General features: G+C 44.7%; 2 protein-coding genes across 5 annotated transcripts; both read left to right on the top strand.

Annotated features, from left to right (window-relative positions):
* Positions 1-45507: 45507 nt before the first annotated feature.
* LOC123991129 (kinesin-1 heavy chain-like) lies at positions 45508-72898 on the top strand. The gene is made up of 25 exons (XM_046292355.1): positions 45508-46105; positions 51955-52042; positions 52172-52245; positions 52518-52622; positions 52830-52878; positions 55983-56038; positions 56454-56541; positions 56883-57007; positions 59083-59187; positions 59617-59762; positions 60372-60520; positions 61266-61456; positions 61826-61894; positions 62891-63097; positions 63797-63940; positions 64214-64402; positions 64644-64761; positions 67110-67165; positions 67465-67574; positions 67678-67779; positions 67970-68102; positions 69025-69129; positions 69542-69758; positions 69992-70121; positions 70355-72898. Exons 1-24 carry the CDS (start codon positions 45980-45982, stop codon positions 70108-70110), a joined length of 2871 nt encoding a protein of 956 aa, XP_046148311.1. The 5' UTR covers positions 45508-45979; the 3' UTR covers positions 70111-70121; positions 70355-72898.
* Positions 72899-73777: 879 nt separating this feature from the next.
* Positions 73778-184098, top strand: LOC123991131 (rho GTPase-activating protein 12-like). Of its 4 annotated transcripts, XM_046292357.1 has the most exons (18): positions 73780-74178; positions 81745-82602; positions 149067-149339; positions 151779-151922; positions 152209-152289; positions 158395-158520; positions 159091-159168; positions 171204-171265; positions 172877-172958; positions 173320-173448; positions 174226-174429; positions 174802-174904; positions 175030-175149; positions 175286-175384; positions 175585-175662; positions 175862-175996; positions 179491-179596; positions 179923-184098. In XM_046292357.1, exons 2-18 carry the CDS (start codon positions 81790-81792, stop codon positions 180095-180097), a joined length of 2808 nt encoding a protein of 935 aa, XP_046148313.1. In that variant the 5' UTR covers positions 73780-74178; positions 81745-81789; the 3' UTR covers positions 180098-184098. The 4 variants fall into 4 exon arrangements, with proteins under 4 accessions (XP_046148316.1, XP_046148313.1, XP_046148315.1 ...); XM_046292360.1 differs by lacking the exon at positions 149067-149339 and having other exon boundaries at positions 73778-74178; XM_046292359.1 differs by lacking the exon at positions 173320-173448 and having other exon boundaries at positions 73782-74178.
* The last annotated feature ends 48729 nt before the right edge of the window (positions 184099-232827 follow it).

A 232827-nucleotide genomic window follows, 5' to 3' on the forward strand; every position in this document is an offset into this window, starting at 1 on the left:
TCTGTCTCCCTCTCGTCCCTCTCTCTTTCCCCCTCAGTGCCCCATCAACCCTCGCCCTGGCCAACAGGTGCAGTAGTCTGAAAGGGAATGGGGACTTTGTTGATTGATAGCCTGGTACTGTCTATGATATGACTTCTCGAAAATAGGATTTTACCTCTGGAGAGAGAGAGAGCCTTTCCTGTATAACATGATCACGTTACTCAGGGATGAATTATGATTTGCTTCTCAGTAGGGTTAGATTAGACTTTTTCGAAAGAGATGGAAAAATTAAGAAGTTTAATGACTATGTTACGTCCCAAATAGCACCCTATTGCCTATGGGCCCTTGTCAAAAGTTGTGCACTATGTGAGGTATAGGGTGCCATTTGCAGTGGTGGGAAAAGTATCCAATTGTGATGCTTGAGTAAAAGTATAGATACCTTAACAGAAAGTTACTCAAGTAAAAGCTAAAGTCACCCAGTAAAATACTACTTGAGTATAAGTCTAAAAGTATTTGGTTCTAAATATATTTAAGTATCAAAAGTAAAAGTAAAAATTATTTCAAATTCCTTATATAGAGCAAAGCAGATGGCACCATTTTCTTGTTTTTAAATTTTATGGATAGCCAGGGGCACACTCCAACACTCAGACATAATTTACAAGTTATGCATTTGTGTTTAGTGAGTCTGCCATATCAGAGGCAGTAGGGATGACCACATGTTCTCTTGATAAGTACATGAATTGGACCATTTTCCTATCCTGCAAAGCATTTAAAATGTAATGAGTACTTTAGGGTGTCAGGGAAATTGTATGGAGTAAAAAGTACATTATTGTCTTTAGGAATAAAGTAAATTCAAAAGTTTTCAAAAAATAAATCGTAAAGTACAGATACACAGAAAAAAATACTTAAGTAGTACTTTAAAGTATTTTTACTTAAGTACTTTACACCACTAGCCATTTGGGGCGTAGCCTATTTCATTCAAGTGGGGTGATGTAGTCAGACTCAGCTCTGTTTTCAAGCTGGTTGTCTTCACTTTGACATGTGAGCAGAATAAAGTGCATGGTGTGAAGCTGTGGTAAACAGAGGGAGTGTCCCAAATGACACCCTATTCCCTTTATTGAGCACTACTTTTGACTAGGGTCCATATTGCTCTGGTCAAAAGTAGTGCACTATATAGCGAAATGGGTGCCATTTTGTGATGTAGCCACAGAACCATTCAGGGCCAAAGCTACTATCCCCTGCTGTCACTGTGGACACAGTTGTGGTGTGAGATCAATCTGTACTGAACGTTTCTATTTCACCGGAGACACATACAGATTTCAATGGAGACACATACACACATTGCAACACTCAGTCACCTATGCTGGACTGAAACAAACTCAAGCTGAGGAGGGTCAAGCCAGGTTATATGTTGCAGCCAGCCAGTGCTGTTGAACTTGTTGTGCTTGCACAGTCCTTGAGTGAAAATTGCACTCAATAGAGAGTGGCCATTTTCCTTAGATGGCCATTCTCTCTAGATGGCCATTCTCTTTAGATGGTATTATGAGTGTTCCTCCGTCTGTGCTCAAGTGGAGAAAACACTCTAGCCTTTTACAGAGCTCTCAGTAAGAGTGGGTTTTTTAACAGGAACATTGGGTTTTTATTGGCTGAGTGTTGACTGTTGGATGTTGTTCTGGTTCTGTGCATATTTCAGCAAGAGAGCTCAACCAGGAGGTCTGTGATATGTGATGTATGTTTCTTCATGTATACTGATTTTTTTCTTCTGATCTAAGCATGTTTGGACATTTGTGAGCTTCTATTTAGTTTTTTCAGTGTAGTGTCATTCTGATGCAGACGGCCTTCGGTGACAGTGAGGTGTAGGGAACAAGTCACTAGTCTGGGCTGAGCTTGGGGACACCAAACAGAGTAAGCACTTACAGAATAACCACATGAATTTCACATTGAGGAGACCAAGGCACAGCTTCTTAACACAGCGCGCATCCAACCCGGAATCTAGCCACACCAATGTGTCAGAGGAAGCGTGGCGCCCGGCCCGCCACAGGAGTCGATGGTGCGCGATGAGACAAGGATATCCCTACTGGCCAAATCCTCCCTGACGACGCTAGGCCAATTGTGCTTCACCCCACAGACCTCCCGGTCACAGCCGGCTACGACAGAGCCTGGGCGCGAACCCAGAGTCTTAACCCCTTGCTCGCAGCTAAGGGCTGCGAGCAGTGCCCTAGACCACTACGCCACCCGGGAGGCCTTTCCCCTTCACTGTTAACAGAGGGCTAATATCAACAAGATCCATGCCAGTCTCACTAGGCTTAAAGTAGAAGAAAGATTAATTGCATCACGTCTTGTTTTTATGAGAAATATTACTGTGATGAAAATTCCAAATTGTCAGCATAATCAAATAACATACAATGCTAACAGACATACATACTCCACCAGGCATGTCACCAGGGGTCTCTTCACAGTCCCCAAGTCCAAAACAAATTTAAGGAAACGCATAGTATTGTATAGAGGCATGGTTGGATGGAACGCCCTTCCATCTAAAATGACCCAAGCAAACAGCAAAATCAGCTTAAAAACTACACCTCACAGAACAACGCCTCTCCCTAAGCAAGTAATGTGTTACCAGTCCAGCTTTAAACAACATTCAGCTTATAAAGGCTTCATAAATCCTTCATAAAGCCTCCATAAGCACTACGTAAATGTGTTACAAGGCATCTATAAGTGTATGTCATGCTTTATAAAAGGTTCAGAAATGTGGTATAACTGTGTGACATAATCCTCTATGTCAAATGTGACATAACCCACTATGTCGAATATGATATAAACATGTGCTTTATAAAGGGTGACATGTTGTGCTGAAGGATGGCATACGCTCTAAAGTGATGTCATATTAGTCACATTACACCTAATCTCAGACACTTCCGCCCAAATGCGCAGAAGGTCTGGTGGACCAACGCATCAAACTTGTCCTTCATTGGTTAGGGTTAGGTTTAAAATCACATTTTAAGAAGATAAATTGTGGAAATAGGAAGGTTTAGGAATAACTATGACTTTTTGACTGTATTAAGTAGTGACGATGACAAATACTTTATGCAGTAAGGTCCCTCCTATAGAATTCTATGGACACTCCCACTAAGGCCAAATTTAAATGGTTGATATCATGACTGACCTTCATGTCTTAAAATAATGATGAACTGTCATTTCTCTTTGCTTATTTGAGCTGTTCTTGCCATAATATGGACTTGGTCTTTCACCAAATACGGCTATCTTCTGTATACCCCCCTACCTTGTCACAATAAAACTGATTGTCTCAAAGAAGAAAATAAATTCCACAAGTTAACTTTTAACAAGGCACAACTGTTAATTGAAATGCATTCCAGGTGACGACCTCATGAAGCTGGTTGAGAGAATGCCAAGAGTGTGCAAAGCTGTCATCAAGGCAAACGGTGGCTACTGTAAATAATCTAAAATATAAATATATTTTGATTCAGGTTTTAAATGTACTTAATTATCAAAAGTATAAAAGTATAAATAATTTAAAATGTATTATATTTACCAAACCAGACAACACGATTTTCTTGTTTTTTTTTATTTTACGGATAGCCAGGGTCACAGTTCAACACTCATTTCAACACTAATTTACAAACAAAGCATTTGTGTTTAGTGAGTCTGCCAGATCAGAGGCAGTAGGGATGACCAGGAATGTTCTCTTGATAAATGCATGAATTAGACAATTTATCTGTCCTGCTATGCATTCAAAATGTAAAGAGTACTTTTGGGTGGCAGGGAAAATGTAAAGAGTAAAAAGTACATTATTTCTTGAGAAATGTAGTGGAGTAAAAGTAAAAGTTGTCAAACAAATAAATAGTCAAATAAAGTACAGATACCCCAAAAAACGACTTACTTTACACCACTGGTGAAATCATGCACAGAGTAGCCTATAAAATAGCAACGCACGTGACATATACTCACATGCGCGCTGCGCTACACATCTAGTTTCAACGGAATATAATCTGCAGGCAGCAGGAACACGCAGCTCTCAAATGGTTTTGGCATGGAGCAGAAAATGAATAATGTCATCGGTAGCCGGTAGGTAGGAAAGACGTTTCAACATATGGGTATGCAAACCGGGTATTGAAAAAGTATGGTCCGAAGTCTTGGTTAGTAAGCTATTTGTGATGTGCAATTCAGTCAACATGTGCTGTTTGCATCAGGGGCGTAGGCATGCATGGGCTTGGTTGGACAAAGGCCCACCTACTGGGGAGCCAGGCCCTGCCAGGCCTACCCAATCAGATTAAGCAAAACAAAAAAATAATACATTATTGTTACAAAAAACACAGTTCCTTTCACCAGATTTTTACCTACCTCATCCCCATACTGTTTTTATTTATTTACTTTTCTGCTCTTTTGCACACCAATATCTCTACCTGTACATGACCATCTGATCATTTATCACTCCAGTGTTAATCTGCAAAATTGTAATTATTCGCCTACCTCCTCATGCCTTTTGCACACAATGTATATAGACTCTCTTTTTTTCTCTACTGTGTTATTGACTTGTTAATTGTTTACTCCATGTGTAACTCTGTGTTGTCTGTTCACACTGCTATGCTTTATCTTGGCCAGGTCGCAGTTGCAAATGAGAACTTGTTCTCAACTAGCCTACCTGGTTAAATAAAGGTGAAATAAAAATAAAGATGATGGTAATTTGAAACAACCCTTTCCTACAGTCAATGACCAAAAGCCTCCTTGGCCTCATGAGTAGAATATAATTTGTAAGTCGCTCTGGATAAGAGCGTCTGCTAAATGACTTTAATGTAAATGTAAATGTATATATTAATATATTTTTGAATAATTAATCACGTTTTTTTTATTATGAAAATGTATGTTAAAATGTATTATGTTTGAAAACCAAACAACAGTGCGGGGCATGCTCACTGAATTAAAGGGCAACAAACTACAGAATCTGAATTTCTTCGATTTTCCCCAGACCTCATAAGTCATCCCCTGATGTGGTTTAAGCATTGTTGTGAACACAGAACATCCAATTTAGTTGTTTTTCTATTAGAAAAGTGTGAAAAAACTGTGGTGAACCAGAAGTAACTGGGAGAACAATACAAACAGATTTTAAAAGGCCCTGCCAAATTAACCCTTTATAAAGCATCGCATATGGTTATAGATTATTTGTAACACATTTATCTAGTGTTTATGAAGGCTTTATGAAGCATTTATAAACTGCATGTCATTTAAAGCGGGGACCTAATGTATTTCTATATTTATTTTAAATATTTGTAGCTCTGTCCTTGAGCTGTTCTAGTCTATTATTGTTCCATATTTTGTCATGTTTTGTGTGGTCCCCAGGAAGGATAGCTGCTGCTTGTGTGTGTGTGTGTGTGTGTGTGTGTGTGTGTGTGTGTGTGTGTGTGTGTGTGTGTGTGTGTGTGTGTGTGTGTGTGTGTGTGTGTGTGTGTGTGTGTGTGTGTGTGTGTGTGTGTGTGTGTGTGTGTGTGTGTGTGTGTGTGTGTGTGTGTGTGTGTGTGTGTGTGTGTGAGAGAGAGAGAGAGAGAGAGAGAGAGAGAGAGAGAGAGAGAGTACAGAGTAAGTTAAGGTACGTAGATGGTATGTAGGGGCCTCAGAAGAACAGTCAGAGGGACATGATTGATAAAGACTTTCTACATGAGCTTCTCCAACTTGATACTTTCTGGATGATTAGTTGATCAATTTTCCAATCATTGAGTACGAGTGAGGAAGATTACAAATGCGTGTTTATTCTTGCACATAAGACAGGGATAACAATTGAATTACTGTCATTCAGTTTATACTGCTGTTTAAGCACAGTTGCCACAGCAACCTTTTACGCTCATCATCTAGATCCTTACTTTTCCGATTCAGTCTTTTCTGATTCAGTCTTTTCCGATTCAGTCTTCTTAGAAATTAATAAGGAGGGTTTGAATACAGTACATTTCTGTATGTTTGCTCAGGGATCCAAGATGGCGTAACAAGTCAAACGTCTCTGTCCTTCGTCTTGTCGTGTCCCATGTATGTATCTTTTTAGATATCTTTCTTTGCATGTTTATTAAATATTTTTCTAAACCTCAACTTCAAAATACACTCCTGCAACCCGCCTCACCCAATGTGGTGTGGATCTGCTTTTTTCTAAAGTATATTTCTTTACCTCTGAATTGAAGTCCCCCAACAGAGGCTAGCCATCTAACTAGCTACTAGCTAGTAGTCAGCTAACCACTGCTAGTGGTCATCAGCTACCTTTATCTTGGACGCGATTCAAACCAGAGCATACCGGACCTATTTTCTCTCCATATTGTCATGTTTTGTCTTATATTGTCTTGTCATTTTGCTTTTCCTTCTGTTCGTTTTCCCCCTGCTGGTCTTTTTAGGTTCGTTCCCTTTTTTTCTCTCTCCCTCCCTCTCTCTCTTCTCTCTATCGTTCCGTTCCTGCTCCCAGCTGTTCCTATTTCCCTAATCAATCATTTAGTCTTTCCACTCCTGTTCCCTATCTTTTCCCCTGATTAGAGTCCCTATTTCTCCCCTTGTTTTCCGTTTCTGTCCTGTCGGATCCCTGTATATTGTTCACCGTGCTGTGTCTTTGTATCGCCCTGTCGTGTCGTGTTTCCCTCAGATGCTGCGTGGTGAGCAGGTGTCTGAGTCTGCTACGGTCAAGTGCCTTCCCGAGGCAACCTACAGTTTATGATCGAGTCTCCAGTCTGTTCTCGTCATTACGAGTGGAATTGTTTGTTATGCTTTATTTACCGCTCCGATTTGTCTAGGAGTATTGCATATTTCCTTTTCTGGATTAAAGACTCTGTTTTCGCCAAGTCGCTTTTGGGTCCTCATTCACCTGCATAACACATATCCCCGGATTCCTACCGCAAGCTCTGAACCTTCTCACCTGGATCATCGCAGCTAGCTAGCTGCAATCCGAGTGACTACTCCTGGCTAACGCCTCTGTCCCGAAGCAAGCACCAATTAGCCTGGAGCTAGCCCATGCTAGGCCCATCTCCCGGCTAGCTGAAGAGGTCCATCAGCCACTCCTGGACCCGTTTTACTGCCAGTACGGGGTACAGAACCCCGCCGATTCTTCACGACTGGACTACCGACGTAATCTGCTCGAGGAGGTTACTCAACTGGCTCCTACGTCGTGACGTCCCCTGAATGCCCATCTGCTAGCCTGCTAGCCGTGGCCCACTAGCTGTCTAGAGCATATCGGACAGTTAGCTAATAGGTCCATCGGCCAATTTCTCGTGTCACTATTCCTATTTTGCTAATTGGCCTGAGCCCCTTTTACCACATGAAGCCCTGCTTATCCATCACGACTGGACTATTGACGTAATCTGCCCAAGGTTTTTTTCCCAACAGACCCCTTTGTCACGACGTCCCCTGAATGCCCATGTACTAGCCTGCTAGCCGCGGCCCGCTAGCTGTCTGGAGCATATTGGACTGTTAACTGAATAGATCCATTTGCCAATTGGACTGGAGCCCTCTGCTACACGGAACCCTACTAATCCATCATGACTGGTCTATCGATGGAACCGCACGAGAAGGCTAAAAAATACTTTCCTCCATCGTGACGTTCCTCTAAGGCCCTTCTGCTAGCTTGCTAGCCCCCGCCTGCTAGCTGTCTGAATCGCCGTGTCTCCAGCCAGCCCAACCATTCACTGGACCTCTATGATCACCTGGCTACGCTTGCCTCTTCCTAATGTCAATATGCCTGTCATGCAGGTGAAAGAGGACCCAAAAGCGACTTAACAGAAACAGAGTTTATTCAAGTCCAAACAGAAAACGACAAATCCTGAATCCTTAACAGGAAATGTCCAAACAGGGAATAACAGAAATCCTCTAGTCTGTAGAGGGGAATAACAGGAGAAGCGGCCACAGACTGCAGGTCGCTTCGGGTAGGCGCAGGCCGTAGCTGACAGAGACACCTGCTCACACGCAGCATCTGATGAAGGCAAAAACATGACAGGACAGGGCGATACACAATCACAGCACGGTGAATTCTAAACAAGGAACCGACAGGACAGGAACGGAACACAAAGGAAGAAATAGGGACTCTAATCAGGGGAAAGGATCGGGAACAGGTGTGGGAAGACTAAATGATGATTAGGGGAATAGGAACAGCTGGGAGCAGGAACGGAACGATAGAGAGAAGAGAGAGCGAGAGAGTGAGAGAGGGAGGGGGAGAGAGAGGGATAGAAAGAGGGAAAGAACCTAATAAGACCAGCAGAGGGAAACGAATAGAATGGGGAGCACAGGGACAAGACATGATAATAAATGACAAACATGACAGTACCCCCCACTCACCGAGCGCCTCCTGGCGCACTCGAGGAGGAATCCTGGCGGCAACGGAGGAAATCATCGATGAGTGAACGGTCCAGCACGTCCCGAGACGGAACCCAACTCCTCTCCTCAGGACCGTAACCCTCCCAATCCACTAAGTATTGGTGACCCCGTCCCCGAGAACGCATGTCCATGATCTTATGTACCTTGTAAATAGGTGCGCTCTCGACAAGGACGGGAGGGGGAGGGAAGACGAACGGGGGTGCGAAGAAAGGGCTTAACACAGGAGACATGGAAGACAGGATGGACGCGACGAAGATGTCGCGGAAGAAGCAGTCGCACAGCGACAGGATTGACGACCTGGGAGACACGGAACGGACCAATGAACCGCGGAGTCAACTTACGAGAAGCTGTCGTAAGAGGAAGGTTGCGAGTGGAAAGCCACACTCTCTGGCCGCAACAATACCTTGGACTCTTAATCCTGCGTTTATTGGCGGCTCTCACAGTCTTCCCCGCAGACAAAGGCAGACCGGTAATGAAGTCTAAGGCGATGTGAGACCATGGTCGAGAAGGAATGGGGAGCGGTCTGAGACGACCGGCAGGAGGAGAGTTACCCGACTTAGGAGGAGAGTTACCCGACTTAGTCTGCGCGCAGTCCGAACAAGCAGCCACGAAACGGCGCGTGTCACGCTCCTGAGTCGGCCACCAAAAGCGCTGGCGAATAGACGCAAGAGTGCCTCGAACACCGGGATGACCAGCTAACTTGGCAGAGTGAGCCCACTGAAGAACAGCCAGACGAGTGGAAACAGGAACGAAAAGGAGGTTACTAGGACAAGCGCGCGGCGACGCAGTGTGCGTGAGTGCTTGCTTAACCTGTCTTTCAATTCCCCAGACTGTTAACCCGACAACACGCCCATAAGGAAGAATCCCCTCGGGATCAGTAGAAGCCACAGAAGAACTAAACAGACGGGATAAGGCATCAGGCTTGGTGTTCTTGCTACCCGGACGGTAAGAAATCACAAACTCGAAACGAGCGAAAAACAACGCCCAACGAGCTTGACGGGCATTAAGTCGTTTGGCAGAACAGATGTACTCAAGGTTCTTATGGTCTGTCCAAACGACAAAGGAACGGTCGCCCCCTCCAACCACTGTCGCCATTCGCCTAGGGCTAAGCGGATGGCGAGCAGTTCACGGTTACCCACATCATAGTTGCGCTCAGATGGCGACAGGCGATGAGAAAAATAAGCGCAAGGATGAACCTTATCGTCAGACTGGAAGCGCTGGGATAGAATGGCTCCCACGCCTACCTCTGAAGCGTCAACCTCGACAATGAATTGTCTAGTGACGTCAGGAGTAACGAGGATAGGAGCGGACGTAAACGTTCTTTTAGAAGATCAAAAGCTCCCTGGGCGGAACCGGACCACTTAAAACACGTCTTGACAGAAGTAAGAGCTGTGAGAGGGGCAGCAACTTGACCGAAATTACGAATGAAACGCCGATAGAAATTAGCGAAACCTAAAAAGCGCTGCAACTCGACACGTGACCTTGGAACGGGCCAATCACTGACAGCTTGGACCTTAGCGGAATCCATCTGAATGCCTTCAGCGGAAATAACGGAACCGAGAAAAGTAACGGAGGAGACATGAAAAGAGCACTTCTCAGCCTTTACGTAGAGACAATTCTCTAAAAGGCGCTGTAGAACACGTCGAACGTGCTGAACATGAATCTCGAGTGACGGAGAAAAAATCAGGATATCGTCAAGATAGACAAAAACAAAGATGTTCAGCATGTCTCTCAGAACATCATTAACTAATGCCTGAAAAACAGCTGGCGCATTGGCGAGACCGAACGGCAGAACCCGGTACTCAAAATGCCCTAACGGAGTGTTAAACGCCGTTTTCCACTCGTCCCCCTCTCTGATGCGCACGAGATGGTAAGCGTTACGAAGGTCCAACTTAGTAAAGCACCTGGCTCCCTGCAGAATCTCGAAGGCTGATGACATAAGGGGAAGCGGATAACGATTCTTAACCGTTATGTCATTCAGCCCTCGATAATCCACGCAGGGGCGCAGAGTACCGTCCTTCTTCTTAACAAAAAGAACCCCGCCCCGGCCGGAGAGGAAGAAGGCACTATGGTACCGGCGTCAAGAGACACAGACAAATAATCCTCGAGAGCCTTACGTTCGGGAGCCGACAGAGAGTATAGTCTACCTCGAGGAGGAGTGGTCCCCGGAAGGAGATCAATACTACAATCATACGACCGGTGAGGAGGAAGGGAGTTGGCTCGGGACCGACTGAAGACCGTGCGCAGATCATGATATTCCTCCGGCACTCCTGTCAAATCGCCAGGTTCCTCCTGAGAAGTAGGGACAGAAGAAACGGGAGGGATGGCAGACATTAAACACTTAACATGACAAGAAACGTTCCAGGATAGGATAGAATTACTAGACCAATTAATAGAAGGATTATGACATACTAGCCAGGGATGACCCAAAACAACAGGTGTAAACGGTGAACGGAAAATCAAAAAAGAAATAGTCTCACTGTGGTTATCAGATGCTGCGAGAGTTAAAGGTAGTGTCTCAAATTTGATACTGGGAAGATGACTACCATCTAAGGCAAACATGGGCGTAGGCTTGTCTAACGGTCTGAAAGGAATGTTATGTTTCCGAACCCATGCTTCGTCCATGAAACAACCCTCAGCCCCAGAGTCAATCAAGGCACTGCATGTAGCACCCGAACCGGTCCAGCGTAGATGGACCGACATAGTAGTACAAGATCTAGATGAAGAGACCTGAGTAGTAGCGCTCACCAGTAGCCCTCCGCTTACTGATGGGCTCTGGCCTCTTACTGGACATGAATTAACAAAATGTCCAGCAACTCCGCAATAGAGGCACAGGCGGTTGGTGATCCTCCGTTCCCTCTCCTTAGTCGAGATGCGAATCCCTCCCAGCTGCATGGGCTCAGTCTCAAAGCCAGAGGAGGGAGATGGTTGCGATGCGGAGCAGGGAAACACCGTTGATGCGAGCTCTCTTCCACGAGCCCGGTGACGAAGATCTACCCGTCGTTCTATGCGGATGGCGAGAGCAATCAAAGAGTCCACATCTGAAGGAACCTCCCGGGAGAGAATCTCATCCTTAACCACTGCGTGGAGTCCCTCCAGAAAACGAGCGAGCAGCGCCGGCTCGTTCCACTCACTAGAGGCAGCAAGAGTGCGAAACTCAATAGAATAATCCGTTATGGACCGTTCACCTTGGCATAAGGAAGCCAGGGCCCTAGAAGCCTCCCTACCAAAAACTGAACGGTCAAAAACCCGAATCATCTCCTCTTTAAAGTTCTGGAACTTGTTAGAGCAATCAGCCCTTGCCTCCCAGATAGCTGTGCCCCATTCTCGAGCCCGGCCAGTAAGGAGTGAAATGACGTAAGCAACCCGAGCTCTCTCTCTAGAGTATGTGTTGGGTTGGAGAGAGAACACAATCTCACACTGCGTGAGAAAGGAGCGGCACTCAGTGGGCTGCCCGGAGTAGCAAGGTGGGTTATTAACCCTAGGTTCTGGAGGCTCGGCAGACCAGGAAGTAACAGGTGGCACGAGACGTAGACTCTGGAACTGTCCAGAGAGGTCGGAAACCTGAGCGGCCAGGTTCTCCACGGCATGGCGAGCAGCAGACAATTCCTGCTCGTGTCTGCCGAGCATGGCTCCTTGGATCTTGACGGCAGTGTAACGAGCGTCTGAAGTCGCTGGGTCCATTCCTTGGTCGGTTCCTTCTGTCATGCAGGTGAAAGAGGACCCAAAAGCGACTTAACAGAAACAGAGTTTATTCAAGTCCAAACAGAAAACGACAAATCCTGAATCCTTAACAGGAAATGTCCAAACAGGGAATAACAGAAATCCTCTAGTCTGTAGAGGGAATAACAGGAGAAGCGGCCACAGACTGCAGGTCGCCGGGTAGGCGCAGGCCGTAGCTGACAGAGACACCTGCTCACACGCAGCATCTGATGAAGGCAAAAACACGACAGGACAGGGCGATACACAATCACAGCACGGTGAATTCTAAACAAGGAACCGACAGGACAGGAACGGAACACAAAGGAAGAAATAGGGACTCTAATCAGGGGAAAGGATCGGGAACAGGTGTGGGAAGACTAAATGATGATTAGGGGAATAGGAACAGCTGGGAGCAGGAACGGAACGATAGAGAGAAGAGAGAGCGAGAGAGTGAGAGAGGGAGGGGGAGAGAGAGGGATAGAAAGAGGGAAAGAACCTAATAAGACCAGCAGAGGGAAACGAATAGAATGGGGAGCACAGGGACAAGACATGATAATAAATGACAAACATGACAATGCCATTTTCATTATTGTTCTGGTTATTGTTTATTGTTTTATTTCTATGTAGATCCTTTAGCCCTGCTCAATATGCCTTACCAAACATTTAGTTCCACCTACATTTACATTTACATTTAAGTCATTTAGCAGACGCTCTTATCCAGAGCGACTTACAAATTGGTGCATTCACCTTATGACATCCAGTGGAACAGTCACTTTACAATAGTGCATCTAAATCTTAAGGGGGGTGAGAAGGATTACTTATCCTATCCTAGGTATTCCTTAAAGAGGTGGGGTTTCAGGTGTCTCCGGAAGGTGGTGATTGACTCCGCTGTCCTGGCGTCGTGAGGGAGTTTGTTCCACCATTGGGGGGCCAGAGCAGCGAACAGTTTTGACTGGGCTGAGCGGGAACTGTACTTCCTCAGTGGTAGGGAGGCGAGCAGGCCAGAGGTGGATGAACGCAGTGCCCTTGTTTGGGTGTAGGGCCTGATCAGAGCCTGGAGGTACTGAGGTGCCGTTCCCCTCACAGCTCCGTAGGCAAGCACCATGGTCTTGTAGCGGATACGAGCTTCCACATATGCGATGACATCACCTGGTTAAATGTTTCTAGAGACAATATCTCTCCTATCATCACTCAATGCCTAGGTTTACCTCCAATGTACTCACATCCTACCACACCTTTGTCTGTATATTATGCCTTGAATCTATTCTATCGTGCCCAGAAACCTGCTCCTTTTACTCCCTGTTCCGAACGTACTAGACGACCAGTTCTTATAGCCTTTAGCCGTACCCTTATCCTACTCCTCCTCTGTTCCTCTGGTGTTGTAGAGGTTAATCAAATCAAATCAATTGTATTTATATAGCCCTTCTTACATCAGTTGATATATCAAAGTGCTGTACAGAAACCCATCTTAAAACCCCAAACAGCAAGCAATGCAGGTGTAGAAGCACGGTGGCTAGGAAAATCTCCCTAGAAAGGCCAAAACCAAGGAAGAAACCTAGAGAGGAACCCGGCTATGAGGGGTAGCCAGTCCTATTCTGGCTGTGCCGGGTGGAGATTATAACAGAACATGGCCAAGATGTTCAAATGTTCATAAATGACCAGCATGGTCAAATAATAGTAATCACAGTGAACAGGTCAGAGTTCCATAGCCGCATGCAGAACAGTTTAAACTGGAGCAGCAGCACAGCCAGGTGGACTGGGGACAACAAGGAGTCAACAGGCCAGGTAGTCCTGAGGCATGGTCCTAGGGCTCAGGTCCTCCAAGAGAGAGAGAGAAAGAAAGAAAAAGAGATAGAGGTAATTAGAGAGAGCATACTTAAATTCACATAGGACACCGGATAAGACAGGAGAAATACTCCAGATATAACAGACTGACCCTAGCCCCCAATACATAAACTACTGTAGCATAAAGACAGGAGGGGTCAGGAGACACCGTGGCCCCATCCGATGATACCCCCGGACAGGGCCAAACAGGCAGGATAAGGTTAATCCAGGACCTGCAGTACCTAGCTCCACTCCTATTCCCCAGGTGCTCTCATTTGTTGACTTTTGTAACCGTAAAAGCCTTGGTTTCATGCATGGTAACATTAGAAGCCTCCTCCCGAAGTTTGTTTTATCACTGCCTTAGCACATTCTGCCAACCCACGTCTTAGCCGTGTCTGAATCCTGGCTTAGGAAGACCACCAAAAACCCTGAAATGTCCATCCCTAACTATAACATTTTCCGCCAAGATAGAAATGCCAAATGAGGCGGAGTTGAAATCTACTGCAGAGATAGCCTGCAGAGTTCTGTCTTACTATCCAGGTCTTTTCCAGGTCAATTCAATCCACCTTTCCAGAAACAAGTCTCTCACAGTTGCCACTTGTTATAGAACACCCTCTGCCCCCAGCTGTGCTCTGGACACCATATGTGAATTGATTGCCCCCCCATCTATCTTCAGAGCTCGTGCTGCTACGTGACCTAAACTGAGACATGCTTAACACCCCAGCAATCCTACAATCTCACACAAATTATCAATGAACCTACCAGGTACAACCCCAAATCTGTAAACACGGGCACCCTCATAGATATCATCCTAACCAACCTACCCTCCAAATACACCTCTGCTGTTTTCAACCAAGATCTCAGCGATCACTGTCTCATTGCCTGCATCCGTAATGGGTCTGTGGTCAAACGACCACCCCTCATCACTGTCAAACTCTCCCTAAAACACTTCAGTGAGCAGGCCTTTATAATTGACCTGGCCGGGGCATCCTTGAATGATATTGACCTCATCCCGTCAGTAGAGGATGCCTGGTTATTCTTTAGATGTACCTTCCTCACCATCTTACTTAAATAAGCATGCTCCGTTCAAAAAATGTAGAACCAGGAACAGATATAGCGCTGTAATGCAACTTTTCAGGGAAGTTAGGAACCAATATACGCAGGCATTTAGGAAAGCTAAGGCTAGCTTTTTCAAACACAAATTTGCATCCTGTAGCACACTCAAAAAAGTTATCGGACACTGTAAGGTCCATGGAGAATAAGAGCACCTCCTCCCAGCTGCCCACTGCACTGAGGCTAGGAAACACTGTCACCACCGATAAATCCACTACCCTGGTCAACTGCCCCCCACAGCAACTCGCCCAAGCCTCCCCATTTCTCCTCCTCCCAAATCCAGATAGCTGAAAGAGCTGCAAAATCTGGACCCGTACAAATCAGCCGGGCTAAACAATCTGGCCCCTCTCTTTCTAAAATTGTCTGCCAAAATTGTTTCAACCCCTGTTACTAGCCTGTTCAACCTCTCTTTCGTATTGTCTGAGATTCCCAAAGATTGGAAAGTTGCCGCGGTCATCCCACTCTTCAAAGGGTGAGATACTCTAGACCCAAACTGCTACAGACCTATATATATCCTACCCTGCCTTTCTAAGGTCTTCAAAAGCCAAGTTAACAAACAGATTACCGACCATTTCAAATCCCACCATACCTTCTCTGCTATGCAATCTGGTTTCAGAGCTGGTCATGGGTGCACCTCAGCCACGCTCAAGGTCCTAAACGATATCATAACCGCCATCGATAAGAGACATTACTGTGCAGCTGTATTCATCGACCTGGCCAAGGCTTTTGACTCTGTCAATCACCATATTCTTATCGGCAGACTAAACAACCTTGGCTTCTCAAATGACTGCCTCGCCTGGTTCACCAACTACTTCTCTGATAGAGTTCAGTGTGTCAAATCGGAGGGCCTGTTGTCTGGACCTCTGGCAGTATCAATGGGGGTGCCACAGGGTTCAATTCTCGAGCCGACTCTCTTCTCTGTATACATCAATGATGTCGTTCTTGCTGCTGGTGATTCTCTGATCCACCTCTACGCAGACAAAACCATTTTGTATACTTCTGGCCCTTCTTCGGACACTGTGTTAACTAACCTCCAGACAAGTGTCAATGCCATACAACTCTCCTTCCGATGCCTCCAACTGCTCTTAAATGCAAGTAAAACTAAATGCATGCTCTTCAACCGATCGCTGCCCGCACCTGCCCGCCCGTCCAGCATCACTACTCTGGACGGTTCTGACTTAAAATATGTGGACAACTACAAATTCCTTGGTCTCTGGTTAGACTGTAAACTCTCCTTCCAGACTCAAATTAAGTATCTCCAATTCAAAATTACATCTAGAATTGGCTTCCTATTTCGCAACAAAGCATCCTTCACTCATGCTGCCAAACATACCCATGTAAAACTGACAATCCTACCGATCCTCAACTTCGGCGATGTCCTTTACAAAATAGCCTCCAACACTTTACTCAACAAATTGGATGCAGTTTATCACAGTGCCATCTGTTTTGTCACCAAAGCCCCATATACTACCCACCATTACGACCTGTATGCTCTCGTTGGCTGGCCCTCGCTTCATACCCGTTGCCAAACCCACTGGCTCCAGGTCATCTACAAGTCTCTGCTAGGTATAGCCCTGCCTTATCTCAGCTCACTGGTCACCATAGCAGTACCCACCCATAGCACACACTCCAGCAGGTATATCTCACTAGTCATCCCCCAAAGCCAAGTCCTCCTTTGGCTGCCTTTCCATCCAGTTCTCTGCTGCCAATGACTGGAACGAACTGCAAAAGCACTGAAGCTGGAGACTCATATCTCCCTCACTAGCTTTAAGCACCAGCTGTCAGTGTCACACCCTGACCATAGTTTGCTTTGTATGTTTCTATGTTTTGTTTGGTCAGGGTGTGATCTGAGTGGGCATTCTATGTTGTATGTCTAGTTTGTCTGTTTCTGTGTTTGGCCTGATATGGTTCTCAATCAGAGGCAGGTGTTAGTCGTTGTCTCTGATTGGGAGCCATATTTTGGTAGCCTGTTTTGTCATTTTGGGTTGTGGGTTGTGGCTGATTGTCTATGTTAGTTGCTTGTGTCAGCACAGTTCTCATTATAGTTTAACGGTCGCTATTCGTTTATTGTTTTGTATAGTTTGTATTCAGTGTTCAGTGTTTTCTTTAATTAAAAAATCATCATGAACACATACCACGCTGCATTTTGGTCCGCTCCTTACGACGATCGTGACTGTCAGAGCAGCTCACAGATCACTGCACTTGTACATAACCCATCTGTAATATAGCCCATCCAACTACCTCATCCCCATACTGTATTTATTTATTTATCTTGCTCCTCTGCACCCCAGTATCTCTACTTGCACATTTATCTTCTGCACATCAATCACTCCCGTGTTTAATTTGTATATTGTAATTACTTTGCCACCATTACCTTTTTATTGCCTTACCTCTCTTATCTTGCCTCATTTGCACACACTGTATATAGCTTTTTTCTACTGTATTATTGACTCTATGTTTGTTTATTCCATGTGTAACTCTGTGTTGTTGTATGTGTCGAACTGCTTTGCTTTATTCTTGGCCAGGTCACAGTTGTAAATGAGAACATGTTCTCAACTAGCCTACCTGGTTAAATAAAGGTGAAATAAAATTAACAAAAATAAAATAGAGCAGCTGAGAGCTTTATGAGTGGGACTGGTGCCGAGTGTTCCGATTGGGTTTACAGTGTAATGGCTGTGTAAATCGAGTGTGTTTATGTTTGTCTGTGTCTGTGTGCAAGTGTGTGTGTGTTTAATGTGTCAGACAATCAGACAGTCAGCTCTCCCGTGAAGCAGAGAGAGGGGAGATGCTGCACTGTCCTGCCACTTCAGAAGAGGTACTGGCTAACTGGGAGAGAGGTGGTAGGTCGATTGGTTGGTTGGTTGGTCGTGTGGGGGATTGAATAACAACCTCCTGTATTGTACCGTATTGTACCGTACCGTACAGCCTCTCACAATACATCCTCCTCAGGCCAACTCCCTCGCTTCGTCTCAAATGCATCCTATTCCCTATAGTACACTTCATTAGTGGATAGGGTGCTATTTGGGACGCACACCCTTTACATCATTTTATCACGTCACTTCACACTGGGCACACATTTCAATATACATGATCTATTTATTTAGGTTGACAGCATGACATTGAAACAACGACGCTGATTCAAACATACAATTCTACTATCAACATTGAAACAAGGTCAAATAAAATATGTCTAATCAAATATAAAAATCGATGTAATTTCAACCACCCCAATATATCTTGTATATTGCATGTTTTTTAGTTTCTATGTGAAATGTTCCATGCAATTTAAATGTATGTTGAAATTAGATTGATATAACAACCTGTTAGTCAGGTTAAGTCAATGTATTTTCAAGTCCAATGTATTTTCCGCGTTGATTCCATGTCAAAATTTGATGACAAATTATATTGAAACAACATTGATTCAACATTGATTCAACCAGGGTGTTATCATTTGGCACAAAAGCCCTAGAATTATTGGACACTTTTCTGTTCACTACTCACTAATGCCTTTAATGGAAAAAGGCTCTTCAGAATGACAAGCAGCGAATGGCATGCTAATTCAGAATTAAACAGGGGTTGTGTCCAAAATGGTGCCCTATTCCTTATATAATGCACTACTTTTGTAGGGGATAGGGTGCCATTTTGGATATAGCGATGCTTTCACATTCATACACTTGGCTTCCGCAGTGTGTTCAGCCTGCTTTAAATGAGCCGCTTTATTGATAAAAAACGTTACATTCGCTAAAGTGAGAGGGATGGAAATCCATCTCGGTCCTGATTGCTTCATCTGGGAGAATGCACAAATGTATAGCTGTGTGTTGTGTGAGAGGAATCCCAATGAGGTGATGATGGAGGACAGAAGCTCTCGTCCCTCAAATGCCAAATTAGATGCCTTTTTCCCCAAAATGATGTTTGGTTTATTTCCCTTCTGGGATAAATAAAGTAAATCATGCTATTTTCCTTTTGGAGAGAATACTGTGTGTAAAAGCAGTTCAAAAGAGGCAGGACATCTCCTTGACTCAAGATTGAGAGGTCCACTGGACACTGGGTAGGTTTTCAAAATTGCGGTAACTTTCCAAAAAATTCGAGCTTTTTTAAAAATCCAGAAAGTTACCGGAATTTTGCAACCCCACTGTGATGCCAAACAATACTTTAACAGAGCAATATTCAATGTGGGTTCCAGGCTATGGCTGCCCTTCCCATTGTCCCCAAGTGGATGTTTTGTGCCCACAGACAGATAGACAGAGTTAAACCTTCCTTCCATATCTTCTGTAGATAGACAAGTGGAGGAGTGATGTGACCTTTCCATCTGCCCCTGGGGACAGGAAAATCAGGATCTTTCCCTGACAAAAGATTGAAAAACGGCAGCCGGTAGGCTTCTGTTGCTAGGCAGCAAGGCCTCACAGAAACAGTGTGTCAACAATAAAAGACAAATGAAAAATAGATTGCATTTCAGTGCGTTTGAGAATGGTCACAATGGAATCAGAGATGTAGAGGCTCGTACTGTATGTATGACTGCATGACTTTGTAACCACTTTGTAACCATGGTTGCAACATAGCTTTTTAGAAGACATGAGAGTTGGTAGTAAAGGCTAAGGATGCATCCCAAGTGGCAGCCTATTCCCTATTCCGTATGTAGTGCACAACAGTTAGAACATGGCTATACACATCATGGCAAGACAGCAGCCAATTGTCATCTTTGGTATGTGTCAATAGACAGCCATTATTATATCTGACTCATACATCCTGCAGTCAAAGGCAATGTTAGGATTGGAAACAAATACTAGGAATACCTCCCAAATGGCACCCTATTCCCTATATACTGTGTCACACCCTGATCTGTTTCACCCGTCTTTTTGCTTGTCTCCACCCCCCTCCAGGTGTCACCCATCTTCCCCATTATCCCGAGTGTATTTATACCTGCATTCTCCGTTTCTCTGTCTGTTGCCAGTTCCATTTGTTTCACCAAGCCTACCAGCATTTTTTTGCGTGCTCCTGTCTTTCTCCAGTTCCTGTTTTCTAGCTTTCCCAGTTTTGACCATTCTGCCTGCCCTGACCCTCCGTTTCTCTGTCTGTTGCCAGTTCCATTTGTTTCACCAAGCCTACCAGCATTTTTTTGCGTGCTCCTGTCTTTCTCCAGTTCCTGTTTTCTAGCTTTCCCAGTTTTGACCATTCTGCCTGCCCTGACCCTCAGCCTGCCTGCCATTCTGTTCCTTGTCATACCACTCTGGATTACTGACCTCTGCCTGCCCTGAGCCTGCCGGCTGTTCTGTACCTTTCAGACTCTGCTTTGGATTACTGACCTCTGCCTGCCCTTGACCTGTCGTTTGCCTGCCCCCCTGTTCTAGTAATAAACTTTTGTTACTTTGAAACTGTCTGCGTCTGGGTCTTCTCCTGAGCCTTGACAGTACGAACTGACCATGACGGACCCAGCAGACTCGGACCAGCTCCACAATGCCATCTCCTCCCAAGGAGCCACCATTGGAAGGCACGAGGAGTTGCTTCGTGGTCTTATGAAAGGGTTCCAGATCTTGGCCAAAACGCCACGACCGCGTGTTGAACACATTGCTGGAGCAATTCCGCGGGTTGTCTGTCAGGCAACCTACCACGATGGTAACCTCCCAGCCCCTCAGTAACCCGGCTGTTAGCAGCGCGGCAGCCGTGCTCGGGAACCCGTCGGGCAATTCTCGCGCATTGTTCTCTCATCATCGAGCTGCAGCCCTCCTCCTTCCCCTCTGTCCGCTCGATGACTTGCGTACCTCATCATGCTGATGTCCGGAAGGGCTCTCGCATGGGCTACGGCTGTGTGGGAACAACAGTCGTATGCTTCAGTCTGGAGGAGTTGGTGGCGGAGGTGAAGAAGGTTTTCGAAATTGACGAACTGAACTGATAGTATTGAGATAGAATTTAATTACGCAGTCTATTCGAAATATGTTGACTTGTTATGGATTGTACTTGGCCTCTGTGGTGTTCTGACCTCAGCAGAGTGTTGTGAACGAATCCATTCAGCATTATCATCATGTGCTATTCAACAACGCTGACCCAAATGGAAGTTTGATCGCTCTTTCATAGACTTTTATTGCCCCCAGTCAGAGCACTTTACCCTTGACGATGCTGTCATGACAGTGTAATCACCGTGACAATGTTGTCACGCCCGCAGGGTCCAGAGGGATTATTGAGCTCATGGTCAGGTAAAACAGGAGCTTGGGGCTGTGTCACAAATGGCACCCTGTTTCCTATATAGTGGGTAATCTGGTCACAAGTAGAGCACTAGGGTGCCATTTGTGATGCAAACAGGATTCAGGAGTTGAGTGTGAGAGAAAGAAACCTTGATGATGATGGCAATAATAGCTATATTTAAACTGGTCAATACACTGTGCATTTTAGAACAGCATGGGTGAGACAGCTGAAGCAGAATGTAGAGAGAGAGAGAGAGAGAAGAGAAAGAGATGGAGGGATAGAGGAAGAGAGTTGGCAGGCAGGGAGGCAGGGATTCACACATACACCTGTTTCCTAGTGATGGTGTGAGTGGGAGACAGAGAGGGTTGAGAGTGGAGGAGGGGTGAAGAGACTGAGATGACCCACAATAGAGTCCCTGTTCCTCAGCACCTGCCTCTCCTCCCTCCCTCCTTCCCTCCCTCTACAACCCACAAAACAGGCCCCCTCTTAGAACAGGCTTCAGTGGCTTTAAAGGGGATGGTATATCCTCTCTCTCTCTCTCTCTCTCTCTCCTCTCTCTCTCTTTCTCTCTCTCTCTCTCTCCTCTCTCTCTCTCTCTCTCTCTCTCTCTCTCTCTCTCTCTCTCTCTCTCTCTCTCTCTCTCTCTCTCTGCATTTAAAGCTCTGACTCAAACCAACAAAGAGGGCTTTTTACTGTTGAGTTTAAAGCCAAAAGCATCACTCTAATATCTGCCAGGTAAGCTACTTCCTCCCACCAGTGGTTTTTGAGGTTGTCTGTCTCCCAGTTCATAAAATGCCACCTGCATGCTGCCGTTATCTAACATCTCTACACAGGCTCCTCTAGTCTACTAGAGATGGCATCTACATCCCTTTTCCTGAAAAAAAAGACACACAGTTCTTTAAGGGCGTTCTTTCTGTGAAATCCACTTTGCTTCCTCTTAGGAAATCAATGGAGGATAAAAGAAAAGAAAACATGGGAAAATGTTAAAAAGCAATTTTCTACAAGGACACACGTTTCTCCCCGTAATACAAATATTGTAAAGTGCTTTGCATCACCTGTTTATCATCCTGTTCAAGAGTTCTTACATAGAAAAACTATAAAACAAAAATCAAAGAAAACTCAGATAAACTCAGCAAAAAAAGAAACTTCACTTTTTCAGGACCCTGTCATTTCAGGACCCTGTCATCCCATGCTTGTTCAATCGGCAGGGTAGCCTAGTGGCTAGAGCGTTGGACTAGTAACCGGAAGTTTGTGAGTTCAAACCCCGAGCTGACAAGGTACAAATCTGTCGTTCTGCCCCTGAACAGGCAGTTAACCCACTGTTCCCAGGCCGTCATTGAAAATAAGAATATGTTCTTAACTGACTTGCCTGGTTAAATAAAGGTTAAAAAAAATACAACTATAAACAATTAATGATCATGCACCTGTGGAACGGTTGTTAAGACACTAGCAGCTTACAGATGGTAGGCAATTAAGGTCACAGTTATGAAAACGTAGGACACTAAAGAGGCCTTTCTACTGACTCTGAAAAACACAAAAAGAAAGATGCCCAGGGTTCCTGCTCATCTGCGTGAACGTGCCTTAGGCATGCTGCAAGGAGGCATGAGGACTGCAGATGTGGCCAGGGCAAGAAACTGCAATGTCCGTACTGTGAGACGCCTAAGACAGCGCTACAGGGAGACAGGACGGACAGCTGATCATCCTCACAGTGGCAGACCATGTGTAACAACACCTGCACAGGATCGGTACATCCGAGCATCACACCTGCGGGACAGGTACAGGATGGCAACAACAACTGCCCGAGTTACACCAGGAAGGCACAATCCCTCCATCAGTGAGCAGACTGTCCGCAATAGGCTGAGAGTCTGGACTGAGGGCTTGTAGGCCTGTTGTAAGGCAGGTCCTCACCAGACATCACCGGCAACAATATTGGCTATGGGCACAAACCCACTGTCGCTGGACCAGACAGGACTGGTAAAAAGTGCTCTTCTCTGACGAGATGCGGTTTTGTCTCACCAGGGGTGAGGGTCGGATTCGCATTTATCTTCGAAGGAATGAGGCCTGTACTCTGGAGCGGGATCGATTTGGAGGTGGAGGGTCCGTCATGGTCTGGGGCGGTGTGTCACAGCATCATCTGACTGAGCTTGTTGTCATCGCAGGCAATCTCAACTCTGTGCGTTACAAGGAAGACATCCTCCTCCCTCATGTGGTACCCTTCCTGCAGGCTCATCCTGACATGACCCTCCAGCATGACAATGCCACCAGCCTTACTGCTCATTCTGTGTGTGATTTCCTGCAAGACAAGAATATCAGTGTTCTGCCATGGCCAGCGATGAGGCCGGATCTCAATCCCATTGAGCACGTCTGGGACCTGCTGGATCGGAGGGTGAGGGCTAGGGCCATTCCCCCCAGAAATGTCTGGGAATTTGCAGGTGCCTTGGTGGAAGAGTGGGGTAACATCTCACAGCAAGAACTGGCAAATCTGGTGCGTTCCTTGAGGAGGAGATGCACTTCAGTACTTAATGCTACTTTTGAACCCCCCCCCCTTTGTTCAGGGACACATTATTCAATTTCTGTTAGTCACATGTCTGTGGAATTGTTCAGTTTATGTCTCAGTTCTTGAATCTTGTTATGTTCATACAAATATTTACACGTTAAGTTCGCTGAAAATAAACGCAGTTGACAGTGAGAGGACGTTTCTTTTTTTGCTGAGTTTATAACTAATCCCATTGTATACAGTGTATATAAATCCAACTACTTGGGCTCAGCTGAAACGTGGGATACCTGAATTATTCACTATTTAGTGCACAAATTTTGACCTACGGTATGGACAGTAAATAGGGAATAGGGTTGTCATTTGCGATGCTTTGATACGTTTCTGTGAAGGTGGTGGACCATGACTTGTGGCATCATGCAGGGATGAAAGAGTCATTACAACACATCTGGGGCATAGCGTGTGGCTACACATGCAGGCACATGTCGAGCAGGTTGACGTTTATTGTCATGAGTCTTGTCCTGGAGGCTGAGTGATTTCCCCTTGTCGGACATTACATTTACTGTTAGATGAATTGCATGGCTGTCTAGCACTATTATCATATTTACAGTTAGAAATCGAGCTAATGTGTTTTGAGTTCTCGCTTCCACAGGCGGTAAATAGCCTAGGCCATTATGCACAAAAAAACATGCAGGCAAATTCATCTCTAAAGGGCCTAAATGAAACGTTGCACATCAAAATATATCCCGCATGAATTGTATGAAATAATAGATGAAGTAGCTAACTTCTTTCATGTCTTGCTTGGCACTGGATAAAGTCAGTCTCGAGCCCCACCACTTAGCTACCTCTGATATCTGATTCACTGAATGAGGGAATTATTCTTATTTTATTTTATTTTTTGGTTGTAGTCCAATGTTACAGCGTCATATCTCCTGGAGAGCTGCTGGGTGTTCCAGCCCCACTCGAACACACCAGATTCTACAAATCAACTACTCAACAGGACCTCGTTAAACTGACTCGGGTGTGTGTTGAGCAGTGAGGGATCAAACGTCTGCACACCCAGTGGCCTAGCTCTCCAAATGGAGAGTTGACCACGTGTTTAATACAGTAACAGTGTTGACTTCAGGGCATTTCTTTCCACAGTGGTATCATTATGATATTGAGTAGCATTAGTTGTTGTTGGTTTTGATTCAAAGCCAAAAATTCTGAAAACCTAGGGTGATCTAGCTAATGATTAGCCCATTGGGGTAGTCTAAATGCTTATGATCAACCCCATGCTTCAGCCATCTATAGCCTAGCCACTATGCTACTACATCCTTTAGGCTACAGGAGAATGTACAATAAAAATGCTCATTGCTAAGATAGCGCACCTGCCTGATGAGCCATGTTATAGCCTTTTTGTGAAAGAGCCGTTCCTAAAAATCCTACTTTTTGCCAACACGGGCTCAATTCTGGGGTGGAATATTAGCAGGTGTGTGGCGCACAGACTTCAAAATGTGTATTAAATTACATTCCAAGTGGCATTAGAAAGGTCTTAAAAATTATACTTCATGGAACCTGCAGATACCCTGTAGATAGCACAGCTGCAAAGTCAACATTATCTCTATTGTAAAAATTCATAAAAACAAAAACGAGCATTTTGGTCTTAATTAATGTTAGGGTTAGTGTTAGCAGTGTGTTTAGGGTTAGGTTTCAAATCTGATTTTAGGACTTTGTGGTTGTGCCAGCTAGTTGTGCCACTCTGCAGAGCTGCCTCGAGAACATGATTAAAAACACGAACCTGCATGTGTCGACAAGGATCATCGTCTGTGGTCCTCCAAATGTCATGGTAACAAGGATACACTCCGATCAATACGCTCACAAAGGTTGCACTGTTCTGTTTGGTTATTTCAGTTAATGTTCTTCAAATCATAATAGACCTAAATGAATAGTAAAAATCAGAGGGCCATTATATTGAACATTATATCTATGAAGCCGTATGGTGCCATTGCCAATAGGCAATGAATAGGAGAAACGAATGGCAGCTTCAGTGAAAAGTATTAATCTTACCAAACTGCCTCCAAATTCACACAGAAACACTATTTCTAGATTGTGACACAAAGGTTTTGTTTGTGTGTTTGTTACACCGGTGCAGGGCGCGTGTGTGTGTGTGTGTGTGTGTGTGTGTGTGTGTGTGTGTGTGTGTGTGTGTGTGTGTGTGTGTGTGTGTGTGTGTGTGTGTGTGTGTGTGTGTGTGTGTGTGTGTGTGTGTGTGTGTGTGTGTGTGTGTGTGTGTGTGTGTGTGTGTGTGTGTGTGTGTGTTACACCCACGCAGTTTGGCACAGAAGCTGAGGAGTGTATGTACCATATAGACTACTGCTGTGTGACATAAACATCTCTGGCTTTACTCATCTTGCTATTCTATTCCTTCACAAGATTCTATTCTATTTCCTCTATTACTTTATGCATCTTTACTGACAGCTATAAGTGAATAATAACACCATGGCTGTTCTATCAGTTATTTACATATATATATGCTGCATCCCTTACATGGAATACAATGATACATACAGTATGTGTGTTTCAGTGAATGATTGCCTGTGTGTTTTACCACTGTGTGACTGTTTGTTCATCAGAGTGTTTATGCTATGAAAATGGACACATACAAACCAGCTGTGTGTGTCTCTAATGATCGCTGTAGTGTGTGTGGTTACTGACGTATGAGTAGAATTGCCTGCAGTCCTGGGGGAGAATCCCCCCTTCGACACACACACACACACACACACACACACACACACACACACACACACACACACACACACACACACACACACACACACACACACACACACACACACACACACACACACACACACACACACACACGTCACACACTGCCAGCTGGTGCATCTCACACTCGCATAATCTCTCCTCAATTTGTCACCCCTCTAAATCGCATTCATCTGGCTTCCTATCCATTGTGTGTGGTGGGCTGTTTACACAACTCTCCTCCCTCCAGTAGAGTTGATGTCTCTGTCTAAACCCCTGGTCCCTCAGGAGGATGACATTTATTCATGAGCAGCTTAGATGCCCCCTGTGCTGTTCGTAGCTATTATTTGTAGTGTTGGTTGGGGTTTGTGTGAGGGTGGGGTAACCATGAAAAAGAGGATTTGGATTTTAAAAATAGCCACACAGGCCTCATAGTAGGGATGGCTGAGGCAAGGTGGTTGGTTGGATGATCTAGGTATCACAGTCCCTGATCGCCCCTAGCTTTGTTTTGGGTGTTTGGCGCCCCCTACGATGAAGTAACGCTCAAGACATGAGCTTGTGGGAACTGACTGAAAGTAACACCGTAACTAGTGTCCAATATTTAGCCAAGCTATTTGTAAAGCTAAAGGTATTAGAAGCCTGTTTTATTAATAACAAGGGGTCTTCTTGTGCGATTCAGTTCAAGCATGTGTGGATTACACCAATCTCCTCTGCCTGCACCGTGCTTGTTGTGTTGTCTATTCAGATTTTACCGCTGAGTAAAGTACATTTTAATCCGTTAACCAATGTCTTAACAAACCGCTTAATGCTAATCTGGAGCTACCTTATGCTAACCGTGCTAAACTAGACTAGGGCACTAGCACAAATTATGCCCTGACCAACACTCTAGGTCTTACGGTCCAATGAACAGGACCGCCACTGAGATTATGCGTGAACTCTGTTGACCTTTTACCAGATTACACCTGGTTATCCCATTCAGAAAATAAGATTGACAAATTACCAATCTGGTTCCCTAGTAAATCCCCTACGACATTTCCTCATGGCAACAATCGCTATTGTTATTACGTGCAGCCCTCATACTTAGAGTCACAGTATCTTGAGGATAGAGTACATGAATAATATGATGCCTTTTCATGGATTGAGCCACATTCAAAGACAAGAGTACACAGTCCCATCGATTTTATAGTCTTGTTACACATAGTTCCTAATGACAATGAGCAAGTCTGGGCGAGTTAGTGGATCCCCATCTTTGCTGTGATTGTAGGCTGATTATTGATCCATTCTGAGATTGAGTGTTTATCTGAACCATTCACTTCACTGGTTACATCGCATGCATATCTCTCAATGAAAAAGAGAACTGTGAACCAATCCGAAAGCTTCTCTTCCAGAATATGTTGATTGTTTGGTTCTGGAGTCGTGTGTCCCATATTACAGTGGCACTGTTGTGATAATCTTACCATCAAAGCATGTTTAGAAAGGAGTGGAGTTATATTTAACCTGTCTTCTGGATCAAAGTGGGTTAGTAGCCTTGCGGCGGCAGGTAGTCTAGTGGTTAAAAAGACAAGCCAGCAACCGGAGGGTTGCCAGATTAAATCCTGGGTCCGACAGTCTAGTTTAGCACGGTTAGCATAAGGTAGCTCCTTCCTGTTGGGAAGTGAGCTGGTATCAAATCCTATATGCCGTTGCCTGCTGTTTTGGCCTTGTGCAAGGCACTTAAGCCCCCACAACAAAATCTTCCTGGTTGCCCAGTGTGACTGATCCTGCACTTCTCCAAAATCTGTGTGTCTTCTGGAGGGGTTGGGTTGAAAGTGGATGTACAATTTCAGTTTGACCTTGTGTGAAATTGACCAAGAAATTAAGATTTGTGCTGGCACTTTTTTTTTGCCAACTTTTGGAATTATGTGTGAACTGATAACGACAAAAGCTGAAATGGAGAATAACATCATCTTCCTCCCCGATAGTTGAATGTGTTCCCTTTAAAAAAAATAAGGGTCTGTATCATATGGACACCCAGTATGGCACCGACAGAGATTGTCGACTCGCTTCGAGTCCTTAGAAAACGATGCAGTTATTTGTTTTTTTTATGTATTATTTCTTACATTGTTAGCCCAGAAAATCTCAAGTGTTTTTACATACAGCCGGGAAGAACTATTGGATATCATTGTGACCAGGAATACGTCTTTCCCGAAGCGGATCCTTTGTTCGGACCTCCACCCAGGACATGTGATCTTATCCCAGAGGCCGACCCAAAACAACACGGTCGCCGCAGGAGAGGCAGACAGAGCGACCTACTGGTCAGACTCAGAAGGTGAGTACACCATCCACTGCTTCCGAGCATATTACTCGCTAATGTCCAATCTCTAGATAACAAGGTGGACAAAATTAAATTAGGGCACGAGTTGCCTTCCAGAGAGACATCAGAGATTGTAACATTCTCTGTTTCACGGAAACATGGCTCACTTGGGATATGTTGTCAGAGTCGGTACAGCCACCCGGTTTCTTCAGAAACAGAAACAAACATCTCTCTGATAAAAAGGAGGGTGGATGTGTGTATGCCTTATGATTAACGACTCATGGTGTAATCACAACAACATACAGGAACTCAAGTCCTTATGTTCACCCGACTTAGAATTCCTTACAATCCAATGCCAAACACATTATCTTCCAAAGAATTCTCTTCGATTATAGTCACAACCGTGTATATCCCCCCCAAGCAGATTCCTCGTCTGTCATGTTTTGTCTTATATTGTCTTGTCATTATGCTTTCCCTTCTGTTCGTTTCCCCCTGCTGGTCTTATTAGGTTCGTTCCCTTTTTCTATCCCTCTCTCTCTCCCTCCCTCTCTCTCCTCTCTCTATCGTTCCGTTCCTGCTCCCAGCTGTTCCTCATTCTCCTACTCACTCATTTAGTCTTTCCACACCTGTTCCCTATCTTGCCCTCTGATTAGAGTCCCTATTTCTCCCCTTGTCTTCCGTTTCTGTCCTGTCGGATCCTTGTATATTGTTCGCCGTGCTGTGTCTTGTTTCCCTCAGATGCTGCGTGTGAGCAGGTATCTGAGTCTGCTACGGTCGGTGCCTTCCCGAGGCAACCTACAGTTAATGGTCGAGTCTCCAGTCTGTCCTCGTCACTACGAGTGGATTTTAGTTTTTTATGTTTTGTTTTCTGCTCTGATTGTCCAGGAGTATTGCTTTTATCCTTTACTCTGTCCTTTACTCTGTTTTCACCAAGTCGCTTTTGGGTCCTCATTCACCTGCATAACAGAAGGATCCGACCAAGAATGGACCCAGCGACTATGGATTCTCTCTACTCTACTCTCGAGTTCCAGGGAGCGATGCTCGGCAGACACGAGCAGGAATTGTCTGCTGCTCGGCATGCCGTTGAGACCCTGGCCGCTCAGGTCTCCGACCTCTCAGGACAGTATCAGAGTCTTCGTCTCGTGCCACCAGCTACTTCCGGGTCTTCCGAGCCTCCGGAACCTAGGGTTAATAACCCACCATGTTATTCTGGGCAGCCCACTGAGTGCCGCTCCTTTCTCACCCAGTGTGATATAGTGTTCTCTCTCCAACCCAACACATACTCAAGAGAGAGAGCTCGGATTGCCTACGTCATATCACTCCTTACTGGTCGGGCTCGGCAGTGGGGCACAGCTATCTGGGAGGCAAGCGCTGAGTGTACTAACAATTATCTGAACTTTAAAGAGGAGATGATAAGGGTTTTTGATCGTTCAGTTTTTGGGAAAAAGCTTCCTGGTCCCTGTCTTCCCTATGTCAAGGTAATCGATCCATAACGGATTACTCTATAGAGTTTCGCACTCTTGCTGCCTCCAGTAACTGGAACGAGCAGGCGTTGCTCGCTCGTTTTCTGGAGGGACTCCACGCTAAGGTTAAGGATGAGATTCTCTCTCGGGAGGTTCCATCCAGCGTGGATTCTTTGATTGAACTCGCTATTCGCATTGAACGACGGGTAGATCTTCGTCACCGAGCTCATAGAAGAGAGCTCGCGTTAACTGTGTCTCCCTCTCTCCGACACTACCATCTTTCCCCACTGACTCAGGTGTTGAGCCCATGCAGCTGGGGGTATTCGCATTTCGACTAAGGAGAGGGAACGGAGAATCACCAACCGCCTCTGTCTCTATTGCGGTTCCGCTGGTCATTTTGTCATTTCATGTCCAGTTAAAGGCCAGAGCTCATCAGTAAGCGGAGGGCGACTGATAAGCGCTACTAGACGGTCCTCTCCGTCAAGTACCTGTACTACCTTACCGGTCCATCTACGCTGGACCGGATCGGCAGCTTCCTGCAGTGCATTAATAGACTCTGGGGTGGAGGGCTGTTTTATGGACGAAGCCTGGGCTCGGGAACATGACATTCCTCTCAGACAGTTAGGGAGCCCACGGTCATGTTTGCCTTGGATGGTAGTCCTCTCCCCAGTATATTATGTGAAACACTACCTTTAACCCTCACTGTATCTGGTAACCATAGTGAGACCATTTCTTTTTTGATTTTTTGTTCACCTTTTACACCTGTTGTTTTGGGTCATCCCTGGTTTGTGTGTCATAATCCTTCTTTTGATTGGTCTAGTAATTCTATCCTTTCCTGGAACGTTTCTTGTCATGTGAAGTGTTTAATGTCTGCTATTTCTCCTGTTTGTTCTGCTCCCTCTTCACAGGAGGAACCTGGTGATTTGACAGGAGTGCCGGAGGAATATCATGGTCTGCGCACGGTCTTCAGTCGGTCCAGAACCAACTCCCTTCCTCCTCACCGGTCGTATGATTGTTGTTCTGATCTCCTCAAGAAGCGTTTTGCATCCGCTCCTATCCTTGTTGCACCTGACGTCACTAAACAGTTTATTGTCGAGGTTGACGCGTCGGGGTGGGCGTGGGAGCCATTCTGTCCCAGCGCTCCGATACTGACGATGGGGTCCACCCTTGCGCGTATTTTTCTCATCGCCTGTCACCGTCGGAACGTAACTATGATGTGGCTAACCGTGAACTGCTCGCCATCCGTTTAGCCCTAGGCAAATGGCGACAGTGGTTGGAGGGGGCGACCGTTCCTTTTGTCGTTTGGACTGACCAAAGGAACCTTGAGTACATCCGTTCTGCCAAACGACTGAATGCGCGTCATGCTCGTTGGGCGTTGTTTTTCGCTCGTTTCGAGTTCGTTATTTCTTATTGCCCGGGTACTAAGAACACCAAGCCTCATGCTTTATCCCGTCTCTTTAGTTCTTCTGTGGCTTCTACTGATCCCGAGGGGATCCTTCCTGTTGGGCGTGTTGTCGGGTTGACTGTCTGGGGAATTGAGAGACAGGTTAAGCAAGCACTCACGCACACTGCGCCGCGCGCGCTTGTCCTAGTAACCTTCTTTTCGTTCCTGTTTCTACTCGTCTGGCTGTTCTTCAGTGGGCTCACTCTGCCAAGTTAGCTGGCCATCCCGGCGTTCGAGGTACTCTTGCTTCTATTCGCCAGCGCTTTTGGTGGCCTACTCAGGAGCGTGACACGCGCCGTTTCGTGGCTGCGTGTTCGGACTGCGCGCAGAATAAGTCTGGTAATTTTTTTCTGCTTCTGCTCCTGGTCTTGCTGGGTCTCAGTCTGTTCCCTGCCACCGCATCTCTCCTGTTCTTGTTCCTGCCCTTGCTGTGTCTCAGTCTGTCCCTAGTTGTTACTCTCCTGGCCTGTTTGGTCCTGTTTGCTCTAAAGCTTTCAGTTCTCTACCCGTGTCTCATTTTTTTTTTTTTTTTAGAGTAGTACCCTAGTTTCCCTTTTTATCGTTTTCCGTTACGGTCCTGAGGAGAGGAGTTGGGTTCTTTCTCGGGACGTGCTGGACCGTTTGTGATCTATGATTTCCTCCGTTGCCGCCAGTGTTCCTCCTCGAGAGCGCCAGGAGGCGCTCGGTGAGTGGGGGTACTGTCATGTTTTGTCTTATATTGTCTTGTCATTATGCTTTCCCTTCTGTTCGTTTCCCCCTGCTGGTCTTATTAGGTTCGTTCCCTTTTTCTATCCCTCTCTCTCTCCCTCCCTCTCTCTCCTCTCTCTATCGTTCCGTTCCTGCTCCCAGCTGTTCCTCATTCTCCTACTCACTCATTTAGTCTTTCCACACCTGTTCCCTATCTTGCCCTCTGATTAGAGTCCCTATTTCTCCCCTTGTCTTCCGTTTCTGTCCTGTCGGATCCTTGTATATTGTTCGCCGTGCTGTGTCTTGTTTCCCTCAGATGCTGCGTGTGAGCAGGTATCTGAGTCTGCTACGGTCGGTGCCTTCCCGAGGCAACCTACAGTTAATGGTCGAGTCTCCAGTCTGTCCTCGTCACTACGAGTGGATTTTAGTTTTTTTATGTTTTGTTTTCTGCTCTGATTGTCCAGGAGTATTGCTTTTATCCTTTACTGGAATAAAGACTCTGTTTTCGCCAAGTCGCTTTTGGGTCCTCATTCACCTGCATAACATCGTCGGCCCTGAAAGAACTTCACTGGACTCTATTTAACCTGGAAACCATACATCCTGAGGCTGCATTTGTTGTAGCTGGGATTTTAACAAAGCTAACCTAAGAAACATACTTCCTAAATTCTATCAGCATATCGAATGCACAACAAGAGCTGGTAGCTTTCTGGATCATTGCTAATCAAACTTCTGTGATGCATACAAAGCCCTCGCCCGCCCTGCCTTCGGCAAATCTTGCTCCCAGCCTATAAACAGAAACTAAAACAGGAAACGCCGTGCTCAGGTTAATACAATGCTGGTCTGACCAATCGGATTCCACGCTTCAAGTTTGCTTTGATCATGTGGACTGGGATATTTTCCGCATAGCCTCAGACAATAACATTCAACGGCTCAAACACGAGATGTATGTGGCAGGGTCTACAGTCAATCACGGATTACAAAAAGGAAACCATCCCCATCGCGGACAACAACGTCTTGCTCCCAGACAAATTAAATAACTTCTTTGCTCGCTTTGAGGACAATACAATGCCACTGACATGGCCCGCTACCAAAGCCTGTGGGCTCTCCTTCTCCGTGGCCAATGTGAGTAATCCATTTAAACGTGTTAACCCTCGCAAGGCTGCCGGCCCAGACTGCATTCCTAGCCGTGGCTTCAGAGCATGCGCAGACCAGCTGGCTGGTGTGTTTACGGACATATTCAACCAATCTCTATCCCAGACTGTTGTTCCCACATGCTTCAAGATGGCCACCATTGTTCCTGTTCCCTTGAAAGCTAAGGTAACTGAGCTAAATGACTATCGCCCCACTACACTAACTTCTGACATCATGAAGTGCTTTGAGAGACTAGTCAAGGATCATATCACCTCCACCCTACCTGACACCCTAGACCCACTCCAATTTGCTTACCGCCCTAATACGTTCACTGACGATGCAATCGCAACCATACTGCCCTAACCCATCTGGACAAGAAGAATACCTATGTAAGAATGCTATTCATTGACTACAGCTCAGCATTTAACACCATAGTACCCTCCAAACTCGTCATTAAGCTCGAGACCCTGATTCTCGACCCGCCCTGTGCAACTGCGTCCTGAACTTTCTGACGGGCCGCCCCAGGTGGTGAAGGTAGGGAACAATATCTCCACCACGCTGATCCTCAACACTGGGGCCCCACCAGGGTGCGTTCTCAGCCCTCTCCTGTATTCCCTGTTCACCCATGACTGTGTGTCCATGCACGACTCCAACTTAATCATCAAGTTTGCAGACGACACTACAGTGGTAGGCCTGATTATCAACAATGAGACAACCTACAAGGAGGAGGTGAGGGCCCTTTGAGCATGGTGTCAGGAAAATAGCCTCTAACTCAACGTCAGCAAAACAAAAGAGATGATCGTGGACTTCAGGAAACAGCAGAGGGAGCCACCCCCCCCCCCCAAACACATTGACGGGAAAGTTTTAAGTTCCTCGGTGTACATATCACAGAAAAACTTAAATGATCCACCCACACAGGCAGTGTGGTGAAGAAGGCGCAACAGTGCCTCTTCAACCTCAGGAGGCAAAAGAAATTTGGCTTGTTATCTAAAGCACTCACAAACTTTTACAGATGCACAATCGAGAGCATCCTGCTGGGCTGTATCATCGCCTGGTACAACAATTGCACCGCCCTCAACCGCAAGGCTCTCCAGAGGGTAGTGAGGTCTGCACAACGCATCACCGGGGGCAAACTACCTGCCCTCCAAGACACCTACAGCACCCGATGTCACAGGAAGGCCATAAAGATCATCAAGGACAACAACCACCCGAGCCACTGCCTGTTCACCCCGTTATCATCGAGACGGCGAGGTCAGTACAGGTGTAACAAAGCTGGGACCGAGAAACTGAAAAACAGCTTCTATCTCAAGGCCATCAGACTGTTAAACAGCCATCACTAACATAGAGAGGCTGCTGCCAACATACAGACTCAAATCTCTGGCCACTTAAATAAACAGACTTAATAAAGGCATCACTAATCACTTTAAATAACGCCACTTTAATCATGTTTACATAGAGGCATCACTAATCACTTTAAATTACACCACTTTAATAATGTTTACATATCCTACATTACTCAACTGATATGTATATACTGTACTCTATACCATCTACTGCATCTTGCTTATGCCGCACGCCATCGCTCATCCATATATTTATATGTACATATTCTTAGTCATCCCTTTACATTTGTGTGTATTTGTGTGTATAAGGTAGTTGTTGTGAATTTGTTAGATTACTCGTTAGATTTTACGGCACCGTCGTAACTAGAAGCACTAGCATTTCACGACACTCGCATTAACATCTGCTAACCATGTGTGTGTGACCAATACAATTTGATTTGATTTGATATCACAGTTATGTAAAAAAAAAAAAAAAAGGTTTTTATTTTGAGTCCGTTTTTCCTTTTCCCAGTGCACAAAAAAGGGAACAAAAAGAAGAGTGAGATGTGGGAATGATGTGAGTCTCACTGTAAAACATGTCACTTTCCTGCCAGCTACTCCCATTGCTTTCGGGTAAATTGGTGGAGAGCATGTCATAGGAAGCAGAGATGAAATGGCCATCCAGAATGAATGGGAGCAATACAGGCACAACACATATCACATTTATTTTGTGCCAATTCAATTCATGTTTTATCCTGCTCTAGTATATTCCTTCCTTTCTGGTTGCCTTTTTTTACAACCTTCAAATTGCCTCTTGAATCAATGTGATTGAATGGTTTGTGTGGGTGAGGACTGAGTTCATTCATACGCTCTCTTTCTCTCTAACTCTCCATTCACAAGGACTGTATGAGCACTGGAGTGTGGCCCTCTGTAACCCTTTGACCCTCATCTCTTTGTGTGCTATCCATCGTTCTGAGAGTGAATGTGTGTGTGTGATTTCCAGCCCTGTGTGCAACCATCGCAAAGGAAAGAAGTCAGTGTAATGTCAATGCTCATTAGTGGATACAGTCTCAACATCCCCCTGGGTGTATGTGGCTCAGAGACTGTGATTAAGGATGGAGAAGAGAAGAGGGTTTCAGTGGGTTGGTCGGCTCTGTGCTGGACCAGAAACCACACCACATGCACGCACACAAAACATACACAGAAAATCCCCATTTTCTCCATCAAAAGGCACACCAAAGGGTCTCACTTTTGTTGCTGCATCGCTTCATCCAGACTGCCTCAGCTCAGAAAGGATAGTGTGTCAGTATGGCACGGAAGTATCAGTAGCCTATTTGTTACTATTGGCCTTTGCAGTTCTTTTGGTTTGCTGTCTCTTTCCCGTTCTTGTTAATTGTATCATTGTAGTTCCCTTCTAGTATCATTGTAGGATCCTGAGAGCATTCATGTGAGTAGTAGATCTGTGCCAGGGCAGAGGGATAGGCCAACGAGTAAGATTGGCTTTTTAGCGTTCATAGCAATGGTTCTTAACTGTACCACAGGGATGGAATATAAGTCGCAGAAAATAAAGGTTGTGGAGACAGCTGCAGAGAAGTATTTGGGTTGACGTCAGGAGTGTGTTGAGAGGTGGTGTCCCGTCTTCCCAGGCTGAGAGTGGCAAGGTATTTGTATTTATTTTCAAGGAAAGTATAAGGGATTTATACCCCAGTCTAGTTGATGGCGCTAATGCAACATTTATCGGATCACAACCGCCATTAAACCTCATCGAAGAAGACACTGCTGCTGGTGAGAACATCGACCACAACTGGGTGTGAGGTCGCTAATGCTATCGTCGCCGACTCCGCAACCAAACCATGCTGCCGCCTTGAGGGGGATGGAGGACAGGGCCGAACGATGAGTGCTACGATGCACAACACCTGCTATTGACCAGATAAGAGATGGTCAATTTCCTGAACTGAGCGACTACGTGTTTCTGAGATTGCGCCCCCCTGACCCCTGATGTTCTTTCCCCCTGTGCCGGTGGCGAGGCAGCATGTGCCGACGGTGACCCAAAAAGCAACCGGATGGGCAACCTACTGGCGGCAGCCATCTTGTTCACCTCACCAGCACCTGGGACTTAATCTTGGGACTGATTTGTATGTTTGGATTTTTTTTCATGTTTGTAACTTGCCCAAGTCTTACAAGTAAAAATGGTTGCCTTTCAAAAACTGTCCGTGGTGGCCTGAGATCCGTAGAACCTGTTGTGACACAAAACAGTTCTAAATTGGCTGGTAATTACTGTAGACCCGGGCAGAGCAGGTGGGTTAAAGAATGAGGTGGCTCTAGTCAGAGGTAAAGCACTGATTTCAGCCCAACAGACTTTTTAAAGGGTTGGCAGGAGACATTTTCTCAGAATCTGATTTCAAGGCATGAGAATGAGTCATAGTTCCATTGATAATATTGTTTCTAGACGTCAATGATAAATTCAGTGTAAATCAATAGAAAGAGCTTGCTTGTTCACAAAAACAAAACACAAATATTACAGTTCTACCTCCTACTAATTAAGATTCTACATAATATTGTAGGGTCTGGGTCAAACATTGTTAATCTTACAGAAAGGGTTACACAGACTTGTAAGCCTACCCAGCATTGTCAGACTAGAGCTCCATCTGCCATCTAGTGGCCAAAAGGAATACGATGTACTTTTCAAGAACGGATTATTTAAAAAATGAATACTCTACTGACACAATGTTTGCCCCTGCCTATGCTTAATACTCAGTCAGTCTTTTATTTCACATGTCTCCAATCATAATATTATTTGACTAATACTCAGTCAGTCTTTTATTTCACATGTCTCCAATCATAATATTATTTGACTAATACTCAGTCAGTCTTTTATTTCACGTCTCCAATCATAATATTATTTGACTGACATTTTGATTTGTATTTTAACTTCCATTTATTGAAAAGCATTAACTAGGCAAATGTCAATGATTTGAGAGGTGAAAAGATTGCAATGTGTTCTTCACGATTCCAATTGACACCAGGCAGTCCCGGACTGACAAGTGTAGTTGCATCGTGGCTGTCAGTCGTGCTGCTGTGTGTCTGATGATACCCTTTAGGTCAAGTAATTAACCTACAACTAATTGGAAGCAACAGTAGAATTCCAAGAACACCACAGCCACCATTACCACAGAAACTTCAGATGAATTCAATGGCTTCTGACGCTGTATGGTACGTGGAGGCCCACATATTCACGTTTTCTGCATGTGTGGGTGGTGGGTTGTTCCTTACGAATGTACAAAACTAAAAATACATTAGGCATACACAAGCCTCAAGTACATTCCACTGTACATATAGAATATAATGCAACAAAGTACAACACAATTCAGGTGACAGACTCCCTCGTCGACAATCATCTTGTAGTTAGCTGGAAGCTCGTAGAGTTGCAGGGAGGGATTCTGTGAGGACTCAAAGTGAACCGTTAAAAATGAGTGACCAGCAGAGCCTACCCCGTTGTTCGGGTTCTGAGATGTACAGTATGTTCTCTGAACCTGTAAAACCAGAATGACTCATCTCTCAGACAGATACTCTTTTAGTTCTCCAACCGTGATGACAATCCTCTTTAGATGAAAGTCTAGAACATTCTCAGTGCCGTCTTTCACTTTATGAATAGCTCATAGGAATAGCAAGGTGACTGTCTACCATACCTCTTTGAATCATCCATTTCAATCATCAGCACGTCCTGTTTTCATCCTTTGAAAAATATTGTGAATTAAAGAATAAGAATCTGCTCTGTTTAACAGCAATTGTGTATAACACGTTGTTTAGCATTATATACATCCACAGAGTGACAATGAATGAAAGGAGAATGTGTTTGTGTGCAGCCAGTGTAATGACAACATGGTTTGTGTTGTAGTCATTATCAGTGTAGTTTGTATAATTAAGACCATTGGGACTGCTACACTAATTGGCTGCTGCAGAGGCCCCCCATAATTAAGAGGCTGTTCTGCTGGGAGACGGACAGGGCGGCATTCTCACAGACAGAGAGTGTGTGTGTGTTTTGGTACAAGCTGGGCTGAAGCGCATTTGGGTACGTTTTCAATCTAGAGAGAGAGTGAGAGAGAGAGAGAGAGAGAGAGAGAGAGAGAGAGAGAGAGAGAGAGAGAGAGAGAGAGAGAGAGAGAGAGAGAGAGAGAGAGAGAGAGAGAGAGAGAGTGTGTGTGTGTGCGCGCACAAGTTAAACAATCAACATAAGTGTCAGAATTTCATACCAGGTTTAGGTATCAACTGTGTGGCCGGATTTCATACCAGGTTTAGGTATCAACTGTGTGTTCGGGGTGGCCCTCAATCTCTTTACCATACCTCAGTGAAGGACTGATCCTAACCACATGGAGGCAGTGTTTGATAGTCCTGGTTTGTGTGTTGACAATATATTTTCCATGGGGTATACCTGGATTCTATATCAGTTCATCTCCAGGACAGACAGTCTAAAAACCCATTTCACCTTCCCAAAGTGATGCCCAAAAAATCTCCTATAATCCCCATCTTACCCTCTCTGTTGCAGCGGGAAGCAGCTCTCTCCAAGAAAGCCATGGGATGCATCCCAAATGGCACCATATTCCCTACACAGTGCCCTACTTTCGCCCAGATCCCATAGGATTTATATAGACAGAACCATGGTTGACATGAGTATCTATCTGGGGATGGGGACCACCTGTTCAGTTGGGCTGGTGCCCAAATCCCTGTCAACATAGGGCTGGGCACACACTTCAGAGGTGACAGATGAGAGGGATGCTAATGTAGCTCTCAGATAACAACTGGCTCCATTGATCTTTTCTTAGACTCTCTTTTGTTACCTAAACATTAACATGCACCTCGGGAGATTGTCCTTGGACAGCCGCACTGTGTGTGTAAAGGTGTACTGGACAAATCGGGGGTGTACAGAGACAGTGTACAGCACACGGCTAGAATGTCTTTTGGCAGTACAGTCTTCCATTACTTTCAAAGAGCCGGCCCAGGGCCAGGTTTGTATGTCAGCCCTCTCTGTCTAAGGTACTGTGTACAACTCAATCTCTGCAGAAAGAACCAAACAAGAGACTACAATGTAGGTAACGTGCCTATGCTTTTATATTACCAACTAAAGCCACTGGAATGGAAAGTTTAGGTCTGTAGCTAGTATATTACTTGAGAAATAAACACACAAACGCACACATTAGGCAGATGCCTGTGGAGGCAGATTTTTTACATTTATTTTACCCTTATTTAACTAGGCAAGTCAGTTAAGAACAAATTCTTATTTTCAATGACAGCCTAGGAACAGTGTGTTAACTGCCTGTTCAGGGGCAGAATGACAGATTTGTACCTTGTCAGCTCAGGGATTTGAACTTGCAACCTTTCAGTTATCTGGCCAATGCGCTAACCACTAGGCTACCCTGCCGCCCCAGATTGACGAGGGCTGTAGTTTCTGAGCTGAACTGACCAAGACGCACCTCCAACAACAACAAACTTCACATAATCCTGCCCAAAAATAATGGCAATTTCTCTCAACCAGTGGCATGTGGGCTTTTGAGATGAGCGCTGATACCGCCCTGTGATATGTAAACTTGATTTAACTAGGCAAGTCAGTTAAGAACAAATTCGTATTTACAATGACATCTTACCCCGGCCAAACTCGGACGACGCTGGGCCAATTGTGCGCTGCCCTGTGGGACTGCCAATCATTGCCGGATGTGAAACAGCCTGATAAGCAGTGCCCACTTTGTCAAAGGCGGGGATGGTGCTGTTGGAGAGACGCATCTCTGCGGTGCTCCAACAATGTTCCATCCACAAAAAAATCACCTAACATAAAATCATGTAGCAGATATAAGATATGGTAGAAGGAATATGTGGCCTTTTCTGTAGCCTCCAGACTGGGGATCAAATGTATGACAATGTAATGAGACTGACACTTTTTTACATCATGCAGGTTTCTCCGATAAAATAGCCTAATCCAATACAAATGCTCTGTCATGTTAACACACCACATATCCTAAAATCAGGATAGGTCAAAGTAAAATGGACAATACGGAATGGACAATCACAGCTGTTGTCCAGGAGTTCCATCCCATGGTCATGATCAGTGGTTTCAAGTTTGTATCCTCAATATTTCACAAGCTGATCGTGGTGAAACATAAAACACGAGTGCATTTCCTGCTGTGTAAACAAGTTGCAAATAGGCTAACAATAACTCCTGATAAAGTTGGGAAGCTGATGTAGAGAGCTTAAATAGCCACATTCATTAGTCACAGGAATCAGGTCAAATAAAGTCAGTGCAATGGCCTATTTTTACAAATGGTGGGCCTACCACATGGATGGGCATTCATAAAATTCCATTGCGGGCCACATGGTAGGCTACACCCCAGTAAGCACGAGCCAACGTCTTTTGGGTGTCTTTTTTGGTCCTGGACATGACGTCTTTTTTTTGTGTTTTACAAACGGTAGGCTTACCACATAGTTGGGCATTCATAAAATTCAATTTCAGGCAACACAGTAGGCTACGCCTCAGTAAGCATGGCCTTGATTTCCACATAAACGGACATTGGTTTTTGGTCTGGTCCGGACCAAATCTGAACCAATCATAGACGTCTATGTTTGGTTCAGATTTGGTCTGGTCTGGATCGGCCTTGATTTGGCCCAAAACATAGACATCAATAAATTACTCAATTTCAACTTTCATTCAGAACCAAAAACAAGCCTAATTTCAACATATGGAAAATATATATTTTGAAGGTCTGGAAAATACGCATTTTCAACATCTTGAAAATAAGTATTATCAACTTTTATTTAGAACTGAAAATGAACCTGATTTCAATGTCCAGAAAATACGAGGTTTTGACACAACTACTCAGTCAAGGGTTTTTCTTTATTTTTTACTATTTTCTACATTGTAGAATAGTGAAGCAATCAAAACCATGAAATAACACATATGTAATCACAATATATTTGAGATTTGAGATTGTTCAAAATAGCCACCCTTTGCCTTGATGACATCTTTGCAGACTCTTGGCATTCTCTCAACCAGTTTCACCTGGAATACCTTTCCAACAGTCTTGGAGGAGCACTTGTTGGCTACTTTCCCTTCACTCTGCGATCCAACTCATTCCAAACCATCCAAATTGGGTTGAGGTCAGATGATTGTGTAGGCCAGGTCATCTGATGCAGCACTCCATCACTCTCCTTCTTGGTCAAATAGCCCTTATACATGCTGGATGTGTGTAGGATCATTGTCCCGTTGAAAAACAAATGATAGTCCCACTAAGTGCAAACCAGATGGGATGGCGTATCGCTGCAGAATGCTGTGGTAGCCATGCTGGTTAAATATGCCTTGAATGCTAAATGAATCACTGACAGTGTCACCAGCAAAGCACCATCACACCTCCTCCTCCATCCTTCACGGTGGGAACCACATATGCGGAGATCATCCGTTCACCTGCTCTGCATCTCACAAAGACGGTGGTTGGAACCAAAAATCTCACATTTGGACTCAAAGGACAGATTTCCACTGGAATAATGTCCATTGCTCATGTTTCTTGGCCCAAGCAAGTCTCTTCTTCTTATTGGTGTCATTTAGTAGTTGTTTCTTTGCAGCAATTCGACCATGAAGGCCTGATTCATGCAGTCTCCACTGAACATTTGATGTTTGTATTTGAATTTATTATGGATCCCTGTTAGCTGTGGCCAAGACAGCAGCTACTCTTCCTGAGACATGTCTGTTACTTGAACTCTGTGAAGCATTTATTTGGGCTGCAATCTGAGGCTGGCAATTCTAATGATCTTATCCTCTGCAGCAGAGGTAACTCTGGGTCTTCCTTTCCTCATGAGAACCAGTTTCATCTTTGCGCTTGATGGTTTTTGCGACTGCACTTGAAGAAACACTCAAAGTTCTTGAAATGTTCCGTATTGACTGACCTTCATGTCTTAAAGTCATGATGGACTGTCATTTCTCCTTGTATATTTGAGCTGTTCTTGACATTATGTGTACTTGGTCTTTTTCCAAATAGGGATATATTCTGTATACAACCCCTACCTCGTCACAACACAACTGATTGGCTCAAACGTATTAAGAAGGGAAGAAATACCACAAATGAACTTTTAACAAGAAATGTGTTAATTGAAATGCATTCTAGGTGACTACCTCATGATCCTGGTTGAGGATGCCAAGAGTGTGCAAAGCTGTCATCAAGGCAAAGGGTGGCTACTTTGAAGAATCTCAAATATATTTGGATTTGTTTAACACTTTTTTGATTGCTACATGATTCCGTATGTGTTATTTCATAGTTTTGATGTCGTCACTATTACTCTGCAATGTAGAAAGTAGTAGGTGTGTTCAAACTATTGACAGGTACGGTATTTTTCAACACCATTTTGTGTACTAGGACTATTCTGCCAAGGGCGGTATAACTAACCTTGTGGGGACACACAATTCAGTCGCATTCAAAATCCAATTTTCCCTAACACTAACCCTTGCTCTAACTCTAAATATAACCCTAGAAACCTGACCTTAACCCTAACCCTAGGTCCTAACCCTAGCTTCTAACACTAAACCTAATTCTAACCCCACACTAATTCTAACCTGAACCGTAAAACCCCTAGAAATAGCATTTGAACTTGTTGGGACTAACAAAATGTCCCCTGTTTGTCAAATATTTGTTTGTTTACTTTTCTTGTTGGGATTTCTGGTGCCCACAAGTATAGTTAAACACGTCCACACACACATAGTGAGTAATACAGGTTTTTGGTTTCATTAGTCCTAGAGATGTTTGCTTTTCTCTGTGCTTTGTCAAGGGCCACACTGATAATCAGTGGTGTAAAAAGTACTCAATTGCCATACTTGAGTTAAAGTAAAGATACCTTTAATATAAAATGACTCAAGTAAAAGTGGCAGTCACCCAGTAAAATACTACTTGAGTAAAAGTCTAAAACTATTTGTTTTTAAATATACTTAAGTATCAAAAGTAAATGGAATTGCTAAAATGTAAAAAGCAAAAGTATAACCCCTTTCAAATTCTTTGTATTAAGCAAACTAGAAAGCACAATTTTCTTGTATTTTTTGTTGTCGAGGGATAGCCAGGGGCACACTGCAATACTCAGACATCCTTTACAAACAAAGCATTTGTTTTTAGTGAGTACGCCAGATCAGACGCAGTAGGGATGACCAGGTATGTTTTCTTGATAAGTACTGTTGGGTGTCATGGAAAATTTATGGAGTAAAAGGCACATCATTTTCTTTAGGAATGGAGTGAAGTAAAAGTAAAAGTTGTCAAAAATATAAATAGTAAAGATACCCCCCCAAAAATGACTGAATTAGTACTTTAAAGTATTTTTATTTAAGTACTTTACACCACTGCTGATAATTAGGACATCCCAGAAAAAGAAGGGTGTATTCTTGGCAGGTAGGTAGCCTAGTGGTTAGAGCGCTTGGCTAGTAATTGAAAGGTTGCTAGATTGAATTGCAAAGCTGACAAGTTAGAAATATGTTGTTCTGCTCCTGAACAAGGCAATTAACCCACTGTTCCTAGGCTGTCATTGTAAATAAGAATTTGTTCTTAACTGACTTGCCTCGTTAAATAAATAAATGAAAACCTCAAATTAAAATACAGTGTTTTTTTGTGTGATGTCATATGAATTAGTATTTGCACACCACCTGGACAAATCCCATTGAAATTTGATTATATATCCTATCCTAGTGGATTAGAGTTAGGCCCCTCTGAAGTTTGGCCTGCCTAAAGCACATGCAACAGTTGTGATAAGCATTCCTACATCGTGAAATCTGTTCAATGTGACCACTTGTCTGAGTGTGGTAGCAGCCTACAGTCTAATAGGACACGAATAGATTGCATGTGAAAAAAATAATCCAGTATAGTCAGTGACACTGTCCAGATTAGTAATGTCAATTAATTAAAGGTGGCGTGTTCTACAAACTGATCCTGACAAAAAACATTGGTTGTAGTTCGTTGATAATTTATGCCGGGTTCATGTGCTATTCGGAACTAGGAAACTAGGAAAATTCCGACTTGCTAAATGTATTTCTACAAGTGTTGCGTTCAATGAATCAGAAAGTCTGAAATATCCGAGGTTAGTAATTCCGAATAGCATGTGAAATCGGCAGTAGGCTTTAATGCCACGTTCAAGTGCTTGTCGGAACTAGGAAACTCGAAAATGTCCCACTCGCTAACTGGTTGAAGTTACACACGTGCCGCATTCAACGAATCTGCAAATTGGACATTCCAGAGTTTCCTAGTTCCGACTAATATATTAACTCCGCATAACTGCAGAGGTGACGTCACCGGGTTATTCAGACCACAGATAATCCGTTTCATTGACCAGATACTCTAGCGGCCGCTCTAACAACGAAAATAAATGTATCCAAAAATGGAACGCAGTCTGGAGAAGACAAGATCAGGTGGGACCATTTTAGCCAATGAGCGTGTAGATACGTGAACAACAGGCACAACAGTTTCCAGTCAAAATTGGTTATATTGTAAAAATTACAAACACTTGCTTTTTTGGTTTTATTTAGGCGTACGGTTAGCAGTGTGGTTAGGGGTAGGTTTAAAATCACATTTTAAGAAGATACATTTAGAAATAAGGCGGGGTTTATAACTGTGGCTGAGGTAATAGTGATGACCACGCATAACTCCGATATAAAGTGTTTTTTTCTCAACGTTTCCTGGATATCACGTGTCCTACTTATATTAGTACACTGGTAATAACCGAATCCTTACGAAACTTCTATTCGGTCAAATAAAATACACATAGCAAATAAGCAATTTATTTTTTTGTTAACCAAATTGACCTCCACGCAAAAACACATCGCTTGGTGAGCGAAAAAAACCCGCCATCTGCTGGTTAAGACAGATTTGGGTGTAGTTATACCTCTCGCTTCGCTTATTCCTCTCTGTTCAGACCCGCATACACAGGGATCCCTCCCGACTTCAAGAGCAAGTCAGAGGACAGTACTTTACAGCCGGGTCGTCAACATGACTTCCATCTTTTGAATGGATGTCTTTAAAAATATATATATATATGTCTGATGAATAGTAGACTTGCTACGTTTTACGAGGAGGGAAGAGATTGACCAAACTAAACCAACATTCACTGGGTGCGGCATCGCTTTGCCTCCCACAGGGGTGATCGATCGGGCGCTTCTTCTGTGGTAGCAGTTAGCTAGCAGCCGCAGGAGCTTGTCTGGTGTGACTCCATTCATTCACAGCGGCGGCGAAGATGGTGGACCCGGCGGAATGCACCATCAAAGTGATGTGTCGTTTCAGACCATTGAACAAGTCAGAGGTGGAGAGAGGGGATAAGTACATACCCAAGTTTACAGGGGAGGATCAAGTGTCTATCTCGGTGAGTTGGCGTTCAAACACGGCAAACATTGGCCTACGAAAACAGTCCCCGGCCTTTGTAACGTTAGCTAGCTTAAGCACGAACTAGCTAGCTAACGGTAGCTTGCAAGGGCACTTTGTTTACCCCTTCTCATAATACCTAGCCATATTGATGTATCACATTCAAATAGCTACAGTTTCGCATGAATCTCGAATCGATTCACAACACATGACGCCCGCAACACCATTGAGCGCCAGCTAACGTTAACTCCGCTAGCTAGCTACTGTTTGTCTTGCTGTCTAATTTGAACTAGCAGCTAAAGTAAGTTATGTCCGCGGCCTACTTTTATTAATTGACTGCAATTTAAAGAAGTGTAACTAGCTTAGGAGGGGATGGCCGAACAACTGATTTGGCTATCAATCCTGTATCAACTCTCAGCCCTATTTTCGAAGTTGGCTACCTAATTATGATCGCACAAATGTGTATGTAACTATCCGTCCCTTGTGCGGTATTGAGTAGCTTGTTACTAACGTTAGCTACCTAGGGATAGCCACGTCGCAGATGCCATCGCCTTTTTTTGTTTTACCTTTATTTAACTAGGCAAGTCAGTTAACAACAAATTCTTATTTTCAATGACTGCCTAGGAATATTGGGTTAACTGCCTGTTCAGGGGCAGAACGACAGATTTGTACCTTGTCAGCTCGGGGGTTTGAACATGTAACCTTCCGGTTACTAGTCCAACGCTCTAACCACTAAGCTACCCAGCCTCATTGACAGCTGTCATTTTTTGGGCGTATCGAATGGTTTAACTAACTAGGCCCGACAATTTACTACAAATGTAATTTCCTCGTAACTGATTTCAGATACGGTAGCATGGAGTCGGTGCTTTGTTCTGGAATAACAATTTGAGGTGCAATACTAGGATAGAAAACTTGGGAGTCAGGTGATCTCACCTGCTCAGTACACTACACCACCCCTTCCATGGCCTTGTAAAAAGGAAAAGGACAACGACCATAACTGCTGGGACAACCTTTATGGACTTCTAAGTTTTAATAATTTACCACAATAAAACCCCAAACATTTCCCTCAATTCTGTAGCCTAATGATGTTCGTTTCATAAATGATAAACCGTTTTTTAACATTTCCCAAAGATGTGGGTGAATGGAGGTTGAAAACTGGAGAAAGTCCCAACAACAGTGTCAACTGTACTGTAGAAGCCAAGGGTGTGGCATCTGGTCATAGTGACTGAATACACATTTGTTATGTCATGTGGTTAGGAACAAAACTTTTGGCCCCAAGCATAACATATGATCCACAGCAGCTTAACTTTCTTCATCTTTGAAAGATAAATTATCAGGCTTATTTATACTAAACTAAGCAATAATATTTTCCTTGTCTTACCTATCTCTCTGGAAGCGGAAACCATGTGTCTTAATGAGACCCCATTCCCTATATAGTGCACTACTTTTGACTGGGGCCATACCCAATATAGAGCATGGGGTGCTGGGCGCAATGTGTCCCACAACATTCCTCCCTATGAGCGAGACAGAGAGAGACTTATGTTGTCATTGGCACATTCTATTTTACAGTGTAACTGGGAACAGTTGAATGGATGGATGAGGGGTGTGGTGTTTTTATGGGGGAGGGATGTCATGTCATTTGAGTAGGCACTGACTACTGGAAACATTTCTTTGTCCAGATTTCTTTTAATAGAAGCTCACTATGCTTAGTCTACTTCCTAGTACATCCACCCAGACCTCAGGGTATGAGGCCCAAATGGCACACTATTCCCTACTTTTGACTGGGGCTCTGGTCAAAAGTAGGGTTGGACCCACTAGTAGCATTAGCAAGGGTGGACATCCCTGGGCAGGATACATCTTTTGTTGGCGTTTACCAGTCTCTGCCTTCGCGTTCATTTGAATAACATTGGCCTCTTTAACCTTTTGTGAGATGTCCAGCTACTCACACAGGGTAACCTATAATCCCATTGGCAACCCTAGTGTTACCCATGGCAATACTACCAAAATACTGTACATCAGTCATGGCCCATAGACTGACCCTGATGTGCTGGAAGATTGGGGTGTGTGTGGCTTGCCTAAAACCTGACATTCCAGCTGTTTCTATCAGTCAGCATCACGCTCATTCTAGTTCAACAACCCTACTCTTCTCTGCTAGGAGCGATGGATTGTGCTTTTCAGAGAAGCAGGCACACAGAGACAAATTGGCCAGTTTATAGTTCAGTAATGGAGGACAGCAGGGAGACTGTGGATCTAATACTATACCACAATCTAAGAGGTTGGCTGGCTGCAGGCATTGGCAGGAATCAAAACTGTGGAATAAGCTGTGTCACAAATGGCACCGTATTCCCTACATAGTGCACTACTTATGACCAGAGCCCTGAGGATAGGGTGCCATTTCTGTCGCAGTATTGTACTACTTATGACCAGAGCAAGAGGGATAGGGTGCCATTTGGGACACTGACATATAAAAGCCTGTGTCAGTCTGATGATGAAGTAATTTCCTTTATGGGTTGTTCCATCTCATTTCAGCAAGCCATGACACTCACCATCTCAGATTGTTCTAAAATCATTTTTGTAGTTAGAAATGGATAAGATTAGCATTCCTGCAACATTATTTTGTTATTTTGCATTAGCTTGATTTCTCAGAGATCAAATTGTAACGGATTCCATCCAAATTGTCCATTTTAATGAATAGGATTCATATAATATTAACAATGAGTAAGACATGAGGAATCCAAATAAATGGTCAAGCCATGTCCCATCCTACATCCTATTAGTTCCATGTTCTGACCACTAGACGGTGCTGTTCCTGCTATTAGGTGAACTTTTTTAAAGAATCCCGCACCCGCAATGTTGTTAAAGGGATAGATCAACCAAATTACAAAATTACACTTGTTTCCTTAACCTCTAAGCAGTTTATGGACAAAGTAGGACAGGAACCCATGATTTGGTTTTGTTTACCCGGCACTGTTTTACAAATCCAATGTGTGGTATCGATATTAGCATTTCCGTGCTTCATATCCACATCCTCTAATATCATTGAGTTACACAATACATATTTTACATACTTTGGATAATTTGGACATGAAGTGTCAAAATGCTAATATAGATACCATTGACTTGCATTGGATTTGTGCCACAAATGCTAAAAAGGTAACATTTAAAATGGTGGACAACAAAATCAAAGCATGGATTGCTGACATAAGGAAACCAACATGTCATTTGGGTGAACTATCCTTTTAACATGGGGGGATCATACTTAAGTAAAGATAACTTAATAGAAAATGACCCCAAAAATGGTCAGACTCCAGTCACCCAAGTCACTGACTGTTCTCCCTGTTACCGCACAGCAAGCAGTACCAGAGCGCCAAGTCTAGGACCAAAAGGCTCCTTAACAGCTTCTACCCCCAAGCCATAAAACAGACTACTGAGCAATTAATCAATTTGCCACCCAGACTATTTACATTGCCCCCCCCCCCCCACTGTAGCTCTGCCTGAAGCTCAGTATAATTGATATGCTTTTTGTTCTACTTCTTTAGTACTTCTTCCTATTTAGAATGGCTCTGTTTGGTGCCAGCCCAGGAGAATCAAGTAAAATCAAGTCAGTGTCCCAAATGGCATCCTATTCCTTATGTAGTGCACTATGGGCCCTGGTCAAAAGTAGCACACTACATACAGAATAGGGTGCCATTTGGGACACCACCAAGGCTTCCTAATAGAATGGTGCAACCCATCACTACTACCATATAAGCCTAGTCCTTGGCTGGCATTTTGGTGGTGCTCACAGGCACATAGTCGGAGTGATCATTCAGAAAATGAGGACACCCCACGTCGGTGTCAAGGCAGCAGAACCATAGATAAAGACTATTTTGGCAGTGCTCAGTTATGCACAGTCCATAGCAGCACAACACAAAGGCTGTGTCCCGATTCTCCACCCTTCTCCTGAAGTGTGCCCTTGCACACGTTCCGTCATGGATTTAAAAGCATTGGATTGGTTCAAGCATTGGCTGGAGAGAGTTTCCACCATTGTTATTCCATGTGAGAAAGTGTACAAGTGCACGCTTCGGGAAAAGGGGGAGAATCAGAATGCAAACAAAGATTCGGATCGAGGTCGTCAGACTATTCCTAGGGTTGTAGATGGAGGAACTGTAGTGGATAATTTAGTCCTACTCAGACTAGTCTCAGATTAGACGTAACATAGTAAATGTAAATCCGGGTCACTCAAATTAGGATGATATGTTACATTTGGTATGGTTACATCAAACAGAAGGTTACTTAAGGCAAAAACAAAAGTACGGCTGCTGGCTCGGGGTGGACATATAATGTGAACGTCTAGCAACCCAAAGGTTGCTTGTATGAATCTCATCACAAACAACTTTAGCCTTTTAGCTACTTTGCAACTACTTAGCATTTTGGCTAACCCCTTAACCAAACTCCTAACCTTAACACATAGAGCTAGCTAATGTTAGCGTTAGCCATCTAGCCAATGTTAGCAACAACAAATTGGAATTTGTAACATATAGTTTGCAAATTCGTGACACTGTACGTTTTAGAAAATTTGTAACATATTGTACAAATTTCCATTTGTTTTATATAATATGAGATGGAGTGTCTCTGCTTTATACAGAATAATACGAAATGCTCGGAGACCACGTTGCTGCTCTAACACCATCACTCACACAGAGCAATGCAGTATGAATGTCAGCAGCACACAACTTTTCATCAAAAATAACCTTACAGGTTGTTACTAATTATGCTGGCAGATAGCCTATGAACACAATGTTACCCACAAGGAAAGCTTCTGTAGGTTTTAATTCCCAAACTGTTTTCACTACTGCACTGTAGTTTCAGTATTCCATTTTATTTTCCCATACTCTTTAATGACTTTCATTTGGCCAAGGAAAGTAGACATTTTCTCTTTCAATGCACAGTTTTTTAAAGTAGGCTAACTCAATTAAAACATTTGTTCTCAGAACAAGGTAAAGTAGGCTTCTAGAGGTCCCGCCTATTCAATGATAGAGGGAACGCTGTGTCATCCTAAAGAACTCCTTCTGATGTACGCTGTAATGATTGATATTGGCTGCTGCTGTCAAATGAAGAGCCTGAAGTGCCCTGCTGATCAGTTTCCAGTCAGTAAAGCAGAGACTCAGAGGAAGGATGCTGATGTTTCTTAGCTGTCTCTGGCCCTTTGTCACACTGAGAAGGGGAAAGGCCAGGGCTACATCCCAAATGGCACCTTATTCCCTTATTCCCTATATAGTGCACTACTTTAGACCAGGTCCCATCCAATGCACTGTATAAGGAATAGGCTGCCATTTGGGACTCAGCCTTGGTCTAGTGTGCAGTGGATCTCTTTACAAAGGAGTCCATTAGTGGACACAAACCTAATTTTGAAAAGGCTGTGTTTGGACTGAGTTGGTCTGGTGGTGAATACCGTATACTGTGGTGTTTCTCATTGACCTGCTGGGACGGCTAATGTAATCTCTTGTGCCTATATATGCATATATATATATATATATATATATACCAAAGGTTGCTTGTATGATATATATATATATATATATATATATATATATATATATATATATATATATATATATATATATATATATATATATGCATGCCTGGGTAGTAGGCCTATACAATATACACATCTTGTATAACAGGTTAAGAGGCTATATCAGTAGACCTATGCTACCACAGAAAATGGGCCTCAAGGAAATGTCAACATTAGAACACGTTTCTGTTTGGACATTTTCCCTCGTCACTTCTTGTCATTCTTGCCATTCTTGTACAAATATACTCTAGGTATCCTTTGTTGCTGATTCACTTGTACCTATTGTCCTACAGGGTAAACCGTTCATGTTTGACCGAGTGTTCGGGTCCAATACGACACAGGAGCAGATGTACAAAGCCTCTGCTCAAAAGATAGTTAAAGGTAAGGAAGGATGGATCCAGCGTGTCTTCAGGTAGCTAGCTCTGGTGCTGTGCTAGCAGTGTGAACCTTTTGGCAGTTTTAAAGTGATGCTTTTAATATGTTCTCCATGTATTTTCCCTCTGTACACAGATGTGCTTGATGGCTACAACGGGACTATATTTGCCTTTGGGCAGACATCGTCTGGAAAAACGCACACCATGGAGGTGAGTGAAAGGCCTATACAATACATGCGTAATGCGTTTGGTCAAAGGTCAAATGCTTTCAACCAGCGTTGGGGTCAATTCAATTTCAATTCAGTCACATCAGGAAGACAACAAATTTTAATTCCACATTTTTTCTCATAAAAGGGTCTTAAGTAATATTGGAATTGGAATTTAAGTGTACTTCCTGATATGACGGTATTGAAACGGAATTGACTCCAACCCTGCTTTCAACTGTTCTATGATTGACGGGAACCTGTCTGTGTCCTGTAAAGGGTAGCCTCCATGACCCGGATGGTATGGGGATCATTCCCAGAATAGTCCAGGACATCTTCAACTACATCTACTCCATGGATGAGAACCTAGAGTTCCATATCAAGGTATGGAGCACTTCAACCACACAGCTGGCCTCAAGTCCAATTCGCAATAGAAGCACATTTAAAAAAAAACCTATGACCGAGTACATTCTGCCCGTCCGTCCCTCGCTCGGCGCCGATTAGCTACTTAATTCCATATCGGCTACATAATACTAATAAAAAAAGACTGCACAGCAGGATTGTTTCTAATCAGAGGTTTCTCTGTTGCAGGTTTCATATTTTGAGATTTACCTGGACAGGATCAAGGACCTACTGGATGGTATGTACTGTGTGTTGTGGCACAGCAGGCATCCTCATTTGACCATTCTGGAGATATATAGTGCCTTCAGAAAGTATTCATACCCCTTTGACTTATTCCATATTTTGTTGTCTTACAGCGTGAATTCTAACCCATAAGTCAATACTTGTTTATCAGCTTTGCACATCTGGATTTGTGGATTTTCTCCCATTCTTCTTTGCAGATTTCCTTAAGCTCTGTTACGTTATATGGGAAGCGGTGGTGAACAGAAATCTTCAAGTGTTTCCACAGATTTTAAATGGGATTCAAGTCTAGTCTTTGGCTGGGCCGTTCAAGGGCTTTCACATTTTTGTTCTGAAGCCGTTTCAGCGTTGCTTTGGTTGCATGCTTGGGGTCATTGTCCTGTTGGAACTGAAATATTCACCCCCAGTCTAAGGTCGTTTGCACTCCGAAGCAGGTTCCCATTAGGTATTTGGCACCGTTCATTGTTTGCTTTATCCTTACCATTCTTCTCGTCCCTGCCGCTGAAAAGCATCCCCATAGCATGATGCTGACATTACTTTGCTTCACGGTAAGAATTGTGTTAGATTGGTGATGAGCTGTGCCTGGATTTCTCATTTGAGGCCGAAAAGTAATCGTTTTTCTCTCATTAGACCACAGAATCCTTTGCTTTATGCTCTCTCACATGCCTTTTTGCAAACTCCAGGCATGCTGTCTTGCCTTTTTCTCAGGAGTGGCTTCTGTCTGGCCACTCCCATAAAGCCCAGATTGGTGAAGTGCTGTAGAGACTGTTTTCCTTCTGGCAGGTTCTCCTGGATTAGCCAAGGAACTCTAGTTCTGACAGTTTGGTCAGATGGTCAGCTCTAGGCATAGTATGGGTAGTTACATATTTTTTTTTTTCAATTTACCAATTATTTAATATTTAAAACATACAATATACTCGCAGTGAAGCCTCTAAACAACTACATCACATTAATCATCTCACAGACTCTCATCCAAAGCGACACACAGGAGCAACCAGGGTCAACGCCCTGCTCAAGGGCACGTTGACAGATCCTCCCACAAGGTCAAAAACAGGGACGCGAACCAGCCTTCTATCAGCCACCAGCCCAAGCTCTACCCAATTTCGCGGTATCCAATTGGTAGTAAGTCTTGTCTCATCGCTGCAACTCCCGTACGGACTTGGGAGAGGCGAAGTTCGAGAGCCGTGTCACCCCCGAAACCCAACCAAGCCGCACTGCTTCTTGATACAATGCCCAACCGGAAGCCAGCTGCACCAATGTGTCGGACGAAATAACGTACACCTGGCGACCGTGTCAGCATGCACTGTGCCCGGCCCGCCACAGGAGTCGCTAGTGCGCGATGGGACAAGGACATCCAGAAACAGGCTACCTGAGGGCAATACCAAAATAAATGGTCTATTGATTCTGTATCCTCGCAACAATCTGCAGAGCTGCGATGATTGTATGCCTCAAATATTCAACATTTTGTTGTTGGCAAGAATTCTATATAATAATTTTAGCTGAAAAGCATGAAGTCTTACATTTTGCTTCGTTTTATATATCAACTCATACACCCTGTACCATGGAATCGGTACATCAAAAATCTCTTCCCAACTATTTTGCAATCTGTATGGTACAGCTGTCAACATCCTGGTCCTCAAATTAAACTGCTATACTTTCCTATTTTTACTCCTCTGCCAGTTTTGATCCTTTTACATTGGGCAGACAGACCCAGTTCGCTGCCACCTGCTGCCTCCGTTTGTGTGGCAATGCAGTAATCAATTGGTTGTAATTTTTGATTGAGCAGACCTTCCCATACAATTCTGATAACTCCGTGAAAGACACAATACCCATATTTCCCATAAATACAGGTCTTTTATCAATCAGCACATTTGAGTTCAGCCATAATAATTTTTGTAATATAAGTTCCATCTTTTCAGGGAGATGAAATTGAAATGATAAGCTATTGATGATTTGATCGTCACTCTGTTCCTTGCCTGAGGCTGCACAGCTTTTCTCTGATTTCAGAATTTTGTATTTACTAATACGTAAAAAATGAGTTGCGATTTAGAATGGCCCATTGTCAAATGTGCAGGGGGAAAAAAAGACGTCATCTGTATCCACTCGATTAGCGAATATAGGCTGCACACAGGTAACCTAGGTGTCAAAGCGTTGGGCCAGTAATCGGAAGGTTGCTGGATCGAATCTCCGAGCTGACAATGTAAAAATGTGTCATTCTGCCCCTGAGCAAGGCAGTTAACCCACTGTTCCCCGGGCGCCGAAGACATGTCGATTAAGGGAGCTCCTGCACCTCTCTGATTCAGAGGGGTTGGATTAATGCGGAAGACACATTTCTGTTGAATATATTCAGATGGACAACTGACTAGATATCCCCCCTTTTTGCTGGAAAACCATTATTTCACTCCACACACAAACCACTGTTTGAGGAGCATGCTATTCCGCCCAAACTCTGTATGCCCATCATCTACTCTCCCAGAGCCAGATGAACTCGTGGATACCATTTGTATGTCCCTGTGTCCAATATGAAGGAAGTTAGAGGTTGTTTTGCGAGTCAATGCTAACTAGCATTAGTACAATAATGGGAGTTTATGCTAGCAGATACCCATAGACTTCGTCATTGCGCTAGCTAGCAATTGCGCTAGTTAGCAACTTCCTTCAAACTGCACGCAGAAACATACAAATGGTATCCATGAGTTCATCGGACTCATGTAGAGTCCGATGAATGTAGTAGATTTTTCTTACATTTTTTATTTTACCTTTTTATTTAACTAGTCAAGTCGGTTAAGAACAAATTCATATTTAACAATGACAGCCTACCCCGGCCAAACCCTCCCCTAACACGGACGACACTGGGCCAATGGGACTCCTGATCATGGCCGGTTGTGATACAGCCCGGCATCGAACAAGGGTCTGTAGTGATGCCTCTAGCACTGAGATGCAGTGACTTAGACCGCTGCGCCATTCGGGAGCAAGTAGATAAAGGGCCTCCGATGCCAAGTATCCCTTTAAATGCAGGCACTTGCCTGGTGATGATTCCTTGTTACAACGTTAATCAACAACCTGAAATAACTGCAATAATAAAATATTTTTCTTTCTCTGCAGTAACAAAGAACAACCTGTCTGTACATGAGGATAAGAACAGGGTGCCCTATGTCAAGGTGAGGCACAGGTCAAGTGAACCAAACCATCTATAATGGTACCATAGATTCATGAAGGTTTGGTCAGGGGGATAAATCGATGAGACAGCTCAGTAGATGAAGAGAATGATGGATTGCCTATAGATCAATTGGAAGAATGGTTGTGGGTCACATGGCACCCAATTTCCTTTGTAGTGCACTACTTTTGATATATGGGTGCTGGTCAGAAGTAGTGCACTATAGGGAATAGGGTGCTATTTCGATTGCGTTGTTTGGAGAAAGTTAAAGGACTTACAATACCAATTTAACTTCCAGGTTGTCTGCGACTTTAATGCCAATGTTAACAAAAAATGTATCCATAATCGCCTCTTTGTCTATGAACGTCTACCATGTCGTAAATTAAATAGTTGTTCCTTGGTTCTCTGTGTGTCCCTAGGGGTGTACCGAGCGCTTTGTGTGCAGCCCCGACGAGGTCATGGATACTATTGACGAGGGCAAATCCAACCGGCACGTTGCCGTCACAAGTGAGTCAGTCCAACACAGTCCCTGCTGCTTCTCATGGGTTCATCATCCTCCTCAATGGATCTCCTGATCAACCAAGACAATCTCACACAGCAGTGTCAGGCTACGTCCTAAATGGCACCCTATTCCCTTGATTGTGACTACTTTTGACCAGGGTCCATAAGGGGATAGGGTACCATTTGGGATGTAAAATATAGTGTGCCATTTGGGATGCAATTACACATCCATTACATAATTAGGGCCGGGAGTTTTTCTGACCAGGAACCAGGAAGAACTGTAGACCCTAGTTATGAGTAAATATTGCTGTTGGCATTAGATTTGTGTGTGTGTGTGTGTGTTCCAGACATGAACGAGCACAGCTCCAGAAGTCATAGTATCTTCCAGATCAATGTGAAGCAGGAAAACACTGCTACAGAGCAGAAACTCAGCGGCAAGCTCTACCTTGTCGATTTGGCCGGGAGCGAAAAAGTACGTCTCCATCTTGTTTTTCTCTCTGTGCCTTCCTTCCTCTGTGCCTGTGTTCCGATCATTCACCCTTTTTCAGAAGTGTGTTTTTGCATAGATTTTCTAATGGCTGTAACTCACTCCAGTCTGTGGTTACGTCAGTCCTATGCTTTTAAATGCACGACTCTGAGATTGCATGGTGACACTTGTGGAAAATCAGGACGTAGCATAAGCCAACGATTATCAACTATGTTCGGCCTCTGGCATTTTTTTTCTTTTTTTTTCTTGAGTGGATGGTTAGGGTTCCGGAACACAAATACAAATCATTTGTGGACTACAAATTGACAACAAGAAGCCCAAACAGATATAATACTTGACTGAAACATAATCCTTTCAAACCTTGCTTACATTTCATATACAGTCTCTCTATTATGCGTGGGAATACTTAAATTGGAACAGATTTCCAATCACTCGGCTGATTTGCAGGCGTTTATACAGTCCTATGTCCAACAATAAACATTAAATACAACTTTTTTTTTCAACTTGTGGGGCAAAATAAAATCACCCCGCGGGCTTCCAGTTGGGCTACCCTGGCCATAAACTTTTCTTTCTCTCGGTCTACTTTTCCTCTGTTTCCTCCCTTTTCTTATCTCCAATCTTAGTGTTCAAGTTCATCACATTCACTTTTGCGCAACGCCTGCCTTCTCCTACTGGCGCTGTACTGTACATATAGCCTAACACGCTGCTATTGATTTGAGCATTTGGTCACAATGAACTAACTAGCCGACCACATGGAAGGCCATGGATCAAGATCCTGTCCGTGGGGTGTACTTGTACGGCAAGCTGCAGAAATAGGTGATGGCCTTCTGCCCTATAGGCTGTTCTGGCTTGGACAAGGCCACGTACTTGTACCACCACATCTTGGATCGCCTCGAGTGTTCAGCACATCTGTTACTCATTACTCACACGGCAACAGCAGTAATCTGTTTATTATTAATCTGATGATAATCCATAGGGTGGCATTAAGATCAAGCAAAGCCATTGACATGCTTTGTGGCCCTCTTTCATAATCAGTTTTTGTTATGTCAATGTTTGTTGTGGTCTCCTGTATTTTCTTTGTTAAGACTAGTGTGTTTTGGCAGCGTTATCTACCTTAATCAGATATGGGCTGCGAAGCAAAATGGCACCGTATCCCCTACATAGTGCATATGGCACCCTCAGTGTTTCCCCTAGGATTTGTGGGGTACCTTTTTTTTAGTAGGACTGTGAGAAGGTTACTTCTGGGGACTTTTTAAAAGCACATCATACTCAAATGCTTGAAAATGTAATTATGTTGACACCATCTGAAATGTAATTTGATGGTAGCTGCTGCACTGTAGGGAGATGAGGAGCACGTGGTGGCTGTATGCTCGTGGTTCTTATTTGTGCCACTGCTCACTCATTTTGCAACAAATATTATTTTTAATTTGTCACTCTGACCTTAAAGGGATAGTGTGAGATTTTGGCAGTTAAGCCCTTTTTCTGCTTACCTAGCGTTGGGCCAGTAAAGGTCGCTGACAAACAGTTATTGGTCTACGGGGGTGGCTCTACACATCCTATTGGCCAATCAGGGCTGGGAATGTAAATATCTTCAAACTTGTTTCCTAACACCCACACGATCAAACTGAACATTTCAAGGGCTGAAGGAGGCTGAGGGAAATAAATTGTGAAAAATATATTTTGGATTTATTTTAATGAAATAAAAAGTGATTTGTTAGACATAGTGATTTAAACATACAATTATGATGACTGCATGGGGGATTTAATAATAACAAATATATATTTTGAGTGACTGCAGGTGATGCTGCTAAATTAATATAGGGGACACACTGGCACCCTTTTCCCTATTAATTATATATATCCATAGATATATCTCTCGTGTACCACTAAATCGGAAATAGGATGCCATTTAGGATGCAACCATATTTATCTTAGAATTTTCTGATCTAATATGAACTCAAGTGATACGCTCTTGTACTAGTGTTGTCATGAGGGTGGATTGTGATCTCCGTGTGTGTGTGTGTGTGTGTGTGTGTGTGTGTGTGTGTGTGTGTGTGTAGGTGGGTAAAACTGGAGCGGAGGGTGCGGTGCTGGAAGAAGCTAAAAACATCAACAAGTCCCTGTCTGCACTGGGAAACGTCATCTCTGCTCTGGCTGAAGGCTCGGTGAGATGACCGTAACGCTTCACTCGGCTCCCTTGGTGTTGGGGAGAATGATTGCGTCCCAAATGGCACCCTATCCCTTATGTAGTGTACTTCTTTTGAAAAGTTGTGCAGTATATAGGGAGTAGGGTGCCATTTGGGACTCAGATGTCAACAAACAGCTGTTTTAGCAGTAGGGGAGGAGATGGAGTACATATTGGGTGAGGACATTTTGGAATAGGGTGGTGGGGTAAATATGCACGTGTCGAGCACAAAAGCACCATAACAACCTTGCTGTAAGTCAGTTTTCAGTACATGAGCCAATGAGTTGGCTAGATGGCACACACAGATCTGGGACCAGGCTTTAATGTATATAATATATATATAATGTATATGTATATATGTATTTAATGACTGTGAAGCTCATGTCGCTCTCCCCCCTCCTCTCTCCAGACCTATGTCCCATACAGAGACAGTAAGATGACCCGTATCCTGCAGGACTCTCTGGGTGGTAACTGTAGGACCACCATGGTCATCTGTGCCTCACCTTCTGCCTACAACGAGGCTGAGACCAAGTCCACACTGATGTTCGGACAGAGGTACGCTCTCAGCCCCTGGACTGTATATTTTATTTGGTTACTGTACCCCAATAACATTTTAATCTGTCTGGACTACCCCCTCTATACAACGGATCATTGGGCCTATGTTCTCCGGTCATGGCTAGAAGGCATCCAGCCTTTGTCAAATTGACCCATTTACACCTCTTTGTTTAGGATAATTAATGTAGCAGGTTTGGAGAATTAGGTTAGGGTTAGCTAAAATGCAAAAAAACAAACATTTTTTTTTTACATTAATATGACAAAAGCTGGATACCATCTTGCCATGACCATGTTCTTCTGAGTCTTCCAAAGCACCCTGGTGTGGATTGGACAGGTACCCCCATGTCTACTCGTAACTGAGTTGAGAAACAATGCTGTAAATCTGTAAATGACCCAGAATCAATAGTGTTAAAGTCAGTCAGTGGACGGAAGTGTTATAAATGTCAATTGAATGAAGGTACCACAGAATTAAATATAATTATTGGTTCTCTATGCTTAGTATGATGTTAGCAATGGCATGAATGCACTGCTATATGCTTTGAGTGGTCGGAAGTGGTTGACTTGTCAAACGCACTCCCACTCTGAAAGGTAACTGTTGTGTTACCTCAGAGCAAAGACCATTAAGAACACAGTGTGTCTGAATGTGGAGCTGACAGCAGAACAGTGGAAGAAGAAGTATGAAAGAGAAAAGGCAAAGAACACTACCTTGAGGAGCACCGTCACCTGGCTGGAGAACGAACTCAACCGCTGGAGAAACGGTGAGAGAAAAATAAGTAGTTATTCAGTTGGTGTTCGAGGATAATTGATTATGTCATGAATAGGTTTGAACAGGGTTGTGTTCATTAGTGCACTGCACACCGCAGCAAAATTTTTGCAACGGAAATCACGTTTAGAGTAAACAGTTTTTGTTGCAATAACACATATGACCCAGAAAATGGTCTGCCTGTTGAGTAGATACTACAGAAGCTGTCTGTCTTCTCTAACCAGGGCCTAAAATGTACTTTAAGGTCCACCAGCCACTGTGGTAAATAGATTTTTTTGCCATAATAAAAAAAAAAAAAAATGCAATTAAAATAAACAGATTATGCTTTGTAATGTTTCAAAAACATGACATGTATTTTTAAGAAGTAATATGGAATATTGCTACATTTTATTACCTTTTTCGGGACCCTAGTCTTTTAACCAAAATATCAGATGAGAAAAAATGTTTAACTGCCCCTTTAAGGGGGGGTTACTGTGGTAATAGGGCCACTTGAGTCCTAAAGTTCAAAAACAACCAAACTTGTGAACAAAACGATTTGCACATGTGCTCATTATTAACTTTGTACTTTTTACTTGCGAATGTAATGGTTGTATTGTAGAGCACTGCAAATTCACCACCCGCAAACATGACTGGTAAAATAGATATTCTGACGCACCAATACCTAAATCTACCCGCATTTGGCATGTGTTAATTCTTCCCTCTCCCTTCATCCCGCCATCCCTCTGTGCTGCCTCCTGTAGGTGAGAGTGTACCAGTGGAGGAGCAATTTGACAAGGAGAAGGCTAATGCTGAGGTCCAGGCTCTAGACAACGTGGTGAATAATGAAAAGATGACCCCCTCGCCCAGCATCCCAGGGGTTAAACTGACTGATGCAGAGAAAGAGAAGTGCGAGGCTGAGCTGTCTAAACTCTACAAGCAGCTGGATGATAAGGTAAGGGAGCAGAGCATCACACTGCAACCCTAGGGTGCCATAAAGATTTCAATGACGTAGTCATTTCAAATATGTTTTACTGACGATATAGGTTTTCCTTGATAACACTTTGGTCTCAAAAACACCTCTCTCCCCCTCTCCTTTCTCTCTCTCCCCTCTCCTTTCTCTCTCTCCCCTCTCCTTTCTCTCTCTCCCCTCTCCTTTCTCTCTCTCCCTCTCTCCCTTCCTTTCTCTCTCCCCTCTCCTTTCTCTCTCTCCCCTCTCTTTCTCTCTCTCCCCTCTCCTTTCTCTCTCTCCCCCTCCTTTCTCTCTCTCCCCCTCCTTTCTCTCTCCCCCTTTATCACTCGCTCTTCTCTCTCCCTCCAACAGGATGATGAGATCAACCAGCAGAGCCAGCTGGCAGAGAAACTGAAGCAGCAGATGCTGGACCAGGAGGAGGTGAACCCCCTCCCCTATTTTGCACCCCCCCCTGCTGTGCATTTTCTGCCCCCCTGCTGGGCCATTCTGTTAACTAGGCCATCAATCTGTCTGTATAGGCTCATCAGGGCCCAGAGATGGGGTCAAGCTGTTAGCTGACTGTTCACCCAGACACAACTGGGTTAAAGAGGCACCTCTCAGCCTGCTGCTCATCCTGGCGAGAATCTGACATCCTAAAGCATGAAACACAATGAGAATCTCACTACCGATAGACTTCCGATATGTACTTATCACAGTGGGAGGCCCTCCCTTCTCTTGCCTGAATGGAAGTGGTACCTGCTGCATGCTGACCCGTTAGCGATGAACCTACCGATTCTACTTGTAGAACCGCAATGCTTGTCAGTTGCCAACATCTTGTCTTTGCTTTATGGGGGTTTGTGCTCTTTGGTTTGGTCAAAGTACACAGATGCCATGCACAAAATGCTAAGTACTTCCTCCAAACTAGCTAACCACTGTAGCTAGTATTGACATAATTAAATCACAATGGATTAGCTAGTTTCCATGAAACAGCTGCCTGTTAGTGTAGTGTCCTTAGCAGATAGCTTGGAATCTAGACCAATGTGCATGGATAGTGCTACTGCCACCTTCTGGTTTGGAGTATTTTAACAAGGCTGAGTGGCTGATGACTTCCAAGGTCTTTGCGGTGTGAACACGCGATTGACTGCCGACACTCAATCGTTTGACAATCCTACGATGCTTCTGAGCTTTAACACTCTCAACTCAGCCTTCAGTACACTGGATTGTAATTACAGATGAATGTTCAGAATGAGTAGGGACTTATTAATTGTTACCCCAGGCCTGGGTTGTGTTCAGTAGGGCACATAGCATAATGTTCTGCAACAGAAAGCATACATCCATCTTATTGGCCAAGTTAATACCTATTGGACAAGTTAAATACCACCCACCTACCTGTTTCAAAATGTTTTCTCCCTACTGAAAACTCTGTTTCTTCTCCAGCTGCTGGCCTCGTCACGTCGTGACCACGACAACCTGCAGGTGGAGCTGAACCGTCTGCAGTCTGAAAATGAGGCGTCCAAGGAGGAGGTGAAGGAGGTGCTTCAGGCCCTGGAGGAGTTGGCTGTTAACTACGACCAGAAGAGTCAGGAGGTGGAAAACAAGACCAAGGAGTTTGAGGCTCTCAGTGAGGAGCTTAACCAGAAATCGGTTGGTTTTATTTTAAGTTACACGTTACACAATGTTACGGATTGGAAATTTGATAACTTTTGTTTTAAAAAGGAGAAAGAACGTCATTCACAAACTAAACTCGCCTTTGTTGATCACTATGTGCCAACTATTGCAGGTACAGCATATTTAAAAAAAATATATATATTTTAATTTACCCTTTATTTCACTAGGCAAGTCAGTTAAGAACAAATTCTTATTTACAATGTAGGCCTACCCCGGTCAAACCCTAACGACACTAGGCCAACTCCTATGAGACTCCCAATCACGGCCGGTTGTGATTCAGCCTGGAATTGAACCAGGGTCTGTAGTGACGCCTCTAGCACTGAGATGCAGTGTGTTAGACCGCTGCACCACTCAGAAGCCCTTTAAAGAAATAGATATATGGAAAAAAATGAATGAAAATATGATATGAACTGAACAGGAAATTCTAGGAATATATAGATTGTACCTGTAATCCTGATTAATCAATTAACAATGTCAGTGATTAGCTCGTCCACCCAGCTAGTGTCCCAGGTCAGCTGTTGAATCATTAAGTCCCTGATTAGAAGAAAATAACAAAAACCATAAGTGTTTTGGCCCTCCAGGCATGGAGTTGAATACTGTGTAGGAGTTCACTGCATTGTGAACAAAGTTGGTTGGCATTTTGTGAAATCAACTTGTCCTGTTTGTCCTCCTCAGAGTATCCTGGTGTCCATTGACTCTGAACTGCAGAAGCTGAAGGAGATGACCAACCACCAGAAGAAGAGGGTAACGGAGATGATGTCATCGTTGCTCAAAGACCTGGTAGAGATAGGCATCGCCGTGGGCAGCAACGACATCAAGGTACACATCATTCAGTGCCACACCAGCCAGTCAAGTCCCTCAACACTTGAGACATCTGTCATGGAAGCCCAGGATTGGGATACTTTTGGGAGGGGGAGCCTGTGTGGCTCTTATGTACCATTTAACCTCATCGCAAACCATACCTAACCTCATCCCAAACTTACGTAACCTCCTCCTAAGCTATGCATTAGTTAAACTGTCTGATGCATGTCTTTTGCACGGTGACATTTGAGTCTAACATTTGTGCCTTTCCTCGCTTTCTCCCCCTCCCAGCAACATGAGGGCAGTGGTCTGATAGACGAGGAGTTTACGGTGGCTCGTCTGTACATCAGTAAGATGAAGTCGGAGGTGAAGACCATGGTGAAACGCAGCAAACAGCTGGAGAGCACCCAGGCCGAGAGCAACCAGAAGATGGACGAGAACGAGAAGGAGCTGGCCGCCTGTCAGCTACGCATCTCCCAGGTAACCATCGTTGACGTCACCTGGAACAGAGGGCTCGGGGATTGTGTCACTGGGTGGCTGTCACTCAAATTCAATTCTAATCACATCTATTTCAATTGATTGAATGAAAAGCAATGAGGAAAATTTGGATTGGGAATGTGATTACAGTTTACCTCCTGAATTTACTGAATTAAATGGAATCGATCCCAACCCTGGTTCCATTTATTGCTACCTTTTCACTTTCTCTCGCTGTCTCTTCAAGCACGAGGCTAAGATCAAGTCCCTGACGGAGTACCTTCAGAACGTGGAGCAGAAGAAGAGACAGCTGGAGGAGAACGTTGATTCTCTGAACGAGGAGCTGGTCAAGATCAGCACTCAGGGTGACTACAACTTTTACATTTTTAAAAATGTATTCGTCCTTTATTCAAATAGGAAGATCCCTCTTAACCGAGGAAGACCTGTCCCCAAGATGGCACATCACACATTCGTTATTGAACTGTGTATTTTTATATATTATTTTTACAAACCGGACGGACATATTTGGCTAGAGGTTGACACCCAGGTTTTCAACAGAAGGGCTTGACATTCAGGTAAATTTGCTAGTAGCACACCCGGTCAGTGCCAACTGAAAGCTACTGTGCCGGGGTCAAGATCTGACAGGAAAACGAATGATTTGTTCATAATTTTAGGTGATTTTATCTTTCATTTCTGGACTGAGCAAGTAGCCTATACAGGGTTCATACAGACATTAGTATGTCAAATTCAAGGACTTCATTGTAATTTTCAATGACCTACATTTTATATGTAATTGTTGTAATGCCACTAAGAATAATACTTTCTTTAATAGGCCTATCCAATGGCATTATGCATTGACATTCACATTATTTTTACATGCTAAAATATGTCAGAATGTGGGCATTGCCTTACTAAATCGACAGCATGCTCCCGACACAAACGTTCTAATGAAGCCTGTCCATGTGGTAGGTCACTCGCCATTTGAGATGTTATTTTATCATGTTTTCAAATGAAAGCGACCAAAAAAAGTGTTCCTTTTATAATAGAAGGCTTTGTATAGAAAACCAAGTCGAATGTTAGCTTTAATGTCATCTTGCTCATAATAACCGCAACAGGTCAGCGCGACACCCTTCAATAGAAATGGCGGGAAACAAAGGAAAGCTGCTACATATTGCCGTTTCGAGGCCCTGAAATGAAATCACAGAATAATTATACTGAACAAAAATACAAACGCAACATGCAACAATTTCAACGGTTTTGCTGAGTTACAGTTAATTTCAGGAAATCAGTACATGTAAAAAAAAAAAAAAAAAAAGGAAAAAAAAGTCTATTTATTTGGCCCTAATCTATGGTTTCACATGACTGGGCAGAGGCACAACCATGGGTGGGCCTGGGAGCGCGTAGGCACACACACTGGGGAGCCAGACTCGGCCAATCAGAGTAGTTATTTTCCCCACAAAAGGGATTACAGAAGGAATTACTCCTCAGTTTCATCAACTATCAAGGTGGCTGGTCTCAGATGATTCCACAGGTGAAAAAGCCGGACGTGGAAGTTCTGGCCTGGCGTAGGTACACGTGGTTGTGAGGCCGGTTGAACGTACTGCCAAATTCTCTAAAACAATGTTGGAGGCGGCTTATGGTAGAGAAATTAACATTTAAATTATCTGGCAACAGTTCTGTTGGATATTCCTGCAGTCAGCATGTCAATTGCACGCTCCCTCAACACTTGAGACATCTGTCAATTGCACGCTCCCTCAACACTTGAGACATCTGTCAATTGCACGCTCCCTCAACACTTGAGACATCTGTGGCATTGTGCTGTCTGTGACAACTGCACATTTTAGAGTGGCCTTTTAAAAATTGTCCACAGTACAAGGTGCACCTGTGTAATGATCATGCTTTTAATCCGCTTCTTGATATGCCACACCTGTCAGGTGGATGGATTATCTTGGTAAAGGAGAAATGCTCGCTACCAGGGATGTTAACAAATTTGCACAATTTAAGACAAATAAGCTTCTTGTGCATTTGTAACAATTCTGGGATTTTTTTTATTTCAGCTCATGGAACATGGCACCAACACTTTACATGTTGCGTTTTTTATTTTTGTTTAGCATATATTGGAGCTGCAGAACTTCTAAATCGGCTACCATAACTTCAATGTCTTTTTCAAGGACCAAATAGCCTAGAGAAAATGTGTGATTTTCAAGGTAGGCTATTCCAAAATGACTAAATTGCTCATCGCAAATATTCAACCAATATTTTGAACTTTTTAAATACCTGGCTTGCGTTCTTGCCTTAGTATTTACTGGTATATATCATAACTTTGAACATCTTTCCTTCACCCTACCGCTGTCAGGTCTTCGGTGAGCTGCTCCACACAACAACCAGCTGTTTGAGAGCTGCACACTCTCTGCCCGACAGATTATAGGCTATATGTGTGCAGTGCCCTTGTGATAAATAATCGGAATAGCAAACAGCTTCGGCAATCCATCTGTTTTTGAATACATTTTATAGCTTAGATTATAGATGGCATTATTACAATATTTTTTTTCACTAGCTCGATCGGACTACGGACAGGGACGATCAACTGGCCCGGGGGGTTTCCCCAAACCTTCCCGGGCAAGCGGGCTGCCCTGTATGTCGAGCCCTGAACAGTATATCACTATCTAGTGGTGAAATGATTGCTGACACATCTACTTTTCTCCCCTCACAGAGAAAGTCCAGGCTATGGAGAAGGAGAACGAGGTCCAAACTGCCACTGAAGTAAAGGTATGACCAACAGGGGATTTCTCCTGACAGGCTATTCTTTCCTCACTTGATAACTGGTTATTCATATTATTCTAACTTTTTGTGTTTGTAATCAGTTGTATTTGTCAAGATTCTCCACGATTGTATATTTGATTCCTGTATGGGATAAATATACCAAATATATATCTTTAGTCAAAAGTTGACTGCTATGAAAGTCCCGGTTGATAAGTGTCTGGTAAAAAAGACTATTATATTGTGTTGATACTTAGTTGTAATATATTTTGTCGGTCACTACCTGTATGTGTGTCGGTTGTTCATAGGAGGCAGTTGAGCATCAGATCCAGTCTCACCGTGAGGCCCATCAGAAACAGCTCAGCAGCCTGAGAGACGAGCTGGACAGCAAGGAGAAACTCATCACTGAGCTGCAGGAGTAAGGGAACACGCACACATTAAATCCTTGAGGCCCATTGGACACATGGAACAACTGTTATTTTCTAGTTAGATTCTGTCTCACTGTATCTGTCTCTCTCCAGTCTGAACCAAGAGATCGTGCTGGAGCAGAAGCGTCTGAGGGTGGAACACGAGAAGCTCAAGTCCACCGACCAGGAGAAGAGCCGCAAGCTGCACGAGCTCACGTGCGTAAACGCCCATCCGGTTGCCATCGTACACACACAATCAATATTCACACACTATAATTTGTCCTTAGCTGATTTCGCTGCATAAATGAGAAGAAATAAATGACTGTCTGCAGCCATATGAACAATGGTGACGTGGCAATGGGGAATCATTGATCTGGTTGTGTGTGGGTGTGTGTGTGTGTTACAGGGTGATGCAGGACAGGAGAGAGCAGGCCAGACAAGACTTGAAGGGACTGGAGGAGACTGTGGCTAAGGAGCTCCAGACCCTACACAATCTCAGAAAGCTGTTTGTTCAGGACCTGGCTACCAGAGTCAAGAAGGTAAAGCACACTGAGTTAGCTTTTTTACAAGTGAGAGATGCAACCCCCCCCCATATTAGCATTTTAGAAAGACCTAGAAGGAACCATATGAAGCTATTACTTCATCAGCCCTGTGTAATGAACAACATTCACGTAATATTGCCCTTACATTGCACAGTACCATCATCACCGGACAGTGCGGGATCCACGTTCAAATCCAATTTGATGTTGCATGCGCCGAATACAACAGGTGTAGACTTTTCCGTTAAATAAAACTGTTCCCTTCTAATCCTGGCCTGATGCGCCTGTTACCCTGTTGAATGTTTAATGAACCTCCGCACCAGACAAAAGAGGGAGGCTTTGGTAACTAGGTCAGCCTGAAGTTCTCTTCTTCAAAGGTGGAGATTTAAATAAGATGCTGTCTCTGTGTCCCAAATGGCGCCCTATTCTCTTTTATAGTGGACTGCTTTTGACCAGGGCTCATAGGCTCCAAGGTAGTGCGCTATATAGGGAATAGGGTGCCATTCGGGACGCACCTGCTATGCTGCTGTGATTCAGAGACTATTATGAGGTTCTTCACCAACCCTCGGGCTTCAGGCTCTAGCTGGCTCACATAGATAAGATGGAGAGGAGAGAACGCGTGACCCTGGATCACATCAATAAGTTAGATTAAAAGTCCTATTTATCAGCTCTGAGTCTCAGATGTGATATTTGTGGTATTTGTGATGGTACCAACATTCCGACCTTGAAAGTCTATGGGTCAGTGAAAGGCATATTAATGTGGTATATTAATTTACTGCTTCCCAGTGCTCATTTCAAACTCTGTACTTGTGGCTTTATTGGTGCCTTTCACAGAAAATGGAGAAGCGTGTGTCTCATAAATGGAGAGTGAATGATACATGTGCTGTAAAACAAAATGTTCAGTAATGTATGTTTTCTGCAGAGTGCTGAGATGGACTCTGATGATACAGGGGGCAGTGCTGCTCAGAAACAGAAGATCTCCTTTCTGGAGAACAACCTGGAACAGCTTACAAAAGTCCACAAACAGGTAAACAAACGCATACATCTGATGTTCTGAGTTCTTCCATGGCAGAAAAGTATCCTGCTATGACCGAATGGTATGGTTCACTAAAGTCAGTAAGCAGGTACAGACCGCAAAATTAGAATGAGTAGAATGCACGTCCCCATTCATTTCAACGATGCCGTAATGGGATCTATGCCTGTTCATTCTGTGGCACAGATCAGAGCCCTTTATTGTAATGGAAGGCTCTGTTACAGACATGCCAAATTATTCCAAGATACAAGTACTCTTCTGTCAACACGTGTCGTCACACGTCGAAAAGATACCAAGGACAACTGCAATGTGACTGAAAGAAAGAACAAATGAGAATTAGTGAGTGAAACCTGTATGTTTGGTCCCTGTCTATTTCGCTCACTCACTACACCCCCCCCCCCTCCAGCTGGTGCGTGATAATGCCGACCTGCGCTGTGAGCTTCCTAAACTGGAGAAGCGCCTGCGTGCTACAGCTGAGCGGGTCAAGGCCCTGGAGTCTGCCCTGAAGGAGGCCAAAGAGAACGCTGCACGTGACCGCAAACGTTACCAGCTGGAGGTGGACCGCATCAAGGAGGCCGTCAGGGCTAAGAACATGGCCAGGAGGGGCCACTCGGCTCAGATCGGTGAGGAGCGAGCACACACACAGGCATAAACACATGTATTCATACACACACAGTCATTTATATTCACACACTGATTTTAAAAGTTTAACGCTCGTTTTTCCCCCCGGAGAGATCTGTCCTTTCTTCTATAAATACACTTACATTACAGTTTGGTCTTTTCAGACGCTGAATAGTGATGCCAATAGTGTTCCTTTGATGGTATGTAAACTTTGCTGTGCTTCTGTCCTCCCCAGCCAAACCTATCCGGCCTGGCCAGCCTCCTGTGGCATCCCCCACCCACCCCAACGTCAACCGGACTGGGCTCTTCAACAACCAGCCCACCGCCATCAGAGGAGGAGGGGCCACGCAATGAAGGAACGAGAAGTAAGTTGAGGCCTCTCGGAAGACTTTACTGAGCCAGTTCGCTTGGGTAGAAAATATTTTTGAAACTGTGAGGCACTACCTGAATTTGTCCAATAAGAACACAGATACTTGTTTTCCGTTGCTAACAGATTTACTACTGAACACGACCCTGTTTTTTTATAGACCAGCCAAAGCTTAAACAAGTCTTGCTTTTCCTCCACTCATTTTGTCTTCTGTCTCTCTTTCTCCTTCAGTTGCTGAAGAAGATAAACATATTCACAGTCATACTAAGATGCAAAGATCACCCACAGGAGCTGGCATTCCACGACACAGAACTTGTCACATGACATGGGACGATTCTTCCAGTATCAACGTTTATAATCCAGATGAAATAGACACAGGCTGTACAGTTATTTTTCCTGATCCTTTTTGTTTGAATGAAATTGATTTCCTTATACTAAACAAAAGACAAAGATCAAACAATAGAATAAAAGTGCGATCCTGGTGACATGAACAACATGTAACTAATAACGCGTACTCATAGCTCTTCCATTTTATCTGTCGCACAGCAGTGTGTCCATTAATGTCCTAAAAGGTTTTAGTCTGCACTTTGCCACGTTGAATGTATGTTGTCGCAGGTTCTCCCCCCCCAAAAAATATAAGATTTGTTTTTTTTAAAGACAAAGTTTGGAAAAATCTGCTGAGAAGCATCCTAGCCTGATTATCCATGTACAGTATATCATCAAATTAACCCTGCTGTCTAGATTAAAATAAGCTTTATCAAAGGTATACAAATACACTACTGTCCTCTATTGTACAGTTAGATTGAGCACTGACATTTTTACTTTCTCTTTGACGTGTGTTTCTTACGGGGCTAAAATGCTGTAGTAGAACACGTCTTCCGGACCATGCACTTGTGATTGACAGAAAATGACTCCCAAATGGCACCCTGTTCTCTTTCTAATGCACTACAAGAGCTTGGTCAAAAGCAGTGCACTAAATGGGGAATAGGGTGCCATTTGAGATGAATCCTGTTGGATAGGACAACTGTGAGGTGAATGGCAAAAAGTGAGATTTTTTTCACATTGCAAAATGAAGCTGCTTCAGTGTCACACCTATCGAAGTCCAAGCTATTCAGTCCATGTTAACATACTGTATGGTGACATTTTATAATTGTTGAACTGCAATGTTCCCTATCAATGTATATCAATACCAGCACATGCAAGTGCTTCGTATCCCCTTTGATAAAATTGAAGAAATGCAACACGTCTTGTCCTAGTGATGTCAATGTTCTCACTGAAGAGAGAAGTACCGTCAGTGGAAAGATTACTTCTCGGACCACAAAAAGATTGTGCTTGACTGTCCTGATGAATTTGTCAAGTTTATGATGTGTCACTATGCCAGCGTATCCCTCTACTTCGCCTATCATAAGGACATGTTAGATAATGCTCTATATCGAAGATGACGTTTAAACAAATGTTCTCCGGCAAAAATATAGAAATGGGTTTTTAACTTTTTTTTTCTCCCTTCCCCCCCATTGGTTAGTGTGTAGTAGTTTGTGTGAGAACTCGTATGAGCCCCTCACTTTAGCCCAATCATGAGTTTCATAGTGTCTTGTTTCTGTGCCTACTGCCTGTGTAGTTGTGTGGTTTGGGCATACATTTGAGTGATTCTGTTTTTCCTCTCTGTATTCAACTTTTTTCATCGGTGTCTGAATCTGTCCTCAAAATTCTTCAGCAGCCCAACTTTTTCATTTTATGACTCTGCACACCTGCTGCCTCTTGTATGCAGGGGTTTGCTTGGGGGACTGGTGAATTGGGATCTGCGTCAACACTCGCATGCCCAAACTAGCCAATGCATTGCTTCATTCTAAGTAACCTTGTCTCCTTCTAATTGTGTCTAGTTAACAAGATGACATTCTAAGTGGGATGCTAATGTGGATGTAGGAACGGAGCCTGTCTTGTCCACGCAGTCACCAATCTTCATGACACCATCCTCCCCTAGCTACAGTCGATAGATGGCATCTGAGTTATTTATTGGTGTGTAGGCAGGATGAAGGCTTTAGATGCTGCCATTTTTTTTTTAAACGACCTAAATTGTTTTTTTTTGTTTACCGTTATTGATTTGACTATTTTGTATCCTCCATTGCTGAGAAAATGAAATGATCCAAAACATTGTCCTTCCTTCCCAATACTGTGTAAAACTGAAGCATCTGCGAAGACTGTCTGGTATAGCCCAGTGCTGTACAGACCTGACTATAGTGAGTGCAATATGGATCAGTTATTGTGAAGAAGGTTTAAGGTGAGGGGAGTGGGAAACCTGCATTATTAAAAAAAAAAGTAAAACAAACTAAAACTAACGAATCAGTCTCCTGACTTTTGGTTTGTCGTGTGTGATATTTGAAGTTGAAATTTAGCCTGAAGCACTTTTTGAAATGTATCTTGGATTACAACTCTTTAAGTGTCATAACTGTACCTGCCATAAAGGACTGCTCAAATACCGATTCTGCTCCTTTTCTGCAAAAGGAAAAACACATAAGCGAAGCATAACCGGAGTTGTTCTGTCTTTGGTTTGTAAACTAATAATCATATGATTGTCTGAGAACTTGTGGTCTGGCCAGGTTACGATGGTCGGCACTGTCTGTGTATGATGCAAATTGTGTGTGTATATTTTATATATAACCCTAGGGAGATCAATGCATTGCAGTGTTCTGCACATCGTTATCCTCAAGTGCTTTCTGTAGCCTTGGTTCCCAAGATTTTACCCTAGAGTTGAAACCAATAAAGTCTCAAAAGAGAGAAGTCCGTGCACTGCTTACTCATTTATCCTGGTCAACTTTTTTCATCAGGAACAGGAAGGAAACGCTCTCCAACCTTGCTTTCCAAAATCATTGAATTGAGAAGTCAAATGGAGAGAAATCGACAACTCGGAGGCCAGTGGAAGTTGATAAACCTGCTTCTTTGTTAAAAGTGAATGTTGCCTCTTGGTTGGAGTTTTTATGATTTTATGACATGGAAAGGATGGGGTCCATATAGCATACTGAGTCAAGACTACACCCTTGTCTGATAATAGTACACGTAGTTTAAAAATGCTTGTTGCTCATGGCATTGATTGCCCAGACATACCAGTAGATTACCTGCATTCTCTAGCAGGTAATGGGCCGTTGGATGCATTGGCCCATTCACACCAGCAGAGCACGCTATGGTACAGTCACACAATATCAAATAACGGAATCTGATGAGTGGAAAAACAAGCCATTGAACATTTTGGTGATATGTTTTCAGTAATTGTTTTACTTCGCTTTGCCAGGACTGGCTTTTAGAAAGATTGGCTTTTCTTAGAAAGAATACTGATTTATTTTTGGTGCGGATAATTTGGACAAATCCAAATCCGAATTTGGCAACTCCAAAATCCCCCGTAATCTATTATTTAAAAAATAGATAATTGTGGGGCAGTCTTGAAACGTCTGTCACAGATTTGGCTTGAGATGGTAACCGATGGTGATTTAAGAAACTGAAACGGTAAATCAGGAGCTCTTTCTTTATGGAGCTGTCTTGGTGATTACCAGACAGACCCATTGCGACTAAGAGAGACCCATCACGTTACACATGTAGCATGGGATATAGTAGCCTATAGGCTAAACCAATAAACCACATTTGTTACAAATTAAACTGTCATTTTGAACAAATAACCTATTTTCGAAATTAAGACTGGTAGAATAGCTTTCAAGGAAAGCAAGTGGTAGCCTATTGCCACTCGGTGAGACTATTGACCACCAGATGGCATGCCAGGAGTAGCCTATCGTCCATCAAAGTTGGCAGACAGACAGAGAGGCAGACAGACACAGGCAAGGCAAGCAGGGTGGGAGAACCGACCAACCCAGCGCTCACAAGCGACAGCACCACGGCAGAGTGAAAACGAGGCGGGGGATTGGGAACACTGAATACAGAGCTAGCGTACTCGAGCCGCGTACTGGAGCAGCTAAGATCACTGATATATCTGGAGGAAAAGTTCCGCACAAAACAAACCGCGGTTGGCCAGCTTGTTCTTTGAAGAGAAAGAAGATACCGCTAAAAAGGTGTGTAGGCTTTACGTTACATCATTCATCTCAAGACCACAGATAGTTATTGGTTACTTCCAGAGTTACCTTGTTGTAATGCATAGTTGCAAAAACGACTGGCTACTTTGGGTTTTCTTCGACATCGAGTTCCTTCACGGAGGGGTGCATTAGAACCTACTGTTGTTGTGGTGTAGTAACAGAACTATATTTATAAACGTGAGCTCTGTTTTGATATTTAGGCTACAACGCTGGGTGATATTGGGGTGCCAATATTGTTTTGGTTGTATGTACGTGGTTTTTCACGTGGAACACAGTCTACATTTGTGTTCAACGCATAGCTTTCTTAGCATAGGTAGCCTACAATTGGTAAACAGATTATTCCCAACAGGTCTAATAGTTTGATATGAATCACATCTGTGTCAAATGTTTCTTAAAGGGATATTTTTTTTCCCCTCAGCTTTGTCTGCACCACAACTAACGTTAGTGGCTATTAGTGGCACTAGCCAGACTCTCCTGGTTTGGGAATGAGCGTTTCTGTCTCGTCCGGGTCTTTTGTTGAAATTGAATATGGATTAAACTCCTTTTGTTGTATTTGAATGGTGCTTTTCCATCTAGACTTACCACCACACCAGCGTGTCGCCAGTGTTTTATGTTAATGTTTAGCTCTAGTGTTATTGTGTTTCCACCAGGGAGTTATGGAATAAAGGACTGGCTAGCAGAATCAACAACCTCCATCATTCAAGACTTGCTTTGTGAAATGGTGTTAAAGTTAGCCATTGTTATTTAAATGAAAGCTGAAAGGTACCCAAGACCTTGCCTTGGCTCCAAGTCAGAGCAGGTCTGCTGGAGCCTAGTTACATGATTTTTTGGTGTCCATTACTGGGCGTTACAGGAAAGCCCCATAGAAACCACCGCCATAGATTTATAAACTAACCATTTTTTTCTTGGCGATACTTTCTTCGTTTCTGATTCCGTTAAATGTCCGTTTCCAGTTGCAGGTGGTTCTACAAAAAAAAAAAAAAACTCAAAGATATTAAATCCATGTTTTTGCTTTGCCAAGTTGTTGAATGCAATGCTTCTTTGCACCATTACTTATCCCTATCCACACACCAATTTACAACTACAATTGGGAAAACATTTGAACAGCAGTAGGCCTATATGCACATGTTGTTGGCTACCGCACAGCCTTGGTGACATCTGTTATTCTGTTTCCAATAGAACCACTGGGACAAAGGCATGTTGAATCTCAGTGTTGTGGTGCTTGCGTGGCCAGCGATGTGTGAAAATGAAAGCATATTTAATGTTCCTTACATAAAGATAATCCATCCATCATCCTCAGACCGTAGGACAGGTCCCCCAGTTTGTCCGATTAGTTTATTTCTAATAATAGGACATATTGTTCTACATAATAATTTCCAACGATCCATTTAGTGTGTGGCTGTGGATGGATGGAGAGATCGTCACAATAAGCTGATGCTTATAAGATCAGGGGTGTCAAACAGTCTTCAATGAGTTCCGGGGGGCTGCACTGTTCACGGGTTATATTTCATCCCCTTCAAAGTTTGGAAAAAAAATAGTCTTCTAGCCATCGTTTTTGGAATTTTTGATGTTCCCCGACTGTCTAGCTTTCATTTCGGTGATTATTAGAGAGCTCTGGACACAGTCAAGAAACTGTATGAATGTATGCCCCATGGGCCATATGTTTGACACCCCACTTTAGATCTTATCATGGGGCGCTTATAGATCTTATTGGTGCATAGCCTACAGGTGAACTGAACATTAAGATAAGCATGAATAATACCCTATTATGTGCGGTATAAAAGAGGGTAATCAACAAGTTGCCTAGTATTTTGGAGCTCATTCAATAGGGTGAAACCTCCCAAAGGTGAGCCATTGCCATTTTGAAAGTTTTTTTTTTTTTTACTTGTCTGCCGTTTTGATTTGAATCAATAACAGAGCAACTAGTTGGCTTATATTGCTTAAGGACTGACTGTAATTTGTTCTTCTTAGAGCAGAGAATTTATCTGCGATGGATTGCAATTCCCTGCTTCCTGTTTCACAGCCTGCCACAGAAATTAATGACACATCTGTCGGAGGTGTTGTCCCAAATAGCACCCTATTCCCTATATTCTGCACTACTTTTGACCAGGGCCCATAGGGGAAATAGGGTTCTATTTGGGATGCAGACAGAGAGAGGGGAGTCGGTCTTCAAAAACACTGTTACTCAAGCTGTCAGTTTCATTGTTTCCCAGAAGTCAGCCGTATTTACAGTTAGCTGTAGTTTAGAATGGGTTGATTTAAGTGTCGGAAGTAATGCTTCGGCTCCATCACCAGTTTTCTTATCTGGGTTTTGAGGTTTGTTGTGGGTTTGATTGACACCTCTTCCATAAAAGTCATCCATTGGTTCAATTGTGTTGCCATGGAAATCTCAGACCAGGAATATTACGGAGAGCAACTTTTTGTTAGAACTGTAGATTAGTTATAAACATAATAATCGTAGTCATACGGTCTTTAGATATGACACTGCCTCCTTGGGGAAAAGGAGCCTAATGTATAACTCATGCAAACATAATGCCTTGTCCCATTCTCTGTCTACTCTAGCCAACACTTACTGTATATCACTAATGTATATCATGCAATACATTTACAAGGAACAATATACCGTTTGGTTACAATGTGTACAGTATGAAATGAGGCTACAGAGTGCCCAAACAAAGTGAATCATCCATCTTAGGAGGTGGTGGCATGATGAAAAGGTATGTGAGCCTGTTAGGGAGTGATTGCTGTGGGTATGCAGCACCACTCGTGTTGCTGTTATCGGTATTAATGGCAGTCGCCAGTCTCCAGTCCCTCCTCTTTACACCATGTGTGTGTCAGTGAGCAAGTCAGTCTCCCCTCTTCACACCCATAGATATGCTGGGTAGTGTAAGCTGAAGAGGGAGAGCACTGGTTCCTGTGTGTGACACGAGAGGACGTGTGACAGAAGTACACATACGGCCTCCACATGCTTCCTAAGCGGAACAGTTCGGAAAGAGTGTGTGCGTATATTGACATTTTGTGACGTTTTGGACTTCGGGCACACAATTGTTGTCTCTGGGCCAGCCGGTGTTCGGGAGCCAAAGTCTACACCCCTTCTTCCATGATCGGTCAACTGTAGGGATTCTTCAATAAAGGATTTTTGTTGTCATTCAACGAGCACTTGTTTTCATGCACATTTTTTTCTTTGAGAAATAGTGCACCAAACATGTTAGTTAGATGTAAAATTGCGCGACGAAGATATCCTCTGCAAAATCCTCAAAATGATTCCGGGATGCTGCCCTACATAGCAGACTTCCTGTGTCTGTGTTCTTTTGCCCATCTTAATCTTTTATCTTTATTGGCCAGTCTGAGATATGGCTTTTTCTTTGCAACTCTGCCTAGAAGGCCAGCATCCCGGAGTCGCCTCTTCACTGTTGACGTTGATACTGGTGTTTTGCGGGTACTATTTAATGAAGCTGCCAGTTGAGGACTTGTGAGGTGTCTGTTTCTCAAACTAGGCACTAATGTACTTGTCCTCTTGCTCAGCTGTGCACCGGGGCCTCCCACTCCTATTTTTATTCTGGTTAGAGCCAGTATGCGCTGTTCTGTGAAGGGACTAGTACACAGCGTTGTATGAGGTTTTCAGTTTCTTGGCAATTTCTTGCATGGAATAGCCTTCATTTCTGAGAACAAGCATAGGCTGACGAGATTCAGAAGAAAGTTCTTTGTTTCTGACCATTTTGAGCCTGTAATCGAACCCACAAATGCTGATGCTTCAGATACTCAACTAGTCTAAAGAAGGAACGTTTTATTGCTTCTTTAATTAGGACAACAGTTTTCAGCTGTGTTTAACGTAATTGCAAAATTATTTTATAATGATCAATTAGCCTTTTAAAATTATGAACTTGGATTAGCTAACACAACGTGACATTGGAACAGGAGTAATGGTTGCTGATAATGGGCCTCTGTACGCCTATGTAGATATTCCATACAAAATCAAAATCAGCCGAATATTCCAGCTACAATATTCATTTACAACATTAACAATATTTATACTGTATTTCTTATCAATTTGATGTGATTTTAATGTGCAAAAAATGTGCTTTTCGTTAAAAAACAAGGACATTTCGAAGTGACCCCAAACTTTTGAACGGTAGTGTATATACACTGTAAATACAGTTGAAGTCGGAGGGTTACATACACTTAGGTTGGCATCATTAAAACATTTTTCAACCACTCCACAAATTTCTTGTTAACAAACTATAGTTTTGATAAGTCGGTTAGGACATCTACTCTGTGCATGACAAAAGTCATTTTTCCAACAATTGTTTACAGACAGATTATTTCACTTATAATTCACTGTATCAATTCCAGTGGGCCAGAAGTTTACATACACGAAGTTGACTGTGCCTTTAAACAGCTTGGAAAATTCCAGAAAATGATGTCATGGCTTTAGAAGCTTCGGATAGGCTAATTGACATAATTTGAGTCAATTGGAGGTGTACCTGTGGATGTATTTCAAGGTCTACCTTCAAACACAGTGCCTCTTTGCTTGACCTCATGGGAAAATCAAAAGAAAACAGCCAAGACCTCTGAAAAACATTTGTAGACCTCCACAAGTCTGGTTCATCCTTGGGAGCAATTTCCAAACTCCTGAAGGTACCACGTTCATCTGTACAAACAACAGTACGCAAGTATTAACACCATGGGACCACACAGCCATCATACCGCTCAGGAAGGAGATTCTGTCTTCAAGAGATGAAAGTACTTTGGTGCGAAAAGTGTAAATCAATCCCAGAACAACAGCAGAGGACCTTGTGAAGATGCTGGAGGAAACAGGTACGAAAGTATCTATATCCACAGTAAAATGAGTCCTATATCGACATAACCTGAAAGGCCGCTCAGCAAGTAAGAAGCCACTGCTCCAAAACCGCAATAAAAAAAGACTACGGTTTGCAACTGCACATGGGGAGAAAAATAGTACTTTTTCAAGAAATGTCCTCTAGTCTGATGAAACAAAAATAGAACTGTTTGGCCATAGTGACCATCGTTTGGAGGAAAAAGGAGGAGGCTTGCAAGCCGAAGAACACCATCCCAAAGGTGAAGCACGGGGGTAGCAGCATCATGTTGTGGGGGTGCTTTGGTGCAGGAGGGACGGGTGCTCTTCACAAAATAGATGGCATCATGAGCCAGGAAAATTATGTGGATATATTGAAGCAACGTCTCAAGACGTCAGTCAGGAAGTTAAAGCTTGGTTGCTAATGGATTTTCCAAATGGACAATGACCTCAAGCAGACTTCCAGTAGTTGTGTCAAGGTATTGGAGTGGCCATCACAAAGCCCTGACCTCAATCCTATAGAACATTTGTGGACAGAACTGAAAAAGCGTGTGTGAGCAAGGAGGCCTACAAACCTGACTCAGTTACACCAGCTCTGTCAGGAGGAATGTGCCAAAATTCAACCAACTTATTGTGGGAAGCTTGTGGAAGGCTACCGAAAACGTTTGATCCAAGTTAAACAATTTAAACACTATGACATTCAATTAGTATTTGGTAGATGTAAACTGCTGTGACGAAGAAATAAAACCTGAAATAAATAATTCCCTCTACTATTATTCTGACATTTCACATTCTTAAAATAAAGTGATGATCCTAACTGACCTAAGACAGGGAATTTTTACTAGGACTAAATGTCAGGAATTGTGAGAAACTGAGATTTAAATCTATTTGGCTAAGGTGTATATAAACTTCAGACTTCAACTGTTCATGGCCATTAAGGCCAGATCATTCCTCAAGATGTTCAAACGTTCATAGATGACCAGCAGGGTCAAATAATAATCACAGTGGTTGTTGAGGGTGCAAAAGGTCAGCACCTCCAGGAGTAAATGTCAGTTGGCTTTTCATAGCCGAGCATTCAGAGGTCATAACAGCAGGTGCGGTAGAGGGAGGGAGGGGCTGGAAAACAGCAGGTCCGGGACAATGTATCACGTCTGGGGAATAGTTCAGGGTTCCATAGCCGCAGCCTGTTGCTCAGGTGGCTGAGGTCTTGTGCGTAGTTATATGGATTGTTACACTTTGAAATCAATGGTTCTAGTTTGGCGTGCATTTTAAAGTGAGAAAATACTTCTGTTAAGTATTTCCGTTAACGTGGAATTGCTCTGTAGTAGACCATTCTGATCGGTGTACAGTCGCCGCTCTGTGATAGCCTATTCTCTGTCACTCACACTCACTCCCAGACCACTGTAACTACCAGATATCTATTCTTGGTGGGAGGCGGGTGTGTGTCCTCTGCCACCGTGGCTAAATGTGTGCGTTCATATCCCTTTACATACGAGGGACCATCCTCTATATAGATACAGCATAGACTCACGCCTCAGAAAAGCACCTGCTTTTTCCTGCCTCTTCGGGATGTCAGACAGACTGCAGTGGATGCTATTTAAAGGAGCATAAAGATTCTGACACGAGGGAGTTATGGATGGAAGCTACTCTGGCAGGGGAGCCCCTGAACCTTGCGTTGATGTTGATGGGTATTTCTAGGTGATATGTCAGGGGATTGTCAATGTCAGATACTGTAGATCACTGACAGTGCTTCCAAACCAGAGGAAGACCCAGTTTCCAGTCAAGAAAACAAGGGGAGGGGGGTCTTGGCTGTCACTAGATGCAGTAAAATGTGAATAAAGTAAGTGATTTAGTGTCCTCTGAGAAACCGAAGGAAATGGCTAGCTCCAGTCAGAGCCTTAAATATTCCAAATAAGGCTGTGGTGCCAGTAGGCTACTGTTTTTGCTTTATTTATAGTAGACTTATATTAGTAATACTATATGCAACTCTGGCCATTTTAGGCTTTTATTTAGGACAGTGTTTCTCTCTGCCATTGTCATCTGATCACAAGAAGTGTGTGTGTGTGTGTGTGTGTGTGTGTGTGTGTGTGTGTGTGTGTGTGTGTGTGTGTGTGTGTGTGTGTGTGTGTGTGTGTGTGTGTGTGTGTGTGGGTTCAGGTGATTGAGGTCAGGCTGGCCTCGCCTGTGTTCCTTTGAGGTTAGTTGAGGTTTCCGCTGTGGATTTCCTATCCAGTCATATCTGTAGCCGCAGCCATCTCTTTCTGATTCTGTGGGTTTAAAGCTGGTTTTGAAAATGAGTGAATTAGCACCTGTATGATCTTCACTTACTGAGAATAGCTTGTGACATCGTGCCAGTGCTGTCTGAGAGAGACTTGTGGGAGGAAGTCCGTTTTTATAAAGTAGGATTTAAAGGCGAGTGTTGTTGTGGTGAGTAGTAGTGTCTGTTTGTGTTGGTTTACATTAAAGTTTCAATCCCATTCAGACAGAGGGCTGTAAAAGTACTGTCTTTATGCAGGGTCAGGGTGGTCGGTAGGGGGTAGAAATGAAGTCCTTAGCCTATGATGAAAGAAGGTACCAGCCTTGGAGAACAATATTAGTCTTTGGCAGGATCAAGTTTTAACTTGATTTGTCCCAGAGGTCAATTGGCTTTGGTTTAGCATAAAACCGCTAAATAATGCAGTCAAAAATGAAACCTGAACTGAAACCTTCCTATTTTCTTCTCCCTGCAGTCTAGCTGATCCCCAGTGAGAGATGTGGATCCCCCCAGCGCTCCAATGCTGAGCACCAATAGAGGTCAAAGGTCGACACGGTTAGAAGGGGTCAACACCATCATGGCTGACAGAGATGGGCATGGCGGCGGGGTGGATGTGCCCACCATCGCCCCAGGCCAGGTGTACGTGGAGGTGGAGTACGACTATGAGTACACGGCCAAGGACAAGCTGATCTCCATCAGGCAGGGGGAGTGCTACATGCTGGTCAGGAAGACCAACGAGGACTGGTGGCAGGTGAGGAAGGAGGAGGGGATGAAAGCCTTCTATGTCCCAGCACAGTACGTCAGGGAAGTGCGCCGGGCGCTCATGCCCCCTCAGAAGCCTCTCGTGTCGTGCGGGATTGGTGGGGTGAGTGGGGCGTTCCGTGTGAAGCCTACAGTTCTGGATATATGCAGAGCGTCCAATGAGAACCTCAACAACAGGCCGCCTCAGGAGATGTCTAGTTTTGGGCGTCCGTCGCCCTCCTCCACGCCGTCACCCTTTCCGGTGCACGTCACCCCGCCCGCTCTGCCCAAGGACGCCAACCAGAACCCGGGCAGCCCGCGGCACAGCAAGCCCCCTGGTGTAGCCGAGCTGGTGCTCCTACACAACAACAATAACCATCACCACAGCAACAACTCCACGTTACCACGGATGCGGGCGGACTCTCCGCCCCCCAGAGCCCCTTACAACGACCATAAACGCCACCAGGGAAGTGACGATATAGAACAGACCCCCTCCTCTTCTGGCGACTCCCCGGGGGAGGGGTCGGAGACGCTCCGGAACGACTCGGAGTCTGGAGACGACCTAAGTAGCAGCTCTGCTGAACACATGCAGGTAGGAGACAGTATGATGAACATGCTGTTGTTAAATGGGAACCGACACACCCATGATTATTACAGCCCTTTCTCTATCCAGCATCCTCTTTTCTCCCTTGCTCTCTTTTTCATCCATGTCCCTGGCTAGCTTGAAGACATTAGCTGATAAGTGTCCTCCTTCCCATCTCTCCCTCCTGTCAGATTAGATATTGATTGATTGCGGGTCTCTCCTCCACTGTGTCCTGCGGAGCTGCCTTCGTTCACTAGCCCCCATGGACAATGCTGTTTTATTCCACCCCATTGCCTTGAATACTCTTGGCCTCATTTGCCAGATCTGATAAGAGCAGCAACAGTTGCTGCAGGTGCCTATTAATAAAGGTAGGGGGGTAGATGCTCCTCGTGTTCGCGTTGGGCCATTTAAAGACTAAATAGGGTGTTCATAGCACCACTGTTAAATCTGAAGGTCCTGTAATTGAGTGCGGTTGTCGGACCTACACGGGACATACACTGGAGTGATATGCTGATCCATGAAGCAGGTGTCTGGTTTTGGATGTAGTCGCCGATGAGGTCAGTTTTGAGGGGTCAACTTCAACAGTGGAATATAGTGCTGATGAGTTTGGAGCCTAAACTTTCCTTTGTACCAACAGGTCTCTCTCTCTCAGCAAGCGGGTAGAATGGCTCTGGGAGCCTCCAAGTCTAGAGCAGAGAGCCATGGGAGTCTCATTTGAGTGTCCACTTCAGCGACAGCATGTGTGTAACTCGCAGACCTCACCAAGGTTGATCATGTAGGTCTCCTCCTCCGACCTCCATTACGACTCATTATCATCAACAGGAGAGGCCCGGATCATCCGGTCTGTCTCTGTCTGAGGTGTAAATGAATGAACCTGTGAATAAAATGACAAGAGGAGTCCCTCCTGTGAAGGAGGTGGTGGTCTACAGAAGGAGCAGATGGATTTGGGAGCATTTTTTTAGGTTCTTTCTAAATTCAGGCTGTGGGTTTATTATGTGAAGGTTCTTTGTCGAGAAGGAGGCAGAAGGCGGCTGAGGAACAAAGAGAGGGTCTGGGCTTGAATAGAAACTAGGTCATATCAGCTGAGGATCAGTCTTCTAGGCTCTGTCGCCCCACTGTGTGTGTGTGTGTGCGCAAAGAGTGAAAGCCATGTGCTAGGGGTTAGAGGAGAGAGAGAGAATGGAACCAAAGGTCTGCAGACCATGACAAGATTTGAATGTTTTTTGTTGTAAAACAATGATGAAATCCCAACCAGCTGCATGCAAAATGATGTCTAATTCACCAGAATTAATTTCATGCTTGTCAAACTGGTGACCATAATCATACACATTTGCCCCGGTCATTTACATGTTACTTGTGCATCAAGGGGTTTTTGTCATAATTATTTTGACAGATTGTAGTGGGTAGTTGCAACTGAGCATATGCCTAGCCCACGGCAAATTGGCTCTGCCAGTGAACTGCGGAGCTCACTCACTGTCTGGTCAGGTGAAACCTGCTCCATGTCATTTCGTGGCCAGTTGCCATGCAGGTGATTGGCCCTGCAGTGCAACCAACCAACACTTTCAATTCCTGTGTCATTGCACGGTTACAGCAGAAAAGTGTGTATGTGAAGCAAAGCGCTTTGAGCTGAGACATTTACACGAAGCCTCTTTTTCTCTTTTCCCCTTTTTCTATCATCCCCTCCTTCCCTCTCCTCCCTTGCCTGTATCCCCTCCCCCCTTGCCTGTATCCCCTCCTTCCCTCTCCTCCCTTTGCCTGTATCCCCTCTTCCCTCTCCTCCCTTGCCTGTATCCCCTCTTCCCTTGCCTGTATCCCCTCCTCCCCTCCTCCCCTCTCCTCCCTTGCCTGTATCCCCTCTTCCCTTGCCTGTATCCCCTCCTCCCCTCTCCTCCGTGGTCCTTCTGTAGCTCAGTTGGTAGAGCATGGCGCTTGTAACGCCAGAGTAGTGGGTTCGATCCCCGGGACCACCCATACGTAGAATGTATGCACACATGACTGTAAGTCGCTTTGGATAAAAGCGTCTGCTAAATGGCATTTATTATTATTATCCCTTGCCTGTATCCCTTCTTCCCTTGCCTGTATCCCCTCCTCCCCTCTCCCCCCTTGCCTGTATCCCCTCCTTCCTTCTCTTCCCTTGCCTGTATCCCCTCCTTCCCTCTCTTCCCTTGCCTGTATCCCCTCCTTCCCTCTCTTCCCTTGCCTGTATCCCCTCCTTCCCTCTCTTCCCTTGCCTGTATCCCCTCCTCCCCTCTCCTCCCTTCGCCTGTATCCCCTCCTCCCCACTCCTCCCTTCGCCTGTATCCCTTCCTCCCCACTCCTCCCTTGCCTGTATCCCCTCCTCCCCACTCCTCCCTTGCCTGTATCCCCTCCTCCCCTCTCCTCCCTTGCCTGTATCCCATCCTCCCCTCTCCTCCCTTGCCTGTATCCCCTCCCTTGCCTGTATCCCCTCCTCCCCTCTCCTCCCTTCGCCTGTATCCCCTCCTCCCCTCTCCTCCCTTCGCCTGTATCCCCTCCTTCCCTCTCCTCCCTTGCCTGTATCCCCTCCCTTGCCTGTATCCCCTTGCCTTTATCCTTCTCCCTCCATAGGATAGAGAATCAGGGAATGTTTGTGAGGATTTGTCAGTGACGAGCTAGCCTGAGCCAGTGCCAGCTCGTCTCCCTAGCCTAAATTGATTTGATCAGATCAGATCAGTGAAGGATAGTAAACCTCTGTGTGTTACCATATTCTCCCTACCCTAATTCCCTTCTCTGTAGGGCTCTGTTAGGCCAGTAGTAGCTATAGGATCAGGTGGCCCACATTTCTCTGGTTGATTCACAGCTTTGGTCCGATGGGTTTGTTGGCAATGTCACCCCTGAGTCCCATTTAGATTCCGCCGACAACCCCCCCCCCGCCCCTCCCCCATCCCTTCCTTGCTCTTCTAAAAGCACAGCTCCTATGCTCTTAAAGGATTGTCAAAATAAACCTCTTTCCTTACTGCTCAAGACCCTGACTGGCATCTGTATGGAGTGGTATTTCAGTTCTTTAAAGGACTGTGGGCCACCCTGTACTGTGGCCAAGCTGTACCATTTTTAAAGCTTGTTATTTTTCACTTGTCCATACTAGGTTATTTTTGTATCACATTGTGTGTCATGTGTATCGTATACGAGACCCAATAAACATCATATATCACTATCTGTAGACAGCTTAGTGGTTAAGAGCGTTGGGCCAGTAACGAAAGATTGCTTGTTCAAATTCCCGAGCCGGCAAGGTGGAAAAACTGCCTTTCTGCCCTTGAGTAAGGCAGTTGGTTCAGAGGGGTTGGGGTTGGTTCAGAGGGGTTGAGTTAAATATTAAATTAGGCTGAAAGCATTTAGTTGTGCAACTGACTAGATATCTCCTTTCTGTTCTCTCTGGGTCTGTGAGGATAGTCATTCTCTTCCTTCCCCTCCCCCCAATGTGTCATTGAGTAGAGAGAGAATGATGCAGGCATTGCTTCATGGCGCTGTTGTTTGTCTGTGGCTTTCCCTTCTGGTGCCAGCCAGGCAGTGGAACTTGTTGGCTGCTTGCCTTGCTCTGCCTGAGACAACCCCCATGCTTTTCTGCCCATCAGACAAAACAATCTCTGAGAGGTGTGAGCGTATGTACGATGGCGAGATGTGACCCCTATCTTACTCTGTAACCCTGCATCCTTGATTTGGACTATTCTGCAAGATGCTCTTTGGTTCCCGAATTCGTGATTGTAATAAATCGAATTATAGCAACGCATAACTCTGCGATGCTTTAGGCTAGAAACAAGTGGTCAAATGCCAGAGGAAGACTTGACTCTGCACATGGGGATATCTTTGACCTTCTAATGTCAAGGAATCTTAAATTAAATATATTTTAATTTTTTATTTGATTTACTGTAATAAAAAAAGGGGTGGGTGTGAATGGGAAAAAGGGGGCAGTGTAGAAAAGGTAGAAAAGGTGTGTACAGTAATAGTTATATAGGATGAGCCTTGACTAGAATACAGTATATACACTGAGTTTACAAAACATTAGGAACACCTTAGGAACACCTTCCTAATATTGAGTTGCACCCCCATTTGCCCTCAGAATGGACTACAAGGTGTCAAAAGTGTTCCACAGGGATGCCGGCCCATGTTGACTTCAATGCTTCCAACAGTTAAGTCAAGTTGGCTGGATGTCCTTTGGGTGGTAGACCATTCTTGATACACACGGGAAACTGTTGAGTGTGTGAAACCCAGCAGCGTTGCAGTTCTTGACACACTCAAACTGGTGCGCCTGGAGCCTACTACCATACCCCGTTCAACGGCACGTAAATCTTTTGTCTTGCCCATTCACCCTCTGAATGACACACACACACAATCCATGTCTCAATTGTCTCGAGGCTTAAAAATCCTCCCTGTCATCTGCAATGATTTGAAATGGATTTAACAGGTGATGTCAATAAGGGATCATAGACTGACCAGGTGAATCCAGGGGAAAGATATGTCATGGAAAGAGCAGTTTTTCCTAATGTTTTGTACACTCGGTGTACATACGATCTGGGTAAAACAGTATATAGGGCAGGAGTTTCGAAGATGCAGGGTTGAGTACCGGATGGTAGCTGGCTAGTAACTGTGATAAAGTTCTTAGCAGGTTACAGGGCTTAAGGTAGTTAGTGGTGACTATTTAACAGTCTGATGGCCTGGAAGAATCTGTTTTTCAGTCTCTCGGTCCCTACTTTGATGCACCTGTACTGACCTCGCCTTCTGGATGATAGCGGGGTGAACAGGCCATGGATCGAGCAGCTGAGGTCCTTGATGATCTTCTTGGCCTTCCTGTGACATCGGGTGGTGTAGGTGTCCTGGAGGGCAGGTAGTTTGCCCCCGGTGATGCGTTATGCAGACCTCACTACCCTCTGGAGAGCCATACGCTTGTGGGAAAGTGGTTGTTGAATTCCAGTTTATCTTATCACATGAGATGGTTGTTTTCCTGTTAGTGGGATTAGTGGGTCTCTGAACTAGATGTGAACCAATGACTTACTTTACCGTCTGTCCATGAATGACTGGAAAGAGAAACGTTACAACAATGCCATGTCATTAAAGATGCAGAAGAAGCATCTTGTGAGGGGATGGAAGTCTGCTGGCTAGTTTTGTGCTGTCTGTCTCTCTGTCTCTCTCTTTTTCACGTGACTTATTTGGGCTTACACATTTATCTCAGTCTGTTAGGCACTTGTTTACAAACTTGTGCAAGGGGAGGCAGGGGAGCAAAGGTTGTGAATGTGTGACAGGTTACTGACTGACATGGCTCACAATGTTGTGTGTGGCTATGGGTGACAGACAGTTCTTCATATTTCACCTTTTGAAAAATATAACCTCAAAAATATGAATTGCTGTTGTGATTTAAGTTTTTGGATACTTCTAGAAACCAGGTTGATTGGTCTGTTTAAAATTTGCCCACTGTTCTGTTGTTTGAGCTGGGCTGCCTGACCTAGCTACTTCCCAGGCGCTGGCTGAAAAGGAGGCCCCTGCTTGTTTTCCAGTGCATACTTGTCATTCCTGCCCCCCCCCCCCCCCCCCCCCACACACACACACTTGTAACCTACTGTACAGACCTGGCTGTGGGTCTAGTGCACAGGTAATTCAATGAAGCTTCTCTTTTTCACTTTCTCTCTCTCTTCCCCTGCTTCTCTTTTTCACTTTCTTTGTCTCTCCCTCTGATTCTCTTTGTCTCTCCCTCTGATTCTCTTTGTCTCTCCCTCTGATTCTCTTTGTCGCTCCTCTCTCTGTAGTTCTCTCTCTTCTATTTCTCTCTTTCTCCATCTTTCAATATATATTTTTTAAATGTTCTTCCATCTCTTTCTCGTGATGATGATGAGTGCTGTTGATAGGTTGTCAGAGGTACTATATGTGAAGGACATGACGCTACTCATAGTAACTGAAAACACCTCCGGCTCCAGGCAGCCTTGACGGTAGGTCGCTAACCTGTTTGAACTTTACTTCATCCTCTCCCAGAGATTTGTGGTTCTGTGCTGAGACGACGGGATTAAAGTCTACAGCGTCCTGGGGAGGTTGAGCATCTCCTCTCCTTTTGCGTGTGTGCGCCTCCTAGAAGTGGAGCTGATGTATAGATCTCCTGGTTAGCAGGAATCCTGTCTGTTTAATAACCTGGGATTTCTGGTAATCCTTCGATAAGGTAGCGGAAAGGTTGGAGAGGAGGAGAAGCCCTCACTGTGGGACATTTATTCACCTTTGAACGATTGCAGCGATGAATCTCTTGTACTCATTCTCTCTCTCCGACACTCCCTCACTTTCTCTTATTCGGTTTTTCACTCCCCTGTCATCCACTCCCTCTGACTCCCTTTGCTTGCTCTCTCTCTCTGTCTCTCGGTCTCTCTGTCTGTCTCTCTGTGTGTGTGGGGAGCTGTGCTGGACTGACTGGGACAGCATGTACCCAGAGGACAAGGTAAGCGCCAGAAGGAATGAATGCGTGAACGACTTTTTTTTTCTTTTTTCTTTTTTTTCTTTGAATGCTTTTCCTCACCTCTTTCCTTCCCGCCTTCCATCCCACCTTGCCTTCCATCCCACCTTGCCTTCCATCCCACCTTGCCTTCCATCCCACCTTGCCTTCCATCCCACCTTGCCTTCCATCCCACCTTGCCTTCCATCCCACCTTGCCTTCCATCCCACCTTGCCTTCCATCCCACCTTGCCTTCCATCCCACCTTGCCTTCCATCCCACCTTGCCTTCCATCCCACCTTGCCTTCCATCCCACCTTGCCTTCCATCCCACCTTGCCTTCCTCTGCTTCAGCCACACACCTGATTAAACTAGCTGAGGCTAGTGTGTCAACTAGCTAGCGTTCCAAAATCAACATACTGCCTTGCCTTGGTACCACTGCTGAAATCCTGCTTGCTACTAGCGTTGTTATTTTGGTTGTTGTGGTGTTAGGAAGACTAGAGTTTCCCTCATCTGTGCAGATTGACAGCCACCAGTGCCTTTTGGGTTCATGTTTACTGTTTAGTGATGGTGTAAGAAACTAACCCGTGCTTTGGCGACTGATCGGAGCAGAGGGTAGACTGTGTGTAACTGAACTGTGTTGAAGAGGATGCTTCAGACTCGTCTCTCCGTACTCTGTCATATAACCTAGACTGTGTCTGGAACCGTTTGAACAGCTGGTAGTAGATTCTCGGAGGCCCACCGTACTGGTTCAGTGGGACAGGATACAGGTTGATTCAAGATGCTGCCTGGAGGAGGCTCTACGTTTAGGGCATAGTGGTCCCAACAAATATGACACATGTCTGTTGCGATAGACAGTATAGCTGGTTCTATGTACAGTTGAAGTCGGAAGTTTACATTCACTTTAGCCAAATTCAGTTAAACTCAGTTTTTCACAATTCCTGACATTTAATCCTAGTACAAATTTCCTCTCTTAGGTCAATTAGGATCACCACTTTATTTTAAGAATGTAAATGTCAGAATAATAGTAGAGAACGATTTATTTCAGGTTTTATTTCTTTCATCACATTCCCAGTGGGTCAGCAGTTTAAATACACTCAATTAGTATTTGGTAGCATTTCCTTTAAATTGTTTGACTTGGGTCAAACGTTTCGGGTAGCCTTCCACAAGCTTCCCACAATAAGTTGGGTGAATTTTGTCACATTCCTCCTGACAGAGCTTGTGTAACTGAGTCAGGTTTCTAGGCCTCCTTGCTTGCACACGTTTTGTCAGTTCTGCCCACAAATGTTCTATAGGATTGAGGTCAGGACTTTGTGATGGCCACGCTAATACCTTGACTTTGTTGTCCTTCAGCCATTTTGCCACAACTTTGGAAGTATGCTTGGGGTCATTGTCCATTTGGAACACCCATTTGCGACCTTGCTTTAACTTCCTGACTGATGTCTTGAGATGTTGCTTCAATATAGCCACATAATTTCCCCCTCCCCATGATGCCATCTATTTTGTGAAGTGCACCAGTCCCTTCTGCAGCAAAGCACCCCCACAACATGATGCTGCCACCCCCGTGCTTCACGGTTGGGATGGTGTTCTCCGGTTTGCAAGCCTCCTTTTTCCTCCAAACATGACGATGGTCATTATGGCCAAACAGTTCTATTATTGTTTCATCAGACCATTTCTCCAAAATGTGCAGTTGCAAACCGTAGTCTGGCTTTTTTTATGGTGGTTTTGGAGCAGTGGCTTCTTCCTTGCTGAGCGACCTTTCAGGTTATGTCAATATAGGACTCGTTTTACTGTGGATATAAATACTTTTGTACCTGTTTCCTCCAGCATCTTCACAGGGTCCTTTGCTGTTGTTCTGGGAATGATTTTCACTTTTTGCACCAATGTACGTTCATCTCTAGGAGACCGAACGCATCTCCTTCCTGAGCGGTATGACGGCTGCGGGGTGCCATGGTGTTAATACTTGTGAACTATTGTTTGTACAGATGAAAGTGGTAGCTTCAGGTGTTTGGAATTTGCTCCCAAGAATGAACCAGACTTGTGGAGGTCTACAATTTTTGTGGAGGTCTTGGGCTGATTTCTTTTGAATTTCCCATCATGTCAATCCAATAGGCAGGTAGGGCTTTAAATGCATCCACAGGTACACCTTCAATTGACTCAAATTATGTCAATTAGCCTATCAGAAGGAATTTTCCAAGCTGTTTAAAGAGACAGTCAACTTAGTGTGTGTAAACTTCTGACCCACTGGAATTGTGATAGTGAAATAATTGTAATAATAACAATTGTCGGAAAAATTACTTCTCATGCACAAAGTAGATGTCCTAACCGATTTGCCAAAACTATAGTTTATTAAAAACCTCTTGATGCACCCATCCCTTTAGCGGGATCATTTTCATCAACATCCGCTGAATTGCAGAGCGCCAAATTCAAATATATTGAATTTTTATGAAATCACAAGTGCAGTATAGCAAAACACAGCTTAGCTTGTTGTTAATCAACCTGGCATGTCAGATTTCAAAAGAGCTTTTCGGCGAAAGCATACCAAGCATTTATGTAAGGACATCTCTCTCAGTAGACAAAACATTACAAACAGCTAGCAGCCAAGTAGAAAGTCACGAAAGTCAGAAAAGCAATAAAATTAATCGCTTACCTTTGATCTTCAGATATTTGCACTCACGAGACTCCCAGTTACACAATGTTCCATAAATATTTATTTTTTATATCCAAAATACCTCCATTTGGTTGGCGTGTTCAGAAATCCACAGGCTCGAGCGGTCACGACATCGCAGACGAAAATTCAATAGTATCCATAAAGTTCGTAGAAACATGTCAAACGTTTTTTATAATCAACCCTCAGGTTGTTTTTATAATATATAATCGCTAATATTTCAACAGGGACTGTAGCTTCTTCAATAGGAGAGAGAGAGAGAAATGCATGCAAAACGCTGCTGGCACCCAGCCATACAATGACGCGATGTGATCTTTCTTGCTCATTTTTCAAAATAAAAGCCTGAAACTATGTCTAAAGACTGTTCACACCATGGGGAAGGAAGCCATAGGAAAAGGAATCTGGTTGATATCCCTTTAAATGGAGTGAAGGCAGGCAATGGAACAGAGAGCTTTCAGGAAAAACAGCACGTCCGGGTTGGATTTTCCTCAGGTTTTCACCTGCAATATCAGTTCTGTTATACTCACAGACAATATTTTGACAGTTTTGGAAACTTTAGTGTGTTCTATCCTATTTAATTATATGCACATTCTAGATTCTGGGCCTGAGAAATGGGCAGTTTCATTTGGGTACGTTTTTCATCAAAACATCAAAATACTGCCCCCTACACTCAATAGGTTTTAACAAGACACCTTATTTTTATGGGGTGCACCAGATATTATCTTGATGTAAGGATTCAGGAGACTCCTTGCTCCGTGCTTCTACACTTGCATTGCTTGCTGTTTGGGGGTTTTAGGCTGGGTTTCTGTACAGCACTTTAAGATATCAGCTGATGTATGAAGGGCTATATAAATAAATTTGATTTGACTCCTGTCCAGGTGGAGTTAAAAAGGCCCTTTTGGCTCTGTCAGCCATAGTGTGGCAAGTGAACGGTGCTGTGGTATCGTAGCTACGTTTCTGATTCCTCACATTACAGCTGATTGTACCTGGATGAATCAGAGCAAGCAGAGCGTTCAACAGGGACACTGTCTGTCACTCTTAACAGAGATAGTCTTTGTTTCTCTCAATGATATCGCAACTCCAGGTTTCAGAATTGGTGAAGGTTTCCCCCACGAATGATCTTCTTGCCTTACACAATATCTGGCACTAAAATCTTGGACTGCCTATCCCATAATTTTTAATAAATCTCAGCCCAGGGCATGAATAATATCTGGTGATTTTACTGTAGATGTGTCTCAAATGGCACCCTATTCCCAATGGGCTCTACATAGGGAATATAGTGCCATTTGGGACACGACCTATATTACATGTAAAGTCATGTTCCTTCCTAATCTGCCTTGTTCGTCCTCTGTCTCAGGAGTCAGTCTCCTGTGGGTGGAACTATTTGTCATTTTGTTTTTTTTTATGTCTGAGCTCTGTTCAGTCCAGGGGTAGATGCTGTTTGAAAAAGAGTTTGGGTGTCCATCCATGTTTTATGATGAGTGTTTTTTATATGAACACAGTGGTGTGTGTCAGTGTTTTATCTCTTTGATAGGGTTGTTTCAGCCAGATTGCTCTTGTGTAGGCAACATTTAAACATTTCAATAGAATTGACACTTCATTCCCAATCAATCAACAACAACATACATTTTCCTTCAGCAACACAACACGGTGTAACAGTACTTGTTAGCCCCTGAGGTTTCCGTGCTTTAGGCTGCCTGCCAGTATTGTAGATAGGTGCGTGGGCACTGGAGTGTGGGCGTCTAGCGTCAAGGGCACATTGTCACTGTCATATGCCAGCTCTAATGCTTATTACTGAACATTGCTGCCAAGGAGACGCCTCATCATCAACCTATCACACAGCAGAGAGAGCAGGGAGCCAGCCAGAGGGTAAAATTGCTATTTTGTTCTGTATGTGGATGGAAATGAGTTGGTGTTGTATTTGTCCTGGCATTGAGATGGCTGTTGATTGTAATGCCCTGAACTTGAAATGTATTGTGTTACTATACAGTAAAAAAAAAAAAAAAAAAAATTGATGTATAGATGCGTTTTCCAAAAGAGACTGATAATTCAGGAGGTGTATCAAGGTCTTTCATGTACAAACGCACACAGACATGTTATGAGGTTATCCAACTCTTCTACCATGCCATACATGTGTGCATATCCAGTGTGGGACCAGGCTCTATGTTAGGTGTGGATCTGCCGCTCAGCGGTTCTGTGGTCCGGCTGGTCCCGTGACAGACCAGGCAGCATTTTATGCTCTGCTGTGCTCTGCTGGTCAATCAATGGACTTTCCAGAGAGACTCGGCCCTTTGTCCTTAGAACTTTCCACAACAAGCCACTGTTACTGTTGCTGAAGAGAGAGAGAGACATGTTGCATGGCATGGACAAAATGTTCAGAGAGGGTCACTGTCGAATGTTCCAGCACCTTCTGCTCGTTTTAGTTGCTCTGTGTATAAACACACTTTCAAACAGCACCTAGCTACAACAATCCACATTTAGGTTAACACAACAGTACAGTGCCTAAATAATTGTTACCCGAATGAGGCTGGGTTCCTGGGCAGCAGGGGGTCCAAAAACAAACTTGTGCATACGCATGCACAGACTGAACAAGTTCCACAGACATGTGAATAACAGAAATTACATTTACATTTAAGTCATTTAGCAGACGCTCTTATCCAGAGCGACTTACAAATTGGTGCATTCACCTTATGACATCCAGTGGAACAGTCACTTTACAATAGTGCATCTAAATCTTAAAGGGGGGTGAGAGGGAATACTTATCCTATCCTAGGTATTCCTTAAAGAGGTGGGGTTTCAGGTGTCTCCGGAAGGTGGTGATTGACTCCGCTGTCCTGGCGTCGTGAGGGAGTTTGTTCCACCATTGGGGGGCCAGAGCAGCGAACAGTTTTGACTGGGCTGAGCGGGAGCTGTACTTCCTCAGTGGTAGGGAGGCGAGCAGGCCAGAGGTGGATGAACGCAGTGCCCTTGTTTGGGTGTAGGGCCTGATCAGAGCCTGGAGGTACTGAGGTGCCGTTCCCCTCACAGCTCCGTAGGCAAGCACCATGGTCTTGTAGCGGATGCGAGCTTCAACTGGTAGCCAGTGGAGAGAACGGAGGAGCGGGGTGACGTGAGAGAACTTGGGAAGGTTGAACACCAGACGGGCTGCGGCGTTCTGGATGAGTTGAAGGGGTTTAATGGCACAGGCAGGGAGCCCAGCCAACAGCCTGCGCCGCTTCCTGTGTGAGGCAGGGTCGTACTCTGCGGATGTTGTAGAGCATGAACCTACAGGAACGGGCCACCGCCTTGATGTTGGTTGAGAACGACAGGGTGTTGTCCAGGATCACGCCAAGGTTCTTAGCGCTCTGGGAGGAGGACACAATGGAGTTGTCAACCGTGATGGCGAGATCATGGAACGGGCAGTCCTTCCCCGGGAGGAACAGCAGCTCCGTCTTGCCGAGGTTCAGCTTGAGGTGGTGATCCGTCATCCACACTGATATGTCTGCCAGACATGCAGAGATGCGATTCGCCACCTGGTCATCAGAAGGGGGAAAGGAGAAGATTAGTTGTGTGTCGTGTGCATGTGTTGTGTCGTCTGAAATGGAATAAGGTGTCCCCGAACAAAAGAGGGGGCGTCAAAATCAAAAGTAACAGTCAGTATCTGGTGTGACCACCAGCTGCATTAAGTACTGCAGTGCATCTCCTCCTCATGGACTGCACCAGAAATGCCAGTTCTTGCTGTGAGATGTTACTCCACTCTTCCACCAAGGCACCTGCAAGTTCCCAGACATTTCTGGGGGGAGTGGCCCTAGCGCTCACCCTCCGATCCAACAGGTCCCAGACATGCTCAATGGGATTGAGATCCGGCCTCTTTGCTGGCCATGGCAGAACACTGACGTTCCTGTATTGCAGGAAATCACACACAGAACGAGCAGTATGGCTGGTTTGCATTGTCATGCTGGAGGGTCATGTCAGGATGAGTCTGCAGGAAGGGTACAACGAGGGAGGAGAATGTCTTCCCTGTAACGCACAGTGTTGAGATTGCCTGCAATGTCAACAAGCTCAGTCCGAAGATGCTGTGACACACTGCCCCAGACCATGATGGACCCGCCACCTCCAAATCAATCCTGCTCCAGAGTACAGGCCTCCGTGTAATGCTCATTCCTTTGAAGATAAACGTTAATCTGACTATCACCCCTGGTGAGACAAATCCGCAACTCGTCAGTGAAGAGCAGGTGATGTCTGGTGAGGACCTGCCTTTAAAACAGGCCTACAAGCCCTCAGTCCAGCCTCTCTCAGACTATTGCGGACAGTCTGAGCACTGATGAAGGGATTGTGCGTTTCTGGTGTAACTCGGGCAGATGTTGCTGCCATCCTGTACCTGTCCCGCAGGTGTGATGTTCAGATGTACTGATCCTGTGCATGTGTTGTTACACGTGGTCTGCCACTGTGAGGACGATCAGCTGTTCCCCCTGTAGCGCTGTCTTAGGCGTCTCACAGTACGAACATTGCAATTTATTGGCCACATCTGCAGTCCTCATGCCTCCTTGCAGCATGCCTAAGGCACGTTCACACAGATGAGCAGGGACCCTGGGCATCTTTCTGTTGGTGTTTTTCAGAGTCAGTAGAAAGGCCTCTTTAGTGTCCTAAGTTTTCATAACTGACCTTAATTTCCTACCGTTTGTAAGCTGTTAGTGTCTTAACGACCGTTCCACAGGTGCATGTTCATTAATTGTTTATGGATCTTTGAACAAGCATGGGAAACCGTGTTTAAACCCTTTACAATGGAGATCTGTGAAGTTAATTTGTAAAAATCCAAATATCTTTGAAAGACATGGTCCTGAAAATGGGATTTTTAAATTTTTCAAAATAATGTTGCTGAGTTTCTGTAGTCATGAGTACGCTGCAAGGCTTCATGGGTGGCGGAGAGAGTTCCGACTACTGCGTTCTTGTTTGATCTCTGCTGCTGCCTCATAAACGTGAGCCTCAGCAATAGCTGCCGCCAACTCCTCATCGTGCTTTAAAACCATAAACTTGGTTTCCAATTGGGCTTTCCTACCATAACTGCAGATTCTTTGCTGACAAAGGCAATCCAAGCGTGAGAAGACCATGCTTGCAGATGACTCTGATCTTGTCACATATGCTTGGTCCAGCTCTGTGAAGTGTTCAGCGTCAATCATTCTTGTGTTCCCGTTGTCTGCCATCATGTAATGCTGAACCCAACCCAGGTGTGTGAAGCGTGATGGAGGTAGATGGATAGAAGTGCTTGATCTGAACCTTGCTTTCCTGTATCGCAATGTCCAGTTGTGGTGCTACTTCTTTTTTTTTCTTACTACGTGCGGGACGATGCCAGTATCGTGATACTCGTTTACTGTCTTGACAAGGAAACAAAACACGAAGTGGGTTTAACTTCTTTAGGAAACAGCCCAAATGATGGAAACAAACATAATTTTGTTGTCACATTCTATTTATTTTCCAAGCTATTTTACACACAGCAGGTTTTTATAGGAAAAAGAGTTTGGCCTGCTTCGTCTTTGAATTTTTGCCATGGAAAAAATATTTTGGGAATTTTTAAATGTATTTAACCTTTATTTAACTAGGTTAAATAAAGGTTAAGTTAAGAACAAGTTATTTTTTACAATGACAGCCTAGGAACAGTGGGTTAACTGCCTTGTTCAGGGGCAGAACGACTGATTTTTACCTTGTCAGCTCAGTGATTCGATCTTGCAACCTTTCGGTTACAAGTCCAATGCTCTAACCACTAGGCTACCTGGCACCCCAGTATCATCCTGGCCTCAGTGTGTCTAACACAAATGAACAGATGGCGAACATGCTCCAGTGAAAGCCAGGTGCAAAGTAAAATTGACTGGTGTTTTCATTGCCTTCATTTCTCAAAATACTTAATTGTTAATAACTGGCTAGAAAGTTGCAATTCCTAGTATAAATGGTTCAAAATGGGCTGAAATGCATGAAATGAAGCTATACATTGGCACACAATTAGCCTCGGCTGCAGTCCAAACACATTTTTTATTTTTTATTTACCCGGATACAGTTTGATTGCCATCCTAAGCGGAGGCCCAATTCACTAACGTTGCCCCCTCAGCCCTCGATTTAGGTTGAGGGAGCGAGTGAAAAACTTTGGTCACTTGCAGGGTTGATATGACCAAAAACTCAATGCAAATTGTAGTCACATGTCAAATTTAATTAACAAGGCTGCATTTTCGGCACGTCGGCAACATTTCTGAAGCTGGTTTGCAAAAAAATATATAGACTTTGATTTTAGCTTTGTCAAATTGGCTTAGTCTCATAGTGAGGAGCCTATAAAATGTATTTTTGGGAATTCTGAAATGTATTGGAATAAATGACCAAACTATAAAACTAGCTAGCCAGCTATGGGTAACTGTAGCTAGCTACCTGGCAGAAGTGCTTGCTGGATACCTTATCTTACTAGGTACATTAAAAGTTTTAGGTTGGTTGTTTTTAAGCTCAGCTTCAAGATTTCCACCAAGGACGTTGCCTCTCCGATCATCACTCTCCATCGCTTGGGCAAGCAACATTTAAGGTACACTCTGAAGTGACAATGTAAAACGTCATTCAAGGGCTGAGGGTTTAGGGCCCGAAGGCTGTCTACTTTGAGTTTGAAAAACAGCCCTTGTGGGTTTAGAATGAATGACTTCCTGCTAAGTTACTGTTCAACTATATGACCTCTGACAGTCATGTGACATGAAAGGCCAATCACAATCTTCTTAGAAATCAAACGAATTATAATGCAGTGACTTAAATTGACCACTAGATGGCTCTTTTACGAATAAACAGAAATGTCAGACAATGATGTGTGTCTGTACGCTACGTGAATGTGACATGGGATGTGGTATTATGCGTTGATTTTGTGTGTGTGTATGTGTGTTATGAAAGCTTCACAGAGTCTTATGAGTAGTACGGATGGAAGGTATCCAGGGGAATACGGTGTTGCCGGAACTGCACACAAGGGGCGCTATTTCAAAACAATTTAGGCAACCAGGATCTTGATCCAAGAAGGGATTGGATGTCTCTAGTCTGGGTACCAGTCTTTTTTAGTTAACATTCCACTCCTTTCCACTCAATGTCATTGCCAAAGAGACTGGCCTTTCGGCAATCTCAATGTTCAATATGCACCTCGATTTACGGCGTAGTTGCTCCGTAGTTGTTGGAAATAACAAAAAATGGCCATGACAACATGTGGAGACTCAAATAGAATATTAATATTTTTTAAAATTATAAACAAAGTAAAAAAAAAAACATTTAGCTGTTAGCTAGGCAAGTTGTTTAAAATCAAAGCAAAGAGGTTTTGTGGTTGGAATTGCAGTATGCATTTAGGGTGTGTTGGACAATTCACTCTGGAGTGCCAGAGTGTGCTCTGGGGCATTTGTAAATTCAGAGCTTTGTCAGATTGGCCATTGTACTCTGAGCTTTCTGAGCGCACACTGGACGCTCTGGCCGAGGAGTAGGGTTGTTCTCACAACGGCACCCAAGATAACTGGCTTAAGTTGGCTGGCTTGCTAGCCACTTTCCAGTCACGAATGAGAGAACACCCCATTTTACTCACCCAAGCAGAGCTGGTTGGGCTGTTTTCATGTTATCTTGAGTGTTGGTGGCTAACTGGTTACAATTGTTTTTTGCCGCCAGACCGTTCATATTCAACGGGTGTTGCACATTTGTAAATTCATCAGTTGTTCTTTCCTCTGGCAGACTCCGGTGATAGTGCTCTTAGCTAGCAAGTTAGCATACCAAATGCATAGCTGGAGCCCTGAGCTGGATGTAATTTATTTCACACATCTTAGATTTCTTATAGTTCTACTTCTAGTTATGAGCAGTGGCGTAGCATGCAGCCCCCATTTTTGGAATTTTGAAATACCTCGGTATACTGCCTAATGAGCAGTAAACAATCCACGATCCTTCCTTTGGGCACTTTCTTTTGCGTGGGTCTTGCACAAGGCTAATATTGGGCAGGTCAGCTTTGTCTGTGCTAAAGTACAGAGGAAACGTATGGAACACACTGTGAGTGGGTGCGTGCACATATTTGTGTGTGTATGCGCTTCCTCTAGCCACGACCTGACTGGCACTAAAATGCTTATTAGAAAATTAAACTTCTCACAACCATTGACGTCCAAGGGATGAATAGTGTTATGATTCATGAAGACGAGTGATTAGCTGCTGGAAATATGTATGTGTCCCAAATGGAACCCTAAGATGGTACACCACTTTTTTTTACATGGGCCCTGATCAAAACAAAAGGTAGTGCTATAAAGGGAATAGGGTGCCATTTAGGGTCCGTAATAGATGGAGCATGGTTATCCACCAGACACAGTCTTTATCACTGACTATCTCACAATCACATGTAGACTTGATAGACTGGCCAGGCTCGGCCCAACACATGTAGCAGTCTTAAAAGGGTCATTGCTACTATCACTGACAGTTCACTGCTGATGACCGGCTATAGATAAGTTAGTTAGTTGAATGCATTCAGTTGTGCAACTAACTAGTTAGTTGCACAACTGAATGCATTCAACCGAAATGTGTCTTCCGCATTTAACCCAACCCCTCTGAATCAGAGAGATCATGTCGTGTGTATTGGTGTGATAACAGAATCAGAGCTACGATGGAGTGTCAGGAAGTGTATGGCACAAATGCTGTGATTGCTTTGTGTGTGTGCGTGTGTGTGCGTGTGATGTTGACAGGCACCCAACTGTCGAATTGATAGTCACCCCACTAGCAGAGCCACCGTCTATACACCCAGCGGTGACGAGATTTGAAGGTTGGGTTACACAAAAAAAACAGTCTATTTTCAATATACAGTATATGCTCCAGCTAATGTTGTAGAAATTAGACAATATGGTAGTTATAGTAGGATAATGTTTTAGGAAATGGATGTGATTCCCCAAATTAGTTTGACCTAATTAATTAATGGCATTATTAAAACATAATTGCCTCAGTCTGTCACTGTTCCCGTAGGCTGTTGCTAGTCTCTCTCTCGCTCTTTGATTTCCTTGGTAATGTTGTTTTTCTCATCACAAGCAATTCATATTTGAAGGAAAGTGGGGTTCATTGTTTGGGGTCTGATCTCAATATTGCAGTAGCCTACGTTTGTCAGGGATTACACTGTCCTCACTGTTCACTGTTTAACTTGATTGATTCTAGGAGCTCTTTTTAAGAGCAGTTGGTGTGTGTGTGTGTGTGTGTGTGTGTGTGTGTGTGTGTGTGTGTGTGTGTGTGTGTGTGTGTGTGTGTTACTGTTTGAGTCCTCTGAGTGTGTTTGTTACTGGTTGGGGACTTTGTTTGTGTTCATTAGGGCTGGTAAGAATAGGGAGGGAGTGGTCTAATCTACTGAAGAGAGCTGGCTGGTATTACTGGGTGGTGAGGTTCAGGGTAAGCTACTCCGGCAGTCAGTCAGTGTAGGACAGGGGCTTACAGGTCTGCTGCTATGTGCTGGGGCCTAGCCCAGACACCCCAACCCCCACACCCCTCCCTGCCCCTTGCACTCTGGATCCAATCTTCTTACATCGCTGACAGTGGGTACATAGATAAACTAGAACTGGATTAATGGTTAGGGCTGTGTAGCTCCCCGCCTCCCCCAAATCCCACCCCCCACCTCTCTTTGTCTCCTTCAGCCCATTCCCTTTGAGTTTGTTGTTTTAGTATTCTTCATCTCATAAGACAATAGCTGTATTTGAATAGTCATACTAACTGCACTAACCATATTATTTAGGTTGGAGTCATTAAAACTCTTTTTTTCAACCACTCCACCCACAAACTTCTTGTCACGCCCTGACCTTAGAGATCCTTTTAATTCTCTATTTGGTGAGGTCAGGTTGTGCCTAGGGTGGGCAATCTATGTTTTCTATTTCTTTGTTGGCTGGGTATGGTTCCCAATTAGAGGCAGCTGTCTATCGTTGTCTCTGATTGGGGATCATACTTAGGCAGCCTTTTCCCACCTGTAGTCTGTGGGATCTTGTTTTTGTACTGTGCTGTTTAGCCCTACTATGTTTCGTTTATATATATATATATATTTTTTTTTATGTTCATTCATTAAAGTAAGATGTACGCCTACCACGCTGCACCTTGGTCCGATCGTTCCATCAACGAGCGTAACAATGACACAAGTCGTTTTTCCAACAATTGTTTACAGACAGATTATTTCACTTATAATTCACTGTATCACAATTTCAGTGGGTCAGAAGTGTACATACATATGTATTTCAAGGCCTACCTTCCAGCTCAGTGCCTATTTGCTTGACATCATGGGAAAATCAGAAGAAATCAGCCAATACCTCAGAAAAAAAATGTAGACCTCAACAAGTCCGGTTCATCCTTGGGACCAAACGCCTGAAGGTACCACGTTCATCTGTACAAACAATAGTACCCAAGTATAAACATCATGGGACCACGCAGCCGTCATACCGCTCAGGAAGGAGACTCCTTCTGTCTCCTAGAGATGAACGTACTTTGGGGCGTAAAGTGCAAATCAATCCCAGAACAACAGCAAAGGACCCTGTGAAGATGCTGGAGGTAACAGGCAGAAAAGTATTTATATCCACCGTAAAACGAGTCCTATATCGACTCAACCTGAAAGGCCACTCAGCAAGGAAGAAGCCACTGTTTCAAAACCGCCATAAAAAGCCAGACTACGGTCTGCAACTGCACATGGGGACAAAGATCGTACCCTTTGGAGAAATGTCCTCTCGTCTGATGAAACAAAAATAGAACTGTTTGGCCTTAATGACCATCGTTATGTTTGGAGGAATAAGGAGGCTTGCAAGCCAACCCTGAAGCACGGGGGTGGTAGCATCATGTTGTTGGGGTAGTTTGCTGCAGGAGGGACTGGTGCACTTCACAAAATGGATGGCTTCATGAGGTAGGAAAATGATGTGGATATGTTGAAGAAACATCTCAAGACATCAGTCAGGAAGTTAAAGCTCGGTGGCAAATGGGTCTTCCAAATGGACAATGACCCCAAGCATACTTCCAAAGTTGTAGCAAAATGGATTTAGGACAAGAAAGTCAAGGTATTAGAGTAGCCATCACAAGCCCTGACCTCAATCAAATAGAACATTTGTGGGCAAACTGAAAAAGCGTGTGCGAGCAAGGAGGCCTAGAAACCTGACTCAGTCACACAAGCTCTGTCAGGAGGAATGGGCCAAAATTGATCCAACTTATTGTGGGAAGCTAGTGGAAGGCAACACAAAACGTTTGACCCAAGTTCAACAATTTAAATGCAATGTTAACTAATACTAATTGAGTGTAGATAAACTTCTGACCCACCGGGAATGTAATCAAAGAAGTAAAAGCTGAAATAAATAATTCTCTACTATTATTCTGACATTTCACTTTCTTAAAATAAGTGGTGATCCTAACTGACCCAAGACAGAGAATTTTTACTCGGATTAAATGTCAGGAATTGTGAGAAAGTGAGTTTAAATGTATTTGGCTGAGGTATTTGGCTGAGGTGTATGTAAACTTCCGACTTCAACTGTAAATTGAGTATGTAGTATGCTTTTTGGTTATAGTATGGATATCGTTAGTATGCCAGAAGTTCCCGAATGTCGTACTAAATTCGTCAAATTAAGAATTATACAAGCAGTGAACATTTTCTGTGCTTTTAGGGCCCATAATGCAATTCTTCAGAAAATGGACGTGGCTTCACAACATTTTCAGATTTGAAGAAAATAGCCGAAAATATGAAGCCTACGTCCGGCAAGAGTGGATACAAATTCATTGCTTGAACTAATTATGATTTTTTTTTAAATGTTGAGCAATGTAATAAAGTAATGACTTTTCAAGTAAGTTACATTACGCGTTATGTTGGTTGACAATTTGTAGTTTGTAGTCAGTTTGTAGTCCTTATTAACCTCATAGCATTACAGCAGTATGCTACTTACCTAACGTTAGTTGGCTACTGATACATCGAACTTGCCAGGCAGTATATTAACTATAATCTAACAAACCACCCAATTTTTATTGACTTAATTTGTCATGTAATTTTTAGCTTAGTGATATAGTTTTCGTGCGTTATTAATGGACATTGTTAATTCTGGCTATCTACTCCGATTTCAGAGCACTCTCATCTGAGTGTGCCAGAGCCAGAATAACAGATGAATTTACGAACGATCAACACCTGTTGAATATATGGCCGGTGTCAATAAAAGTTGCAAAACAACGCATAATTAAATTGTTGCCAGCAGCACAGTTAGTCACCAACGCTCAGGATAACATGAAAACAGCCTAACCAGCTCTGCTAGGGCGAGTAAAATGGTCAGACTGAGGTGTTCTCTCATTTATGTCTGGAAATAGCTAGCAAGCTAGCCAACTCTCTGAATTTACGAATGGACAATCTGAAAAACCTCTGGATTTACGAAGCCCAGAGCGCGTTCTGGCACTCACATTGAATTTACGAACTCACCAGTACTCGTAAAATGTCTTTGTTATGCTAACAAGCTAGCAAGCAGTTGTATAGCAACAGCATCAACTTCCGGTAGACAGGCGAAGCGCTAGTACGCTAAAAAGAAAGGATACCTTTTGTTTACAGTACACTAAAATGAACTAATACTATGTAGTAAACTCATGTAAAAAAGAAACGTCCCCTCACTGTCAACTGCGTTGTTCTTTTCTATATTATTTTGTAAATATTTGTATGAACATAAGATTCAACAACTGAGAGGCAAACAGAACAAGTTCCACAGACATGTGACTAACAGAAATGGAATAATGTGTCCCTGAACAAACGTGGGGTCAAAATCAAAAGTAACAGTCAGTATCTGGTGTGGCCACCAACTACATTAAAACTTTGGGATTGGTGTCCCTTCCACTGGACTGTTGAGCTAACGTAGGCTAATGCGATTAGCATGAGGTTGTAAGTAACAAGAACATTTCCCAGGACATAGACATATCTAATATGGGCAGAAAGCTTAAATTCTTATTAATCTAACTACACTGTCCAATTTTCAGTAGCTATAACAGTGAAAGAATACCATGCCTATTGTTTGAGGAGACTGCACCATTTTGAACATGAAAAGTTATTAATAAACAAATTAGGCACATTTGGACAGTCTTGATACAACATTTTGAACAGAAATGTTAAATTCTACTACCTTCCTTACAATTCCATAAACGTCAACGTGTTTCCTTTCAAATGGTACCAAGAAAATGCATATCCGTGCTTCAGGGCCTGAGCTACAGGCAGTTAGATTTGGGTATGTCATTTTAGGCTAAAATTGAAAAAAAAGGGACTAATCCTTTTAATTATTTTAAGTACTGCAGTGCATCTCCTTCTCATGGACTGCACCAGATTTGCCAGTTCTTGCTGTGAGATGTTACCCCACTCTTCCACCAAGGCACCTGCATGTTCCCGGACATTTCTGAGGGGAATGGCCCTAGCTCTCACCCTCCGATCCCAGACATGCTCAATGGGATTGAGATGCTGGCCATGGCAGAACACTTACATTCTTGTGTTGCAGGAAATCACACACAGAACGAGCAGTATGGCTGGTGGCATTGTCATACTGGAGGGTCATGTCAGGATGAGCCCGCAGGAAAGGTACCACGTGAGGGAGGATGTCTTCCCTGTAACGCACAGCGTTGAGATTGCATGCAACGATTACAAGCTCAGTCCGAGGATGCTGTGACACACCGCCCCAGACCATGACGGACCCTCCACCTCCAAATCGATCCCGCTCCAGAGTACAAGCCTCGGTGTAACGCTCATTTCTTCGAAGATGAACGTGAATCTGACCATCACCCCTGGTGAGACAGGGTAGCCTAGTGGTTAGAGTGTTGGACTAGTAACCAAAAGGTTTCATGTTCAAATCCCTGAGCTGACAAGGTACAAATCTGTCGTTCTTCCCCTGAACAGGCAGTTAATCCACTGTTCCTAGGCCGTCATTGTAAATAATAAATGTTCTTAACTGACTTGCCTAGTTAAATAAAGGTTAAAAAAAAAAAACGACTTGTCAGAGAAGAGCACTTTTTGCCAATCCTGTCTGTTCCAGCGACATTGGGTTTGTGCCCATAGGCGACGTTGTTGCCGGAGATGTCTGGTGAAGACCTGCCTTACAACAGGCCTACAAGCCCTCAGTCCAGCTACTCTCAGCCACTTACCAGTCTGTAAATGTTTATTTTAGTCAGAGTGCAAGAGGGCATTGGAGGTCTTCCGTCTGCATATCAGTCTTCCTTACTTCCATGTCTTCATTGAATTACTGCACTCACACTCACAGCACCCTTTTTTCCCATTCTCTTCCCTCCTTCCTCTCTTGTGTCTCTTCACTCAAACCCCTTACGGTAATTGAAAGGGGGATAATCTTTCTCTCGGCTGGCAAGGCCAGAATCCCTCATGATGGCCATTGGAAGAGCTTGTTGTTGGCCAGGACCCCTCCTGGTTGCAAATAGGGAAGCTTGTAGTTGTAGCCGGCCAGTGAATCCCCAGGGTCTTAAGAAGCCCCATTGATGGGAATGCGGGAAGCAGAAACCATGACAGCGGGTGTGTTTAACCACCATTTCTCTTTGTAGAGGCCACATAACCAACTGAAATCAGCTAGCTACAGTTGATAACAGTGGAACTCCAACAAACTTTGGCTGGTGGCATTCCACCCACCCAGCTAGCCCTTGTCCTTTGCCATCCCCTCCCTACAGTGGATATGCAGTAGAACTCATACTGCTGCTAATGCTACCTAGCAACCCACCCTCCCCCTTCCCCCAAAATCAATACTTGGAATCAAAGTATCGATACTATGTAGTCCAAACATGATATTGCCACATGCAACGACCATTGATCCCCCATCACGAGTACTTGGCCCAAAAATGTGGATATGTCTGTACATGCCGCTGTGTTGGGCCGTTCAGGACAAAGGTCTAGCTGATGTGGCAGGACGTCCCCACCTGGCCGGTGGAAGGGCTGTCTGTGTCGATCAGTTATCTACCCAGGACTGCTCACACGCAGGTCACTTAAAGGATGAGGGAGGGAGAGAGGGAGTAGAGAAAGGTGCAGGGGAAAAGTGTGTTTGGAAGTTGGAAAACGTGTCTCCTGTATGTCATATAGTTGGAGAATGTGTGTTTTGTGTATCTAACTGTTTAGAAAACGGCAAAGAAATAGTCTTGTGTCTTTTTATATGGTCCCGGCTATCCTTCTACATCTAAATGTTTTGATGTCAAATGTTACATCACTGGATTGGTCTGAGCTTGAGCTTTGTGTCAAACAGTACAGCGTCTTATCAAGGCTACGGGGTTCAGCTTGCGGTCATGTTATTGTGAGTTTTCTGTGTGACAGGTGTGTGTGTGTGTGTGTGTGTGTGTGTGTGTGTGTGTGTGTGTGTGTGTGTGTGTGTGTGTGTGTGTGTGTGTGTGTGTGTGTGTGTGTGTGTGTGTGTGTCTGCTCGCATCCATTTGTGTGTGTGTGTGACAGGCAGGGCAGGCCTGCCTTACAGCTGATGATGTCGTTCCCCTTTGAACAAGTCTCCCATTGGAATGCAGCAGCACAGTATGGATGACAGGACAACACTGCTCTGGCCCTAGACTGGGACTGGACACAGCAGAACAATGACCTTTTCTCTCTCTGTTCTCTCTCGCTCTCATCACTCTGCGTGGAGGGATGGATGGAGGGAGTGCTGGTGGCGGCTGGGCCATGGGACGACTGGATGACCTATGGCCCAGATGAGCAGGACACTGTGCCTTCCTCCATCAGCACAATGCATCTCTGTCACACACACACACCCTGAGTCATGCTAGGGGGGAACGTTGTAGCTGCCAAGGACAGACTGAAGCAGGCGGAGACAGGACAGGGGGGTCCATTCTTCCTCAAGAAGGCTTTATCTTGTCGGATGCCTAGAACTATAAGCTACAATGTTTTCAAAAGGCATCAGGTTTCAGTTGAGAATCCATTATTAAGGAACATCCATCAGTTTTGAGTTTGATGATCTAATATACATCATGTCGTGTTAGAGCGCAAGGCACTACAGAGGGGAGTGCGAACGGCTCAATACATCACTGGGGCCAAGCTTCCTGCCATCCAGGACCACTGGGCCAAGCTTCCTGCCATCCAGGACCTCTATAACAGGCGGTGTCAGAGCAAGGCCCTAAAAATGGTCAGACTCCAGCCACCCTAGTCAAAGACTAGACTAAGACTCTCTGCTACCGCACGGCAAGCGGTTCCGGAGCGCCAAGTCTAGGACCAAGAGGCTTCTATACAGCTTCTACCCCCAAGCCATAAGACCCTGAACATCTAGTCAAATGGCTGCCCAGACTGTTTTCATTGCCCCCCCCTCCTCTCTCCACACCACTGCCACTCTCTGTTGTCATCTATGCATAGTCCCTTTAATTAAATCTACCTACATGTACATACTACCTCAACTAACCAGTGCCTCCGCACATTGACTCTGTACCGGCACCCCCCTGTATATATTGTTATTTTTTACTGTTGCTCTTTAATTACTTGTTACTTTTATCTCTTATTCTTATCCATATATATTTTTAAACTGCACTGTTGGTTAGGGGCATGGTTAGGGTAAGTAAGCATTTCTCTATAAGGTCTACATCTGTTGTATTCGGCCCATGTGACAAATAAAATTTGATTTGATTTGAGTAGACAATGTTAACTCTCCCATTATATCAATTTGACAAAATATGGCAAGATGGTATTGGGTTGTATTGTATTGTACAAGGTTGAAAATCGAATTTCCCCAGCATGTCCTTTGGGCGGCAGGGTAGCCTAGTGGTTAGAGCGTTGGACTAGTAACTTAAAGGTTGCAAGTTCAAATCCCCAAGCTGACAAGGTACAAATCTGTCATTCTGACCCTGAACAGGCAGTTAACCCACTGTTCCTAGGCCATCATTGAAAATAAGAATTTGTTCTCAACTGACTTGCCTAGTTAAAAAGATTCACACTGGCTCCCTCCCTCTGTCTGTCTGTCCCTCCCTCTGTCTGTCCCTCTGTCTGTCTGTCCCTCCCTCTGTCTGTCCCTCCCTCTGTCTGTCCCTCCCTCTGTCTGTCCCTCCCTCTGTCTGTCCCTCCCTCTGTCTGTCCCTCCCTCTGTCTGTCCCTCCCTCCCTCTGTCTGTCCCTACCTCCCTCTGTCTGTCCCTCCCTCCCTCTGTCTGTCCCTCCCTCCCTCTGTCCGTCCCTCTGTCTGTCCCTCTGTCTGTCCCTCCCTCTGTCTGTCCCTCCCTCTGTCTGTCCCTCCGTCTGTCCCTCCCTCCTGTCCCTCCTGTCCCCGTCCCTCCGTCCCTCCGTCCCTCCGTCCGTCCCTCCCTCCGTCCCTCCCTCCGTCCCTCCGTCCCTCCCTCCCTCCGTCCCTCCGTCCGTCCCTCCCTCCGTCCCTCCGTCCGTCCCTCCCTCCGTCCCTCCCTCCGTCCCTCCCTCCGTCCCTCCGTCCGTCCCTCCGTCCGTCCCTCCCTCCGTCCCTCCGTCCCTCCCTCCGTCCCCCTCCCTCCGTCCCTCCGTCTGTCCCTCCCTCCGTCTGTCCCTCCCTCCGTCTGTCCCTCCCTCCCCTGTCTGTCCCTCCCTCTGTCTGTCCCTCCCTCCCTCTGTCCCTCCCTCCCTCTGTCCCTCCCTCCCTCTGTCCCTCCCTCCCTCTGTCCCTCCCTCCCTCTGTCTGTCCCTCCCTCCGTCTGTCCCTCCCTCCCTCCGTCTGTCCCTCCGTCTGTCCCTCCGTCTGTCCCTCCGTCTGTCCCTCCCTCCGTCCCTCCCTCCGTCCCTCCCTCCGTCCGTCCCTCCCTCCGTCCCTCCCTCCGTCCCTCCCTCCCTCCCTCCCCTCCCTCCCTCCCTCCCTCCCTCCCTCCCTCCCTCCGTCTGTCCCTCCCTCTGTCCCTCCCTCCCTCTGTCCCTCCCTCCCTCTGTCCCTCCCTCCCCCTCTGTCCCTCCCTCTGTCTGTCCCTCCCTCTGTCTGTCCCTCCCTCTGTCCCTCCCTCTGTCCCTCCCTCTGTCCCTCCCTCTGTCCCTCCCTCTGTCTGTCCCTCCCTCTGTCCCTCCCTCCGTCCCTCCCTCCCTCCCTCCCTCCCTCCCTCCCTCCCTCCCTCCTCCCTCCCTCCGTCCCTCCCTCCGTCTGTCCCTCCCTCTGTCTGTCCCTCCCTCTGTCTGTCCCTCCGTCCCTCCCTCCCTCCGTCCCTCTGTCTGTCCCTCTGTCTGTCCCTCTGTCTGTCCCTCTGTCCCTCCCTCTGTCTGTCCCTCCCTCAGTCTGTCCCTCCCTCAGTCTGTCCCTCCCTCAGTCTGTCCCTCCCTCAGTCTGTCCCTCCCTCAGTCTGTCCCTCCCTCAGTCTGTCCGTCCCTCAGTCTGTCCCTCCCTCAGTCTGTCCGTCCCTCTGTCTCCCTCAGTCTGTCCGTCCCTCAGTCTGTCCGTCCCTCAGTCTGTCCCTCCCTCCCTGTCCCCTCCCTCAGTCTGTCCCTCCCTCAGTCTGTCCCTCCCTCAGTCTGTCCCTCCCTCAGTCTGTCCCTCCCTCAGTCTCCCTCAGTCTGTCCCTCCCTCAGTCTGTCCGTCCCTCAGTCTGTCCGTCCCTCAGTCTGTCCGTCCCTCAGTCTGTCCGTCCCTCAGTCTGTCCGTCCCTCCGTCTGTCTGTCCCTCCGTCTGTCTGTCCCTCCCTCCCTGTCTGTCCCTCCCTCTGTCTGTCCCTCCCTCCGTCTGTCTGTCCCTCCGTCTGTCCCTCCATCCGTCCCTCCATCCGTCCCTCCATCCGTCCCTCCCTCCGTCGCTCCCTCCGTCCCTCCCTCCGTCCCCCTCCCTCCGTCCCTCCCTCTCTGTCCCTCCCTCCGTCCCCCCTCCCTCCTGTCCCTCCGTCCCCTCCCTCCCCCTCCCTCCCCCTCCCTCCGTCCCTCCGTCCCTCCCTCCGTCCCTCCCTCCGTCCCTCCCTCCCTCCGTCCCTCCGTCCCTCCGTCTGTCCCCCTCCTCCGTCCTCCCTCCGTCCCTCCCCTCCGTCCCTCCGTCCGTCCGTCCCTCCCTCTGTCCTCCCTCCGTCTGTCCTCCCTCTGTCCTCCCTCCCGCCCTCTGTCCGTCCCTCCCTCCGTCCCCTCCCTCCGTCTGTCCCTCCGTCTGTCCCTCCCTCCGTCTGTCCGTCCCTCCCTCCGTCCCCGTCCCTCTGTCCGTCCCTCCCCCCTCTGTCCGTCCCTCCCGCCCTCTGTCCGTCCCTCCCCGCCCTCTGTCCGTCCCTCCCGCCCTCTGTCCGTCCCTCCCGCCCTCTGTCCGTCCCTCCCTCCCTCCCTCTGTCCGTCCCTCCCTCCCTCCCTCTGTCCGTCCCTCCCGCCCTCCCTCTGTCCGTCCCTCCCGCCCTCCCTCTGTCCGTCCCTCCCTCCCGCCCTCTGTCCGTCCCTCCCTCCCCTCCCTCTGTCCGTCCCTCCCTCCCGCCCTCTGTCCGTCCCTCCCTCCCGCCCTCTGTCCGTCCCTCCCTCCCTCCCTCTGTCCGTCCCTCCCTCCCGCCCTCTGTCCGTCCCTCCCTCCCCTGTCCCTCTGTCCGTCCCTCCCTCCCGCCCTCTGTCCGTCCCTCCCTCCCGCCCTCTGTCCGTCCCTCCCTCTGTCCCTCCCTCCCTCCCTCCCTCTGTCCGTCCCTCCCTCCCTCCCTCTGTCCCTCCGTCCCTCTGTCCCTCCCTCCGTCCCTCCCTCCGTCTGTCCCTCCCTCCGTCTGTCCCTCCCTCCCGCCCTCTGTCCGTCCCTCCCGCCCTCTGTCCGTCCCTCCCGCCCTCCCGCCCTCTGTCCGTCCCTCCCGCCCTCTGTCCGTCCCTCCCGCCCTCTGTCCGCCCCTCCCTCCCTCTGTCCGCCCCTCCCTCCCTCTGTCCCTCCCTCCCTCCCTCTGTCCCTCCCTCCCTCTGTCCCTCCCTCCCTCCCTCTGTCCCTCCCTCCCTCCCTCTGTCCCTCCCTCCCTCCCTCTGTCCCTCCCTCCCTCCCTCTGTCCCTCCCTCTGTCCCTCCCTCTGTCCCTCCCTCTGTCCCTCCCTCTGTCCCTCCCTCTGTCCCTCCCTCTGTCCCTCCCTCTGTCCCTCCCTCCCTCCCTCTGTCCCTCCCTCTGTCCCTCCCTCTGTCCCTCCCTCTGTCCCTCCCTCCCTCCCTCTGTCCCTCCCTCCCTCCCTCTGTCCCTCCCTCCCTCCCTCCCTCTGTCCCTCCCTCTGTCCGTCCCTCCCTCTGTCCCTCCCTCTGTCCCTCCCTCTGTCCCTCCCTCTGTCCGTCCCTCCCTCTGTCCCTCCCCCTCTGTCCCTCCCTCTGTCCGTCCCTCCCTCCGTCCCTCTGTCCCTCCCTCCCTCCGTCCCTCTGTCCCTCCCTCCCTCCCTCCCTCTGTCCCTCCCTCCCTCCCTCTGTCCGTCCCTCCCTCCCTCTGTCCCTCCCTCCCTCTGTCTGTCCCTCCCTCTGTCCCTCCCTCCACCGTGATAATAAAATGTTCTGTCTGTAAAGGGCAGAGCTGAATGTATCTGTCGCCTCTGCGACGGGTCTCTGCTATTTTCCTGCGCCAAAAACAGATGTTGCTTTAGTCTTCAGTCTACTACTATACTATCTGTCTCTGTTCTATACCAACCCATGCTTTGTCTATCCATCTTCTCCTCCATCCTCATTCCCTCCTCTCTGCCTCAGGCCTCCTTCCATCCCTTCATCTATCTCTCCATCCCTTTCCCAGTCACAGTCGTCCGTGAAATCTAGTCTAAATGGCATTTCCCAAGCTTGTGAATGTTCAAAGAAAACCTTTTTATGGCTGTTGGTTTATCCAAATTTTCATTTACATTTACATTTAAGTCATTTAGCAGACGCTCTTATCCAGAGCGACTTACAAATTGGAACAACGAGAGAAGAGATAGTTACAACACAGCGTATGGAACCAGGCTAACAAAACAACGAGAGAAGAGATAGTTACAACACAGCGTATGTAACCAGGCTAACAAAACAACGAGAGAAGAGATAGTTACAACACAGCGTATGGAACCAGGCTAACAAAACAACGAGAGAAGAGATAGTTACAACAGATAGCGTATGGAACCAGGCTAACAAAACAACGAGAGAAGAGATAGTTACAACACAGCGTATGGAACCAGGCTAACAAAACAACGAGAGAAGAGATAGTTACAACACAGCGTATGGAACCAGGCTAACAAAACAACGAGAGAAGAGATAGTTACAACACAGCGTATGGAACCAGGCTAACAAAACAACGAGAGAAGAGATAGTTACAACACAGCGTATGGAACCGGGCTAACAAAACAATGAGAGAAGAGATAGTTACAATACAGCGTATGGAACCGGGCTAACAAAACAACGAGAGAAGAGATAGTTACAACAGACAGCGTATGGAACCGGGCTAACAAAACAACGAGAGAAGAGATAGTTACAACACAGCGTATGGAACCGGGCTAACAAAACAACGAGAGAAGAGATAGTTACAACAGACAGCGTATGGAACCGGGCTAACAAAACAACGAGAGAAGAGATAGTTACAACAGATAGCGTATGGAACCGGGCTAACAAAACAACGAGAGAAGAGATAGTTACAACAGATAGCGTATGGAACCGGGCTAACAAAACAACGAGAGAAGAGATAGTTACAACAGATAGCGTATGGAACCGGGCTAACAAAACAACGAGAGAAGAGATAGTTACAACAGACAGCGTATGGAACCGGGCTAACAAAACAACGAGAGAAGAGATAGTTACAACAGATAGCGTATGGAACCGGGCTAACAAAACAACGAGAGAAGAGATAGTTACAACAGATAGCGTATGGAACCGGGCTAACAAAACAACGAGAGAAGAGATAGTTACAACAGATAGCGTATGGAACCGGGCTAACCCTGGTCTTACCGGCCACCTTATGTGCCCACCATCTCCGTTGTCTGTCAACATATGAGCCTCATAGGAAAATCATTGGCTCAGTCAGGTTTTCCAGGTATGAAACCTCTGTGCAGCTGAGCCCTAATTCTAGTGGGGTTTCAGCCAGCACCATGGGGAAGTTCTCAGAGAGGGTTAATACCAACCAGAGAGCTGTGGATAATTCAGTCAGTTTGGAGGAGCTGTTGCCACACATACCGTTACTGAGGGATCCTATAGCACTATGCAAAGGGTGAAGAGGGCCTCTCTCTGTTTGTGTGTGAAGAATGTGCCACTTCACCCTCACACAGGCACCAGGGTGGCAGTTATCTGGGTCACACTGGAAGAGGATCATTAAAATGTCTCTTCAGAATCCACACACACACACACACACACACACACACACACACACACACACACACACACACACACACACACACACACACACACACACACACACACACACACACACACACACACACACACACACACACACACATAATTCACTCAATCTGTGGTGTGCCATCCTCTCAGGTATTTCTTGCCTGTGCTTAAAACAGAAATGAAATTGTAAAGAGATAAAAGCACAATTTTCTCAGTGTGTTTGTGTTTGTAGCCGCTCCTAGGCTCTTCTGAGGTGATGACATGTGTGTTTGTAGCCGCTCCTAGGCTCTTCTGAGGTGATGACATGTGTGTTTGTAGCCGCTCCTAGGCTCTTCTGAGGTGATGACATGTGTGTTTGCATGCTGCGGAGAGGGAGAGACTGTTCGTTAGTACTGCATTTGTCTCTGTCATTGAGAACATTCTGAAAGATTTAACTGGTTGAATGTAGGCCTACTCTCTCCTACTCCAACATGTTGCTTAATAATGTTGACCAGTATTGAGAGATCCTCAGCCCAAGGCTCCCTGCCACTGGGTAAACATGGAGGTGAGGTGTGCTAGTACTGACAGAAAGACACCCTCCCTAGACGGTAAGGAGAGCAGGAGAACAACCGTGTTGCGGCTGAAGCCTTGTCCTGCCCCGTTCTACAGAGAGGCGGGGGGATGTTGTCAGCATCGATCTGGCCTGCTATCCACACATCTACTGAGGGAAGAGATGTCTTTTAATAGGAGCTCTCCCTATCTGAATCAGACAGAATTACCATATTACCTTTTTAGCACTCTTATAATTGCCTTCCTTTTTCGCTGCTCAGTATTCATGTTTCAATAGCTTTGACGGAGTCATGAATCCTAAATGAGTCCACCGCTCTACTGAAACGCTGTGCTGTACGTCAAACACGAACGACTCGAGCTGTCAGATCCACATTATGTGCTGGTTAAACTGCCGACTGTTTGGTGTATTCTATGACATACTTCCTCTTTTGTATGTTGACAGGCTAGAGGGAGGGTGTGTGGGAGTGTAACAGCGGTCTCGATGTCTTTTCGGGGACTTTGGCGCTTCTGGTTTCCCACCTCCGGAATGTGACCACCATTCCAAAGATGGACAGGGATAGAACCTGGGAATGGCACGTGTCACAGTCGGGATGTTCAGATGTCATTTTCCTGAGTGGCCATTGTTTTTGATAGACACAGGCTGGTTAGTCAATCTGTCAGATAAGCTTAACTGTTTAGTAAATGTTGATAATGAAATGTAGTCCATCATCACAGTTCTCAGTGTGTAGGCCTTTTTTTTCCCTGGACAGATGATCCATTTAAATGGGTGCCAAGCTCAGCCACAAGGCTGGGTTCACTGTTGGCAGTAGTATTACACAAATTCCAATGCTAATCTTGATAAGCTTCTCCAACAAACCGCTAGATTTCTTGCCCAATTTGATTGCTGTTTCTGGATGTTATTTGTTAGAAAGGGAGTGAAATGAATAACTTGTTTTTATGACTACTATTTTTGTTGTTGTATGATTGTGGAAACACCTTTAGAGGATTTATGAGAGAGCTGTTCTCGTTTATCAAAGTTATTCATCCAAAGTTGAATTGGAAGACATTATATAAGGCATATATTTCTAGAGCAACATTAGCAGCATGACCCCACAGTATGACCACCCGTTCAGCTTCTCTCTGTGTCTCCATCTCTCTCATTTCAATTCAAGGGGCTTTATTGGCATGGGAAACATATGTTAACATTGCCAAAGCAAGTGAGGTAGATAATATACAAAAGTGAAATAAACAATAAAAATGAACAGTAAACATTTAACATACAGAAGTTTCAAAAGAATAAAGACATTACAAATGTCATATTTTATATATATATACATACACACACACACACACACACACACACACACACACACACACACACACACACACACACACACACACACACACACACACACACACACACACACACACACACACACACACACACACACACACACACACACACACACACACACACACACACACAGTGTTGTAATGATGTACAAATGTTTAATGTACAAAAGGGAAAATAAATAAGCATAATTATGGGTTGTATTTATAAGGGCATTTGTTCCTCACTGGTTGACCTTTTCTTGTGGCAACAGGTCACAAATCTTGCTGCGGTGATGGAACACGGTGGTATTTCAACCAGTATATTCTTGGCCAAAAGTTTTGAGAATGACACAAATATTAATTTCCACAATGTCTGCTGCTTCAGTGTCTTTAGATATTTTTGTCAGATGTTACTATGGAATACTGAAGTATAATTACAAGCATTTCATAAGTGTCAAAGGCTTTTATTGACAATTATATGAAGTTGATGCAAAGAGTCAATATTTGCAGTGTTGACCCTTCTTTTTCAAGACCTCTGCAATCCGCCCTGGCAGGCTGTCAATTAACTTCTGGGCCACATCCTGACTGATGGCAGCCCATTCTTGCATAATCAATGCTTGGAGTTTGTCAGAATTTGTGGGGTTTTATTTGTCCACCTGCCTCTTGAGGATTGACCGCAAGTTCCCAATGGGATTAAGGTCTGGGGAGTTTCCTGGCCATGGAGCCAAACTATTGATGTTTTGTTCCCCGAGCCACTAAGTTATCACTTTTGCCTTATGGCAAGGTGCTCCATCATGCTGGAAAATGCATTGATCACCAAACTGTTCCTGGATGGTTGGGAGAAGTTGCTCTCGGAGGATGTGTTCGTACCATTCTTTATTCATGGCTGTGTTCTTAGGCAAAATTGTGAGTGAGCCCACTCCCTTGGCTGAGAAGCTACCCCCACACATGAATGGTCTCGGGATGCTTTCCTGTGGGCATGACATAGGACTGATGGTAGCGCTCACCTTGTCTTCTCCGGACAAGCTTTTTTCCGGATGCCCCAAACAATTGGAAAGGGAATTCAGTCCTCAGCAGTCCAATCCCTGTACATTTTGCAGAATATCAGTCTGTCCCTGATATTTTTCCTGGAGAGGTGGCTTCTCTGCTGGCCTTCTTGGCACCAGGCCATCCTGCAAAAGTCTTTGCCCCTCTGTGCGTGCAGATGCACTCACACCTGCCTGTTGCCATTCGTGAGCAAGCTCTGAACTGGTGGTTGCCCGATCCCGCAGCTGAATCAACTTTAGGAGACGGTCGTGGCGCTTGCTGGGCTTTCTTTGGCGCCCTGAAGCGTTCTTCACAACAATTGAACCGCTCTCCTTGAAGTTCTTGATGATGTGATAATTGGTTGATTTCGGTGCAATCTTACTGGCAACAATATCCTTGCCTGTGAAGCCCTTTTTGTGCAAAGCGATTTTTAATTTTTGATTTCACCTTTATTTAACCAGGTAGGCTAGTTGAGAACAAGTTCTCATTTGCAACTGCGACCTGGCCAAGATAAAGCGTAGCAATTCGACACATACAACAACACAGAGTTACACATGGAAAACATACAGTCACTAATACAGTAGAACAAAAGTAAGCAAAAAGTCTATATACAGTGAGTGCAAATGAGGTAAGTTATGAGGTAAAGCAATGATGACGTCACGTGTTTCCTTGCAGGTAACCATGATTGGCAGAGGATGAACAATGATTCCAAGCACCACCCTCCTTTTGAAGCTTCCAGTCTGTTATTCAAACTTAATCAGCATGACAGAGTGATCTCCAGCCTTGTCCTCGTCAACACTCACACCCGTGTTAATGAATGAATGACTGACATGTCAGCTGGCCCTTTTGTGACAGGGCTGAAATGCAGTGGAAATGTTTTTGGGGAATTCAGTTCATTTGCATGGCAAAGAGGGACTTTGCAATTAATTGCATTTAATCTGATCACTCTTCATAACATTCTGGAGTATATGCAAATTGCCATCATACAAACTGAGGCAGCAGACTTTGTGAAAATTTATATTTGTGTCATTCTCAAAACATTTGGCCACGATTATAGATATGGGAGTTTAGCAGAATCGGGTTTGTTTTCAAATTCTTTGGATCTGTGTAATCTGAGGGAAATGTGTATCTCTAATATGGTCATACATTGGGCAGGAGGTGAGGATGATTGTGTTGCTGTCCTGGGTCTCTGTGGGGTGTTTTTTTTTAACAGAGCCCCAGGACCCGCTTGCTTAGGGGACTCTTCTCCAGGTTAATCTCTGTAGGTGATGCCTTTGTAATGGACGGTTTGGGAATCGCTTCCTTTTAGGTGGTTGTAGAATTTAACGGCTCTTTTCTGGATTTTGATCATTAGCAGGTATCGGCCTGATTCTGCTCTGCGTGCATTATTTGGTGTTCTATTTTTTGCAGAGTTCTGCATGCATAGTCTCAATTTGGGGTTTGTCCCATTTTGTGAATTATTGGTTGGTGAGCAGACCCCAGACCTCTCTCTCTCTCTGTCTCTCTCTTTTCAAGGGGCTTTATTGGCGTGCGAAACATATGTTTACATGGCCAAAGCATATGAAATAAACAATTAACAGTAAACATTACACTGTCAAAAAGGTCTAAAACTGTCATATTATGTCTATATACAGTGTTGTAACGGTGTGAAAATAGTTAGTGATGGCATTATATGGAACTTCCTTCCATCTCATATTGCTCAAATAAACAGCAAACCTGGTTTTAAAAAAACAGATAAAGCAACACTTCGCGGCACAACACCTCTCCCCTATTTGACCGAGATAGTTTGTGTATGCATTGATATGAACGCAATAACGACCTGCCTCTCTCTCTCGTTGCACTCCACAAGTACTGTTACGCGAATGCAGTAAGCCAAGGTAAGTTGCTAGCTAGCATTAAACTTCGTATAAAAAACAATCAATCATAATCACTAGTTAACTACACATGGTCGATGATATTACTAGATATTATCTAGCGTGTCCTGCGTTGCATATAATCTGACTGAGCATACAAGTATCTAAGTATCTGACTGAGCGGTGGTAGGCAGAAGCAGGCGCGTAAACATTCATTCAAACAGCACTTTCGTGCGTTTTGCCAGCAGCTCGGGTGGCATCCATAAGTCTAAATATTGCTGTTACGTTGCACAATCTTCAAATGTTATATCATAATTATGTAAAATTCCAGCAAATTTATTACCGTCTTTGTTATTAAGAAGAAATGGTGGCCAAAACTGCTGTTTGTACCCTGACTCTGCTTGCACTGAACGCAAGTGAAGTGACACAATTTCCCTAGTTAATTTTGCCTGCTAACATGAATTTCTTTTAACTAAATATGCATGTTTAAAATATATACTTGTGTATTGATTTTAAGAAAGGCATTGATGTTTATGGTTAGGTTCATTTTGTGCAATGAATGTGCTTTTTCACAAATGCGCTTGTTAAATCATCACCAGTTTGACAAAGTAGATTCGATGATAAATTAACAGGCACTGCATTGATTATATGCAACGCAGGACAAGCTAGTTAACCTCGTAATATCATGTGTAGTAACCACGTAACCATGTGTAGTTTTTTTTATAAGATCATTTTAATGCTAGGTAGTAACTTACTTTGGCTCCTTGCTGCACTCGCGTAACTGGTGGTCAGCCTGCCACGCAGTCTCCTCGTGGAGCGCAATGTAATCGGCCATAATCGGTGTCCAAAAATGCTGATTACCGATTGTTATGAAGACTTGAAATTGGCCTTAATTAATCTGCCGACCTCTACTTTCAATAAGTTTTGGTCATTCAGTGGTCAGGTATTCGAGAATTCTGCTTGGAGTGTCAATTTGGTGTTTGTCCCATTTTGTGAATTCTTGGTTAGTGAGCGGACCCCAGACCTCACAAATCAAATTTTATTTGTCACGTGCGCCGAACACAGTGAAATGCTTACTTACAAGCCCTTAACCAATAATACAGTTTTAAGAAAATAGCTATAAAAATAAAGTAAGAGAGAAGAATAACAAATAATTAAAGAGCAGCAGTAAATAACAATAGCGAGGCTATATACAGGGTGTGCTAGTACAGAGTCAATGTACTGGGGCACCAGTGTCGAGGTAATATGTATATGTAGGTAGCATTATTAAAGTGACTATGCATAGATAATAGAGTAGCAGCAGCGTAGAAGAGGGGGGGGGGGCAATGCAAATCGTCTGCTTAGCCATTTTGATTAGCTGTTCAGCTGGCTTGGGGGTAGAAGCTGTTTAGAAACCTCTTGAACCTAGACTTGATGCTCCAGTACCGCTTTATGTGCGGTAAGCAGAGAGAACAGTCTGACTAGGGTGGCTGGAGTTTGACCATTTTTAGGGCCTTCCTCTGACAGCACCATAAAGGGCAAGGGGTTCTATAACCGATTTCAAGTATTTTTTAGCCAGATCCTAATTGGTATGCCGCATTTTAGGTTGCTTTTGATGGCATATAAGGCCCTTTTTGCCTTTTCTCTCAGATCATGCACAGCTATGTGGAAGTTATGTGCAGGTGCCGATGTTTAGGCCAAGGTATGTATAGTTTTTTTTGTCTTCTAGGGCAACAGTGTCTAGATGGAATTTGTGTTTGTGGTCCTGACAACTGGACACCTTTTGGAACACCATTATTTTTGTCTTACTGAGATTGACAGTCAGAGCCCAGATCTGACAGAATCTGTGCAGAAGATCTAGGTGCTGCTGTAGGCCCTCCTTGGTTGGGGACAGAAGCACCAGATCAAAATATAGGTAAGTAAAAAAATAAAAGTAAGCAGTAGACATTTGACTTCAGATTTTGGTAGGGTGAGGCTGGGTGCTGCAAATCAAATCAAATGCATTTATATAGCCCTTCGTACATCAGATGATATCTCAAAGTGCTGTACAGAAACCCAGCCTAAAACCCCAAACAGCAAGCAATGCAGGTGTAGAAGCACGGTGGCTAGGAAAAACTCCCTAGAAAGGCCAAAACCTAGGAAGAAACCTAGAGAGGAACCAGGCTATGTGGGGTGGCCAGTCCTCTTCTGGCTGTGCCGGGTGGAGATTATAACAGAACATGGCCAAGATGTTCAAATGTTCATAAATGGCCAGCATGGTCGAATAATAAGGCAGAACAGTTGAAACTGGAGCAGCAGCACGGCCAGGTGGACTGGGGACAGCAAGGAGTCATCATGTCACGTAGTCCTGGGGCATGGTCCTAGGGCTCAGGTCCTCCGAGAGAGAGAAAGAGAGAATTAGAGAAAGCACACTTAAATTCACACAGGACACCGAATAGGACAGGAGAAGTACTCCAGATATAACAAACTGACCCTAGCCCCCCGACACATAAATACTGGAGGCTGAGACAGGAGGGGTCAGGAGACACTGTGGCCCCATCCGAGGACACCCCCGGACAGGGAGTGTCTCTCTCTCGCTCTCCACCTTTCTCCCTCTCTCAGCCCTTCTCTGTCTCAGCCCCTCTCTCTCTCAGCCTCTCTCTCTCAGCCTCTCTCTCTCGCTCTCGCTCTCGCTCTCTCTCGCTCTCTCTCTCTCTCTCTCTCTCTCTCTCTCTCTCTCTCTCTCTCTCTCTCTCTCTCTCTCTCTCTCTCTCTCTCTCTCTCTCTCTCTCTCTCTCTCTCTCTCTCTCTCTCTCTCTCGCGCTCTCTCTCTCGCTCTCTCTCTCGCGCTCTCTCTCTCGCGCTCTCTCTCTCGCGCTCTCTCTCTCGCGCTCTCTCTCTCGCGCTCTCTCTCTCGCGCTCTCTCTCTCGCGCTCTCTCTCTCCCTCTCTCTCTCTCTCTCTCTCTCGCGCACTCTCTCTCTCGCTCTCTCTCTCACCCTGTCGCTCTCTCCCTCTCTCACCCACTTGCTCTCTCTCCCTCTCGCTCTCTCACCCCCTTGCTCTCTCTCTCCTCTCTCACCCCTTGCTCTCTCTCCCTCCCTCTCTCACCCCCTTGCTCTCTCTCCCTCCCTCTCTCACCCCCTTGCTCTCTCTCCCTCCCTCTCTCACCCCTTGCTCTCTCTCTCTCCCTCTCTCACCCCCTTGCTCTCTCTCTCTCCCCTCTCTCACCCCCTTGCTCTCTCTCTCCCCTCTCTCACCCCCTCGCTCTCTCTCTCTCCCTCTCTCACCCCCTCGCTCTCTCTCTCTCCCTCTCTCACCCCCTCGCTCTATCTCTCCTCTCTCACCCCCTTGCTCTCTCTCCCTCCCTCTCTCACCCCCTTGCTCTCTCTCCCTCCCTCTCTCACCCCCTTGCACTCTCTCCCTCCCTCTCTCACCCCCTTGCTCTCTCTCTCTCCCTCTCTCACCCCCTTGCTCTCTCTCCCCCTCTCTCACCCCCTTGCTCTCTCTCTCTCCCTCTCTCACCCCCTCGCTCTCTCTCTCTCCCTCTCTCACCCCTCGCTCTCTCTCTCTCCCTCTCTCACCCCTCGCTCTCTCTCCCTCTCTCACCCCCTCGCTCTATCTCCCTCTCTCACCCCCTCGCTGTCTCCCTCTTTCACCCTCTCACACCCCCGCCCGCATCTCTCTCTCACCCCCGCATCTCTCTCTCACCCCCCCGTCTCTCTCAACCCCCTCACCCCCTCTCTCGCTCACTTCTCTCTCTCACCTCCTCTCTGTTTCTTAAACAAACCCCTGTGGTGACTGAGGTAATTTTGCTAATGAGAACTCCCTATTTAAAGAGAACACAGTGGCTGTAAATAGAAATCTTAAGATCCTTTAATCAGTGGCCGACAGAGGCCCCTTGAGTCTCTGAAACAGTACGACACGCTGGTCTCATGCAGGACTGACCGGAACTGGAGTACTGTTATTGGACTGTGCGAAAAAGAGCTGCTGCCTTGGACCCAAATAAGCCTGTTTCTATGTTCGAAACCATGTTCTCCTACCTTAGGACTCCACACTACATAGTGAGTACATACTATAATGCTTTCAGCTGTACCACTGTAGGCACTGTACAATCTTTTGGGGCTTAGTTGGTGGAGGGGAACGAGAGTGAATGACAAGCCTATAGGGATATTTTGTGTTTTGACAGTGAAAGGTATAGGGTGTTTTCGATGATATTTGGATACTTTTTAAAATCCTTTTCTGAGGATATGATAGCTCTTGTTCTGGTATGCTCATGATGAATAAGACTGAGTCATGCCGCGGCTGTGTTATTTCACCAGACCAGGGCTATCTGAGGTGAGACTTTGTCAGAATCCTTCTCAACTTCCAAAGGAATCCTTGTATGATACAAAGAGAGTGGGGAGAGAAGAATGACCTTCACTTTACCTGGGGGCACAATGCACTTCAACCTCCAGTAGCTCACTGACATTTATAGGTTTTGTCAGTGGGCAGAGTTGCTGTGTGACTTGACTGTGGTGAATGTGTGTGTGTTTTATTCAGAAGACTCGTCTTGAATAAGTATGTATTCCCTTTCTATCCATATCCCCCCACGGACACACCTGCCATGTGAATACGGTTTGAGGAGAGCGTCTATAAATGTGTGTGTGACCATAGATGTCTATAGATGTATCTACATAGTAAACTGTCCCCTGGTCCTAGCAGCTGTCAATGAAAACTAGCAGCGTACCCACTGAGGCTTGATAAAAAAAAATAAAAAAACACAGCACACTCCTCTAGTCTCTCCAATTAGGAACAAAGTGACTGAATGAATGTGCGACACTTTCTCCTGGCCCCTCTCCTCCCTCCATCTCTCTTCTCTCCCTTGTCATTGTCACGCTTTCTCTCTCTCCCTCTCCTCTGTCACGGGCAGCTGTTCCTGTAGGCGGTCAGGGCTGAATGGCCGTTGTTTCCTCTGTACCAAGAGCCCTTGTTGTCCGGGAACGTAGTTGATGTGCCACACAATCAATAGACCTCTGCCCGAATTGCCATAATGCCACCATTCCCCCATCACACCCCGAGTGCCTACTCGGACTGCACCCCTGGTCCCCTGCCAGCCAGCTCCGCATTTGGATCTATCCAAACGCCCAGCATTTTGTGAATAATACTCTTAGGAACTGTAACTCGAATCAACAGACGTCTCCGACAAGCTCAATAAAGATATCAATTATTTAGCAGCAATTTCTAGGCTCACTAGAGTCACCGTGAGAAAATCGTCATTTTACTCTGCATTTACCGTTTTGCCACTTTCAGTGTTTATTTACATGGTACGAAAAGTGGCAGGATGTAGACCTGTAATAACGGGTGGAGGTTAGGTTAGCAGATACCACAACCCTGGTCTGGTGATTCACCACACTGCTGGTGGAAGCTGTTTTACTAACCTGACCTCTGTTTGTGGTGTGGCCACATCTGACACTTGATGTCGGGAGAGTCATTCAGTTAGGCGTCAATGGCAGGCTACACATCCTCTGGGTACCAGTTAGGCTACTGCCGCAACCAACCCAACAACTATAAACAGCCAGAGTCACGGAGGGGAGTATTGCCAAGCCTCGATTTTGTGCTACACAGGCGCAAATCTCCTTGTTCAGAGAGTTTAGTGTATACGTGGATCAAGACACAGGCACGACCACATTCCAGCCATTTTGTGGAGACTTGTTTGATGTTTAAAGTGAAACTGACCGCGTTTTAGCAACGTGAAATCGTATGAAAATCGGTTCATATACACCCCCAGGAAGAATATGATGCCTTTGTTTGACATTTTTTGACAAGCGAGCACATGGATATGTTCATGTTCACATTGTCATATTTTCATTGAATGTTTGGGAATGACGCAGAGTAAGGCATCAATAGCAGTATAAAGTGGGGAAAGCGGCCGCGCAAATGCGGCCGCGCATTTGGACAAGTAATAGACACTGCAGTAAATAAAACCTTATAAAAAACGTGTCTGCCTTGTCCAGGCCCCGACTACACACACCGGTGCGCCATAGCCACTCAGAGCCACAATAGACATATGAAAATAAGCCATTTGCCACAAGGGCCGGCCATCGTTCACTTTGAACTGGACATTGGTTTACAAACAGTAGCAACAGCGCGACTTTAGATAATTAGGAAGCATTCTCCAAAAGCCACAAAATACACCTGAATGGATTTCTGTAAATAACCTGATCAAACAACTATGAGCAGGTAGGCTCAGTTGCCTATGCAAATCAACAAGATCAGCAACTGTTTGCCAGAGCGAGATTAGCTCAAATCTAACGAGGCAACAGTAGTTAAAACTCTCAAACCTTTTGAGCTTGTGGTTGTGCCGGTAAACATCGCAACTGATAAACGATGGGGGAATTAGTAGCCTGCTCGCCCTTCTGCAGCTTGCCTACCAATGCATGCATTCCCCAACCCGCGTTTTGACAACTGAATGGGAACTTGCCTGCCTGCCCATTTTGATCGATGCCATATACATTTGATTGACAACTAAGAGATATGTCGTTCAAGTTCAGCATAGCTAGCTATAGTAGCTAAGTGACTGACATTTCTTGACAGCTAACCAAATGACACATGCATCTCTAGCTGTAGCCACCGAAAAACAATATGTTGGGGGAAAAGTCAGTCAGTCGCCCATTCATCCAATGACATCCAACATAAAGTTGGTTTTGTAGCATAAACTGAAAATGTTATATTTTTGACTAATATTATGATTGTCTGTTCGTTTCATCTCAGTACAATGTGAAGGAAGTCATGATATCAGTGCATGTTTACTTTTAAGCTCTTGGCTCGCCGTTTGGCTCGGGTCGATGCCAACTATTCTGTTGTAGCATGTCATGTGCTTGTGTTGGTTTGATATTTGATCAGGCTTCAACCAGAGGTTTGAACATCCAAACAGAGAAGACGAGAGGCATCCGTTCCCATCTGAGTCGACCACGCTCATTCTTGGTCTTCAAGAGATACGTTTTATCTACTTTCCCCAGATGAACTTGTGGATAACATTTATTATGTCTCTGTGTCCGGTACGAAGGAAGTTGGAGGTGGTTTCGCAAGCCAATGCTAACTCGCGTTAGTGCATTGAATGGAAGTGTATGCCATACTAGTAGATACCCGTTGACCTCCAGTCGTTGAGCTAACGCTAGTTAGCAGTGGCTCGCATAACATCCTTCATACGGGACAAAAATTGTATCCACTGGTTCATCTGACTCTGGGGGAAGTAGATAAAGGGCCTCATTGCCAAAATACCAAAGTATCCCTTTAACACTGATGGATTATAGGAGCTAAGAGTTTCAGCATAGGGAATCATCACACTGTTGACTGTAGTCAAATATCTGAATGACCACAAGATGAACTGTAGGTCGCTCAGGATAAGAGTGTCTGCTAAATCACAAGTGTAAAAATGTATGGACAAGGAGGTATATGGACACCTTCACAAGTAGACACATATAAATAGGGATGTGTGTGTGTTTGGAGGATGTGCGGACGTGCCTGGATTCTTCCATCCGTTCTGAGCCAAAGGGGTTCTGGGAAATCCTTTTGATGTATGTACAGAGCAGACTGAGGTCACAGGACCGATTTTGAGGATAAAACAGATCGGTAGCACATTGTTACAATAAAGACTTTAAAAAAACTGTGCTAGAAAAGGCAAAGGATTGCTTGTGTGTTAGGGGGCTGTGGTTAGCTTCTAGATTTGGCTATGGTTATGGGATATTGGGAGGGGCAATTCCACGGTAACAGAATTATGCTTTGACTCAGTTATTTCACTTTAAAAATGTACAAGTTTAACAAACCATACAACTCTATCACAAGTACTACTTTTACCAATTTCCTCTGAATAATTAACAAAAACTAATTTAGTGGAAAAACTGTGCAGATGCAAACGTTGGCAACTATGGTCAAATCTCCCTCAGGTTTTTAAGTGTCCATGTTTTCCAAAAACTCTGTTAGATATCTGCTCTGAATTAGGATTCAAAGATGTCTGCAGAAAGAATGGAGTGTCAGCTATAACATGACACCTTGAGTTAGAAAATAATTAAGTGGATTTACACCCAGTAATGGAATTACTGTAATGGAATTACATCATGGGTCCCTGATCACAACGCAGCCCAGCAAAGCACAGTAGAGTGCAGTACTATTCAGCAGAGCAGAGTATGATAGAGTTCAGTACAATATACTCTACTTTTCTTTACTATACTGTATTGTGCTGGACTGTACTTACTGTGCTCTACTCACTGTATTATATTGTACTGTACTCACTATTAGAGGTCGACCGATTATTATTTTTCCACACCGATACCGATTATTGGATGACCAAAAAAGCAGATACCGATTAATTAGCCAATTTTATTTTTTATTTTATTTATTTGTAATTATGACAATTACAACAATACTGAATGAACACTTATTTTAACTTAATATAATACATCAATAAAATCAATTTAGCCTCAAGTAAATAATGAAACATGTTCAATTTCGTTTAAATAATGCAAAAACAAAGTGTTGGAGAAGAAAGTAAAAGTGCAATATGTGCTATGTAAGAAAGCTAACGTTTCAGTTCCTTGCTCAGAACATGAGAACATATGAAAGCTGGTGGTTCCTTTTAACATGAGTCTTCAATATTCCCAGGTAAGAAGTTTTAGGTTGTAGTTATTATAGGAGTATTTCCCTCTATACCATTTGTATTTCATTAACCTTTGACTATTAGATGTTCTTCTGTAGCTCAGTTGGTAGAGCATGGCCTGCTGCCTCCCTACCACTGAGGAAGTACAGTTCCCGCTCAGCTCAGTCAAAACTGTTCGCTGCTCTGGCTCCCCAATGGTGGAACAAACTCCCTCACGACGCCAGGACAGCGGAGTCAATCACCACCTTCCGGAGACACCTGAAACCCCACCTCTTTTAAGGAATACCTAGGATAGGATAAAGTAATCCTTCTCAGGGTCAGTCAATCACCTGAAACCCCACCTCTTTAAGGAATACCTAGGATAGGATAAAGTAATCCTTCTCACCCCCCCCCCCCTTAAAATATTTAGATGCACTATTGTAAAGTGGTTGTTCCACTGGATGTCATAAGGTGAATGCACCAATTTGTAAGTGCACTGGATAAGAGCGTCTGCTAAATGACTTAAATGTAAATGTAAATGTTCGATCCCCGGGACCACCCATACGTAGAATGTATGCACACATGACTGTAAGTCGCTTTGGATAAAAGCGTCTGCTAAATGGCATATATTATTATATTATTCTTATAGGCACTTTAGTATTGCCAGTGTAACAGTATAGCTTCCGTCCCTCTCCTCGCTCCTCCCTGGGCTCAAACCAGCAACACAACGACAACAGCCACCATCGAAGCAGCGTTACCCATGCAGAGCAAGGGGAACAACTACTAGGATGCTCAGGGTGAGGGACTTTTGAAACGCTATTAGCACGCGCTAACTAGCTAGCCATTTCACTTTGGTTACACCAGCCTCATCTCGGGAGTTGATAGGCTTGAAGTCATAAACAGCGCAATGCTTGACGCACAACGAAGAGCTGCTGGCAAAATGCACGGAAGTGCTGCTTGAATGAATGTTTACGCGCCTGCTTCTGCCTACCACCGCTCAGTCAGATACTTGTATGCTCAGTCAGATTATATGCAACGCAGGACATGCTAGATAATATCTAGTAATATCATCAACCATGTGTAGTTAACTAGTGATTATGATTAATTGTTTTTTATAAGATAAGTTTAATGCTAGCTAGCAACTTACCTTGGCTTACTGCATTCGCGTAACAGGCAGTCTCCTTGTGGAGGGCAACGAGAGAGGCAGGTCGTTATTGCGTTGGACTAGTTAACTGTAAGGTTGCAAGTTTGGATCCCCCGAGCTGATAAGGTGAAAATATGTCGTTCTGTCCCTGAACAAGGCAGTTAACCCACTGTTCCTAGGCCGTCTTTGAAAATAAGAATGTTTTCTTAACTGACTTGCCTTGTTAAATAAAGGTCTGGCACCGAAAAATACAGATTTCCGATTGTTATGAAAACTTGAAATCGGCCCTAATTAATCAGCCATTCCGATTAATCGGTCGACCTCTACTCACTATACTGCACTGTGCTGTCCAACTTGTAAAACAGGTTTATGATATACACCTTTCAAGCCAAGACGTTTTTCCGCCAACTTCCGCATCCCTCCAACGTTTTGCCGTCTTTATGTATGAAAGGTATTGCAGGTGACAAAGCCTCTACTTTTTATTTCCGCCAACCGAGTCATGATTGCGTTAAAGTTCTGCCTACAGTTTAGTATGAAATGTGTCCGTAATGCATTGGCACGCACTACGCTCTTCAACTCTTGATGTTTGCTAGGCAGCGCCCGTTAATACTTTCCTCCTGGCAGTTCTACACTTTGCAAGGAATGTCACTTCACCCTTCGCCTAGCCCACCACATGCACTGTTTTCTAAAGCACAACTGGATCGATAAATAAAGAATTACTGTGGGAATAAATATCACTTAATTATGAAAATATTGGAATAAAGTAGGACGCAATTGAAGGCATCAAATTGTTGCTTGCTGAAACTCCCAAGTCATCAAATTATTATAATACATTTGAAGCAATAGCCTACAAGTCTGTGGTCAAGTACACTGAACTAAAATATAAATGCAACATGCAATAATGTTGTCCTACTCCTCTTCAATGGCTGTGCGAAACTGATGGATATTAGCGGGAACTGAAACACACTGTCGTACAGATTGATCCGGAGCATCCCAAACATGTTCAATTTGTGATTGTCTGAGTATGCAGGCTATGGAAGAACTGGGACATTGTCAGCTTCCAGGAATTGTGTACAGATCTTTGCGACATGGGGCCGTGGATTATCATGCTGAAACATGGGGTTATGGCTCGGATGAATGGCACGACAATGGGCCTCAGGATCTCGTCACGGTATCTCTGTGCATTCAAATTGCCATCGGTAAAATCCATTGTGTTATTCGTTTGTAGTTTTTGCCTGCCCATACCTTAACCCCACAATCACCATGTGATACTCTGTTCACAATGTTGACATCAGCAAACCGCTCGCCCACCCGATGCCATACACATCGTCTGCCATCTGCCCGGTACAGTTGAAACTGGAATTCATCCTTGAAGAGTACACTTCTACAGCGTGCCAGTGGCTATCGAAGGTGAGCATTTTCCCTCTGCCGTCAGGTCAAGACCCTGGTGAGGACGACAAGCACGCAGATAAGCTTCCCTGAGACCTTTTCTGACAGTTTGTTGTGCAAACCCACAGTTTCGTCAGCTGTCCGGGTGGCTGGTCTGATGATCCCGCAGGATGTGGAGATCCTGAGCTGGCGTGGTTACACGTGGTTTGCGGTTGTGAGACCATTTGGACGTACTGCCAAATTCTCTAAAATGACATTGGAGGCGGCTTATGGTAGTGAAATTAACATTAAATTATCTGGCAACAGCTCTGGTGGACATTCCTGCAGTCAGCATTCCAATTACACGCTCACTCAAAACTTGAGACATCTGTGGAATTGTGCTGTGTGACAAAACTGCACATTTTAGAGTGGCCTTTTATTTCCCCCAGCAGAAGGTGCATCTGTGTTATGATCATGCTGTTTAATCAGCTTCTTGATATGCCACACCTGTGAGGTGGATGGAAATTATCTTGGCAAAGGATACATGCTCACTAACAGGGATAGAAACACATTTGTGAACAAAGTGTAAGTAAAATAAGCTTTTTGTGCATATGGAACATTTCTGGGATATTTTATTTCAGCTCATGAAACCTGGGACCAATACTTGACATGTTGCGTTTAAAGTATTAAGCATGCAATACAGTCTAGATCCAGTGTAGTCCAATTATTTTGCTTGACCGCGTAAAGGCAGCCTTAAAAACCAACGGTGGTGGTGAAATATGAACATGGGACTCGCATGCTTTTGAAAATATAGATTGCTATTATTTTTTGTCGGTGTCATGATGAAGATACTGTCATGACGTTGGCCTGGGGTTAGGTTTTTGACAGTCATAAATACCTCTCCCCCCCTTTTCCTCTCTCTACCCTACTGATGTGACATTTGAAAACCCCTTGGTTAACATAGAGATTTTGGGAACATCAGAAGGTGGGGGGAAATGAACTATATTTTGGTAATCCGACCAATTGAATATATGCGGTGGTACTTAATGAATATGATGTCAGTTTGTTGTCATCTGAGACATTCTCATCAATCATAAGATGACAAACTCTACAGTGGAAAGTCTGCACATTGTAGTAATCGGATTCACATGGAATTGTTGTTCAATTTAAATGTTTGAATATAAAATTATTGGTGAAGAGATTAAATGTTATTTTAGCTTCCAAATGAGAGATTTGGGTTTTCATAAGGTTAGGGCTCTGCTCAATCCAGTGGCCCGCCCCTGTGAAGGGACATGGGTTATAAAACTTTTCAAACACACCCTGCTCTCCCTTCCTATATAAATCCTTGACAAAAATGTAACCTCCTGTTCCAAGTACGTGAGGTCTGCAGCCTCTGCGTTAAAAGGACTAACATGTCAACTACAGAACTAAGCCAACCTCAGCGTGAGCTTTGGTTGCGAATGGTATGAACTTTGAACTCTTATTCACTACAGAAGTGATACCTCCTCGCCATTGAGTTAGCCACAGCAGCTGCAAACGTGGGCTAGGAAAGAACAGACAGAGTATCCAGTCTACCACACAACGCCGTTACTACAACGTATCCAATTGACCACCAGAGACATTCTCCAAAGGACAAAGGACTCGGTTTGGCAACACGGCCTTCCATCTACCACCAACCTACCGAAGCACAGCTCAGAGTAAATATTTATTGCATTTTCCTTTTCCAAATGGGCGGTAATTTATAATGCATTAATATACTGTATTTACGATAGCACAGCATCTTCCTTTGTCCCTCAGTCTTCCTGCACTTTCACTCAAACCCAGACCCTTTTCTTTTGTGTAACCAGCTGTCATATCTGTTCCGCCCTCTAGGGACATTTTCCTTTATGACGTCATTTGTAATCAAGGTATAATTCATTCTTTGTATATGTAATTCTGTGTGATGAGTTAGGTATTTAGTAAATAAATAATTAAACCCTATTTTGTATTGCTGATTCAACTTGTTAGCCAGGGTTCGTGAAGACAACCCAGAATTTACAACTTTCAGATGAGACTGAATTAAGGTGACGATTAATATTGACTGCTATTGATGTAAAATATTACTAGGTCTTTAAGTGTTTTTTCGGAAGATAACGGCTCTATAAATTTCTTTCGTGGTGCCCCGACTCTCTAGTGAATTACATTTACATGATTAGCTCAATCAGGTAATATTAATTACGGAGAAAGGATTTTATAGAATAGCATGTCATATCACTTAATCCGGCATAGCCAAAGACTCAACAATGCTCTCAATGTAATGATCCTAGGCCTGCGCCCTAACAAAGCGGAGTGAGGTTAGGAAAGAGTTTAAATGTGGATCTAAAAAGCATGGGCTTGTCTTGGGCTGTTAAGTATCAAGCATTTTGTATGACAGCGTTTCACACGTTGCCGTGAAAAAATATTATGTGTGTTTTTTATATTTCATTATATTCTATAGGCTATTAGAAACTGGGTGGTTCGAATGCTGATTTTGCTGAAATCCGTGGTATTTACAGTACCAGTCAAAAGTTTGGTTACACAAGGTTTTTCTTGATTTTTTATTATTTTCTACATTGTAGAATAATAGTGAAGACATAACTATGAATAACACATATGGAATCATGTAGTAAAAAGTGTTAAACAAATCCAAATATATTTTATATTTGAGATTCTTCAAAGAAGCCACCCTTTGCCTTGATGACAGCTTTAAAAACAGTGATTGGCCAAAAGTAGGGATTTGTCAATTGCAGGGTTTTTTCATTCAACGAGAGACGACTGGTCTTCATGTAAACTTTTACAGTTGTGACATACTGCACCAAACATCTTTAGTTAGATGTAAAAATGCACAAAGACCTCCTCTGAAAAAACATCTATTTAAGAGCTATCTTAAATTAATTCAGATTATTTTGAGGAAGTGTATACCGGCTACGGCATCTCAAGAGCGACAAACAGTACTATTGCTGCCTTTTTCTTGTTTTTCAAACAAAGGTCTTTTAAGGGAGTATGCGAGGCACAGAAATTCACTTCACCTAGCCTCTTAGCTTGCATTTTACACCCAATTTGATATATTCTTATGAACTTCACATGTTGGTGCTCATTTGCCCTGAATCACGTGGTATCACATTCGGATATTTGATAAATACTATTGAATCAGAACAATATTTTCATTGTCTCTGTCTGTTATTTTTTGGGGGGCAGGAAGCTGGCCAGATGTTCACACTTTTCATCAGCTATTTCATCAGCTGTTGTACAATTTGAAGGAAAACTGAATTGTCACTACACTGTGCCTTTAAGCTAACTTCAAAGATGGGAAGTGTTTTTCTAGAGTATATCACAATGTTCTGTCCCGCTGGGCACAGGCGGCAATTCATTGTTGAAATGACGTGGAGACCACATTGATTCAACTAGCGTGTGCCCAGTGGGATGTTCCATTATTACCACCGAGAGAGAAATATTATCAGAGACATTTAAAGGGGCTTTGGTGGTGTGCTCTTGGAGAAGAGTTGGAAGTTGGGGCTCTGCCTCACTCTTCTCTCTCAAACCCCTTCGGAGTGTCGTTACTCTCTGTGGGTCTTCATAAACATGCTAGATTACCATAGAAGACTGTGTGCGTGTGTGCTGTGGCTATCCATAAACAGGCAAGATCAGAACACAAGATCAGTGAGGATGTTCATAACAGAGTTAAACCAGGGCCAGATGCCACCAGCAGATATCTCTAATAATAATATTATACAGGCAGGCTGGAACTGTGCCTTCATATAGGCTAGGTCCCAAATGTCAGAAAATGTCCTATATAGTGCACTATTTTTGACAAGGGCCCATATGGCTCGGGTCAAAAGTAATGCGCTATAGGAAATAAGGTGCCATTTGGGGCGCAGCCTTAGTAGCTGTTCATGTTTTGTGCATGTGTTCTCCATGTGTTCTGTGGTCTGCACTGCAGGTGTGTGCTGTATGTACACTACCTTTCAGAAGTTTGGGGTCACTTAAAAATGTCCATGTTTTTGAAAGATTTTTTGTTTTTGTCCATTTTGAAATAACATCAAATTGATCAGAAATACAGTGTAGATATTGTTAATCTTGTAAATGAATATTGTAACTGGAAACGGCTGATTTTTAATGGACTATCTACGTAGGTGTAGAGGCCCATTATCAGCAACCATCACTTCTGTGTTAGCTAATCCAAGATTAGAATTTTAAAAGGCTAATTGATCAATTGAAAACCCTTTTGCGATTATGTTAGCACAGCTGAAAATTGTTTGTTCTGATTAAAGAAGCAATAAAACTGTCCTTCTTTAGACTAAACAAAGACCTTTCTGTTTCTCAAACTAGACCCTCGAATGGACTTTTCCTCTTGCTCAGTTGTGCACCGGGGCCTCCCACTCCTCTTTCTATTCTGGTTAGATCCAGTTTGCGCTGTTCTGTGAAGGGAGTAGTACACATTGTTGTACGAGATCTTCAGTTTCTTGGCAATTTCTCGCATAGAATAGCCTTCATTTCTCAGAACAAGAATAGACTGACGAGTTTCAGAAGAAAGGTCTTCGTTTCTGGCCATTTTGAGCCTGTAATCAAACAAACAAAGGCTGACGCTCCAGATACTCAACTAGTCTAGAGAAGGACTGTTTTATTGCTTCTTTAATTAGAACAACAGTTTTCAGCTGTGCTAACATAATTGCAAAAAGGTGTTCTAATGCTCAGTTAGCCTTTTGAAATTATAAACTTGGATTAGCTAACACAATGTGTCGTTGGAACACAGGAGTGTTGTTAGCTGATAATGGGCCTCTGTACGTTTATGTAGATATTCCATAAAAATTCTGCTGTTTTCAGCTACAATGGTCATTTAGAACATTAACAATGTCAACACTGTATTTCTGATGAATTTGATGTTATTTTAATGGACAAAATGCTTTTCTTTCAAAAACATGGACATTTTTAAGTGACCCCAAACTTTGAAAGGTAGTGTATATGCATTGTCTAACCTCAACCTATGAAGATTTGAATTGAGTTCATCTACCGGTTTTAATGCAAAATGTTGCAAAAAGTTACTAGTTAAATTACTTGTAGTTGGTCACCATGCTGACCCCTGACCCCTGGTTGATCATAGGGGGACCTGGACCGGTAATCATAAAGTGTCTGAGAGTAGGAGTGATGATCTGTGACTAGATCCTTCCTCTCCATATAATCTTATTCATAATGATCTAAAAGGCAAAACTGATGCTAGATCAGCACTCCTACTCTGAGACCCTTTGTGAATACAGGCCCTGATATCTTACATAAACCTGATCCGCCATGTCACCAAATAACCACCACGCCCCTCGACGGAAGCCCCAGATTGGCCTGGCTGAAACAGTGTAATTAGCCTGAACCAATCACAGCAAGGGCATTAAGAGTGGATTACCCATTAGCTAGCAGCTTAGTTGTCAGCTGTCGGCCTGCCCTGACTGGGAGGAATGCTGGTAATTCCAGCTGAAGGCTTTCCTCCTCATGTTGTTTGAGAAAAAATGTGCGCGACCGGGAGACATATCCAGGCTTAAAGAATTTAGTGGCACTAGCTATATCCGGACTGGGTGGATACGATTACTGTGTTGGTACCATATTGGTACCATATTCCCTACATAGTGCACTACTTTATACCATATAATGCACTACTTTTAACCTGAGCCCTATGGGCCCTGGTCAAACGTAGTGCACTATATAGGGAATAGGGTGCCATTCAGGACATTGACTTAATAAAGGCTATCATGAGAAGTCCAGATCTCTCAGTTCTGAATGTGTCCATGTGTTGTGTGGCCTAGAGATGTAAATTCCTCAGTGTTAGCTTCTCCAATCTGGTTCTGTGTGTGGTGTGCAGACTGAACCGCAGACCTAGGGCTGATGGTTGTGTGGTTTAATGGTCTGTACTTTCTACATGGGAACTTGAGGTGGGGGGAGAGGGAGGGAGGGAGGGAGAGCTTTGGCTATATGCTAAATCCACTAAAGAAATTGGATTATTTGTCCCTGTACCATCAGTTCTCAATGTTCTCTCCTCTTGTAAGAAAAAAGAAGAAGCCAGTGTCACGAGCTGGAATTGTAAAAGCAAAACGAATTGATCTTGTCGTGGTTTTGGCAGACTCCTCGAGCCAGGAGCCATTTATTAGCCCCTGTCATTTCTGTCCCTTTTAAGGAATTCAACCTTAATCCATCACACATTCTTGATAGTTCAGTACTTGTGTGAGTAACTGATACTGGCATGTGTCTCTGTACTCTCTGTACCTGTCCGTCTGTCCGATGGGCATGATGAGTTATGGTCAGAAGATGAATGGTAGATCACTGAGGCTAGCGCCTGGGTCGTGTTCATTAGACACCAACCGAAATAAAAGAAAAGGAACTTGTCCATTTAGGACATTCTCATTTTAGTTTCGCTACGTTGTGCCCAAATACAACCATAGTTCAAAGTGCAGTGGATGGATGGGACCTATGGGTCCTGGTATCGTGACAGTCGATGGCCTAGGATCCAGTTCACCCCGTCCCCCTGATGCTTGTTCACGTTTTCTATACGTACTCCAAAAACCTGTCACTGAAATTCACACTTACACAATACAACACATTTCAACTTCACACTGTGTATAATGTAGTACTGCATAGAATGTTTTTATTTATTTATTTCACCTTTATTTAACCAGGTAGGCAAGTTGAGAACAAGTTCTCATTTACAATTGCGACCTGGCCAAGATAAAGCAAAGCAGTTTGACAGATACAACGACACAGAGTTACACATGGAGTAAAACAAACATACAGTCAATAATACAGTATAAACAAGTCTATATACGATGTGAGATAAGGGAGGTAAAGGCAAAAAAAAGGCCATGGTGGCAAAGTAAATACAATATAGCAAGTAAAACACTGGAATGGTAGATTTGCAATGGAAGAATGTGCAAAGTAGAAATAAAAATTATGGGGTGCAAAGGAGCAAAATAAATAAATACAGTAGGGAAAGAGGTAGTTGTTTGGGTTAAATTATAGGTGGGCTATGTACAGGTGCAGTAATCTGTGAGCTGCTCTGACAGTTGGTGCTTAAATCTAGTGAGGGAGATAAGTGTTTCCAGTTTCAGAGATTTTTGTAGTTCGTTCCAGTCATTGGCAGCAGAGAATTGGAAGGAGAGGCGGCCAAAGAAAGAATTGGTTTTGGGGGTGACCAGAGAGATATACCTGCTGGAGTGCGTACTACAGGTGGGTGATGCTATGGAGACCAGCGAGCTGAGATAAGGGGGGACTTTACCCTGCAGGGTCTTGTAGATGACATGGAGCCAGTGGGTTTAGCAACGAGAATGAAGCGAGGGCCAGCCAACGAGAGCGTACAGGTCGCAATGGTGGGTAGTATATGGGGCTTTGGTGACAACGTATGGCACTGTGATAGACTGCATCCAATTTGTTGAGTAGGGTATTGGAGGCTATTTTGTAAATGACATCGCCGAAGTCGAGGATTGGTAGGATGGTCAGTTTTACAAGGGTGTGTTTGGCAGCATAAGTGAAGGATGCTTTGTTGCGAAATAGGAAGCCAATTCTAGATTTAACTTTGGATTGGAGATGTTTGATGTGGGTCTGGAAGGAGAGTTTACAGTCTAACCAGACACCTAGGTATTTGTAGTTGTCCACGTATTCTAAATCAGAGCCGTCTAGAGTAGTGATGTTGGACAGGCAGGCAGGTGCAGGCAGCGATCGGTTGAAGAGCATGCATTTAGTTTTACTTGTATTTAAGAGCAATTGGAGGCCACGGAAGGAGAGTTGTATGACATTGAAGCTTGCCTGGAGGGTTGTTAACACATTGGTTGATTTGCTCATATTTGCAAAGGCCCAGCTGTGATTTGGCTGCTGGAATATACATAAGTGGAAGCTGCTGATGGGAGGACCGCTCATAATGATGTCTAGAACGGTGCAAATGGAATGGCATCGAACACATAAAAACTGTTTGTTTCATACCATTCTACGCATTCCGCAACAGCCATTACCACGAGCCCGTCCTCCCAAATGAAGGTGCCACCAACCTCCTGTGATATAGATATGCCTAATGATCCCAATGATCATTGTGTCAGTGAGGGGACAACACTGTGTGAAACCTTCTTTTCTCTTCAGTTAACACTCTCCCTTCCTCACACAGTCAGTCTGTTCCCCTCACTCTCATACACACACACACACACACACACACACACACACACACACACACACACACACACACACACACACACACACACACACACACACACACACCACTCTCTCTACCACAAACACACGTACACACACTGCTCCCAATTTTTTTAAACATTAGGCAACAAACATTTATTTATTTTTAAATATAGTTTAGGCTTACTTTAGGCCTTCTTTTTTAATCATACCTTTTTAAAGCACATCTCATGAGTAGCATACCCTTTTCCTTTCTTCCTGTGCCAATCAAATTAGCTTAAACCGACTGTCAAGTTACCAGGTTGTTAGCTAGCTAGGTAACATGACTGAACAACGTTGTTTTGTTATCAAACCAATAATTAGCTACCGGGATCAGTTTCAAACGGCCCGCGACATGGTTTTGTACAATTTTATATCAAATGTTCGCAAATCCCGATAGAAAGCAAATAAGGCATCTCTGGTAATATGGGTCAAACTTTTTTTAGGCTCAAGACGAGCCATTTTTCTTTGCTGTAAATCTGCAAGCATGCTCTGTCACCAAGCGACGCTCCATTTTCCCTCTCTGACACTCAGAGGCGGGCTGCATGACGGTGAACTTGCAAAGTCTACTCAGACTGGTCTGTACTCTTGGTTATAACGGACGATGAAACGATGCAATGTATTAACATTGCTCCTTTTGCGCGCTGCTCCAATGTAACAAATCTAACAGAAGTCTGGGGCCTGGGGCTGCATCCCCGCTCGCCACCACGGCTAAATGATACATCTTTTTTTTTAAATTACGGACGTAGTATCATCAAAGGGTACTACTTGTTCTAAAATGTTGGTGTAATAAATTTCATGATGTTCTGGCACCATGATATTACTGTGGTACTGGTATACCGTGCAACACTAGTGCACTATATAGAGAATAGGGTATCATCGCTGAAGGACCCAGGCAGCATCGGTCTGGAAGGCAGACATCTGTCTGGAAGATAGCCTTCTTCCTTATTAGGACTGGCCAAATGTCCATTCTTGTGACGACTTCAGATCCTCCACAGGTATAGTAGAACAAAAGAAAAACACACACATTCCTCTAGACTCCAAACATGCCTCTCTTTTGTTTTGTCATTTTGAGAGAGAAAGAGATTTTAATTTCTCTCTCTGCTCATCCATCCGGTGTTTGCTTTCAACGGTTCACACAGTCCGATTCTAAAATCTAAAATCCAAACCAAATATAAACTGATCCATTTAGTGAGCTATTTCTGTGTATAAAGTAGCATGGATGTGTTGTCCCAGATATGAATGCAATGCAGTCTGATCTTCTTTCTCTAGTTAAGCCTGTGCACTACTGGAGCACACACACACACACACACCCCACAAGGCTCTCGTTAGCAGCCTAGTAACAAGGACTGGTTTGGTTTTTGGAAGGCACCACTGTTCCCAATGCACACAAGCACATATGAGCTCGGACAGAATGGGGAAATTTCGCTCCAGGCGTTCCTCCATACCTCCCTCGTCCTCTTCCCCCTTCCACACCAGACGTTGGTTCTCTCCATCCCTCAAACCATCCTTCATTAATGTTTCACTACGTGGCTTTTGAGAAGTGAAGTGAAAAGTCCAATGATCAGACAGTGTGCGGTTTGATCCAATGGTTAAATGAATCATTGTTCCTCATCTCGTGTAGAAAGCATTACTCGGGGGTCTCTTAAAGCAACACCACGACAGAGAGCACCCTATTCCCTATGTTGTGCACTACATTAGACCTGGGTCCATAGTTATTTTCACTATGTAGGTTATAGGGTGCCATTTGGGATGTGACCAGTGTGATGAGAGAGCGCTGCTCTTTTGAACGACAGCTCGTTGAATTCAGTTGTTGGAATTAATTACCATAACGTTGTCCAGTTCAGACAGCCAAGGCTTACATGCTTTCATTTCAAACCTCAAACAGCCAAGGCTTACATGCTTTCATTTCAAACCTCAAACAGCCAAGGCTGAAATGAATTGACTGTGCCACATTGTCTGGTTGTGTTCCAGACTGGTCAGAATGGTTATCTTGGCTGTCTCTCTAAAAATAGTCTCTTGCCGACAGACATTGTGTACAGATGCATTGTATGGAGCACCCTATTCCCAATATAGTACACTACTTTTCACCAGGCTCTGGGTATACAGGGAGTAGGGAACCATTTGGGAAGGAACCACCTTCTCTACTAGCGGCAGTTATGAGAGGGGTTGGGGGAGACGTTTGTGTAGTTAGTATTTCTGCAGACAGACAGTCCTCACAGGAAATGTAATCACCATCAGCTCAGGTTTGAAAGGTTAATTGGCTGCTTCTCTGTCAGGATGTGAGACTAGCTAGACTCCATGATCTGTGAAATGGAAAGAAATGAATGTCCCAACATGGAAAAACACAGACTCACTTTCATCCTCAGATGGGTTCCTCAGAACTTTCCCTTTTAAAATCCCCCCAACCTTGTTACATTAGGTCAAATATTCTCGCTCTCTCTCCCTCTCGGTTTCTCACACTCCTCGCTCTAGCCCGCTATCTCTATCGCTCTCTCACGCTCACGCTCGCTCTCTCTAGCCCGCTGTCTCTCTGTGTCACTGATTAATTAATACCATTTAACATGGTGACCTTTTTTTAAAATACTTTCCATGTTTTATACTTCCCAAGCTGGACAAGTTGCATGGTTTATTACAGGGTTCCCCAACTGACAGGCGGCCCACATTAAATAGAATTTGTCCCCCCCAGGATTTAGGTTTGGTTTGAAATCTGTTCCCAAGAATTCCCACACATAATAGAGATATATGTGAATCCAGACAAATGTAATCAAGGTTTGAATTGATTATGTTTTAGTCAAATATTAAATCTGTTTTGGCTTCTTGCGGTCAATTTGCAGTTCACAAATGATTTGTAACTATGCTCCGGCCTCCTAACCATTGCTGCGTGTCTAGTTGATGATCCATGGTGTATTATATACTGTAGTCAGTTTTCTATCTCACACCTCCTATAGGTGAGATGACTGAAGTACATACAGAAATGAGGGGGAGGGAGTCATGGGCTTAAGCTGTCGATATGGGGAAAAGGGGGGTTGGGGTGTGTGTGTGTGAGATTCAGAGAGAGGGAGAGAGGGAGCAATTGATAGGGCTAAAGAGGAGGTGGGTGGGGGTGTTATGTGAAATGTCACAGATGTGATGATGGGGGAAATGAGCGAAGTGGTCTGATTGATACCCAGTGAGGTGGAAATGTAGGTTAATCTGGTCATATGGCACCATACCTCCCTCCAGACCTCTGTACAGTCCTGTGTGTGTGTCCACTAGCATGGGAAAATGAGCAGAGGGGCGTTGGCTGAGCATTTAAAGGAGGGAAGGAATGGGGGAAAGATGATGGAGAGGAGGAAGAATGAATGAGCAAGCTGAGATTTGGAGAGAGGGAGTGGATGGATGTGCAATCAGCAGAGAGAACATTGGATCGATGTAAAGGAGGTGTGGAGGGAGACTGGGAGGGGGGGGACCCTGTACATCATCCATCGCTACTACTCTACTCATGCTTGTGATTTAATACTAGAGGTGTGTGAGCGTATGCATTCGACGAGTGTGTGTGTGTGTTGTGTGTGTGTCTGTATTGTCATGGCCACCGAGCGAGAAGCAAATCAGCAGCCCTCTCCTCTGTCCCCACTCAGTCCCCCCTCTCCACTCTGTCGCCTCCTCCACTTCAGTGACTTTAATTAACCTGCTTGACTCTATTTGAATGACCTAGTGTGTCTCATGTAACTTGCGTCAGAAAGACGTACGGCAACATACTGATCTATCCCCGTTTTACATTAGCTGTCCCTGTGGGACTGACCACAATACCCACCGAAGTCCAATATGAGTGACGCCACACCCTCATTTTGCACCAGTGACATTCTATGATCCACTCCATCCCTGAGAAAAAGTGTCTGGGTAATGGAATGGACTCACTTCTTGTTCATCTGTGCGTGCGTGTCTTCCCTCATGTGGCCAGTCCACTTTTGGCTCTGTGAGTAGACATAAATGGGGGTGACAGGAGCGTTATGTTGAGGTATGGGTGGATGATGTGCAACAGAGAGGAAAGAATGTGCTGGAGTGGGTTGCCATGTGTTCAGCCAGTGATAGACCCCTCCCCCCCAAGCTGCCTTCCTCTGGTCCTAGCTCTGATTGACAGATAGCCCCCCTCCCCATAACCTACCCTGGGCTCCTCTGTAGCATGAGGGAGACACCAAGTGGTCACAGTGGGAAACTGCAAGAGGGTCTCTCACTGGTCTCTGTCCTTACTTTAACCAGCACAGCATGTCAGTGAGATTGATGACTTGATTTATTTTACAGATTACATAGGCTACTACTATGCAACGTGATTGGATCAGTACATAGTACAGTGTTTCTGCTGTAAAGGCTGGGGAGAGAGATGGAGCGAGACACCTGACTGTAGGGCCCTCTGGATAAGAAATGCTAAATGACTACAATGGAGATGAGAAAAAGATACATGGATGGAGATGAGAGGGAGGAAGAGTGAAAGGAAATGTAGACTGACATCATACTGTACCTCATTGAAGACCATAGTGGTCTTTATTAGGCCGATATTGCCCCTATCTCCATATAGGCTGCCATATCGCAACATAGGAATTTACTCTGTTCAACTTCTACCAAATTCTCAATTAACCTCCAACCTCAGAATGAATTAATCATCCCATCGCTCCTCCCAGATGCACCTTGCCACAGCTTGCATCCCAAAAAGGGCACCCTATTCCCGACATAGTGCACTACTTTTGACCAGAGCCCTGGTCAAAAGTAGTGCACTATGTCGGGAATAGGGTGCCATTTGGAACGGAACTGCCGTCTGCTACAGTTACAGGGCTGCATAATGCATTCTAATCTGCCTTGCTGGGCCAGTACTGTTACTCACCCTGACTGGAGAAGAACTAATTTATCAGGGTCTGGGCTGGCAGACGGAGAGACAAGCCAAGATCACTCTGCATAAACAGCAGAACTCTCAGTCAACTTTGTCCCCCCCAGTCATGAGAGCTAGAGGTCCACATCCTCGGTCCCTCTAGCAGCCAAGGACCCCTTATACAGATTACCCACTCATTCTGTCTGAAACGTCTCTTTTAATATCGTATTCATCGAGCTTGGAGGAATCCGAGTCTGCGACAATCTGTGAGAGAAGCGAACTCTGAATATGTACAGACAGAACAGTGAGACCTGGGTTACAGAGTGTAGTGCGTATGACCCAATACATCACTTTGGCAAAGCTTCCTGCCATCCAGGACCCATATACAGTGGGGCAAAACAGTATTTAGTCAGCTACCAATTGTGCAAGTTCTCCCACTTAAAAAGATGAGAGGCCTGTAAGTACACTTCAACTATGACAGACAAAATGAGAAAAAAATCCAGATAATCACATTGTAGGATTTTTTATGAATTTATTTGCAAATTATGGTGAAAATAAGTATAAGGTCACCTACAAACCAGATTTCTGGCTCTCACAGACCTGTAACTTCTTCTTTAAGAGGCTCATCTGTCCTCCACTCGTTACCTGTAATAATGGCACCTGTTTGAACTTGTTATCAGCATAAAAGACACCTGTCCACAACCTCAAACAGTCACACTCCAAACTCTACTGTGGCCAAGACCAAAGAGCTGTCAAAGGACACCAGAAACAAAATTGTAGAGCTGCACCAGGCTGGGAAGACTGAATCTGCAATAGGTAAGCAGCTTAGTTTGAAGAAATCAACTGTGGGAGCAATTATTAGGAAATGGAAGACATACAAGACCACTGATAATCTCCCTCGATCTGGGGCTCCACGCAAGATCTCACCCCGTGGGGTCAAAATGATCAAAAGATCAGTGAGCAAAAATCCCAGAACCACACGGGGGACCTAGTGAATGACCTGCAGAGAGCTGGGACCAAAGTAACAAAGCCTGCCATCAGTAACACACTACGCCGCCAGGGACTCAAATCCTGCAGTGCCAGACGTGTCCCCCTGCTTAAGCCAGTATATGTCCAGGCCCGTCTGAAGTTTGCTAGAGAGCATTTGGATGATCCAGAAGAAGATTGGGAGAAGGTCACATGGTCAGATGAAACCAAAACAGAACTTTTTGTAAAAACTCAACTCGTTGTGTTTGGAAGACAAAGAATGCTGAGTTGCATCCAAAGAACACCATACCTACTGTGAAGCATGGGGGTGGAAACATCATGCTTTGGGGCTGTTTTTCTGCAAAGGAACCTGGACGACTGATCCGTGTAAAGGAAAGAATGAATGGGGCCATGTATCGTGAGATTTTGAGTGAAAACCTCCTTCCATCAGCAAGGGCATTGAAGATGAAACGTGGTTGGGTCTTTCAGCATGACAATGATCCCAAACACATTACCGCCTGGCCGGTAATGGAGTGGCCTAGCCAGTCTCCAGATCTCAACCCCATAGAAAATCTTTGGAGGGAGTTGAAAGTCTGTGTTGCCCAGCAACAGCCCCAAAACATCACTGCTCTAGAGGAGATCTGCATGGAGGAATGGGCCAAAATACCAGCAACAGTGTGTGAAACCTTGTCAAACGTTTTCTGTAAGTCTTCACATCTGTCATTGCCAACAAAGGGTATATAACAAAGTATTGAGAAACTTTTGTTATTGACCAAATACTTATTTTCCACCATCATTTGCAAATAAATTAATAAAAAATCCTACAATGTGATTTTCTGGATTTGTTTTCTCATTTTGTCTGTCATAGTTGCAGTGTACCTATGATGAAAATTACAGGCCTCTCTCATCTTTTTAAGTGGGAGAACTTGCACAATTGGTGGCTGACTAAATACTTTTTTTGCCTCACTGTACTCGGCGGTGTCAGAGGAAGGCCCAGAAAATTATTAGACTCCAGTCACCCAAGTCATACACTGTTCTCTCTGTTACCGCATGGCAAGCAGTCCACCATAGTCACTTTACCCCTACTTACATGTACAAATTACCTTGACCGGCACATTGACTCGGTACCGGTACCCCCTGTATATAATCTTGTTATTGTTGTGTCAATTTATTGTGTAACCTTTTTAAATGTATTTTTTACTTTTGTTTATTTAGTCAATATTTCCATAGCTCTATTTCTTGAGCTGCATTGTTGGTTAAGGGCTTGTAAGTAAGCATTTCACAGTAAGGTTGAATGTTGAATTCGGCGCCTGTGACAAATAGCATTTCATTTGATTTGACTCCCTTCAATGTGGTTCAAAAGAAAATGAGTGGATTGTCTCCCTCACAGAGGATAGAGATTCTCAATGATATGTGGCGGTGTTCATCAATGACTGCAGTTGCCTTGATCCCATCACTTGGGGTCACAATCTTACCATGCGCCAGGCCTGCACTCTGCAGATGCATCAGGTCTTTCAATCTACCTATTAATTGTCTGAAAAGGTGAATATCTGCTCTCTCTCACTCACTCACTCACTCACTCACTCACTCACTCACTCACTCACTCACAGAGGAGCTATGGGGGACTGGCTGACTGGCTGGGCAATAGCAGCTCAATGGATGGTGATCAGGGTCTTTATCTCCCCTCTGCACATGTTGTTTCTCTCGCCCTGTTGTGAATGTAGAGAGCAGGATAAATATAGTGTCTATAGTCCCCGCCGAACAACTAGTTCATCTGTCAACGCTCTACACTGTGACCTCTCTGGACTCATTGTGACCCAACGTCAGGGCATAGAGAGCCAGTTTAACGGCCCGCACACACACACACACACACACACACACACACACACACGCTGTCTGTCAGGAAAGGGAACTCTCACCACCACTTCCTTTTGTGGTCGTGTGTGCGCGAGCAATCATGTGTGTCCGTCTGGCAGAGGGAGAGATCCTATTTCCTCTGGCTTTCTGACCCTGCCAGTGTCTCAAGTACACCTCTACCTTTCGGGATGGACTGATAGAGCGAGTGAGGTAGCAAGCGGGGATAGACTGACAGACGGAGAGGGACAGGAAGAGAGGGGTAACCAAGGGGGTCAGTGTATTTCGGGGGGTTGCGGCCGTCAGCCATGGTCCCTTTCAGTACATTTAAAGGCTACAGCCGGACAGGGGAGGAGGATGACGAGGTGTTTCTCCGCAGCCCAGGATATAAGGTGACGGACTGAATCAGATATGTCTGCGAAGGTCTTTTAGTTTGTCGTCGTTGTGATCTAGTAGGTCATACTTGATATATAATGTCAGCTTTTACTTCAACGTGTAAGATGGAAATGTTTGCGTGCTAAAAAATATAATACGTAGGCTATTGTCTATTGCTTCACAAAGTATCTTCTTTCATGTGGCTAAAATTGCCTATTTCAGCACTGTGTTGGCAAACCTTCCGAGAGCTAAAAACCTGACTGAACTTTAATTAACTCCGACGTCTTCCAGACCATCCCATTTAGCAAATGAGGCCACCTCGTTTCTCTTGGCCTTCGCTCTAGTAGTCGGGTCTATTTCTGAGTTTGCTTGCGATAGAGAGAGACCTCTTATTTCCCTTCTCAACAGAACAGGCAGAGAAGGGTCATTAGAATGCAAAAAAAACAACGTCTTAGGGGTGTTTGTGTGTTAAGTACCTTTCTGGAGTCCTTCCCTGCGGATGTGGACCTAATAATATGAGCTCTCAAAATGTTGAGGAGAGCAATACCCTCCTCTTAGAAATCGCAATGATGTGGTATATGTATGCCTGGTGAGCGTTCTCCAAAAATGGTATCGATTTCTTCCATCCATGGACAAAACACTGTCTGCATGCTCAAGCCTCCTCCTTCCCTCACTAAAACCTTCCTTCTCAGGAAAATACTACAGTTTCTATTGCCAATCATTTTTACATGTGTCGTTTAGCAGACGCTCTCTTATCCAGAGCGACGCACAGTTAGCGCAATGATATTATGATCCCGAGGTGAGACGACCACATATCTCGGTCGTAGTCAGTACAATTTCCATCAATAAAGTCATTATCAGCAAAGTCAGTGCTAGTAGGAAACGACCGGTAAACGGGGTGGCACCATGGGGTTTATCTAAGCTGCATTTGGAACCCCTAACCTTTCCTTAGGATACTTCATATCACTTTTGGCAGTTGATTTCCATAGACTCTTATCATTCAGTTCCCCTACTAAGTTTGGCCTTTTGGCAGCTGAGTTTCAATGTAGAATTAGCCTTGCTACTATTTGTTTGGTCCTCTTTGACTGACACCCAGCTGCTGGAAATATAGTAGGTCCCCACACAAAAAGGTGTAGCAAAGAACTTGTGTTTTTATTTTCTACTGTACTTCACTAGAATCATACACAGACGTTTCGGTTAAGGACCTTCTTCATTGTGTCTTTACACCCAGCTGCCGACGTCTGCTACCAATGCTACAGTCAGAACACTGAATGGACAAGCAACGGGGCCTCTCCCGGTGCAAACTTCACTCTGTTCCAGCACAGCTCTACAGGATATTAAATAATTATTTTGGATTATATTCCTATTATTCCAGGCCAAGCAGGAAGCCCCATCTGTTTCCATTCCAGGGAATGTCTGTCTGGCTGTGCTGTCCGGTGTTTTTACTCAAACTCACTCCCCTCTCTGTCGCATTTCCTTTTGCATTCCTCACCTGCACTTTTGGGACTATTCTATTGGTTCCATCGTAAAGTACACACAAAATCAACTATTTGACATGCTGACGGTATGTGTTTGACCCATGGGGTCTAGTCAGGTGCTTTTCTATCGAAGGTCTATCTACGTGATGACTATGGCCACTTTACACAATGTTGGTTTGACCCTTGGCAGTCTGGCTACCACTACATTTACATTACATTTAAGTCATTTAGCAGACGCTCTTATCCAGAGCGACTTACAAATTGGTGCATTCACCTTATGACATTGAGTGGAACAGTCACTTTACAATAGTGCATCTAAATCTTAAAGGGGGCGGGGGGAGAGGGATTACTTATCCTATCCTAGGTATTCCTTAAAGAGGTGGGGTTTCAGGTGTCTCCGGAAGGTGGTGATTGACTCCGCTGTCCTGGCGTCGTGAGGGAGTTTGTTCCACCATTGGGGGCCCAGAGCAGCGAACAGTTACCACTACTGTACCTCAACATCGCTATCTTATTCCGAACCCAAAATATTATTCTGCAGTAATACATTTGATTCTCAGTAGTCATGGAAATCCTGTCTGTGTTGTTGTATAGGCCAGACTGAGTGGCATGTAAAACTTTTGACTGAGCCAACTTTCAGTTTCGCCCCCCAACCTTAAATATACTAGCGTTTTGCACATTTCCTCAAAATACAGGTTCAACAGCACCACGCCAGCAATATGGCACCACTATTATGCAACATGCCGTCTTTCGTTTCTTGTCTTGACAATATCATAAACAACAGCTCAGCCAAAAGCCTCTCTTGTGTGTCCAATGTTTAGTCTGAAGGTAGCATTTAGAGCTGTTGTAGCCTGGAATCCAAACGGAATATCACTCTTTTTAACTATTGTTTCAACGGAGTAATATTCCGTTTTAAATTCCAGGCTGAGAGGTTTGTTAATTGTCTCCTCTCCATTGTCAGTGAGTACTTTGGTTTAGAGATTGACGGTGGATATCCCTGCAGACGCTTCGCTCTTTAATTGATGAGAGACAGGAAACCCTCCTTCTAGTGCTGTCTCTCATCTGCCTACACTTCCTCTTTCAAACACCCCTTTATTCCTTCATAATGCTAATGACCCTTTGCTTTTTATTCTTGAAATTGTTCTCTTCATCTCCTAATGTGGGCATTGTATTTATACCCAATTATGGCCAATCAATATCCAGTAATGCTAAATCTTGAATTGTGTTGTAATGCACAGTAGTTTTTATTTATGTGCAGTGTTGGTATGGATTTTGCATCAAAATAAGGCATTTGACTGGCCTAACTGTGAATAGCTTGGCTACAGTTGGAAGTATGTAGAATAGATATTGGATGCCATGCAGCATTGTTTTGACACTGGGCTAGGAACAGATGGCTAGAGTGTGTTGCAACGTCCGTCCGTACCACATGTTTCTGATTTGCCAAAGCTGCCCATGCATCCTCTTTCTACTTCCTGCTTTGCCGTGGAGATTGTATCACTGTGGTCTGTGGTCTGAAAACGACCCTCTCCCCTACTTCTCCGCTCTGTAATGCACCTCCATAGTTCTCCATTAACGGAACGTCTCCAGCCAGTGCGTGCTGGCCCACGCTACTCTGTTGGAGAGGAAAGGTTAGTCGCTTGTGAAAAACTCTTATCTCTCCCTCCTTCCAGACGACGTCTCCGGCGGGGCAGGGCCGGCCCGAGTCCCCTGTCTACACCAACCTCCAGGAGCTGAAGATCTCCCAGTCCAGCCTGCCCCCCCTTCCTTCAAGCTCCCCACTGCATGTCCTCGGGGACTGGGAGACCCACAAGGACCTCACCGGCAGACACTTCTACTATAACAGAGCCTGCGGCGAGCGCACGTGGAAACCGCCCCGTGTTCGGGATGCGACTTGCAGTACCAGTAGTAGTCGGGGAGACCCCCATGGCACAGGAGAGATGGAGGTACGTAAACACACACCCATGGGTGCCCCATCGAAACAGACCCTCATTCCATTTGGCTGTATTGCTGTAGCATACTGTCGATACAGTCAGAGCTGAAGTTGAGCTGTAAAGCGAGGGAGAAAAGAGTTTGGTTTGGATCCAACGGAGGAAGTTTAACCAATCATGTTGACCCCTGCCGCTGATCTACAGTCCACCTAATCTATCTGTCCCCCTAACGTATCAGCAACTGCTCTGAAAGGTGGCCCTGGGGCCTAATGATTATATTTTAGACATTTAGAAGACATTTCCCCTAGCAAAGTAGTTATCAGTAGGAAAAGACAAGTGCATTTTTTGGGGGGGGGTGGGTGTTTTCGGAAGATGGGCAGGGACTCTGCTGTCCTGATGTTAGGGGGAAGCTTGTTTCACCATTGATGTTCCAGGACAGAGAAGAGCTTAGACTGGGCTTGAGCTGGAGCTGGTGTAGGGTTTGAGCATAGCCTCCGTAGGCAAGCACCAGGGTATTGGAAGCGGATGCAAGCTTGGACTGGATGCCAGTGGAGTGTGTGGAGGAGCGGGATGACATGGGAGACCTTGGGAAGGTTGAACACCAGTCAACTGCGGCATTCTGGATAAGTTGCAGGGGTGGACAAGCGGGGACCCCAGCCAACAGAGAGTTGCAGTAGTCTAGACGGGATATGACAAGTGCCTGGATTAGGACCTGTGCCGCTTCCTGTGTGATGTAGGGTCGTACTCTACGGATGTTGTAGAGCATGAACCTGCAGGATCGAGTCACTGCTTTGATGTTGTCAGAGAACAAAAGGGTGTTGTCCAGGTTCAGGCCAAGCTTCTTTGTGCTCTGGGAGGGGGGGACACCATGGAGTTGTCTACCGTGATGGAGAGGTCTTTGAGCGGGCAGGCCTTCCCTGGGAGGAAGAGCAGCTCCGCTCCGTCTTGTTCGAGGTTGAGCTTGAGATGCTGGGCCGTCATCCAAGCTGAGATGTCTGCTAGACACGCAGAGATGTGTGACGCCGGCTGGGTTTCAGAAGGTGGAAGGAGTTCAGGTGTTGAGGCTTAAGGGAGCGGTTTTGTGACTGGTCTGGCCAGTGGTAGTCCACGTCCTATTGCAGCTCTCCCTGGGTTTTGAAACGGAGCGAGTGTGACTCTGTGTTAAATGAAACCAGGCCAGGACTGAAGTAGGTTTCAGGCCGACGAGGCCGTACTATATTTAAGTGCGGCTGGAGTACTAAGTACCAGTTAGAGAGATGCTCTCCAAATATTTATGATTCATCTGATTTAACGCCACAGCTGACTGAAACGCAGATGGTGTGCGTCCCAAATGCCACCCTATTCCCAATCTAGTGCTATACATTTGACCAATGTCTATAGGGCTCTGGTTAAAATTAGTGCGCTAAATATGGAATAGGGTGCCATTTGGGATACTGTCTGTGTTTGCTCGGCATGTCACTTTCATATGTTACTACCGAGGGAAACATGAGGGAGAATGTACGGAGAGGAATAGATGATTTCCAACAACTGTAGAAGTTATATTGTGTTAACCGTGAGCAGTGAAACAAACTGTTGCTATTTTGATGAGGGCTAGGTAGTCAAATAAACTGCTTATCCTCAGTTTAGATTTCATGTAGCATTAGTGGTACAACACTGCCCCCATGAGGTGGTTCAGTGTATTGCAACCAGGCAGGAACTATTAATAATAATAATAATAAATGCCATTTAGCAGACGCTTTTATCCAAAGCGACTTACAGTCATGTGTGCATACATTCTACGTATGGGTGGTCCCGAGGATCGAACCCACTACCCTGGCGTTACAAGCGCCATGCTCTACCAACTGAGCTACAGAAGGACCACAGACTGAGTACTCCGTTTGCAACATGCCAAATTAAATGCTGGTAAATTAACATGGATTTACATAGTTGAACAAGGTCTCCTTTTCCTGGGGATTTATGCCTTGATGGTGGTGGGATGCATGAATGCATTGTTGAGTGTTTTCGTTTTTCATTTTGTTTTTCTTATTATGGGTACTCTACAGCTATGTCATTGTTCATTCCCTACTAAATCAAATCAATTGGTCCCGTACACATATTTTGTAAATCTATTGATCTATCAATCTCCCGAGTGGTGCAACAATCTAAGGCACTGTATCTCCGTGCAAGCGGCATCACTACAGACCCTGGTTCGATTCCAGGCAGTATCACAGCCAGCCGTGATTGGGAATCCCATAGGACGGCGCACAATTGGCCCAGCGTCATTCGGGTCAGGGTTTGGCTGGTATAGGCCATCATTGTAAATACAAATTTGTTCTTCACTGACTTGCCTAGTTAAATCAAAATTAAAAAATATGACTCTGGAAAAAAAACTTGGTTCTACCCGAATCACAATGGTCTCTTTCTCTCCCTTTCGCCCTTCTTTTGCTCCTCCTCCTCCCTGCTGCCCCCATGCAGCCCCTGTCTTCCGAGGAGAACTGTCACAGCAGCACCTACTCCAGTCAGTCGGACAGTCAGTACGGCACGCCCCCTAGAGGCTGGTCGGAGGAACTGGACGAACACGGACACACCCTCTATGTCTGTGAATATACTCATGAAAAGGTACTGGGGCTCTCCTCTCCTCCTTTGGTTTCACTCTCTCTGTTTCTCTGTCACTTCTCTCAGGGCTCATGGTATTGTCCCGGGTTCATAGGGGATGGGTCCTAAATCAATAAATGATGCATGTCTATGATCATGTACCCATGGCAGGACTGGCTTTAAGAATTTTGGTTGAGAGAAGTTGTTTTTGTTTGCCTTTATTTTTGAACATTTTACCCTGCTGTTATCCTTGACAAGCAGTGTATTTATGAAACTGTCATCAGTGCTGATTTATTATATGTGTTTGTAGTGGATAAAGCACGTGGACGAGCAGGGAAGGCCGTACTACTACAGCGCTGATGGGTCCAGGTCAGAATGGGAGCTACCCAAAGTAAGTAAACATATCGATGTATTGTGTTACGTTGTGTTGTGCTGTGCTGGTTCTGGTTTTACCTCCTATGCAGTGTTTTCCGTAAGTACATGGAGTAGGCAGCCAAATAGAAGAAGTAGCCAGCAAGGGAGTTCCTGGTTGGGAGGGTCCGGGTGGCATGCCCCCCCCCCAAATTTGTTTTGCAGAATGAGCTCTATTTTGATTCCACCCGAAATACACAGCTAGATTATTGAATACTTTCATGACTTTACCTCCCAGATTGGTAAAATGTGTTGTGGTATTGACTAGAAAGGCATGATTTACAATTAAAATGACTGAAAATGTATAAATTCAGTGTGTTGTTGTTTTGGATATCATGTAGGTCTATATGATCAGAACTATCCATATTCTCTTGAGATTAAAGTCACGTTTTCAGTTTTACTGAAATGTATTATTTTTGTCCTTCAAATGATGCTTTTGATTAGCGTTGCTGCTGTGGACACTTGGGGTAAGAAAACCAACCTGTCAATCAGTCACTGTGGGTGGGACTTTGAGAGAAGGCGGTAGATTAGTAATGTAGTCAGAAAAACGAGTTTAGTCCACTCTTTCAATTTAATTTATTGTGGAAAAAACTAAATCTAGTCTACTCTATCTAGTTTGTGGTAAAAGCCTATGAAAAAAAGTTTGTGTTCTGTCAAGGAAACATGAATTCCCTGTTGAGAAACAATATAAAATGGTTTTAAAATGCAAAATGTTCAGTGGGGGAGGATGGTTCTCACCAATTCGGTTCCATTCTGCTAAAAGATCCTCTCAAAAAATAACCGTTAGTTCACAAACTACCCAACACTAGGCTACACTGACGAGTCACTTTAGCAGCACTGGTAAGTCTGGAAATGGGCCTCGAATCCTCAGAAAATACAAACTAGATCTTTGGCTTACTTGCCCCGATGCGATACCATGGGAATATAGACTGAGTGTATAAAACATTAGGAACACCTGCTCTTTCTATGACAGACTGACCAGGTGAAAGATATGATCCCTTATTGATGTTACTTGTTAAATCCACTTCATTCTGTCTAAATGAAGGGGAGGAGACTGGTTAAAGAAGGATTGTTAGGCCTTGAAACAATTGAGACACGGATTGTGTATGTGTGCCATTCAGAGGGTGAATGGGCCAGACAAAACATTTAAGTGTCTTTGAACGGGGTATGGTAGTAGGTTCCAGGTGTACCGGTTTGAGTGTGTCAAGAACTGCAACGCTGCTGGGCTTTTCATGCTCAACAGTTTCCTGTGTGTATCAAGAATGGGCTACCACCCAAAGGACAACCAGCCAGCTTGACACAACTGTAGGAAGCATCGGCGTCCACATGGGCCACCATCCCTGTGGAACGCTTTTGACACCTTGTAGAGTCCATGCCCCGATGAATTGGGGCTGTTCTGAGGGCAAAAGGGGGTGCAACACAATATTAGGAACGTTTTCCTAATGTTTTGTACACTCAGTGTAACTACGTTGTATGATTTGTAAATATTAAAGGGATATAGGAGATCGACTTTTCAGCCAGTTCGACACCTTTTTTAAAAACTAGTCAACACTTGCTGTTCGGACGTCAATCAAAGCACAGTAGCGTAAATAGCCTATACTCCTGGCTCTGTGGCTCTGTGGCTCGGCAGGTAGCATGGCGGGTAGGAGCTGACAAGGTAATGATCTGTTGTTCTGCCCCTGAGCAAGGCAGTTAGCCCACTGTTCCCCGGGCGCCGAAGACGTGGATGTCGATTAAGGAAGCCCTCCGCACCTCTCTGGTCCAAAGGGGTTGGGTTAAATGTTGAATGCATTCCTTCTGTAGCTCAGTTGGTAGAGCATGGCGCTTGTAACGCCGGGGTAGTGGGTTCGATTCCCGGGACCACCCATACGTAGAATGTATGCACACATGACTGTAAGTCGCTTTGGATAAAAGCGTCTGCTAAATGGCATATATTATTATTATTAATTATCCCTGTTCTCTCCTCTCTGCACAGACCATACAAACGCTCCTCACCGCGTGGCCGCGGCCACCCTACTCTGGTGGTCCCAGCGCGCACGACCCACGTGGAGTTCCAGGTCTCCGGTAGCCTCTGGAACTGCCAATCTGCGGTCAACAAGGCAGAGTTCATCTCAGCCCATGCCTCCCTCCAGTCCCTCGACTTCTTGGCCCTGACGGAAACATGGATCACCACAGACAACACTGCTACTCCTACTGCTCTCTCTTCGTCCGCCCACGTGTTCTCGCACACCCCGAGAGCGTCTGGTCAGCGGGGTGGTGGCACCGGGATCCTCATCTCTCCCAAGTGGTCATTCTCTCTTTCTCCCCTTACCCATCTGTCTATCGCCTCCTTTGAATTCCATGCTGTCACAGTTACTAGCCCTTTCAAGCTTAACATCCTTATCATTTATCGCCCTCCAGGTTCCCTCGGAGAGTTCATCAATGAGCTTGATGCCTTGATAAGCTCCTTTCCTGAGGACGGCTCACCTCTCACAGTTCTGGGCGACTTTAACCTCCCCACGTCTACCTTTGACTCTTTCCTCTCTGCCTCCTTCTTTCCACTCTCTCCTCTTTGACCTCACCCTCTCACCTTCCCCCTACTCACAAGGCAGGCAATACGCTCGACCTCATCTTTACTAGATGCTGTTCTTCCACTAACCTCATTGCAACTCCCCTCCAAGTCTCCGACCACTGCCTTGTATCCTTTTCCCTCTCGCTCTCATCCAACACCTCCCACACTGCCCCTACTCGGATGGTATCGCGCCGTCCCAACCTTCGCTCTCTCTCCCCCGCTACTCTCTCCTCTTCCATCCTATCATCTCTTCCCTCCGCTCAAACCTTCTCCCACCTATCTCCTGATTCTGCCTCCTCAACCCTCCTCTCCTCCCTCTCTGCATCCCTTGACTCTCTATGTCCCCTATCCTCCAGGCCGGCTCGGTCCTCCCTCCCGCTCCGTGGCTCGATGACTCATTGCGAGCTCACAGAACAGGGCTCCGGGCAGCCGAGCGGAAATGGAGGAAAACTCGCCTCCCTGCGGACCTGGCATCCTTTCACACATTTTCCTCCTCTGTCTCTGCTGCTAAAGCCACTTTCTACCACGCTAAATTCCAAGCTTCTGCTTCCAACCCTAGGAAGCTCTTTGCCACCTTCTCCTCCCTCCTGAATCCTCCGCCCCCTCCCCCCTCCTCCCTCTCTGCAGATGACTTCGTCAACCATTTTGAAAAGAAGGTCGACGACATCCGATCCTCGTTTGCTAAGTCAAACGACACCGCTGGTTCTGCTCACACTGCCCTACCCTGTGCTCTGACCTCTTTCTCCCCTCTCTCTCAGATGAAATCTCGCGTCTTGTGACGGCCGGCCGCCCAACAACCTGCCCGCTCGACCCTATCCCCTCCTCTCTTCTCCAGACCATTTCCGGAGACCTTCTCCCTTACCTCACCTCGCTCATCAACTCATCCCTGACCGTTGGCTACGTCCCTTCCGTCTTCAAGAGAGCGAGAGTTGCACCCCTTCTGAAAAAACCTACACTCGATCCCTCCGATGTCAACAATTACAGACCAGTATCCCTTCTTTCTTTTCTCTCCAAAACTCTTGAACGTGCCGTCCTTGGCCAGCTCTCCCGCTATCTCTCTCTGAATGACCTTCTTGATCCAAATCAGTCAGGTTTCAAGACTAGTCACTCAACTGAGACTGCTCTCCTCTGTATCACGGAGGCGCTCCGCACTGCTAAAGCTAACTCTCTCTCCTCTGCTCTCATCCTTCTAGATCTATCGGCTGCCTTCGATACTGTGAACCATCAGATCCTCCTCTCCACCCTCTCCGAGTTGGGCATCTCCGGCGCGGCCCACGCTTGGATTGCGTCCTACCTGACAGGTCGCTCCTACCAGGTGGCGTGGCGAGAATCTGTCTCCTCACCACGCGCTCTCACCACTGGTGTCCCCCAGGGCTCTGTTCTTGGCCCTCTCCTATTCTCGCTATACACCAAGTCACTTGGCTCTGTCATAACCTCACATGGTCTCTCTTATCATTGCTATGCAGACGACACACAATTAATCTTCTCCTTTCCTCCTTCTGATGACCAGGTGGCGAATCGCATCTCTGCATGTCTGGCAGACATATCAGTGTGGATGACGGATCACCACCTCAAGCTGAACCTCGGCAAGACGGAGCTGCTCTTCCTCCCGGGGAAGGACTGCCCGTTCCATGATCTCGCCATCACGGTTGACAACTCCATTGTGTCCTCCTCCCAGAGCGCCAAGAACCTTGGCGTGATCCTGGACAACACCCTGTCGTTCTCAACTAACATCAAGGCGGTGGCCCGTTCCTGTAGGTTCATGCTCTACAACATCCGCAGAGTACGACCCTGCCTCACACAGGAAGCGGCGCAGGTCCTAATCCAGGCACTTGTCATCTCCCGTCTGGATTACTGCAACTTCAACTCATCCAGAACGCCGCAGCCCGTCTGGTGTTCAACCTTCCCAAGTTCTCTCACGTCACCCCGCTCCTCCGTTCTCTCCACTGGCTTCCAGTTGAAGCTCGCATCCGCTACAAGACCATGGTGCTTGCCTACGGAGCTGTGAGGGGAACGGCACCTCAGTACCTCCAGGCTCTGATCAGGCCCTACACCCAAACAAGGGCACTGCGTTCATCCACCTCTGGCCTGCTCGCCTCCCTACCACTGAGGAAGTACAGCTCCCGCTCAGCCCAGTCAAAACTGTTCGCTGCCCTGGCCCCCCAATGGTGGAACAAACTCCCTCACGACGCCAGGACAGCGGAGTCAATCACCACCTTCCGGAGACACCTGAAACCCCACCTCTTTAAGGAATACCTAGGATAGGTTAAGTAATCCCTCTCACCCCACCCCCCCCTAAGTTTTAGATGCACTATTGTAAGTGACTGTCCCACTGGATGTCATAAGGTGATTGCACCAATTTGTAAGTCGCTCTGGATAAGAGCGTCTGCTAAATGACTTAAATGTAAATGTAAATGTAAATTAATTGTACAACGGACTAGGTATCCCCCTTTCCCATTGTAGGCCTATGAAACACACAGAATAAAATAAATGAATGTGCCACAAAACAGTAATTAAGTGGATTTCGACTCATCGTTACCACGTACATTTACAACTCCCTCCTCCGTGGAAAAATACATTTTGACTGCAGCCAACCACAGCGCACAAAAATAATAACACTGATACCGAGAGGCAGGACAGACAGCAGATTGGCAAACCAGCAGTGTCCCTGTCATCGCTCGCTTTGTTTACTGTCAGGGACCTGTCCTATGAATAGATCACTGGAAGATGCATGTCGTTCGTTTTAGCTACACGGAGGCTTTCCTGACTAGCGAATTGAAACTATTTAAATGAAGAGAAGCCTAGTTAATTTACGAAGTGGAAAAAGTAGCCGGCTCACAATGTCTTATCAGCTTTTTAGCCGGCGGCCGGTGCTTATGGAAAGTACTGCTCTGACACTACAACCAGGTAGCACACTTCCTGCTGCCTCAGTCTATTTCCTCCCCGGTGATCCACAGTCGTCTTCGGTCTCCGTCACCTGTGGTCCATTGACGGCGTGCAGGTTGTGGCCTAATGTACTTGACACGGACTATTAGTGGCTAGTGACTCTCCTGTAATCTTGTTGGTTTAGCAGGGATCAGAGAGGTAGAGAATAGGCATTAGCTTTCATTTGGCTGGCCAACCGGCAGATACAGGGATACAGACACACACACACACACACACACACACATACACATACATACTGTAGATACAGATAAGCGGGGTGCAATGGTATCCTTTAGCTATCTTGGATGAATACACATGCTGGGAGCTCCTTCTCTCTGAGAGGGTGCCTTCTGATGGGTGACTGATGATGCGCTGGGCCATGAGAAGAGAGGTATGAAGAGGAGATACTGGAAAGATGCCAAGAAATAGCTCTTCTACGACCTTTACTTTGTCATCTGATCAGTGGAGGATAATGAGTTAACCCTGGACCTCTCTTTCACTAACCCTCACCCACCCTGTCTCGCTTCTCTCTCTCTCTCCCTCTCTCTTTCTGTCCTCTGACTTTCTCCACCGTCTCGCTCTCCTGTCTCCCTCTCTCCCTCCCTCCAGTACAACTTGTCTCCTCCCCAGCCAGGCGGTCCCCCCAAGAGTCGTAGTCTGGAGCGGAAACATCCAGACCCCATCGTCCTGACCAAGTGGAGACACAGCACCTACGTACTAGACCTCAACGACAAGGTAAGTCCACATGCTCTCGGTCTATGTGTACAGTAACCTTCTTTCGGAAACTCCATGTTTACTGTTGTCAATTCCATTGAAATGGTCAAATCCGGAACTAAACTGAAATTACAATACCAATTTTCCTCTTGATTTTTTAAAATTAATTTAATGAATTGAATGGAACGGCCCCCAACCCTGGTTGTCACCAACCACCACTTTTTTTTAATGCTGTAAATAAGTTTGACGCTGCTCTGTGAGAGTGTTCTTGAACCCTATCGAAGTTGTCTGGTCAGTACCACAGGTGGTCAGTACCACAGGTGGTCAGTACCACAGGTGGTCAGTCTGGCCAGCATGTGGTCACTTCACATCCTCTTGGCCTTGTTTGGGTCTCTTGAGTTTTTATCCCTAAATAGCTCATTGACAAATCCCAGTCACATGCGATGTCGGCTAAACCATGCTCTCCAAACATTCTCCTTGGGACTAGTCCGTTGGGTCCATTGTACCTGGGAAAGTTAATCAGGTGCAGCCTTAGCATTTGAACATATTTGACGGATGTATTTGACCCAGATCTTTGTGGTTCTGTTCCAGTTCTCTTTCAAAAAACTCAGGCGCTTTGAATCGAGCCATCACATGGGGAGATCTGGTCGCAATCTTTACTGTGGTAAAGTTAGTATCTCCCACTCTCACACCTCCCCTCTTACTTTGCCTCCACCAATCCAGAGCGGAAATGATCAGATACCTACCTATTGCTGATTTTTAAGCCTGAAATGCGGCGTATGAGGCTTGCCTCGCAAAATCTTAACTCGATCTTGATCCGGAATCAATTCCTTTACTCAATCAAACATGCTATGTTGATCTCTCTCTGTCTGTGAGTCAAACCAAATCATTTAGAGAATGCCTTTGACTATACCCTGAAAGTGAAACAAAGCCTTTAATCTAACTAACATTTTTCCTTTTTAGTTGACACAACCACTTCACAATAACCTAGTTGTATGTTGGCGTAACATGTTCAAATCCATTGGCAGTTTGACGTCAGGTAATCTGCCTTAAGTACCCTAGGGTGCAGTGCATCACTCTAGCTCTATTCCATGGGGGGGACGAGTGTCTGCGGGTTTTCGATACTCCCTTATACTTGATTGATGAATTAAGGTCACTAATTAGTAAGGAACTCCCCACACCTGGTTGTCTAGGGCTTAATTGATCGTAAAAAAAAACAACCTGCAGACACTCGACCCTCCGTGGAAGGAGTTTGTCACCCCTGCACTAGTTATTATGGAAGATTTCTGCTCCAGATTCTTGATACATTTTCTCTTTCTCACCAACTAACCCTAATCTGACCATTCTCTTCATCCTACCTTGTCTAGTCTCCATCATCATCATCATCATGTTGACCTTGTTCTTTATCACTCTGTCTGTCATTGTGTAGGAGTGTGGCCCTACAGTCCCCAAGCACAGTTCTCCTGACTTTGACTCCTGTTAGTATTCCCTGGCTTTGACTCCACAACATGCAACATCCATCTAACATTTTATGTCTCCTCTCTCTTGACACGATTGGTGCGTTTGTAAATTCCCTCTGGCTATCTACTCCGATTTCAGAGTGCTCTCGTCTGTGTGCCAGAGTGCAGAATAATTGATGAATTTATGAACTCTCAACACCCATTGAATGGCTGGTGTTGGTAACCGTCGACAAAAAAGCGCAATTAAATTGTTGCCAGCAGCACAGTTACAGTCACCAAATCTCTGGTTAACATGAACAGCCTAACCAGCTCTGCTAGGGTGAGTAAAATGGTCAGAGTGAGGTGTTCTCTCATTTGTGTCTGGAAGCAGCTAGCAAACTAGCCAACATTAGCCAATTAACTTGGGTGCTTGACTGCCAGAACGCTCAGATCAACCCTACTCCTCGGCCAGAGCGTCCAGTGTGCGCTCTGAGCGCTCCAAGAGCAAACCGCTCTGAATCTACAAATGGGCAACCTGACAACGCTCTGAATTTACAAACACCCAGAGAGCACTCTGGCACCCCAGATTGAATTTACAAACACACCCAATGTCTCACCAATGTGACATCACCATCTAACTGAACAGCAGCAGTTAGGGAGAGCTCCTCCTAAAATGTCCTTCATGTCGTTAAATTAAATAGTTTTTAGTGAACAGTTTGGTTGTTTCAATGCAGTGCTGTGTTCTCCACATCTGTTTTTCCTTTGAGGAGATTGTTTGATTTTGAAAAAGATTTTGAGATTGAACAACATGGATCTGAAAGCCAACTAGTCTACTAAAAGCCCTGTTCACATTCGCAGTTTGAAGTGACGCAACTCCTATTTATTTGCATATCTAATTCAAATCCGTTGTTTTTCCTGTAGTCTGAACAGCCAAAAGGACATGGAATCAGATATTTCACGCCACATTTCATATCACCTTCGTAGGTGGTTTGAAATCCGATGCAAATATGATTCCTGGTCATGTGACTTGTGTCTGAATGGTCAATCTGATTTATTTGCCCTCATGTTGTGTTTAGACTGTTATTCAGCATTAGTGAATGTTGTAGAAAGCTGAACCGCTACCTAGCTAGCTAGTTGTTTGCTGCGGCTAGCCAAAAAGGACTTGTTTTGAAAGTTGGGTCATGTTATCTTTTGAGGCTTTAAAGCGTTCTTACCCTATGATTTTGAACATTCAAAGCAACTGGGAAACGTCCATGGCAGGCATTAGCTTGTCAGCTTAGCTTGTTACATCACTGCTGAGTGATACGAAGCACAAGCACCGCCACCGACAGTCAGTAGAACAAATTGGATTTGAAAAACAAAACTGATTTGAGTATTACGGCCTACAGTGTGCACAAGCCTTAAGTTGTCTTGATCATCTAGCAAGAAGCAACAAGACAGGATTGAGGGACTAGGACATAAGGACAACGAGAAGGAGGGAAAATAGAGGATAAAACCAACAGAAAATGAATTGATTTGGAGGATTTATGGAGGATTTCTAAAGGGAAGACAGGCATTGAAACGAACCACATTAACAAACAAAAAAGGAAATAAAGGTGAGAGAGGATTGTTTTGGACATTGTAATTTGTGTGTACAGTGTTAATTACACTGAATTACACATTTAATAGCTTTATATTTTCATTTTAAAAAGTGCGCTATTTAAAAAAGTTGCATGCTTCCGTGCTCAAATTCGATAAATAACAATGGCAACAGTAGGAGGAGCTTGGCCCATTCCATTTGATCCACCAGCAGAACAGAACTCTGAACATTCTAAACAGCATTACAAGAAAAGGCTGCTGAGGGAAAATCCAGAGACATTGTTTGCTGATTATACCCTAATTAGAGACAAGAATACGATCTCTGACCTTCGGCAGGGTAGCCTAGTGGTTAGAGCGTTGGACTAGCAACCGGAACGTTGACAAGGTACAAATCTGTCGTTCTGCCCCTGAACAGACAGTTAACCCACTGTTCCAAGGCCGTCATTGAAAATAAGAATTTGTTCTTAACTGACTTGCCTAGTTAAATAAAGGTTACAAAAATACATCTTTTTTAAAAGAGAGCATACTGCTGCTTGGTGTTCTGCCAAATGTAGGCACTTTGGCCATGTCAGAAAGAGAGAATCACCAATTGTCAAATATCTTGGTATTTGATGTACAGGAGCCTGATAATCAACTCCTCACCTACAACAATGACACCGTAATGATTCAAGGCTTAGAAGCTGCACTTGTCCTCGATACAGTGCCTTGCAAAAGTATTTATCCCCCTTGGTGTTTTTCTATTTTGTTGCATTACAACCTATAATTTAAATGGATATTTATTTTGATTTCGTGTAATGGACATACACAAAATATTCTAAATTGGTGAAGTGAAATGGAAAAAAAATATTGTTTTAAAAAAAAATCCCCAAAATAGAAAACGTGCTGCGTGCATATGTATGCCCCCTCGTTGCAATGAAGCCCCTAAATAAGATCTGGTGCAACCAATTACCTTCAGAAGTCACATAATTAGTTAAATAAAGTCCGCCTGTGTGCAATCGAAGTGTCACATGATCTCAGTATATATACACCTTTTCTGAAAGGCCCTGGAGTCTACAACACTACTAAGCAAGGGGCGCCAAGAAGTGAGTGGCACCATGAAGACAAATGAGCTCTCCGAACAGGTCAGGGACGAAGTTGTGGAGAAATACAGATCAGGGCTGGGTTATAAAAAAATATCCTAAACTTTGAACATCCCACAGAGCACCATTAAATCAATTTTTTTTTAATTGAAAGAATGTGGCACCACAACAAACCTGCCAAAAGAGGGCCGCCCACCAAAACTCACGGACCAGGCAAGGAGGGAATTAATCAGAGAGGCAACAATGAGACCAAAGATAATGCTGAAGGAGCTGCAAAAGCTCCACAGCGGAGATTGGAGTATCTGTCCATAGGACCACTTTAAGCCGTACACTTCACAGAGCTGGGCTTTACGGAAGAGGGGCCAGAAAAAAGCCATTGCTTAAATAAAAAAATTATCAAACACGTTTGGTGTTCATCAAAAGGCTTGTGGGAGACTCCCCAAACATATGGAAGAAGGTACTCTGGTAAGAAGAGACTAAAATTGAGCTTTTTGGCCATCGAGGAAAACGCTATGTCTGGCACAAACACCACCAAGTTTTCATTTTTTTTTGTCTTATTTCTTGTTTGTTTCACAATAAAAAAAGATTTTGCATTTTCAAAGCGTTAAGCATGTTTTGTAGTAAATGATACAAACCCCCCAAAAATACATTTTAATTCCAGGTTGTAAGGCAAAAAAAAATGAAAAATGCCAAGAGGGTAAATACTTTCACAAGCCATTATATACATGAGTTTACATCACTGAAATAGCTAGCAGACACCTTGTAAGAGAATGGCACTCTAACACCACAGCCCAGAACAGCAATACACAGGCAGAGCATCCCATGGCCTTCATTTTATGTGACTCCAATGGTACATTTCTCAGAGTGAAACTACTATTCCCTGGCATGTCAGTCAGAAAGCTATGGTACCCAATCACAGCAAGTGCCTTAAAGTCTTGTCAAGCAACAAATTAAATGTGGCAAAACATATAATTCCCACAGGTACTAATAATTTAATGGCAGTGAGAGGACATTTACAGTTGAAGTCGGAAGTTTACATACACTTAAGTTGGAGTCATTAACTCGTTTTTCAACCACTCCACGAATTTCATTTTTTTTTTTAACAAACTATAGTTTTGGCAAGTCGGTTGCGACATCTACTTTGTGCATGACACAGGTAATTTTTCCAACAGTTGTTTACAGACAGATTATTTCACCCATAATTTACTGTATCATAATTCCAGTGGGTCAGAAATGTACATACACTAGGTTAACTGTGCCTTTAAACGGCTTGGAAAATTCCCGAAAATGATGTCATGGCTTTAGAAGCTTCCGATAGTCTAATTGACGTCATTTGAGTCAATTGGATGTGTACATGTGGATGTATTGCAAGGCCTACCTTTAAACTCAGTGCCTCTTTGCTTGATATCATGGGAAAATCAAAAGAAATCAGCCAAGACCTCAGAAAAAAATGTGTAGAAATGTCTGGTTCATCCTTGGGAGCAATTTCCAAATGCCTGAAGGTACCACGTTCATCTGTACAAACAATAGTTTGCAAGTATAAACACCATGGACAACGCAGCCATCATATCGCTCAGGAAGGAGATGTGTTCTGTCTGCTAGAGATGGACGTACTTTGGTGCGGAAAGTGCAAATCAATCCCGGAACAACAGCAAAGGACCTTGTGAAGATGCTGGAGGAAACGTGTACAAAGTATCTATATCCACAGTAAAACGATTCCTATATCGACATAACCTGAAAGGCCACTCAGCAAGGAAGAAGCCACTGCCCCAAAACCAACATAAAAAAAGCCAGACTACGGTTTGCAACGGCACATGAGGACCAAGATCGTACTTTTTGGAAAAATGTCCTCTGGTCTGATGAAACAAAAATAGAACTGTTTGGCCATAAGGAACATCGTTATGCTTGGAGGAAAAAGGGTTATGCTTGCAAGCCGAAGAACACCATCCCAACCATGATGCATGGGGTTGGCAGCATCATGTTGTGGGGGTGCTTTGCTGCAGGAGGGACTGGTGCACTTCACAAAATAGATGGCATCATGAGGTAGGAAAATTACGTGGATATATTGATGCAACGTCTCAAGGCATCAGTGAGGAAGTTAAAGCTTGGTCGCAAATGGGTCTTCCAAATGGACAATGAACCCAAGCATACTTCTAAAGTTGTGGCAAAATGGCTTAAGAACAACAAAGTCAAATATTGGAGTGGCCATCACAAAGGTCTGACCTCAATCCTATAGAACATCTGTGGGCAGAACTGAAAAAGTGTGTGCGAGCAAGGAGGCCTAAAAACCTGACTCAGTTACACCAGCTCTGTCAGGAGGAATGGGCCAAAATTCACCCAGCTTGTTGTGGGAAGCTTGTGGAAGGCTACCCTTAAATGTTTGACCCAAGTTCCACAATTTAAAGGCAATGCTACCAAATACTAATTTAGTGTATGTAAACTTCTGATCCACTGGGAATGTGATGAAATAAATAAAAGCTGAAATACATCATTCTCTCTCCTATTCTGACATTTCACTTTCTTAAAATAAAGTGGTGATCCTAACTGACCCAAGAGAGGGAATTTGTACTAGGTTTAAATGTCAGGAATTGTGAAAAACTGAGTTTAAATGTATTTGGCTAAGGTGTATGTAAAACTTCCGACTTCAGCTGTATCTCCTGTAATGCAGCACGTGGCAGCTAGAGGTCCAGAGAGATTTCCTAACTCCAAAATCACTGTGTCCACCCTGTTGCCATGTGGAGATGACAACGCTGAACTGTCTAGAGGCTGTGCTCTCAACAGACAATGTTTACTTATGGAATCACCGTGACATTCACCCCCAGCTGATGTACGACCTAGTACACTTGGACAAAGGTGTTTGCTAGGAAACTGCTCTGGGACAAAGCAAAAACCAAAATAAGAGGAACTCCTCGACGATCACAACTATCAAGCCCGCACCCAGAGAGACCAGCAACACCCTACACCATCGGGCCACTCCCAGAGAGACCAGCAACACCCTACACCATCGCCCACCCAGAGAGACCAGCAACACCCTAGACACCCAGAGACCAGCAACACCCTACACCATCGGGCCACACCCAGAGAGACCAGCAACACCCTACACCATCAGGACACACCCAGAGAGACCAGCAACCAGCACACCCAGAGAGACCAGCAACACCCTACACCATCGGGCCACACCCAGAGAGACCAGCAACACCCTACACCATCGGGCCACACCCAGAGAGACCAGCAACACCCTACACCATCGGGCCACACCCAGAGAGACCAGCAACACCCTACACCATCGGGCCACACCCAGAGAGACCAGCAACACCCTACACCATCGGGCCACACCCAGAGAGACCCAGAGAGACCAGCAACACACCTGAGACCAGCAACACACCCATCGGGCCACACCCAGAGAGACCAGCAACACCCTCGGGCCACCCCATCCAGCAACACCCTACACCATCGGGCCACACCCAGAGAGACCAGCAACACCCTACACCATCGGGCCACACCCAGAGAGACCAGCAACACCCTACACCATCGGGCCACACCCAGAGAGACCAGCAACACCCTACAACATCGGGCCACACCCAGAGAGACCAGCAACATCCTACACCATCGGGCCTCATCCAGAGAGGCCCGCTCCACCCTACACCACCAGGCTACTTCCAGAGTGGACAACATGACCCAGGTTATCACTAAACCAACTAGTGTATACCAATAGTGTTGGATCTGTGACGTCCACTTGTATTGATATCTTCACCAATGCTGCAGAGCTTTGCTTCAAAGTTGTTCCCATTGGCTGTAAGTGACCATACATTGTGGCAATAACAAGGAAAGCCAAAGTACCAAATAGCAGGGCCTAAAGTTATTTATAAGAGATCATACAAAATGTTTTCTCATGAGAATCCAGATGCAGTACTTGAAGTATTTGTAAAATGATTCTTGCAATTGTTGACAAACATGCACCTGTTCAGAAACTGTGAGAACTGTTAGAGCCCCCTGGATCAAATAAATTATGCAGAACAGGTGGCAAACAAGTCAGGCTGCTCAGCTGATTGGTTGACATACTGTCAATTGAGAGTAAACTTAACCAAAAACTGCATAAATTATATTACCAAAACAAGATGCATGACATAAAAAACTACAGGAAAAGAGCACCTTAAATGACATGGGCAGAAAACATAATTCATCTACATCATTCATTGAATTTGATGGGTCATTTATAACAAAACCTTTTGATGTAGCTAATCATTTCAATGACTTTCACCGGTAAAGTGGACAAACTGAGAAGTGAATGTCAACATTCAACAGTGAACCATCATATTTGTGTATTGAAGATCTATTAATGAAAGAGAAGGATTGCCGTTTTGAATTTGCTCAAGTTTGTGTGGAAGAGGTGGAAAACAGTTGTTATCCATCAATACTGTTAGACGATCTAGATGATAAACTATTGAGAATGGTAGCAGACTGTATTGACATTTCTTTAACCAAAGCCCAAAGGAGTGTATCAATAGGTGGAAGGAGGCTAAAGTAATTCCACTACCTACAAATCGTAAAGCACCCTTTGCTGGCTCGAACCGTCACCCAATCAGTTTGCTACCTGTTCTTATTAAACCTATGGTCTAAATTGTGTTTGAACAAATACAATGCTATTTTATAAGAATTTGACTACTGACGTTCAGCATGCATATAAGGGAAGCAAAGTCAACGTGTGCTACATTGACTCAGATGACTGATTGGCTAAAATAAATTAATAATAAGTTGATAATTGTAGCTGTATTTTTAGATTTCAGTGTTATTGAAAAAAACTCACTTGTTATGGCTTTACGTGGTATTACCTGCCATCATATGGTTGGAGAGTTACTTATCCAATAGAACTCATAGAGTATTCTTCAATGGAAGCTTCTCTAACATCATACAGCATATACAGTGCGGTATTCCTCAGGGCATTTGCCTTGGGCCTTTACTCTTATCAATTGTTTTTTTTTTTTTTACAAATGATTTGCCTCTTGTCTTACAAGAAGCTAAAATGACTATGTATGCTGATGATTGAAGACTCTACACATCAGCACCTACAGCCAGTGAGCTCACTGAGACTCGTAGCCAGGGGTAACAGCCAGTGTCAGAATGGATCATTAAGAATAAACTGGTCTTAAATACAGCTAAAACAAAAAGCATTGTATTTGGTTCAAAGCATTCTCTAAGACCTAAACCTCAACTGGAGTTGTACATAAAGGGTGTGACCATTGAACACATTGAAGAAGCTGAACTCCTAGGAGTTACATTGGATGGTCAGTTATCATGGTCAAATCATATTGACAATATCAACTGTACTAGTTGATCAGGCTTTGATCTTGTCCCATCTTGTTTACTGTCCGGCAATATGGTCAGTTGCAGCAAAGAAAGAACTGGCAAAGCTGCAGCTGGCGCAAAAAAAGAGCAGCACACCTTGCCTTTAACTGGACACACATAACTAACATCAACAACATGAATGGTAGTCTTTCATGGTTGACGAGAAATTGACTACATGTAGTAATTTCAATAAATATTTGTGTGTTAAAAATGCCAAACCACTTGTGTAATCTATTTTCATACACTTCTTACAGACATACATACCCCACCAGACACGCCACTAATGGGTTTCTTCACGGTACCTAAACCAAAAACAGATTGAATGTGTTTCTGAGTAATGTATAGTGCCATGCCACCGTGGCGTCCTCTACAAGCAGAGGTTACTCAGGCAAAAAGCAAGTTTAACTTTAAAAATGTTACAGTATGTTTTTTCCCCCACTGCTCCTCTCCTCTTTAACTGTACTGTGTGTAACTAGTATCTCTGTTGTCTCTTGGTGTCTTTCCTATATGTAACTTATTTTATTTGTTTATTTTCAATTTAATGTAATATCTTGTGGTGTTCTTGTCTATTGCTGTTAAATAACATTAACATTTTCCATGACAACATTTGGAGTCTCTGAAATATAATTATAATTAACTAAGTCAAAAACAAACATTTAGCTGTTAGCTAGGCAAGTTGTATTTTGAGGCTTAAAATCTAAGCAAAGTGATTTTGAGGTTGGAATTGCAGGATGTATTTATACTGAACATAAATATGAACGCAACATGCAAAGGCTTGGTCCCGTGTTTCACAAGCTGAAATTAAAGACCCCAGAAATGTTCCACACTCACAAAAAGCTTATTTTTCTCATTTTGTGCACAAATGTGTTTACGTCCCTGTTAGTGAGCATTTCTCCTTTCCCAAGATAATCCATCCATCTGACAGGTGTCATATCAATAAATGTATTAAACAGCATGATCATTACACAGCTGCACCTTGTGCTCGGGACAATAAACGGCCACTCTAAAATGTGCAGTTCTGACATGTAACACAATGCTGCAGATGTCTCCAAGTTTTGAGGGAGAGTGCAATTGGCATGCTGACTGCAGGAATGTCCACCAGAGCTGTTGCCAGATAATTGAATGTTAATTTCTCAACCATAAGCTGCCAACAACATAATTTGAGAGAATCTGTCACTACGTCCAACAGGCTGGGCCTGGCTCCCCAGTGGTTGGGCCTGGTTCCCAAAGGGGGTTGGCCTATGCCCTCCCAGGCCCAGCCATGGCTGCGCTCCTGCCCAGTCATGTGAATCCATAGATTAGGGCCTAATTTATTTATTTCAATTGACTGATTCCTTTTGTGAACTGTAACTGAGTAAAATTAGTTTATTTGTGTTCAGTATAGTTATAAGCAGTGGCAAAGCACGTACCCACTTAATGTGGGGGTGCACCTAATCCTATATTTTTTATTATTCAATATATATATATATAAGTATACAAAACATTACGAATATAAATATACAGTTGAAGTCGGAAGTTTAGATACACTTAGGTTGGAGTCATTAAAACTTGTTTTTCAGCCACTTTACAATTTTTTTTTTAACAAACTATCGTTTTGCCAAGTTGGTTAGGACATCTACTTTGTGCATGACAAGTAATTTTTCCAACAATTGTTTACAGACAGATTATTTCACTTATAATTCACTGTATCACAATTCTAGTGGGTCAGAAGTTTACATACACTAAGTTGACTGTGCCTTTAAACAGCTTGGAAAATTCCAAAAAATTATGTCATGGCTTTAGAAGCTTCTGATAGGCTAATTGACATATTTTGAGTCAATTGGAGGTGTACCTGTGGATATATTTCAAGGCCTACCTTCAAACTCAGTGCCTCTTTGCTTGACATCATGGGAAATTCAAAAGAAATCAGCCAAGACCTCAGAATTTTTGGTTCACCCTTGGGACCATTTTCCAAACTCCTGAAGGTACCACGCAGCCATCATACCTCTCTGGAAGGAGATGCGTTCGGTCTCCTAGAGATGAACGTACTTTGGTGCGAGAAGTGCAAATCAATCCCAGAACAACAGCAAAGGACCTTGTGAAGATGCTGGAGGAAACGTGTACAAAAGTATCTATATCCACAGTAAAACGAGTCCTATATCAGCATAACCTGAAAGGCCGCTCAGCAAGGAAGAAGCCACTGCTCAAAAACCGCCATAGAAAAGCCAGACTACGGTTTGCAACTGCACATGGGGAGAAAAATTGTACTTTTTGGAGAAATGTCCTCTGGTCTGATGAAAAAACAAATAGAACTGTTTGGCCATAATGACCATTGTTATGTTTTGAGGAAAAGGGGAATGCTTGCAAGTCGAAGAACACCATCCCAACCGTGAAGCACAGGGGTGGCAGCATCATGTTGTGGGGATGCTTTGCTGCAGGAGGGACTGGTGCACTTCACAAAATAGATGGCATCATGAGGCAGTTAAATTACATGGATATATTGAAGCAACATCTCAAGACATCAGTCAGGAAGTTAAAGCTTGGTCGCAAATGGGTCTTGCAAAAATGACAATGACCCTAAACAGTATTAAATCATATCGTCTGTAATTTGAAATACCCCGGTATAAACAGTATATCGCCCAAACCTCTCTCTTTCTCTCCTGCATGTGTTCTTTCTGTCTCCATCTGCTACCGTGGCCAACGTCCTTTTCTACTGTCCAAGCTCCTTTTTAGTTTATGTTCTGTTTCTCTGTTACGGTATTGTCTTTCACCTTGTGGGACCATTGATAACGAACCGTTTGAATCAATAGATTGTGCGTCTGTGTTGTAGCACAGCCTATCGGTGGTACAATGAAACATGTCTGTTTGCATGGGCATCACACCCTTTACTGCCCTGTTTCTTCTTTTTGTGTGTGTGTGTGTGTCTGTCTGTCTGTGTGTTAGTGTGTGCTCAAGTCATGAGCCTCATTATGTTGTTCTAATCTTTTTTCGGTATCTCATGGCCGCTGGCTGTGTTTTCCTTCTCCCCTGCTGTGAGGGTGTGTGTGTGTGTGTGTGTGTGTGTGTGTGTGTGTGTGTGTGTGTGTGTGTGTGTGTGTGTGTGTGTGTGTGTGTGTGTGTGTGTGTGTGTGTGTGTGTGTGTGTGTGTGTGTGTGTGTGTGTGTGTGTGTGTGTGTGTGTGTGTGTGTGTGTGTGTGCACATCTTGAGTCTTTAAAAAAAATCTATTTAACTAGGCATGCTAGTCTGACTGTGTTAATGTCTCCTGTCTGTCTCCATCCACAGCCCTCTGAGAAGTGTGGAGTCCTCAACGTCACCAAAATCACTGAGAATGGCAAGAAAGTCAGGTAAAACATACTGTACAAAGATCATATAGATTAGAAAACATTGTCATTATCTTATGTGGAAGTAAGAGGACAATACAGCATCGTACAGACAAACAAAACAATGCCATTGATTCTTTGTTGATATAATGGACAGACTGATGGTTGATAAATGCTTGTGTTGGAGCCAGAGTTGCAAAAGTAGGCTATCTCACTGGAAATGTTTTAAGTTTGCCGGTAAACTATCAGAATTTTTTTTATTTTTCAAAGATGGATTACATTCAATAACAAGACATCTAGTGTCTGTTTTGGGTCATTTAGTTTATCACAGGTGTCTGTAGTAATATCTGGTCCTCTGTGTAAAATAATTAAAGATGATTAAAAAAATTAAAAAATAAATACAATGACAAAATGGTGAAGCATCCTGATTATTAGGGCTGACCCCATTTAGTCGACTGGACGATTGTTTGGTCGATAGGCTGTTGGTCGACCGAGATTTCTATAGTCGAGCAGAAGCAAAAAAAATCTAATAATAATGGTGTACTATGGTGTGATTTGCGCCTATTTGAGTGGACTGATCCATTGTGGAGGCTGTGGGGATGGCGCAGTCCATCTCCTAAGATATATGTGCGACTTAAATTGTATATGGTTATATTACGTAAGAACAATGGTGAAACATGTGCCTTCTCCCGCGTTGGATAGTGGTCGCTGTCCGCGGTTCTGAAACACATCCGTGTGCAGTTGAATTGGCACGTTTTCCTAGACCATGTGGCTATGTGCATATTGGCAAAGTTAAGCAACATAATGGTGTTGAGAACAATGCGACGGAGGCAGTAGCTCAGTTAGGACATGAGAAAACAGGCCTTGCCGTACTTGTCTAAGAAAAGGGAGAGAAGAAACCCAAACTTAATTAGGTTTTTAAATGTTTTTATTTAACCTTGATTTAACTAGGCAAGTCAGTTAAGAACAAATTCTCATTTACAGTGACGGCCTAAGTTATTCAAGTTAACATTGCCAAAGTTACGATAGATTATCATATATTTTCTGTTAATTACCAAAAATGATTGAAGATTCCGGTAGCTTTGCAACACTAGTTGGGACTGGTTGATAAATGGTTGTGTTGTGACATGGTTTATAAAGGGTTGTGTTGTGATGGTAAATAAATGTGACGTGGTTTATGGTTGATAAATGGTTGTGTTCTGACATGGTTGATGGTTTTTATAAAGGGTTTTATTGTGATGGTTGATTTAAATAGATGTGACTGACATGGTTTGGTTTTATAAAGGTTGATTGTGATGGTTGATTTAAATAGATGTTGTTTATGTTGATAAATGGTTGTGTTCTGACATGGTTGGTGGTTTTATAAAGGGTTGTATTGTGATGGTTGATTTAAATAGATGTAACGTGGTTTATGGTTGATAAATGGTTGTGTTCTGACATGGTTGGTGGTTTTATAAAGGGTTTTATTGTGATGGTTGATTTAAATAGATGTAACGTGGTTTATGGTTGATAAATGGTTGTGTTCTGACATGGTTGATGGTTTTATAAAGGGTTGTATATTGTGATGGTTGATTTAAATAGATGTGACGTGGTTTATGGTTGATAAATGGTTGTGTTGTGACGTGGTTCTAACAGGAAGAACTGGACATCTTCGTGGACAGTACTCCAGGGCTCCTCACTGCTCTTCGCTAAAGGACAGGGGAGTGGCACCAGCTGGGTACGTACCCCATCAGCCGCCTTGTTAGGAACCACCTTGGGTTAAAAATAGAGTTTTACAGCTGACGTCAGTTAATTAACATTTAAAAAATTAGAGCTGAATATCTCCCCTACTTTTCCAATAACCTGCAGGAGTTTTCACCTCAAGAAGAGGGTGGCAGTGCCTAAGAACGACCTGGTTTGCTGTCTATCTCCAGTTAGTAGTAGTGCTAGTGCACCATAGGTCTTTCGATCTGTTCTGTTTCCCTTGTCCCTTCTTCTTTCATCTGTCTGTGACTCTATATTTCTCATTTGCCATCCTTCTCCTCTCCTCTTACTCTATTATTTTCCTCTCCTTCTTCCTTTCCTCTCCTCATCCAAAGCCGCACTACCGTAGTGGCTCCATCCCTGAGCTGCTGCTCACTCTGCTGGCCAACTGGAAGCGTTCGGTCAAGCCCTGCCCAGCTGTCTCCTATGTCCACTCTGTCCATGGGCGTGCCCCAGCTGCCACTGTATGTCTCCTCTGTCCCTGTGCATGTGTTCCATTTGTCCCCCTGCCTGTCCGTCATGCTCACACTATCCCCTCGCCCTATCCCCTGCCTGCTACTCATAACCTAGCCTGATTGGTTGACCAAGGGATGTAGGGGGATGCGTTTCCTCTGGGTCCCCCGCCCTCCTATTTCGATGGGCACCGTCACTGTTCATGACACAAACTGTTCACATCCCTCTTGTTGGTGGAGATCATTTTGCAGGTTTAAAGCTTATTTTTTTGCAATTCTATACATTTTGCCATGTCTAAATTGTATTCATATGATATTTGAGTGATAAAAAAAAAGGAATATCTATGGGCTAGTAAATCTGAACATTTCAGACAAGTTATAAATAGCTCTCTAAGGTAATCCCCCCCCCCCCCCTTTGTGCCCCACAGTTTGGGAACCACTGGCCTAGATAGAGGTGTTGTTGATATGCATACAATACTAACCTGCTGAGTCCCCCCCCCAAAAAAATTGATAACAGTTGAACTTCCCCGTACAATACTAAATGTTCAGCTTGCAACACAGTGGTGTGAATAAGATCGCCTGTGGTTTATCTTCAAGTCAACATAGCGGTTAATAACGACGTGTAACTATAACACAGTAACTTGTAACACTGCTTTGGTTGTTTTTAATGCAACTTGAAATAACAACTGTGTGAAAAATACTCATGAAAGATTTACCACTATTACTATCCTTGAGTTGGAAACCCAGCTCTCATCTGATTTGTCTGAATGTTGAATTATTTCCTTGTAGAAGTTTGTGGGTAACCAGTCGAAGCCGGAGTTCACTGTGGATCTCAGAGGGGGGTCAGTTGATTGGGCATCCAAGGATAAGTCAAGCAAGAAGCACGTCATTGAACTGAAGACCCGTCAGGGGACGGAGCTGCTGATCCAATCGGAGATTGACAGCGTCATCAACGACTGGTACCGAGCCCTGACAGACACCATCAGCACACATGTGAGTGGACCTCTCTCTTCAGTCCAGAGCTTAGTAACTACCACACCTATAACATAATCAAATCCTGCACTAACTTGCTCTGTTTAGATGTCCGTCAGAGGGACTAGAAAAGTACAGTACAAGGCCAATGACGCTCTAGAATCTCTGTAATGAGGGTCTTCTGAATATTCATTTATTTTTATCTGTTCAGTTCCGCATCCCTCCAATAGAGGGTAGAACTAACGGAAGTTGTCTCTCTCTGTGTGTGTGTGTGTGTGTGTGTGTGTGTGTGTGTGTGTGTGTGTGTGTGTGTGTGTGTGTGTGTGTGTGTGTGTGTGTGTGTGTGTGTGTGTGTGTGTGTGTGTGCGTGTGTGTGTGTGTGTGTGGGGACAGGCATGGGAGTCAGATGAGGCCATAGAGGAGGACATGCCTGAGTCCCCCGGGACAGAGAAACAAGACAAGGAGAAGGACCACCGAGACTCCAAGAAAAACAGAGGTGCCTTGACTAAATACGCTGTGAGAGGGTGTGTTTGTGCGCGTTGTTTAGTGATCTTAGAAGGTATTGTGACCAAATGCCCTCTTGGTACCTGTTTAGACATGTTTCCTTCCATATGGTTTCAGCGATGAAGACATCTATAAGTATGGACTCCACTGACCAGAAAAAGACTAGAGTGAAGCTGAAGAAGTTCCTGACCCGCCGACCCACCTACCAGGCCGTCAAGGACAAGGGATACATTAAAGGTGTGGATGGAGATTTGGTTATGGGTTCCCGAGAATGGACCTACTGCTGTCCTCAACTAGAGGAAGCTAAACGCAGTGATAAAACCCTTGGTAACGAAACATTGTAAGTTGACGTCTCTCCGCGTTGCTTTCTCAGACCAGGTGTTTGGCTGCAGTCTGAGCAGCCTGTGTCAGAGGGAGAACACGTCAGTGCCCAACTTTGTCACCACCTGCATCGACCACGTGGAGACCACAGGTACGAACGAGCCATACATCTCTGTTCCTTTATCTGTTCCCCCTCTCTGTCTTTTGAGTTATGATTAGAATTTGTTCAGAGATGAGATGTCAAGATTTTTGTAATGATGATTGTGTGCTGAGTCACAAACACGAGTTCTAATGCCTCTCTCTCTCTCTCTCTCTCTCTCTCTCTCTCTCTTTCTCTCCTCTTCTCCTCAGGTCTGAGTGTAGATGGCATATACAGAGTGAGTGGGAATCTAGCTGTGATACAGAAGCTGCGCTTCGCTGTGAATCACGGTAGGGCATCACTAATGATATGATGTTATAGCTTTTTCCACTAGCTTTGGTACATGGTTAGTGACATAGGTACTGGAGGTATAGTCATTTTGTAAAGAGGTTTGGGTGTCAGTCAGTCCAACATTAACTTGTGTTGTGACTCTCAATTCTTGAACAGACCATGATCTCTTGTCTTAAAAGCTGTGTCTCTATATCCTAGATGAACAGTTAGAACTGGAGGACAGTAAGTGGGAGGACATCCACGTCACCACGGGAGCCCTGAAGATGTTCTTCAGAGAGCTGCCTGAACCCCTCTTCACCTACGACTCCTTCAACCACTTTATCAACGCCATCAGTGAGTAGTAACACACTTAACTACACTGTAGCGTACTTTACTATGTTGTCTAACCCTGTTCTTTACTGTGTTGTCTAACCCTGTTCTTTACTGTGTTGTCTAACCCTGTACTTTACTATGTTGTCTAACCCTGTACTTTACTGTGTTGTCTAACCCTGTACTTTACTGTGTTGTCTAACCCTGTACTTTACTGTGTTGTCTAACCCTGTACTTTACTGTGTTGTCTAACCCTGTTCTTTACTGTGTTGTCTAACCCTGTTCTTTACTGTGTTGTCTAACCCTGTTCTTTACTGTGTTGTCTAACCCTGTTCTTTACTGTGTTGTCTAACCCTGTTCTTTACTGTGTTGTCTAACCCTGTACTTTACTGTTGTCTAACCCTGTACTTTACTGTGTTGTCTAACCCTGTACTTTCCTAACCCTGTACTTTACTGGTTGTCTAACCCTGTACTTTACTGGGTTGTCTAACCCTGTACTTTACTGTGTTGTCTAACCCTGTACTTTACCGTGTTGTCTAACCCTGTACTTTACTGTGTTGTCTAACCCTGTACTTTACTGTGTTGTCTAACCCTGTACTTTACTGTGTTGTCTAACCCTGTACTTTACTGTGTTGTCTAACCCTGTACTTTGCTGTGTTGTCTAACCCTGTACTTTACTGTGTTGTCTAACCCTGTACTTTACTGTGTGCTTGTCCTACTGAGCCACTGTTTCTAATAGTTACATTAAGGAAGGATGGTTCACCTAAAGACAATGTCCATTAATGACTTCACGCTCAATTTACCACTTGGTTTAAGTGATTCCAAATATTTGCTGTTTGAAATGTGTCCACAAGACGGCGCCCTTATCATTTGAATTCACCCTATTAATTTGGATAATGTAAATCAGGGTTCAAAGACGGTAAAAACACCAGCAAATCAGCTCCAAGTGATTTTAATTTTGGAAAGGATACCCACGCACAAATAAGCAACAAGGCACAAGAGGCAGTGCTGTATCCAGAGTACAGTCACAAGTAAAAAGCATTGTTTTATTTACCTGTGACTGTCTGTATTCATGATACAGCACTGCCTCTTGTGCTTTATTGGTTTTACAAAACTGTTACCAACATATTCAAATAACAATGAATTAAACAGTTTCATTAAAATGTTATTTTGACAAGTCAGTTGTTTCGGTCATGTTGCAACAGACATGTTGTCCATTCTAAACCAAATGTTTGCTATGCAGGCTGGGTACCGTTATTGTCACTAGCCAACTTCAGCTAACTGAGTCACGCCAAACATTGAACCTGGAATGAGAGCACACGAGCTGCATTTTAGTTTGTTTGAACTTTTTTTTTCTATTTGCATTTACTTGGATATGTCCAGGATAATGAAGATGCGTGATTTCGCCTGGCTCAGACAGAAATGGTCTTGTCTGGGCACCGTTCACTCTCCTATGGTACAGAGATGGAAATTCCAAAGCCAAACATTGTTTCTGTGGTCGGACAGGGAGACAGCGAGGCTTATATTAACCCCCGCTGTACCAACCTAAATGTTCGGCTGGAAGCCAGGGGAAATAATTTGCGAGTTGAGATCAACACAAGAGATGAGTCATACAGAAACATGAGCATGATATTATTATGAGATGCAGTGATAATTGTCAGATGGAACTGTGAAGGCCATTACAACACGACTAGGAACGCTGCTTGTCCAATCAGCATCCAGGGTCCAAACAACCAGTTTTATAATGGAGAGATACAGTACCAGTCAAAAGTTTGGACACACCTACTCATTCAAGGGTTTTGCTTTATTTTTACTATTTTCTACATTGTAGAATAATAGTGAAGACATCAAACTATGAAATAACACATATGGAATCATGTAGTAACCAATAAAGCGTTAAGTGTTAAGCAAATGAAAATTCTTTTAAATTCTTCAAAGTAGTCACCCTTTGCCTTCATAACAGCTTTGCACACTCTTGATATTCTGTTAACCAGGTACACCTGGAATGGTTTTCCAACAACTCCAACAGGAGTTCCCACATATGCTGAGAACTTGTTGACTTTCCTTCACTCTGCGGTCCAACTCATCCCAAACCATCTCAATTGGGTTGAGGTCGGGTAATTGTAGAGGCCAGGTCATCTGATGCAGCACTCCATCACTCTCCTTCTTGGTCAAATAGCCCTTACACAGCCTGGAGGTGTGTTTTGGGTCATTGTCCTGTTGACAAACAAATGATAGTCCCACTAAGCGAAAACCAAAAGGGATGGCATATTGCTGCAGAATGCTGTGGTAGCCATGCTTGTTAAGTGTGCCTTGAATTCTAAATAAATCACTGACATTGTCACCATTAATGCACTGTCACACCTCCTCCTCCATGCTTCACGGTGGGAACCACACGAGGAGATCATCCGTTCACTTACGCTGCGTCTCACAACGACACGGCGGTTTGAACCAAATATCATAAAATTGGACTCAGCAGACTAAAGGACAGATTCCCACCGGTCTAAATGTCCATTGCTCATGTTTCTTGGCCCAAGCAAGTCTCTTCTTCTTATTAGTGTCATTTAGTAGTGGTTTCTTTGCAGCAATTCGACCATGAAGGCTTGATTCACGCAGTCTCCTCTGAACAGTTGATGTTGAGATGTGTCTGTTACTTTGCATTTATTTGGGCTGCAATCTGAGGTGTAGTTTACTCTAATGAACTTGTCCTCTGCAGCAGAGGTAACTCTGGGTCTTCCTTTCCTGTGGCAGTCCTCATGAGAGCCAGTTTCATCATAGCGCTTGATGGTTTTTGCGACTGCACTTGAAGAAACTTTCAAAGTTCTTGAAATTTTCCACATTGACTGACCTTCATGTCTTAAAGTAATGATAGACTGTTGTTTCTTTTTTCTTATTTGAGCTGTTCTTGCCATAATATAGACTTGGTGTTTTACCAAATAGGGCTATCTTCTGTATACCGCCCCTACCTTGTCACACCATAACTGATTGTCTCAAATGCATTAAGAAGGAAAGAAATTCCACACATCAACTTTTAACAAGACACACCTGTTAATTGAAATGCATTCCAGGTGACTACCTCATGAAGCTGGTTTAGAGAATGCCAAGAGTGTGCAAAGCTGTCAGGGCAAAGGATGGCTACTTTGAAGACTCTCAAATATAAAATATATTTTGATTTGTTGAATACATTTTTGGTTACTACATGATTTCTACAATGTAGAAAATAGTAAAAAATAAAGAAAAGCCCTGGAATGAGTAGGTGTGTCCAAACTTTTGACTGGTACTGTAATTGTGTTCGTTTACAAATGTAAGCAAGGTTTAAAATGATTGTTTTAGTCAAATGGTATCTGTTTATGGTTCTTGCAGTCAATTTGAAGTCTAACAATTATTTGTAATTTATGTTCTAGCCCCCTGACCATCCTCTCAAGAAAAAGTCTAGTTAATGATCCCTGATGTAAATGATGTGTTTTTCCTTATGCAGTGAAACTAATGGTGTCGTTTTACCTTTCACTCTCTTCCAGAATGCTCGGATTACAAGCAGCGAGTAAACTCAATAAAAGACTTAGTCAAGCAGTTGCCAAAACCGAATCACGACACAATGCAATGCCTCTTCAAACATCTCAGAAGGTAAAGCAAAGCTAGGCTGCGATATTACCCAAAGTATATTTATCGCAATTTGCATGTGATGTTTTTCGAATACTAGCAGTAGCTTACATAATAGATGTAAAGTTTTGACTCCAGCGTGCACCTGAACCCTTTGTTGACCAACCAACATATGTGTTGTGTTTCCTAATTGATAGGCCTATCTCACCATAACGGATCAAAGGGCAGTTCGAGAAAATGTCAGATGTGCTGGTCCATCTTTAGCCCAATGGCCTGTCTAAATTGGGGGGGGTTACTCCTTCTAGTCCGTCCCTGTATCTCACTCTGTCCTCTCCTTCCTGTCTCTCCAGGGTGATTGACCATGGAGAGGCCAACCGAATGACGACCCAGAGCGTAGCGATCGTCTTCGGTCCTACCCTGCTCAGACCTGAGACCGAGACTGGGAACATCGCTGTTCACATGGTATATCAGAACCAGATTGTTGAGCTCATCTTACTGGAGTATGAGAACATCTTCGGCAGGTAGAAAAAAAGAAACACCTGATGAAGAGGCCTGTGAGAGAAAGAGGATGGTCTGGTGACTGGTCGAAACCCAACACTGCTTATTTTTGTGACTGAAACATTGCTGCTGTGGACCAAGCAATTTAAAGAAAGAAAAACAAAAATGTAATTATTGTTCATTTGATAAAAAGATTAATAAAGGAAGCTAGTGAACGACTTTGCACTTACCCTTTTGAGAGAGCTAAGTATGATGTAAATAAATACAGATTTCATTCACTTTGGTTACAATGCCTGCTGTGAGTAGCAGGGCGGATCCATTGCTTCAGGAGGAGGGTGTTGATTGGTTGGTTTGTTGGTTGGTGAGCTGGCTGGATCGTGTCGTCATTGCCGTGACAATGGACGGAGTGCAGTGTGAATGGCGTGGATGGATCTCCCTTGATGTGATGTGATCCAGTGGATTTGAGTATTCGGGGTATAACTGTTTTACACTGGATTCCTATGGCCAGCATTAAGAACAGGCAACATACAACAAGAGCTTGGTGAATAAGACTTTCATTGTTTTGAACTGGAGTGGAACTGAAGAAGAGTATTATGGGATACATTCATGTGGCCCGCCGGAGTGACTTCCTCCTTTCTCTGATGACGTCGCGACACATCAGCCGGGCACACAGCCCACTCCAGGTCATTCAAACAGCAACAACTACCCACTGAATGAATGGCTGGGTGGGTGGTCTCTCAATGTCAAATCAATGGAAGCCCATATCCTGCTACTACCATGTGTTATAGCAAAGACCAAGCTTGGTTGTGTGTATTAAGACTCTCTTTGCTTTGTGTTGGAAAAAATATTACGCTTAACCTCTGAACTGTATATTCTCAGTTTTGTGGAACATTGACCATGTTGTGGTGACCATATTACTGCCACACCTGCAGTCATGAGTCATGACCACAGTAAAGTTCCACGTGACAATTGAGTCACAGTAATCTCCTTTTGTGCACTCTGGACATGCTTTGGTAGTACCCAACTTGCTAACTACCATCTGGTCCTAATGGCCTGGTACTCTGGGCTCTATTGTCCCTCTAACCACTCTGACCTTAATGCAAATTACATTTAAATATCACATCAAACACTTATCATCAAAACAGCAGGCCTATACAGTGTAAAACTCACCTCACTGTGATGATCAATTTGAAGAAAGAAGTTCAACAGACGGTTGAAACATTGTAGAACATGGTTGATTTGGATGTTGTTTCAAAGCTTGACACAACGAAATGGCCACCACATTGAAAGGTGATGATTCATTCTAAACAACCATATGCATATTAGAGCTTATGCATATTCTTATGAGCCCCCCCCCCCATGAAAAAAAATAACGGAATAAAAATGATGATTCTGCTGTTATACAATTCATAGCCTACCACATATTACCATGGCAGAAAAACATCAAACAAAAGTGATTTAAGATGTATTTGGTACATAATTGGTCTAGCCTTTTGAGTGGACTGTATTATCATGTATACTGAATAGGACTGGTTACCTAATGCTAAGCTCCAACATGTATATCCATGAGTCTGGGAGAGAACGTGTTGGTTCATTGATTGGGCAGGGCGGTTTAGCCTACAATTATTGATTTTGTATTTGATTTTGAATTGCCTAGTAATAGGGATTTTTTTTTTACAAATATTTCAGAATTCATTGGGTGACACATTACCTTTAGCTATACAGAATATCTCACCACCATGCATTTCCATCTCCTCTCTCTTCTTTATTAATTTCTCGAGCGCGCAGACAGTTTAGGGAAATATGTTTCGTTGCGATGTTCCCGAACAGATTTCACTTGGTTTACCAAATCAAGCACTAGGTAGCTGCAGGAACAAGGTTGGAGACCCAATGCCGTACAGTGTTTGGGCGGAATGTCACCTATCGGGCAGCGAGAGCATGCTCCTCAAAACAGCGGTTGATGCGTGTAGAGGAATAAGTGTTTTTATTTGTTTCTCAGCTGCTCATATTAAGCACAATTCCGCTATAAACACCGAAGTAACTTACAAAACGGACCGTCGGGAAAGCGCGCTGCCTCAGTTCGCTGTTCAAGTGCGTACAGATGTCATGTCTTTTTTTCCCCCTGTTCCTGTTCCTGCCCATTTAATAATGGGCCATTCTAAATCGGAACTAATTTGACATATTGGTCAAGACCAGATTAAACTGAGAATAGTCTGATGGGTGAAAATATAAGCATTTGATGGGAGAACAGCTGTGCAGTCTGAGGCAAGGAACAGAGCAAGCTTTTCTCCAATCATCAATCATCAATTAGTCGCGTCATGCAACCCATACATGTTTTGATTTCTCACAGCTGAAGTTGCCAAATAACTCTAAATCTAGCATATAGGACCAGTTTCAAATGATCACTTTTATGCTCAAACATAGACATTTCATATGCGCACTCGCGCCGTAATGGGAATAATATTTTATTTATATTTTATTCAGCTAAGTTCAATTATACTCTTCTTACTATACAATCAAATCAAATAATAGCATGGGACTTATAACCATATATTGTCAGCTAATTGGACAAGCCTACAGCCTATGTCATACAGCATAGCCAGATAACTAAAATATATTTTCTACTTATTATTTCTTTAGACCTGACTAAATTAAATAATGCATTTGTGATGGTGTATATTAAATGTCTCTATTAGGCTTTTTTTTAATGTCGATGTTCCAAAGGCATGCATTAACCAGCGGCTTGTAGGCTGGAGGCCTGGAGATGCTGATTGAGTTGTATGTTAATTACCGCTCAATTACCATGAGACGGGGCAGTCTTTTGCTTGATAATAACCTGCTGACAAAAATTAATGACCGACACAGCCCCTACCTCTGACTTCTGTGATGTTATTGTATGTGCAGCATAAAGCCCCAGTGGCATGGATGAATACAGAATCAGTATTAAATATGGGGTCTCTTGGAGGGGACCCCTGGATCAACTGGATGGGACATCACTCATATGTATTGCTTCTATTTCCCCTACTTTTATAATGACTAAATAATTCACCATAAAATTCATTCCAGGGAAATGAACTGGACCCCCCCCCGCCGCAGATCTACCCTTTGACCCCAGTGAAATCATCAACAGTGGTCAGTATATCACATGACTGGCTTTGGGAAACATCCAAACAAACTTGTATTTGTTGGGCTTAAACAGTAAATAAACTGCTTTATGTTATGATGAACAATAAGCTGAAGACTCTGTGTGTCCCAAATGGCATCCTATTCCCTATGTAGTGCACTACTTTTGCCCAGGTCCCAAATGGATCTGATCAGATCAAATGTAGTGCACTATAGAGGGAATAGGAACCATTTAGGATGTAGCCTAAGATCTTCCCTAATGTGTACAGATGTGTGTCATTGTGAAGTCTAATGTGCTTGGTATGGTAGGCCTCTGCTAGTGACAGGCCTTCATATTTGTAAAGTGGACATGTAAGTAAAAGTGGATGAGGAAGAGGATGCCAGGGAATAGCAGTCACCCCTAGCATTACTTTTTCAGATCAATTTTTGCATCCCAAATGGCACTCTATTCCCTATTTAGGCCTGTTTTATAATCCCTCTGCTTACCTAAACTGATATGAGCTGGACTGGGACTAGAGAGAGAATTATACTGGAAAAATAGTATTACATTCAATTAAAGTTGATTGCAATGGAAGGTAGAACGCAAAAAAAAGCCTCTGAATATTATGTACAGCAACTTACATTAAAAAATGGTCATTGTTCAAAGTCCCGTATAGTAATTCAAGTATGTATGCTTTGATGGTGAGTGGTTGGTTCAAGTGAAATATCACCACATGATTTTGTAAATCTGAATTGTCCACAAGAATACATACAGTATTGATACTTACAAAAGAGGAAGTGGTTATGAAAGTGTATCTGGATTTTGGCGCATGGTCAGTTGCACATTTTGAATGTACTTTTCAGACCAACTACTGTTTGTGACATTGTTATGTCTAATAATAAAAAACTAAAGGGGACAGACTCAACAGTGTAACTTTTTCACTTTCTGTTAAGGGTGGTAAAGGGTAACACTAGTCACTCACTACTGTACAGTCGTATACGTAACAAGTCTGTGATCCTCTGCCTTCTTGGGACACGTCTCCCTCGTAAGAGATGTTTCTTACCTCAATGGGATCGACCTGTATAAAGGCTAAATAAATCCATTGCAGGACTAATAAACACAATATGCCGACGAACGTTTGAAAGCAGCAGGTGGACCTTCTATATCGGCTCTGACCAGAACATCAGTCGATAAAGAAACATGCGAGTCTGCTTTCTAGGCGTCTCAATTAGCATCCCAATCAACAGCAGCTAATTGTCTCTATGCTACAGTGAACATCTCATTGACAGCTAATGGGACTTCACACAATTATAATTTAACCATGACTCATGAATCACACATTTAATAACCATTATGTCTGAGTCCCAAATGAGACTCTGTTCCCTACGTAGTGCGCTACTTCTGACCAAGCCCCATAGAGCTCTGGTCCAAAGTAATATACAGAATAGGGTCTCATTTGGGGATACAGGCTGTCTTTTCCAAAGAGTTTCTGCTGGAGGCCTGTAATGACAACACACAGTTAGTGCTAAGTGATTATTTTATTTCGTTGCAGTAGTCTATGCCCCTGGATTTTTGCAACTGCAGTCATTGTCAATTCTCACATGGGCATCCCTAGTATCTAGGTGGGCGAGGGCAGTGTGGAGTGCAATTGTGGTTGCGTAGTCTTTTGGATCTGTTGGAGCGGTATGCAAATTGGAGTGGGTCTAGGGTTTCCGGGATGATGGAGTTGTGTGCCATAACCAGCCTTTCAAAGCACTTCATGATTACAGATGTGAGTGCTACAGGGCATTAGTCATTGTGGCAGGTAGCTTTAGAGTTCTTGGGAACAGGAATGATGGTGGTCAGCTTGAGACGCGTAGGGATTACAGACTGGGACAAGGAGAGTTTGAAAAGGACCGTGAATATACCGACCAGCATGTTCTGCGCATGCTCTGAGAACGCGTCCCGGAATACCATCCGACCCTGCAGCCTTACGAGTGTTGACCTGATTAAAAACCTTACACAAGTCGGACTCAGAGGGCGAGATCACCCAGTCCTCTTGGTCAGTGGAGGCCCTCATGCACGACTCGGTGTAGTTTTTGTCCTAGCGTGCATAAAATGTATTGAGTTCGTCTGGTAGAGAGACATCGTTGGACAGATATACGGCTGGGTCTTGTAGTGCACTCCTCTTGACCAGGGCCCATAGGGAATCGGGTGCTATTTGGGATGCAGACATACTCACAAAGGCTATTACCTCAGGCTAACTAGTGCTGGTTATTCCAATATGTATGGAAAACATAACATAGATTATGGGTGTAGGACAATAACTTAAAGGTACCATCATTAAAGGAGTTGCTTGCAATAATTGTCTGAGAGGAAAATGAACAGTTCACAGAGATTAATTGGGCAATCTTTTCTCACAGCAGTCTGCTCCTTTCTTCCTCAACCATCTCTCCATCTCCTCCATTTTGTTTTTCCTTCCCAGCCCCACAGTCTATCTTTATGCGCCTCATCAATGTGTCAGTGTGTTTAATTTCCCCAGATCCCTGTGTGTAGTACCTAACTCCAGCCTTCTCAGGGGGTAAATGGGTGCGTAGGCTACTACAGTAGCCAAGGTCTGGATGATGACATTATTTTACTATAGGCCTACCAGATACTGACATAGGCCTATCAGACACTGTCATAGCCCTACCAGGAACTACACTGCCTGCCTGCTGAGGGTAAATATATGTATATCTGGAGATCTAGTATTATTTGTCAAGGGGTACTGATACAGACTGCCTTGTATTTATTGCCTATTTAATAGACGTAATATTATTACTGAAAGGAGAGGGAGAGAAACATCTATGTCACGAGCCCCCACTATGGTACTTTCAGCATTCTGCAATTACCTTATGTAAATCCTGGCCTGCTATTTAAAATGCATTGAATTTCCATGGAAAATGATCCACCACTGCCGCTTGAACCTCGTTAATAACGGTGACAAGCCAGATGACATTTGGAATACTTACAAGCTTACATAGCATTGCAAACACTTCCTTCGGCACCTCGCTCTCTAATTCTCTCTCCCGCTTCCACGCTCTGTGACCACCCATTTACAAAAAGGATAACTTTGAATGAAGTACTCTGGCAAATTAGTTATTTCTTTAAGTGAATGGGTTTTCCTGCAAAAGGCCGACTAGGAAGTGTTCAATCTTTGATCATGCGGCGAGCTTGAAGTGGAGTGCACTGGCTCTCGCAAACATCAATGAAATAGGTTTAAATCCCACCTTCTATTAGCGCATAGACTATTCGCTCGTAGACTGCACTATTGTCAAGGGCAGATTGGAACGGCAGTGAATTCCTGCATGAACTAAATCACTGTGTGGCGCTGACCATTGAATATGGATCATACAACATCCAAAGGTGTATTTTGTAGACAAAAATGTTACTCAGTTACAACACAGTAATTGATGGATCTTGGCCTAGGAAAAAGGTTTGACAGGTTAATTTGATGCTCAAATCAAATCAAATGTTATTAGTCACATGCGCCGAATACAACCTTATAGTGAAATATTTACTGACGAGCCCCTAACCAACAATGCATAAAATAAAAAAATACAGATAAGAAATAAAAGTAACAAGTAATTAAAGAGCAGCAGTAAAATAACAATAATGGGACAATGTACAGGGGGGTACCGATACAGAGTCAATGTGCGGGGGCACCGGTTAGTTGAGGTAATATGTACATGTAGGTAGAGTTATTAAGGTGACTATGCATAGATGATAACAACAGAGAGTAGCAGCAGTGTAAAAGAGGGGGGGGGGGCAATGCAAATAGTCTAGGTAGCCATTTGATTAGGTGTTCAGGAATCTTATGGCTTGGGGGTAGAAGCTGTTTAGAAGCCTCTTGGATCTAGACTTGGTGCTCCGGTACCGCTTTCTGTGCGGAAGCAGAGAGAACAGTCTATGACTAGGGTGGCTGGGGTCTTAACAATTTGTAGGGCCTTCCTCAGGAAGCTTGGCCCCAGTGATGTACTGGGCCATTCACACTACCCTCTGTAGTGCCTTGCGGTCGGAGACCTAGCAGTTGCCATACCAGGCAGTGATGCAACCACTGATGCATACTCTCAATGGTGCAGCTGTAGAACCTTTTGAGGATCTGAGGACCCATGCCAAATCTTTTCAGTCTCAGTCACGACTGTCTTGGTGTGCTTGGACCATGTTAGTTTGTTGGTGATATGGAACTTGAAGCTCCCAACCTGCTCCAATACAGCCCCATCAAAGATAATAAGGGTGTGCTCAGTCCTCTTTTTCCTGTAGTCCACAATCATCTCCTTTGTCTTGATCATGTTGAGGGAGAGGTTGTTGTCCTGGCACCACATGGCTAGGTCTCTGACCTCCTCCCTATAGGCAGTCTTGTCGTTGTCGGTGATCAGGCCGTGTCTTCGGCAAACTTAATGATGGTGTTGGAGTTGTGCCTGGCCGTGCAGTCATGAGTGAACAGGGAGTACAGAAGGGGACTGAGCACGCACCCCTGAGGGGCCCCTGTGTTGAGGATCAGTGTGGCGGGTGTGTTGTTACCTACCCTTACCACCTGGGGGTGGCCTGTCAGGAAGTCCAAGATCCGGTTGTAGAGGGAGGTGTTTAGTCCCAAGGTGCTTAGCTTATTGATTAGCTTTGAGGGCACTATGGTGTTGATCGCTGAGCTGTAGTCAATGAATAGCATTCTCACATAGGTGTTTCTTTTGTCCAGGTGGGAAAGGGCAGTGTGGAGTGCAATAGAGATTGCATCATCTGTGGATCTGTTAGTGCGGTATGCAAATTGCAGTGGGTCTAGGGTTTCTGGGACAATGGAGTTGATATGAGCCATGAGCAGCCTTTCAAAGCACTTCATGGCTTCAGTCATGAGTGCTATGGGTCGGTAGTCATTTAGGCAGGTTACCTTTTAGTGTTCTTGGGCACAAGTACTATGGTAGTCTGCTTAAAACATGTTGGTATTATAGACTCAGACAGGGTGAGGTCGAAAATGTCAGTGAAGACATTTGCCAGTTGGTCAGCACATTTTCCCAGTACACGTCATGGTAATCCATCTGGCCTTGCGGCCTTGTGAATGTTGACCTGTTTAAAGGTCTTACTCACATCGGCTGCGGAGAGCGTGATCACACAGTCGTCCAGAACAGCTGACGCGCTCATGCATGTTTCAGTGTTATTTGCCTCGATGTGAGCATAGAAGTGGTTTAGCTCGTCTGGTAGGCTTGTGTCACTGGGCAGCTCTCGTCTGTGCTTCCCTTTTTTTAGCCTGTAATAGTTTGCAGGCCCTGCCACATCCGACGAGTGTCAGAGCCGGTGTAGTACGATTCGATCTTAATCCTGTATTGACACTTTGCTTGTTTGATGGTTCGTCAGAGGGCATAGTGGGATTTCTTATAAGCTTCCGGGTTAGAGTCCCAATCCTTGAAAGCTCCAGCTCTAGCCTTTAGCTCAGTGTATTTGTTGCCTGTAATCCATAGCTTCTGGTTGGGGTATGTACGTACGGTCACTGTGGGGACGACGTCATCGATGCACTTATTGATGAAGCCAATGACTGATGTGGTGTACTCCTCAATTCCATCGGAGGAATCCCGGAACAATACTACACACATAATGACACACTGCCTATCAACACAGAGAGAACGTGTGAGAACACATGTCCTCTTATTTATCTACAGTACCCTGGACAAATGGTGCCTCCTGTTCCGTTGCAGTTGATTACACCTGTTCTGGACTTATGCAGTCAGAGTGAACTGGTGACGTAGATACCATCAGTAATGTTATTGGAGGTCAACAGAAGGTAAATGATATCATTTCACCCATCTCCATCTCCATGCACCAGTCATGGCTAATGTTAGAGGTGGATGCATGGGGGCCAGTGGCACATCGCTCCTCGTAACTGTCAACGAACCTGCTCCTCTGGTGTGAAATACAGCCCTCTGTTTGCTGTTATATATTGGTCTGTTAAAGCAGTTAATTTGTCAAATAAAATGTCCTCTGACTTGGTATGCAAGTGGTGTTTTTATGCTCTTGTCAAACAAATGTCATGGAATTTGGACGGTTGACATGTTTGAGGCATGCCATCTGTCATTCCTGAAATTCTTCATTTTTTGGGGGTATAAATCAAGCAGAATAATTCCTCATTGAAAAAGATCCAGGGAACAGGAGGGATGAAGCCAATCTTTTCCTGAGCACAGAGATGAATTATGCTAATTAATGCCTATCCATCGCCATTTGAAAAAACATAAATACAAGTTGAGAAAATGTGGGTAGAAATGCAGTAGGTAACGTCCACTGACTGACTCAAGCAGCCCAGAAAAGCCTCTCCCAACCCCCCTGCTCCTGTCCTGACACTAGCAGCCCACCTGCATAAAGAAAAGACTAAAACACTGAGGTGACATCAATGATTCATGGCTCATAATGGACAGCCCCATACCTCATCCCCTACAGGCCCTGTGAGAGGGAGATCAGGGGCTGTTCTGGAACCACACAGGACCTGATAGAAAAACACCAGCAGCATATGGCGCATTTCACTTCAAACATTCACCCTGGGACTCCGTGTTGCATCCCAAATGGCACCCTATTCCCTACATAGTGCTCTACTTTTGACCTGGCACCATAGGGCTCTGGTCAAAAGAAGTGCACTATGTAGGGAATAGGGTGCCATTTGGGACACCGCATTGGCTTGTAGCCTTCCACACTGTGGTCTGCTAGTCATGAATTATAGAAATGAGCTAATTGTTTTCTCATTTGGAAATTCAGGGGCCTGGCCCTCAATTCTCCACCCGTTTTTTAATAGCCTCTGTGCAGTGGTTGGTACATGATTCAATAGGACCGACCGGTACGTCATTCTGACATTTTTTCCAAATCAGAGGTGGTCCACTTTTTTTTAATCAAAACGGAGCAAGAGCAAAGTTTAAAAGCGGACCTCAGATCATAAATGAACACATACAGGTAACTGCCAAAATAAAGTAAACACCTACATAAAGTGTCTTAATAGGGTGTTGGGCTACTAAGAGCCGCCAGAACAGCTTCAATGCACCTTGGCATAGATTCTAAAGTGTCTGGAACTCTATTGGAGGGATGCGACACCATTCTTCCACAAGAAATTCCATCATTTGGTGTTTTGTTTATTGTGGTAGAAAACACTGTCTCAGGTGCCACTCCAGAATACCCCATAAGTGTTCAATTGGGTAGAGATCTGGTGACTGACACACACACACACACACACACACACACACACACACACACACACACACACACACACACACACACACACACACACACACACACACACACACACACACACACACACACACACTTTAAACCCCCTATGCTCCTTTGAGACCACTCTTTCAAAGTCACTGAGATCTCTTCTTCTAGCCATGGTAGCCAAATAATGTGCAGCTGGGCATATTTAAACACTATATATACACAAGTATGTGGACAAGCCTTCAAATGAATGGATTCAGCTATTCAGTTGCTGACAGGTGTATAAATCCAGCACACAACCATACAATCTCCATAGACAAACATTGGCAGTAGAATGGCCTTACTGAATAGCTCAGTGACTTTCAACATGGCACCATCATAGGACCTTTCCAACAAGCCAGTTCATCAAAATGATGCACTGCTAGAGCTACCCCGGTCAACTGTGAAAAAGTGCTGTTACTGTGAAGTGGAAATGTCTAGGAGCAACAACGGCTCAGCCCGAAGTGGTAGGCAACACAAGCTCACAAAATGGGACCGCCGAGTGCTGAAGCATGTAGTGTGTAAAAATCATCCGTCCTCGGTTGCAACATTCACTACCAAGTTCCAAAAATTAATTCTCTGGAGTGATGAATCACACTTCACCATCTGGCAGTTTGACGGTCGAATTTGGGTTTGGCGGATGCCAGGAGAACGCTAAATGTCCCAATGTATAGTGCCAAATGTAAAGTTTGGTGGAGGAGGAGTAATGGTCTGGGGCTGTTTCATGGTTCGGTCTAGGCCCCTTAATTCGGGAAATCTTAGTGCTACAGCATACAATGACATTCTAGATGATTCGTTGCTGCCAACTTTGTGGCAACAGTTTGGGGAAGGCCCTTTCCTGTTTCAGCATGACAATGCCCCTGTGCACAAAGCGAGGTTCATACAGAAATGGTTTGTCGAGATCGGTGTGGAAGATCTTGACTGGCCTGCACAGAGCCCTGACCTCAACCCCATCAAACACCTTTGGGATGAATTGGAACGCCGACTGTGAGCCAGGCCTAATCGCCCAACATCGCCCGAACTCACTAATGCTCTTGTGGCTGAATGGAAGCAAGACCACGCAGCAATGTTCCAACATCTAGTGGAAAGCCTTCCGAGAAGAGTGGAGGCTGTTATAGCAGCAAAGGAGAAACCAACGCCATATTAATAATGCCCACAATTTTGGAATGAGATGTTCAGGAGAGTGTCCTCATACTTTTGATCATTACGTGCATATGACCCTAAGCATGATGGGATGCTTGCTTAGCGAGTACCACTTCATCCCATTTTGGGCCCATACCTGGCTGGAACACGTGACCGCCCTCCTCAAGCAACTTAGCTAAAAGCTAGCGAATGAGGCGACGTGAGCGGGACACTTAACTCTGTGGAGTACGTTTCACACATTCCCAGGAACAGAGAAGAAGCCATCTGACATGAAGAGGTAGCATGTTAGCACGAATGTGATCTGACAATTCCCGCAGAGTTTGTGTGTGTGTGGAGGAGAACAAGGTGTTCTGATTAATTTGGGAGATGGAGGAGATAGCTGTTTTACAACCTCTCATTAATGTTCTCCTATAGAATCTAGTACAGTAGCTCGCACATACACATGCGCGTGCACGCACACACACACACACACACACACACTAGCAAAACCTGTTAGCATGAATTCCCCTGATGGAGTCCCTGGCTCTGGTGAGTTAGATACTAATTAGGCCATCTTGATGAGCGTTTTGAACATGCTGTTTAGGAGAAACCTATTTAATAATTAATAGTGTGTCTGTGTGTGTTAGCTAGCCAGGAACCTCAAATAAACCCAAAACAAACCTGAGTAGATCAACTATCTTGTAATACTTCAACAATCACTGCACCTGGTACTCGACTTCAATCTCTCCTGCCCTCTATGCCGCTCCTTGATTCAGAAACAAGACAATATTGATTCCAGAAAAATGCAGAAGCACTCTCTATCAATTCCCTGGGCTTGTATCCTGCCATCCTCGCTCTCCCTCTCTATTCTCTCTCTTTTGGCCTCCCCTCCCTCTCTCTCTCAGCCACAGGGAAGCTATTCTCTTTTGAGGCCACATGCGCTGCTTGCCAACTCTCTCATAAGCTCAATGCGTTTAGCCTCCGTTGTCGTCTTAATTCATTAGCTCACACATTTTTTTACGGACATATATAAATTGCGTTTATATCACTGCCAGGGAACTACGCAGGCAAAGTGGGTCGATCATATATTATGTTGATCCTCCTTGGCTCCAGTTAAACCTATACATTACATTTGAGTTTGTCGCAACGCAGCGCAGCCCTGGCAGTGCCTGGTATAAGAGGTATAATTCTTCTTTGTTGCGCTGTCATGAGTCTAATCTCTCCACAGGGACACCAGCTCTGCTGTCACTGGCTGGCTGCAGGGTGGATGGAGAGATCTGTAATCAAGGGGTAGTATGAGGAATGCGGGGAACGAGGGATGAGTAATCGAGGGATATGAGAGCTAGAGTACCCACACATTGTTCTCTGCTTCTTTCAGAGAGACAGAGACTTCCACTAAATTTAGGCCTACACTACGTGCTTTTAGAATCTGCCACCACCGTCAACAATGACATGGCCCAGTTTTTATATCCACTCGGTATCCGACATTCTGCATCCCACCCCCTTCTTCCTCCTCATCCTGAATGGAATGTTTCTAAACTGAAGGCACCACAAACCTCAAGATGGCTACTAATAAGGAAAAGCCATGAAATCGCTGGACTGAGTCAGTATGCCATCACTCCGTTTCTTTGTTACTGTACAACCAGGGATGTTGCTTAGGACATGAAAATATCAAATACAACCATTTCATTCTCGCTCAATATGGTGTAGGTTTATCTGTGATTGATAAAGAACTTTATTGGTCACAACAACTTCTTCTTGAAAACCTACCAGAGAACCACCTTTTAGCATCGGTCCTCCTCCCTGCAATGTCTTAACCTCACCACGAGGGGACAGTGAAGAACACATTTTAGCCATCATCTCCAGTCAGATGCAGACGCTTCTTTCTCAATACCTGCCTCGGGCTGTGCTGTTGTTTATTCTCCTCGGATTACTTTCCTCAAACCTCCGTCCTCCTCCGCAACTGAGACAGAGCCTGCGACCCAAATTGCACCCGATTCCATACATAGTGCACTATGTTTGACCTGAGCCCAAGGAGTGCACTAAATATGGAATAGGGTGCCATTTGAGACACAGGCAGAAAGAGATGGCAGCAGTGCTCTCCAGCTAAAACCTTTCTGGTGTAGCCATGTGGGTACACAACACACCCCCTCACTGCGGTTTGGTTCAGTTCTTCTAGCTCTCCATGTAAGTCAGCCATATTGATGCCAGGCGATTCATGTGATGCCAGGCCCTGATTATTGAAGGCAGGAGGAAGAGGGGGGTTTGGTCCCAGGGTGGAGGCGGTGTACATGGGGAGGTTTGTTAGTGAAGTCCCTCTGGCTGTCTCTGAGGTGGAGCCTCAGCCTGCAGTAATTGATTTGTCAATCTGGGACCATCTGGTGTGTCACAGAGAGGGAGATGAGGCTCAATCTGCTCTCCTGACAGAGAGAGGGACACCGGGCCACTCTGAAAGAGCAGGGGTAGGACAAATAATAGGCACATACACACACCCGCACACACACCATTTTGCTTTTAATGCCCACCATCAGAGCTGCTATTGGTGAATCTATGCCCTGTGAAGGGATGCCCTGTACTTTGAGGTCCCCCTCTACATGCCCATGCTGGTATTGTGACCATTGTTAACAACAAGCAGCCTAATTGTCCGCCAACTCCTATCAGCCCTCTGTAGTGCGCATCACTGCACGCTCCCTGTGGCTGTGACATGGCTGGGAGGGTGACATACGGTGGGACAGGGCATGGAAGGGTATCGGAGAGAGCACCCAAACGGAAACAAACAAATGCCTTAACCCCACTACAGGCCCCTGGGAGTCTGGGGTTAGAGCTGGTCATGTGGACTCTGTGACAGGGACAGGCCCCACGTGGCCTAATGATTAGGGTTAGCTTGAGGGGACAGAGTGATATACATTGAGTGTACAAAACGTGAAAGACACCTTCCTAAATTTTAGTTGCACGCCCCATTTTGCCCTCAGAAAAGCCTCGATTCGTCGGGGGAAGGACTCTACAAGCTGTCAAAGGCATTCCACAGGGATGCTGGCCCATGTTGACTCCAATGCTTCCCACAGTTGTGTGAAGTTGGCTGTATGTCCTTTGGGTGGTGGACCATTCTTGATACACAGGATGAATCCTTTAACCTGTTTCCTTCTTTTCCTCTACACTGATTTGAAATGGATTTAAACAAGTGACTTCAATAAGGGATCATAGCTCTTACCTGGATTCACCTGGCCTGTCATGGAAAGAGCATTTGTCCTTATTGTTTTGTTCACTTAGTGCCTTTGCAAAAGTACTCAGACCCCTTGGTTTTTCTTCACATTTCATTTCGTCGCAAAGTGGGATTAAAATAGATTTAATCGGAAAAAAAGTCGGAAATATACACAAAATACTCTGTCAAACTGGAATAAAAATGTGTAAGATTCATTTAAAAAATCTAATCAGATAAAAAGTTACATGGACTGTGTGTGAAATAATAGGGGTTGATGTGATTTTTAAATGACTAACCCTTCCTCTGTCCCCCCTACATACAACATCTGTAAGGTCCCTCAGTCAAGTGTTGAGTTTCAGGAAACAGATTCAACTACAAAGACATGCAAAGCCTTTATGTTTGGGGCAAATCCAATACAACGCATCCTCCTTATGTTTAAGCATGATAGTGGCTGTATCATGGTATGTGTATGCTTGACACTGGGGAGTTTTTCAGGATAAAAATGAACAGGATAGGGCTAAGCACAGGCACACACAAGGTCAAATCTACACGGGCTGCTTACCAAGAACACACTGAATGTTCTTAAATTGCCAAGTTACAGCTTTTAATTTGAATTTTATTTTAAAATTTCACCTTTATTCAACCAATTAGGCCAGTTGAGAACAAGTTCTCATTTAGAACTGCGTCCTGGCCAAGATGAAGCAAAGCAGTGCAACCAAACGCAACAACACAGGGTTACACATAAACAAACCTACAGTCAATAACACAATAGAAAAGTAAAATTGAAAAACATCTATTTACAGTGTGTGCAGATGCAGGGAGGTAGACAATAAATACGCCATAGAGATCAAATAAATTCAACTTAGCATTAATACTGGAGTGATAGATGTGCAGATGATGATATGCAAGTAGAGATACTGGGGTGCAAAAGAGCAAGAGGGTAGGTAATAATATGGGGATGAGGTAGTTGGGTGGGCTATTTACAGATTGGCTGATACAAGGTACAGTGATCGGTAAGCTGCTCTGACAGCTGATGCTTAAAGTCAGAGAGGGACATACAGTGGGGAGAACAAGTATTTGATCCACTGCCGATTTGGCAGGATGTCCTACTTACAAAGCATGTAGAGGTCTGTAATTTTTATCATAGGTACACTTCAACTGTCGGAATCTAAAACAAAAATCCAGAAAATCACATTGTATGATTTTTAAGTAATTAATTTGCATTTTATTGGATGACATAATTATTTGATACATCAGAAAAGCAGAACTTAATATTTGGTACAGAAACCTTTGTTTGCAATTACAGAGATCATACATTTCCTGTAGTTCTTGACCAGGTTTGCACACACTGCAGCAGGGATTTTGGCCCACTCCTCCATACAGACCTTCTCCAGATCCTTCAGGTTTCGGGGCTGTCGCTGGGCAATACGGACTTTCAGCTCCCTCCAAAGACACTCTATTGGGTTCAGGTCTGGAGACTGGCTAGGCCACTCCAGGACCTTGAGATGCTTCTTACGGAACCACTCCTTAGTTGCCCTGGCTGTGTGTTTCGGGTCGTTGTCATGCTGGAAGACCCAGCCACGACCCATCTTCAATGCTCTAACTGAGGGAAGGAGGCTATTGGCCAAGATTTCGAGATACATGGCCCCATCCATCCTCCCCTCAATACGGTGCAGTCGTCCTGTCCCCTTTGTAGAAAAGTATTCCCAAAAGAATGATGTTTCCACCTCCATGCTTCACGGTTGGGATGGTGTTCTTGGGGTTGTACTCATCCTTCTTCTTTCTCCAAACACGGTGAGTGGAGTTGAGACCAAAAAGCTCTATTTTTGTCTCATCAGACCACACGACCTTCTCCCATTCCTCCTATGGATAATCCAGATGGTCATTGGCAAACTTCAGACGGGCCTGGACATGCGCTGGCTTGAGCAGGGGGACCTTGCGTGCGCTGCAGAATTTTAATCCATGACGGCGTAGTGTGTTACTAATGGTTTTCTTTGAGACTGTGGTCCCAGCTCTCTTCAGGTCATTGACCAGGTCCTGCCGTGTAGTTCACCTTCCTCATAATCATTGATGCCCCATGAGGTGAGATCTTGCATGGAGCCCCAGACCAAGGGTGATTGACCGTCATCTTGAACTTCTTCCATTTTCTAATATTTGCGCCAACAGTTGTTGCCTTCTCACCAAGCTGCATGCCTATCGTCCTGTAGCCCATCCCAGCCTTGTGCATGTATACAATTGAACCTTGATGTCCTTACACAGCTCTCTGGTCTTGGCCATTGTGGAGAGGTTGGAGTCTGTTTGATTGAATGTGTGGACAGGTGTCTTTTATACAGGTAACAAGTTCAAATAGGTGCAGTTAATACAGGTAATGAGTGGAGAACTAACAGGTCTGTGAGAGCTGGAATTCTTACTGGTTGGTAGGTGATAAAATACTTATGTCATGCAATAAAATGCAAATTAATTACTTAAAAATCATACAATGTGATTTTCTGGATTTTTGTTTTAGATTCAGTCTCTCTCAGTTGAAGTGTACCTATGATAAAAATGACAGACCTCTACATGCTTTGTAAGTAGGAAAACCTACAAAATTGTCAGTGTATCAAATACTTGTTCTCCCCACTGTATAAGACTCCAGCTTCAGTGATTTTTGCAATTCGTTCCAGTCATTGGCAGCAGAGAACTGGAAGGAAAGGCGTTGTTGGCTTTGGGGATGACCAGTGAAATATACCTGCTGGAGCGTGTGCTACGGGTGGGTGCTGCTATGGTGACCAGTGAGCTGAGATAAGGTGGGGCTTTACCTAGCAAAGACTTATAGATGACCTGGAGCCAGTGGGTTTGGCGACGAATATGTAGCGAGGGGCAGCCAACAAGAGCATACAGGTCGCAGTGGTGGGTAGTATATGGGGCTTTGGTGACAAAACGGATGGCTCTATGATCGACTACATCCAATTTGCTGAGTAGAGTGTTGGAGGATATTTTGTAAATTACATTGCCGAAGTCAAGGATCGGCAGGATAGTCAGTTTTACGAGGGTATATTTGGCAGCATGAGTGAAGAAGGATTTGTTGCGAAATAGGAAGGATATTCTAGGTTTAATTTTGGATTGGAGATGCTTAACATGAGTCTGGAAGGAGAGTTTACAGTCTAACCAGAAACCTAGGCATTTGTAGTTGTCCACATATTCTAGATAAGAACCGTGCAGAGCAGTGATGCTAGTCGGGCGGGCGGGTGGGGGCAGCAATCGGGTGAAAAGCAGTTGGAGGCCACGGAAGGAGTGTTGTATGGCGTTGAAGCTTATTTGGAGGTATGTTAGCACAGTGTCCAAAGAAGGGCCAGATGTATACAGAATGGTGTTGTCGTGTCTTTACTATCATTAAACTGAAGACTTATAGTTTTTATCAAAGATTCTCTGTAATTAGTATTACGCGAATAAACTGATTAATCATGTAACTGTAATTAACTAGGAAGTTGGGGAACCAAGGAAAATATTCAGATTACAAAGTTATAATTTCCCAATATAACCTTTCAGATATTTTATATCTGATCAATTAGTCTTCGAATGAATGAATGATTTACTTTACCTCACGTTAGTCTCATTCCAAACGTTGTAAACTGTTGGTTATCTGCACGAACCCAGTCTTCACTATGAGTCATCCATACCTCAATTGTCTTAAATCATTTATTTATTAACTAACTAAACGATCACAGAAGTGCACACACAAACAAACAAAGTAAATATGGTTACAAGAAATGATAGGGAAATGTGCCCTAGTGGGCTAAACCGGCATGGCGGCTTGTTAGACAAAAGGGAAGTGGGGGTCGACTAAGAAGTCACTACAGAGTTGTGTTTGTGAGAGCAAGATTTCTGGCTCTCACAGACCTGTAACTTCTTCTTTAAGAGGCTCCTCTGTCCTCCACTCGTTACCTGTATTAATGGCACCTGTTTGAACTTGTTATCAGTATAAAAAACACCTGTCCACAACCTCAAACAGTCACACTCCAAACTCCACTATGGCCAAGACCAAAGAGCTGTCAAAGGACACCAGAAACAAAATTGTAGACCAGCACCAGGCTGGGAAGACTGAATCTGCAATAGGTAAGCAGCTTGGCTTGAAGAAATCAACTGTGGGAGCAATTATTAGGAAATGGAAGACATACAAGACCACTGATAATCTCCCTCAATCTGGGGATCTACGCAAGATCTCACCCCGTGGGGTCAAAATGATCACATCAACGGTGAGCAAAAATCCCAGAACCACACGGGGGGACCTAGTGAATGACCTGCAGAGAGCTGGGACCAAAGTAACAAAGCCTACCACCAGTAACACACTACGCCGTCAGGGCGGTGCCCGACGTGTCCCCCTGCTTTTTTTCTCATTTTGTCTGTCATAGTTGAAGTGTACCTATGATGGAAATTACAGGCCTCTCTCATCTTTTTAAGTGGGAGAACTTGCACAATTGGTGGCTGACGAAATGCTTTTTGCCCCACTGTAAGTTGACTGAGAACACCTCTGTGAGGTGGAAGAAATTCCTTTGTTCTCTATGAAACTTCACTATCTCTATACTGTGTGGCCATGAGGCAGGGTCTTCCCTAGGAATTTACAACCTCACTCTGACCACAGCAGTATGGTTGTAGAAGCAGAGAGCGGGGAATGGTGCTCGCTGTACCCAAAGAGGGCAACGTCATGAGAGCGTCGTCTGCGTAGAGGTGGATCAGAGAATCACCAGCAGCAAGAGCGACATCATTGATATATACATAGAAGAGAGTCGGCCCAAGAATTGAACCCTGTGGCACCCCCATTTGACACACTGAACTCTATCTGAGAAGTAGTTGGTGAACCAGGCGAGGCAGTCATTTGAGAAGCCAAGGCTGTTGAGTCTGCCGATAAGAATGCGTTGATTGAGAATGCGAAAACCTTGGCCAAGTGGAAAGCATGGCCAGCAATAGAAAAATGCTTATTGAAATTATTGATTAGCGTATATTTATCGGTGGTGACAGGGTTTTCTATCCATGTAGTGGGCAGCTGGGAGGAGGCTCTCTCTTTCTCCATGGACTTTACAGTTTCCCAAAACATTTTGGAATTAGTGCTACAGAAAGCACATTTCTGTTTGAAAAATCTAGCATTAGCTTTCCTAACTGACTGAGTATATTGGTTCCTGACTTCCCTGAAAGTTGCATATCACGGGGTCTATGCGATGCTAATGCGGGACGCCACTGGATGTTTTTGTGCTGGTCAAGGGCAGTCAAGTCTGGGGTGAACCAAGGGCTATATCTGTTCTTAGTTCTACATTTTTTGAACGGGGCATGGACATTTAAGATGGTGAGGGAAGCACTTTTGAAGAGCAACCAGGCATCCTCTACTGACGGATGAGGTTGATATCCTTCCAGGATACCCGGGCCAGGTCGATTAGAAAGGCCTCCTCGCTGAAGTGTTTTATGGAGTGCTTGATAGTGATGATGGGTGGTCGTTTGACCGCAGACCCATTACACACGCAGGCAATGATCGCGGAGATCCTGGTTGAAGACAGCAGGGGTGTATTTGGAGGGCCAGTTGGTCAGGATGATATCTAAGAGGGTGCCCATAGTTACAGATTTACGGTTGTACCTGGTAGACTCCTTGATAATTTGTGTGAGATTGAGGGCATCTATCTTAGATTGTAGGACGGCTGGGGTGTTAAGCATGTCCCAGTTTAGGTCACCTAACAGTACGAACTCTGAAGATAGAAGGGGGGTGATCAATTCATACATGGTGTCCAGGGCACAGCTGGGGGCTGAAGGGGGTCTATAACAAGCGACAACGGTGAGAGACTTTTGCTGGAAAGTTGGATTTTTAAAAGTATAAGCTCGAATTGTTTGGGCACAGACCTGGATAGTATGAGAGAACACTGCAGGCTATCACTGCAGTAGATTGCAACTCCGACCACTTTGGCAGTTCTATCTTGTCGGAAAATGTTATAGTTAGGGATGGAAATTTCAGGATTTTTGGTGGCCCTAAGCCAGGATTCCGACACAGCTAGGGACATCTGGGTTGGTGGAGTGTGCTAAAGCAGTGAATAAAACAAACTTAATGTTAACATGCATGAAACCAAGGCTTTTACGGTTACAGAAGTCAACAAATGAGAGCACCTGGGGAATGGGAGTGATGCTGGGGGCTGCAGAGCCTGGGTTAACCTCTACATCACCAGAGGAACGGAGGAGGAGTAGGTTAAGAGTATGGCTAAAAGGCTATACGAACTGGTCGTCTCGTGCGTTCGGAACAAAGAGTAAAAGGAGCAATTTCTGGGCGCGGAAGAATAGATTCAAGGCATAATGTACAGACAATGGTATGGGAGGGTGGGAGTACAGTAGAGGTAAGCCTAGGCATTGAGTGACGATGAGAGAGGTTTTTTCTCTTGAGGCACCATTTAAGCCAGGTGAGGTCACCGCATGTGTGGGGGGTGGAACAAAAGGGCTAGCTAAGGCATATTGAGCAGGGCTGGAGGCTCTACAGTGAAATAATACAAAAATCACTAACCAAAACAACAATAGGCAAGGCATATTGACATTATGGAGAGGCATGTGTAGCCGAGTGATCATAGGGCCCAGTGAGTAGCTCGGCGAGCTGGAGGCACGGCGATTCAGACAGCTAGCAGGCCTTAATTCTGCTTGAAATACTATGGTAAGACTTGAACATTCCTGTCTTGCCATGATCCCCAACAACTTGACAGACCTTGAAGAAATGTAGAAAGAATAATAGGCAAAATTTACACAATCCAGTTGTGGAAATCTCTTAGAGACTGAACCAAGAACACTCACAGCTGTAATTGCTGTCAAATGTGTTTCTAACATGTAAGTACTCAGAGAGCTGAATACTTATGCAACGACTATATTTTATAAAAATAAAAAGAGAGAAATACTGGGACAGCTTCAGATCATTCTGTTATTTCACATGCAATCCCATGACCACACACACACTTACGCACACACATGCACACGTACACACGCACGTCTACAACCTTCTCATAAGGTGAAACCACAGAGACTGGCCTTACTCCCAGACACAACAACAGATAGCTCATATCCAGCCATGCCTCTCTGCTCTATCAGCAAGAAGAGTGGGAGGAAGACTGAAACTCCAGATAATGTACAAAACAACAGGTGCTGCTTTAGTGCATGGTTGACATGCTTTGATAAATGTAGAAATTCTTTCATATCTAACTGGATGGTGGTGTGCTTATCGGAGGAGAGAGAGAGAGAGCGAGGTAGAAAGAGAGCGGTAGAGAGAGTGAGATAGAGAGAGAGAGCAAGACAGGCAGGCCTCAGTAGCAGCAAGGTGGACCTCTGAATTATGTAGATTGAGGAACCCCCCTTTCCTCCCTCTCACGGAGGAGTTGAGACAAAGGCCAGGGTCAGAGTTCATATGTCCGAGGCGTGATTACAAAGGGAGCGTTCAGGGGTCAGCCATAGCGAGAGGAGAGAGCATGACCAGAGAGGAATAGGTGAAGCTAGAGGGTTTACTCTGCCCAAAATCTGTCCACGAAAATAAGACCAAGAAGTGAGGAATTTTTGTATGGAGGTCAATGAGAGTGTGTCAAATTTAGTCAACAAAAATGTGAATTGCTGCGTCGCTACATGGGACTTATTTGATCAAATATACGTTTTTTAATGGTTATGAAGGCAATGATATAAGTAGGTGCATGTGACATTTCGGAAACTTTATATCGAAGTTGTGCCTGTTGTTCATACGCGTATCTGCCCTCTCATTGGCTAGAAAGGTAACACCTGAAATCACAACCTCTCTCCTGCCTTCCATCTTTAAGGACATTTCGAGCAGTCACGCGACCATCTTGTCAATATAATAGATCATCTTTGGCATGACACAACCCCAACAAGAGGAGGAAGGAGGGGGAAGGGGGGGGAAGAATAGGAGTACAGGGAGGAGGAAGATGATGGGGAGGAGGAGGGGGAGGATAGGAGGAGTACAGGGAGGAGGAAGAAGATGGGGAGGAGGGGGAGGATAGGAAGAAGGAGAGAGAGATGTTCCCGGTCAGGCTCTAAGGGAAGAATTGAAGTTTGAAACTCGCCTGGAAACTTACTACAGAAATACATATAGTGTGTGCAAAACTCCTATCATGTGAAGAATGGATTAGTTTGGCTCGGGTCAGGGTTGGTGTTCCTCAGGGTTTTGTTGTGTCACCACTGGAGGTCTCTGTGGTGCTGTCTGTCCAGAAAGGTGTTACAGAAAAGAGTCTGTTGCTCTTTTTAAAAACTACAAAGAACTTCTTCTACATTGCGTCAAAAACGATTGGGATTAGTGTATGGGAAGGGTCCACTTAAACACAGCCGATCGGTCAGCAGAAAGATGTCTGGCTCCAAATCCCAATGAAAAGGTTTCGATCTTCTCTTGTATTGGGACCAAACCTTCATGTCACGGATACCGTAGCTGGGTTTTGTTTTTGTATGACTCTAAGGCGTAAGTTGGGATATTGTTTCCAAGCTCCATTGAAAACAGGTGCTAAGTCTAACCAGTTGTTCTTTGTCCTAGCAAGACTTTGGGGTTTTGAGAGGGGAGCCAAGCCAACACCTGCCCACATCTCTCACTGCTTCCACAGGAAAACACAAACCAGCCATTAAGAAGAACAACAACACATATAACTGTAACTTGAAAACAAAAAAATGCAAATTCCACTTTATATCCTTGATAATAGTCCTTTATATTGACAGTGATATATGGGCTATACTATAATCACAGCTAGCTGAAACTGTGTAAATTATGGAGAGTGGAGATGTGTGCGTTTGGTTTAACTCTGGGCACAGCTGTGCAGGGGGGGGTCTGATGTCATGTTTAATGGGGGTCCGTGGGGATGTGGAGGGGGGAAACAGACGGGGGAGACGAAACCAGATCCCTGGCCTCCTCTGCCTTGCAACTCTGAGAGGACGACAGCGTGTAGCCACCTGCTGCATACATAGCACAGATTTGACCTCTCAGTTAGAAGAGAAGAGAAGAGAAGAGAAGAGAAGAGAAGAGAAGAGAAGAGAAGAGAAGAGAAGAGAAGAGAAGAGAAGAGAAGAGAAGAGAAGAGAAGAGAAGAGAAGAGAAGAGAAGAGAGTAGCAGCGGTCATCAAAATTGTTAAACGTTTTTAAAAACAATTCTAATAAATAAAACATTTGGACAATGGATAAAGATACTCCAAACTTTTTTTTTAATCGATCAGATATTGACTGGATTAGAACACACATTTTACTGGCATGGACACATAACGGAGTTTAAGGATTTTGGTGGGAATTCAGGTATTACATTTATTGTACAATGGAGCTTTGTTTTCTTAGAATGCACTCATGTATATATTTTGTAATGGTATTTAAAAATATTTTGTGCTAAAAGAAAGACAATTATGTGCCTAATTTGTGGGTGTATTTGCAACCATAAAGGGGTGGAATGGGGCTGCACCAAAAACTTGCACCAAACACGTGCTCTGTCTGGGCCTACCTGCACTCACCTGCGCTGTCTAGACTGCCACATTAATTATTGTTATCATACTTTCTGTTGCATAATTAAACAAGTGTGTCAACAGCAGATACCCTTGGATGACAAATGTACACGCTTGGCTCTAGATTACACCTATCTACAGTGCATTCGGAAGTATCTAGACCCCTTGACTTTTTCCAAATGTTGTTACGTTACAGCCTTATTCTAAAATGCATTCAATTGTTTTTTCCCTCATCAATCTACACACAATACCTCATAATGACAAAGCAAAAACATTTCAGACCCTTTTCTCAGTACTTTGAAGCACCTTTGGCAGCAAATACAGCCTCAATTATTTTCGGGTATGACGCTATAAGTTTGTCACACCTGTATTTGGGGAGTTTCTCCCATTTTTCTCTGCAGATCGTCTCAAGCTCTGCCAGGTTGGATGGGGCGCGTCACTGCACAGCTATTTTCAGGTCTCTCCAGAGATGTTCGATCGGGTTCAAGTCCGGACTCTGGATGGGCCACTCAAGGACATTCAGAGACTTATCCCGAAGCAACTCCTATTTTATCTTGGCTGTGTGCTTAGGGTCGTTGTGAGGTCCTGAGAGCTCTGGAGCTTAAGGATCTCTCTGTACATTGCTCCGTTCATCTTTCCCTCGATCCTGACTAGTCTCCCAGTCCCTGTCACTGAAAAGCATCCCTACAGCATGATGATGCCACCACAATGCTTCACCGTAGGGATGGTGCCAGGTTTCCTACAGGCATGATGCTTGGAATTCAGGCCAAAAAGTTCAATCTGGGTTTCATCAGACCAGAGAATCTTGTTTCTCATGGTCTGAGAGTCCTTTAGGTGCCTTTTGGAAAACTCATCTGCCTTTTACTGAGGAGTGGCTTCCTTCTGTCCACTGTACCATAATGGCCTGATTGGTGGTGCCGCAGAGATGGTTGTCCTTCTGGAAGGTTCTCCAATCTCCACAGAGGAAACCTAGAGCTCTGTCAGAGTGACCATCGAGTTCTTGGTCACATCCTTGACCAAGGCCCTTCTCCCCTGATTGCTTCTCCCTCTACACAATCTCAGACGAAGCTTTAGCATTCTTATAGATGCAAAGGTAAGACAATGTATTCCATAGAGTACCATCATAATACCTATAAAACCTAGCAGTCAAATAGGGAAATGATTCCAATCATTTTTCAGCTGTCAATTTTTCCCATAGTGGATTTTAGAAACACTTAAAATAGGTTCTGTGTTTCGTGTAGGCTAACCCTGGTGTGACGCTTTGATAACCGTGTAAATCTCTCTAGGACAAGGTGACTTTTATCAATATATTCACCCGCAAAAAAATGTAATCCTAATTAGCTGCTAATGTGGCTATCATAAAGAACTACAAATACCATGGTAATCTGGTCGAGCCTGCTGAATCGAGGCAAAGAAATATCTAATGTTAGCTAAATGCAGTAATGAACATTCTTTAAATGGACAATTCTGTGAACTGTCTTGTGCAAGTTTTAAATTGACACAATACCTGGTTTAACAAAGGTTTCAGCTAGAGATGACGTGCAGGAGCTTGTTGACAGATGTGGTGGCCTAATATTGCTTAGAATCTTTTGACGCATCGTTCTAAGTAACATATAGAGAAATATTTTTTGTATGGTCTGCGTCTCAATGCGCCTATGTCGCCCTTCCGCACGTGCGATGGAAATTGGCAGAACTACAGCGCTGTTTGTCAGACCAGAAGACATCCCGAAAATGTGTTATTCAAAGCGTTTAGTAGTAAAGGCCAAATTCAATATTTAATATTTTCATAGTTTTTGGGCATACCCCAAAAAAGCTAAATGATTCATGGTATGACCTTCTTAAAACAATTCCATATATCAGAACCTCCCCCCAACAGCTTAGATTTTTAAGAATGAATATTTCATTGGTGGTGGACTATTATGGTCCTCACTACCTCCTTCATGTCATTGTGGCGGATTACACTGCTAGAAAAATAACTGAATCATGTAATATACTGTACCAGCGAGATTTCTGTCCACTTACAGTTGGGGCTCACTGCATGGCCTTGAGAAACTTCTAACAGTTGTTACGTGTGTCGCCGGTGTCGTACGACACCATGAGATTTACAGTGTGCAAGAAATGACATATATGGATTATTCGCTTAAAACGTGTGCACATTATTGGAGTGCAAAAGTGAGCGACATTTGATATTTGGGTTGGGGGTAGATGTAAGGAGCGTGGAGGATGGGTTGCGAACGTGAAAGAAGATAGGGCATGATTGGGGGAGTTTGGAGGGAGAGATGAGAGATGGAGGGATGAGAGAAGAAGAAAGGGGGGAGCAAGAGCCATTAGGGTAGAAGAGGGGTGTGTTTCCTCCCACTCCTGCTGTCCTGGGTTCATCAACGAATGCCATAATACACCCAACTTTATGGGCCAGGGGTCCATCATGGGCTGTAAGCTGACTCTGTGGTTCAGAGGTATGTGTGCGTGCACATATTGTAGGTGCGTGTGTGTCTGAGTGTGTCGGTGCCTGTGTTTCTGAGTGTGTAGGTGCGTGTGTTTCTGAGTGTGTAGGTGCGTGTGTTTCTGAGTGTGTAGGTGCGTGTGTATGAGTGTGTAGGTGCGTGTGTATGAGGGGATACAGGAGGAAGCAATGAACCTGCACCTCTGTGTGTGTGTTTTATGCCAACATGGTCTCATAGCATTTCGTATTATTCTGTACGTAAATCTGAGACACTCCATGTAGTATGATATGTTCCGTTTCTTATGGTACGTATTCATTTGTGGATCGCTATCATCCATTTTGTGTGACATGTTACGAATTACAATTCGTACAAAATGTTGCGAATTTGCTAAATGTGTGATATGGTATGAATACAAATTTATTGTGGCTAACATTATCTTGGTGGCTTAGTGGTTAACCACTAATTATCTTGGTGGCTTAGTGGTTAACCACTAATTATCTTGGTGGCTTAGTGGTTAACCACTAATGTTGGCTAGGTCTAGGGGTTAAGGTTAGGGGAAGGGTTAGCTAAAATGGTTAAGGTTAGGGTTATGGGAAGGGTTAGCTAACATTCTAAGTAGTTGCAAAGTATCTAAAAAAAAAGTAGTTGCAAAATTGCTGAAATGCTAAAGTTGTCCGTGAAGAGATTCGAACAAGCAACCTTTGGGTTGCCAGACGTTTGCGTTATACTCCCACCCTCCCACCTTAAGTAACCTTCTACCTTATGTAACCATACCAAACTTAACATATCATATTAATTTGAGTGTCCCGCGTTGTACGTCTATGAGACCAGTCTTGTTCTGCAGGAGAAACAGAATAACCATGGGCAGAGCATCTCCGTCCGAACAAACCAACGTCGGCTTTCCCCCTTAATGGATGGGATCAGGTTTTCCTCCCCCTGCTTCTCCTTTGAAATGAGCACGCTCGCATGTGACTCTTTTTTCCTCTCAACCGCTGTACAAAAACCTAAATATGGAAACCATGATTGCAAATTGTTTAGACAACGTGAAATGGTTTATCCTCGGGCTTTTCAAACAGAGTTCCCAGATCAAAGCAGAAGAAACATGAATCATACAGTATTTCTGTGAAGAAACGATGCTTTTTCCCCTCTCTCTGACATCCAGTGCCACAAACAAGAACGCAAAGCAAACAGAAAAGGAAACAGTGCAACTCGGTGAAGGTGCTTGTATCAGAGAGCTCACAGATCCCGCTGAAACTCTTGATCATAACAAGGCCTCAATGAGATCATTAGGGACTGCATTGCCGTGTTTCTCGCTTCACCAGAGAGCGATAGTGTATCGGTGTAGGCAGTACTCCAAGGTCGCGTCCCAAATGACACGCTTTTCCCTATAAAGTTTACTACCGGTCCTGGTCAAAAGTATTCCACTAGAAAGGGAACGGGGACACATTCTAACGGGCCTGTCCTGGTAATATTGCTGGGGCTAACAGGACTCTGACGGTAGATACTCCTGAGAGACATCATATCATTCTGCTACTACAGCTCTCTCTCTCTCTCCCTCTCTCTCTCTCTCTACCTCTCTCTCTCTCTCTCTACCTCTCTCTCCCTCTCTCTCTCTCTCTCTCTCTCTCTCTCTCTCTCTCTCTCTCTCTCTCTCTCTCTCTCTCTCTCTCCTCTCTCTCTCTCTCTCTCTCTCCTCTCTCTCTCTCTCTCTCTCTCTCTCTCTCTCTCTCTCTCCCCTCTCTCTCTCTCTACCTCTCTCTCTCTCTCTCTCTCTCTCTACCTCTCTCTCTCTCTCTCTCTCTCTCTCTCTACCTCTCCCCTCTCTCTCTCTCTCTCTCTCTACCTCTCTCTCTCTACCTCTCTCTCTCTCTCTCTCTCTCTCTCTCTCTCTCTCTCTCTCTCTCTCTCTCTCTCTCTCTCTCTCTCTCTCTCTCTCTCTCTCTACCTCTCTGTCTCTCTACCTCTCTCTCTCTCTACCTCTCTCTCTCTCTCTCCTCTCTCTCTCTACCTCTCTCTCTCTCTCGCTCTCTCTCTCTCTCTCTCTCTCTCTCTCTCTCTCTCTCTCTCTCTCTCTCTCTCTCTCTCTCTCTCTCTCTACCTCTCTCTCTCTACATCTCTCTCTACATCTCTCTCTACATCTCTCTCTCTCTCTCTCTCTCTCTCTCTCTCTCTCTCTCTCTCTCTCTCTCTCTCTCTCTCTCTCTCTCTCTACCTCTCTCTCTCTACATCTCTCTCTACATCTCTCTCTACATCTCTCTCTCTCTCTCTCTCTCTCTCTCTCTCTCTCTCTCTCTCTCTCTCTCTCTCTCTCTCTCTCTCTCTCTCTCTCTCTCTCCCTCTCTCTCTCTCTCTCTCTCTCTCTCTCTCTCTCTCTCTCTCTCTCTCTCTCTCTCTCTCTCTCTCTCTCCCCCCCAGTGGTCAGTAGCATCTATCAGTGGTGTCGCTTCTCTGCTACAGCAATAGGCAACTAATCGAGAGGGTTAGCCCATATTCACCCAGGAGAAAAAGTCTCCATATTGCTAATTGGTGAAAATGTCTATTGCTTTCCCTTCATTTTACAAAAGGTGCTTTTGCAATGATATCTTCTGGTTTACCAGACAACCATATATTTCAGCTAATCGTTCCTACTTTCTCTTCTGTATTATCTGTTTTAAAGCTCACAGCTATGCAGTACAACCAAGGCGTCCACGATTTCAGAATGATTTTGTCGTTCATTCAACCTTTAGGATTTTATTTTAAGCTTTTAAGTCCCTGCAACGCCCTCTTGCTCAACCTTTCTTCCTATCTACGGCTCTGCCATGAGTTCTCTACAGAAGGCTTCTTGAGAGAAGTGAAGCTGTGGTGATGGTGATGTCGATGTCTGCTGTGATGATGTCATCTGTGATGGTGTCAGTTTGACGTACACATGCTCTATGATGTGTTCCAGTACACATGGGGGGGGGTGATGTCAGTGTGTGATGTCATCAAGAGTTCCATCATAAGTCATGCATTACAAGGCACACTGGTACCCGTCATTTCCCCTATTAGAAGTGTTGTGAAGCAGGGAGTTATGACCAAGTTTCAAGTTTTATTAGTCGTACTTACAGGATACACATGGTATACTGTACATCGTCCAGCGGAACGCTTACGAAACGTTTACTGCTGACTCTCTACTGCAGTCCGTCGATGTGGATCGGGGCGTGTTCCACCCTCTACTTCCTGAAGTCAACAATCAACTCGGGTGACAAGCCTGACATAAAAAATACCTGACACCACTTGGTGTATCCATTACCCACACCTCACCTCACACTTTGCAGGCATCACACGTTGCCGTGCCGCATGGTGGCCTCATGCACGTTACTATGTTTCTCCTCAGTAGAAAAGGCTGATCTGTAACACAGATCTTCTTCAGGCTGTCATGTAACCCTTTCATTTAACCCAGCCTCTGCATGGTTTGCTTCATGGACACTTGAACTCGCAGGACACGTAGGACCTGACTGCTGATTGTGCCGTTTTTTGTTGAGCGGGGGAAGCGACACAGTCACCTTGCTCCCTATATAGTGCACTACTTTGGTGGACCAGGAACCACAGGGCTCTGATCGAAAGTAATGTACTATATATGCAATAGGGAGCCATTTGGGACGCAACCGGTGTTACTAACAGGTTTAGTGTGGAGGATAATTCCTCCTTTGTTTCCTCACGGTTAGCTGGTTGTTATGGCTGAGCCTTTAGGACTCCTTAGCCACCTTGACCCTGGGCAGGTGTGCAACCCACCCCTAGACACACACACACACTCACTCACACTCATACACACGCACGTACACAAGTATGCAGACGCACAAACATATACGCACGTACTCATGTAGACGTGTGTGTGCATGCGTGCAAGTATGTGTGTCCACAAATGCAGCCAAGTCAGCCCCTTGCTCTCCTTGTGATCTGCAGCCCCCCCCCCTACGAGGTACACCTCATTTGCTTCATGGTGAAGGGGCTGATTAAATATTGAAGGAATGGAGTACATTCTCTGGCATCAGGTGTAAAACACTCCTATAATCTTAGATAGCTGAGCTGCACTGTGCTGTGGAGAGCAGTAATTACACCGGAGTTAACTGTCTGAAAGAGAAAGGGGTCGCAACACTAAGAGCCACCCACCTCTGTTGTTCTTCTCTCTCTCTCTCTCTCTCTCTCGCACACACACACACACACACACACACACACACACACACACACACACACACACACACACACACACACACACACACACACACACACACACACACACACACACACACACACACACACACACACACACACACACACACACACACACACACACACACAGATCTCTTCCATACCAACCCTGCATTCCAGCACTGCTGTGTTTCTCTGTATTCTCCTCAAATGTACTGCTTGGCCCTTTGAGGCCTTTGTTAGCAGCAGCATCATAACGGAGAGAGAGGAATCATTTTATAGATTCAGATTGGCTGAAGTGAAATAGTTGTCTCTGGTTTGAGAAGGGTTAGAGAGTGCCCTTCATCTGTACAATGACACATATTGTCTCTGTAAGAATGGGACAGAGAAGACAACGGAACAGTAGGCACTCCTAAGCACCTCCGTATGTTTGACACTCTCGTGACAATGCCAAAGGAATCTTAGCACTTTATTATGGTGATTCTCCAAGTCACCATTTAGTCATTATTGATGTAGGAAGTGAAGGGACTAGCTCTAAGATACATTTTGAGAGCTCGTCATACCTCTCCCCCGCTCCTAATCCACAGAGTCTAATTTTGTGTAGCTATTCTGAGACTTACATGAACTCTTTCATTACCTGAAGTCACCTGCTTTATAGGAATTCCCCTTCTATAACGGACGAATATACAATGCTCTCGCTCTGGATTCAATGTGATGTGACGCGTTCCCTACGGAGGCTCTGGTTATCTCACAACGTAACCAAATACAACACATCGTCTTTAGGCACACAAAGAAGTGACATGCTACCTTAATATTAAGGGAAGGCATATGCCTGAGCTTAAACTCCTATAAAACCCAGTGAGTTTAAATCCCAGAATAAAGCCTTTGGTTTTCTGATGGAATATATTAATGGTTCAGAATATCCTTCCTTCCTCCAGACATCAATGGAAAGAGTCACACAATTACCCCCTTTTTCGCAAGGTATAATTTTTTTGAGTTTGTGGATGACAGTAATAACCTGTTTGTTCACTCTGCATGGCGCTGCTGGGGAACAGAAACAGTCATCTTCCGGCGCCGACAGAGATGGCCGCCTCGCTTCGCGTTCCTAGGAAACTATGCAGTTTTTTGTTTTTTTTACGTGTTATTTCTTACATTAGTACCCCAGGTCATCTTAGGTTTCATTACATACAGTCGAGAAGAACTACTGAATATAAGATCAGCGTCAACTCACCATCAGTACGACCAAGAATATGTTTTCCGCGACGCGGATCCTGTGTTCTGCCTTACAAACAGGTCAACGGAATTGATTCCATGCAGCGACCCCCCACAAAAAAACGACTTCGTAAAAGAGGGAAACGTAGCGGTCTTCTGGTCAGACTCAGGACACGGGCACATCGCGCACCACTCCCTAGCATTCTTCTTGCCAATGTCCAGTCTCTTGACAACAAGGTTGATGAAATCCGAGCAAGGGTAGCATTCCAGAGGGACATCAGAGACTGTAACGTCCTCTGCTTCACGGAAACATGGCTCACTGGGAAGACGCTATCCGGGGCGGTGCAGCCAACAGGTTTCTCCACGCATCGCGCCGACAGAAACAAACATCTTTCTGGTAAGAAGAGTGGCGGGGGGCGTATGCCTCATGACTAACGAGACATGGTGTGATGAAAGAAACATACAGGAACTCAAATCCTTCTGTTCACCTGATTTAGAATTCCTCACAATCAAATGTAGACCGCATTATCTACCAAGAGAATTCTCTTCGATTATAATCACAGCCGTATATATCCCCCCCCAAGCAGACACATCGATGGCTCTGAACGAACTTTATTTAACTCTTTGCAAACTGGAAACCATTTATCCGGAGGCTGCATTCATTGTAGTTGGGGATTTTAACAAAGCTAATTTGAAAACAAGACTCCCTAAATTTTATCAGCATATCGATTGCGCAACCAGGGGTGGTAAAACCTTGGATCATTGTTACTCTAACTTCCGCGACGCATATAAGGCCCTGCCCCGCCCCCCTTTCGGAAAAGCGGACCACGACTCCATTTTGTTGATCCCTGCCTACAGACAGAAACTTAAACAAGAGGCTCCCACGCTGAGGTCTGTCCAGCACTGGTCCGACCAAGCTGACTCCACACTCCAAGACTGCTTCCATCACGTGGACTGGGACATGTTTTGTATTGCGTCAGATAAAAATATTGACGAATACGCTGATTCGGTGTGCGAGTTCATTAGAACGTGCGTTGAAGATGTTGTTCCCATAGCAATGATAAAAACATTCCCTAACCAGAAACCGTGGATTGATGGCAGCATTCGCGTGAAACTGAAAGCGCGAACCACTGCTTTTAATCAGGGCATGGTGTCTGGTAACATGACCGAATATAAACAATGCAGCTATTCTCTCCGCAAGGCTATTAAACAAGCTAAGCGTAAGTACAGAGACAAAGTAGAATCTCAATTCAACGGCTCAGACACAAGAGGCATGTGGCAGGGTCTACAGTCAATCACGGACTACAAGAAGAAACCCAGCCCAGTCACGGCCCAGGATGTCTTGCTCCCAGGCAGACTAAATAACTTTTTTGCCCGCTTTGAGGACATTACAGTGCCACTGACACGGCCTGCAACGAAAACATGCGGTCTCTCCTTCACTGCAGCCGAGTAAGACATTTAAACGTGTTAACCCTCGCAAGGCTGCAGGCTCAAACGGCATCCCCAGCCGCGCCCTCAGAGCATGCACAGACCAGCTGGCCGGTGTGTTTATGGACATATTCAATCAATCCCTATACCAGTCTGCTGTTCCCACATGCTTCAAGAGGGCCACCATTGTTCCTGTTCCCAAGAAAGCTAACGTAACTGAGCTAAACGACTACCGCCCCATAGCACTCACTTCCGTCAAGTGCTTTGAGAGACTAGTCAAGGACCATATCACCTCCACCCTACCTGACACCCTAGACCCACTCCAATTTGCTTACCGCCCAAATAGGTCCACAGACGACGCAATCTCAACCACACTGCACACTGCCCTAACCCACCTGGACAAGAGGAATACCTATGTGAGAATGCTGTTCATCGACTATAGCTCGGCATTCAACACCATAGTACCCTCCAAGCTCGTCATCAAGCTCGAGACCCTGGGTCTCGACCCCGCCCTGTGCAACTGGGTACTGGACTTCCTGACGGGCCGCCCCCAGGTGGTGAGGGTAGGCAACAACATCTCCTCCCCGCTGATCCTCAACACGGGGGCCCCACAAGGGTGCGTTCTGAGCCCTCTCCTGTACTCCCTGTTCACCCACGACTGCGTGGCCACGCACGCCTCCAACTCAATCATCAAGTTTGCGGACGACACAACAGTGGTAGGCTTGATTACCAACAACGACGAGACGGCCTACAGGGAGGAGGTGAGGGCCCTCTGAGTGTGGTGTCAGGAAAATAACCTCACACTCAACGTCAACAAAACTAAGGAGATGATTGTGGACTTCAGGAAACAGCAGAGGGAACACCCCCCTATCCACATCGATGGAACAGTAATGGAGAGGGTAGCTAGTTTTAAGTTCCTCGGCATACACATCACAGACAAACTGAATTGGTCCACTCACACTGACTGCGTCGTGAAGAAGGCGCAGTAGCGCCTCTTCAACCTCAGGAGGCTGAAGAAATTCGGCTTGTCACCAAAAGCACTCACAAACTTCTACAGATGCACAATCGAGAGCATCCTGGCGGGCTGTATCACCGCCTGGTACGGCAACTATTAATGTTAATGGCTCCGTTAAATGGAATGAGGGCTTGTTTTTGTGCATTTTCAGGGACTGTGGCCAAACATAGTGCACAATATAGGGAATAGGGTGCCACATGGGAGGGAACAAAGTCAGAAACAGGTTACTGTAGACTGTACATCAAAGCTATTTATTTGGATGTACATTACAGTGATGCACATGTCTCAGGGTTTGATGATAGGGACTACTCTATAGTAATGCCAAAGTAAATCGCAACGATTTAAATGTAATTGAATCTCTTTTGGCACTAATGTTGCTCCATATTTCACTCCAATGCTTTTTAATCCAGGGATGTTTGTGCCGTGACGTGCCGTTTCAGATTCAGCAATCCCCTGACTGTTACCACAACAGCAATACCTCTGCAGTGGAGGAATGATAAGTAAGCTTTTCAGCATCATTCTGACTGATCTACCTAGTTAGCCTTGTCATGGAAAAGACTGTGCGGTCACACACACACACACACACACACACACACACACACACACACACACACACACACACACACACACACACACACACACACACACACACACACACACACACACACACACACACACACACACACACACACACACACACACACACCACCACACCATTCATTTCATCCCATATGGGAAATGTGTAATTTGTTACACGTGCCTGCAGTTAGAATGGGTTTCAGTCAAGATCAGTCCAGTGCAGCTGAAACAATGTCTCAGGTACACATCTCGTGTCGTTTCATCATTTTGATACAGAGGATGGGAGCACTTATCTCTTCAGTGTTGATTGACAGGTTGGATGAGATCAGAAAGAGACTCACGTTTGATCCTAATGCTTTTAAATCCAGAGGGAATAATGAATGGAATCAATCTGACAGTTTCTTCACTTCATTCTCCACTTGTTGTTTGACCAAAATGTAAGTCTTAGTTTCCCATAATCGCTCGTGTGCAGATTCTGCATGTAGACCGAAGAATCTGTCGGGACTGAATGGGATGCATGAGATCAGGAGTAGTAGTAGTAGTTCCCGTTTTGGGGGTTTTCGTCACTGGTTATTTGGACGTATCAGGGCGAAGGCGGTGCTTAAACTGGTTTGCATTTACATTTACATTTAAGTCATTTAGCAGACGCTCTTATCCAGAGCGACTTACAAATTGGTGCATTCACCTTATGACATCCAGTGGGACAGTCACTTAACAATAGTGCATCTAAAACTTAGGGGGGGTGGGGTGAGAGGGATTACTTAACCTATCCTAGGTATTCCTTAAAGAGGTGGGGTTTCAGGTGTCTCCGGAAGGTGGTGATTGACTCCGCTGTCCTGGCGTCGTGAGGGAGTTTGTTCCACCATTGGGGGGCCAGGGCAGCGAACAGTTTTGACTGGGCTGAGCGGGAGCTGTACTTCCTCAGTGGTAGGGAGGCGAGCAGGCCAGAGGTGGATGAACGCAGTGCCCTTGTTTGGGTGTAGGGCCTGATCACAGCCTGGAGGTACTGAGGTGCCGTTCCCCTCACAGCTCCGTAGGCAAGCACCATGGTCTTGTAGCGGATGCGAGCTTCAACTGGAAGCCAGTGGAGAGAACGGAGGAGCGGGGTGACGTGAGAGAACTTGGGAAGGTTGAACACCAGACGGGCTGCGGCGTTCTGGATGAGTTGAAGGGGTTTAATGGCACAGGCAGGGAGCCCAGCCAACAGCGAGTTGCAGTAATCCAGACGGGAGATGACAAGTGCCTGGATTAGGACCTGCGCCGCTTCCTGTGTGAGGCAGGGTCGTACTCTGCGGATGTTGTAGAGCATGAACCTACAGGAACGGGCCACCGCCTTGATGTTAGTTGAGAACGACAGGGTGTTGTCCAGGATCACGCCAAGGTTCTTGGCGCTCTGGGAGGAGGACACAATGGAGTTGTCGACCGTGATGGCGAGATCATGGAACGGGCAGTCCTTCCCCGGGAGGAAGAGCAGCTCCGTCTTGCCGAGGTTCAGCTTGAGGTGGTGATCCGTCATCCACACTGATATGTCTGCCAGACATGCAGAGATGCGATTCGCCACCTGGTCATCAGAAGGGGGAAAGGAGAAGATTAATTGTGTGTCGTCTGCATAGCAATGATAAGAGAGACCATGTGAGGTTATGACAGAGCCAAGTGACTTGGTGTATAGCGAGAATAGGAGAGGGCCAAGAACAGAGCCCTGGGGACACCAGTGGTGAGAGCGCGTGGTGAGGAGACAGATTCTCGCCACGCCACCTGGTAGGAGCGACCTGTCAGGTAGGACGCAATCCAAGCGTGGGCCGCGCCGGAGATGCCCAACTCGGAGAGGGTGGAGAGGAGGATCTGATGGTTCACAGTATCGAAGGCAGCCGATAGATCTAGAAGGATGAGAGCAGAGGAGAGAGAGTTAGCTTTAGCAGTGCGGAGCGCCTCCGTGATACAGAGGAGAGCAGTCTCAGTTGAATGACTAGTCTTGAAACCTGACTGATTTGGATCAAGAAGGTCATTCAGAGAGAGATAGCGGGAGAGCTGGCCAAGGACGGCACGTTCAAGAGTTTTGGAGAGAAAAGAAAGAAGGGATACTGGTCTGTAATTGTTGACATCGGAGGGATCGAGTGTAGGTTTTTTCAGAAGGGGTGCAACTCTCGCTCTCTTGAAGACGGAAGGGACGTAGCCAACGGTCAGGGATGAGTTGATGAGCGAGGTGAGGTAAGGGAGAAGGTCTCCGGAAATGGTCTGGAGAAGAGAGGAGGGGATAGGGTCAAGCAGGCAGGTTGTTGGGCGGCCGGCCGTCACAAGACGCGAGATTTCATCTGGAGAGAGAGGGGAGAAAGAGGTCAGAGCACAGGGTAGGGCAGTGTGAGCAGAACCAGCGGTGTCGTTTGACTTAGCAAACGAGGATCGGATGTCGTCGACCTTCTTTTCAAAATGGTTGACGAAGTCATCTGCAGAGAGGGAGGAGGGGGAGGGGGCGGAGGATTCAGGAGGGAGGAGAAGGTGGCAAAGAGCTTCCTAGGGTTAGAGGCAGATGCTTGGAATTTAGCGTGGTAGAAAGTGGCTTTAGCAGCAGAGACAGAGGAGGAAAATGTAGAGAGGAGGGAGTGAAAGGATGCCAGGTCCGCAGGGAGGCGAGTTTTCCTCCATTTCCGCTCGGCTGCCCGGAGCCCTGTTCTGTGAGCTCGCAATGAGTCATCGAGCCACGGAGCGGGAGGGAGGACCGAGCCGGCCTGGAGGATAGGGGACATAGAGAGTCAAGGGATGCAGAGAGGGAGGAGAGGAGGGTTGAGGAGGCAGAATCAGGAGATAGGTGGGAGAAGGTTTGAGCGGAGGGAAGAGATGATAGGATGGAAGAGGAGAGAGTAGCGGGGAGAGAGAGCGAAGGTTGGGACGGCGCGATACCATCCGAGTAGGGGCAGTGTGGGAGGTGTTGAATGAGAGCGAGAGGGAAAAGGATACAAGGCAGTGGTCGGAGACTTGGAGGGGAGTTGCAGTGAGGTTAGTGGAAGAACAGCATCTAGTAAAGATGAGGTCGAGCGTATTGCCTGCCTTGTGAGTAGGGGGAAGGTGAGAGGGTGAGGTCAAAAGAGGAGAGGAGTGGAAAGAAGGAGGCAGAGAGGAAAGAGTCAAAGGTAGACGTGGGGAGGTTAAAGTCGCCCAGAACTGTGAGAGGTGAGCCGTCCTCAGGAAAGGAGCTTATCAAGGCATCAAGCTCATTGATGAACTCTCCGAGGAACCTGGAGGGCGATAAATGATAAGGATGTTAAGCTTGAAAGGGCTAGTAACTGTGACAGCATGGAATTCAAAGGAGGCGATAGACAGATGGGTAAGGGGAGAAAGAGAGAATGACCACTTGGGAGAGATGAGGATCCCGGTGCCACCACCCCGCTGACCAGACGCTCTCGGGGTGTGCGAGAACACGTGGGCGGACGAAGAGAGAGCAGTAGGAGTAGCAGTGTTGTCTGTGGTGATCCATGTTTCCGTCAGTGCCAAGAAGTCGAGGGACTGGAGGGAGGCATAGGCTGAGATGAACTCTGCCTTGTTGACCGCAGATTGGCAGTTCCAGAGGCTACCGGAGACCTGGAACTCCACGTGGGTCGTGCGCGCTGGGACCACCAGAGTAGGGTGGCCGCGGCCACGCGGTGAGGAGCGTTTGTATGGTCTGTGCAGAGAGGAGAGAACAGGGATAAACAGACACATAGTTGACAGGCTACAGAAGAGGCTACGCTAATGCAAAGGAGATTGGAATGACAAGTGGACTACACGTCTCGAATGTTCAGAAAGTTAAGCTACGTAGCAAGAATCTTATTGACTAAAATGATTAAAATGATACAGTACTGCTGAAGTAGGCCAGCTGGCAGTGGGTGCGTTGTTGACACTACACTAATCAAGTCGTTCCGTTGAGTGTAATAGTTTCTGCAGTGTTGCTATTCGGGGCTAGCAGGCTAGCTAGCAGTGTTGTTTACGTTACGTTGCGTTAAAAGAACGACAATAGATGGCTAGCGAACCTAGAAAATCGCTCTAGACTACACAATTATCTTTGATACAAAGACGGCTATGTAGCTAGCTAAGTAGCTAGCTACGATCAAACAAATCAAACCGTTGTACTGTAATGAAATGAAGTGAAAATGTGATACAACCTGTGAATGCGACCGGGTAGTTGAGTTCTATACAGAAGACGTTGGCTAGCGTTGGCTAGCTGTTGGCTAGCTAGCAGAGTTGGCTAGCTAGCAGAGTCACCTACGTTAAGGACGACAAATAGCTGGCTAGCTAACCTCGGTAAATTAAGATAATCACTCTAAGACTACACACTCTAAACCTAAACAACACAATTATCTTGGATACGATGATACGATGATACGAAGACAGCAAAGACAGCTATGTAGGTAGCTAACACTAAACTAATCAAGTCGTTCAGTTGAGTGTAATAGTTTCTCAGTGCAGCTAATCAGTGGACGTTAGCTAGCTGGCTAGTGAAGACTACGTTAGGACGGCGAAATACGATAATTACGCAATTATCTTTGATACAAAGACGGCTATGTAGCTAGCTGAGAAGAAATTGCCTCGGGTGCGTTGCAGCCATCTGAAGGGGCTTTCCTTTCGCCAAGGTGGAGACTCAACATTTTTCCCATAGCTCCCTGGAGGATTCAGCCCTTTTGGCCTGCAGCGCTTCGCTTCATCTCTCTTTTGCTGATCTGACGGACAGGCCGGCTCTACTTGGCAGGTCCTAGTTCTTGGCTTCTCCTGTTGCCCGCAGCGATGCCATGGAACTAGCTTTCAGGTCAGGGTCGGGGGGGGGGGCAATGGGCAGCGTGCCTCCTTCCAAGAACCTTTATTTTTCACATTATCTCAGAACAATAGGTCATTTCCTGTGAGCTCGATCCTGCAAAGCAGTGAAAGTTTTGCCAAGCTCCAGGAATCAGGCAGAGAGTGTAGCAAGAGAGGTTGGCGTCACACAATCATACACGCGCACACACACAAACATTGGCGTCAGCGAGGCCTAGCGTTGAGGTGATGGATTGGTATGGAAAGAAGAGGTTTTCCATCCAGGCACCATTAAGTCTCTCACACAGTACTTAATCTGATCTGCCTTGAAGTACATTAGCCAGAGAAGATCGGTAACGCTTTACTTGAACCCAATCTCTATAACACCTTCATAACAGTGTTATGAAGCTTCATAACAGTGTCGTAAAGCTTCATAGCATAGGAGATTCATTATTACCGGGTTATTATTCTAGGAAGGAGGAAGCTACATTTACGGTCCTAATATGCCAACCTCACCCTTCCCTATAACTGGCTATTGTCTGCCAGCCACTCTACCACTGCCAGAATTGGCAGTGAGTTGATTACTAAATCATTGAGGTTGCTGCCTGGTTGCTTTTCGGCCTGCGTTGGTGGTAGTTTTGATGGTGGTTTCAGTGATTGCTCAACACCAACTGACTAAACACAGGATATTAAAAACACAGTAACCACAAAGGATATTAGAGGAGGTCAAATGAGGAGAGGTAGCCTCACAGTCAATCTCACCCCTTTCAGAGATCAAAAACCATTTTGGCAAATGTACCAATTAACGTTTCACAATCAGAGCAGAAGCTTTTGAAATACCTCTCAGTAAAGTGAGTGAGTGGGCAGGCTGACTGACTGACTCTCTCCCAGTGTTGCGTAACAACGCTTGGTTCCGGTGTTGTATTATTGAAGCATTTGGCTCTGATTATCAGGCGAGTGAAACATTGAGATGTTAGTGTGATTTCCCCTGGGAGCTTATTGTGTATGTGTGTGTGTTTCTCTAGGGAGGTTCGCTAGCTGTGCTTCATAAAGCTGCTAACAGGTGTTTACTGGGAGGAGGAGATATTTATTAAAGCTACAGTCTGGGATTCAGCAACAAAGCACCACTATAATTGAAATGACTATTGAACAAATTCCCAGATCCCAGTCTGTAGATTTAAACAGCATCGATACCAATTATACTCAGACTGCCTTATTGTTTCATCTTCCTGTTTTATGTACTGTTGGTGTGTATTCATTTAATCCGAACAGGTAGCTAGCTCTCCAGGTTTATAATAGCTTCCAATGTGCTTTAGAGGCCCTCGCTCGCCCCTTCTCCTTCGGCACATGGTTGGTGAGATGGTGTAACATAAATGGCGTGCTATAGTGAGGCGTGGTAGAGAGCAGTTAAAACCAGTCAGCCATTTAATATGAGGAGCGCTCTAAACAGCAGTTCCTCACTCTCTCTCTCTGTCTCTCTCTCTGTCTCTCTCTTCCTCTCTCTCGGTCTCTCTCTCTCTCTCTCCTCTCTCTCTCTGTCTCTTCCTCTCTCTCTCTGTCTCTCTCTCGGTCTCTCTCGGTCTCTCTCTGTCTCTCTCTGTCTCTCTCTTCCTCTCTCTCGGTCTCTCTCTTTCTCTCTCGGTCTCTCTCTTTCTCTCTCTCTCTTCCTCTCTCTCTCTGTCTCTTCCTCTCTCTCTCATTCTCTTTCTCTCACACTCGCTCACTCTTGCTCTCTGCTCTGCAGCATAACATGGTATTGATTATGTTGATGGACAGAAAAAGTGTTGCATGTCAGGCCTGTGTAAGAATGAGCACTCTGTAGTCGGTCACTGTTCTATTATCTTCTATTCAGTAGAACCCAGGCAGGCAGGATGGAGATAGAGGTGTTTTGGATCCGTGCCACCACACGGTGAAGGTACTGTCTGTTGAGGGGATTATTACTGGAGAGTGACTGCTACAGTGCCTTTGGAAAGTATTCAGACCCCATGACTTTTTCCACATTTTGTTAAATTGCAGCCTTATTCTAAAATTGATTTAATAAATAAAAATCCTCAGCAACCTACACACAATACCCCATAATTACAAAGTGAAAACAGGTTTTTAGAAATGTTTGCAAATTTATTTAAAATAAAAAAAAACAGATATAGTTTATTTACCTTTACAACTATTTAGAGCCTTTGCTATGAGACTCGAAATTTAGCTCAGGTGCATCCTGTTTCCATTGATCATCCTTGAGATATTTCTACAACTTGATTGGAGTCCACTTATGGTAAATTCAATTGATTGGACATGATTTGGAAAGGTACACACCTGTCTATACAAGGTCCCACAGTTGGCAGTGCATGAGAGAGCAAAAACCAAGCCTTGAGGTCGAAGGAATTGTCCGTAGAGCTCCGAGACCGGATTGTGTCGAGGGACAGATCTGGGGAAGTGTACCAAAACATTTGTGCACCATTGAAGGTCCCTAAGAACACAGTGGCCTCCATCATTCTTAAATGTAAGAAGTTTGTAACCACCAAGATTCTTCCTAGAGCTGGCCGCCCGGCCAAACTGAGCAATCGGGGGAGAAGGGCCTTGGTCAGGAAGGTGACCAAGAACCTGATGGTCACTCTGACAGAGCTCTAGAGTTCTGCTGTGGATATGAGAGAACCTTCCAGAAGGACAACCATCCCTGCAGCACTCCACTAATCAGCACTTTATGGTTGAGTGGCCAGACGGAAACCACTCCTCAGTAAAAGGCACATGACAGCCCACTTGGAGTTTGCCAAAAAGCACCTAAAGACTCTCAGACCATGAGAAACAAGATTCTCTGGTCTGATGAAACCAAGATTGAACTCTTTGGGCTGAATGCCAAGCATCACGTCCAGAGGTGAAGCATGGTTGTGGCATCATCATGTTGTTGGGATGTTTTTCAGCGGCAGAGACTGGGAGACTAGTCAGGATCAAGGAGATGACGAACTGAGCAAAGTTCAGAAAGATCCTTGATGAAAACCTGCTACAGACCGCTCAGGACCTCATACTGGTGTGACGGTACACCTTCCAACAGGACAATTAGCACACAGCCAAGCCAGCACAGGAGTGGATTCAGGACAAGTCTCTGAGTGTCCTTGAGTGGACCAGCCAGAGCCCGGACTTGAACCTGATCGAACATCTCTGGAGAGACATAAAAATAACTGTACAGCCGCGCTCCCCATCCAACCTGACAGAGCTTGAGAGGATCTGCAGAGAAGAATGGGAGAAACTCCCCAAATACAGGTGTGCCAAGCTTGGAGTGCTTGTGTAAATGAGATAGTTTAAAAAATAAATTAGCAAACATTTTAAAAACCTGTTTTTGCTTTGTCGTTATGGGTTATTGTGCATAGATTGATGAGGGGAAAAAAACAACAATTTAATAATTTTTATAAGGCTGTAACCTAACAATGTGGAAAAAGGGGGTTTAAAGACTTTCCGAAGGCACTGTATGTCCACATAAGGGGTTGTGAATTGGGTGCCATTTGGAAGGAGAGAGAATATATCCAACAGAACCCCTTCCGGATCGTCTGTCCAGGGGCCCAAAGTGACTACCCTCTTTCACTGTCTCTCCCTCCCTCTCTCTGTCCCTCCCTCAAGGGCTCTGCACGTTTCTGCTGTGCTGAGCAAATGAGCAGCAGCGAGCCTCAGCTTTCCTCTCCTCCCTCCCTCTCGTCAATTTCATTTTCTCTACATCACTGTAGATTCATCACCTCTCTGCGTCCCTCTCCCGAAAGCAGTGAAAAGGAGGGGAATTATTCCTGGGCACTGACAGGAGGAGCACGGAAGCCCCCAGGGGTGTTGGGGGGGGGGGGGGTGCAGTCAGGGGAGTGTGAATTGAGGGAGTGAGGAAGAGGGTAGGGGGAGGGAAGGAGGGAGAGGGAGGGCTCTCTGAGCCTGAAAAAAATGTGACTCATCTAAATGCTGCAGAGAAAAATGGATTCTAACTACTCTGGTCGGATGGACGGTGCATGAAGCCCAGTTAGAGCTCACCCGCGTTGGGGATGAATGGGGCTGGGTTGGGGGTGGGTGGAGGTGGAGGTGTGGAGGATTACTTATTAGTTATACATGCATGAACACACACACAGTAGTGCACTCTAGTGCACAAAATAACAGTCATACTTGTGAGTGGCGTTTGATTGGTTAATATCTAGCTACCTGGTTATATTATCTTGTCTAACACGCACACTTGTCTTAGTGAAATGAATTCAAGTGGATTATGACAGATTGAAACGACGAGAGTGTAAATGGATGATCCTGAATGCCACCTCCCCCTCCTTCAACACCTCTTTTATCCCTGCCATCATCGTCGTTATTCAATGACACCATCACATGTCCTACTATATGCAGGAACTAATGAACCTATCAAATCAGCCAGGGGAATGTCCCAGCTTGTCTGTGTAATTGCAGGTGGGGGTTTTGAGGGATGAGGGGGAGATGGGCGTGAGTCGGAGTTTACCCTGCTCCATCAAAGACACATACACACACACACACCCAAGCACACGTACGAGCACACACTCACACACCGATGCTTTACATAAGGCTGGGCAGAGGGTCATGTCTGCAACCACACAGTAGCTACCTTAATAAATACATTACCTATTGAGATGCAGCAATGCCTGGCTACACACTAACCTTGCTAGTTTTGCGCCACAGCAGACAGGACCCTTTGTGTGTGTGTGTGTGTGTGTGTCCATCCATCCTGCAGGGCTGTTTCATTAACCTTATTTGTAAGATTGCTCAGTAAATGTAGGTTACCACTCAGGCAGACATAATTCCCCAAAGGCAGAGAGACATTAGAATCCCGTTATCTCTGTAGAGTCCCTGGAGCGGAGCATCGCATCGCTCTGACTAGGGAAACATTCTCCATGTCTCCTCTGCTTTCTTTACATCCGGACGCATTGGTGGCAGAGGGGTTGAAATAGCTGCAAATAGCTGTTTATCTGTCCTGAGAAAAGAGATGGGTAGCTAGAGAGGGAGGGACGGGGCTGGACAGAACAGAACCCTTCAGGGCTGTCATGACTTGAGATACAGCCATAGCAGCCCTGTGTAGCTCCTTGTGTCACCCTTTGTTAAGTGAGTGACCTATAGATCAGGGCTCAGGGATATTGAGTTATGTGTCTCACTCTGAGGACCCTGCGCAGATGGTTGAAGTCCCACTAAGAAACATACAGTACTGTTCACTGGTTACATCTAAAATGTTCCACATACAGGACAGTGTCATTAGTATTTTGTATCACATGGGTAATAGTTTCATTTCACTTTAACATAACTTTGATTTATCTGTATGCACGGTACCAGAATTTGAGTCCTGGTTCATCCTGGAATCAGACATGATGTATTTTTTGACCACCTAGCACATCGCCATTCTGTCATGATCAAGATTTTTCTGCTCTGCTTTGGTTCTTGAGTTAATATCAATTGATCATTTATTTGAGTACACAGTAGCCTGCAGCTTCCGTCTCTCCGGTCTCCCGTAACTGCTCTTAATTGAGACACATACATTATCAGGCAAAAGCTCTGTGCTAATACGATATTCTCTTGTAGCTACTGGCCCGCAGTCTACCTGTACCGCCAGTGTCCATCTCTCGCTCTTTATCCAACTGAGCTTCATTTAGACACTGGGTACAAGGATTTCTTTCTCTCCGTCCCTATCTTCATCTGTTTTTTCACCAGCCTCTCTCTCACCATCCCTCTCTCTCAGTCTCTCTCTCCACCCTTTCCATTTCTCTCTCGCTCTCTCTCTCTCTGTTCAGCCTTTCCATTTCTCTCTCTCTACATCCAGCCTTTCCATTTCTCTCTCTCTCTACATCCAGCCTTTCCATTTCTCTCTCTCTCTACATCCAGCCTTTCCATTTCTCTCTCTCTCTACATCCAGCCTTTCCATTTCTCTCTCTACATCCAGCCTTTCCATTTCTCTCTCTCTCTACATCCAGCCTTTCCATTTCTCTCTCTCTCTACATCCAGCCTTTCCATTTCTCTCTCTCTCTACATCCAGCCTTTCCATTTCTCTCTCTCTCTACATCCAGCCTTTCCCTTTCTCTCTCTCTCTCTACATCCAGCCTTTCCATTTCTCTCTCTCTCTACATCCAGACTTTCCCTTTCTCTCTCTCTCTCTACATCCAGCCTTTCCATTTCTCTCTCTCTCTCTGTTCAGCCTTTCCCTTTCTCTCTCTCTACATCCAGCCTTTCCCTTTCTCTCTCTCTACATCCAGCCTTTCCATTTCTCTCTCTCTCTACATCCAGCCTTTCCCTTTCTCGCTCTCTCTCTACATCCAGCCTTTCCATTTCTCTCTCTCTCTCTGTTCAGCCTTTCCCTTTCTCTCTCTCTACATCCAGCCTTTCCCTTTCTCTCTCTCTACATCCAGCCTTTCCCTTTCTCTCTCTCTACATCCAGCCTTTCCCTTTCTCTCTCTCTACATCCAGCATTTCCATTACTCTCTCTCTCTACATCCAGCCTTTCCATTTCTCTCTCTCTCTACATCCAGCCTTTCCATTTCTCTCTCTCTCTACATCCAGCCTTTCCCTTTCTCTCTCTCTCTCTACATCCAGCCTTTCCATTTCTCTCTCTCTCTACATCCAGACTTTCCCTTTCTCTCTCTCTCTACATCCAGCCTTTCCATTTCTCTCTCTCTCTCTGTTCAGCCTTTCCCTTTCTCTCTCTCTACATCCAGCCTTTCCCTTTCTCTCTCTCTACATCCAGCCTTTCCATTTCTCTCTCTCTCTACATCCAGCCTTTCCCTTTCTCGCTCTCTCTCTACATCCAGCCTTTCCATTTCTCTCTCTCTCTCTGTTCAGCCTTTCCCTTTCTCTCTCTCTACATCCAGCCTTTCCCTTTCTCTCTCTCTACATCCAGCCTTTCCCTTTCTCTCTCTCTACATCCAGCCTTTCCATTTCTCTCTCTCTACATCCAGCCTTTCCATTTCTCTCTCTCTCTACATCCAGCCTTTCCATTTCTCTCTCTCTCTACATCCAGCCTTTCCATTTCTCTCTCTCTACATCCAGCCTTTCCATTTCTCTCTCTCTACATCCAGCCTTTCCATTTCTCTCTCTCTACATCCAGCCTTTCCATTTCTCTCTCTCTCTACATCCAGCCTTTCCATTTCTCTCTCTCTCTACATCTAGCCTTTCCATTTATCTCTCTCTACATCCAGCCTTTCCATTTCTCTCTCTCTACATCCAGCCTTTCCCTTTCTCTCTCTCTCTACATCCAGCCTTTCCATTTCTCTCTCTCTCTACATCCAGCCTTTCCATTTCTCTCTCTCTCTACATCCAGCCTTTCCATTTCTCTCTCTCTACATCCAGCCTTTCCATTTCTCTCTCTCTCTACATCCAGCCTTTCCATTTCTCTCTCTCTCTACATCCAGCCTTTCCATTTCTCTCTCTCTCTACATCCAGCCTTTCCATTTCTCTCTCTCTCTACATCCAGCCTTTCCATTTCTCTCTCTCTCTACATCCAGCCTTTCCATTTCTCTCTCTCTCTCTACATCCAGCCTTTCCATTTCTCTCTCTCTCTACATCCAGCCTTTCCCTTTCTCTCTCTCTCTACATCCAGCCTTTCCCTTTCTCTCTCTCTCTACATCCAGCCTTTCCCTCTCTCTCTCTCTCCCTCTGTTCAGCCTTTCCTTTTCTCTCCCTCTCTCTCTCCATCCCTGTCCATCTGTCTCTCTCTCTCACCCACCCTTTCCATTTCTCTCTCTCTCTCTCTGTTCAGCCTTTCCCTTTCTCTCTACATCCAGCCTTTCCATTTCTCTCTCCAACTCGCTCTCATTCTTTCTCTCTCCCCCTCTCTCCATCCAGCCTTTCCATTTCTCTCTCTCATCTCTCCATCTTTCTCTCCAGTCCCCCGTCCGTCATCTATTATTTACGCTGGTCTCTCTTGCTGCTCATTAGCTGGATGATATGGGAGGGTGTGGAGAGCAGAGAGCCCAACAGCTTTGAAACATGAGAAGACCAAGAGGGAGCAGAGCAGACTAGAAGGAAAATTAGACCCTTTCGTGGGCTCCATAAGTGTGTGTGATCTCTGTGAAACACTGGAGCAGTTTTACAAAGCCACCATACGTCCAGTTCTGAAAAATCTTTTAGAGAAACCATTGACCTGCTTTGATTATGACAGACTGATTGATCCAACTTGTGCTTGTACACATTGGTGTGTCACAGATGTTAAGTTTCGAGACAAATATGAGGCTCATAATCTAGTAAATATACTGAACAAAAATATAAACGCAATGTAAAGTGTTGGCCCCATGTTTCATGAGCTGGAATAAAAGATGCCAAAAAGTTTCCACATGAACAAAAAGCTTAATTCTCAGAAATGTTGGTCACAAATTTGTCTACATCCCTGTTAGTGAGCATTTCTCCTTTTCCAAGAAAAAGGGAAAAACTAATTCTGATTGGCTGGGCCTGGCTCTCCAGTGGGTGGGCTTTTGCCCTCCCAGTCCCACCCATGGCTGCGCCCCTGCCCAGTCTTGTGAAATCCATAGATTAGGGCCTAATTGTGTTCAAATTGACCGATTTCCCTGTATGAACTTTAACTCATTCAAATTGTTGAAATTGTTGCATGTTGCTTTTATATTTTCTGTCCAGTATATATCAAGATCTTGCGAGAGAGCATGAAAGGAAAACTTGACAGAAGGCCTGTCCAGTCCAAGGGTTGGGTGTTTTCATCAGGTTTCACCCCCCTACCTTGTTGGCCAGGACATCTGTGGTCAGTACGGGTCACATTTGACTAGCCCATAAATCTGTCCCTGTGCTCCCCTGGTGAGGTCAGCTTCGATAAGCCAGCCCAGGACCCCCTGGGTAGTGTTTAAGGGTTCACATTACTACTCTACTGGCTCCTCCCAGCCACGTCAGTCTCACTTTTCAACCAAGCTTACTACTAGGGATTGAGACCAACTCCTTACCCGTTTGGTCCTACATTTGAGAGCCATAAAAATGGGGCGCCACAGTTAGCCAAATGTATTTCTGAACACTTTTGAGTCCATGTTCTGTTTTCTGATAGAGGTGCCTACAGATGTTGAGGTGATGTAGCAGGAACAGGCAGTCCCCCGATACCTCTAGTGGTGTGTGTGGTACCTCTATCTATCTGACTGATCCTGTTAGAAGTGGGGGGGGGGGGTGAATCTTTGATCTCTCCCCTGTGGAGAGGCTGCTCTCCTGTAGAGGTGGGAGGCAGGAGGTTGTCAGTGTGACGGCTGTGGTACATGTTCACTCTGATTAAAGAGAAATATGCATCACGCAGCGTTATAGAGCTTTCCTTTTTATCTGCTCCTCTCACCATGACGACAGTATGTAGATTGGGGTTGATAGCATTTTAAGTCGTAACACTGACTGAGGTGTTACACAGTAAAGCTGCAATGCTGTTTGAAACATGGGTTGCACTTGATGTGAACGTGGATGTTTTGTATTGCTTATGTGACAGACATTGCGCTCTCTGTGTAATTAATGTTGTCAAGTTTCTCCGCGAGCACCTGAAATCACACCAGAGTTCACCTCTGACCCTTTAACCTGAGGTCATGTTCCCCCAACACAATTAGAGCAGAGGGCCCGCATTCCACAAGGCAGTGATGAAAGCACTACAGGAGGGTATCATGCTTGAGTTTAGAGAGCGAGTAATGACCTTTCTTCATCGGAAGAACCACGAGGAAGTGGAACCAGCTCTGGAGTAAGTCAATTTATGATTTCAAGAACTAAGCGATCCATTGCAATGGAAACACAACAGGACCCAGGAATTTCCAGAAGTTCCACCTGGTTCGGCATCCTAGCGGAGAAAGGCCGTATGACAGAACAGGAGAGGGGGAGCGGTACAGAGAGGGGGCGTAAAAGAGAGAGGGAGAGGCAAAGCAGAGGAGATAAACTCCACGGTTGAATTATCCTTCCGATCCATTAAATACGAATCCGTCATGAGGTATGTGATTATTTTGATTGACATCTCATTCATGCACACATCTCTGCTAAACCTCAATTGGAAGCCTCCTGGAAAATGGCTCCAATGGGTGATGGTTTGATGTCGCAAGATGACATGTTATTCTTAGTCGTTAGATGATTGTGTTCGTCTGTGTGGGAAGTGGGCAAGATAAATCCAAAGAGATTACCAAGGTTACATGTTTGTGGGACCATACCTTTCTCAGACTCATAATACAACCATTCAAACATATTCCCCTCCCCGGCACACACTGGGGAGATTGGAAGTTACGATAGGAAGATGCCCTCTGTCAGACAGATGGGAGGGGGAGGGTACTTCACCGTGAAGGTATTGAGGTAAGGCATATGTAGGCGCTTGATATAACCCCCTGGCAACTCCACTTAACGTGGTCCAGACACAAACACTCCTCCCACCACTAGACCCCTCACGGCAGTCACTCAATTAATCCCATTCCAAGCATCTTTTGACGAATACACACGCACACACCTTCTCCCACATTCTCTCGGTCTATGATGGGGTTATCTGCTAGAATGGAGTGCCAGGGCGGTGTGTGTGGAGAATAGGGACACAACGAGACGTATGAAGAAGGAAAATAAATAGGGAACAACATGAGCATGGATTCATCCTCCAACTTCATTGTTACGTACAACAGGGTTGATTTTACAGTTACCTGAGCAGGGAAAACATACTGTCACTGGAAATAAATATGCTTTTATTTGATATCTTGTTAGATACGTCACACAGTCCTTGTCATATTCAATCAAGCATACATTTGTTTTATTCCGAGAAAGGTAAGGTTTTTAGGTTCACAAACAGCCACAATCAAACACTTTCAGCCAGTCAACACAGTCACCATTTTGTGAAAGACATATTAGCTATGTGATTACTTTTCACACCATTGATTTGTATGTGCTGCAAGTCTAGCCTCACTAAGGGAGGTGAGTTCTTTCTCATTGTTGCTTCTTCCTGACATGTGTCCCAAGTGGCACCCCATTCCCTACATTCTTTTGAAGAGAGCACGAGGGGCCATGATTAAAAGTAGTGCACTTCAGTATATAGGGAATACAGTGTCATTTGGAATGCACAACTGGTTTGTGTCAGACTAGCAAGGAGAGCTATACTCAGCTTAAGTTGCCGGTTTGATGATGACAAAATCCTATCTAGTTTGTTTCCTCCATTGGAACAAAGCAGAATATTCACTATATATTCTATGCAAATATATATTCTCAATATACTGTATTTATACATGGCTATATATAATATATATAATCTAATATATATATATATAGAGAGAGAGAATTTGGTAGGGATTTGAAACATTCAAGGTACATTCACTTAACTTACCCTGTGATTTTTTTGTTGTTGCATGAAAAGGTTACAGTCTGACAAATGTTTAAACCACATCTATGACCCCTTCACAATTCACTCTCCCAACCAGGAAACAACACTGAACATGCCCCATTTGTAAGAAGCAAACAGAAGCAAAAACAGGCTTTTCTGCTGGGGTTCCAATCACAAATAGGCATAAAACATGCATGCAAGCTTACTTCAGTCTCTATAACATCAGACCTCAGGTGCCCCAATTCCACAGGTTTATACTGAATAATAGCTAGCAGCATTCGTTCAATGCTTCCATAACTTCTTCATAATGTAATAGTATCAAATAGATCTAGTTTCGTCAGTGGTTATCCTGTCATTCACCCGTTTCCATTACCACAGAGTACACAAACAGAAATCTAGATAAGACTTACCAGGTGAATCCGGATGAAAGCTATGATCCCTTATTGATGTTAAATCCACTTCAAGCCTCGAGACAAGTGAGACATGGATTGTGTGTTGTGTGCCATTAAGAGGGTGAATGAGCAAGACAAAATATTTCAGTGCCTTTAAACGGGGTATGATAGCAGGTGCCAGGCGCACCGGTTTGAGCGTGTGAAGATCTGCAATGCCTCTGGGTTTTTCCACGCTCAACAGTTTCCCGTGTGTATCAAGAATGGTCCACTACCCAAAGGACATCCAGCCAACTTGACAACTTTGGGAAGCATTGGAGTCAACATGAGCCAGCATCCCTGTGGAACGCTTTCAACACCTTGTAGTCCATGTCCCAAACGAATCAAGGCTGTTCTCAGGGCAAAAGGGGATGCAACTCAATGTTAAGAAGGCGTCCTTAATGTTTGTACACTCAGCGTATATGATAATATATAATCTGTTTAAATGTCGATGTTGGGTTATGAGCCAGATGTATGGGTCGATCTCGAGACTAGAATTTTTCAGAAGGCCTCAGACGTTTCAGTCAGGTGTTGGTGTACTGAGAAGGTTATCCTCTTTAGGTCAAAATAGCTAGAGAGGATCCTGCTACTGTAACACACAGTTGAATTGGAAAGTTTTGTCCCCAAAGCCACAACCCAGACTTTAGACTTCAGTCAATCATTTACCATAGATGGGATGACTGTTTTCAAGGCCAATAGATTTCAGGTACAATATGCCTGTGTTTCTACCAGTATTATGTTTATTTACATAGTTTTAACAAACAGATATCTATATACACACACACACACACACACACACACACACACACACACACACACACACACACACACACACACACACACACACACACACACACACACACACACACACACACACACACACACACACACACACACACACACACACACACACGCACAGTCAAGTGTGAACACACCTACTCATTCAAGGGTTTTTCTTTATTCTGACTATTTTCTACATTGTAGAAATAATAGTGAAGACATCTAACTATTAAATAACACATGGAATCATGTAGTAACCAAAAAAAGTGTTAAACTAACTAATTTGATATTCTTCAAAGTAGCCACTCTTTGCCTTTGACAGCTTTGCACACTCTTGGCATTCTCTCAACCAGCTTCATGGAGGTAGTCACGTGGAATATCTTTCCTTCTTAATGCGTTTGAGCCAATCAGTTGTGTTGTGACAAGGTAGGGGTGCTATACAGCAGATTGCCCTATTTGGTAAAAGACCAAGTCCATATTATGGCAAGAACACCTCAAATAAGCCAAGAGCAATGACAGTTCATC

The sequence above is a fragment of the Oncorhynchus gorbuscha genome, linkage group LG12 (assembly GCF_021184085.1).
Source record: "Oncorhynchus gorbuscha isolate QuinsamMale2020 ecotype Even-year linkage group LG12, OgorEven_v1.0, whole genome shotgun sequence".
NCBI lineage: Eukaryota > Metazoa > Chordata > Actinopteri > Salmoniformes > Salmonidae > Oncorhynchus > Oncorhynchus gorbuscha.

Coding starts and splice junctions, on each gene's coding strand:
- LOC123991129 (XM_046292355.1), top strand. CDS start 45,980: ATGGTGGACCCGGCGGAATGCACCATCAAAGTGATGTGTCGTTTCAGA. Junction 67,780..67,969: donor CGCAAGCTGCACGAGCTCAC/GTGCGTAAACGC, acceptor TGTGTGTTACAG/GGTGATGCAGGACAGGAGAG. Junction 68,103..69,024: donor TGGCTACCAGAGTCAAGAAG/GTAAAGCACACT, acceptor TGTTTTCTGCAG/AGTGCTGAGATGGACTCTGA.
- LOC123991131 (XM_046292357.1), top strand. CDS start 81,790: ATGCTGAGCACCAATAGAGGTCAAAGGTCGACACGGTTAGAAGGGGTC. Junction 175,385..175,584: donor CGACCACGTGGAGACCACAG/GTACGAACGAGC, acceptor TCTTCTCCTCAG/GTCTGAGTGTAGATGGCATA. Junction 179,597..179,922: donor CTCTTCAAACATCTCAGAAG/GTAAAGCAAAGC, acceptor CTGTCTCTCCAG/GGTGATTGACCATGGAGAGG.